The sequence below is a fragment of the Ochotona curzoniae genome, unplaced genomic scaffold, assembly GCF_017591425.1.
Source record: "Ochotona curzoniae isolate NIBS_2020 unplaced genomic scaffold, NIBS_Ocur_1.0 contig_3432, whole genome shotgun sequence".
Taxonomy (NCBI): domain Eukaryota; kingdom Metazoa; phylum Chordata; class Mammalia; order Lagomorpha; family Ochotonidae; genus Ochotona; species Ochotona curzoniae.
Window position 1 is genome coordinate 21,243,842 of NW_024465859.1, and position 288,358 is coordinate 21,532,199.

The 288,358-nt window shown below is 45.1% G+C and overlaps 2 protein-coding genes and 1 long non-coding RNA gene across 15 annotated transcripts; 1 reads left to right on the forward strand and 2 right to left on the reverse strand.

The window, feature by feature from the left end:
• The first annotated feature begins 2,371 nt into the window (after positions 1 to 2,371).
• Positions 2,372 to 8,417, forward strand: LARGE2 (LARGE xylosyl- and glucuronyltransferase 2). 3 transcript variants are annotated; one of them, XM_040980333.1, is made up of 14 exons: positions 2,372 to 2,468; positions 2,561 to 2,670; positions 2,987 to 3,069; positions 3,304 to 3,427; positions 3,591 to 3,762; positions 3,894 to 3,998; positions 5,738 to 5,850; positions 5,956 to 6,081; positions 6,202 to 6,357; positions 6,485 to 6,645; positions 6,997 to 7,275; positions 7,538 to 7,687; positions 7,796 to 7,991; positions 8,211 to 8,417. In XM_040980333.1, the coding sequence occupies exons 1-14, from the start codon at positions 2,372 to 2,374 to the stop codon at positions 8,415 to 8,417; spliced, it is 2,079 nt and encodes a 692-aa protein (XP_040836267.1). The 3 variants fall into 3 exon arrangements, with proteins under 3 accessions (XP_040836267.1, XP_040836268.1, XP_040836269.1); XM_040980334.1 differs by lacking the exon at positions 3,894 to 3,998; XM_040980335.1 differs by lacking the exons at positions 2,372 to 2,468; positions 2,987 to 3,069.
• A 1,291-nt stretch (positions 8,418 to 9,708) lies between these two features.
• Positions 9,709 to 210,680, reverse strand: PHF21A (PHD finger protein 21A). 11 transcript variants are annotated; one of them, XM_040980159.1, is made up of 20 exons: positions 209,054 to 209,302; positions 207,171 to 207,398; positions 182,169 to 182,209; positions 180,753 to 180,864; positions 176,056 to 176,199; positions 169,545 to 169,577; positions 167,516 to 167,602; positions 54,969 to 55,172; positions 48,040 to 48,291; positions 46,443 to 46,532; positions 42,596 to 42,889; positions 31,578 to 31,676; positions 27,666 to 27,717; positions 26,853 to 26,932; positions 26,338 to 26,398; positions 23,350 to 23,513; positions 16,703 to 16,858; positions 14,483 to 14,558; positions 13,991 to 14,094; positions 9,709 to 12,923 (listed from the first exon to the last, which is right to left on the reverse strand). In XM_040980159.1, the coding sequence occupies exons 5-20, from the start codon at positions 176,107 to 176,109 to the stop codon at positions 12,666 to 12,668; spliced, it is 2,064 nt and encodes a 687-aa protein (XP_040836093.1). In that variant the 5' UTR covers positions 176,110 to 176,199; positions 180,753 to 180,864; positions 182,169 to 182,209; positions 207,171 to 207,398; positions 209,054 to 209,302; the 3' UTR covers positions 9,709 to 12,665. The 11 variants fall into 11 exon arrangements, with proteins under 11 accessions (XP_040836093.1, XP_040836094.1, XP_040836095.1 ...); XM_040980160.1 differs by lacking the exon at positions 209,054 to 209,302 and adding an exon at positions 179,497 to 179,550 and having other exon boundaries at positions 207,171 to 208,862; XM_040980161.1 differs by lacking the exon at positions 207,171 to 207,398.
• On the reverse strand, positions 77,908 to 101,874 carry LOC121156448. The gene is made up of 4 exons (XR_005883867.1): positions 100,644 to 101,874; positions 99,065 to 99,069; positions 89,817 to 89,826; positions 77,908 to 77,918 (listed from the first exon to the last, which is right to left on the reverse strand). It is a non-coding gene; the product is annotated as an uncharacterized LOC121156448 (long non-coding RNA).
• Positions 210,681 to 288,358: the final 77,678 nt, after the last annotated feature.

Consider the following 288,358-nt stretch of genomic DNA (forward strand, 5'->3'; position numbering starts at 1 on the left):
CCCTGGTCACAACAGGAGTTAGCCACGGAGTCAGAACATGGGCCCAGGCAGGCCTTCAGCCTCCTCTCACTCCTTCCCTCCAGTCCTCCTCAGGGGCCTCTCCTGCAGGCCTGGCTCTTGGAGAAAGGGGCGGGTCCCATGCTCTGAGGGACTGGGAGGAGGAGCAGGAGCCCAGCCAGGTTGGCAGGGCTGGCACAGCAGGCTGACTTTCTAGATCCCAGGGTCTGATTAGGCCCAAAGACAAAGGGCATGGTACACGGTGTGAGGTACGGGAGGTGCTCCAGGAATGCTGGAATGAGGAGCCTCTGGGCTTGCGGAGGTGCGGGATCTGGAGCCTCCCTCCTCTTCCTTCATTCAGGCAGCAAGTCCCAACAGAAAGGAGACAGTACCAGGCCTGCAGGTCCACAAAAAGCCACTGAGGCCCAAGAGGGGGCCTGCTTGCCCCCCAGGACCACACAGCCCGGTCCTGTGTGGAGCTGGACTCATTGGGGTCTCAGGTATGGAGGACCAGCGCCCTGCCACAGGTACCCACACAGGTCTCCCTTGACCCCTTGAGGTCCAGCAGCCATCTCAGCCTCCCCGCAGGCCCTGTGTGATGACAGCGAGGCAGCTGGCATAGCGCGTGGGACAACAGTTAGATCTGCTGACTCAGCTCTCCCCCACTTCTCCCGTCATGCTCTGGGGCCTGCTCATACTCCCTCACCCCCCACTCGTACAGTCTGTGTTAAGGCTCTTGGGTTGAAATGGCCCACCTCCTCCCCTGCTACCGGCTGGAGAGGCAGGCCAGCAGCAGCTCAGAAAGCTGGCCACCTGAGAGCACCCCCCCCCCCAGTTCCCACTGTCCCCATCTCCTCTCAATTCCCAAGGAGCCACCGGCAGTTTCCATAGCAACTCACACTCTAGGCTTCCTGAAGGCCCCACAGCCTGACCCCTAGGGCAGGCCCCATCTCCTAGAGAAAGGCATCCCGGAGGAGGGGACTTGGAGAGGGGGGTGGTCTCAGGCAGCTGCTTTTAGGCAAGCTTCACTTCTCAGACGGGCTAGGATATACAGTCTCTAATCGCTTCCTAGGAAGTGGTGAAAAAGCAGAGTCAGGGCGGCAGCTACACGGCTGGCCTGTGCCTTCCCCAGCTCCCAGCCTCTGTGCAACACATGCCGAGTGCCTGGTATGCGTGCCAGGCCAGGCTGGGCACCACCGGCCCAGTGCAGGACCAGGCAGGCAGGGCCCCAGCCCTCCAGAGCAGCTGCTGGGGGGAAATGGGGCCATAAACTAGCCAGGAAATTAAAACTTTCCATGCCGACTGAAAGAAAATAAACTCAGGGAGTGGAGGGAGGAAGCAGCCCTGAGGGCCTGCATTCCAGGCGATCACCTTCGGGGCGGTTCCAACAGGTGGCTCGTGGGCTGGGGTCCTAAGATTGGAAAGTCTGAACTGGGAGCGCTCAGTCCACAGGCGCTGTGCACACGTCTCCAGCTTGGCACCTTCTCCTGGGCCAGGGGAGGGACTGGATCGTGCGGTGGGAAGCCAGGGGTTGGGGGGAAAAAGAGACCAGGCCCTGGCCTCCAGGTCAAGACAAAGTGGGGGACTGCCCAGGTCTGGCCGCCGGCCTCAACCTTCTCTCGCGGTATCCGTGAGGGCGCTCGGTGTCCTCTGCGGGGCAGGAGGTAGGGGTGCGCAGCCGGTTCCCGGTGCTCCGCGGCTCGGGGTAGGTCTAGGCCAGCCCCACCGCCCGGCCTCAGAGCAGGTGTCCAGAACCGCAGCCGCCAGCATTCCGGCCTCGCCCCCGACCCTAGCAGCCTTTTGATCCCGGGGCCCGAGGTCACCGGACCCCCTTCTGGGGGCGCGGGGGAGGCTAGGAGGAGGAGAAAGGTGCCCCAGCGGCTGAAGCGGAGAGAGATGGGCTCCAGGCAGGTAGTGCGGTGCGCCTTCCTGGACCGCCCCGTGCGTCTGGCTGGGACTCTCAGCCCCAATGGGGAGGTTCCCCGGCTCCCCCGCAGGCTTGGGAGGGGAAGCGGGGTGGCGGGGAAGGAACCAGTGAAACAGGGACCGGCGGCGAGCCCAGGTCCCCCCCACCCCGTGGGTCTCCCCGCCCCTTCGAGGCGGAGGTGAAACCTGAGCCCAGGTTGGGGGCGGGGCTGGCCCGCGCCTTCCCCGGCTCCCCGCACCCTGGCTGGCGGCTGGAAGAGCAGGGCCGGGCCGGGAGCCGCCGGGGCAGGTGAGGGCGGCAGCCGAGCGCGGGAGGCACGAGCGGGCCGTCGGGCCCCGGCGTCCAGGGCTGACCCCCGTTCCCCGTCCTCCCGTCCGTAAAGGGCCCGCGATGGAGCCCGCTGCCCCGGGTCGCGCCCCGCCGCCCTGAGCGGCCCCGCCGACGGCCATGCTGCCTCGAGGGCGCCTGCGGGCGCTGGGGGCCGCCGCGCTGCTGCTCCTGCTGCTCCTCGTCGGACTCTTCCTGTTCGGAGGGGACCCAGAGGGTGAGCGCCGTGAGCCGGGAGAAGGTGGACAGGCGACCCACAATGTCCCCTTCCCCCTCCCATCCGCCCGCTTACGCCACGTGTCCCTCCAGATGGACGGCTGCGGGCAGCTGCTACCCTCGAGGAAGACCCGCTGGCGGGCCACGGGGGCCACAACCGCTCCAGCTGTGTCCCGCAGCCGCCGTTGCCACCCAAGTGTGAGGTAGGTGCGCCCCTGTCCCGCTGGTGGCGTTGGGGGCGGCGCCCGCTGGACACCTGTGCGAATCACCGCACCTGGTGGCCCGCTGGGATCGCCTGGGCTGGGGCGCACCTCCCTGCCCTGCGGCGCCTGGCCTCTAGGTCCCAGTTTGGGACGCTCAGGGGTCACAGCCTGCTGTCCTGCCCAGCTCCTCTAGCTCTGGCGCTGGATGGATGCCCTGAGCCAGACCGGCTCCACCGTGGACCCTTACCCTGCAGCGAAGAGGGAAGGGAAGGAGAGGGGAGGGGAGGTTTGCCGGTGACTCGGTTTCCTTCCCCAGATCTTGCACGTGGCCATCGTGTGTGCGGGACACAACTCCAGCCGGGAGGTCACTACCCTGGTGAAGTCCCTGCTGTTCTACAGGTAGGAGCTAGTGGTGCGTGGAGGAGGGTCAGCGCTGGGGGACCTGCTGGGGACAAAGTCCTACACAAGTCCCTGAGTCCAGGAGCTTCAGCTTTCTCAGCTGGGACGGCTGGGGGCAGTGCCCAGCTCCTCCTCCTCTGAGTTGTTTACTAGAAGTAAGGGCCTGAGTCCCAGACTGGGGGGTTGTCTGGCTGGGGCTTCCCAGACTTGCTTGCCTGCCTGTCCACCCTCAAGGAAGAACCCGCTGCACCTGCACTTGGTGACTGACACCGTGGCCAGAAACATCCTGGAGATGCTGTTCCACACGTGGATGGTGCCTGCCGTCCAGGTCAGCTTCTACGCCGCCGATCTTCTCAAGGTACAGGAGCCTGGCTGGGGCCACCTCTCTCCTGCCACCCAGGCACGGTGGCACTGGAGCCATGGGGACGCTCTTAAGTCCATCTCCCTGCCTTCGGCCACCTGTGCTCCACACCCCAGCTGTCCAAGGCTGCTGGCTCACACGCTGCCCTTCTGGCTCACAGCCCCAGGTCGCCTGGATCCCCAACAAACACTACTCCGGTGTCTACGGGCTAATGAAACTCGTGCTGCCTGCCATCCTGCCGGCCAACCTGACCCGGGTCATTGTCCTGGACACCGACGTCACCTTTGCCTCTGACATCGCTGAGCTCTGGGCGCTTTTTGCTGAGTTTTCTGGTGAGAGACCTGGGAACTTGCCCTGCAGGCAACCTCCCTCCAGAGCTTGCCCAGGAGGCCAGCCCCTTCTCCACCCCTGCCATGGGCCGGCCCTGGACCACTTCAGGCTCCCTCACGCCCTTCCCTCACAGACGAGCAGGTGATCGGTGTTGTGGAGAATCAGAGTGACTGGTACCTGGGAAACCTCTGGAAGAACCACAGGCCCTGGCCTGCCCTAGGCCGAGGATTTAACACAGGTGGGGACGGTGGGTGCGACGGCCGAAGGGGCTGGGTGCCAGGGGCCTGGGCATCTGGCCCATCTGGGAAGAGTCAGGCTGTGGAGGGAGTGTGGGCTGAACGAGGAGACTTCAACGAGTCACCAACAGTGGAGTGGGTGGGCATGCAACCCTGCAGTGAGATGCCACTAATGTCACCTGCACCCCATAGCCAAGGGCCTACGTTTGAATCCCAGCTCCGCTCTAGGCTCCAGCTTCCTGCTCCTGAGTGCCTGCGAGGAAGCAGCTGAGGACGGGTTCCAGGACTCTGCTGCCACGCAGGCCACCTGCACCGAGTTCCCGACTCCTGTCTCCTCAGTAGGCAGTTTTAAAAGTTTATTTTAGTGCAAAAACTTTTGAGATCCTTGCCTGGTTTTCTCATAATGCATACTTTCCATGAATGTTAGGAAGACAGCTTATATCTTTGGATTTCAGTGGGTTGTTTTGCACCAAAATAAACTTTGAAAAGATACTCTGTCACACACACACACACACACACACACACACACACACACACACACACACACACCTCTCTTCCATTCCATTGGTTTATTCCCCAAATGGCCACAACAGCCAGCGCTGAGCCACACTAAAGCCAGCAGTCTGGGGTTCTCCATCCTCCACTGCCTTCCCAGGTGCACTGGCAGGGAGCTGGGTCAGAAGTGGGGCATCTCAATATTGCAAGTGGCAGTTTCAGCTGCTGCGTCTCAGCGCTGACCCTTAAACGTATCTTTTAATTCCGTTACCCACAAATACATGCCGGGAGACTTCAGTCAATTGTCTTGGTCTTCTTGAGTCTCGGCTTTGTTCTTGAAGGTTTAGTTATTTATTTAAAAGGCAGAGTTACGGAGAGGGAGAGGTAGCGAGTGAGAGAATTCTCCCGTTTGCCAATTCAGTTCTCAAATGGCTAAGAGTTAGGGCTGGGCCAGGCCAAAGCCAGGAGCTTCATTCAGGTCATCTGTGTGGATACAGGGGCCCAAACACGTGGGCCGTCCAGTGCTTTCCTGGCGTATTAGTAGGGAGCTGGATCAGGAGCAGAGCTGCTGGCACTTCAGCTGGCAGCTCTATGGCATGCTGGTGCTGCAGGTGGTGGCTTAACGTGCCATGCCATGTGCCTGCCCTTGAACCTCAGTTTTCTCATCTGGTAAAGTGGAGTGTGGTCACTGAGTGTGAGCAGGCAGCCACGTGAAGGGGCTCTGCAAGCTGCCTCACACGCAGCGCCTTTTCCCCCACCACGATTCCGTGGTGAAAGAGGTCATCCTTGGTCACAGCCGAGTCCTGTGTCGCTTACTGACGGGGCAGGGCAGAAGAGGGAGGGGGTACATTCTGAAAATGTATGTCACGTGACTCCACTGCTGTGCCAACATCTTCCGTGGTGGGAACATGCCACCTGGAGCGGTGAAAACTTCCGAGGCGATTGCAGGCAGGACTCGGAATGCGAGATGCCCATAGCTTGCTCATTGTTTACGCTGATCATTGTGTGCAGCCTGTGAGTAGTGCGGTAAATAGCCAGCAGTCCTTGGAAGAACAAAGTCCCACAGACAGCACGATCTGGCCTTGGTGCCTGTCCAGCAAATGGGTTAGGAGTGAAATAATCCTGTGGCGTCACCACCAGCACGGGCACACGTATTGAGGCATTGTGGACTGCAGCTTCAGCATGTGACGGGTACCTGCGGTGTTCCTGGGCATGGTGACCTCCTCCCCTCCCCTTTCCTTGGCAGGTGTGATCCTGCTGTGGCTGAGCCGGCTGCAGCAGGCTGGGTGGGAGCAGCTGTGGAGGCTGACAGCCCGGCGGGAGCTCGTCACCCTGCCTGCCACCTCACTGGCTGACCAGGTGCGGGGCATATCCCTGGGCGGGGCTGTGGCGGGGAGGCGGCTGGTGGAAGAGGGGTGGACTGGCGATGGCTTGGGGCCGAGTTATGACAGTGCCTCTACCCAGGACATCTTCAATGCCGTCATCAAGGAGCACCCGGGACTGGTACGGCCCCTGCCCTGCGTCTGGAACGTGCAGCTGTCTGAGCACACGCTGGCCGAGCACTGTTACTCCGAAGCATCGGATCTCAAGGCAAGTGGACAGCCCAGGGTTAGGGGTGATGAATGAGATGGGGTGCCCCAGCCAGCAATGCTGGGGACCCTGCTGCACCATGCTCCTGCCCCATCCCACTGAAAGCTTCCTGGGTTACAGGTGATCCACTGGAACTCGCCCAAGAAGCTGCAGGTGAAGAACAAGCACGCTGGATTCTTCCGCAACTTCCACTTGAGCTTTCTGGAGTACGACGGGAACCTGCTGCGCAGAGAGCTCTTTGGGTGTCCCAGCCCGCCGCCACCCGGGGCTGAGCAGGTAGGAGAAGCAGGAACATCAGTCTGCCACCCCCAGGGAAAGTTCTCTTACTCTGGTGGCATCTCTGGCTGGCAGCCATGTTGTCCCCACCCCAGCCCCCTCACCCGCCAGTGCTGTCGCTGCTCAGTTGCAGCAGGCCCTGGCACAGCTGGACGAGGAGGATCCTTGCTTCGAGTTTCGCCAGCAGCAGCTCACTGTGCACCGTGTGCACATCACCTTCCTGCCCCATGAGCCGCCAACGCCCCAGACTCATGACGTCACCCTGGTGGCACAGCTCTCCATGGACCGGTAAGAGTGCCCAGGGCAGCCTTGGGGTCTGGGGAGGGTGCAGCGCAGCATGAGGCCTATCCTTCCAGGAGTCGGAGACCTTGATTGTTGGCCTGGGAGTTTAGAGCTTGGGCTGCAGCTCACAGGTTCCTGGAACTGCCCCCCTCTGGAGTCTCATGGGGGACATGCCTGGACCCTCAGTATTCCCATCTGTCAAATGGGAAGTGGGTTGGTTGTGAAGATTCAATCACACCCGCCTTTCCCAGTGCTCAGCAGTGCTATGTCCCCCTTCCCGGGAGAGGGGGTGCTGGCAGCAGCTCACTTGAGGGGAGGTCCTCCCGCCAGCTGGGCTGACCACCCCCCTCACCCCAGGCTACAGATGCTGGAAGCACTGTGCAGGCACTGGCCGGGCCCCATGAGCCTGGCCTTGTACCTGACAGATGCAGAGGCCCAACAGTTCCTGCGGTTTGTCGAAGCCTCGCCGGTTCTCTCGGCCCGGCAGAACATGGCCTACCACGTAATGTACCGTGAGGGTCCCCTCTACCCAGTGAACCAGCTCCGCAATGTGGCCTTGGCTCAGGCCCTGACGCCTTACGTCTTCCTCAGTGATATTGACTTCTTGCCTGCCTACTCTCTCTACGACTACCTCAGGTGGGCCTGCAAGGGGCAGCGTGGACAGCTGTCCCTGCTCCTGGCTGGTGCTCTGTGCAGGGTGGGTTGGGAGGGAATTGAAGGTGTTGAACGCAGGGCAGCCCAGGGCCTGCTGCCAAGCACAGCTCTGTTTGGTGTCATGCATGCCCTGTGGCTTCTGGGCAAGCTACCTCTCCAAAGCCAGATCTTCTGGTGGCTGGATTGCTGGGCCCCGGGTTCATGGCAGAGTGCCCACCTCCTGAGCGTGGCTCTCCCCGCTCAGGGCCTCCATCGAGCAGCTGGAGCTGGGCAGCGCGCGCAAGGTGGCGCTGGTAGTGCCGGCATTTGAGACTCTGCACTACCGCTTCAGCTTTCCCACTTCCAAGGCAGAACTGCTGGGCCTACTGGACGCCGGCTCCCTCCACACCTTCAGGTAGAACAGACCGCTGCTTTGGTGCCCTCCTGCACCGACCCGCCTGCCACCCACCCAGCAGTTCCTACGAGTCTCTACCTGGCTCCCACCCCTGATCATACTGCACAGGTACCACGAGTGGCCCCAGGGACATGCGCCCACAGACTATGCCCGCTGGCGGGAGGCCCAGGTGCCATACCATGTGCAGTGGGCAGCTGACTACGAGCCCTACGTGGTGGTGCCACGTGACTGTCCCCGGTATGATCCCCGCTTTGTGGGCTTTGGCTGGAACAAGGTGGCACACATTGTGGAGCTTGATGCACAGGTGAGGAGGGTGCCTGGCCCACCAGCAGTTCTGAGTCTCACCCTTCCCGGTCCATGGAGCCCCTGATCCTTGCTCTGCAGCAGGACTTGCCTTTCAGGCATGAGCCAAAACCTCCTGCCTTCTCACCCACCCTTGCTTTAGCTCCTGGGGGCTCTGGAGTAGTAGCCTGCTGCCCTCCGCCCCCCAGCCTGGCCATGCCCTCTGCCTACCCCACTACAGGAATACGAGCTCCTGGTGCTGCCTGAGGCCTTCACCATCCACCTGCCCCACGCGCCAAGCCTTGACCTGTCCCGTTTCCGCTCCAGCTCCACCTACCGCCACTGCCTCCAGGCCCTCAAGGAAGAGTTCCACCAGGACTTGTCCCGCCACTACGGGGCTGCTGCCCTCAAATACCTCACTGCCTTGCAGCCGCGGAGCCTGGCCTGAGCCCGGAGGCTGTGCCCGCACCAGCTGCACCTGCTGTGTCACAGACTCTCCGTGCAGACACTGGAGCAAACTTGCTCTGCCCACCTTCCTGCCTGCTCTTGTGCAATTTAAATTATTTAAGGTCTCTTTGGGCTGGGTCCTGGGGTCCTCTCCTTGCTGCTAACCCCACAGTGGGATCCCTCATCCTTAACTGTAACTCCATTTTTATAATAAAAAGTTGTAAAATTTTTCCTTTCCTGTCCGCCTGCTTCTAGGGTATTGAGGGCTCTTTGAGGCAGGAGGGTATGGGTGACCCGAGAGGCATAGCTGGCTGGTGGAAAGGTGGAGGGCCCCAATTCCCTAGGACCAGGGCTTGAGTATGTCCTGCCCACCCTCCCATGCCCCAGACCCAACACCATGAGGCTCAAGAGACTTTATTTGGCTTTATTTAGTAAAATGTTAAAATAAATAAATACAAATTGATCAGCTGCTCTGTATCCCCCCCACCCCCTGAAAACAAAAAAATCAAACAAACAGAAACAAAAACTTTGAAGCACAAAACTCCAAATACAAGTTCTACCAAGACTGCAATCACAAAGGGCACGGACACAAACGGGACTGGGGTCTGGCTGGCTCTGCCGGGACTGGCTAGCCTTTGGCCTCCCTGCCCTGCCAGACCACGACTCCCTAGGCTGAGAACCCAAGACTCTCAAAGGGATGCAGGGACCCAAGGCTGCTGCCGGGGCTGGTGGAGTCCTTTGGGAAGAAGAGCCAAGTTGGGGAGCCAGGGTGCCCTTCCCTCCCTGTGTTAAAGAGATCTCCCAGCCTGGCTCTCTGGTTGTCCAGCTGCCTGCTCTCTGCTCCAGTGGCAGGGCCAGGAGTCTTCCCAGGGGAGGACAGGCAAGGTGGGAGTGAGACTCCTGTTTCTTGCCAAGGCTGCCAGCAGAATGGGGGTGGAGGAGTCTACAGAATTTTAGTCATTCTGCAGATCCCAGGCCTGCAAAATGTCCCTCTGCCACACCATCCATCCTATTTCCCTAAGAGCCTTTGTCCCGTCTCTACAGTTCAGCCCTTTAGATTAGTGAGAGAGACCACACTGCCCCAACAGGAATGAAAGGCTGTGAGAGCTGGGGGGCTGGCGGCCAGCACCCACCGAGGGTCCGTGGACCCCCACGGGGTAAGTGCCAGAGGTGGTAGGTGGAGGCGAGCCGGTGCTGTTACCCTCAGGGAAGGAGCTGTGTGCTGAGGTGTGTACTCACGCCACCTGCTGGGCCTGAGCCAGAAAGCCGAAGGGACAGAGGGGGAGACCCTGTAGAGTGAGCTGGCACAGTGCTGGCTGGAGGCTTCCCCCAGCCAGCAAATCTATGACAGGTACAGCCAACAGGCGCATCCCCAAGGCCTGAATGATCAGGAAGGGTGGAGCTCAGTGGAAGTGAGGCAAGCCCCAGCAGGCATCAGAGGTAAAGCGAGCTGCAGGCCAGGAATGTGCAAGGTGGGGATGCAGGCAGCCTGACCTCATTACCCACAAGGCCTGCCTCATCCCAGGCCCAGCGGGCAATGCTCAGCTCTAGGGGTAGGGGTGGGGATGGGGGAGGAAGAAGAGCAGAGCAGGTTGCTGAAGGCAAGGGGCAAGCAGCAGGGATAGCTCAGGCGCAGGGCGGTGCCAGAGCCTAGGTCCTGGTTGTTGCAGGGGGCACCCAGTCTCGGCAGGACAGCGGGAAGTCAAGGAGACCTAGTGGCCGGACTGGGGGAGGGGACTTTACCACCGAGCAATGTCTTGGAATTTGAGTTCATGAGCTTTGGGGGTGGGGCTGCCCTTTAGATCCTTGCTGACTGCCACACTAAGCTGCTCAACCTGAACTTCTTCAGCCATGCACACCCCTCCCAACCTCAGGTGAGGTCAGCGGGTGGGTGGCAGAGACCCCAGCTGAGACAAAGGCCGCTGGTGACGATGGCTTCCCGCCCCCTCCTGAGAAAAGATGGGCCCAGACAAGTCCAACAGGATAGCGTGAAGACAGACGGGGCTCCTCTCTGGTTCTCTGCCAACTACTCCTACCGCCAGTCTGGGCATCTCCGGCACATCCTGACTAGGCACGGCCCCCAAACTTGCTGCCATGACACCCACAGGAGGAGGAATGGACGTGGTGTGCGTAAATTGGCTTTCGTAGCTCACCCCCATGTCTCCGGGGCTAACCACAGCAAGGAGACACCCCTGGGTGTCTATCACTCTCAGATTCCATAAGCCGTCACCAGAGCTGGGGAGCCAGGGTGCACAGCCTCCAGCCTCCCCCTGCCCCACTCCAGCCACATCTGGCCAACTCCCTGCAAGGCTCAAGGCCGACCTGAACCTTGTAAATGCTGGTGGAGTCTTGCCAGAGGCGAGGCCACCCTAGGCTGTGCCAAGGCAGGTGTTGCCGTTCTCACCCAGGGAGCTGGTAGGTAGGTACCCTCTTCCTACTCCTCTGTTCTTCCTAAGTGACCAGGGCTAAAATAACTAAAGTAGCTAACCTGTCCCCACCCTGCACACCACTCAGCCAGGGCTGGGGTCCACAGGCCCTGGCAGCTCTGCAGTCTATGCCTTCAGCAGCGTCCTCACCCCCCTCACCCCAGGCGCTCAGAATGCTGGTGCCTGGAGACCTAGAACAGCACCAAAGGGAGGCAGCTAGCCAGCAACATCTGTGGAGCTCCTCGGTGCTGGGGCCACCATGCACAGCTGCTGTGGGTGTCCCACCTAGGAGCTGAGGTCCCTGTCCCGCCCTTCGCGGACACTGGCCCACCCGTCTAGAGGCAGAAGACATAGCCAAATGTCACCATGATGAGCAGGTTCTGTGCTCAAAAAAGTGTAACTACACGGCATTGCTCCAGTTCTGACACCTTTTTAATAGAAATCACTGTTTTTAGGAAACAAATAGCACTTTTGTAGTTTTTTCTTTTCTTTTCTTTTTTTTTTACAACGTTTTCTTACCTTGATCTTAATTTAATTAACACTAGGAAGACCTCAATATCTTTTATTTTCCTTTTTAATTTAAAAAAAGTTTGTTTGCTTGTTTGTTTTTTTTTTTCCCCCAGATACAAAGATTTTTGCCCTTGCATAAAAAAACAGTGGCCGGACGATGACACAGGACTCACGAAGACTCACGGGACCTCACGGACACTAGGACGCCTACTCTACCATGCACGGTCTCGGCGACCCTCACCGGACTGTCAGCCTGAAAACAGCGTCGCGATTCCTTAGTTTAGTTTTTGTTACCAAAAAAGTAAACAACAAAATAAACCTTTCTTTAAAGGAAAAAAAAAAAGAACAAAACCAAAAAAAAAAAAAACCAAAAATCGAAAGAGAGAAAAAGAACTGTCCCCATTCGTCTCCCACACCCCTGGGTCACGTGCTGCTTTGCTCAGATCTTCTCTTCTTATAAATATAGAAAAGGGATGGTGCTCATTTTCAAGTAAAATCTCTGGACCCACCTGCTTCCCTTCCTGGACGCTCGCCCTTCTGTCTCACGGAAGGCCATGGTTGGGGGGGGGTCTCCTTGCTCTTGAGGGAGGGACTGGAGAGTCACCATGGAGGTGTGAGATTCCACCGAGCAGGACAGGGCACCCCAGTGGGGAGGAGGGCCTGGGGCTGTTCTTGACCTCCACCTCCCCTGGCACTGTGGCCCCGCCCCTCCCTGCCCACCAGAGTAAATACTGTTTCTTCGATAGAGCTCCCCACTGCTGGCCCCCTCCCCCGCCGCCCCTGCCCGCTGGTGGGCGCTGGGGCGACTTCTATGTCGGTTTCCTTTTTTGGTTTTCGAGTGAGAGTCTGGAAACAGGAGAGCCCACACGCTCGCTCTTTGGACTTGCTTTCCCCACCTCGGCGACCGGCTTGGCGACAAGGCTCTCAACCTGCTCTCCTCCCTCCGCCCGCCCCTGCTCCCCACCCAACAGAACAGAAACAAACCCGTGGTGGCTGTGGAGGCTGCTGCAGGCACACACTGGTGTATAATAGAGAGAGTAAATATATTATTTCACTTGGCATGGTGCTGGCACAGCACCTCCAGCTGGCACTATCTCATGGAACACGGTCCAGTCTTTGCATGTACACACAGGACGAGAAGGTCAATTGGCAAACTCCGGTGCCACCTGGCACACGCATCTTCTCTCTCTCTGGAACCAAAGAACCAAAAGAATTCTGCACTTTCCAGAAGGAATCCGGCTTGGCTTCGCTAGAGTCTTCAGGGTTTTGCTCTCCTCGCCGCCGGGGCCCCGCAGCTCCTCCTGGAGGGGCTGTTATTTCGGCTCTTCCCCCTGGTTACAGTTCGCTGTGCAGCTCTGGGAGGCTGGGGAGGGGGCCGGCGTAGAGGGGGTGGCGCTGGCGGGGGGGGTGCAGTCCGGGCCGTTGGAGATGGCCCCCACGGCGGCCTCCGAGTCCACAGGTTTGGAGAGGTCGATGCCGTGGATGAGGCGGATGAGCTGTTTGACCTTCTCCAAGGAGCTGTGCATCTCCTTCTGCCGCGCCAGGATGGTGTTCTTCATCTCCACGCATTTCTGCAGCGGAAGACAAAGGGGGCGCTGAGCCCGGCAGCCCCGGGGGGGGGGGCAAGGTGCTCCCCCTCCCCGGAAACGCAGCCGCAAGCAGCAGCTCACCAGAGGCTCTGAGGCCTGGCCCTGCTCTGCCCTGCAGTGCATTATGCCGCCTGAGGGAAGGGCGTGCGCAAGAGCCAACGCAGTGAATGACAGACTGGCACCAACACAGTCATAGCACGGACCTAAAGTGCCTGCAGCTGGCCTGAGCAGGGGTGGCTGTGTTTGGGTTCTTCAGGTAGAATGCCAGTCACTGTTACGTGGTCTCTTGGAAGGCCTGCTGAGGCCTGGTCAGTCAGAGAACTTAGGGAGGTAGGGCGGTGGGAAGTGAGAACCAGAACAGCCCAGGGCCGAAGGGTAACACCCAGTAGGCCCTGCACTCAGCCCTGACGGGCCTTCTGCCCCAGCCTCTGTCCCTGCTGACCCTGGTTCCAGGCAAGGAGAGATGTTAAATCCGTATGCCATGGGCAAAGGTGGTGAGCGAGCCAGTCCCAAGCACCACCAGTGCCCATGGGGATCAGGCAGCTGCTCAAGGCCGCAGAGAACCTGCTCCTGTGAGGGAGTGCCACCGTGCCCCTGGGGACACCCACCCTGCCCACCTGGGCACCCACCCCAGGCACCCCTAAGGCCCTCTTCCTCACACTGGTCAGCTGAGGGCAAGGGCTGCAGGGGTGACTTAGAAGCACTCCCAGATGGGACCCAGCAAGTGTCACCCAGTGATAGGGAAGGCCTGTGTGCCCCAGCTGTGCCCACTGCCTGACTGGCTCTGCAGCCAGGAGACCAGAGAAGGCTTCGCTGAGACTGAGGCCGGAGAGTGTTCCTGAGCTTGGCAGAGGCCCCAACTCACACTTGGCCAGCAGCCGAGGGCACGGCTCTAACGGGAGGGCAAGCTGCCTCTCCCTGAGGCCTGGTAATCAGGTTCATGAACTCGGGCAGCCCCGTTACTACCGCCGGCTGCAGGCACTGCCATGAGCAGAGGGGTCTGTGACCCTGCAGGCAGCCAACTCCATGAGGGCGTGCGGCTCACTTACACTTATGGAGCTGCTGAGCTGTTTCACCTTCTGCTCCAGCTGTTCTCGCTCTTGCTTCAAATCTGAGCTCCATTTAAGTAGCTTCTGCTTCTCTTCCTCTTTTGCTGAAGAAGGGAGAGAAGAGGAGAAGTGGAGTCTTGAACAGTGAACTCTTTGGAAAGGCTTCTGGGCTGAGGATGCTTGCCAGCGCAGGTGTTTGCCCCAAAGCTCCCGAGTCCCAGAGCTGGGCACAGAACCTGCCCACCTTGCCCTGCCCTTCCGCGGAGCCTCGGGGGCGGAGAAACCTCTCAGCGGTGTGGGCCAGCATGACAGGAAACAGATGCCACTTAGTGTCTTTCCTACCCGCCCCCCCCAGATGCTATATAAACTTTCTACTTCATTCAAAGTGTTTTGTTTTTAACTTTCCTTTTGAGGATGAAAGGCATGCTGCTTTCCAGCAATTCCTTTTGTTGAGGGGAAGCTTACAAAAGAGAGGAATGGGTACTTCTTTACCTGCTTTGTAGGCGATATAGGAATGCACAATAGCTAAGGTTCCAGGCCACGGGATTGCTTCTTCCTTTTTCAGCATCTGAAAAGGTTTACAAAAGTTAATCTTGGGAAGGAGGCAGAAACCCACACATGCTCTCAGTAGCAGCAGGTAGCAGGGCCGAGAGCAGCTGGTAGGCAAATTCTACCAAGGGCCTACAGCAGCAGCAGTACTCTGGAGGGCAGGCTTAACGACCTGCCCAGCCTGGGACCTGGGTGAGCAGCCTTGCTGTTCTACAACGCCTACCAGCCCCACCCCTGCTGGGCAGCGGTGAAACTCTCTGACAGCGGCTGCTCTCCAGCGTGATACGATGGTGGCTCTGACAGGCAAGGTTCTGCACCTGCTTCGACAAGAGATACCTGTCCCAATTCCAGCTTTGCATGTCCCCCAAAGTCACCTTCACCAAGCCTCAGTTGTTGGCACCAATGCAGAGCCTAGACCTTGCGTAGAAGAGTGCCAGGGGGTCGCCAAGCACCACCAGAGGAGAAGAGTTTACTCTCCCAGGAGACAGTGGGATGGGGATTCCAGCAGCTGAGCAGAAGCCCAATGGCCGTTGGGCCACTGCTAATTTATTATTTACACTCTGTCTACCTTGAAACACATTACAGTAAAGGCATATCATAAAGAGATATGTGGGTAGCTGAGAAAAGGGGGCTGGAAACAACACCTAGGGAGCCGGGACAGTCACTGATGCTTGTCTTTTTAAGTCCATGAATGTCAAGATAGCATTTCACAGTCAGCTCTCAGAGCCTGCTTTCAACAGAACTTAAAAGTGCACTGCATAATATTTGAGTTCATCAAACTGGCTATTTTCCTTTAGGGATTTTATTTTTTTTATAAATATATTTTTATTTTGAATTTTGTGGTACAATTTTGTACAGGAATTTTATTTCTACAGAAGCATTTTAACATCATATACTGGATTTTGACTTCTTAGAGAATGAGAGAGAATGAAATGAGTCAGGGCTTTTTATTTTTCCACTTTATTAGAAAGATAGAGAGGGAGAGAACATGACATAGAATAGAGATCCCAGATCTGTTGGTTCACCTGCCAGATGTCCACAACTGCCCAGGTAAGGCCAGGTGGAGGCCAGCATCTGGGAACTCCATGTGGGTCTCCCATGGGAGTGGCAGCGGACCTAAGCACTTGAGCTATCAGCAGCAGAGACAGGCCTCAAACCTGGCACATGGGATGCAGCAGTTAACATCTTTTCCAAAAATGAGTGCACCAGTGTCTTGTCTTACAGTGCAAGCTAAGATGGGGATGGTATGTTGGCACAGCAAGCTAATCCTTCACCCCATGGCACGGGCATCCTGTATGGGCACTGGTTTGTGTCCCAGGTGCTCCAGCTCTCTGCTTATGGCCTGGGAAAGCAGTGAAGGATGGCTGACGTCATTGGCACCCTGCACTCATGTGGAAGACTACCTCAGCTTCAGATCGGCTCAGCTCCAGCTGTGGGGCCATCTGGGGGATGGACCAGTGAATGGAAGATCTCTCTTTCTCTCTGTAAATCTCCCTTTCCAATAAAAATAAATCTTAAAAAAAAAATAAAGTGTACGGCCAGCCATTTCAAATACAGAAAGGCAGCGTAAAAACAATGGTAGCAGGATGGGCCCAGCACAGTGGCGCAGTGGTTAAGGTCCTCGCCTTGCGCGCCCGGGATCCCATATGGGCGCCGGTTCTATCCCGGCAGCCCCACTTCCCTTCCAGCTCCCTGCCTGTGGCCCAGGAAGGCAGTCGAGGACGGCCCAAAGCTTTGGGACCCTGCACCCGCGTGGGAGACCCGGAAGAAGCTCCTGGCTTCGGATCGGCATAGTATCGGCCCGTTGTGCTCACTTGGGGAGTGAATCATCGGACGGAAGATCTTCCTCTCTGTCTCTCCTCTCTGTATATCCGCCTTTCCAATAAAAAAATAATAAATATTTAAAAAAAAAAGAACAATGGTAGCAGGAGAGAAAACCTCTGCAGGAACTAAAGTTGTACATGCGAGTGCTGTCCTGAACAACCGTGGGGGGAGAGGGCGATTCTGCCTCCACTAGACTCTAAGGGGAAGGAAGGCCTCCCTGTGGCACTGGCCCGCTCCTCCTCTTGCACCTGGCAGACTTGTCCACCACCACACCTGGTCCTGACATCAGGGGCACATCCACTCCTCCCGCGCACCTGGCCAACCCGCCTACCGCCTTACCTGGTCCTGACATCGGGGGCAGATCCACATGCCCTTGGGAATGGTTTTCAGTGGAGGCTCTAAACAGTCCAGGTGATACACACGGGAACACGTGTCGCACATCAGTAACTGGCCACTTTTTCTGCACACACTGCAAAAGTCCTCGTGGATATCACCCTACGAATGGGTGGGGAAGGCAAGAAAAGCGAGAAAAAAATGTAACGTTTGAGTGTTAAGCTGTGCACCTGGTTGCATAACAGTGGTGTGACAGCTGCCCCTCCAGCACGTCACAGGAGCATCAAGAGCAGGACCAACGCTCCCACCTGCTCTGTGAGCGGAGCACCAGGTGGGAGCAGTATGCTTCATTTCACACTAGAGTGTACTGGACCAGGGCTGAATTCACTTTAGAGGGGACAGCTCGGTATTTACGCTATTTTGGTAAAGTCCAACCCCCGGGCCAGAAATGTGACAGGCACAGCAATCCACTCATCAAAGTGTTTTACAGTATGATACAAGCAGTTCTCATTACCTATCATTTCTGGGGGCAGCTGGGAGGACTGGGAAAGACAGGTGAGAAATGGAATTTTACTAAGCTCCTTGTTCGGGGAGAAGAAAAAATATATATATAGTGTTAAGTTGGTGAAAAGATTAAGTCAGGAGCAAATTAAACTCGTACGAGCTTTCTAACATGAAGGATCTGAAAAGCCAAAGCAACAGCTGACAGTGCCCTCTCAGAGTCAGGCTCCGACGTTCTCGTTCCATGGGCCATTTTGTTCCAGGACTCTCTTCCTCCCTAGGAAATGCATCATGCTGGCCCAGCCTGGTTCTCCTCCGCCCCATCTGAGACAGACTCAGCACCAAGGTCAGTCTGCTGCAGAATGTGGAGAAGACACACCAAGAAAAAGAGCTGTGCGTCACCAAGTCCTCTCCAGCCTGTCCTTGGGAAAGGCTACCTGGGGAGGGAAGAGAAGGACAGGCCCGAGGCCCCCAGCAAGCAAACGCTTCCAGGCTATTCTGCCACAGGGCCTCGCGCGGGGAATGACACGACAGAGAGCAACGTCCAGTTGCCGCCTCTACCACCACCACCACCGAAGCAGCAGCCCCCTTGGCCCTACAGTCTATCTCTAAAGCAAAGACAATTTTATAATTTGCCTAGAAAACAGGTTGCGAGAAGTTGTATGGTACATCCTACAGTGGGTGAATTTTCATTTTCCTTGAAAAGAAAAATTAACTCTGGGCAGTAAAAAGGCGTAGAGCACATGTACACACGTGGAAAAGGCACTGTTTCCAAGTTGTACTGCTGCCTTGCAGATAAGCTGAGGACCTGTCGGCACCCTAAGAATGACTGCTCTGCCGTGCAGGTGACCTGGCCAACTGGGGGCAGTGGCAGCTTCCAGGCTCAGTGCTCAGCAGCCCACTCACAAGGGGCCTGCAGCCCAACACTCCTTAGGAAAAAGGGAAAAATACATGCAATTCCACTTAAGCATTTTGTATTTATTTTAAAGACAGAGAAGATAAAACGAGATATTCTACCTCCCAGTTCACTCCCTGGATGCCCTCACAGCCAGGGCTGGGTGCGGCTGAAGCCAGGAGGCCTTAACTCAATCCTGGTTTCTCACATGGATGGCAGAGACCCAAGAACTTGAGCCCTCACCTACTGCCTCTACAGGGTACACAACAGTGGGGTGCTAGGCTTGGCAGCAGAGTCAGTGTTCCGATGTGGGATCTGGGTGACCTGAGCAGTACCCTAACTGCCACGCTGGAAGCCCGCCCAGTTAATTAAACTCGGGTAGCAGGTGCCCGACAGTCTCAGACAGTTGCTCTTTCTAGAACTGGAGTCCCCACTTCTCAGTCGGCATCTCTAGGAAGCTTTTAAAAAACTCATGGTACTGCAAACTGTTCAGCATGAAGCACAGATAAAATGATCAGCAATGAGGAAAAAGAGACAAACTGGATATTGCACTCTGAGGGGTCTGAGTGGGAGAAACCCAGAGACACAGAGGTCAAGGAGTAAGATTCAACAGCTTCCCTGCAGCCCTAAAGGAAAGGAAGCTTCCTTTCCGTATATGTGGCCTGTGACACAGGTCCTGAGGTTCCTGCATCAGGCAGCCTACATACTCTCAGCATTAACAAGGCCCCACCCAGTTTCCGTTCACACAAGTTCCATGTGTGCACATTTGCTGTTGCAGAAGCTTAAAAACCTTAAGTTTTTGAAATAGTTACAGAAAGTCACAGAAACAGTACACGGAATTTTAGACTCCAAATAAATAACATTCAAGTTCGCATTCAATTAGTTATCAGTGACAACACCATCACACCCCAGGCAGGATTTGGGAAATGTGGTTTGTTTGGAACCGGGGCAGGGAGATTGGCAGATGATACCGTATTAATTTTACAACCCTCTGGGCCCACTGCAATAGCCTTACGCTTAAATCCATGCCTTGAATGCACCGGGATCCCATATGGGCGCCTGTTTTAATCCCAGCAGCTCCACTTCCCCTCCGGCTCCCTGCCTGTGGCCTGGGAAAGCAGTTAAGGATGGGCCAAAGCCTTAGGACCCTGCACCCGCATGGGAGACCTGGAGGAAGTTCCTGGCTCCTGGCTTCAGATCAGCATAGCACTGGCCGTTGCAGTTGCTTGGGGAGTGAACCATTGGATGGAAGATCTTTTTCTGTCTCTCCTTCTCCTTGTAATCTGCCTTTTCCAATAAAAATAAGTAAATCTTAAAAAAAATGTTTTTACAATTCCCTGGGGAATTGCAACCCTCAGGCCACACTTTTTCTGCAGACCTGAGGCACGGACGCACACTGCCAAGGTTCCTCCTCCACTCGGCACGCTAGGGGAGGAGCCCCATGGTGGGCAGGCTTGGGCCTCACTGACTGGCCACATGCTCCGATCACACAACAGGAAGCTGAGAGATGACCAGTCCAAGACCTTGGCTCGGAGTGGAGGACACACTTTTCATGAAATACGCTTTCAGCACCTGGGGCTTAGGCTCAGCAACACACACAGAGATGCGTACGCTGTTAAAGGGCAAGTCATTGTCTCTATCCTGGGCATAACTCAGGAAGTTTTCTTTTCCCTTTAGACTTCTGAAATGAACAATGCTTTAATTTTAAGATCAAACCTGTCGGGAATTTTCAGTTTGGGATTTGATCTGAATGGGTCCTTCTGGGTTCAGTCGCTCAAAACTTTCTCAATGAAAAAAATAAAAACAAAACAAACACCCAGACACAAGTTGGCACTGCGTAGCAGAGTGGCATAGGAGGGAGCATTGCATAACACCCGGGGAGGGGGTGCCTGGCCAGGAAGCTGAGGAGTTCAGGGAGGGGAGCGGGGATGGTGTTCCGTGCCAGCAGGCCAGGCTTGCGCAGGGCACTCCGGGCACTCACTACAGAACGGCAGCCATGGTTAAGGCCAATGCTGGGAAACACGCAGGATATGGCTGCTCCGGCACGTGCCCACGGCAGGAAGGAGGCCAGAACGTAACTCTTCTAGGCCCTCGGCCTCTCAAGGCTCAACCTTATTCACTGCCTCGGACTGTCGCTCAGGGTGTCCTCAGGGACACCCTTGCTCTTTGGAGAGGGGGTGAGTCACCAGCGAGCTCTGAGAGCCATTGGATTCAAGGGACGTTTTATCTGAAGATGGACAAAGACTCATCAAAGAACTGGGACATGCGCAAAACTCAATGCTCGATCCTTCCCCACCCCCACCACCTGTTCCTCCTAGTAATGACAGCTTCATCCTCCTGGAGTGGTTTAGGTCACAGACTTTTCATTTCACATATTTTTTTAAAGCTTTGCTTATTTATTTGAAAGGCAACATGACAGAGAGGAAATCACAGAGATGGATTTTATCTGTTGCTCATTCACAAATGTCCACAATAGTCAGAGCTGGGTCAGGCCAATTCCTGGAGCCAGGAACTCCATTTGGGTCTCCACATGGCTGGCATGATCCCAACTGCTCAGCTCATCACTTGCTGCCTTCCCAGCACATGGGTAGGAAGCTGGATCAGAAGCAGAGGCAGGATTCAAATCAGGCACTCTGGTACAGAAAACAGGAGCTTAGCATGCTATGCTACCACACCTGCCCCTGACACCTCATTTGTAAACATGCTTTTCCCCATCTCTGTCTGCTGCCACCTCCTCATCAGGCCAAGGTGTCAGAGCATCCCTGCCTGCATGATTTGCTTCCCCCCTACTCCTTCACAGTACCCTCTCTGAAGTTCAGATAATGTCAGCCTGCCAAAACCTCAGTCCATCTTTTAAGCAAATGGCTTAAAAGTAATGAACACAGGTAAGACTCATCAAATGACAGGGAATCCATGGCTGACAGTGTGCTGGGAGACTAGCTGCTCACTCAGACTCAAAGTTCTCTTCGCCAGAGGAAAAGGGGACCATCTGGATGATCTGGATGGAAACTCCCACGGGAGGTGGATAACGACCCGCATGGTGGCACCAACTCAGACCACGTACCTGTCGTTATGCACAGAGAAGGACCCCTCAGCACCTACTGAGTGTGGCCACACACACACCCTCACTCACACAGTTCAGGGAGACAGGCACTCCACGCAGCGATTGTGTCCATGTGAAACAAGACAGAGACACTGAGCTGCTGTGCAGTCAAGGCAACTGCACAGACACCATCATGACAGAAAGGTCAAGAATGGCCTTGGGTCAGACCTGGAGCAGAAAAAGTAGCGTCACAAAAGTAATTGCTGGGATAACTGGATAATGGATAATGGACTGGATGATGCTATGTGCAAATATGTTAGCATGATTCAATTTGGTAAATGCACACGTATTGTGGTGATACATGGTAATATCATTGTTCTTCAGAGACAGACACCAAAATGTTTCAGGGTAAAGATCCATGGGCCCGGCGCAACAGCATAGCAGCTAAAGTCTTCGCCTTGAATGTGCCAGGATCCCGTATGGGCACTGGTTCTAATCCCGGTGGCCCCACTTCCCATCCAACTCTCTGCTTGTGGCCTGAGAAAGCAGTCAAGGACAGCCCAAGGCCTTGGGATCCTGCATCTGTACAAGAGACCTGGAGGAAGAACTTCTGACTCCTGGCTTTGGATTGGCTTAGTTCCAGCCACTGCGGCCACTTGGGGAGTGAACCATCAGACAGAAGATCTTCCTCTCTGTCTCTCCTCCTCTCTGTATATCTGATTTTCCAATAAAAATAAATAAAACTTAAAAAACAAAAAAAGATCAGGGCCCTGCGGAATGGCCTAGCGGCTAAAGTCCTCGCCTTGAATGCACTGGGATCCCATATGGGCGCCTGTTTTAATCCCAGCAGCTCCACTTCCCATCCAGCTCCCTGCTTGTGGCCTGGGAAAGCAGTCGAGGATGGGCCAAAGCCTTGGGACTCTGCACCCGCGTGGGAGACCTGGAAGAGATTCCTGGATCCTGGCTTCAGATCGGCACAGCACCGGCCGTTGTGCTCACTTGGGGAGTGAATCATCGGACAGAAGATCTTTCTCTCTGTCTCTCCTCTTCTCTGTATATCTGACTTTGTAATAAGAATAAATAAATCTTAAAAAAAAAAATCTATGAGGTCTGCAAAACCATCTTGATGGTTCGGCAAACAAGGAGTGTCAGTGTGTGTGTGCATGTGTGTGTATTTACACACGCGTGTGAATGTATTTGTTCAGAGAGAGAGGCAAATACATGGCAAAATGTTAACTAGGAAACCTAGGTAAAGAGTATAGATTTGCTCTTTAAACTATTACCACAGCTTTTCTACAGATCTGAAAATTTTCAAAATAAAAATTGAAGAATCACTGAGTCCTTCAGTGGAAACCTTCCAGGTGTCACCTCTTTTTCTTAGAATAAAGGCTCAAAGCCCCGTAGGTCCAACTCTGCCACTTCTGGGTCTCATTTGCCTCCAGCCTGCCCTTTCTTAGGGTCAGACATGTGCACTCCAGGGCCTTTACATGGTCGCTCCCTGCACGGGGAAGCCTCTTCTGCAGTTGCTGAATGGACTTATCTCACCACTCTCCACACCACGGCAGCCTCCTGCCATCTCACCTGGGCCCCCAGCCTGTTCATCTGGCTTCATGCCACTGCTCACCACCTGATGTGTGATACAGTCACTCCCTTATCGTCTGCCTCTCCCTGGACCAGGAGCCCCTCCTGGAGGGCAGGGAGGTCTCTGCTTGTTCCTCTGCCTGCTGGCTGGGTGTGTGGACCTCACTGTGTTAGCTCACAGCCCTGCTGTCCCTGGCAAAGGCTGATGAGAATTCAGCACTCTCTCAGGAACCTGTCCCCGATCCACTCTGCTGAATAAAGATGTTTTAAAGAGAATCTCCAATTTTCAAAACTGTGCAGGATGCAGCACGCACAGCACGGATGCCTTTGCCATTCCTCTAGTCACACACATGAGTGACCAGGCCCTGCACACCTGTCAACTATGCGAGCTGGCTTCCCCACACCACCCTGCCCTGGGCTTTAGTCCCCGCAGGTCAGGCCGGCTCAGGAGCGCCAGGGCTCAGGAGCGCACGGCCTGCACTGCTGGTGGTGTGATGCCTCCTGCTGGCAAGGCCTGGGTCCCCAGGAGACAGCATTCTGCTGGGGGTTAGTGAGGAGACAACAGGGGTACGGGGTAATGGAGTTCCCGATTCCAGCTCTCACAAAGAGCGCACACTTTCCCACGTTACTTACGTCTGTGGAGGTGGGGCTGGGCAGGGACACAGGCTGGACAGGTGCAGGGAAAGTGAATGTGGTCTCTGTCTTTTCACTTTCGGGGGAGTCAGGATGACTGGATGGGGGGGATGTTGGGGTAAGGGCTCCAAACCCCAGCACTGCATTGTATTTTGGAGGACGACCTATATACCAAGAGAAGGGAACAAAAGGGGAGAGGGGGAGGGAAAGAAAGGGAAAATGATCTTACATACCTTTGGCCAGTGTTCCTCATTGGCTAGCATGGAAAAGGAAGTGAGGGGGCAGACAGAAGGTTAATACAACAGTCTCAAAGGAAGGAAGAGAAGCAAAGATTTCAACGTTAATAGAAACAAAACCAAACAAAAAACCACGGACACTGAAAGGGAGGCTAGGAGAGCCTTAGAGGAAGACAGAAAGTGCTGGTCAAGAGGGGAACACCTCACTCAGGGGCAGATTTGAGCAGGTCTCCAGATTACCTTAATGTGAAACTTTCAGTGCAAGAAGCAAGATGTCACAGCCCAATGGGAGCTGTAAAAATAAGTTATTCATTTTTCCCCTCTATCTTTCGCATTACTGTGCTAGATGATTTTTCTATAATCATGTTACAAAAAATATAGATTCTTAGTTCTCTCAAACCAATTCAATTAGGATTTCTGCCTCTCCTATCTCTCCTATTCATAACTCAGTCACTTCACTGCTGGTGAGAGGCAAAACTCAAATTAGAGATTCTTACTCCTGGATGCTAGTGTTAACACGTTCTGGCCTTCACAATGATTTTAACTATTTTTGGTTCCAGAGACCCTCTCCAGTTAATTCAGACGTTTTCCCTTTATCCATCACAATGATGCTGATAAACTTCCAACCTAAGAACCAAGGCTCTGGGGCTGGCATGATGGCGCAACTGCCTAATTTTCCACCTGCATCTGCCAGCATTCCATACGGACACTGATTTGTGTCCTGGCTGCTCCACTTCCCATCCAGCTCCCTGCTCGTGGCCAGGGAAAGCAGTTGAGGACGGCCCAAAGCCTTGGGATCCTGCATCTGCATGAAGAGACCTGGAGGAAGCTCCTGGCTTCAGATCAGCTGAGCTCCAGTTTTGTGGCCATTTGGGAAGTGAACCAGCAGATGGAAGATCTTTCTCTCCAATAAAAATAAATAAATATTTGAATAAACAAACAAAAAACAAAACAGAACAACAACAACAACAACAACAAAAAAAACTAAAGCTCTCCCTGAGAGATGGTTTCAGCTAGACCATCTTAAATCAAACTTCTATGTGAAAAGGATTTAAAAGTCAGCGCTCTGGGTGCAGAGTCCAGGCTAATTACGGCTTAAAAGTCAGGGCTTTGTCTTCTAAGGAGCAGGGTCAGAGCTTCTAAACTATGAGTGACCCTAGGGGCAAGCCCAGCACTCCAGGGGGGAAAAAAAAGAGCCAGAAGGGTATTCAACTGTCAGCACTGGTGAGTGGTGTGTGGGCCCATTAACTCTGCCAACAGTCAGAAGCTGTATCAGGATGGGGCAAGGGAGCCATGGTTTGGTCAGGCATTACACAAATACTACCTATGCTAAACTGACAATATCTACGATGACACAAAAACAGATGTCACTGGTGTGTTTTTGCTGGGGAATTCACTGCTGCTGGAGGGGCAGCATAAAGTGAATGTTCTGTGTTTACCTACAGAGAGCACAGCCAAGGATTGCAAATGCAGGTTTTTATCCTGACCTTGGTAAGAGATGCCAAGGTCTTTCTGGCTCATCTGATCCGTGTCTTCCTAGCACTGCTGCCCATCAGCAGCCCAATTAATTGTGGCCTCGGGCTGGGTGGTGAGTGGGGGGTGGGAGTGGGGGGCGGGTGGTACTTTCTGAGGACTGCAGCATCAGAGCTCACTTAAAAAAAAAAAAAAAAACAAAAAACCCCAGCAAACTCCCTGAACCAAAAACGAAACGACGTGAAAATAACCTACAGACTGCTTACTGTGGCCCAGCAATCAACATAAAGCAATCACTTAAAGAGTTTCCCATCAAATATCAGTGGCTACTTAAAGGACAGGACTGAGGAATCATCGCAATGGGTCACTAAGGGTGGGCTGGCACTCTTTATGCCAGGGAGGGAAGATAACGATGTGGCTGTGGTCCTGCCTGAAGCAGGTAAGGGGCGCGATGACCTCCTCCATTCAGCTCTGATGCCAAGTGTGCATGTGCAAACATTAGTATGCTACTCCACTCGCACTACAACCTCGCCAGCCTAGAACTATAATTCAGGGACACATTACCGTGTGGAGAAAGGGACCTTGGGACGTATTGCTGACATCAAGGAACAATTTCAGTACCTTGTTTATGTGCTCAAACCTTCAGCTATTAAGACCTATTTAGATCTGCATGGCCAGAGCTGCTGCTGTATTTTTTTTTTGTTCTAAGAGAAGGGAGGCATGCCCGCAAGGAGAAGGTCTGAAGGCTGGGAGTGGCGCACTTCAGGAACTTCTGCTTCTGGGAGCCTGTTTTGACCGTGACCTCTTCTGTACCCTCTTTTCATGTGCCCTCAGCTCTCTCCTCCTGGAAATCTGCCACTCACAGAAACTTCAAGTCACACTCCAGGCAGCAGGACGACTGAGACACTATTAGCAGCACCTTGGCAACGGCAGTGTGCTCTGTTATGCTTAATAATGCTCAGACGCTTCCTTTACATGGTGTTCTGTTCTCTGTGCTATTCACGGACAGCCTGGCCGACTTGGGGCACAACGGCCTGTAGGACTAAGCCCTTCTCCTGAGTCAGCTTTTGACTGCGCACCGCACGGAGAACCCTAGGGAGAAATCTCACTCCTCCTAACCCCCCAGACCCCAATCTCAGAGAGTAACAGCATAACTATTCTTGAGGGATAGAGGAATTTTAGTTCCAGGGCAATGGGAGGAGAGAGAGGGAGAAGACACACAACACGGAAGGCAAAAGCAACAGCAAACAGCAAAGGAGAGATACCCAAAGGGACTCACCTCTCTTCCGGGTCCCAGGATGCATTGTGCTGTTCAGGTATGTGACGGCACTCTTCTTACGCTTTGAGGAGTGAAGAAGGAAAGGTGACTGGTTGAAGGGCAGGGTCACCACTGATACTGTCACAGCTAAAGACCACGTGCAACATGCCTGTCAACATGCCAACTAGATAGTGCAGATCACCTCCTGGTCTCAGTGCTACAGCATTTTAGTACGAGCGCTAGGCTCTCCGAGAATATTCCAGAGAGCTCTGCCTTTGCTGTAGATGACAGCTGTGTTTAAGGTCAGGATGAATGAAAATTATAAGACAAGCTTACGGTTGTTAAGTCAGAAAGAAATCCTAGGGAGTGAGTGGTGGATAATAGAGACTAAACAATGTGATGAATGAGAGAAAACGCCGCCACTTCAAGGAGTCATGCAAGTACAACTAGGGTGCACGTTCTCAGACAGGAGGCACTGAGCCATTCCCAAGTAAAACCGGAATGGAGAGGGAGGGGCCACAGGCCACCAGGACTACCTCTGGCTCAAACACGGCCCCGCTGTAGACCGGATTTGCTGTGGTTCTTCTTTTTCGCTCTTGCCTCTTGCTTTGGATTTCTTGGGAAAAGAAAAAGTTTGAGTTAAAAGAGAACTCTCGAGGAGCTGAAAAGCTTAACTACATTTTCTTCTCTGTTGCTTTCCCACAACACATCAGGAAGAGCAGCTGGCTGACATGTGGCAGCAGCGTTGGCTGGCCACACACAGGTGCAACCTCTCACCCACACCTTTTGGAAATCAAGACCCCCTGCCTCACAGTGAGACTCTGCAGCTCAGAGAGTATCAATGGAACACACTTTCGAACCAACTGATCTATTATCGACACCTGGTGGAGTCTATCCACAGACTTGGGCTACATAACCACAGTTCACTCTTGAACTGAGCAACCAGGACAGGCGGAGCCTTATAACTGGGCTTAGGATGCTGACCCTCTGGAACAACTGAGAAATACAGAGAAAGACTTCTCAGTCAAGCACCATTTGGTACTTTCAGAAAAAAAATAAAAGGGAATGAAATGAAAACAAAACAAAACAAAATGGTTTTTCTCAAGTGAACAGAAGTCACTTTCGTTCAGGCCCCTGGGATCCATGAGGCTGACCATGGTAGAAAGGGGAGGGCCTAAACAGTAGACAGCAGGCAGGTAATTTTCCTCTAAAGGAAACAAAGTCCACACTGCTTGAATCATACTCTATTTGTGTTCCAATTTTCTGTTCTAGGAATTCAATCAAACACCATTTTCAGGAACAAAGCTGTGGGCCAGAAAGAAGGCAACGCCAAGAATCTCTTCGCTTACCTTCTAGATGGTCATGTGTTACCAACCCTAGAGACACCATGAAGGCAAGTTTCTGTGTCAGAGAGACAAAAGAAGAACAGACTTCAGTCTGGGTTCCCACAAAGCCAGCTGCAGTTCCCAGTCAGACACCGGGGAAGCCAGCCCCATGGGAGGTGCCTTACATGAGGCTGGGTTCAGATAAGCCGAGAGCAGGCCTCTGCTCCCCTAGGTGGCCTCAGAACCACTCCAGGGGACCTCTGGTCTAACGAGGCCACGAAGGACGACTGGGGCCTGCATCTGCCTGTGTCCTCTACAACAGAAGTCACCAACCTTCAATGACTTGAGACCTGCCCCACTTCTTGAAAAATCCTCTTAACATTGTTGCCAATGTTCTCCATAAAAGGGACAAAATCTTCTTAAAGGGAAGAGGATTTATAACCAAAAACGTGCAGAGGGTTCTTAAAGAGCCTCCCATATGACAAGCTCCAAATTCCACGTGCTTTGCTGATCTCTAACAAGGTCAGGGTTGCCCGCACCTTTCCTGCTATTGATGGGGAAATGTCCACTCAGAGCTAAATGATGCCCAGGAACGAGAGCATGTGGTTCTGCTTAACACTGTGATTTTGCAAACAAACACAGATGAAAGATGATGGAGTGATTTCTTTCTGAAGACTCCCTTCAGAGCTCCAGAGGAGGTGGTGGATTTGAATACTGTGCCCCAGAGTGGACGGAGTAAAAGACTCATTTTTGCTCTGCTCTTTGGTCACATGTGATGTGAAAAACACACCTTCACTCTCCAGGCCCCGACTGCATGTGGCTTCTAATTATGCAATAATGCATCGTCCACCTCTTTCTGCAATGAGCAAATATCATCATAGCTGATAAGAGACATCCTTGTGTAGAGTTCTTAATGTCAGCTATGTCTTTAGCTTCAATATCAACTATTCTGCTGCTGGGCCTTGGATGATGGGGCTGGCCTATTCAAGACCCTCAGACGAGTAAGGACACAGAAACGCCCTTGACTACAATCTTCAGAATCCCAAGTAAACCTTTTTTATTTTAAAAACACAAGTGGGCACCCATCCATTGATAGCCAGAATACTCTGATTGGAGCAAAGCAGACTTGGCCTCACCACCCACTTTCTACATTGCACACAGATGAGATACATTCCCTGGCTCCCAACGGACTGCACGCCTGCGTCTGAACATTCCTTCACAACAGAGCCAGATCCCAGGCTGGCCCTCGGCTTCTCTACTAGTACTGTGGTGTGGGGACTGGAGTACTGTGGTGTGGGGACTGGAGTACTGTGGTGTGAGGACTGGAGTACTGTGGTATGAGGACTGGAGTACTGTGGTGTGAGGACTGGAGTACTGTGGTGTGGGAACTGGAGTACTGTGGTATGAGGACTGGAGTACTGTGGTGTGAGGACTGTGGTACTGTGGTGTGGGGACTGGAGTACTGTGGTATGAGGACTGGAGTACTGTGGTGTGAGGACTGGAGTACTGTGGTGTGGGGACTGGAGTACTGTGGTGTGGGGACTGGAGTACTGTGGTGTGGGGACTGAGGTACTGTGGTGTGGGGACTGGAGTACTGTGGTATGAGGACTGGAGTACTGTGGTGTGGGGACTGGAGTACTGTGGTGTGGGGACTGGAGTACTGTGGTATGAGGACTGGAGTACTGTGGTGTGAGGATTGGAGTACTGTGGTGTGAGGACTGGAGTACTGTGGTGTGAGGACTGGAGTACTGTGGTATGAGGACTGGAGTACTGTGGTGTGAGGACTGGAGTACTGTGGTGTGGGGACTGGAGTACTGTGGTGTGAGGACTGAGGTACTGTGGTGTGAGGACTGTGGTACTGTGGTGTGGGGACTGAAGTACTGTGGTGTGGGGACTGAGGTACTGTGGTGTGAGGACTGGAGTACTGTGGTGTGGGGACTAGAGTACTGTGGTGTGAGGACTGGAGTACTGCAGCATGGGGACTGGCATTCAAAGGCATTCAAAGGCACCCTTGGTACTGAGCACCAGCACCCTTTCCAGCCCTCCACATCCAAGTCACCTTTGCCAGTTTAGATCAAGTTCACAACATATTTAGTGAAAAGCAAAACAAAAACAAAACTTTCCTTGTGGAATGACAGTTGTCAACAAGTTTGTCACCCCCCCCCCCACAAACATATGAGCTGATTCAGTCCTTTCACAAAGGTGATGACAGTTCCAATGTGAAGGTGACCCTTCTGTCACTCTCCCTGATGGTCCCTGCTTGTCCTCGCTGCCTCACTAACATCAGATATCTGTCAGTTTCCCTTGATAAGGAAATTCTGCCAAGAGTTTGTTCTACTCTTCCAGCTGCAAATGTGTCACTAGTTTCATGGAGGATTTTAGGAGTTTCTCAGAAAGCTGTGTGACTAGCACCTCTATGGTTCGAGTGTTGATTCCTTCTTTAAAGATAAAAGTAAAAATTCATTTCGTATCAGAAAGAATTACATTTCGTACTTGTTTTAGAAAAACCTAGACTTGCTCAATAAACCGCTGCTTTAAAAAAATGACATGAGGTTTTGATAGCTTCCTGCTACTACTTGACATGGTTTCATTACACGAATGCACCGAGAATAGAGGGAAATAGATTACTGGGCTAATAAAATCCAACCATCAGATAGTCATCATCCTATTACCTGTCCACATCTTTCTTCTATGGTTGCTTGTGAAAAAGCATCAAACTAAAATGTTCTCTTGTCTAAGGACCAACAGCCTCACAGTCTCTATTTGTGTGGAGATCTTACCTGCTATTATGTGTATGATTCTATGTAAACTGCGCTATAGACAGAGGCTATTTTCATTTCTTCCTTTAAAAATTACTTATGTAAGAGGTGGAGAGAGAGAGACACGGCCTTTCACGTTCTGGTTTACTCCCCAGTTGCCTACAGCCACTAGAGCTGGGCCAGCCCAGTTAGGAACCGGGAATTTAATGAAGGTCTTTCCCATGAGTGCTAAGGGACCCAGCTGCTAAAGTTATCCCTACTGTCTCCCAGAGTTTGCATGAGTGAAACCTGGAGTCAGGAACTAGAGTGGGCTTCATATCCAGGTTACCTACCCCGATATGAGCCACAGGTGTCCTAACTGGCCACTTCACCGCCTGGCTAAATGTCCGCCCCTTAGCCCTACTGTTAAAAAGATATTAAAATTCACTCTGAATTATTTGAAAGGTAGAGAGAGATTTAAAAATATCTTCCATCTGCTGTCTCATACTTTCCACATGCCTAAAACAGCTGAATCAGGCCCAAAGACAGCAGCCAGAAACTCCAACCAGGTCCTTTATGTGGGCGGCAAGGACCAGGCCACCTACCGCCTCCCAGGTGCATTGAATAGGAAGCTGGATTGGAAGTGGAGATCATTCAGGCCCTAAGGGATGTGGCTATCCTAAGTGGTGGTTTAGCGCACTGTGCCACAATGCCTCCCCCCCACCTACTTGCATGTTTCAGTGAACTCTTTTGGAGCTAATTCATTTGAGATATGGGGTTCTAATATAATACAAAGGTAGTAACAATGCACATTTAACAGCTGTAATCGGTAAGATAAGCAGACATTAGCTGAGTAAGCAGGACACCTTGTCAACACTGGCCGGGACGCAGCACACTCAGCATTAGGAACATGGCAGGAGAACTGGGAAAATGGTGTCAGACACATTTCAGATTTTCAGCATGTGAAAATCTGGACAACGCCTGCTCAAAACTCTGCCTTTCAGACAACCGAAAGGCCCACATGCCACACATGCGCATGCAGGACCATATGCTAAGAGGTCTGCCCTCGGCCAGCCTGACTTGGCAATCCCATTGTTGCTGAATAAGGGAGAAGCATGATGCAAGGGAGCCCAAGCGACAGCGCGGGCAGAGGTCTGCTGGCCGAGGGTGGCGCCGAGCCTCGCGGACAGGGCCCTACCTGAGGGTTCTCCTCCCGTTTTGGTTTGGGTGCGGCGGGCGGGGTGATGGTACGGCTCTCGGTCTGCTTTTCCTCTGTTTCCGTGTGGGATTTAACTGTCTAGGGGAACAAGAGCAAAAGGTACTTCAGCGTTTATTTTTTCACTAAAAAGGATGAAAACACACAGCAGTTTAAGCGCAGTTAAGAAAAAACAGCACACACACTTAGATTTGGAGCACATTCACAAAGGAGTCAGAGCTAGGAACTTCCTGCTGGGGTGGGGGTCATAAAATGGGAAGCCCCCCTGTATTTCAGTTATTAAGTTTACTTAATACTGGAGTGAACATGAACTACAGCTCTAGACTGTATGGAAGAAAACCTGTGGCTTAATTCCCATGAAGCAGGAGGCAGAGGGTGTTCTGATTTCGATGTATCCTGAGATGTGGGGATCTCTCCAGAAGCAGACCTGCTCCTTCTTCCCGCGTCCATCCCAGTCCACTTGGGGCTGAACCTCCATGGGACGTTGAGAACTCATTATGTATACATTCTGTTTGAGGACAAGTCCGAGCACAACGTAAGGGAGCTGGCAGAACTCCCCTTGCTTTACAGCCTGCCTGCAGCACTATGCCATGAGAGAGTCCTTCCCCCTCTATGTCCAGAGGCATCCATGCCAACACCACAAACACCAGTTACATCAGCAGCTGAACACATAAATGGCAGGTCACAAACTGGTTGGCTGGGCTTGCATGACTGTTCCTGCCGTGACCTGAGAGCTGGTTCATTTCCTAAAGTCCCCTGTAAATACTGAGATGACTTTACGGCAGCAAATACACACCTGTAAACACCAGCCTAACGTACTTTTTCAAAATTGAGAAGATGATGTGGGGTCTTTTCTCTTATGGTATTGCCACATACTAGAATAACAGAGGATGAAATGGTCTGATTATTGATGGGCAGGACTCATGTGAAAGCCTTCAGTCTTATACAAAAATCAAAAATCATCATACTGTGTGAGCTGTTTTGCTAGATCTGAAACACCAACCCAGTCACAAAGCTCTTTCACTTTTTTTCCCAGCCACTTCCCGTCTCTTCCCCAAGCTGCAGCCAACACCGCTGACCTGGGTTTGGTTTTGCTGTCAATGTTCTGTTGCGCTACTCTCTCTATCCCGCAAGCTGCTTCTGAGTGGGGGCTGGCTGACGCACCTCCTGCTTTGGCATCCTTCGTCCCAAGGATGACATCTCACACAGATCAGCAGAGAGCTGACAGATCTTGAGTGAGCAACAAGACCCAACATAAGAAACACTGGAGTTCTGCCTTCTTTTCTCTCTCCCCCACCCCCTGTGTTTCTGACCAGAAAGAATACATTTCCTCCATAAAACAAACCAATGGGAAAGCTGTCTGTAGCGACACAGCTAAGGCCCTAGCTGGCCAAATATTCATTTTCACAGCTCTCTGCATGTGAAGGCCACAAGGATGAGGTTGGAGGGACAGGACAAGGTCAACCACCAGGGTCTGCTGCTCCAACCAAGTTGTGGGAGGTCCCTGGGAGTCTCACACTCCCACTTCCACTGAGAGGGGATGCCCCTGGGAAGGACTCGATCAGTTCCTTGCCATGGGGTTCACATTTTTGCCTCTCATTCAAGAAGAGTATAAGCACACAACTGTCAGAGAGCACCAAGAAGTATGATAAAAAACCAAAACTTCAAGGGGAGCATCTTGCCCTCAAGAACCTCCTGCTTGGGGGAAACCAGCTGCCAGGCAACAAGCAGCATCCTAAGGAGGACCAAGTGGTAAGGAACCGAGCTTCCGGCCAGCAGCCGGAGAAGCAAGGCATGCCCGCAAGCTGGGCTGGGGCGTGATTACCCAGCTCCGGCCATGAGGGTCTGTAGTTCTGGTCAGCGACTTTGACTGCAAACTTGTGAGGGCCCCTGAGCTAGAGCCACTCAGCTAAGCTACAGACCGAAAGGCAGCAGGACGACATACCTAATATTGTAGGACAAAAACCCTGTATCAACCAAGAGGCCACATCTTGCAAAAATGAAGTATAAAGGTAGATGGCTCCAGATAAACAAATGTTAGCCCTGCTCGCTGCTGATACAACTGCCCTATAGGAAATGCTAAAGAGAGTTGTCATGTTGAGTTTAAAAAAGGCAGGCAGTAACTGAAAGCTCCATGAGTAAGAACTCCAGGAAAGGTAACCACTCAGGTGAATAGCAAAGCTAGTAGTGTAGTATTTTTGATTTCTAACTTCCTCATTTTATTTCCTAAATGACTAAAAATTCCTGAGACGAGAATTATACCTTCATGTTAGCAAGTACGCAATGCAAACAGGTTTAATTTGTGACAACAGCAGAACGAGGGAGGGAGATAGTTATACAGGAGTAAAGTTTGGGAATATAAATGAAATTGAAAAAAAAAAAGAAACTAAGCTAAGACCAGTTCAAACTAGATTGCTAAAATCTTATGAATGTTAATCATACTCTTCGTGGGAATCATTATGAAAATGTTTTCAATATATACAAGAGAGGAAATCAGAAGGTACAAAAACATATATTAGGAAAAAATACAAAAGTGCATACTATTGGAGGAATTAAGAAGAAAAAAAGACTTAAGATAAGTAAAAAGGCACAAGTTCTTCATTCCCAATAATCAACTTAAAAATGTCATGAGATTAAAATACACAATCAAAACTATATGTTGGGCCCTGCACAGTAACCTAGCAAGTCCTTGCCTTGCCAGTCTGGGATCCCATAAGGGCACAGGTTCTAATCTCGGCAGCTCCACTTCCCATCCAGCTCTCTGCTTGTGGCTTGGGAAAGCAACTGAGGACCCTGGGACCCTGCACCGGCATGGGAGACCCAGAAGAAGCTCCAGGCTCCTGGCTTTGAATAGGCTGAGCTCTGGCCATTGTGGTCACTTGAGGAGTGAGTTAACGGATGGAAGATCTCCTTTGTCTCTCCTCCTCTTTGTATATTCCTGCCTTTCAATAAAAATAAATAAATCTTTTTTTTTAAACTATATGTTTTCTGGTGGGTACTCTTTATAGAGCAAAAGATACACAGAGGCTGCAAGTGAAAGGATGAGAAGGGCTATTTCACAGAAATATGACTGAAAGGCTTTAGGGAAAGTTACCCTGCCATCAGACAAAACCAACTCGAAGCCAAAAACGGTTTCAAGAATCACAAAAGGTAAATGTGTACTGGCGAAAGCATCAGCTCAAGAGGAAGATATACTAACTACATATGCAGCAAGCAGAGCCCCCAAATATATGAATCAAATATTGATACAATGGAAGAAAAACATTTCAATAGCCCACTTTAAATAATGGATATAACATCTACACAGAAGATTAATAAACATGCAGTAGATCTGAACGACGGCATATCCCAACCAGACCTATAGGCATATGAAGAATACTCAACAACACACTCAAATTTTTCTCAAGCATACATGTCAGTTCTCCAGGTTGGAAAACTTACTAGGCCACCAGACAAAACGAATTTTCAGAGACTGAAATCAGACAAAGGGTTTTCTTTCACCAAAATAGAAGTAGCAGCTGAAAATCAGAAGAAAAACTGGAAAATTCCCAAGTCTGTGGACATTCAACAACACACTCCTAAACAGCCAAAAGGTCAAGGAAGAAATCACTTGGAAAGGTGGCGGTGCCGTGAGGAGTGCTCAGAGGGAGTTCACAGCTATTAGTAAGTCTGCAGTAAAAAAGCATTCTCAGATCAATACCCTCACTGTGCATCTTAAAAACTAGAAAGAATTACAAAAGATGTCAGAAAGTAACAGATAGAGTGGAGAGAAATGAAACAAGAGGATACAATCAACAAACCAAAAGTGTTTGCTTTGAAAAGATTAACAAAATTTGACAAATTTTAGTAAGACTTAAAAACAAAGTGAGAGACATTAGACATTATTACTAATCTCAGAAATAAAGCAATTGTAAGAGAATAATTCAACAAATTAACATAAGAGAAATGAACAAATTCCTATAAACATATATACTATAAAAATGGTCTTAGGAAGAAACAGAAAACTTCAGCATAGGCACATGAGGTTGAACTAGAATAAAAATCTTCCCAAATCAAAAAGTATGACCAAATGGCATTATTACAGTGAATTCTAACATTTAAAGAATCCTCCAATATCCCTTAGTAATAAAGATGTAAAAATTCTTAACACTAGCAAGTGAATCTAACAGCATGTTGAATGATTTTAGCACAGGACTGTAATAAAATAAAAGAATAATTTATCCCAGGAATAGTAAAATCTATGTAATATGGGGATTTAAGTTGTGGAAAATAGAATCAAAAGATAAATTTACTTTTATATATGCATACTTTTTCCATAACACAAATATTCTTGAAGACCACTCCTCTACCACACTAAAGAGGAAAAAAATACATGATCATCTAAAATTGCAGAGAAAAAGCAGTTGACAAAATATAATACACACACACAAACACAAAGCTATGACATGAGGAGACAGATACGCTAATTAGCGTACTGCAGTAAGCACTTCAACTTGTATTTATAAATCTAACTACTGTGTTGTGTCCCTTAAATAAATAACAACCTTTATTTCAAAAACACCCACTATCCAGTCAGGATAGAAACACTCACAAGATAATTTCTTTAATTCTACAAAGAGTATTTGTGAGGAAACAGTTGACATCACACTCTGTTGGTGACACATGGCAGGCCCATTCACTTGCCAAGGACCAGGAACAAGACAAGGAAGTTCCTACCACCGCCGACTGGCATTGGGGTGGACATTCCAGCCAGAGCAATTAGGCAAGGAAGTGAAGAGTCATCCAGTTTAAGAAAGACACAAAATTACTGTATTTGCAGGTGACACAATCCAATATGTAGAAACTCCCAAAGAATCTACAAGACAATTTCTGGAGCCAACAGATGAGTTCAGTGAAGTTTCAGGGTACAAGACCAAGACAAAACCTAGCTGTGCATCAGAAGTCAGCGTGAGGAATATGCAGACAACTAATGCAATAGAAGATATTTGTAAATCACAGCTCTAACAAGAGTCTAATTTTACCAACTGAGAGCCAAACGACTGCACTTAAAATCTGGCACTGAATTTGAAAAGCTATTTCTCTGGGGAAGGCATGTAAACTGCCAAGAAACACGTGAAAAGCTGCTCCTCACTGTCAGTCACTAGGGGAGTGTAAGTCAGGATCACAACCACTAGGATGGCTCAAGCCAAACAAGGGAAACCCTAAGCATGGTAAGGATGTGGAGAAAGCAGGCTGCTCCGGCACTGCTCCTGGGATTCCCACGCAAGCTTCCACGCAGACGCCCACAGCAGGCCTGGTCACATGGCCAGAAGGTGGAGACACTCCAATGACGTCAGCAGGTGAACGTACAGACTATGCTGAGCACTTGTACACACACGACTCGGCCACCAGAGAAGATGACACTGACAGGATGTGAGGGTCAGAGAATCTCAAAAGAACAGTGCCAAGCGGAAGCAGGCAGAACCAAATGGTCACTTTCGGTATGACTCCCTACACACAATATTCACAGCAGCCAAGTCTACAGAAAGAAGGCCAACTGCTAACTGCCAGGGGCATGGGCTGAGGTGAGTGACAAGTAGCTAATAAATGCATACTGTTTTTATTTATTCATTCATTCATTTAAAGAATATTTTTTATTTTTATTGGAAAAGCAGATTTACAGAAAGAAGGAGATACAGAGAAAAGATCTTCTGTCTGATGGTTCACTCCCCAAGTGGCCGCATTGGCTAGAGCTGAGCCAATCCGAATTCAGGATCCCTGAACCTCTTCCGGGTCTCCCACGCAGGTGCAGGGTCCCAAGGCTTTGGTCCATCCTCCACTGCTTTCCCAGGCGACAGGCAGGGAGCTGGATGGGAAGTGGAGCAGCTGGGACACGAACCAGCACCCATATGGGATGCTGGTATATTCAAGGCAAGGACTTTAGCCACTAGGTTACTGCACTGGGCTTTAAATAGCTCACTTTTAAAATGGTTAATTTTATATGATGTGACTTTAGTTTTTTTTTAAGAAATGAGATTAGAAAACAAAAAAGACTAATTATAAAGTTTGGTTGCTAACAGAATTAGAATGTCTTATTTCAAAGTTGAAGCTGCCCTGCAGATGTTTGTTTTTTTTTTTTTTTTCCTTTCCTTTGCCTGTACAGTGTTTTTAAAACTAGGCATCTTTTCAAAACACACAAATTTGGGACTTCTCTCAGAAAAGTCTCTCTATGGTAACAACTGGTCACTGCCAAGAGGCAGCTGCTTCCTTGGGATGGAACATATCCCATTGCAGTTTATCAGTCTTCCACTTTCAATTGCCAAATACTAGTACGCTTGTCTCCCTTACTATGTTACAGAGGAACTAGGAATAAAAAAGTGCTTTCTCTTACATTCAGATTCCCACTGAAAGCAAGAAAATAAAAGTCTCCTTGTTTGTTCCTGGGCAGCTTATGCTTGCTTCACATTCATGGCTACTTGTATTTGCTAAGTCCTGGAGTGCTTTTTTTCTTTTTAGTATCACAAAAGATAATAACCTAAATATTGGGTCCAGCACGATGGCCCAGTGGGCTAAAAAGTCATCGCTGGGATCCCATATGGGCACCAGTTTGTATTCCAGTTGCCCCCCTTTCCATCTAGCTCCCAGCTTGTGCCCTGGGAAAGCAGTGGAGGATGACCCAAAGCCCTGGGACTCTACACTCGCATGGCAGACCTGAAGGAGGCTCCTGGCTTCTGACTGGCTCAGCCCTGGGCTTTGTGGCCACTTGGGGGAGTGAATCAGCGGACACAAGATCTTTCTCTCTGTCTCTCCTCCTCTCTGTATATCTGACTTTCTGGTAAAAATAAACTTAAAAATAACCTGAATATCATAGATAAGTATAGAGTTAAATTTAACTATACATCCTGGATTTCAAATTTACCAGCTGAGATCTGGCTGCATGTAAAAAAAAAAAACGCACATGCAAATAATTGCACGGTAAATGAAACCAAGTTAAGTAAACTGGGATTAAGGGCAAAGCAAAATCTGGTTTGGTCACTTGGATCTGTTTTCCTTACTGTGGCATCAGTGTTAAAGCAGCCTGAGGGAAGTCCTCAAGTCACACGAAGAGGTGACTCAAACCTGCTCATGCGTTGGATGATGGTCTCAACTTGTAAGCATTGTTTTTTTGCAGGGGATGTGTCCTGCTTCCTATGAAAATCATATACATGGAAGCAGGGGCCAGGATGGCCACCTGACCGTCTTCCTGTAGCACCTTGTCCCCGACTCCATCCCAGTATTTCAGGCTTGGGGACATACATGAGATGCCTGCAGCAGGGTGTAGACAGTGTAGCGTCACTGGCAGCAGGCACAGTGTGGTGGAGTTAAGCCATAGCAAGTAGATGGAGAAGGTCAGGGAAGCGGTGAGAGATGGAACACGCTGGTCTGCTTCCATGCTTGCGTCTACTTTCCAGTCGGAAACATGCCTTGGGCTGCTGTGCTCTGAGCACCACCACCTGCTTATCAGAGCCACAGTGGAATGTGGCTTTTCCTACAGAATGAGGCCAGGTGGGTGTGGTCCCGGGTACCACCTTGGTCCTCCCCTGTGGGGAAGGCCACACTCCACAGGCCCTTACAAGGTGCTGCGCTTCCTCCTCTGCGGCAGAGCCTGATGGGTGCCACATGGGTGCTCACGCCTGGTGCTGCACAGCCAGCTCCGCGCAGCAAATGGGGGGACCCACCCCTGTATGCAGACACCACGTGGGGAACAGCAGCTGGCGCTTAACACTTTTTCTTATTATTAAATCAATGATGTTATTGCCGTAAAAGACAGAGCAGAGATCATAAAGGAGCCCATTGCACACAGAATGTCGGACACAGGCTTGATGATTCTACAGAGAGACTCGAAGTGAAACTTCCATGGCTATTTATATTGCTTCCTTCTTGGCCCATCTTTGAGACGGCTTAACAGCTACACATGTGATCCTGGAAATGGAGCATAAAACAGGGAACAAGGAGTAGAAAGAACTCAAGTAAGAGAATTCTGAGAATGAAATGTAGTCTAGAGACTGTGCTGACTGGGCTCACTAATGTGGCAGACTGTTATGCCAACTGGTTTGTTAAACTGAAATAGCAATGACTGAATTCCCCTATTAAAGCATAAACAAGAGAGACCATGAAATTTTCCTCTTCAATTTCTTTTTTACATTCTTAATCAGCACGAATATCTTTTAATGCTATACTTAAAATTAAAAGCTCCATGAACATGTAAGTCCAGGACATGAAAAGATGCTCAACATCTATTAAGTGGAAAAAGAGCAAGTTACTAAATTATACATTGCTAGATTCTCTCCTCTTTTTATTCTTTTTTCATGACTTATTTTAACTTGAAAAGCCAGTTACAGAGAGAGGCAGGGAGAGACAGACAAAGATCTTCCATCTGCTGGTTCACTCCCCAAATGACCCCATGGCAGGAGCTGTGCCAGTCCAAAGCTGGGAGCCAGGAGATTCCCCTGGGTCTTCCATGTGGGTGCAAATCTCTAAGGATTTGACCATCCTCCACTGCTTTCCCAGGCCATAAGTATGGAGTGGGACTGGGAAGTGGAGCAGCTGGAACACGAACCAGTACCCATATAGAATATCAGTGCTGCAGACAGAGAATTAGCCTGCTATACTGCTACACTGGCCCCAATTCCTCTGTCAAAGTTGCTTTTGAATAAAGAATTAAAAAAAAATGTTTTTATTGGAAAGGCAGATTTACAGAGAGAAGGAGACACAGAAAGAAAGATCTGTCATCTATTGATTCATTCCTCAAGTGGCCACAATAGCTGAAGCTGAGCTGATCCAAAACCAGGAGCCAGGAGCTTCTTCTAGGTCTCCCATATGAGTGCAGGGTCCCAAGGCTTTGGGCCATCTTTCACTGCTTTCCCAGGCCACAAGCAGGGAGCTGGGATGGGAAGCAGAGCAGCTGGGACATGAACTGGTATCCACATGAGATCCTGGCACTTGGAGGTAGAGGATTAGCCATCTAAGCTATCGCGTCAGGCTCCTGATTTTTTTTCTCTTTAAAAATGTGTGAGCATGTTCAGAAAAAACTTCAGGACGAACAGAAACTGTTAAAAGCAACAAACTTGGGGGTAAAATTATACAAGAAGAAGCCAAAGAGAAATAATTTTTAGAAATCTAAGTTTGTGCCATGAAAAGTTATTTCAACACAAAGACAGGGCTCGTCAGTGCCCTGGGGAGCCAGCGCAGGGCACCAGGCAGGCGGTCTCCAAATCCATCGCTGTTCACACTTGTGCAGTTATGCGCCTGACCCACTGTATTTCAGTACTGCAGTCCTGCTGCCAGGAAGCAGAAGACATAGGCGGATACTCTCCCAGCGTGTCCCCGGAAGCCCCTTGGGCGTGGGGCAGGCTCCCTCTCCCGGGGAACCCTGGGCAGCAGGCCTCGAAGCTGCTCTGCGGGTAAGGTTTGCTGCTTGCGGAGCTGCCCAGGGAGGGGCGCAGTGCTCGCTGCTCCCGGCCTCTCTGGGCAGCAGGGAAGTCCTCACTCTCCAGCACCTGGGCGGAGACGCAGGCTCAGGGTCCCCACTGTCCAACGAGGGAAAAGCCCAGTCTGCCGGGTGGGACACAGGACAGCAACTGCGGCCAGCAGTTTCCTGCAAGAGCGTGGCTTGCTTTCAACGCTCTTCTTTCTCATCACTGGGCTGTCTTCAAATAGGATTCAGTTGAGCTGATTGCCTAGAAACCCTTTTTCATGTTTTTAGGGGTTTTTCTGCCACAGGAGCTTTAAGAATGTTTAGAGGTCACCTGAATTCCACTGTGGCCTAATTTAAATTTTAAAAATTATATATTTTTATTATTTTCCATGGCATAATTTTATACGTGTATGGATTCCTCCTTGCCCCTACTTCCCCCTCTCACTGTTTCCCCTATACAATCACAGTACTGTAATTCCTTAGTAACAGTTACAAGTTTAACTTTCTGCTAAATAAGTGTATTCACTTCCATCTACTTGAAAGAACAAGGGAGTGAGAAAGCAAGCAGGAGCGAGCCCGACAGCTTACATCAACTGGTTCACTTTCCAACAGCCAGGACTGGGTTAAGCTGAAGCCAGGAGCCAGGAGCCAGGAACTACACAGATCTCCCACCAAGAGAACAGGGGCCCAAGTACTTGAGCCATCCCTCCCAGGACGCATGATCGGGAAGTCAGAGGAGCAGCAGAGCAGCAGGCACTGCGAGCAGCACTCTGACACAGGCTGCGGGCCTTCTAGCTGTGGCTTGACCTGCTGTGCCACCAGGCCTGCCTCCAACCTCATGTTTAAAAGAGAAATTCTGACTTTAGAAAATTTAAATGACACTTTCAGCATTTCAGCTGAGGCGGCTTGATGCTGTGGAGTAGAGATGGAGAATGTCTAGGCCATGTGCTGTGTAAGGCCTGTGAAATCACTGGCCTTGCCAAGCCAACCAGAGGCAGGATTCAGCAAGAAATCTACAGCAGGCTAATTTTTAAGTTGATAATTGTGTATGGGCTGCAAATGATGATATAAATTTCCAAATGGCCCTTGGCAGAAAAAAGTTTCACCATCCCTGCTTTGCTCTAGAATTTTAGAAAACCTTTTTGAAATTTTTTTGTTTGGCTCATTATCCATAATAATTAAGATAAGTGCCTTACATAAAATCCCTTCCCCTGATTCCTTATTCAGTCATATCTTCATCTGGGCTGAAACTAATGTGGCTGTTTCTGTTGACCCGGGGCCACAGAGCCCTTCCATGAACTTCTGCATCAGAACCAGCAGGGGGAGCCCACTCACACAAGAATCTGAAGCCACCTATAAGAGGGGAAGAGATTCAGTCAACTTCGTTGGACAAGAGCGGCCCTGGCATTGATTGGTAAACAAACTATCACTGGATGATCAGCAGGTGTTCAATAAGGGTGCTGAGAGGAAGGGCCCTTGAGGAGACATATTTAGACACATCCCAGACACAAACACTTGAATGGCCCAGCTACTGCCCAGGCCAGGCACACACCCACGTCCGTACCTGTTTTTCAAGGCTTGGCTTGCTTAGCTGTACAGTTTGCGGTCCAGCGAGTCTGGTCCCTGGAGTAGCTATCACAATGCTGGTGAGCTGGGCCATGGGGAACGTTTTGGCTATGGTTGCGGTTTGTCCATTGACAACACGGACGGGGTGGATGGAATTCTGGGATGCGGGGAGGGTGGTGGGGGTGAACTTGGTCAGCATGACGGGCCTCTGGATAAGCTGAGGAGCAGCCAGCATGGGAGGAGGTGCTGGGGCAATAGGAATGTTGTTCTGGGCCACAGGCTTGGGTCGAACCTGTGAAGGAAAGAAACAAAATTACTCTATTATTTAAAGAAGCTTCTTAAGTCCTATGAATCTAAAACATCAATCTATTTGATGCAAATATTTATTAATATTTATCTTGATATTATTAATTCTATAAATCTCAAATCTTAAAAAGGACCTATCGGCTCTTACGAAGACCCACACAGGGCTTCTGTTCTAAGCCCTCAGCTCTCTCTTGCGTACCATGCTAGCTCTGTAGTCTGAGCTCCCTGAGCTCCAAGGAGGGAACCAGAGAACAGTTCTGCTAGAACCTATGCCCAGAGAGGCAAGAAAGTCACCAATGAGCGTAGTTTCTTTACATGCACAACTTCAGGTCATCCCTCCCCCGTTTTGGGCCCTCAAACTCTTGGTTTCTTAAAAGAGTTATTTATTTATTTTAAAGGGCTAGGGAGAGGAAGGAAGGGAAAGAAGGAGGGAGGGAGAAGGAGGGAGGGCGGGAGGGAGGGAGAAAGATTGAGAGAGAGAGAACGAACTTTTGGCCCACACCCTTTATGGCTGGCTGCTATGGCCAGGGTTTGCCTGGCTAGGCTGAAGCTAGGAGCCAGGAGCTTCTGCGGGCTCTCCCACATGGGTGGAAGGGCCCCCTTCTGCTGCTTCATCCTAAAATCACCTTAGTAAATAACAGGCTTTAGAATAAAACCTGATGCTTCTTATTCCTCCAACCCTACTTCCTAAATACTTCCCAAATCCCTGACTTCTTTTTATCCTCACTGCAACTACCCTAGCTTACATTTGGTTTACCAAAAGAAGACTTGGGGGGAAAAAATGGTGTTAAAAACATGGAGGCAGCCTTGCCTAGGTACAAATCATGGTTCTATCAGTTGGCTAGCTTTGTAACCCTAGACAACACACCTGATCTTTTGACGCCTGTATCACAAATTTTTAAACACTGACCCTACAGATAACCGCGTTTTGCCTTATGCATGAGAATCGAAGCTACAGTTCACTCTCTGGTTCTGTTCTAGAAACCCAATAATGGTAGGCATGTCAACAATGTTACTAGGCAACAGGATTCATGCTAGTACTCAACATACCAGTTCACAGGGAGGGAACTGTTCCATTGACGGGACTTGGTGCTTTAGCCTTCTGTGAGTGGGATGATGGTAACCTGGCTAGGTCCAATGTGGAGACCTTGAAAGCCATACTTAGGGAACCGCAACAGGATATTCTGGCTCCTGTAGGGAATGTTTCTATGTGGGGCTCTCTTTCCCACTGTCTAATTTTCTTGTAATTAAACTCTTCCTGCGCAGCTCCAGGGACTGCTGAATGGGCTGCTATAGGAACTCCCACTGAAGAAAGACGTATGATGCCATCTTGCTGACATGCTGCTCTACCTCATGCCAAGCATGGCCTGGGACAGTTGAGTCTGAAAGTTTAGCTGGATTCATAACAAACTTGGTGGTAGCTATTACTGACCTACAGTAGGATATTCATTTTATACTGTAGTTGGTATACACAGGCAGACATGTATACATCTATAAAGCAAAACTGCCTGAAATAGAGGACACAGCAGCTTGCTAATATTTCCTAATCAGTTCTACTCATTTTACTTAAAACTCTTGGTTACAATCCAGTGAATTGGTTTGCTAGCCAACTAATGGTTTGCAATCCCTTGTTTGAAAAATCTGGCCTAATGAGCCTTAGACCCCTTAGCTAAGTAATACCTACTATGGCTGAGGATTCAAATAAGTAGCCCACATAAAGTAGCCAGCATGGGGCCTGGTATACAGCAAGATTCTCCACACACTGGCTGTTTCCATTATGACAATGTTCTAACTGTTCTTTCTGCCCACAGTCTTGGTCATCTTCAATCTCTTCTATACACAGACAGGAGGGATTGTGTGAGGCATAAATATCACATTAAAGACTTGGAAATTCTAGTTTAACAGGTACCCCTACTCATAGGAAGAAAGCCCAGTTCCTGCTGACAACAAAGGGCCCACAGGCTCTGGAGCAGTGTTCTGCTGGGCTTCAGCTCCAGCCACCCAGCCCTCTGAGCTCACACAGCAAATCTCTTGGTTCCTGACATTCACATGCATCTCTCCAACATGCACGCATGCTCCACCTTCTGCCGGGGACATTTTTATTCTTCTACCAAACTTTGTCAGGACAACTCTGGTAAAATTCTAGTCTCAGACTGCATGTCACCCCTTTAAGGAAATCTTGAACCACTACGCTATCGCGCCAGGGCCCAAGGAAATCTTATAGAAACTTTCTCTAACACTGTGGAAAACAGGCTGGAGGTGCCTCCCATAGGCTCTGATGACTCTGTCCTTCCCATAATTGGCACCTGTATGTGCCTGAGGCTCTGTGGCAGACAACTGCCTGTCTTGAATACTGGCCTAGCCACAGTGCCCAGGACAGAGTTTGCTGCCCAAGGCATTTATTAAGGATTTATCTGATAGGTGACAGAATTCATCTTATCTCATTTTAGCATTACCCAACCCTCCCTTCCCAGAGGCTTTGCAGAAATTGTACCACCTTGCATGTAACTCCTTTATTTTTTCTCTTTGCCCAAAACTTGGGGTCTCAGAGGGGACTTACATCCTTCCTGCCAAGTTAAAACCCCTGAACTCATATATTTAACCTTGAGAAGGTGGAGGGGCCTTCCAGACGCAGGAGAAGCACACCCAGGACAGTGTGAACAGGCAGACCTAAACCTTTATGTCAAGGTTTTACAGCTGAGGTATGAGGCTCAACAGCATCACTTTCCAGATTGGGATGAAATGGTATCTACTGGTAAGTTTGGCTTATTTCTTTCCCTGTTTTTTTTTGCTTATGGGAAATAAATTTTAAAATAGTAATTGAATATTTCCCCCATTACCAGGCAGTAAGTTACCATAACGTTCATAATGGTGTTATCTATAATTGTTTTATATTTAGGAAATTTTATTTTTCCTTTTTTTTCTCCCTGCCACTCCCTTTGGTCATTGCTAATAGATCACACCCACAAAACAAGCTACTGAATGGCAGAGAGAGCAGCAGTCAGAACAAATGGCTGCGAACGCAGCACGGCAAGGGCACGGCTAGGGCATGGCTAGGGCATGGCTAGGGCATGGCTAGGATACGGCTAGGGCACGGCTAGGGCATGGCTAGGGCACGGCTAGGACATGGCTAGGGCATGGCTAGGGCACGGCTAGGGCACGGCTAGGACATGGCTAGGGCACGGCTAGTACATAGCTAGGGCATGGCTAGGACATGGCTAGGGCATGGCTAGGATACGGCTAGGGTATGGCTAGGACATGGCTAGAACACGGCTAGGGCAAGGCTAGGGCATGGCTAGGGCATGGCTAGGGCACAGCTAGGACACGGCTAGGGCATGGCTAGGGCATGGCTAGGGCACGGCTAGGGCACGGCTAGGGCACGACTAGGACACGGCTAGGACATGGCTAGGGCATGGCTAGGACATGGCTAGGACATGCATTCAGCTGTGCTGACAGCCCCTCTGCATGCTGCTTAAAAAGGGCCAGGAAGGTTTTTGTTCCACATGACCCATCACTGGGCTTGTCACTGGTTTACTCACCTGTGGAAGAAAGTTTGGACGTGGAGTGAGTCTAGGAGGGGGTATAAACTGTGGGACTTTGATGGGTTGAGGAGGTGTTGCCTGAACCTGCTAAAAAAAAACAAAAACAAAAAAACCCAAAAACAACAAAAATGGGACAGATAAGTAAACCAGAGAGAACAATCATGGTTCAGTATCAAACCTAGGCATTCTTATTTCTGGCATCAATAGTCTCTGGATCACATGGTACTTTCTGTAAGCAAATACTATAGAATTAACTGTCTGAGTTAACACTGCTTCAGGCAACTCTCTTCTTGGGTCTGGGTACTCTACCCCACAGAAACACTGTTTGCCTAGCACACCTTGTGTGGAACACAGCAGGCTCAGTAACCTTAAGCAAGGTCTGAGACATTCAAGAACTTTTGCGCTAAAAAACAAAATAAAAACAACACTCCTCTTCCCTCATCCTGGCCCCAAAAAAGCAAAAACCAAAAACCCTTGGCATCTGCTTGTATTTAAAAAGAAAAAAAAAAAAGACTAGGTGCTGGTTCAATGGCTCAACTGCTGATCCTCCACCTCCAAGTGCCAGCATCCCATACGGGAGCCGGTTCATGTCCCAGTTGCTCCATTGCTCCTCCAGCTCCTTGCCGTGGCCTGGAAAAGTAGTGGAGAATGGCTCAAGTCCTTGGGACCCTGCACCCATGTGGGAGACCTAGAGGAAGCTCCAGGCTCCTGGCACAGGATTAGCTGAGCTCAGCTCCTGCTGTTGTGGCTTTTTGGGGAGTCAACCAGTAGGTGAAGGATTTCTCTTTAACTCTGTCTTTCTGATAAAAGAAAGTAAATATTTAAAAAAAAAAAAGTCTTGGTCCGAAGTAGACCTGCTGCCCGGCAGCATGGGCTCACTCCTAATGTAAGAGTGTTATCCAGCAGCGAAGGGCTTTATTTCTGCAGAAAATTTTCAAACTCTCAGCATCTGGCCAAGTGATCTGGATGCTGTGCTAAGAACTCCTGCGTAAGGGATAGAGCTTCACATTATTGTTCTCTAGTTTCACTCATCACTGGTTACCGTTTCAAAGCCACCAAGGGCCCTTAGCCGCCATGTTAAGAAATGAACTGCGTATCAGAATTTGGATATAGTTCCTCAAAGCTTCTGAAATCATCACTTTTCTAAATGGCTCAATCCTACAAATCTCATAAACAAGTCTTGCTCAAATACTTCCTTCCTGAACAGATCCTTTTCTGATCAAGCCCGGACACTGGTGCTTTTAGTTTTCGAGTTTGCCGGCTAGTTTGAAGGGCCTGGGTTACCTCCTGCACTTCCCAGGGGCCATCCACTGAATGGGGTGGGGACCTGCGGGGAGATGTCCAGCAGAGCTGTGCACTCAGGTTTCCCAGGAAGGGCTGCGGTCAGGCTGCAGGGAGACAGCGTGTATGGCTCTTCGAAGGGCGTTTCCATCAGGTTGTGTTTCAACCTCAGCTAATGCCCTGAATCGGGTCCTTGGTGTTAACACACCTCTCAAGTTATCTGAGCAGCAAGCAGGGATGCGACCCTGGAGCTACAAATGCATATCCTGAGCCCTCGCCCGTGGCCACCCGTTCTTAACAGTTGCTGGCTTACCAGAGTGACCGTGTTTTTTGCCACAATTTGGACAGCCTCCGTGCCGGGCCCAGTGACCTTACTGGACGTCTGCAGGTTGACTGGCGTGTTCTGGACATCGGTGCCAAGTACAGCCTTCTGACTATTGATGGCGGTCACCATAGCAATGGTAGGTCTCTGGCCCACGACAGAGGCTGGCATGGTAGCAGTGGCTGCTTTCAAGACGAGAGGTAGTGTCTTTGTGGTAATCATAGAAGCTGTGGTTACAGTCTTCTGGGAAACACGGAGAACAGGTATTACAATAACGAAATGTGATCCCCTCAACAGTATGCTACTAAATCCTGGAAGAAAACAAAGCAATAACTCAGAGTTTCTCAGTGTAACAATGTTTCTTATTCAGGAGAAAACCATATCTGCTTTGCTACATTTCTTTTTTTTTAAAAAATATTTATTTATTTTTGTTGCAAAGTCAGATACACAGAGATGAAAGACAAAGATCTTCCGTCCAATGATTCACCTCCCAAGTGACCGCAATGGCCAGTGCTGTGCTGATCCAAAGCCAGGAGCCTCCTCCAGGTTTCCCACATGGGTGCAGGAATCCAAGGCTTTGGGCCGTCCTCAACTGCTTTCCCAGGCCACAAGCAGGGAGCTGGATGGAAAGTAAGGCTGCCGGGATTAGAACCGGTACCCATATGGGATCACAGCGCTATCAAGGTGAGGATTTCAGCCACTAGACCACTGCGCCAGGCCCTAATTTGCTACATTTCTTAAACTAGCTTCATGGGTAACTGGCCAAGTTCATTGTAGTAGCTATAGACTAACACAAGCACAGATGTTCAACAACCAATGAGGTGAGGGGGAGTTAAAGAACAGAAGTATATGTACATCTTTCCACTTTTCTCATTCTTCACTGGTTCTCAATTTATGTGCAAGGAACAAAGCATCTCTACCTGTAATCACTACAACCTCCCCAACGGGAAGAAAGCACGCAAATTTTGTCATGTGCCATAGGCTGGGTAAAAAACAGGGTCTTCTGGTTTTTCCTTTCCTTCCTTCCTCCCTCCCTCCCTTCTTTCCTTCCTTCCTTCCTTCCTTCTTCTCTCCCCGCCCCCTCTCTCTCTTTTTCTTTTTTTGGCGTTTTCTGGAGAGAAGGATGGAAAACTCCCATGAGGATTAGCACAACCATGGCTTCTGAGGCCATAAATCCCCAATGCCAGATAACAAAACCTATTAGTGCGCTACTATAGCACACACAGTTATTGATATCAGAGGGGTGTGAGTCACTGCCTATCACCTCTTCTCAGGGGAACTGCTGCACAAGTGATCAAAGACACAGTGAGACCTGGTAACGCAGAAACAACTCATGAGTTTCCAAAGCCTCAGACAGCTGAGGGCAAATTGAGTGAGGTGAGACTTGTACTGAAATAATTAAAGGAGTCATCGACCAAACAAGAAAAACTAACAACCTCCACATGGCACACGTCTGTCCAGTGCTATCACACTTGGGGTGTGGGCATCTCAGGAGTTTGACAATGTGTCTGGTCCAACTTGCTGGTTCTGGTTCTGATGCCACTCCAGCACATGCCTTTGGAGCTCCTAGCCACATTTGCCTACTCACACTTCCATTAACTAAAACAAAATGAAACGAAGACATGTTTCTCAGTTGAACTTGTCACATTTGAAGGGTTCAAATGCCCCATACGGCTACTAGTTACCTAGTAACTAGCTAGCTCAGTGGAGAGCACTCAGGTCTTGTACCAGGCTGTTTGGTTGTGGGCAATACTTCCAATGTCTGCCTTCCCCAAACATATTATCTAATCTTTCTATATCCTTTAGCCTTCTTTTAAACAAACAAAAAAAATTTTAATGAGCTAGTCTCATTTATTCCATCATAGCCTAATCAGCAACCCTTATTAATATGCACAAATAACATAGCCCAAATCTTGGCTTCCTCTTTTCTGAGGCAGTAACACAGAGGTGGCTTATTCTCTGTGCCACTATTTCTTGTAATGCTAAACTGGGAGAGGGGTCACAGTGGTATTTACTTTGGGGGGTGGTAGCAGATTGTCTATTTTGTATCGGTGATGACAATAAAAGTTAAATGCTGGGCTGGCTTTGTGGTGTAGCAAGTTAAGCCAATGCCTGCCATGTCAACATCCCACATGGGCCCTGGTTCATGTCCCCAGCTGCCCCACTTCTGATCCGGCTCCCTGCTAAAGCACTGGGAAAACAGCAGAGAACAGTCCAAGTGCATGGAGCCCTGCAGCGTGCGGACAGCCGGGAAGAAGCTCTCAGCCGCTGCCTTCAGCCTGGCCTAGCTCTGGCCATTCTGGTCATTTGTAGAATGAACCATCAGAAGCAGATGGAAGAAGACCTCTCTCTGTCCTCCCCTCTCTCTAACTCTGCCTCTCAAATTAATCTTTTGTAAAAAGTGAGCTATTTACCATTAGAAAAGTATACAACCCAGGCTAACTATATGCTAGCAACTATTTGTAACAAGTATTTTTTTTTTTAACACAGTGTGGTATCAGCCCTTTCTTTCAATTTAAAACATTCATATACAGAACACTTTTGACGTGGGACCAAGTCAGATTGGATGGCATTCAACGCTGGCACAAGCCTGGGCTGTGGAGATAGAAGCTGTGGTCAGCAGAACTCACTGACATGGACCTCACAGCTGTGCATTTTGCTGTGGTTTTAGAGAGGTCAATACATGCATGATTGAAACTTTTGGTTCAAGGAAATGTTTACCAATATTTTGAGTAGCTCTAAACTTACTAGCTATGAAAATATGGAATCAAAACTTAAACTCAACTGAATTATATACTTACCATTAACTGACACTTAAAAAGCACTCCACCTGGTAGGTCTGTATCTTAGCATTTTAATTTTACTTCACAGATGCTTAGCTGTGGCTGATTTTACTCTCTGCATCATCACATCTATGTAACCCTGGACACACAGACCCAAGGCGAGTGCCACATGTTTTGATGAAAACGTTTTGAACAACATATTTACTAATACGTCACTGGTCCCAGGACAAAAGCACCGGATGGCTCTCTGCTCTGGGCCTCCTGCTGCTTCTGTTTCAAGTAAGAGGGAACACACTAGCTCAACTCTTGGAGTGTTAGGGTTTAGATAACAAAGAAAACCTACAACTTTGAAATCCAAGTCTAATGACTGCATCTGGACAATCTGAGCAAGGCAGGAGAGAGGTACCCAACAGCAAAGACAATTATTTTGATGGAAGCAATGGTTAACTCTCTGCTAGTGATGCTGTCCAAACGTGATCGGCACAGTGGCATGGAGGTTCCTTCACGAGCCACAAGCTAACACAGACATGGACAGTAGTATCCATAACAAAATCCTGAATTGTTTTGACTATACCAATTAAATGTGAGATACTGGCTTAAAACTATATGGACTCCAACGCATAAATCGGAACTTGGAAGGATTGTTCCCATGGGGTCCAATTAAGCTCTACATTTTATTTAAGAATATTTTGTTCAGAAACTGTTAGATACTCAACCACAAATACAACCCTCACCCTGTCCAGCAGAGTTTGGCTGCTGCTTGGTTTTATCAACTATACTCTTTTTATACTTACATTGTATCACTAAAAACAAGACTGCTATTAATCCAGGTTAAAAGAGTGTGTCTGTATTCAGTTGTTCTATTCTTTTTTTTTTTTTAAGCTTATTTATTTTTACTGGAAAGTCAGATCTACAGAAAGGAGGAGAAGGACCCAGCACAGTGGCCTAGTGGCTAAAGTCCTCGCCTTGAAAGTGCTGGGATCCCAAATGGGCGCTGGTTCTAATCCCGACAGCCCTGCTTCGCATCTCTGTATATCTGACTTTGCAATAAAAATAAATAAATATTTTTTTTTTAAAAAAGAAAGGAGGAGAGACAAAGAGGAAGATCTTCCATCTGATGATTCGCTCCCCAAGTGGCTGCAGCAGCCAGAGCTGAGCTGAGCTGAAGCCAGGAGCCCAGAGCCAATCACCTGACAGAATAACTCTCTTCCCAGCATCCCTCACCGCTCATCTGCTGCTTGACAATTACTTCTTCTGAAGTAACATGTTTACTGCATCCCGTGCACAAACACCCATTTGTCCTTTAAAGGCCTCCCTCTGGTGCTCTGGTACATGTGGGCACTCCTACCACTGGCCAGCCCCTTCTTGTCTGTCTGTCTTCTCTGCCTGTCCTCTATTTCATGGAATCCAGGACCCCAGCACATCAGCCTACTTGCTACTCCTGGGCATGCATGTACGTTTTTAAAGAATTTATTTACTTGAAAGGCAGGGTGGTAGAAAGAAAAAAAGAGAGAAAGAGGGAGAGAGCAGAGATAGAGAGGCAAGATATCTGTTCAGTCGCCATATGCTGCAGCAAGTGGAGCTGACCAAGCTGACCCAGGAGCCAAGACCTCCTCCAGGTCTCCCATGTGGATGACAGGGATCATCACTCACGCATCATCTGCTGCCTTCCCGGGAGCATGAGCAGAGAGCTGGACAGGAAGTGGCACAGCTGGGACTCCAGCAGGCACTCTGCTGTGGCAGCAGGCATCTCAAGTGGTGCCTTGATCAACATCAGTCGCACACGTCCTTTGTTGGCACCACACTTGTGCTTACACCATTCTTTCTACCTGAGACGCTTTCCACCTCTGCTCCACCTCTGAAATCCCATTCCCTGGCAAGGCCCTGACCTAATGCCACCTCCTTGGGCAATCCTCCTCATTCGTCTGGTCAAACACGCTGTCCTCTGGTATTTTCAGACCTGCTGACCGGCACTTTCATTCTAGTTAGCAGTTTGTCTCCTCCTCTCTCTTCCTATATGCTTTAAATTCTTAAAAATAGTCTTCATTTTATTATAAGTGAATCTATCCTTTATAATACCTTACACAATACTGTACACAGTAGGGCCTCAGTAAATGTTTACAGAATTCATGAAAATTAAATGATCATGACATGCCAGAATCTTGCCAGGGACCATTTCTCCTTGTATAGCAGAATCTAGCATCAAGATAACATTCAATACATATTGATTAATAGTCTACTGTGAAGACAAAAACCAAAACACCTAGAGGATCGATCTTACATCTTTTAGCATTAAATGTTTCATTAGACAAACCAGTGTTTGGCTACATCAATGAAGTATATCCAGGCGGGCCACCAGGTGGGGAGGCACTGTGTCATAACACTGTCTGGGGACAGCATCAGGCTCTGGGCTAGAACTCAAGAGTCCCGTGGAAAGAAACAGCTGTTACAAGCATTTATAGCTACTGCCTTGGATGATACTTACACAGAGAATTTTTCCAGTTAAGGGAGAAGACTCCCATGTACCAGGAAACAATTTGTTCTACCGTATGCCATGTGAACACATCTTTTTAGGTTTATATATTTTTATTTGAAAGGCAGAAAGCTTCTTTCAGGTCTCCCAGAAGGGAGCGTCTTCTGAGTCTCTCACAAGAGAGCAGAGGCCCAAGGACTTAAGGTTTCCCCTGCTGCTTTCCCAGGCACATTAGCAGTGGAGCGTATGGGTCTCGAACTGGCACTGATATGGGATGCTGGCATCACAGAGTCTAAACCCACTATGCTATGGCACTGCACCTCCACTATGTGAATGCTTTCTAATTAAGCAATACTTTGCAAAGAGAACAACTTAACCTGACTCTATAGGCTTTGTGGTACAGTGGGTAAAGCCACTGCTTATGAGCCTGCATCCCTAAGGATCCAAGTTAATGTCCCAGCTGCCCCATTTCCAATCTAGCTCCCTACTAGTGGCCTGGGAAAAGCAGCAAAATATGGTCCAACTGTTTGAGTCCCTGCTACACATGGGGGAGACACCAATGAAGCTCCTGGCTCCTGGATCTGCCCTTGGGAAGTGAATCAGCATATGGAAAATCCCTCTCTGCCTCTCCCTAATTCTGACTTTCAAATAAATAAACTTTAAAGAAAGTAATCCTGAAATCTTTCAGAAGCAATACAAGTCTTGGTCAGGGGACTTTCAAAGTCAGTATTAAGTGTGTACTTTCTAAATAGCCTCAGGCTAAAGCTCAGGATAAATGCCATATACCCGGCTCTATAGTATGTGTTTTACAATGTTTTTGTTTCTGTGGTTGCACATGGTGTGGGCATTGTGGTATTATGTGTCAACATAAGAGACAAACTGAGCGGACATACTTCAGAACAGCTGAGTTCAAGTCTTGGCTCCACCACACAATGTTTATACCATCTTAGGTAAAATATTTGACCTCTTTGTGCCCTATGTATCCTCTTCTAGAAAATAAAAATAGCAATATCACCTTTCTCATGGGATTGGGGATAGTAGGAGGCTCTTATGGATGAACGTGGGAGACTGCCAATCTAGAGTCACTTCTACTGAAGGTTAACTATCTTTGGTATATCATAAATAATTCACTCACTTCCCGAGTGTTGTACATGAGCCACCCCATGTCTATTAATAGTGAACTACAACTCTCCACTCTCACTGTAAAGACACGGAGAAGATCAAGTGTGAAGACATGGTGCTGCTGAGGGCCAAGTGCCCGTGCCCAGGAATCAGAAGAACCTATAGACTTTGAGATGCCTGACAAGTGAGTAAGTACGAACAGGCATTTTTTTCATTTCAATGGTCTTGGAGGAATCTGTGTGAACTGTGAATTCTAGAAAAACAATTCTAGAAGACATCAAGTCCCACAAACTTTCAGAATGAGTTTTTGCAAATAAACACATCTAATCATTCAAGAATTAATGTTCAGAAAGCACGTTTCCACTGTCACTAACCTTCCCCGGCCAATACGTTGTCATGGGATCGGTCCACCAGCATGCTTGGCTTGCCTCTGACAACAGAGCCCACTGCCACACTAGTTTTCACGAGTCAAGCCACCCTCATGGCCCTGTGTCCGTAGGAACCATACAGAGAAGGCCTGTGACCACATCTCCACACTGTACCTGAGAAGCAGTCAAGGCGGGGGAGGGTGCGGCCGACTGCTGGGCGTGGTGGTGGTGGTACTGCTGCTGCTGGAGCTGCTGGAGTGGTTGTTGCTGTGCTGTTTGTAGTTTGTTTTCAGGTTGTGGCAATGGCTGGATTTGGAACTTGTCTGGTTGTTCTTGTTTCACTATCAAGTTCTTCCGTAGCTGTTCAACTACTCTTTTCTATCAAATGAGAACAAAGAGAAATCAAATCTATTAGTATAAAAGTTATACTTCTCTGACACTTCGTCTATCATTAGCTTCATTTCAGACTTGCCGCATCTAAAATGTACACATATTCTACATGAGGAGTTCAAAGTACTTACCAGCTATTTACAGTGAATATGAAACTGGTGCTGTATGAAATATTTTATATGTAATGGAACCAAGGCCCACAGATGAAAGCAAAGGGAATGGAGCGCACTCAGCAGAGCCCTGGTGTCTGGACCCGTTCGCTCTGTGTGTCAGCTTGACTGGTACAGACAGAAGCAGACAGCCCAGCCTGCAGCCTGACCACTCCAACTCCACTTTCAGCGTTGCTACTTCTCAGCTAGCCATGTGAGGTTGCGCAGGTTCTTAACCTGCCTGGGCCTCAATGTTCCATCGCATAAAATGAGGTGATTAGCAGGATTCCTAGGATTCCTAGGAGCACAAAATGACCTAATAATTGCAAAGGACTTAGAACTGGATTAGCACATTGTTGGCTATTACTGTGATTATTTTGCATCTGACAAACACACCAGCCATACAGATTTTTATTAATCGAACATCATGCATCTATCCCAATTTAACCATTAAACAAATTTTAAACAATGAAACTTTGACCTCAAGCAAGGAATTAATAAATAAGACTTTTTCAAATGACTGACTTGTGTAACTCATGTGTAGGACAGGATCTGTACAAACACAAACATTTATTTTGGTAGAACGGGGATTAGTCACATGGACAGAAATTCAAAGCTAAGTTTCCTTGAACTTTTTAGGCTTTAGTCAAAGCCATGGAAAAATGTGTTAGGGAATCTTTCCTTTCTACAATAACCCATCCTCACAGAACAGAATGTGAGCGCCTTGAAGGGAGCGTCTCAGCTGTTCACTGCGTCTATTCCCACTGCAGCACGGGAAGGGAAGGGAAGGGACCCAAGACCAGCCACAGGCCTGGAGAGCACCTGTGTCCCACAGCAGCAGGAGGGCCGGGGGTGGGGGGCAGGGTGAGCAGAGGGGCAGGAGGGGCAGGTGGGGCAGGGGGACAAGGGGGGAAGGAGGGAAGGGGTACGGGGGGGGGCAGAGGGCAAGGGCAAGGGGCAGTGGACGGGGGGGGGACAGAGGGCAGGAGGGGGGGGCAGAAGGGGCAAGAGGGGCAGGTAGGGCAGGGGGACAAGGAGGGTAGGAGGGGAGAGGAGGGGGCAGGAGAGGTGGGGAGCAGGGGGAGGGGGCAGGAGAGCAGGGTGATGTGGGGGGGCAGGAGGGGCAGGAGGGTCGGGAGGGTCAGGAGGGTCGGGGAGGAGCAGCCAGGAGTGCCAGGAGAGTGAGAACCCTCTTCCATCTGCGTCCTGCTGACTTCATTAGCTGAGGTGTGCATCCCCGACAAAAACAGCCCACAGAGGAAGTGAACACAGATTTAAATCAGGGGTTCACTGGAACCACAGGGCCCTGTGAATCTTCTAATCCCTACTGATGGCTCCAACTAACTTCGCCATCTGTGTCTCCAAAGAATCCACACCCGCAGGCTATGCACTTAACATTATTTATAAAATATGCTCTGAAAGCCTTTGTGACAATATAAAATTCATTCTTGAGAGAATTTTTATTATTGACTCTTTTTAGACAAAGAAAATAGCCTGTAAAGGCCAATTTGCGGGGAAAACCAATTCTGCTATCTGATACGCTCTGCAATTACTTTTTCTTCGAGCAAACACTTAAAACAAAAATGGATGCAGGGTCCAAAATCTTTGCAGAGACCACTGACTGAATAATCAAAATGTAAATTAATAGAATACCCAAAGACTTAGGAAAATTCACTTTCAAGCCTTCAATTTCTCAAGTGTTCAAGGCAGAGCAAGTGAGCCGCTGTGCTTTCCAAGAGGAACGGCAGTGCTGCTCTGGACAATCCTGGGGGCCGCACGGGCACCTTATTGCTTGGTGACTGCCAGAACACAAAGACATTTAAAAATTAAATCATTATTTGGAGTTGCTCTCAGTCTTCCTCCCTACTGGACATCTGTCTATGAATGAACAAGCTGCAGGGCGGCAGGGGCAGACAGAGAGAGGCATTCTGAGAGCCCTTAAGAAAATTCAGCTCAACAGGCAGGAGGGAATCCCGGGGCTGGGGAATGACACAGCACAAACATGATGCCTGCCTCCCCAAACTCAACTTTGAACAAAAACAGCCCAAGAGGCTACTTAATTACTACACAGGCACAAAAGCAAAGAGTATCTTTCTCCTTTCCAGCCATCCTGAGGAAATACAGTGGGCTCTCCTCCTACTGCCCAGCTGAAGCAAAGGAGGAGCGGTGACAAAGCAGGGACCCTGTTCCTGGTGCAATGGGTGACTGCAGGCGACAGTCGGGGACAGACTCAGCAAGGGATGTGGACTGGAGCTCTCTCAGCCATATGGCCAGGGCAAGGTGACGACCAATCAGAGCCCGAAGAGTGGGTGTCGAGTGAGTCACAAGGCATTCACAACTGTTCCTTCCCCAGGGCCTGAGACAAAGCCGCAGAAGCCTGGAGCAACCGAGAGGGGAAACAGGATCAAAACACTGGCAGACTCACATTAGCCCTTGAGAGGAGGAGGAAAAAGAGAAAGAGAGAGAGAGAGGGGTGGAGGAGACACAAAGAGCTGTGCAGATTGGATGAGGTTCAGATCATAAGACTTGGCGCAAAGTTTTTGTTACAGGGCAGATCTGATATTTCAAAGAGCTGCTCAGAAACACACGGCCTCTTGCTCCTTGCTTGCTCATCAGAAGATGAGAACACCAAGCGTGCAGTGAGGGCTTGTCTGGGCTTTTTTTTTTTTGTTTAAATCACAAGGTCTGGGGAAGCACACTGTTTTCTGACTTAAACACAGATGAGCTCCTGGGAGCCGACTTTGCAAGGCCCCACGACCCAGCCTTGCTGCCGCTGCTGGTCAACCCAGTGCTCACTTCGCTTCCCTGGGGTCCTGACCGAGGTCAGCACCTGTTCCAAGCAACAGCCAGGGTGTGGCTGTCATGTTCGTGTGGTATACCTTCTACTGGGGGAGCAGCACAGTTCTCTGTGGCCTCTGCACAGACGCTGTCTTCTCATTGCCAAGGGCATGAGCCTATAGTTCTACTATAATGTTATGAACAAAGAAAGCATGACTTCTGTGGGTCATTAATGAAATTACACCAGCATAAACAATTTCATATTTTCAAGGTTTCTGTATGTAAGAGAAAACTAAACGCAGCTCATTATCTCGGGACATTATCCCAAAGCTTTGAGAAAAGGTTTAATTTCACAGACTGGTCATTCATCATTCACTAATAAATTAACTACCGTCAAAAGAGAGGGCAAAAACGAAGGAAACAAGAACACATTCTAGAAAGGACAGTAGGAAGGTGGGGGGAGGGAAAGTGATTCACTTGTTATCTTCTCTCCTTCATGTATTTCCTATAAACAACAGGCCAATGCAGCCAGCCTCCTGTGGGCTAGCACCGCCCCCTTTAGTCCATCTGTCAGGCGCTGCTCCGCCCACATGGCTCCTGATGCCTGGCCTGAGTCCCCTGACATTTGCGCCCCCGGGCTTCATCAGGGCTTGTTCAGGCAGAAGAGTTCATGGAGCCTCTGACATCTCAAGTCACAGCTTCTCAGACAGGTAGTCACCGTGATCAATATTGTGACATTCAGCGATATATCAACGTGCTCACGTGACAAGACGGAGCCTAGAGAAAAGCACAGAATGTTTTAAGTCCGACAGGACAGAAAATCAGGTTCGCTTTCCACTACATCAAGCCATTCCAAAATCTAGTGTTCATCACCACAAGGAGACAGACAGTAAGGACAGGCACCATGCCATCAAGCCCAGCTGATCTCTCCAAGCAAAGGATCATGTTCTCTCTGTAAGGCTCCCTCAAAAGAAACTCTGGACACAAGGCCCCGCCTCCCACAGCCAGCTGTCAGTGCTCCGAGGCTGCCTGGTCACATGGTCAGTCACTTTACTCAGCTGTACTCGGTACAGCACCATCTGTTTCATGTCCATTATGAGGGCCACACTTACTCGAGCCAGCTTTATTTTTTTTTAAAGATTTATTATTATTATTATTATTGTTTTTATTGGAAAGGCGGATATACAGAGAGGAAGATCTTCCGTCCGATGATTCACTCCCCAAGTGAGCACAACGGCCGATGCTATGCCGATCCGAAGCCAGGAGCCTCTTCTGGGTCTCCCACGCAGGTGCAGGGTCCCAAAGCTTTGGGCCGTCCTCGACTGCCTTCCCGGGCCACAGGCAGGGAGCTGGAAGGGAAGCGGGGCTGCCGGGATAGAACTGGCGTCCATATGGGATCCTGGGCGTGCAAGGCGAGGACCTTAACCACTGCGCCACTGCGCCGGGCCCAAGCCAGCTTTATTTTTTAAAGAATAATTTGGAAAGCATAATTACTGACGGAGAAGGAGCGACAGAGAGAAAGAGAGCCTCCATTTGCTGGTTCATTCCCCAGATGGCCACAACGACTAGAGCTGGGCCAGTCCAAAGCCAGGAGCCAGGAGTTTCTTCCTGGTCTCTCACGTGGGTGCAGGGGCTCTAACACTCGAGCCATCTTCTGCTACTTTTATCAGCCTCATTAGCAGGGAGCTGGATTGCAAGTGAAGAGCTGGGATTGGGAAGGCTTCCCACATGGGATACCAGTACCACATGCAGCCCCTCAGGATAGCGTGTTACACAGCACGGTGAAGTTCATCGTTGTTTCCTCCACAGGTTAACAGTCTGAAAACACAACTCACCCTCACCCCACAGAGTGACTGAGACTGGCAACTCTTCAGAAATCCACAAAGCCAAGAATGATTCTTACTCATCTTCATAATAAAATGCAGTGAAAAGTCTTTCCAATGATTCCAGATGCACCCAATTCTTAAAATGAAACCACTCCTACTATGTTTTATATGTGGAGGGAGGGAAGCTACCCGGGAGAAACTGCTCTCTGTTGATAAAATCAGGATTTACTCCAAAGGGAGAAAAACCTTTCTAGTATTCAACTGAAACTCAATCACCTCATTTGTAAGAAACCCCAATATTCCCCACCCCTGAGGATGCAGGAAAGATATGGCATTCCTTGGAACGCACCACGCTGCCATCACACAGAGTGGAAGGTGCAGATCACAGACAGAAAATGGACAACTAAGTGAAAACACCATTTCACGGACAAAGACGCAGGAAGAGAGGCTGCACTCTCCCTCCCGAAGGCAGTAAGTAAGACTCAGAATTAGTGAAGCTCTTCCAGAGAATGTTCCAGAGGAGACAGAGCAGAATTCTAATCAAGCAGGAGGAGGAGGAGGAGTGGTGGAAGCAGCTATAAAAATAAACTTTGCTAAATATAATGACACTTTATTCTATTTGTAAAATACTAGAAGGTTTCCCTTTTGAGATTCAGTTTTGGAGTCAGAATTAGATAAATAGCTTGTATCCTTTTTTTTTTTTTTTTGACCTTTTTAAAGGGGAATTATCCTTTAAAATACTGCTTGTTTGACAGAAACAGTATTTACAAACACATCTACCAGGATGAACCGGACACGCTGTCTTCCAAAGGGGGCTGGAATTCCAATTTTGAGACCTGAGAACACAGATTATTATTTCAGTTCTGCAAGGTTTTATGGAATTTGTCCAGGGTAACATAAATGAATTAAGGAGCAGCAGTAGTTCATACTATTAAAGCCTTTTTTTCCCAGTAAATTTCAAAATTTCTCTGCATGAATGTTGAACAGATAGTAGCGAACACATATGTCATTGAATTGATTAAACTGTGACTTACCTTTTTAATTAAAAAAGAACCTCAGGGTTTATTCTTACACACACACACACACACACACACACACACACACACACGCACACAGAATCAGTGGATCTCTATCCCACCACCACAGGTTATGAGACACTTTCTTTGCTAGCCTGCCTAAAGTGAAGTTTACATTTGTCTTATTTAATTCGCTTATGCTCAGTGCCACTTCCCCTCCCCCACTTTGATCTATAGGACAATAAAAGACTACTAATACTGTTATGCTCAAAGTCTTATTAAAACTAGGGGGTCTTCTGAGAACCTGGGGATGCCTTTAATTTGCGTTAACCAAGAAAGAGGATAGCTATTGGGATGTGACCTATAGGCAGGTATAGATCCCAGTATGTAATATGCAAAGTCACTGGGACAACACAGCACACACAGACAGAATGCTAGCTGCTGTAATTAACTTCTCTGCAATAAAAGATTACAACAGTCAAAGTCAGGAATCAGTTGGCTTACATTTAAGTTCTCTACCTTTAAGCAATAAACTATGTTGTCACCTCTGCTTCAGAAAATGTTAAAGATCAAAGGAATCCATAGTGGGAAGTGCTAAGGAAACTATTCTTTTTTTTTTTTTTTAAGATTCCTTTATTTTTATTGCAAAGTCAGATATACAGAGAGGACAAGAGACAGACAGGAATATCTTCCGTCAGATGATTCACTCCCCAAGCAGCCGCAATGGCTAGAGCTGAGCCAATCTGAAGCCAAAAGCCAGAAGTGTCTTCCAGGTCTCCCACATGGGTGCAGGGTCCCAAAGCTTTGGGCCGTCCTCGACTGCTTTCCCGGGCCACAGGCAGGGAGCTGGATGGGAAACAGGGCCACCAGGATTAGAACCGGCACCCATATGGAATCTGGGCGAGTTCAAGGCAAGGATTTTAGCCACTATGCTACTGCACGAGGCCCGGAAACTATTCTTTTTCAAGATTTACTTTTCATTGAAAGGCAGATTTACAAAAGACAGAGGAGGAGAAAAAAGAGAGATCTTCCATATGCTGGTTCACTTCCGCATGATGCAACAGCAACAGCTGGATTGTTCTGAAGCCAGGAGCCAGTAGCATCTTCTAGGTCTCGCACATGGGTTCAGGGGGCTCAAGGACTAGGCCCATCCTCCACTGCTTTCCTAGGTAAATTAGCAGGGAACTGGGTCATAGGTGGAGTAGCCAGAAAAAGTGGTGCCCATATGGGATGCCAGCAACACAGACAGAGGCTTAACCGACTATGTCACAGCATTAGTCCCCAGAAAACTATTAAGGATGATGTGGAAACAAGGGAAAAGTATGGATTTAATTTTTTTTTCTCTGCCATCGTCCATGCCTGCAGTGATGGACTTATGGCTGTTTATGAGAAACTGTACTGTTGTAATGCCATAGGGGAACTCAGTGGAGGAGGGAGCATTTAGAGAGGGAACAGGGGAAATCCCAAGGCTTATGGATCTGCATCATAACATGATGATGATGATGATAATAATAAAATGTAAGAAAAAAAATTTGAAAGGCAGAGTTACAGAGAGAGAGAGGGAGGGACAGAGAGAGCTCTTCCATCCACAGGTTCACTTCCCAAATGGCTGGAAGGTCTAGCCCCGGGTCAGTCAGAAGCCCAGTTTCTTCCAGGGCTCATGTGTGGGAAGGGGCCAAGCACTTCAGCCATCTTCCATTGTCCTATGAAGAGTACATGCACTACAATCCGGGAGCGAGAGACCTGGGAGGGAAATAGTGGGTTCCCCCCTCTTGGGTTACCACTCCCACGGGAGGGCACGAGAACTAGGACGGGGGCTGGGGTAGCTAGACAGAGGCACTCAACCACACCTGTGAAGGTTGGACTGTTGAGCTGATTAGATGGTTCCAAGCTTCAATGGCATTTGCCATGTACGAGAGCCGGGGGGATGTGGGACAGATTTGACTGGTCTGCCACACATATTGGCAAACCAGGGTAGGGGGTGGGCCTGGTGGGGGTTATTGTGGGTCACTCTCATCAGGATGCAGCTCCCACTGGTTTAGGTGAAGACCGAGTATGTGCTGTGTAGAACCAGGCTGCACTGCAACACCCATTGGTTCCAGTAGAAGGCAGGGCTGAAAACAGAACCAACCCAGCAATTGCAACTACCAGCTGACCGGGTGATGGACTGTGCTGGGCTCTGTGCTTGCTGGTGCATACAAATATCTGGCCTGGGAACACCTCAGACGAAGTTTCTTTGGTGATCTCCCCAATTGAAACGCCAGACTCAGAATCCTAACCATGAAAGGACAGAAGATGGAACAAGTTAATCAACCACCTTAGCTATAGGTTGGCAACAAAATACCGGGCAAATAGAGACACTATGATGGACAATGTCAATTAATGGATTTTTCAACAACCTCCTCGTGTTTGGAGAGGCAAGACTGGCAGCAGTGTCAAAACTGGTGACCTATTGAAACCACTTCAACAAGTATCTTGGAGCATGCCCCACATGTGGGACTTGGAGTGGGTGGGAAACCGGGTGGGGCTTCTCCCTCAATATCCCCCTCTACCTCAGATATATGAAGGAAACAATATGGAAATAATAGTCCTACCCACTTTCCTGTAGCCCCTGACCCTTTTTGCCCAAATTAACTATGTAAAGATTGTCAAAATTAAAAAATTAAAAAAAAAGAGTACATGCACTAAGACAAGATCATTTCCAAAGGTGAAGATTTAAAAAAAAAAAAAAAACACCCACCTGCTCCTGGCTTTGGTTTGGCTCAGCTCTGGCTGTTGCGGCCACTTGGGGAGTAAAGATCTTCCTCTCTGTCTCTCCTCCTCTCTCTATATATCTGACTTTCCAATAAAGACAAAATAAATCTTTAAAAAAAGATTCAAAAACTAATTAATAGATATTTGCAATTTTAGCAGTTGACTTAAAGAGAAAAATGAACAGTGTCACACATTTATTTTTGGACAAGATTCCATATACAACAGAGAGGGCTCAATGCAATCGCCTGTGTAACTGACAAAATGATAGACAATTCCCTTCAAGGAGTGGGTCTTCCAAGACACATGACACAGGTTGATTCGCACTAATATATATTTAGTGTGAGCTTTCTACGTCAGAGAGAGAAGAAACCTGAACTCCTCCTTCAGAATTTCAGAGCAGGTGTGTTTGCCTTTAAGTCAATGGCACTAGACACCTTATTGAAGAATGAGGTTCAGCTATAGAGAAGGCATAATCTCTTAATGAATAAAATGCATTTGCTGAAAAATTTGAGTATTTAATCTTATGGGCAAAGGAAAACATTTTTTCACAGGCAATCACAAAATCCAACCCACAAATCTCTATGCAAACAATGAAGTCTTTAAACACACAATTGTACCCCATGTTTGAGAAAGGAATGACATTAGTAAAAATGCCAGTATTTATTCTCATTTTCCTCCAGTACACAAGTTTGTACTAACAGGTCGGCTCATTTTCTTGTGTTGGTCCCCAGCCTGCACACAACAAAAACCAGGAAGTGCAGGGCTGCAAGGGAGGAGGGTGCTGTACCGAACGTAATAGATCTTGTGTCTTCCTTTTTCGGAGACATTTAGGTTCACAGCCAACGCTGAGAAAAACACAAAGTTCCCATATATTCCTTACCCTCATGCACCTGCCCCTCCCACTTTTGCACTATCACGATGCCACACCACAATGGCACATTTGTCACATTTAGATGAACCAACACTGATCCATCACTATCACTCAAAAGTCTACAGCTCATGCTGGGTTCACTCTGGGTGCCTTACATCATATGGATTTGGACAAATGTATAATGACATGTATCAAACAGAATAATTTCACTGTCTTAAAAATCCTGCAATATGCCCAGTCATTCCTCCCTCTTTCTCTAACCTCTGGCAAACACACACTCTCTCTCTCTCTTCCTCTCTCTCTCTCTCCCCCTCTCCCCCACAGCTTTGCCCTTTCCAGAATGTCAGCCATTTGGAATCACGCAGTATGCAGCCTTTCTGGACGAGTTTCTTTCACTTAGTGTAAGGTTTCTCCCTGTGTTCTTATGGCTTCCTAGCTCAGGCTTCTTCCTTTTCTCTCTCTCTCTCTCTCTTTTTTTAACTTCAACTTAGAACAACATTAATTTTTATTTATTTGGGATAAGAAGAGTGAGAGAAACACATCTCACCAAATGCCTGCCATGGTCAAAGCTAGGCCATGCTGAAGCCAAGGATCAATGCAGGACCCCAAACTCAGTGCAGGTCTCCCAAGTGCTTGCGAGCTCACCTGCTGTTGCCCAGGATGCAGGCCTGCAAGAAGCTGGGGTCAGGAGCAGAGCCAGGATTCAAACCACGCACTCTAAGATGGATGCAAATTAATCACTAAGATAAATGCTTACCCCGCCCCCCATTTTTTTTTTCTTCTCTAAACAATGTTGCAATTTAGAACTGTACTATGGTAGTTCAGTGATTTTTTTGCCTATATAGTCAAATGTGGTATCTGGCTAATTCTACAATGGCTACAATTCAAAACAAACAAACCAACAAACAGCGATATATCAGCTTTCCCCTGCCAGAAGAATACTAAGGCTCCGTGCAGTCAACGAGCTGACCTAGGTCTCAAATCACACATGGAGTCAGGCTCGACAAAGTCAGCTGCTGAAAATGCGTTTTATTTCTTACCCCAAGCCCCCAACACAATGATTTGTCCTGTGAAGGATCTGGAGCGCCCACACCTGTAAGCTATCTAATAGGGCTGCTAGGAGGGTCTAGGTAAACCTTGGTCTCTTCCTACTTCTTCCCACTCCCAACAATGCTGCTTGTAGAACTAGAGAGGCAGTGTGTGGCATCAGATATAACACAACAATTCTAGTATGTCACCAAACAACATGGCCGTGTCTGGCCTAGGGAACTCTTGTTTTAAAGATTTATTTATTTTTATTGGAAAGTGAGATTTACAGAGAGAAGGAGAGACAGAAAGATCTTCCGTCCGGTTCACTCGGCAGGTGGCCACAATGGCCGAGCTGAGCAGATCTGAAGCCAGGAAACAGGAGTTCTTTCTGGGTCTCCCACCTGGGTGTAGGGTCCCAAGGCTTTGGGCTGTCCTCCACTGCTTTCCCAGGACACAAGCAGGGAGCTGGATGGGACACAAACAGGTGCCCATATGGGATTTTGGTTCATGCAAGGTGAGGACTTTAGTCACTTAGTGTACTGCGCCAGGCCCAACTTTGTTTTTAATTTAGCTTCTTCACTCAGTCTCCAGCAGAACTATACACATCTCTCAGTGGCCAAGAATGCAGTCTCCTGATACACACCCTCCCTGTCTACACCACAATACACATACAACTAATACAACGGCGATCTCACACACCACAGAGGCTGCGTCGCTTCACCCAGGGGCTGAGAGAACATGCAAACTGGCGATTACCTTTTGTATGAGTGTGTAATCTGATGCTCACCTACTGCCAGGCAGGGAATATGCACGCACCAAGCCAGCCAGGTGTAAGATAATCCGAAGTCATGGGGACCAAGGTCAGCTGGAGACAGAGTACCTTGTCTAAAGGCAGCTATTAAAGAATTGCTTTTAATGCTGAAGGTCAAACAAAATCTCTTCGCTACTGGATAACGCCCCTGGGCCACGACTTTTCAACCCCTAGGTAGAAATTACACTCTCAACTGCAGTCACTAGGAGAACAAAGAGCAATGAGGCACTACCTGGAGCATTTGCCAACGACGGGAGACAAGTCCAAAGGATTTTAGAGAACCAGAAAATTCAAATGGCCTTCTGGCCAATCAAAATTTTGCCATAAAGTAGTGGCTGAACCATGCCTTTAGTGGGAAGATGCAGATACACAGAAAACACATCATCACATGGGCATGAGAAGACTCTGCTAACATCAAATAACAGAAGGCACAGGTTAACTATATGCAAAATGTAAATCTCAAAATGATTTAGAAAATTTAGAAAAAAAAACATAATATGTCACTACTGAATTTAGAAAATTCAGTATTAACATATTCTATACTTACACCTACTGTAACAGCTTAAAGAACTTTATAATAAAATCCAACCAGCACACCTCAACTTCCATTTTCCACACTTAACTGGTTCTTGCTTCTGAGTGTGTAGATCTTTCAAAATCATCTTTACATGATAAAGCAAAAAGAAAATGCAGGCATTGTGGCACACTGGTTAAGCCGCAGCACGGAATGCCCGAGTCCCTTACTGGAGTGCTGAGTTCCACACCAGCTCCCAATGCATCTTGCTGTGAATGCACAGCCTGGCAGGCAGCAGGGATGGCTCAAGCACTGAGGCCTCCTGCCACCCACGTGGGAGACCAGAGAGCATCCCCGGTTCCTGTCTTGAGCCTAGCCTAAGCTGAGCTGCTTCAGGCCTTTGAGGCATGAACTACAGAAGGGGTAGGTATGCCCTTCAAATATAAGTAAAAAGTTGCAAACATTATCAGAAAACTGAGTGAACTCTAAAGCAAAAATGATGCTATTTTCCATAAATATTTCCCTAAAAATGGCATTTTCAACTGTAAGTAATCACATGTTAATGTAGCACTTCACCCTTAGCAGGTTGTCATACTCTTACCAGATAACATTCTTAAAAGTTTGTAAAGTGGGTCAAAATAATTGCTACTATTCCAGATAAGGTGATTGGTGACTTATGAAAAATTAGTTACCTGACAGTAAAAAAGTACTGGAATATAGAAGCCTGGGGCCAGTGCAACGGTTCAATTGGCTAATCCTCCCCCATGCAAGTGCCAGCATCCCACATGAAAGCCAGTTTGTGCCCTGGCTACTCCACTTCGCATCCAGCTCCCTGCTTATGGCCTGGGAACGCAGTGGAGGATGGCCAAAGCCTTGGTTCCTATACACGTGTGGGAGACCCAGAGGAGGCTCCTGGCTTCAGATCAGCTCAGCTCTGCTCACTGCAGCCATTTGGGAAGTGAATCAATGGACAGAAGATTTTTCTCTCTTTCCCTTGCATTTTCAATAAAAATCTAGCTTTTTTTTTTTTTTTAAACAAAAGGAATATGAGATCCTATTCTTTGGGAAACTAGTTTGAATGAAGCTGCATTAACTGAACAAAAGGCAGAGCTTGTTTTTCAGGGCCAACTTTGCTGGAGCTGATGGAAGGCTGGGGGTGGGGAGGGCACATCCAGGAATTCTGAGTGAATGAAGGCTACTCTAGTGGGAGGAGCTGGGCCAAGGGCTGAGACAGCCTTCAGTGGCCAGCAGTCTCTTGACACAACAAAGTGCTAGGAAATAGAGAGAGCAAGGCACTTGAGGCACAAGGCAGTGGAACCATCTATGTGTGCGACAAGGAGAAGGAAGTGGTTCAGTGTGAGTGTGGCTGGGGATGCAGCCACGGTGGGAGACGTTGCGGCCAGAGCCGAGGCAGGGACAGCTTGAGGAGTTTGCACAGTGCACGGATGAGGCTCGTTCTGAAGAGAAGCTCCTCTGAAATGTTCTAAGAACTGATGCACTGTTCCTCTTCTTCTTTAAAAATCTTTTTTTACTTAATTGAAAAGTACAGTTAAAGAGAGGTAGAGACAGAGCTGCCTCCTTTGAGCCTCCCACATGGGTACCAAGCATTTGAGCCATCTTCCCTGCTTTTCCAAAGTGGATCATAAGTGCTGAACCACAAGCAGAGCAGTTGGGATTTAAACTGGCATTCCTATGGGATGCTGGCACTGCAGACAGCAAGTCAACTCACTACGCCACAACACCCATCCCAGATTGGCTGCTCTTTAAGGAATCAGGCAGGGGCAGTGACTGATATGGTGGTTAAGGTGCCACTTAGGACACACACATTCTGTATATGCAGTGCCCGTTAGAGTAGGGGCTTGGCCCTGCACAGCCTGGGAGGCAGCAGACGATGGCTCAAGCAAGGCGGGTGCCAATCACCCACAAGCAGGATGGTGTTCAGAGCTCCTGGCTTTGACCTGCCCAAACATGGCTGTTGCAGGATGTGAGGGAGTGAGCTAGCAGTTGGGAGCTCTTTGTGTTTCTCTTCCCCTCAAATTTAAAAAAAAATTTTTAAGAGACTGGGGCAGATCTGGATAACTTGTTCCCAAACATCACAATCACTGTACTCCCTTCATCTGGAATACTCTTTTTTTTTTTTTAAAGATTCATTTTATTTTTATTGGAAAGGCAGATATACAGAGAGGAGAGACAGAGAGGAAGATCTTCCCTCTGATGATTCACTCCCCAAGTGAGCGCAACGGCTGATGCTATGCCGATCCGAAGTCAGGAGCCTCTTCTGGGTCTCCCACGTGGGTGCAGGGTCCCAAAGCTTTGGGCTGTCCTCAACTGCTTTCCTGGGCCACAAGCAGGGAGCTGGATGGGAAGAGGGGCTGCCGGGATTAGAACTGGCACCCATATGGGATCCCGGCGCATTCAAGGCGAGGACCTTAACCACTGCGCCACTGCGCCGGGCCCTGGCATACTCTTCACAGCAGCTGAACAACACGCGTGCTGGAGCTGTAAGATGAATACGCTTCCACATCTACTTAGCATGATGGACAGCTTGAAGACCCTGTTGCTAACCTTGCAGCCTCAAGTTAAAAACTTAACAACGACTTCTATTGAGTCAGTGGAATGGACACTGGGAAGCATTTATACTGGTAAAATTTAGTGTTTCTGTGAATTTTTAAAGGAGTAAATCATGGCAAACTTTGCAAAGCAGCCAGTAATATATAAAGTTTGATATTTATAATATATAAAGTTTTATTTACTAACAGCTTTATTTTACTATGTAAAATATAAATTGCATAGCTGTTTTTCTTTTCAAATAGAGCCCGAGCGATCAAAATCCATCCAAAAGTACTGCAGGAATAACATAACCCACACAACACAGAGGGGTTTGAAAATCGGCCTCCCAGCAACCCTGGCTGCCCCTCCCCCGATCATGCGAGCCCAGAGCTGCCAGGGTCAGTAAGACTGCTGCTGTGCAAGTGACACAGCCATCACTTCCGCTTAGTCTCCACAGGCGCGATGCACATGCTACTTGATGTTCTGGTCTCCGTGGGCAGCACAGCCTCACTGAGTGGTGGTTTCCGGCTTTGTAACAACAAGATGTCAGGGGTTTTGTGGTTGTTGCATCATTCGGCAACACCTTACTTCCACTCTGTGCTGAGCTGACAAAAGCACTCAATCAAGCCAGCTCTGCCGAGCGCATCCTTCCAATGTTCCAGCGGCAGGACGACTGTGTGGCACTCACTGGCCAGGACTTGACCTCAGGAACATAGATCTGTCTCATCATCCCACCTTTCAGAAAGTCTCCAATGTCTCCTTCCACCTTTGTGCCACCCCATTGCATTTTCCTTATTAATTGTTTCCTATGATATCTTTCAACCAGCGGACATTAGGGCTTAAGGCCGTCTTAAGCTCACTACTGTGTGTGTGTAGGGGTGGTGCGAGTGTGAGTGTGCACAGGTGTGTCATCTGTGTTGTCTACAGATTGTAGGAAACAGGCTTAACTGTCACATGGCACCTGGGCTTTCCCTGGTCTCCGGAAGAGACCACTACTTCCATTCCATTGATTGAAGAATGGCTGTGAGGGCAAGTGGGACGGACCTGCCTGGAGAGAGGTAGTATATTTGCCACCTGGCAGATACGGTGGAATGGCCCCACTCACGTGCAAGTTGCTAGCTTTGCCACTAATCAGAGGGGAGAAGGCACCTCTAGGAAAAGAAAATGGAATAAATGGAGTGGAAAAGAAGAAGTGACACAAAAGTGCAATGTCTAACAAGCAGCTTTTCTTGGTAGTTGAAGGTGTTCCTTTCTTATAGGAGACCCCCTGGAAGAGAAGGGAATCGTTCCTACATGGGGTACATACCTATACTTCATGGGGTGTTTGTTTGTGTGACAGTTATACTGTCATAATTTTAGATGGTTAAACCTCTGCTCCAGGGTTTATAAGAGATCAGAGCACTTGTCACTCTTGGTGCAGGCAGAGTGCGATAGAGAGTGTTTGAGCAGTTCATTTTTCTTTATAATTACACCCCATTAACCTTCCACATGAGAGCTCCCCTGTGCTTTCAGAGCAGCAGCACCGACTGGCTGCATTTGATAAGGTTCTACGGAGCCTGCAAGACCCGCACATGCAACAAAAGGAACGCTTCCAGGCTGCAGACCGAGGCAGAAGCTGGATGCCGCTCTGTCACTTATTGGCACACTGTTCAGCCCAATTATACACGTGTGGACAAACATGACTCAAAACCAGAAAGTTGGACACCAGCAAATAAATGAGAGCTTTATTTACACCAAAAGTGATTTTAAAAAAAATCTTCCAATAATCTCCACAGTAACTCCAAGTTTATTACTATTTTTCTAACCTCTGATAATGTGACATCCTCTAGGAAATATCGGCTCCAGCCTCAACACAACAAAGCTTACTGGGTAACACAATTACAAGGTGCTCTATATTATAATTAGATCACACTGCTGTCTACAAGCCGCATGTTGTGAAAGTAATCTATTTGTTAAAGTATTTCTCCTTGTGTATTGCTCAGAAGCTCACTTAAAAAAAATGAGCTGGTTAAGAACTAAGTCTCTCTCTATGTTTCTTGACGGTCGCCACACAAATGATTTCCTTTTTTTGAGTGCTCAGAGAGAAACCTATTCCATCAATAATGCATTTTCCTGGAGTTTTTAACGCAGTGCCAGGAATGCTACTCTCCATATTCACAGAGGTAGATCAGTGTTTTTTTCTACACGGAGCAAAGGCTAGGCGTACATGTTTCAGCAGATAAAATGAAAGCCAATTTGGGAAGAAGGTGCTGGCACAATGAATCGTGATCAAGATCCCAAACATTTGGGAAACAAAAGGTATCTCCTCTTTATGCTCCTGCCTTAACCGATGGCACTCACAGCCCTCACGGCATCTCAGAGCAAGGTTTTCAACACAGGAGCTTGTGTGTCTGCATGCCTCCCTCACCACAGTGATCCAGGGCAGCCCACCAGTTTCTCTTCACCACGCAGCTCCCTGCTCATGCACCTTCCTGGGGCGCAAATACAGGCAACGGGGATGCTAGTCGATGGTACAGCAGAAAAGGATCATCAGAAGTTAAAGCATAGGAACTCGGATGGTACACATTTCATTCATCGAGTGTCATAGTTAAAATACTTTTCTAGGGATACAAAACTCGCAAAATCTTATTTTTAAAGAATTAATGAGATGCTCAGTGTACTTCTGGAAGTGTTTGGCAGAGAAATGCTTACATTTACATTTGGAAGATGGATGATTAGATCTTGGGAATTCCATTACACTCCTTCTTTACCCTACGCTTGATGTATGTAACTGAAGGATTTTTTTCATGAATATTTTTTCTTACTTAATAACATTAAAAACTTATATCACTGGACTTTTTTTTAAATGACACTTATCATTGCATTATTCTTAAAAAAAAAAAAAAGCACTTCTCAATCCAAAGATCAAGATGTATACTTGCAGCCTAAGCATCTTAAAAATGCAGCATCAAAGAATCAATTTAATAGTTTCTTGCTGCACACTGTATGCGGGAGCATTGAGCAGAATGCTGCTGAACGACCACACCGTCAACAGTGCCGCCATCCCGCTTCTCCAGCAAACAGCCCCTACAAATGTTGGCTTCTCCATAGTCAGATCAGCAACGATCAGCTTCTTCCCTCTGCCTGAGAGTGCCTGTTTTTCATTCCCCAAATGAATGGAATTTCTTTCATTGAATGCTTGCTTTCCAGCCTTAAAACTTGCAAACAAATTAGAATGCCACTCTCTCTAACCACACGTTAGGCCTCCACCTAAAGCCAATCGACCTGTCCAGCGTCTGTCTCCTAGACTCATCTTCTGGGCCATCTGTTTGTGCTGCCTGTCTTCCCAGTGCAAATCAACCTGCTGCTGGGCAGACTTGCCTCATGCTGCAAACTCATTCTGCCATTTCAGCCTCCCTCACCAGCAATAGGTCCTCTTATCACAATCTAAAACTACCACTTCAATCAACTAGAATCAGACCTTATTCCACTGCTCTTGTACATGAAAGAAAAGATGATACGCCACAGGCCCACATGCAAACAGGTTATCTCTAAACACGGGGCTCACGAAGAAGGCAGTAGTTCAGTTTTGCTCCTATCAAAACATTTTAGTACTGCCAGCAGCAATCAGCCTGCTACCCAGGAATGTACTCGTAGTACCATGGAAAGATGCTAAATGGATTACTGAATCCCAGAGGACAGCAGTATGAACTGCAAATACAAACCATTCTGGCTTTTGTTTGAAAGAATGGTAACTTATTCATAGCTTCCATCTGTGCTATTAGCTCACATATTTAAAGCAGAATTGAAAAACGTTCTTAAAGCATGCATGGAACCATCCACAACTATCTGTTTGCTTGTTACTGTGCACACACTTCATGAATCACTCTTTAGCCTCAGGTTGGAAAGGATAGGGCACTGAAAAGAATGGTGGGCAGTACAGGGATACTGAATTGATATACCCAACAAGCACACAGGATTACAGTGCATGTTGTCATATAACATTAAAAAGAAGTCTATGTTTCTACTCTTTAAGAAGTCTCTATACCTCAGTCAGGAGACAGAAGATATATCTGTAAAAGAACTATTACACATCTGATAGAGCATCAACAACCAAAATTATCAGCATATTTTAAAAAGAAAAACCTATGTAACCAAAGACAGCAGGAAATAGAGAAAGCAGGGCCACAAATGGAAGACCAGATCAATGCTAGCACAGTGTATACACTTAGCAATGCTAACCCAAGGGAAAGTTTTTAAGAGTGAAAAAAATGAACTAAGTTAATCATGTAAATTACTTCATAGAAATGAAATAAGGCAATTTCCATATAAATAGCTAATTCTGCTCCCTAAATAAATATATATCTAATAAGGAAGTATGATATACTTCCATTGCGCTCTACTTTTGACATTTAAGAAAACTCTTTTGGGCTAGGTGTTTGGCCCAATGGCGAAGATGTTGACTAGGATGCCCACACACCACATCAGAGTACCTGGGTTTGATTCTCAGCTCTGGCTGGTGACACAGACTCTCGGAGGTGACACTGATGGCTCAACAGGTTGGCCTTGGACTGGGTCTGGTCCCTGGGATGGCTATTATTGGAAGCATTGTGGAAGTAAACCAGACAAGAGATCTGTCTCTTGAAAATATACAGTTCTTTGAAACTTAAATGTAGTATTTACCTGTCTTAATTCTAGTAAACATTTCAAGATATAAGCCTTTTTTGAGAAGAGGAAATTTTAAAAACATACAAAGACTAAAAAACAAAAATGTGTAATTTATATAGAGCTACTGGGGTGGTGGTTGAAAAGAGGAAGAACTTTGCTGATAATGTGCACATGAAGAAACAGACCTGAAGACCAAACATGCTTTTTACTCAGCAATGGCTAAGATGCCAGCAACTACATGCAAATGTCTTGATGGGTGAGAAATGCATTAGGTTTCATTCTGTTCAAGCCCTAGTGTGCCCAACACACAGCCACCTTAATTCCTCCCTCGAGGCTGAATCATAGCCACGGTGAACAGAAAGGCTGACCTAGTCCTCTGTGCTAAGGACAATCACAGTCTGCTACAAGGCCAATAGCAACAAGACATTCAAAAACACTAGCAACGGTTCCAGGATTTTTTTTTTTAAAGACTAGTTTCCTTGAAGGGTAGGGTGACACATACAGATACAGAGATCTTCTGTCTTCTGGTTTAATCCTCAAATGGTTGCAACAGCCAGCACTGGGTGGGGCCAAAGCCAAGTTTCTGGAATTCCATCTGGGACTCCCATAAGTGTGGAAAGGACTCAAGCATTTGGGCCACCCTCCACTGTGTTCCCAAGAACATCAGCAGGGCGCTGCACTGGAAGTCAGCAGTCAGGGCTTGAACTGTTGCTCCAATAAGGGATGCTAGTGCTGCATGTGGTGGCCCACACACACACACATGCACACGCACAACCGATATAGAGATAAAGTCCACTCCCCTAATGTCCATAATGGCTCCAGGTAGGTTTAGACTTGGGAACAAGGAACTTCAGTCTAGGTCTCTCCCACTGCTGACAGGAACCCAGTGATTTGCCACACCACCACTGCTCTCCACAACTTCCTCCAGTTTAGCAGGAAGCTGGAGTCAGAAACGGGAGCTTGGGATGAACCCAGGCACCCAGCTATGGGGCACAGACGTCACATCTGCTGGGCTGAACACGCGCCCCAACATCTCTAGTCATTCAACATGGACAGAGGCAAATGGAAGCAAGGGTTTAGGAGAGATTCTAATTTTTAAATGAGACTGGAAAATTGAGGCTTTTATATTAACCTCTCAAGCACTTGATACTTAGCAAACAAAATTAAAAAGCATCACATTAAAGTGACAGCACCAGTAAGGAAGAAGAAAGCATCATTTCTTTTTTTGCACGAAGGCACTGCTGCATCATTTCCCATGCTACGCTACAAAAACAACCATTCACTTCCACAGCACATGCCCAGGGATGGATTCCCTCGCCTTCAGCTAGAACAGCAGCCAGACCTCACCTCTTACACTCCATCAGAACTTGCTGTTTCCCTCATTGATTTAGGAGAATACACACAACACCTCGGAACTCACTGTTAAAATGACCACTAGTTGAGGGGAAGAAGATTAAAGTAAGTATAAATGATCAGAAACTAGGTTACAGTCAAACTGTGGATGTTGAAGACTTTATAATGTTTTCCTTCTGAAATGCAGTAAAGAGATTTCTAAGATGACCAACACCCATTGAGTCACTGTCTCCTGATGGTTCTAACCCAACCCCTTTGAGACATTCCTATTAGGATATAAACTGGTATGTCAGTTTTTCACTCTACTGTTATTTGTATTATAGAAAAGAATGTAAATATTAAATATATAAATGTAAACATAAAAATATTCAAAATCCAGGTAAAAATAAGACTGTGACTTTCCACACGTTGAATAATGTCACATCAACAGCCCAGTCAGTCTTGACCATAAAACAGATACTCTACTAACGCACTGAAACATGAACACAGCCACCCAAGAAGCAAAATCATTACAGGGGTCCAGGGAGGAGAAACACGGAGGCTGTGTACGGTTCTAGTACTTAATTTAGAGGAAATGTGCGAATTGAAAAGCCGTCAAGGTGAAGCAAAGGATGCTGTGATCACGGGGTGACGGAAATGGGACTCTCCGATGTTCTGTCACCGGATCTGATCACAGACGGTCAGATACTGCCACCTCAGCAAAGTGCTATTCTAACACATTGGCCATCTATATACTCAACGAGCCAGTACACTCCAGTGAGATCAAACCACACTGATGTGATTAGGAAATACGGAACAAGACTTACTACTGGGATTCTGAGGCGTGGGGACTAATTGGTGCTTCTGCCACACTGACTGCAGCTTCAACGGGATCAGCTACTACCGAGGGGAGGGGAACAAAAACACTGTTAGCCAGCGCTGCGTGTTTGTGTAAGCACAGCGCAGGAAGCGAATTCATTGCACTCTCCTCATTCGAGCCAGCATTTTAAGAATTCCCTCAGTATCTTGCCAGATTTTCAAGAGAAGGGCTACACGCATCAGAGTTAACTGGTATGATAGGCCATGGGAAAATAAAACCAATAAGAAATCTTTCTGTTCCGCACTTCACAGGGCTGTCACTCGTACTAGGAAAACGTCACTTTGAAGCCCTGTTTGCATTCCATTTTTAACTAGAGGGAAGAGGATGGAGGTCTTTGGTTTCTATGACAACCCAGATGGGCCATAATACAAGATACTTACAAATGTTCAATTGCAGGGATGCCAAATCAAATTAAGGCAGAGTTAGCACTACTTCATAAAAACTAGATGGGGAGAAAACAAAATACTTGAGGCGAAATGATGCCATTTCTAGAAGTGGTTTTGAAGGATGAGAAAATACAAGGAAAAGAGTAACTATTTTTAGTAAAAACAAATAAAAGAATAAAACTAATATGTAAAAGTAAAGCACCAGTTTATATGAGTAAATGCTTTCATTAAAATTTGACTACTGGAAAATTACTACCCCACTTAATGTTTTAAAAAGTCCTTCTCAAATAACATGAATTTCATTAGTCATTTAAATCATTACAATCTGGCACACTGGCTTGGTTTTAAATGGGAAGCTGAGTGACTTTGTTCCTGTGCTTCACCCTTACAATCCATTTCTGTATCTGTCTGTCATAACTAGCACACACAGACCTCTAAATAATTGTGGAACGGCTGAGGCTCAGGAAGAAACTAATTTGAAAGCTGTACTTACTACAACTTGTGAAATTTTAAACCTTGCAACAGTCATTTACCCTATCTCTGAACAGTTCTACACTATGATCTGTGTGAGAAGAACCCTCAGGAGATACTTCCTGTTTCGAAGGTACAATTGTGGGGTGGTGGTGGAGTACCTAACTACAGGCCTTTTTATTTGGAGGGGAAAAACACTTTATAGACAAACTTAATAATAACCGAGTAAGGTAAATGATTTAGATCATGGATTTCAGGGAGAGAGGATGATAAAGGGCCCAGTCCTCCAAAAAATAGTGTGTGCACGTATACACACACACACACACACACACACACATGGTCTGTACCCTGTACATTCCAGGGAATTTATAGATACCGCCCTCCACCATGCACACACAAAAATACTTTCCCTATAGTTTACACTTACTCAAATTCCTTCTTCCCAAATGCCAAATGACACAAAGTATCACCTAATTTCCTTTTAAGCATTTATTTATTTCACAGGCACAGTAGCAAAGAGAGAGGTTGGGATTGAATCTTCCATTTGCTCATCATTTCTCAAATAGCCATAAGGTCAGGGCTGGGCCAAGCTGAACCAGGAGCCAGGAACCCATCTGGGTCTCCTATGTGCACAGCAGGCTCCCAGGCCCTTGGGCCATCCTCTATTGCCTCCTCAGATGTATTAGCAAAGAGCTAGATTTGAAGTGGAGCAGCTGGGACCTGAATTTGTGTTCTGATATGGGATGCCCATGTCACAAAATGGTAGCTTAACCGGCCTTGTTATGCCAGTTTCCACCTAATGTTTTTATTTTTTATTTCATTTGATTTCTAAAAACCAACAGAGAAATTTGTTTGATTTTTTTGGGGGAAGATTTATTATTATTTTTATTGGAAAGGCAGATTTACAGAGAGAAGGTGAGTTAGAAAGATCTTCCATTTCCCTGGTTTACTCCCAAAGAGGTTGCAATGGCTGGAGTTGAGCTCATTTGAAGCCAGGAGCCAGGAGCTTCTTCCAGGTCTTTCATTGGGTGCAGGTTCCCCAGGCTTTGGGCCATTCTCTACTGTTCTTCCAGACCACATGCAGGGAGCTGGATGGGAAGAGGAGCAGCTGGAACACGAACTGGCACCCACATGAGATCTTGGTGAATGCGAGGTGAGAATTAAGCCACTGAGCCAGGTCCCCCCCACCCCCACCTAACGTTTTTATTTCTTTGTTTAAGATTTATTTATTTTTATTGGAAAGTTAGATTTACAGAGAGAAGGAGATATAGAGAAAAAGATCTTCTGTTTGCTGGTTCACTCCCCAAGAAACTGCAATGGCTGGAGCCAAGCTGATCTGAAGCCAGAAGCCAGGAGTTTCTTCCATGCCTCCACATGGGTGCAGGGTCCCAAAGTCCTGGGCCGTCCTCCACTGTCTTCCCAGGCCACAAGCAGGGAGCTAGATGGGAAGTGGAGCAGCCAGCACATGAACTGGCGCTCATATGGGATCCCAATGGATGCAAAGCAAGGACTTCAGCTACTAGGCTTCTGCACTGTTGTCCTCCCACTAACATTTTTTTTTAAAGATTTATTTTATTTTTATTGGAAAGGCAGATATACAGAGAGGAGAGACAGAGAGGAAGATCTTCCGTCCAATGATTCACTCCCCAAGTGAGCGCAACAGCCGATGCTATGCTGGTCCAAAGCCAGGAGCCTCTTCCGGGTCTCCCACGTGGGTGCAGGGTCCCAAAGCTTTGGGCTGTCCTCGACTGCTTTCCCGGGCCACAGGCAGGGAGCTGGATGGGAAGCGGGGCTGCTGGGATTAGAACCAGCGCCCATATGGGATCCTGGGCGTGCAAGGCGAGAACCCACCACTGCGCCACTGCGCCGGGCCCAACATTTTTAACATTAAGTAGATTGGTGGTACCTTTTTACTTAAATTGTAAGATGAAATTAATTAAATGGATAAATCGGTTATATAAATTTTACTGAAGATTAAGTCAGATAATTTTATCTCTTTTGGACTTAGAACGTCAGGCAAGTTTGTTTCTATGATGTTTCCTCTTCTCTATATATCATAAATCCATTTCAAATTACTCTGAGAATGAAAAACCAGATAAACGTTTCCTCAGCAAGACCTTATTAAAAACTCAAGATATTTCTTGGTTTGAAAAGTGAATCTATATATTAAAAGTTCCAGTTATATAAAACTGGTCTTGGAAACTTCATACTTACACTGAAAAAAAAATGGGCTAAAGTTTACAAAATTCTAAAACATGGGATGCTGGTTTTCTTTTCATTCTTCAGCCTCTTTCAGTGTTACTCTCTCCTAAAATGACAATCATAACTTACCTCCTTCCACACCCCACTAAAAGAAAAAAATAAACCTTTCATAAGAATAAAGTTCTAAAATATGGCGTTAACGCTATGGCACAGCATGTAAATCTGCCACCCACAGTGCCAGCATCTCATATGAGCGCTGGTTCAAGTCCTGGCTGCTCTACGTTTGATTCAGATCCCTGCTGATACGCCTGGGAGAGCAGTGGAAGATGGCCCTAGTGTCTGGGCTCCTGTACCCATGTAGGAACCCAGAAAAAGCACCTGCTCCAGTCCAGTCCAGTTCTAGTCGGATTGCCATTTGGGGAGTGAACCAGTGGATGCAAACACTCCCTTTCTAACTCAGTCTTTCAAATAAATTAATTAATTAAAAAATTAATAGTTTAAAAACATCAAGTATTTGTAGAACTAATAGCACTAAATAATAAATTCGCCAGTTTTTTTTTAATTGATGAACTTTGGTTTTTAAGATACTCTGAAGGTGCTGCACTGCCTGCCACTGTATGTTGGCACTGGCGGGAAGGCCACGGTGCAGGAAGGCTCCCCCGTTCTTACCAGGAAGATGACTAATACTTACACGAGATGAAAAGCAAGAATGATCTGTTCTGTAGAAGAAGCAAGGATGGAAGCCTGAGCATGGCTCGGCACCGATGAAGACCTACCTAATTCAGGAGGTTCTGGCAAGGCTGGTGAACAGCCCCCAGGCATGCGCCTGTCAGAGCTTCATTAGACCATAGACATTTGGCCTTTATCAATTGCTTCCTATGCCAGGATTTCCTTTTGGAGTGTTGCAACCTAATATCCTTCACCCAGGCAATCACAGCCCGTTTTGGAAAGGTTCCCTCTTTCAGGAATCTCAGTGTTATATTCACTTAGAAATATATCTTTATGAAAATATGTATCATTCCCAGGACAAAATGCTTTGATATATTAAGTTTCAGCTGTAAATGATATTTTTAGAAAAGTGGTAATTTCAGAGTTTCTGCCACAAGATTACAGTTGTGTTTCTTTAATGGATCTACAATGCAGAGAATTTTAAAAAATATACCATGAATACAATTCTTCCTCCCTTTTTCCTTTCCCCACTATATTTAAAAATTACTGAGCATGTTTCCCTTAAATTTTTTAAGTGATCAAATTATGCATATTGATAAACTGCCTCATCTCATACTCACTTCCATTGAAACCAAGTAACAGTGCAAAGCAAGAAATCTTAACAGTCAATTCCTAAAGAAAAGATCTAACACCATGGATGGACAGAACAGATCTGAGACCTTTTAGACACAGAACAAATTTGGAAAAAAATAAATACATAAAAATACTTGACTAAATAAACATTTAGTTATGCATTTGAAAGGCAGGGTTAGAGAGTGACAGAAAGTTGAACATACAGAGAGAGAGAATGAGAATGAATTAGAGCTAGAACTAGATCGTCCAGCTGCTGGGTTACTCTCTAAACCCCTGCAGCAGCTGGACAGGGCAAGGGTCAGGAATCCCATCCAGGGCTCCCACAGGGTGACAGTGACCCAAGTACCACTACCTGCTGCCTCCCAGGCACATTAGCAGGAAACTCATCAGAAGCATATGCAGGAGTCAACCCTGGGTGTCCCAGGTGGGCGCTCGTCCTGTGGCACCAACACCCACCACTACTTTCAATTAGAAACAAGAAACACTGAAGAATAGGGACTGAGAGAGAAAGAGGGAAAAAAAAATCCTTGTTTTAAGATAACGTAAAGTAACTTTAAATTACTTTTTTTTTTTTAATTTGAGAGACAGAGAGCCCTGACTCCCTGGTTCATGCCCTAACAGCTGGGGCTAGGCTGAGGCCACAGCCAGTAGTCAGGATCACAACACAGCTCTCCCACAGGCATGACAGGAATCCAACTGCTTTAGCCCTCGCTGCTGCTCCGCAGGATGTACACAGACCTTTCTCGGTGAGTGTGTGCGGTTTCCTGCAGGACTGCACAGCTTCCCAGGAAGCTGTCTCCTCAGGACCAGAGGACCACTACCCGGAGATTGGCGATCCCCTCTCCTGTAACATTCACTAAACACCTAGCACTACATACACTGGGAATCAGTCACCGTCATTCTTTCACCTGACCCCAAGAAGAAACGCAGAGAAGCAGAGGAACTCAACTCGGGCGCTACGCAACAGTGACTGACTGTTCCCCTTTAATACAGCCTTGATCGCAACAAATGTGAAAACTGTTTATGTACTTACATCTTGCCACATGCCTACATATGCTCAGGAGAACTAATGAGTGTGGAAAGTATGACTAGGACTGTTCAGAGATCACAAAAAAATCAGAAACAGTAATGCCTTGTACACACTAAAACTCAAGCAACTGCTTTTCATTGAGGGGGGGCGCTGAATGTTCCAAGATTATATGTAAAATTCTTACTTGAAATATTGATTAACCAGCACCAAATTTCAAGCCTTGGTGTTCTGATTTAGAGAACAAGCACTTGGGTTCCACTGGCCAAAGTCCCTAATTATTCTATTTGCTGTTACATACTGGTAAGTCAAACAACTAGCAATGTTTTTCCTAGGACATTCGAACTGCTCTCCACTGCGTCAGGCACGTGTAGGGTGGCACCAGCACCAACCACTCACTCCCCAGGAACAATGAGTAGCATAGTATTTATAGAGCAACTGCTGGCCAGGGCTCCCTCCACGCTGGCGTACTTTGTTCTGGCTTCAGGAATCTCATCACCAACGAAAAACACATTTAATGATACGGGGAGCTGCTTTTTTTCCTGGCATGTATCACCATTTCCTTAAAAAAAAAAAAAAAAGCCAAAAACTCTAAAGAGCAGCAAGGAAACACAACACGTAATTAAAATAGCCTAAAGTCTGGAGAAGCATACTTTTCCAACTCTAAAAATCAACTGACACAGAAAATGGTCCTTGCATGTAACAGATCATCCAGAATTGTAGGGGCAGCCTCAGGGCAAAGCAGGCCAAGCTGCCACCTGAGATGCTGGCATCCCCCATGAGTCCTGGATCAAGTCCTTGCTGCTCTATTTCTGCCCCAGCTCCCTGCTAATGTACCTGGGGAAGCAATGGAGGATGACCCAAATGCTTGGCTCCTTGCCACTCCCATGGGGAGTCCTGGATGTAGTTCCAGGTTCCTGGCTCTGGCCTGGCCTGGCTCAGCGCCTGACCCATGTGGCCATTTGGAGAGTGAATTTATAGATACAAGTTTTTCTCTCGCTCTGTAACTCTGCCTTTGAAATAAATTATTAAAAATAGCGCAAATTCAGAAAATAATTTGGATGTTCATTTATCAGTTTTTTTAAATACATGGTCTTAGTCAAAAAGGCTGAGAAGTAATTATCATTTATCAGGGTTTTTGTTTGTTTGTTTAATTTTATTTGAAAGCGTTCAGGAGAGACAAAGATATCCTTCATCAGCTGGCCCACCCTTCAAATGGCCACGGAGGTTGGAGCTGAGCTGACCTGAAGCCAAGAGACAGGTGCTTCTTCCATGTCTGATTCATGGGCACGGCGGGCCAATGAGTTAAGCCATATTCTGCTGCTTTCCCATAGGGAGGGAGTTAGATTGGAAGCAGAGCAGCTAGGACATGAACTGGCACCCATTTGGAATGCCAGCGCCAGAGGCAGAGGCTCAGCCGACAATACCATGGTACCGCCCCAAATGTTCATTTTTACTATACATATGTCTGTCTAGAGGACAAAGATCACCCACAAGTAGGTCACTGTGGCTTTGGTTCCTATAAATGACACCCAAATTACTTGAAAATTCAATGCTGTAAGCTACATGTTTAAAAAGTGCCTACTTCTTATTTTCATTTGTTTTCCAATGTTTCCAGAAGCCCAAATAAGAATTAAAATAATAAGGCAATAAACTACATGAAAACAGAAAGTCCATCACCTTTCAAGTGGACACACATAGGGCGAAGGCTAAGTCAAAGTCGGATTAATAAGCACCTCACACGCTACTGTAGCTTACAGTTTTTTCATTTGAAAACACCTGCCCTCAAGCCTTCCCATCTCCCTAAACTCTCTACAGCCCCTGCAAATCACTCCCCAGAAAGAGTGGAGGAGCTCGGGGTCCGGGCCACTCTCGCCCTGGGGAAGTCCTGGGGAAGTCGCTGAGGTCAGTCCCACAGCTCAGGCTGTTGCTGGCCTGCAAGCCCGCACTAACTTATCACTCAGAGAGTGAACGCCATCTAGTGGAGCCAGGGAGCTTTCAGCTGCATTTAGTTCACAGCACTCCTGTGGCGGATTCAACTGATCAAAACACCTTAAAAATACATACTTCTATTAGTGAATCCTATTGTAAAAATGTGATAGACCTTCCTACAACAAAACTGGCACAAAAATGTTTTAAGACTGGCAATCCTCACTTAGAAGGGAATATTTCTGTCCTTTAAAGGCACAAAACAGAAATTAGTACATACTTATAAAATGTATTTTCAAAGATCTCAAAAGAAAATCAAAGTCAAAATGATCGTCAAAAAAAATTTAAGGGGGCCAGTACCGTAGCATAGCAGGTAAAATCCTCACCTGTGACAACACAACCCCATATGGGCACTGGTTTGAGACCCAGCTGTTCCTACTTATGTAAATGGAAAGCAGCAGAGGATGGCCCATACACAGCCACGTGGGAGACCTGGAAGCAGCAGCTCTGAGCTCCTGGCCTACCTCTGGCCACAGGGGCTATTTGGGGACTGAGCCAGCAGAAGAAAGATTCTCTGCTGCCCTCTGTGCAAATAAATATTGTCAAATACACAAACATATACTTTTCAAAAATGTAAAAAACACAAGCTACTTATTAGATGCATAACGCAATGCCTAAAGCTTCACAAAAATTTTTCTCTTTAAAACCATTCAACAAAATAATTTTATACATGATTTCCTGTTATAAAAATAGTTAAAATACACAGAAAAAAAAGTGATCTCTGAGGGCAGGTGCTCCAGCAGAGGGAGTTACATGGATTTCTTCTGGAACGCAGGTTTGAGTCCAAGCTCCCCTGCTTCTGATCCAGCTTCCTGCTAATGTGCCTCGGCAGATGGGAGGATGACCCACGAATCTGGACTAGTGCCAGTCAAGTGGGAGACCCAGATGGAGTTCCTGGCTCTCGGCTCCGTTCTGGCTGCAGTGGGCATCTGGGGACGAGGACTGGTGCACTGCAGTTTCGCTATGTGTGCGTCTGTTTCAAGTAAGTCTCTTTCTTAATAAACCCTTTTCTTCCTTGTGACCACAATACAAAAATGTCCCACCTGCCCACTCCCAGGCTCACCCAAGGTTAAGGTCCACAGGAAGAAGGCCCTCCCCTCAAAGAAGCCACAGCTCAGAAGCCAGGATTCTGAGGCACTCACAGAAGATAGGATAATCTTCCAAATACTTTTATTACTTTTATCTTGAAAATAAACTACTAACATAATATTAAATCCAACATAATTTTGATGTGGCTACATTTCATTAAACCAAAATCCAGAGGAAAGAAGTGAGACATGCATTGTTCACCCAGCTTAACAATGGACATATTCTTTCTTTAATTTCCATGAGTACAGTTTATTTTTATCATTGTCAAGTCTCAGGATAATGGGCTTCTCCATCTGACTCCTCGGTGGAATGTCAGACTCATTAATGAGGGACACGAGCTATCACAATCATCAGTGCTATTATGTTATTTACATTCTTAACAGCATCTCAGCTTCAACTTTCTCTTCTTGTACTTTGTGGGATTACCATGTTCCAGCTCAGAACAGAAAGGAAATGCAAGTAACCTGTGTGCAGTGTTTTCTACTCATCGACTGGGAAGCAGAAGACACCACAGAGCGAAGTTTAGAGAAGCAACCTGCAAACGACTCCATTTCCCGTCTGGGAATGGCAGCTTCAGGGTTTCAGCATCTTCCTCCACAAGGTGTACTGCTCACATGCACTCCCCCCATACGTTCCACCATGCAAAATACTGCATTGGTTGTACACGACGCCCAAGGGCCCAACAGAAATATGCAACACTGATGGGACCCTCGATGGTATCTTTCTTTGCACTGTGCTTGTCTCCTTATGAAATAAAATACAGAGTTCCACATTGTGACGCATGCCCAGGCCAGGCCGACCACGGCCGACCTTATTCGGCCTGGCTTCTGAAAAGGTTCAGTGTTTCAACAGTCCTCTGCTGCTTCCCTGAAGGAGTCGGGAAAAGGGGAACGCACGTTTCCTCCTGACCCAGATTGGCTTTGCTGGGAAAGTGCCGAGGGCCCGAAAGCTACTCCAAGAGTCCAGGAGATGGAAAAAGCCTTGCCTGACTGGCTGGGCTCACAGACCAATTTCCCTCGCAGAGACGACAAATGGTAGGACAGCAGGGGAGGGACTAGGGAAAACCCGTCACACCTCTCTGAATCCCACTATACTTATTTATGTATAAAATGAAAATGGAAATGGAATGTTGTATTTCTAAATCCAAATAACATACTTTGGCTGGGGAGAATTCATCTGCATCAGATCCCATAATCAGGTTGGTATCCTCCTTGCTCTGTGAACGCAACTAACAGGCCCCTATCTTTCAGCTCGTGTTGATGACAGCACCCTGGTCCTTGAGTACTTTCTTTCTCTCCCCCAACTTGGCTTGCCAAGAATGATGTACGAAACCTTGTTATACCAAATGCCTGGACCATACGATATAACAAATAGCTGCAGCCACCACTTATTTTAGTACTTACTACAGGGCAGGCATAATTCTAATAATATTGATTATTGGGAAATGTAGACTTCCAAATCACCTAGTGAGACCCAGCAAGCAGCTTTAGATGGAGGCTCTGAGGCTCAGAAAGTGGCAGAAGGCCGACAGAGCCACGGCAGGGTTCTAACCCGGGCAGCCTGTCGCACAGACCACGATCCTCTTACGTGTGTTGCTGCCAAGGCCCTGCCATCACCTGCTTCACAATGTAGGATGCTGAGGAGAGAGCTCATTGCACCCAGAGTAACTCTCCCAGTCACCTTACATTTTCCCATCGCAGGTATTGCATGCTCAGTGTCTCCTTCAAAGTGGTCAGGCCACTTTTACAGTGTTTTTATTAAATAAATGTCCTAATTTATTCAACCTTCAACAAAAGATTCCTGGTTCCATCCCAGAACTTTCAAATTCTGGGAAGTCTCAGGAACTTTTATTTAGTCACTTAATATCATATTAAAAGAGGACCTGGCGCGGTGGCCTAGCGGCTATAGTCCTCACTTTGCATGCATCAGCATCCCATATGGGTGCGAGTTCTAATCCCGGCAGCTCTGCTTTCCACCCAGCTCCCTGCATGTGGCCTGGGAGGGCAGTCAAGTATGGCCCAAAGCCTTGGGATCCTGCACCCATGTGGGAAACCTGAGGGAGGCTTGAAGCTCCAGGCTCCTGGCTTAAGACTGGCGCAGTTCCAGCCATTGTGGCTGCTTAGGGAGTGAGTCAATGGGTGGAAGAACTTCCTCTCTGTCTCTCCTCCTCTCTGTATGTCTGACTTCCCAACAGAAACAAAAGCTAAATCTTTTTAAAAATCATATTAAAAGAAAGACAAGGAGGCTGGCATTTTAGTGTAGTGGGTTAGACCAATCTTTTTTTTTTTTCCTTCCTGTATCTGGCGTAAGAGGGAAGAGCAAATAAATAAAACAAATCTTAAAAAAGTGAAGCCCGTTTAACTTGAACGTCAACAGAGGAAATAATCATCATCTGGCGGGGGAGGGGCGTTGGGTGCAGTGGTTCATTTGCCACTTGACACGCCAGCGTGCCAGAGCCTGAGTCCTTAGTCTCCTTCCGAGGCAGGCTCCTGCTGACGCACACCTGGGAGGTGGCAGGTGCCGTGCCAGGGAGGTCCCAGTCTGGGTTCTGACTCTCTAGTCTGGCTCACTCCAGCTGCAGAGGGCATTTGGAGAGTAAATCAATGGATGGAAGATTGTTCATTTGCTCACTCTTCCACCTTTCCGATTATAGAATTTTTATAAACTTTTAAGGACAAAAACTAAGTTTTCTCCTGATGCATACCTTGAAGCAGCCTCTCAAGCACTTCTAAGGAAAATTAGCGGTGATGATTTAATAAATGTCAGCATTCTGTAAACACAACTGCCATTATAGTGAACACAGAGCCTTTTCCTTCAAATAAATACATGTATATTTAAAGCTTTTTCTTTTTAATAAATAATGCTGCCTGCACCCCTCTGTAATCCCATAAAGATATCAAGTTATAACACATAGCTCAAAGAAATTTAGTGATCTGTCCAAAATTATACATGTAAGTGGCCAAGTCAGAACCCAAATCTTTGTCTTTCAATTCCAATACCTGTGCTCCTTTCTGCTTTATAACACTGCAGGTAATCATGGTCTGAATAACTCAAAGGAAATCATATTTGGCTCCAGAGTACATTTGGTGGGGTCTCATGGTGATTCATAACACCACAAATCAACACACCCACAAAACACAAACAACTACAGCTGTCCTGAGCCAATGAACAAAAGCCCTGGCCACAGAAGTTAGAGAACAACAACGTCAGGTACTATTTGCAACCCTGTCTCTTTCCACTTTGCTTTGGAAGCCCTGCCCCCCTCTTCTCAACCTTCCCAGCCCTGCCAGTGCACTGGGGCCACAGAAGAAATCAGACAGGCACAGGACACGCCTCCCTGGCCACCGGCTTTCTCACTCTGCCTCCTGTGTATACAACACACCTGCTCTGTCTCTCCATAAAGTGGTCAGAAGAATGTCCCAAAGAAACCAGACGCTGTTAAGTTCACACTTCCCTTCCCCCTCTGTCCTCAAATGGTGCTTTATCTTCCCGCTAGACTGTGAGCTTCTTGAGGGTAGGAATTAACAGCTCCATTAGAAGCTTCACTTGCCGGGGCCCGGCGTGATGGTGCAGTGGTTAAGGTCCTCACCTTGCATGCCTGGAATCCCACATGGGCCCCGGTTCTAATCCCGGCAGCCCCGCTCCCCATCCTGCTTCCTGCCTGTGGCCTGGACCCCGCACCCGTGCGGGAGGCCATAGCATTGGCCGTTGCACTCACTTGGGGAGTGAATCATCAGACGGAAGATCTTCCTCTCTGTATATCCATCTGTATATCCACCTTTCCAATAAAAATAAATCTTAAAAAAAAAGAAACTTCACTTGCCAGCCCTGCTGGTGGTAATAAGGTGGATCTTAAGTGTTTGAGGACTGCTTGTTGAAATAAGATCAGCAATTCCAAAGCTACCTCCCTGCTCTACAAGTCAAGCATCTCAAGTTTCTTCCCACGTGGTACTAGTATTGTTTTTCACTTTCATGAGAAAGAGTTCTGGCTGAGGTCTTCTCTGACTCCTATACAAGGGATGCTACTGCAGTAATGCATTTAATTAACAAAATTCCCCTAGAGCAAAATATGTGGATGCCCGGGAGCTTGGCACAGGGGAATTTAGAACAGTTTTTTTTTTTTTTTAAGATTTATTTTATTTTTACTGGAAAGTCAGATATACAGAGATGAGGAGAGACAGAGAGGAAGATCTTCCATCTGGTGGTTCACCCCCCAAGCAGCCACAATGACTAGAGCTGAGCCAATCTGAAGCCTATAGCCAGGGTGCAGGGTCCCAAGGTTTTGGGCCGTCCTCGACTGCTTCCCCAGGCCACAAGCAGGGAGTGGGAAAGTGGCGCCCATAGGGGATGCTGGCTGGTGCAAGGTGAGGACTCTAGCTGCTAGGCTATTGTGCTGGGCCCAGAAGTTTTTTTTTTTTTTTAAAGATTTACTTATGTTTACCCGAAAGGCAGATTTACAGAGAGAAAAATCTTCCATCTGCTGGATAACCTCCAAAATGGGCACAATGGACAGAGCAGATCTGATCTGAAGCCACAAGCAGGAGTTACTATGTGTCTCCCACATGGATGCAGGGTCCCAAGGACTTGAGCCATGCTTGACTGCTTTCACAGGCCATGAGCAGGGAGCTGTATAGGAAGTGGAGTAGCTAGGACATGAACTAGCACCCATATAGGATCCTTGTTCTTATAAGTGGAGAATTAGCCTGTTGAGCCACTGTGCTGGTCCCTAGAATAGTTTTTACTTGCTGATTTACTGAACAGAAAAGTAATCATACAACTCTTGTTTTCTTTATTCTAACCCCATATAAGCAGGGCTGATGCACAGCAGGTAAAACTGCAGCCTAAGATTCCAGCATCCCACTTGGGTACCCATGTGAGTCCAGGCTCCTCCACTTTCCATCCAGCTCCTTGCTAATGTGCCTGGGAAAGCAGCAGAGGATGACATAAGTGTTTGAGCCCTTGAATCTACATGGGAGATTTAGAAGAAACTTCAGGCTCCTGGCTTCAACTTGACCTAGCCTCCCCAGTTGTGGTCGTTCGGGGAGTGAAATCAGCAGATGTTAAACTTTTCTCACTGGCATTCTCTCGCTTTAACATCCCCTTTCAAATTAAAGAAAATTTAACTCTGCGTTTCCAAAAAAGCAATCAATCAACCCTTAAACACATTAAAACAAACAAACAGGGCCTGGCGGTGTGGCCTAGCGGCTAAAGTCCTCGCCTTGAACGCGCCAGGATCCCATATGGGTGCCGGTTCTAATCCTGGCAGCTCCACTTCCCATTTAGCTCCCTGCTTGTGGCCTGGGAAAGCAGTCGAGGACGGCTCAAAGCTTTGGGACCCTACACCTGTGTGGGAGACCCAAAAGTAGTTCCTGGATCCTGGCTTCAGATCGGCATAGCATCGGCCGTTGCACTCACTTGGGGAGTGAATCATCGGACAGAAGATCTTCCTCTCTGTCTCTCCTCCTCTCTGTATATCTGACTTTCTAATAAATAATCTTTAAAAAACAAACAAACAAAATACAAAGCCCAAAAGCTTTGCTAATGTAACATTAACCTTAAAACTTTATACATTAAAAGTAGGAAGCCAGTGGGACATTGCAGCTCCCAAACTCTGTCTAGATTTCCAGATGGTGGGTAGCTGCTGGTCATTGCTGTACTGGTTCCTGTCCATCCTGGGGCCCATGCAGCGGGCTCTCCCTCACTCAGCTCTTCTCTCCTTGGACCCTGGCAAGGTCTGCATCTAAGCCACTCACTCCTGCTGCACAGTATCCTTTCACCAGGTCCCAGGCTCCATCTGCAAGTCAGTGCACAGCATCTTCATCGTCCCCCGGACTCCTCTGGGTGAGGATCTAGCCATTTCCATCAGGAGTACGTCAGTCTTTGCCCTTCTCTGTATCTCACTGCAACTGCTCCATCAACTAAGTTCCTGAAACTCTGCTCACCTGCCACTGTCCCTTGACCCTCTCACCCCAGGCCATGAAAGTGCCTTCTTCGACCTTTCCACAGTCACAGGCTTTCCAAGTTTCTGTCCGTGATTTTTCCCTGCCCATACCCATTCCCTGGATACCCATGTTCCATCCTAATGCCATGATTATCTCCTTCAAGGAACAGTGGAGGAGGCTCTAATGCGGATGGAACTCTGGCCCTCACGACTGGCTGCGGGGCCTCCTGCAGGCTAATTAACTTTGGTCTCAGTTCACTGTCTGAAATCAATCTATCTGCATCCACATCACAGGGCTGCTTGTGAAGATCTGATGCGGCAACAAACAACGCTCCTAGTACCCAGCATAGAGCCCAGGACATGCAGAGGCCAACAAACACGTGTTCACAAACCTCTTAAGACTGGCAACCCCACAGCCACACTTCTCCTGGGCTGATAAACACTTCTCATTGCCACTCCTACCTCCTCCGGTCTGACCTGCTCTTGGCTTCCCCTCTTGTAGCTCCCCATCTTGACTGCACTCTCACCACTTAAGATGTACCTTGGTACATCCACTTCTTCTTCCCCCTCATTCTTTACCTCTAATGAGTCTAGACACATTCTGATACTCCTGTCCCATTACCCCAATTTAGACATCAAGGTAGGACGAACTGTAACATCTTCATCAGGGGCAAAGCCTACACTCCCAGGTCAAGTTTTTGAGGCCCTCAGCATCTGTCCTTTACTTCCCAGGATATCCATTCCTTCAACCACTCTGCTATTTTCAGAACTCAAAAAACATTTTTTAAAAATTTATCTATTCGGGGCCCGGCGCGGTGGCGCAAGTGGTTAAGTCCTCGCCTTGCACGCCCGGGATCCCATAAGGGCGCCGGTTCTAATCCCGGCAGCCCCGCTTCCCTTCCAGCTCCCTGCTTGTGGCCTGGGAAAGCAGTCGAGGACAGCCCAAAGCTTTGGGAACCTGCACCCGCGTGGGAGACCCGGAAGAGGCTCCTGGCTTCGGATCGGCATAGTATCGGCCCGTTGCGCTCACTTGGGGAGTGAATCATCGGATGGAAGATCTTCCTCTCTGTCTCTCCTCTCTGTATATCCGCCTTTCCAATGAAAAAATAATAAAAATAAATCTTTAAAAAAAAAAAAAAAAAAAAAAGTAAAAAAAAAAAAATTTATCTATTCGAAAGGTATACGACACAAAGAGAAAAAAGTATCTTCCACCCACTGGTTCACTTCTCAAACTCCTGTGACAGCTAATATTGGGCCAAGCAGAAGCCAAGACCCAGCAATTTTACCTGGGTCCCCATGCAGGTGATAGTTCTCAAGGATCTGAATCTTCATCTACTCTCCCAGGAGGATTTGCAAGAAGTGGGATTAGAATCATGGAATAGTGGGAACTCACACCAGGCACTCCAACACAGGATGTGGGTGTCCTAGGCCACGGTTGAACATACTGCTCCACAACACCTGCCATTCCAGTGTTTTTTCCTGTCACTGAATCTTCGATTAAATGATTCCTTCCCTCCCAACCCAACACCTTCTCCTGTCTAAACCTACCCCATTCTTGACAGAAATTGTTCTGTGATTCCCTACTCAGGATTGGCATTTTTCCCTTCTCAGAGATGACTACAACAGCAGATACCATAATCTATTTTATGCTGACATCCTGTGGTTTATGCATTTGTCTTCTCTCTAAGGCTGCCAGCACCCAGAGAACAAGGGCATTGGGGTCTTACTCAGTTCTGCAGCCCACAGCCTGGAACTTGGTAATGTTTGTCCAACTGGACAGAAATCAGTACATGAGTCCATCTTCTAGCATGAAAAATCACAGACTCTATCTCAGCCAGTGGTCAAAGCTACCATCACCGAGAACTGATGTGATGTGTCCTAATACAATGAGGGCGTATTGTGGTATTTTATTAAAGGTGCTTCTCCTGGATTTAACCACCAGGGAACAAGAAATAAAAACTCCAAGGAATTAAGCACTTGTACCAGCCGGGAACATCAACAAATACACTTCTCAAAAACAATGTCTGGGAATGGCCTCCCATTGCAGTGAGTAGATACAGAATAATAAGCAAGGCCTTCTAAAGAACGTAATGGTGATCTAATAAGGAAATGTATTTCTTTGGTGCTATCCAAAAGTGTAACCCAGAGTTGAGATGATTCGTAAACTGCTACTTGAGATAAGTAGAAAAGCTGGGAACAAATATTTTATTAACTTTTATAGAAGTTGGGAAATAGAACTTTACATTTGATGGATCTGATAATAAAAAAATAAGCATGGGGCCCGGCGCGGTGGCGCAAGTGGTTAAAGGTCCTCGCCTTGCACGCCCAGGATCCCAAATGGGCGCCGGTTCTAATCCTGGCAGCCCCGCTTCCCTTTCCAGCTCCCTGCCTGTGGCCTGGGAAAGCAGTCGAGGACTGCCCAAAGCTTTGGGACCCTGCACCCGCGTGGGAGACCCGGAAGAAGCTCCTGGCTTCGGATCAGCATAGTATCAGCCCGTTGCACTCACTTGGGGAGTGAATCATCGGATGGAAGATCTTGCTCTCTGTCTCTCCTCTCTGTATATCCGCCTTTCCAATGAAAAAATAATAAAAATAAATCTTTTTTTAAAAAAATAAGCATGTACTTTGTACATATGTGTGTATTTTTTCTGTTTTTTTTTCTAGTAATTCATTCTATTTTACAAAAGTGCTTATCAGTAATAGATGGGAAACTTTAGTTTTTGCTTACTTTCAAAAATGTATTGGAGATGCTGAACAGGAGGTGAAAGGCATTCCCAAGCACTAACTCACTACTTAAGTTCACTTCCAGTGAGACCCAAACTGACCCAGGGCTGCAGCCAGGAGCCAGGAATGCACTTATTTCTGTGACCCCACTGTCTCCTAGGGTCAGCAGCAGACATCCAGGGTCAGAAGTCAGGGCATCTGCTGCCATGTGGGAATTGGGCATCATACCCACTAGGCTGAACCTCTGTGTCCTGGGTTAGAAGCTTTAAGAACAAACGAGTCACCACAGTTTGAAAGGACTCTCTTAGAAAATGGTACTCTATCAATTCATAATTTCCTGAGTAGGCCCCTTGTGCTGTGATTATGCTCAAGATAAATTGCCATAAGCACCATGCCTATAAAAATCAGCAAATAAAATTAATATACATGGGCAGCAGAAAAATTTAATGGGATTGGCAAATCTGCAAAATGTACACTTGCTAATTTTTTTAAAGATTTATTTTTTTTATTGGAAAGAAGAGAAGGAGAGACAGAGGGAAAGGTCCTCCAGCCACTGATTCATTCCCCAAGTGGCCGCAGTGGCTGGAGCTGAGCTGATCCAAAGTCAGGAACCTGTGGCTTCCTCTAGGTCTCCCACGCGGGTGCAGGGTCCCAAAGCTTTGGGCCATCCTCAACTGCTATCCCAGGCCACAGGCAGGGAGCTGGATGGGAAGCAGGGTTGCCAGAACTAGAACTGGCCCCATATGGGATCCCAGGAGTGCCAGGCAAGGACTGTAACCACTATGCTATCACACGGGGCCCAAAAATTGAGATTTTAAATACCCAGAATGGCAAAAGGAGGAGGTGGCATTCATAGCCCAGAAAGGTAACAAGGCTGCAGACTGCTCTTTGTCATTTAGACTAGAACGCATGCCCTTCCTGCTCCTGTGTGAGCTGATGATACTCTCAGTGGTGGTACTCCAGGAAGCGATTTGAAAAGCTGAAACTCCTGACAAGGAAAAGCTTCATATTTATAAGCAACTCTTCAGGATTTGCCCTTAAACAAAACAAAACAAACAAAACAAAGCAAAACAAACTGAGAAAGAGATCATTATCCTTACTCATAACATTGTTTTTCTGATGCCTCCGAAATTAACAAAGATCACACAAATTGAAATGCAAATGATTTTGTCCCTGAAAATGTTCATTATAAATATGTAGATGGATAGGAAAAACTAATCTTTACTTTATAAAAATAAACCAGGGTTCAACAGAAAAGACTATCAAATAGCAAAAGTACAATTTAATTAGCTGCCCAAATTGCATGTTATTGTACTTTGCCTTTTCAACTTTGTATTCTCAACTGGTGCACAAAAAGGAAATTACTATTTCAGTTAAATTCATTACTCTTAACTAGCTATAGGGGTTGAAAAAAGCTGTACTTAAAAGCTTCCTTTTCAAAGTATTAATAAGCCCCTCCCCAGAACGCCCTAATGACCTGCGGGGTGGGTGTCTCCGGGCTGGGCTCAGTGCAGTCCAGTAAAATGGAGAGCGTCGCCATTTAACCTCCAGTGCATCTGACCAGTTGGGAAAAATCGAGGGGAAGAATAAAAGAATTTTCCTACAATGGGACTTTATTTGAGGACTTTATTTCTTATCAATTTACAGGAAAAAGCTATCCTTAAATAGTTGTCTACACGTAATTTAATTTATATGTCCATTCAAATGCCTTTTAAGTCCCACTAATCCATTTGATTCAATTTCTCACAGAAGGAATTCCATATCATTGCAAGTATATTTCACACGACTTGGCGAATAAAAAAAAAAGTGAATACAATCATGATATGGACATCAATTTTTTTTTTTAAGTGAAGAAAACTGAGGCAGCAATTAAAAAAAAAAGCAATGATGCTGTAGCGGGAATGAGTGCAGGTAGCAGCAGATGGTGATAACTCGCTTAATGGCCCCGCTTACTGCATACCACGGCACGCTCCCACAGATGCACATCCCAAAGTAATGCCGCCCAGTGCAAGACATTTTATGACGAAATCAATGTATCATTGCTGTAAGAGGCAAGAACACACAAGCCATATAAGAAGCTAAAACTATGTCTAAGGATAAACTCATTTGGTCAAAAATGAGGGGAGGAAAAGGGAAGAAAATGAAGGACTAAAATAAGCCTTTCCCAATCTGGAAACCTAATCTCTCTCTCTCTTTATTTAAATTTGGAGACTTTAAAACTCACAGGCTCCATATTTGAACTCGAGGATGTTAATTTTTTAGTTATTGGTTTTCGCTTTATCTTTTCTGGAGGAAACAAAACAAAACAAGCCTGCTTTTTAATGCTTTCCAGGAGAAAGGGAGAAAGAAACGTCAGCTTTTTAACTTGGCAAGAGAGGCATTTTTTGATGAGCTTGAAGTCTGAGTTTCAAATGCATCAAAACTAAGCATCACATTGAATGGATCTTCTGAATTCTTTTCAACTGACATCGAGACTAACCCAGCCGCTAACTTTTATTGATAAGGCATGCATGCCATGCCAAAAAAAAAATATGGGGTACTTTCACAAAGTAGGTGAAACTGAGCCAGGCTCACGCAGCAACTGCACATGGCCAATTCAGGCAAGGTCTGCTCAGAGAGGAGGGTGGCAGACACCGTGCCAAACTTTGGGCATTGGGATTATGATGTATCCTGATATGCTGATGCCATAAAATTGCTCTTTTTCCCTCTGTGACCATTTTTCTTTAAGATTTACTTACCTGAAATGCAGAGTGACACAAAGACAGGAAGAGAGATATCTTCCATTGCTGGTTTATATCCCAAATGACCACAACAGCTGGGACAAGGTCAAGGTGGAAGGCAGGCGCTGAGAACTCCAGTTAGGCCTCCCTTGAAGGGGGCAGGAGGTCAAGCACTTGGGCCATTTCTGCCACTTTCCCGGGTACGTTAGTAAGGAACTGGATTAGAAGCAGAGCAGCCAAGACTGCTACACATCCTTGTGGGCTTCCAACACAGATGCACTCAAAGTATGGTGGAGTCAAAGTATGGAAGAAGGTGGGTAAGAAAAAAGTTTCAGCTTTTTTCTTCTCCTATGTCCACAGTAGGAGAAGGGAAGGGCATGTTCTTTGCTGATAAACTATATCAGCACCCAGGGATTATCCTCTGACGAGGTCTCAGAGACCTCGATGTGGGGACGAGTGTTCCAAGGACAACACAAGTGGCTTTGATGCTTTGGACACATTGTTGGCTTCATTGCACCAGGGTTGAGAAATTCCTCCCAAAGTCTACTGGTTGACAAAGTAGTTGACAAAGTCCCACATATCCCAGACACTTGCTGCAAAGCTTGGCCGCCTGAACCGTCCAACTTGTTCTGCTTTCCATCCTCTGATGAGGCAGTTGATTTCCTCTGCTGGCCTAGACGAGCTGGTTGATATGTCTCCATGCAGCCCACTGCACAGGCACCAGCAACTGAGGAGGCCTAGTCCTGACATATGCACTCCAAGGTCGAGCCACATATATTGTGATTTTCCCTGTGGCCAGGATTTCAGCCTAGCAATCGATCTGGCCAGGCCCTCAAGAAACCTTGCCTGCGGTGACTCCACACTTAACTCCTGTGTGTGCCAGCGAGTGCAGGATCAGGTTTGGTCTTGTCACCCATACCAGTCAACACACATAACGATGGGATGCAGCTTTCTGGTCAGTTTCACGCCCAGCCCCATCTTTCACAGGAACTAATGGGTGTTGTGGCCTAACCCAGTCCAGCCCGACACTGGCCTGGTCTTCACATACTTTAGCAGGTACCACGGCCTAGTTAGTGTGACTTCCAAAAACTTTCAACAGGCCTGCTTCCAGCCCAATTTTCTGCATGTGCTGGCATGTCTGTGGTCTAGCCCAGTCCATTCCATATCTTATCTGGCTCTTGTGTACGCCCATGGGTGCTATAGCTTAGCTCAGCCTGACCTGCCCCCAGACCCAGTATGCACGTACGCTAACAAGTGCTGCTGCTTTGACCAGACTGGCCCGGTCCACTCTCAGCCCTGGTTCTTATGCTCACCAACAGGAGCTGCAGCCCAACAGGGAAATGCCTACAGTTCTCCCAGCCATAGATCTTGCACCTGCTAGGGGGTATTGAAGGGTGATGCCTGGACTGGACTGCTCCCAGTTCTGACTCTTGCTTTCACCAGCAGGAGCTGAGGCCTATCAGGGGAGTTCCCCAAGTTCCCCTACCAGGCCCACTCCCACCTCTGGATCTTGAGTTGCTGGTGGATGCTATGGTATAGCATGATATGGCCTGCCCCCAATCCTGGCACTCACCGGTGGGTACTGAAGCCTAGCTTGACTGGCTTGCACCTATTCTGACCCACTGGTGAGTACTATAGCCTAGCTCAGCCTGGCTCGTACTTAGAACTGGCTCTCATGTGAAATAGTGGGTGTTGTGGCCTAGGCTAGCATGTTCTCTTGTGCACCAGGAGATGCTGGAGCCTGGCTCAGACTGCCATCACCAGACTCAGCCCACACGCATGCCAAAAGGTGCTACAGTTTGGTTCACCCATAGTCTTGGTTTTCGTACTCACCAGTGGGAGCTACAACCCATCAGGGACATTTCCAAAGTTCTCCTACTGGGCCTGTTCCCAGTCCTGGAACTTGCATGTGCTTCACCCTGGCCTGGAATGGCCCATCCATATAGTCGCTAGCAGATGTTGCAGTCTAGCCCAGCCAGCCAGGTCCACACCCTGGCTTCAGCTCCCTAGCTCACCATACCGGTATAGTTACCACAAATTTAGCATTAACCACCAGGCCCACAATGCCCACCAGCTACTGCTGCTTTTCTTCCAACAGTATTAACACTTGCCTAGGTACAAGGCAAGCTAGAAAGTTGCCTACAGTCAAAAGACATTTGTACTAATTTCAGCAATTATAGCACATCCCAACATCTACTCTTGTTAAGCTATTTAGACTTAACTAGCTCCTTCATTTCTGTCTTTGTATTTGAGAGTTAAATAGAAATTCTGCTCTAGAAACAGTAACACAGTATTGAAATACAAAGTCGGTCATGCCCCAGGCAGAGAAGAATCCTACTGGAAGCGGGAAAGCCAGCATGTTGACTTTCAGGGTTCCTACGAACGTTAGCCATCGATAGCCTCACATCTCCAATCATGTCCCATTAAGAGCATTTCACTATTCTCCCCAATGTTGATTTCCTTTTTGGCCATCAATCTGAAGCACCTGCTTGACCTAAATGACAGGAACTTAGGCCAACTCTGAAAAAGCAAAAACGCTCATGTAAAAGCACGTTTCTCACCACTCCATTTTATCCCTCCTGCTCAACTGCCACCAGGAATTGGGTAACTCGGCCACGGAGAAACGCTCTGGCTAAGAATGTGACTCCTTCTGCTTGGATTTAGTCCTTACTTTATGGCATTCCCTGATGTCTCCTTTTGTTCCCTGGCATTCTCAGACATGGCATTTGATTCATACATCCTGGATCTGCAGTGTAAGATCCTGTGACATGTTTTGGGATAACACCAGAATTCCCTAAGTGGCTGCTGATGTCCCGTGGCTAACCGATTTCTCATTAGAGCTGCCACAAGGCACACTGAAGCCTGCTCTGACGCTCACTGCTGGGGCCTCACGCAGTGACAGGAGGGAGGCACCTGGGTGTGCAGGCTGCAGGCAGGAGTACCCACCAGGTGTGTATATCACTGCCGGATCATTGAAACCAGGCCCTGGGCACAAATGGCTCCTACTGTCACTGTTTCTACTTTCGTGTGTCTAACAGCATCTGATGGTCTAGAATATAAAGTATTAGCTTCCTCGGTGCGATTAACCTCGACAAGCTATGAAATTTCTCAAACATGAACATAACCCTGAGCTGTCTATATCTTGTGGCTTGGAACTTGCGCCAACCGTACAAACTCCAAATTTTAAAATTACCTGTTTTGAATGCTGATGTGCTAAGACGATAACGGTTATAGCCGAACCGAGCATTTCGCACAGCTATGCATCGCTGACCAATAGGCATACCTTCTGAGAAGCAAAGTGTCAGGCAGTTTTGTCATTAGACAACCTTCCTATGGCACACTTCCACAAACTAAGAGAGCAGTGACATTCCCAGGCCATCCAATCCTAGGGAACCACTACTGGGTATGTGACCTATTGTGAACCAAAACACTATTAAGTGGTGCACCACTGGATATGGAAGGGATCATTACACTGATCATAAGAACAACCTCACCAAATTCTAAACTATCACAAATTATACATATCACCTGCTTAAGTACAAAGGTATTTCAAAAAGTTCCTGGAAAGTGGAATTTAAAGATAAATAAGTAAACTTATTTTTACCAAAATAATGGTAAAAGATTTCTCGAAATCTGTACATATAAAAAGTCTTCAAGAAATTGATGGAAAATGCATATCACGAAAACACCATGCAGGTATTTCAAGAAGTATTTTTTGTTTGTTCCTTTACAAAATCTTAATTATTTAAGAGTCAGAAAAACGCACAGAGAATTCCCACCTGTCATTTCACTCCCTGTGAGCCCACCACAGCCAGGGCTGGGCTGGGATGGGATGGAAGCAGGGAGTCAGGAGCTACAATGGTGGCTGAAACCTAGCTAGCTGAGCCATCACGTGCAGTCTCTCAAGGTCTGCCTCAGTAGGAGACAGAGGCTGGAAAACGCATCTGGGGCTGGAACACAGGCACGCCCGTGCGGGACGCAGCCACCTTAACCATTGAATACCCTCTTCTCAAAAATTTCTTGATTAAAATAAATTCATATAGGTCCGTGCAGTGGCTCAATTGATTAATCTTCTCCCTTCAAGCACATATGGCTATCGGTTTGTGTCTCGGCTGCTCCACTTCCCATCCAGCTCCCTGCCTGTGGCCTGGGAAGACAGCAGAAAATGACCCAAAGCCTTGGGACCTTTCACCCATGTGGGAGACCCAGAAGAGACTCCTAGCTCTTGACTTCAGATCAGCTCAGCTCCAGCCATTGTGGACATCTGGGGAGTGAACCAGCGATGGAAGCTCTTTCTGTCTCTCCTCTCTATAAGTCTGCCTTTCCAATAAAAAAAAAAATAGATATAAATAAAATAAAAAATAAAAAGAATCAAATACTTATTTTAAAATTCCATACAGTGAGTCTAAGAACAGCATTCATGCTGGCCCATGCTTCCCAAAAGGTGTCACAGATGGTGCTACACCATCCACACACAGAGAGCTGGGAGCAGGCACTTAACCTACTGTTCAAGGCAGCCAGGTTCCACACCAGGGTGCCTGAGCTCCAATCCCTGCTCCGGCTCCTGCTGATGCAGACCCTGAGGGCAACGGTGGTGACTCAAGTTCCTGGGCTTCTGTCACCCACATGGAAGACCTAGCTGTGGTACTGGATCCCAGCTCCAGGCACGTCTAGACTCAGTATTTACAGACATCTGGGTTGTAAATCAGCGGATGGCCACAAAAACAAAGACCTAGAGCACCTTGTCTTTTTGGAATGCATGGCTCAAGAATTCCTGAGAAGGTACAACGTAATTGGATTTTAGAAGAGAAGAAATACACCCTAGGAACAGAAAACTTAGGCATCACAAGAGTGAGAAAGGAAAGGAACTCTGGGTGTGTGTCGGGCGGGGGAGTTGATGGCAGTGGTGGTCTCCAGGGAGCAGAGCTCCACCTAGGTCAACAGGATCTTCAAAGAGAAACAAATGTTGTGATGAGGGAAACAAGAGAATGACATAAAGTAACCAAACTTCAATCCTATGTACTTGGGATACTGCCATTTTTCTGTTGCCAAGTAAACCATGAACTATAGTTTACCTAGGCTGAGGTCATCCCTAAATGATGTGGGAACAACCTGGAAAAAAGCAAGGATGATGATGATGATGATGTTGATGATAATGACGACAACGACAAAGAAGATGTGATAATGATGATTATCAGAAGCTAACAGGTTTTTGTATTATTGGCTTGGAGCAGAGGCCAGGGATGTAATGGAGAACAAGCAGGGGAGGGAACCAGCAGACACTATGACTGACAGATAATTACGCAAGCCCTGCTATCCGAACATTTGTGAGTCTCCTACACAGGGCTATTCTGCACAGAACAAGAGGGCTTGAAGCAGAAAGGATTTAGGTATGTCAGAAACTAGGGTGACACTAGGGGAGTGCCGAAAAACCATTTCCAAAAGCAGGTAAGGAAATGAGGAAGGAAAGCTGCTCTCTTTCTAGGAAGCGTTAATCAGCAAACTCACATTGTGACAGGAGCAAAACTGGGAAGATAGAATAAGGTGTGCTCTGGGAACAGAAGTGAGTATGTCTGCCACACAGCAAGCTGATGCAAATAAATGGACCTTTTTTATTCAGAAACCTGAGTTTTTAGTTACTAATATGTGTTAAGAATCACTGAGAAGAGCCCAGTGCGATGGCCTAGTGGGTAAAGTCCTCCTCTTGTATGTGCCAGGATCCCATAGGAGTGTTGGTTCACATTTCAGCTGCCCCACTTCCCCTCCAGGTCCGTGCTTTTCGTCTGGTAAAGTAGTAGAGGACGGCCCAAGGCCTAGGGACCTTGTACCCATATAAGAGACTCAGGAGAAACTCCTGGCTCCTGACTTCAGGTCAGCTCAGCTCCAGCCATTGCAACCACTTGGGAAGTGAACCAGAGGATGGAAGAAATTTCTCTGTCTCTCTGTAAAGTCTGACTTTCCAACTAAAATAAATAATGAATCTTAAAAAAAAAATCACTGACAGAGCATATATGGCATCTCTTACAATGTTCTGGTTACATGTACTTTTATCACAGACATATAACATGCTGGAACAACCCTATTTGGGAAATGCGGGTTTATCTTGCAATTATTAGTCATGAAAGTAAGAAAAGGACAGGTGGTATCTGAGGACATTCTCCAGCTCTTTTTTAAAAAATATTTATTTTAAAAATATATTTATTTAAGATTTATTATTTTTATTGGAAAGTCAGATAGACAGAGAGGAAGAGAGACAGGCAGGAAGATCTTCCATCCGATGATTCACTCCCCAAGCAGCCACAACGGCTAGAGCTGAGCCAATCTGAAGCCAGGAGCCAGGAGCTCCTTCCAGGTCTCCCACGCGGGTGCAGGGTCCCGAAGCTTTGGGCCGTCCTCAACTGCTCTCCCAGGCCACAGGCAGGGAGCTGGAAGGGAAGCGGGGTTGCCAGGACTAGAAATGGCGCCCGTATGGAATCCTGGGAGTGCAAGGCGAGGACTTTAACCACTACGCTATCATGCCTGGCCCGATTTATTTATTTCTATTTAAAAGATAATTTATAGACAAGACACACCTGCATGTGTGTGTGCACACACACGGGCAGAGAGAGAGAGAGACAGAGAAAGAGAGACTCTTCCATCTGCTGCTTCACCCCCCAAATTATAGCAAATGGCTGGACCTGAGCCAATCTAAAGCCAGGAGACAAGAGCTTCTTCCATGTCTCCTATGTGGGTGCAGGTGACCAAGGGCTTGGGTCATCCTCTGCTGCTTTCCTTTCCATAAGCAAGGAATTGAAAGGGAAGTAGAGGGCCTGGCGCGGTGGCACAAATGGTTGGGGTCCTCGCCTTGCATGCCCGGGATCCCACATGGGCGCCAGTTCTATCCTGGCAGCCCCGCTTCCCTTCCAGCTCCCTGCCTGTGGCCCAGGAAGGCAGTCGAGGATGGCCCAAAGCTTTGGGACCCTGCACCCGCGTGGGAGACCCGGAAGAGGCTCCTGGCTTCGGATCGGCATAGTATCGGCCCGTTGCGCTCACGTGGGGAGTGAATCATCGGACAGAAGATCTTCCTCTCTGTCTCTCTTCTCTGTATATCCGCCTTTCCAATAAAAAATAATAAAAAATAAAAATAAATCTTAAAAAAAAAGAAAGAAAGGGAAGTAGAGTAGCCAGGACACAAAGTGGTGCCCATGCAGGATGCCAATGCCACAGGTTAAGGATTAGCCTGGTATGCCACCACATTGGCTCCTCATCCTCCCTTTTTTTTTTAATTTTTAATTTTATTTAATAGTATCTTCATGGTTGAGAGGGATGCATACCCATGTGGACCTCTAATTACAATGGGGAGGGTCAAAGCATGGAGGAAGAAGGTAGTACAAATGTTTCAGTTTTTTTCCCTCTCCTTTGTCCACAGGAGGAGGGGGCCACTCCTTGCTGTTGCACTACATCAGCACAAGGGGATGGGAAACAATCTCTTGCTGTCATCTTAGAGACCCTGATGTGGGAAAGAATGTTTCAAGGGTATTACCTGAGTGGCTCTGATAGTTCTGAGACATTGTCAGCTTCACTGTTCCAGGGTTGAGAAAATCCACACTGGCTGACCAAGTCCACCTTAGTGTATCCACACTCGTACACTTGCTGCAAAGCTTGGCCAGGAGAGCGGTCTCATCTGTTCTGCTTTTCATCCTTTGATGAGGCAACTGACATCCTCTACTGGTCTAGATGAGTTGGCTGCCATGGTCCCTGTGTGCATCTGGGCTTGCTATCCACTACAGGGGCAACAACAACTGAGAAGTTTCAGTCCCAACACATGTACTCCAAGGTTGGGCAACATACCTCGTGATTTTGTACTCCAGCTTTACAGTTTAACAGATGTAAAACACATTACAATATCAGTCCACTGTCTTTCTCAGCACAAAACGGCCCGATTCAGGCACAAGGCCACAGCACATCAAGTTATTACTGCCTCTGACTTTCCTGGTCCTCCCACTTACAGGTCTAAGCTTTCAAAATCTTCCCTTCTTCCCTTTCTTTCTTTCTTTTCCTTTTCTTCTTGGTAGCCTCTTCTCTTCAGTACTCTGTTGCTCTTCACTTGCCATCGAAACAATGCTTGTCACTGTTTTTCATAAAACATTAATTTTTTTTTTTCTTGCTAGAACCATCTAGTTTAGATTCTCTTCTTTTTCTTCTGCACATGAATGACTTAAGACTTGGGTACTTCTCCAAGACTGAATCTCAATCTCTCTGTTCTCCATCATAATGACTCCCTATTTTTACTTTAGTCTATGCAACCATCATCCCTGATTATTGAAAATTGCTTCCAATACATAATCCCTCAAAGGAAGCTGCCCAAGATCAGCATTATGCTATGCTGCTCCACCTGGCTTCTCCACCTTGTCATTACAAGATACAGTACGCTACAGGTGGAATATGTGGGGGTCTGGTCCTCTGTACAATGCTGCTGAGGGGTGAGGCCTAAGAGGTGACCCTGTGAAAGCAGGAGTTGGGTTCAGGCCAGTGTTGTGGGAGTGGGCTCCTGACAAAACTGTGACTTCACCCTCGTCCCCCCATCACTTTCTTGCTCCCCAGATGATTCCTCCAAACAGGTTATGACACAGCTCAGATGTAGGCCCCTCGATTGCAGACTCCCCAGCTTCCACAACCACAAGCAAGACTAACTGCCATTGTTTATAGCTGGCTACCCCACTGTGGTATCCTGTCATAGAAGACAGAACAGCCCAAGACAGAAGCCATCAGCTACATAACAGCATTCAAGGGACTTCATGGAAATAAGAGCCAGTACTGGCAGGGTGTATGTTCAACAGGAAGAGCTTCCTTTGAAGCACATGTCTTAAGTTTTATTTTTAAAAACTTTGTATGTAATATCATACTAGAGATAAAAAGTCTTCTACTATCTTGCCCCTAATTTCTTTTTTGCCCAAATTTACACTGTCTTCTTTACAAAGACACGCCCAATGGGCATATTACTGGTTAAAGTCAAACAGACATCTCTCTCCTGGTTAGCGCTGAGTCTAGACCTTCCATGACTACAGACACAGGTTGGAAGCAGAGATGTCATCTTCCCAATAGGACAATGACAAACCTTATTCATTTGTAGTTTGGGACAACGGAGAATTCTTTCATCTCCAAGGGAGAATGGATTCTCTAGTACTCTGATGACAATGCAGTTTGAAGACTTATGTTCTTATAATCTCAGATTTTAAAACAAATTTCACTTTGATATAAACTCAGGCTTAGAGATGGCTATAACGGCATGGAGGAATCCTCTATACCTCTCAGCCACATTCCCCAAGTGTTAACAATTCTTTACCGTGTTTTATTCTATTTCTCTCTCCAAACACATATAACTTTTCTCTTGAACTATCTGCATGTCAGCTAAAGGTATGATACACCTTACACTCCTATCTGCTAAAAATAAGATAGATTCATGGACAAATGTGTGATAAAGCAAGTATAGACAAACGATGAATGTTTAACTGTGTGGGTGTTCACGGTAAAATTCTTTCAACTTTTTACTGCATGTTTGAATTTTTTTTGAAATAGAATGTCAAAGAAAAATTAGAAAATGAACACCGTGATATTACAGAAAGTCAGTTTTTGATTATTCATAATTAGGTGTGAGACCTGGGCTAAGGACAAACCCAAATACCAAAATATCCAAAACTCCTACACCCGGCTTTTACATCAGCATTCCTTTTCAGGATAGATGCATGTATAAAACCGTTAACGTCTGATGGAGTTCTAGTGCTACAATTCCATTAAACTTCACTAAAGTGCTTTGTAAACATCCAGGCTCAGTGATATAAGACATGCTTTGTAGAAAAACACGCTTGGGGTCGGGGGGGCGGGGGGAGGTGGGCAGGGAAAGGCCAAACTTTCCAGGATGGAAAATTCCCAGGACAGACAAAATGTGACGTAGACACCAGGCAGAAGGTACACAAAAGCTGACACCTGCAACTCAAACGATCACTCCAGTGCTTCAAGATCCTTGCCAAAAGCAGGTGTCAAGGTTATTTCCATAATGCGTCTATTTTGGTCTTTTAAATTATACCTAAATGAAAGTATCTTCTTCTCTTCTTAATCGAAAACACAGAAAAGCTTTAGCTCCCTTTGACCAACCTGCTTGCCCCTCTACAAGTTTATGTGGCAAACTGTCTCCATATTGAATGGCTGACTGCCTTTTATAATCTGAATTAGAAAATGCAAAAAAAAAATCCTTTAAAGTCAAACAGTAGAATTAACATATGAGCAGAACTCCTGTGGGCATTTAAATCCGTAATTAAAAAACCTGAGACACGTTGGCTTGGCAATCGTTATTGTCTAACGTGCACGGATAGCCAAGAGGTACTGAAATGCGACATTCTGTCCCACATGACTCACTCAGTCGGCAGAGCCAGCCTCGCCAAGAATGCTGAGAAGGCCTTGCAGCATCAAATGTCTGCCCCACCAAAGGTCTTCCCCCCAGTGCTGAAAAACACCCACAGGTCCAGTGGTGAGACTGCTGCTGTTTGGAACAGAGAAATCGGCTTTTACGAGCATGCTCCGATTCCATGTAGGAAAAGCAATCCTTCGGTGAAAAATTAAAAAGTCTGAGAGCAGGAGCACAGGCGCACACACGCACGCAGACCATCCTTCGTATCTGATGTGTGAGAGCACAGCACACAGCACAGCCATGGAGCTACAAGGCTCCCAGATTATAAATAGGCTGTCGATCCAGGCAGCAGGGTCTCACATCACTCTGCCTCTCCTCTCTGATTTTGTATCTTTCGAAGACGATGTGCTGATTTCTACAAGTTTTCTCTGTGCTAACAGGTACAGCAAGCACAGGCCAAGAAAATTTGTTTTAAAGATTATTCACATCATGCTAATCTGCCATTGTTGACCTTATTTATCCATGTATAAGGGGTTTAACAGGTCTGCATTCCTGCATCTTCGGTTATAAATTAAGCCTCCAGTATTATAATTCTGCACTCACTCGCAGTCAACCAAGAAATTGGCTTTATAAAGGCAACTGAGCATCCTGCCCTTTCTGGGCTTGCAAAACAGTACCTACCTACACCTGAATGCAGACGCCTGCACAGGAAACACACAAAACACAATGCAATTTGATTAAGTCTTTAATGCATACAACTCTTTCAAGAAGGCAGCAAACCAATCAACTAAATGCACTGCGTAAGATCTTTAAAATACCTAAGTGCTAATAAATACATCTCCTACTCACCTTATATCAAAAATGGACTAACAGACAAAACCAATAAAGCAGCACTTTCTGTCCCCATGTGGAAAAGGTGCCTTTCCAAAACCTGGTATTCAGGGGACACACCTGTAAGAACTTCTACTCTTTTTCTCTGTCCTATTTCCAGCATGTAATTCACATCAGGAAGATACTGTACAAGCAAAGTAGCCAATGTTTTACTTCCTTATTTGCAGTAACTAAGAATTAACAATTAACTAAGACTTAACAATTCTTTGTTGGCCATCACAGAAACACCACTCTCTAGCCACAATACAGCCTCCATCACACCAAGGGAAAGCCCTCTTTATTTGATAGCAAGGAATTCACACTTCAGCTAGATAACACCAATGGACTGACTTGTACCACAGCTGGAATTATATGGAACAGTCTTATAGCTAATTCTATAAATGATTGATTTGGAAATCTCTGGGGCCAACCTTTTTTTTTTTCTTTTTTCTTTTTTTTTTTTTTAAGAATGGTCCTAGAGCAATACAACAACATAAAGGCATAAAGGGATAGAAAAAAAATATATCTTGTCCAAAAGTCACATGTGTGTTTGTATTCTTAATTTCCTCCAAAACTTCAACTTTCCAAACCAAGAGTTTATTTGGTGTCAGGATGTAAAATTATTTCAATTTTCAAGTACACACACAAATAGCTGTCCCTGAACTTTTAACTGGAAAGTCTTGGTTTCTCCCAAACAATATTATGTTAATTTCCATGAAAATAATAAAAACCGTACATCAAAATGTTAACAATTGAGTGGTGAGCTTATAGGCAATTTTTGCTTTGCTGAACTAGCTAAGGGTTTTAAACATATATTATCTTCGTAATTACAAGAATAAGGAATTTAAGGTTGGGGGTAGTTTCCATGGCTTACTGATTCAGTTCTAGTCTCACTTTTTTGAAGCCTACATCAAAAATACTTCTTTACACTTTAAAAGCTTGCCTTTTAAATGTATATTAAGATTTTTATTTGCTTTAGTGTGGATTACTAAACCCTTGAAGGTTAAGACAAAACTGGATGATACAGACTGTTAGATGCTAGTGGATCTCCAAACTGAACTAGAAGTTCAATGCTTATGAATTCATGGCTTCTTAAGTGAATCTTTTCTTTCTTTTTCTAAATAACAATTTAGCTTGTAAAAGACTGGTAATTTGTCATGATGAACTAAAACCATGGAAATCAAGGTTGACTTGAAAAGACGATGACTTCCTGTTCCACATTCTTGGGTCACTGTTTTGGGTTTAATGTTCTGGAAATGCTTTTTCACTGATTAATTCCACTTCACATTTATGGACTAGCCCTCAAAGAGTCATCTCCACAAACAACAGCGTAGTCTACTGTGGAGAGCCTGGAAACAGAAATGCTTTTATCCTATAGTGAATATCCTTGAGTTTAAATTTCAGAAAGTTCTGCAGTCTTCACTGTTACATTATACTCAGGTTTTCTTAACTGTAACCTGGAAACCTAGCCATAAATTGCAGGTCATTTCTAATAGTGCACCTAGATTAAAAACAACAAGAGCCCTGGGGAGTGCTTTAGTTAAAAGTATTTCAACTTCACTCCAATTCAACTATCCAGCAGTTACATAGTAGAAGTAATAACAAAAATAGTAAGAAGGGAAGAACCCCTAACCTGGAAGGAAAGGCAAAAAGACATATGAAATTGCTCCAACCTGATTTGACCATTATCCTTCTCAATGAAATGCATTCTCAAAACTGGAAGGTCCTGCACCACCCTCTGACGTGCACAGCTAATGCTGTGGGTTATTATCCATCACAGTCTGTGGACGAGCAACACTGCCAGAGAACATCTTGCTAAAGATACGCTGCCATGAGCCACTGCAGGCTTGGAACCCCAAGCTCTGAAAAAAGCCGTCTGGAGAACAGCACCCAGGTACATTCTGGGTTTCTGTTCTCTGATTTCTTTAAGTGTATGCCAAAAGAATCAAAAATAATTTTTTCTCTCTATAAGCTCTCTTGCTCCAATCAAGAATGCTTCTTTCCTTTTAAAGGGATACTACATAATCTTTTATTCTAACCACATGATCTGCCCATGTTTTCAACATTTGTCTAATCTTACGATCAAAGGCTCTTTTGTGAACCAATGAGAACTAAAATCTATTTCAGCAGTAGCTTAAAAATAATAATCTAAAAGAAACAATGGGAAAAGTATTTCTTTTTTCATGTGAAATGTATGACTAGGCTACTTTAAAAAAAAAGATTTTATTTTTATTGGAAAGTCAGATATACAGAGAAAAGGAGAAATAGAGAGGAAGATCTTACGTCAGTTGATTCACTCCTCAAGTGGCCGCAAGAGCCAGAAGTGACAGGGTCCCAAGGCTTTGCAGTCCTACACTGCATTTCCAGGCCACAGGCAGGGAGCTGGATTGCAAGTGGGGCTGCTGGGATTAGAACCAGCGCCCATATGGAATCCTGGTGCATGTAAGGTGAGGACTTTAGCCTTTAGGCTACCGCACCAGGTCCTGATTAAGCTACTTTTTTTTATCGCTCTACCTGTTTAAAGAATATTTTACTGAGTACATTTACAACATGTCATAAGATACATTTATGCAACAAAATGATTATGAACATGGAATAAATGAACACATTCGTCATCTTGTATAGTTAGTTACCCATCTATTCCCATCCCACAACAGTAACTGTTTAGCATAAATTCTGACTACACTATTATTAAAGTCCTCCTGTTATCCATCAGATCTCTCAAGCTGTTCCTTCAATTATTTGCTATTTTGTAACCTTTGATCTACAGCTCCCAACTTTCTGTCCTCAAACTTGGCAGCCACTTTTTATTCTTTATCTCTATGCATCTGCCATTAGTCTAATCTCTGAATGTCACTAAAGTTTAGCTCTCTCACAACCCTGAACACAAAACTGGAAAAGATCTTCCAACCCTAAAACATATACTTTTTATACAATTTTTAACAACTGCATTTTAATTATTGTGAAACCAAATACCTCAAATTTTTGTTGGAAAGATATTTTATGTCCCTATCTATTTTGATTTGGTTTTCTTTTTATTTTATTTTATTATTTTTTAAAGATTTATTTTTATTATTATTTTTTTTATTGGAAAGGCGGATATACAGAGAGGAGAGACAGAGAGGAAGATCTTCCGTCCGATGATTCACTCCCCAAGTGAGCGCAACGGGCCGATACTATGCCGATCCGAAGCCAGGAGCCTCTTCCGGGTCTCCCACGCGGGTGCAGGGTCCCAAAGCTTTGGGCAGTCCTCGACTGCTTTCCCAGGCCACAGGCAGGGAGCTGGAAGGGAAGCGGGGCTGCCGGGATTAGAACTGGCGCCCATATGGGATCCCGGGCGTGCAAAGCGAGGACCTTTAACCACTTGCGCCACCGCGCCGGGCCCTTGATTTGGTTTTCAAGAAGAACTGGAGGAAAACAGTCCTTCTAAATTACAACACATACCTGTGTGTGCTTCTGAGAGTAACGGGTACGGTCTAGTGGAATTAGGTGTGAGCCAGAGAGGGCGGTGTAGGAGACCGGCCAAATAAAATGCTGATGTCAAAATGGCAGTACCTATCGATACCTGTTCACATGTAAACAGCTGTCGCATCAGCACGTCACACACACACAGAGCGAGACCCCAGCAGGGTGTGAGGCTCTGCAGGAAAGGCAGCGCTTAGTGAACAAGTGTACTTGGGCCTTACGCTCCTAGCCACCACAGCTCAACGCCTCAGAATCATCCCATTCTTTCTTCCTCTGCCTTGGGGCCCATGGTCAATCAATTCCTAATCCTGTCCATCACAATTCTCTAATACTGCCTATGTCCACCTCTCCTCTGCATAACTCTTGTCCCCTAGCCATGTCAGAAATCACTGCTGCAGCCCTAAACCAAGACACAATCCCAACTGCACTCCCACATCCCATGTCTTCCTTCCCATACAGCACTGCCAGATGAAAATCCAGCAAAACTAGCTCAAACTGATTGTTACTTCTTTGGTTTCAGAAAGTAGAAAAACAAGCAACACAGACTACTGCAGATGGAGGGGCCGTGGTGCTCTCTGAAAGCATCTGCTGAGAAAGAAAGAGACAAAGTTCATAAAATCCACAGGACCCCTAGGGTCAATGGGCAACAGAGTAGGCAGACTGGAAAAATTCATTATGTTTCAAAAAAGCTTGTAATGAACATGCTTAATAATAAGGCAATATATATTTTACACTGTTGAGACAGTGGATTCTTTCCTCTATAGATTAACAGGTGCCCTGAGACAGATCAACTCAAAGGGATTGGCAGGGATTTTTCTTTTCTGGTTTTGTACACAAGGCTAATGTTTTCTGGAAAAAAAAAATGAAAAAATACCTTATTCTTTTTCTGAAGATTTTTTTTTTTAACACATACTCAAAAGCTGGAAGTAACTGTAAGCGTTCAGAAGTGACACAAGAGACTCCAAGGAATAGGATGCGGCATTACTGCTGGGTTCAAGCTAGCAGTAGCACTGTCAGGTCCAAGGTCCTTGAGTGGACTGGGTCAACTTGTTAACCAGCTTCCCCCATCACATCTTATTGTTCTTCTCCATATAAAAAGGAAAGCCATAGCTTTATTAACGAATAGCTAAAATCACAGTCAAAACCCAAATCTTAAGCACTGCTCAAAAAGAAAACTGCCCTAAGCTCTACATAGTTTTCCAAAAGGGAAGCCACAGACTTGGACACAGATAAAGTGGCATACAGCATCTTTCAGATCACCCTGCTACACACGACACAGAATGATGTGTTACTAAAAGAGGGATACCACTTTATTTTTCTGTTTACAAATATAAAACAATTGCTTCTAAAACTTTTCAGAAATTAAAATATCATATTATCACCCCTCCATCCTAGAGATAAGCATTGATAATCACTTGATTTGTTCTTCCTGGTGTTTTAATTTTATGAAACAATTTGGGTTCACATAATGCCTTCTGTTCAATCATTTGGTTCATTTTACAATATTCAGTGGATGCACACACATCATAACATATACTTTTTCATAACAACTACACTTATGAATATATAACAACTATACTCATGAATACACATTTTCTTCAATTGAGTCCCTACAATGAATATTGTTTCCAATTTTCTACTATTATTTTAAAAACCTGACTCAAATGGTCTTGCAAATGTATCTTCACTCACTTATTAGAACCCTTCTGGAGAACAGACTACCAGAAGTTATTGCTGGGTTAATCAGTAGGCTAATTTTTTTAGACTATTTATTTTAAGGCAGATTCACAGAGAGAAGGAGAGACAGAAAGCTCTTCTGATCAGCTGGTTCACTTCCCAAGCAGCTGCAATAGCTGGAGCTGCACCAATCCAAAGCCAGGAGCCAGGAGCTTCTTCTGAATCTCCCATGTGGGTGCAGGCTCCCAAGGCTTTGGGTCATCCTCCACTGCTTTCTCATGCCACAAACAAGGAGCTGGATGGGAAGTGAAGCAGGTGGGACATGAGCCAGCACCCATATCCCGGTACATGCAAGGCGAAGATTTAGCCACTAAGCCATCGTGTGGGGCCCAGGTAGGCCAATTTACAATGTGGATTCCTACCTAAAACCAGTGATACACTCATCAACAGAATGAGGACTAGACTGCCTATTTGTAAGAGTATGCACTCGATGGCTCTAAAGGATTTTTGCTTATTTTGAAAGAAAAAAATCAATTATGGTTTTTACAATTCCTTGATTAGCAAACTGAACATGCCTTCATATTTACTGACTTCGAATTTGCTAGCTAATCATACAAGAGTGTCTGTGTGCACATGAACAGACATGGTCAAATCTAACCACCAGTAACACACCCATCTCTGAATCTCTGTTCCGCTCTGTGACTAACTGCATCCTTTTCCTTCTGCCCAAGTGGCAATTACTACTCTTCTTTCGTTTTCTCATTCCTTTTCTTTGTAACTTAACTACTTCTTTAGTTATCTATATATAATGTTTTAGTAGTTCTTATGTATCATTTTTTATTTTCCCTAACACTGGAAAAATTATCCATGCTGAAACATTTATATGTAGGCTATTCATGATTAAGAACACACATACACACAAAAACTAGTTTAGTACTCCACTGTAAGAATTTACTGTAATTTATCTGTCCTGGTCCAGGATGTTTGGATTGGCTCCATTTTTTGTTGTTATTATTAACAAAATTGTCCATTTCCTATTGTTAATAAGGTTGCTATAAAAACTGTGTAAGAAGTTCTCCAGGGACACGCGTTTGGCAATGCAGTCAGGCTGCTGCTTCGGATATCCGTATCCTGTAGCACAATGCCATGTAAAGTCCCGGCTTCCAGTCGAGCTTCCTGCCAACGCGCCCGTGAAGGCAGCAGCAGAACGGCTGAGTCCTTGGGCTTCTGCCACCCAGGGGTCTAGGACGGGGCTCCTGGTTTCGGCCTGGCCTCCAAATGTGGTGAACCTTTGGAGAATGAAGCAGGGAATGGAAGTTCTACCTTTCTCTGCCACTTTCTCTGCCTTTCAAGTAAAATTAAAACAAGAAAATTTAAGGAAGGCTTTTTTTTGGGGGGGGGGGCTATACTATCCAGTAAAGTATCTACTGGCCATATATGAACTGTAAATTGAGCATGAGAAATATGGCTACACCAGAGATGTGCCATACATATTAATAGCAGATTTCAAAGACTTAATAAGAAAAAGGAAGGAAAAGAAACAAATCTTATATAATGAGGTGACTGGAAAATTGTTAATTACATACATGGATCTATTCTGTTACTATTGGTCCACCGTGCTCTACAGTGTACAGTCACTCACTGCTAACCTACAGGGAGAGAGGCTGAGAAATGTGTCGTCAGGTGATTTTGTCATAATGTGGCGTTTCAGAGTGTGGTTACAGGAACTAAGATGCCCACCAGGTCTCCAGACAATATACTCTTTCTAAAAAATTTTATTTCTTTTTAGTATTATCATTTTATGATACAGTTCCATAGATTGTGGGATTTCCCTTATCTCCTCCTCAATTCCCTCCCCTCTCACTGAAGTCTCCTACATCATTGCTATCCAGACAATATATTCTGATGCACATGTGGTCATATAGGATGTACATATCTCAATCTGCTAAGAGATGAGCTGGCTTCTCAAAGCAGCAGAACCTTTGCACATTTTGTCCACTAGCTTTTCCCTCAACAGTAACTGATGTACAAGTTAATTTTTGCCAAATTGGTAGAAATAGAATGTCTCCCTGTGATCTCTCACCTCGTTTCTCATGTGACACTTTTCAGATGTCTGCTGTCCACTGAAGCATCACTCTGTGACATCCACGCACATTTTCACTGTGGCTTGTCGGCTGATGGCCACCCCATTCCCTCAGGATACTCATGTACTTCATAAGAAATTTGGGAGAACTCTTTCCATGTAAGACTATTGATTCTTTGTCAGACATATGTTGAAAACTTTTTAAAATATTTTTTATTGTTGTGTTTATAATTCTGTTTTTCCACCTTTGTCTTAAAATCACTTCATTCTTTTATCCTTTTTACTTTAGTATATTTTTTCAGTCTTCGCAATGGTCTCAGCAAGGTTTTTCACACTCCCAGATAAAACAAGAAAACAAACAAAAATACTTTTTCTTTTAGCATTGCTATTTTATATGGTTTGTGTGTATTTAAACTCACAAAATCCTCAGGAGAAGCTACCTCAGTGGCTGTGTGGCCCATGTTCCTTGGGGAGGCTCTCTTCTTAACCATGGCTCCCCACCGCCACATACACACTCACTCACTCACTCACTAGCGTGCCATGCAGGAGTCCCATTTTACCCATCTCCAGGGGTACAGTGATAGCTCTAAGCCTTAGATGGGCAAAGGATGACAGGCACAGGACTCAAGCACACAGAGCAGCGCACCTCCTCAGGGAGTTCCAATGGAACACCAGAGTGCTTTTCTTCAGAGGGCCACAGCCCTTACCACGTGTACTTTGTCTGAGAGTGTGAAGAGCTGAGAACACGAAGACACAAGTGAAGCATTCTGAGTGGCCCTCCGGCCTGGGAAGCCGGCGGCAACGTGTGACTTCTTGCATTCCTGAGGGAATGCTGCTCAGCTACTTCCTCTTTCTGTGACTCCTTAATATCCTTCCAGTAAATCCTCTTTCTGGCTAGTTTGAGTAAACTTGTAATCAAACAGTCCAGACCAGGAATCTCACTTGATGTCTCGCCTGAAGTAGAGGGCCAACTGTTTCTATGTTATTTAATTAAATAACCCATATTTCTCTAATGATCTAAATTATTACCTCTGCTACATATTAAATTTCAGGGGTCTGTGTTTGGCCCAGCAGTTTACATACTAGTCAGGAGGCCTGTGCTCCATATTAGAATACTTGAGTTCACATCCCAGCTCCAGCTGCTGATTCCAATTCCTGCTAAGGCAAGTCTCTGGGAAAGTGGCCTGGACCACATCCCAGGCTCCCAACTTCTGCCTAGCTCAGCAACTGAGGGCATTTGGGGAGCAAATCAGAAGGAGGGAGTGCTCTCTCACACACATCCATTTTGTTTCTGTTCCTTCCTCTGCTCCTCCCTAACTCAGGAAAAAACAAACAAAACAAACAACCTGTCTTACCACAGTCAACTTTTCAGGATGCTTTTGGGTAGTAATTCACTCATTTACTGCATGACATATCCAATGCATTAGATCATGCAAGGAACAGAGAATATCCCCCTGAATAAGAAAAGCTGGCCTGGGACCTGGCACAACAGTTCAGTGGCTAAATCCTTGCCTTCTGTGCACCGGGATCCCATGTGGTTCATGTTCCAGCCACTCTATTTCCCAGCCAGTTCCCTGCTTGTGGCCTGGGAAAGCAGTGGAGGATGTTCCAAAACCTTGGGAGCCTGCACCAGCGTGGGAGACCTGGAGGAAGTTCCTGGTTCCTAGCTTTGGATCGGTTGCAGCGGATGGAAAATCTTTCCTTCTCTCTGTAAATCTACCTTTCTGATAAAAATAAATATATCTTTTAAAATAAGTAAGTAAATAAATTTTTAAAAGATGCACAGAGAGGGAGCCTGGTGGGACCTGTGGACTAAATTCCAATTTCTGGGTACTTCCGTAGCACATCTGCTTGGGACACACCACCTTTGAGGACCAGCTGGGTCATTCAGGCGATGTTCAATGGCCAGCTGGATTACAACTGTGGCTTGGCATTGTGACCGTCTCTCTTTCCCGAGTTTCCTTCATCATAGAAGGGTACTTCCGAAAGTTCATGGGAAATAGAGGACACATTTTTTTCACAGTATACATTTCCTATGAACTTGCTGAGGAGCTCCCCATTTGGTTGAACTTTAAAAACAGCTGTGAAATTGCTCCAACTACTCACTAGAATCTTCAAAGAAATCGGAAGCAAATCAATTGGCTTCAGGATAATTAACTCTTTAATGTTGATCTTACCTAGACAAAAAAGGTAAGATAGGTCTTCAAAAACTTCATGGAAAATGTGTGTGTGTGTGTGTGTGTGTGTGTGTGTGTGTGTGTGTGTGTGTGTGTGTGTGTGTGTGTGTGTGTGTCTTGGCCCTTGCATCCACATGGGAGATCTGGAAGAAGCTCCTGGCTCTTGGCTCCCGGCTTCAGCCTGGCCTGCCCTGGCCATTTGGGGAGTGAAGCTGTGATCTCTGACTCTTTCTCTGTAATTTTTTTTCTCCTTTTCTTTCTTCCTTCTTTCCTTCCTTCCTTCCTTTCTTTCTTTCAAAATTTATTTATTTTACTTGAAAGTCATAATTACACTGAGAGAGGAAGAGAAAGAGATCTTCCAACCACTGGTTCACTTCCCAAACAGCCCTACAGTGAGCTGGGCTGGTTCCGAAGCTGGGAGTCAAGAGCTTCTTCTGGGTCTCTCATCTGGGCACGGGATCCCAAGGCCTTGGACCATCCTCTGCTGCTTTCTCACAGAGCTGGATCAGAAGTGCAAGGGCCAGGACATGAACTGTTGCCTATGTGGAATGCTAGCACTGCAGGGAGAGATTTAGCTTGCCATGCCACCACGCTGGCCCCTCTCTGTGACTTTCATACTAACCTATGCATGGATTTTAATTTTTTTGCATCAAAAGAGACACCTTTTAATTCCATTCCATTTTCCACAAACTTTTAAAAGTATCCTCACATAGATCCTTAACCTTTTTTTTTTTGTCTCTAAGTTACGATTCTTACATACTTCTTGTTTATTTTTTTTTAAAGATTTATTTATTTATTGGAAAGTCAGATATACAGAGAGGAGGAGAGACTGAGAGGAAGATCTTCCGTCCGATGATTCACTCCCCAAGTGAGCACAACGGCCGATGCTATGCCGATCCGAAGCCAGGATCCAGGAATTTCTGGGTATCCCACACAGGTGCAGGGTCCCAAAGCTTTGAGCTGTCCTCGACTGCTTTCCCAGGCCACAAGCAGGGAGTTGGATAGGAAGTGGGGCCGCCGGGATTAGAACCAGTGCTCATATGGGATCCTGGTGCGTACAAGGCAAGAATTTTAGCCGCGACGAATTTAGCTGCTAGGCCATGCCACCGGGCCCTCTTGTTTATTTTCTTATTAGCTTTTTAAAAAGTTCCTGGGGCAAGTGCTTGGCCTAGTGGGTAAGATACCCACATCCTATGTCCGTATGCCTTGGTTAGAGTCCCAGTCACCCCATTTCTGATTCTGGGTTCTTGTTAGTGCACACCCTGAGAAGTAGCATGGGTCCTTATCACACATGGAAGAGCTGGACTGGGTTTCCAGATCCTGGCTTTGGGCTAATGCAGCCTTGACTACTGCAAACATTTTAGGAGTGAACTAGCAGATACACAGCTCTGTCTGTTTCTACATGTCTTTCATGATTAGATAACTTTTTCCATTATTATGTTCTCATAGAGCATGGCTAATATAAAGGAAATTTTTAAGTTATGAACTTTATCTTTATAAAGACAACTTAGTACTACCAGCTATAACAATACTCATTGGTTTTTCTGGTTTCTTTAGATAGACAATCATGTCATCTTCAAATAATGACAATATATTTTTATTGTTCCAATAGTGTTTTTCGTTTCTTTGGCCTAGTTGGAATATCCAGAAAAAGAATCTTTCCTTTTTGCCCTGGTTGGTATAATGAATAATTTATTCATTTTGTTCATCTTTTCATATATTCAACTTTTAGTTATGTTTATATTGTAGTGATTTTTAAATTCTAACTGATCTGCTCAGAGTATATCCTTGGGCAAAAATTTTTGCTTACAGGATATTTCAAGCATCCAAATCATGTTTCTTTTTCTTCATACTGATATTGATTCTGTTCCTAAATATAAAGTTCTCGTGTCACAATCCTAAGATTTCAGAATTATGTTAAATTTAATTATGTTCTAATACTCAGAGATGTCACTGGATTCTCACATTTTTAGCAAGCTTTTTTGAGGGGGTGTATTTTTGACTATTAAGAAGTTCATTGGGACTAGTATTGTGATGTAGTGGATGAAGGTGCTGCCTGCAGTGCCCACATCCTCATTGGGCATTAGTTCATGTGATGGCTGCTAAGTTCCAATCCAGCTCTTCAGTAGCTTGGGAAAAGCAGCAGAACATGGCCTAAGTACTTGGACCCCTGATACCTGTGTGGGAGACCCAAAGGAGGCTCCTGGCACCTGGCCTGGTCTTGGTTCAGCCCTAGCTGCTGCAGCCACCTAGGAAGTTAGCCACTGGATGGAAGACCTCTCTCTCTGCCTTTGCTACACTCTTCTTTCAGGCCAAAAAAAAAAAAAAAGTTTAAAGTTTGCTGATCTTTGTCAAATCAAGTTAAGAATATTTTATCACTATAGTTTCAATGATATATAATCACTTCAAAAATTCTCTTAAAATACTGTATATGGATGAAATGATCATCTTCCTATTTGATTTTTTTTAAAGATTTATTTATTTTACTGACAGAGAGGGAGAGATACAGATTTTCCATCTGCTGGTTTACTCCCATTTGGACATATGGCCAGAGGTGGGCCAGTCTAAAGCCAGGAGCTTCCTCTAGCCGAGTCTTCCATGTGGGGTCTCCCATGTGGGTGCAAGGTCCCAATGCTTTGGGCCGTCCTCAACTGCTTTCCCAGGCCGCAAGTAGGGAGCTGGATAGGAAGCAGGGCCACCAGGACCAAAACCAGCATCCATATAGGATCCGGTGCATACAAGGCAAGGACTTTAGTCACTAGGCTACTGTGCCTGACCTGGAAAGATCATATTCTAAAATTTTATCAATGAATTATATTGTATCAGTTAAAAACTAAGACACAGAAAATTTAGGAAAGTGTAGATTTTTTTCTTGAGAACTTTTTCATTTCAGTTTTCATTTTCATCTTCTTGAAAGGTAGAGTGAGAGAGATAAAGACAGAGACTCACATGGAAAGAGGTTTTCCATGCACTGCTTCCACTCCCCAGAAGCCCAACACTCCTAGGCCAGGCCAAAGTCAGGTGCCCAGAGTTCCATCTGGGTCTCCATTGTGGACCACTATCAGCACCATCATCCACCATCTCCCAGAATGCATCAACAAGAAGTAGGAAACAACACTCTGACCCGGGCTGCAGGGCTCACAGGCAATAACTGAGAGCTGTGCCACAGGCACTGGCACAGCAGTTCAACAGCTCTTCTACCTGCAAGTGCCTGTATCTCTTCTGCACACCGGAATCTGGAAGAAGCTCTTGGATCCTAGCTTTGGATTGGTTTAGCTCTGGCCATTGTGGCCATGAGGGGACTGACCCAGCAGATGGAAGATCTTTCTGTCTTTCTGAAAATCATCCTTTCAAATAAAAATAAATAAATCTTTAAAAGGGCGGGGAATAAATTTTATCCTAGGATTTGAAGAGCTTTTTCCAGATCAGCAATTTTTCTTCTGCAACTTCTTTGATTACCATTTTTAATCTCTTTATCACACAATTCAATCTAGTGTCCATGTTAATTTTCTCCCCCCCCCACACACTTTTTTTAAAACTTTTTGACTTGCTGCTACTATGGACTTTGTTTCTTTTGAATGACTCACCTCTGGCAGAGCCCATTTTGTTTCCGTCTATTCTGCTGAGTTTATTTGTATTCTTTCTTTTATTCCAGGTTTTCAAGAACAATTGAGCACCCACCACATGCCCACACTGCTACAGGCTCCTGAAGGAGACATGGGAGACAGCTGCGTGTCCACCAGGGAGCTTTTGGGGCTCTACAGAGATCTTAAGCCCGAAGCACCATGAGCTGAGTGTAAAATAAAGACAGGTCATAAGGTCTTACAGGGAAGCTGTGAGGGCTTGCCTTTATTCTGAGAGTAATGAGAATAGCCTGTTTTTGTTTTATTGATGAAATAATATCCTCTCAAATCTCACTGAGAACACTAATGAAAAATTTAAAAAGTTATCTCCTGTTTTCTTGCATTAGCTATTTCAGGAGAGGTAGGGTTGGGGAATACGTTTTGATTGCTCAGCTTCATTCCCCAGGTTCAATCTGCTGATTCTCTTCATATCACTGTAATTTATTTTTCTACTTTGCTTATAGTTAAAAATAAAGGTTTAGCTAAGTCAATATACATGTGGCCATCGAAGTCCAGCAGGCTCTGTCACAGGCAGGGTGGGTGGGCGGGCAAGGCTGAGGAGTTCAGGAAGCACGGGGGCCACCTTCTAGGAGGCAGCCTGTTCACGATCAGCTTCTCTGTCCCATCCAGTGACTTCTCGGGACACCCGAGAGGGGTCAACATGCAGAGCTCTAACTTCAACCTAAATTTCTACACTCCAATAGCCATACTCCTCTTATACGTCAATAGTATCTTGAAAATCAGCTACAGTTCTAGAAAGACTGAATTTAAGGTCAGGACTCCACTCCAGCCTTCTCATTTGTAGAGACAAAAGATCAATATTGTGAAGAGCCAACTAAAAATATAGATCACTATCAGTAGCTCAGTCAAACGTGCACCATCTGCAGCTTTCTAGAGTTTCTGACTAAAGCTAGAGGAAGTAATTTTTAAATTTCCCATGATTAAACATATCTGCATAGATGAACAATACCAAGTGCTTATCAGCCTGTTTACTTTTCTGCATTTTCCCAAGACTTCCAGGCAATGTATCTATCAAACATTTCCAACGAGCTTACTTACTTCAAAGAAAAAAAAATTTTTTTTTTAATTTTAGGAGAAAGAGATCCTTTAATCACCCTGCAGCACATACGACTGAGAATGTCCCAACAGGAGAAGATAAGGCGTTTTTGTGCCAGTTTCTGAGTATGCACTGTGCCCAACACTGGGTCACTAGGTGCAGCTTACTTCTGAACAACTTCTGGTTTTAACTCTAAGTGACCTCTCACTCTAACATTTTGCTGGGAAGAACGTAACACAAGGCACACAGCAAAGTGAATTTCTGTAAGCACAGCAGGCCCATCTCAATGGAGAATCAGCAAGGATGGTGCTGTGGTTGTAAAAGGAAATGCACTACACGGATCACATCCCAGAAGTCACAAACAAAAACACCACTTATACAGACCAAAAAAAGCATGTTAGTGATTAATTCCCAAATAATTTTACAATCAAATTCTAAGTAGAAGACACGGTATTGGAACAGTGGCTTTTACATTGGTGAAGCAGACTGAAGCCTGGGCTCTTGTAGCCCTTGTACGACCAAAACTGAGTATCTCCGAGTAAAACAGTGGACTACTCACTACTGTAGCATATTAGGAAGTTAAGGCTTAGCAGCTAACACAGTCTAGCGCAGCGATCATACTAGTCTGTTCTGAAGGACTGCAGCTAAGAGGTGCTGGTCACAACACTTGCTCCAATTCAGTCCTGAAGCACCTTTCACCAAATTGCATGCTATGTTGGAGAGCAGAGGATTCTGCGTATGTTCAAGCTTAAACACCATTGCAATTTTCTTATAGCTCTGATTCTCTCTAGTGAATTGATTATCTAAATAGCAAAAGCCCAGGAATAGCTCTCCCTTTTCTCTTTGGTTAAATATAAATCTATTCACCCTTAGAAGTAACAGAACTCAGAGTAGGAGACCACACACATACACACACACACACACACACACACACACACACACACACACACACACACGATTAAGTTTCTTGATCTAGCCAGAGCATGGCTGTACCAGGTCAGGTCCCTCCTTTGTCAGTGCACTAGATTGGAACACGCCTGTGTAGTAAATAGGTCGCCTCTGCAGCCTTTTCATGGTAAAGAGACTGTAGCGAACACTAAATACATGTGCTTCTTTCTCTTTTTTTAAAACAGGAACAAAAATCCAGCTTCCTGTTCTTCCTCCTTCCTCACAGCACATCCCCCTCCATCGCCAATATTTCCAACACAGAAGCAGAAATGTTTTTCAAAGTCAACTTTTCTCCATGCTTTTCAGAATACACAGTAATATGACACTAGAAAGAAAAGAATTGTCAAAAACATGGAAGAGACAAATCATTAACAAATGGGACCTTAGAAATAGGACAGTCAAGGAAATTACAGTGTCAAAAATGAATTTTGGTGGTACACTTATTTTTGAGTAATAAGATTTTTTTGCTGTACACTAATAAACATACTGAAACTGGTCATTTTCAAAGTCATTTTTATTGGGTCAATTTTATGCTGGGAATATTAACCAAGGAACTAATCTAAAAACTAGAAATCTCTTCACCTTGGTTTCAATCACAAGCAGTTTATGACTCTCTGCAAGTTTCTGTGGTTACATGATCTAGCTAACAAGGGGGGCATGTCCAGCCCCCAAGGCACACTCAATACACAAACATCCAGACTTAAAACAAATGTAGAAGCATGCCTTATTTTTACAACTTTTCATTTTGTAAAATTTCAAACAGAAAAGTTCCAAGTGTAGCACAATGAATGGTCTCTGATAAATCAGTGCTCTAGAGATCCTTTCACCCTGGCCTTCACGTTTATCTTTTTTCCCCCACGAACCATCTCAAAATAGACAACATGGCATTTAACTCTTGCACACTTCACTAGCAAGCATTTCTATTATAACAAAAATTCTGTGCCTCATAGCGAAGCTACAGGCCAAGATTCCTTAACATTCACTAAGATCCTGGAGAACAGGATTCATTTAATACATTTTAAAAATCCTCTGTGTCTGTTTAGCTGTTAAAAATGGCAATTTTTCAAGGCATTACGGTGCATCAGGTTAAGTAGCATCCCATAGCAGACACCACTGTCAGCTAGACTCCTGGCTGCCTGCTGTTCAGCTCCCTGCTAACAACGGCCCTGGGAACGCAATGAAAGAAGAACCAAGGACTTGGGCCCTTGTACCCATGTGGAAAATCTGTCTCTTTCTCTCCTCCCTTCCTTCCTTTCTTCCCTCCCTTCTTGCCCCACTCCCTGTCACTTTGATTTTCAAACAAATTTTACATGGCAATTTTCCTACTATATTTCACATAAATTGAGATTCACAACATAATCTTCTGGGACATGACTAATGTTTAAGTTAAACTAATTTCTCAGGCACATCAGTCAATAATATTCTGGTTATTTTTTAGGATGCTAGACAATTTAACAGAGTACATGCCATTTTGATAAAAGTAGGCATACCTTCTTTTGTAGGTCTCAAGACCAAATATATTCATTGGTTAGGTTTTTGGCTTTTTTAATCTGGGAGCTAGAATTTGGTAATAATCAAGAAGATTCTAGAAGCTCTATTAATCTACATGACCAGTGCAACTCCTGAAGAGTCTATCCAGTCTGGGCTAAGATACAAGATGGATCATGGACACACTCAGACTGAGCTGAAATACTTAGCAGGTTTAGTCAATCCCAGGGAGTTGGTGACACTGGGGCAGCAGACAACATTTCTCTGGCACAGCGGAACTGTGCTAGAGAGTACATGTTGTGTTCCCCCTAAATTTCTATGTAGAGATACAATCCATGGGCCTGGGGCGAAAATCCTCACCTTGCATGTGCCGGGATCCCATATACCAGCACCGGTTTGTGTCCTGGCTTTTCCACTTCCCATCCAGCTCCCTGCTCGTAGCCTGGGAAAGCAATATTGGATAGCCCAAAGCCCTGGGACCCTGCACCTGCTTGGGAATCCCTGAGGAGATTTCTGGTTGGTTCCTGGCTTGGGATCAGCTCTTTTGGGAAGTAAACTAGCAGTGGGGGATCTTTCTCTCTGTCCCTCCGTCTCTCCATAAATCTGCCTTTCCAATAAAAATGAATAAATCTAAAAAAAAGTTACTCAGTCTAGGATATCTCGTCATAGTAGCCAAACCAGACTAAGAGCTCAGTAGTCAGTACAATCTCTCTCCATTTAGTACCTTCTGACTGCTCTAACCCACCTTTTCCTCATCACACTAGGCCATCTCTTTCATTCTGGAAAGATAAAAAAAAATGATATTCACATTGAAATCCCATGTGAGTACCTCAGATGTAAAAAATCCAATCGATATGGAGTATACTTTAAATAACTATTACGCTGAAATAAATGATGTGAGAATAAAACTCACAATTTCACAATAATTCTACTCTATCCAAAGATCACTTTTAAAAGTTATCATTTCCAAACAGACAAATAAAACAAACTCATGCAATTGTGAATTCAGCCTGAAATCCCACGCATCGCAAGACACAGGCTACTGCTGTTTACTTACATCATCACTGTTATCCTTAATCTACACATAAAAGGATGTTGGCAAATTAATCCTTTCTGGTTAACATACAACATTCGACATTCAGAAAAGCCAACAGAAGGGCAAATAAAAGCCCTCTCATAGTCTATTAGTTATTAATATCTGCAAAGCTCTCTCTCCACTGGCCTAGTGAGGCTTTGGCCCCTGAAGTGATAAAGATGAGCTCTGCCAAAATACCCCCCTCTGGAAGGCAGCATTAACACGTTACAAAGTGCCAAAAGGACCATTAGGAAAAAAAAAAAAACTGACCCACTTTTAGAAGTCAGCAGCTTTTTCCTTCTGGTGAAGTATGAATATTTAAATCAGGCAGGCAAGTCAAGGAGCAAACATTCCATCCTGAATGCAATTGTGTGTGTGTCTCCAGCTCAACGCTGCCAGAATGCCGCTGCCACACACCAGCCAACACACAAGGGGAACTCTCACTTAGGACTTGGGAAGGGCAGCCTTCCAGCCGTCCCACTGCGTTTCAGAATTCAAGATCCACATTTGGATGGGAGGGCAGAAAACACCGCAAGATGGATGGATCAAGCTGACTATTTAAATTATACACTTAATAGCATATAGGAGGCATAACGTAACTTAACTTGTAATAACTCAAGCAAATTGATGAAAGGTGAGGATTGTGGTTAACAGCTATAAATCTGTTTTTACCTTCATCATATAGTAACAATACATTAGAGGAGCACATATTTGAGAAAATGCTAAACTTATCACAGTAAACTAGCATCAAGTTTCAACCTTAGCACTACTATTGAAATTTAATAAACAACAGCCAACTATCAATATAGCACAAGATACAGGAAAACAAACTGAAAATGAATCAAATAATTATTCAGAAACCTGCCTACATTGTTTCTATAGGCACCTTTCAGATTTACTGAGCTTCTCTTCTTAAAACAAAATGGTCCTTAATGGTGTACAAACACACAATCTCAAAATCTGTACTAAGAAAAAATGTAATTGAAAATTTTTGGATAATTTCCTCCTATTTAAATCTATAATTACCACTTGCAAGATAGTCCCAATATTTTTCAAAGGAATCCTAGTATTGTGTGACTCCTTGTTTTTAAAGTAATATCTACTCATTTCTTTGTGTACTTGAAAGGCAGAGAGAAAAAGACGGAAGGAGAGAATACATCCCCATCCACCACACATTCCCCAACACACCAGGGGTGGGCAAAGTCAGGACCCAGAACTCCATCAGGAATGACAAGAACTCAAATAGTTGAGCCACTACCTGTTGCCTTCCCAGGCACATCAGCAGGAAGCTCAACTGGAAACAGCGCGACTGGAACTGGATCCAGCATTCCAACATTGAATGTGGGTATCCCGAGTGGCAGCTTAACCTACTGCCCAGAAACTCCCAACCTTTACTCTGTTGGGGCCTCGTGGACTGCCCCGTCATGTCCCCTTTCCAAACACCACCTGAATTTATTTCACTCTCCAGACAACACTGCAAAGTTTCAGCCTTTGTAATCTTACCATAGGATATGCAGACTTTCTCTTTCCCTTCAGGAAACTTCAGATCAGGAGGAGTATTATAGATCAACTTTGCTTCTACAACAGGTAATCAAACTCTTTTACATTAAACCTGTTCTGCCACTCACTGAAATCTTTATTCATAAGCAAACAGGCCAAGATTTCAAAATTAGAAAACAAAAATTTTTTTTAAATGAAAAAAAATCCCCGTTCTTTTAGCTATAGGCCTATTTCCTTATTTAATTTCCCAAATATAGTACTTTAGCAAAACAACATGCACAAACAGAAAACAAATCAATGACACCTTATTTCCTCCAATTATAGACACACTCCAGCCTTTAAATGCTGAAGCATTCAATTCAAAATACAGATCTCATCGAAGCATTCAAAGCAATCCTCACTCTGGACAAGGAGGAATATTGTGATTGACACCCTTGTCAGTGCTGCAGCAGGTTAAGTTGCTCACAAAAATGGCATCCTACACCGCCGGAGCGCTGGTTCCATTCCCAAACTTATGATCCAGCTTCCTGCTAATGTGCCTGTGAAAAGCAGCAGATGATGCGCCCAAGAGGTAGGGTCCCTACTACCCACATGGGAGACCTGGTTGCAGTTCCTGTTTCTTGTCCGTGCCCTGGTTGTTCCAGCCACCTGGGGAGTGAACCAGTCTGTCTGCCTTCAAGTAAATAAATAAATCCGTGATTTTTTTTTTAAGATTTATTTTATTTTTATTGGAAAGGCGGATATACAGAGAGGAGAGACAGAGAGGAAGATCTTTTGTCCAATGATTCACTCCCCAAGTGAGCGCAACGGCCGACGCTATGCCGATCCGAAGCCAGGAGCCTCTTCCGGGTCTCCCACGTGGGTGCAGGTTCCCAAAGCTTTGGGCCGTCCTCGACTGCCTTCCCGGGCCACAGGCAGGAAGCTGGAAGGGAAGCGGGGCTGCCGAGATAGAACCGGTGTCCATATGGGATCCCAGGCGTGCAAGGCGAGGACCTTAACCACTGCGCCACCGCGCCAGGCCAGTCTGTGAATATTTTTAAAATGAAGCCTTCTTGCATGCACTCCCAATCTAACTATTCAAACTTATTTTTACTTCCCAACATTTCCAACAAAAAATTCTAACCCTACAGCAAAGGTTTTGTATCTGCTTTTCTATATTATCCAAAGCAGCCTAGCTCCTGCCTTGGCTGGTATTACTGCTCTAACCTAGAAGGCCTGAAACTTCCTGCCTCTGGATCCAAGTTCCTCCTGAGCTCCAAATTCTTCCCTGTCCTCTCTCCTTTATTACCTGCAAACATGCTCTTTTCAGCCAGTGTCCTGATCCACTACATTTATTTCTCCCTACTAAAGATCATAAACATTAGCACACATCATTGTGCTAGACTAGACATTTAACACAAAGAAGGGGCTGAAAAAAAACACTTCCTAGTGGATGGGGTTTTAAATTAAATATATTTATATATATAGTCAAAACTCAGAGAGGAGCAGGCAGTGAGTGCAGTGTGCATGAGTCTGTCCATTCTCAGAGTGCCTGGATTTGATACCTGGCTATGGCAGCTGACTCCAGTGACTAGGCAGCTGCCACCCTTAGGAAAGACCTGGGTTGAGTTCTAACTATTGGCATTTGGGGAGTCAGCCAGCAGGTGGGAGCCTGTGCTCATTTTCTCCCTTCCTCCCTTCCCTGGCTCTTTGTCTCTGGGTGGGTGAGGGAGGGCCCTCACTGAGAAGAGCTGGAATAGGTGGAGCAAGAACAGAGAAGCTGCTTGTTTCAGCAGCTGATGTGTGTAGCATTCCACTATTACTCAAGTCTAATTACCTGCTATATTTTACCCAACAAGCAGAAAAGTGGGGAAAAAATTTATTCAGACATTGTTTAACAAGTGTTTTATGACCTAGTCCTATCTAGTAAAAACAATCACAAGAAGGATTTGAAGTACTACAATGTATTTCACAAACAATGGTCACAGATTAAGATTCTCTCTGAGTTCAATGAATAAAGGGCAGAGGACTAATTTCCTTCTTCTTCTTTTTTTAAATTTATTTTTGTTGGAAAGGCCCATACACAGAGAGGAGAGACAGAAAGATATTCCATCCTCTGGTTCACTCCCCAGCTGGCTGCAACAGCTGGAGCTGAACTGATCTGAAGCCAGGAACCAGTCTCTTACATGGGTGCAAGGTCCCAAGGCTTTGGGCCTTCCTTGACAGCTTTCCCAAGCCACAGGCAAGGAGCTGGAAGGGAGGTGGAGCAGCCACAAACTATCGCTCATACAGGATGCCAACACATGCAAGGAAAGGATTTAGCCAGTAGGCTAACTTGCCAGGGCAGCAGGGGACTAATTTCAAAGGAAAGCACCGTCTAGCTGGTCTGTAACACAGGTAGGCTGCTGGACCACCAGTCCTACCTCATCCTCCCAAGTCCCCCTGACCCCTGACTGCTGCACCGAGGACGTGGCAGCCCCAAGTGTTAGAACGCAGCCTGGTGACACTTGCCTTCCTGGGATGTGGTCACCACGGGCAGGAGGAGGAAGTCCTCTCTGGCTTGCCCCTGGTGGCCCATGAGCTCCCTACTGGCTCTGTTTTCTTGCTTACAGAGATAAAGCACCATATTAAAACTCAATACATTTTTGGGAGGAGAAGATAAAAACACAAAAGAGGCCTGTCTTATCTTCAGAAATGCAATTCTCAGCTTTGTGAGCCCTGGCATTCAGCTAGCCAGATTACCAAGCTTATTTAAAAGCCGGAGGCTTTACCCCAACGCCATTTTCTGCTATTTTCAGGGTTTGTTTCCGCAAGTGTGCCTGAGCTGATGCCCACGTGCTTCACTCACTCAGTTCACACACATCAGTGAACAGCAGCAGCCAAAATCCAGGTCCACAGCAGGAGGCTTAGTTAGCTGTACACAGGACAGTGCCAACAGCACCGGGGCCACCTCTCCCACAGGGCAGCTCTCCATCAGGGCTAATGTACAGAGGAAAGGCACTTGTAGGGTGGAGAGATGTTTCCTCATTAGGCATTGTGAGAGATCAACATGGCAAGAGTAAATAAGACACAAAAGAGAGCAAATTCAAACCAAAAAGTACTAGCCAGGACAGCCTCAACCAGAAACCAGACTGCTTTTAACACTGGGCAAGGGGAAAGCCAGCACCTCGTATTTTCTCGTGTTTGGGTCAGGGTTCGCTAGGCCAGTCTCACAGAGGCCTTTCTAATCTCTCACACATACACTGCCCTCATGTACATTCTCTGCCAAAAGGGCTGCTAATGGGATTAAGCTGCAAGACAAAACGATGCTAATCGCCGATGGCCATGGGAAATATCCAGGTTGTCATCCAGTGGCAGCTGAGCTGCCTAACACGTATCCACCCTGGGAAACTCCACCACTTGGAAGAAGTCTGTCTTGGCTCTGTGAAGAGGGCTGCACAAATGTGAGACGCTGCCCAGCACTCATAAAGGATTCTGTCAGTCTATGCGACGGGACACAGAGTCGGCACTGCTTCTCCACAGGGAAGGTTCGAAGTATACATCCATGAGCCCTGAACGGCTTCCCAGTTTGGGCAGAAGATGGCATAGCTAGGTCAGAGTGAGCAGCTTTACTCTCCAATAAAGCTTAAGAAAACCCAAAGTGATACAGGAGGGCTATTCAAGTACTTTTTTATATTTATAAGTGACAAACTCATAGAAAATAAATGTAATGAACTAAACAAATACCACAAGGGACACATAAATGAGCAGTCAGCAGAGTACAGAGCCAGCCTAAGATAAGGGCTTCGGGCAAAGGTACTTCGCTCTAGCTCCTGGGATACCAGTTCCTTGTGTGACCCACACAGATGGAGAGAGGATTAATTTGATAATGTGGCAAAGTACTGTGAGCTCCTTAGAGAAAAGTGATATAAGTGGTTGTTATTACATCCTGCTGAGGGTGGGAAGGTGAACAACATAAAAGACTGAGAAAAACGATTCTCTTTGATGATTTATTATGAAGCAGTTTTATAACCTGGCAAGATGTTTTATAATTGTCTTTTATTAGTTGGTCCTTACATGCCCATGAGGCAGGAAACGTTCCTAGCTCCTTCTTCTGGATAAAGAAGCTGAAGATAAGAAGGAACATGGCTTTTGAGGTGGGAAGCACTATTATCCCCATTTTTCAGACAAGGAAAGCAAGACTTGACTTTTCCAGCCACGTTCAGGAGGTGAAGAATCTGGAAAACATCCAGGGTCACCAGGACTTCCTTGCAAAGTTCTGACAAAGAGGATAGTTAACTAACAATCAGAGAGCCCCAGATGCAACACTGTTCATTCCTTTCTCTATTGTATCATCTTAAACCACTTTTTTCCTTATTTGTTTTAGAATATGTATTTACTTCATTGGAAAGGCAGAGTGACAGAGAGGGAGAGATCTTCCATCTGCTGGTTGACTCCTAAATGCCCGATGGCAGCCAGGGCCGGGCCGGGCCAGGTGGAAGCCAGGAGCTTCATCAGGGTTTCCCATCTGAGTGGCAGGGATTAAGGGGATGAGCCATCAGCTGATACTTCCCAGGCACAGGAATAAGAAGCTATAGCAGAAAACAGAGCAGCCAGGATGCAAACCAGGCATTGCAGAGACGACATGGATATGCCAGCACCAGCTAAACCCACCGCTCCACAGCTCCCACTCCCACTCTTCCTTAAATGAATCTGTTTCACCTGCACATCTGCAAAATACATAAAGAATGTGAAAAAACTCTGGGGAAAAAACATGTGCAAATAAGTTACTGCCACTATTACGGTGGTTTTCCTAGGGAGAATGGTTCTATTAGCCACTACAACTTCAAGGAAGACAATTAGTGCCTGCAGAGCCAGGGATGTATTCAGTGCCATTTTTATACAGCTTTGTTGAAGTATAAATTCAGATATCCTAAAATTCACTCATTTTTCTCTTTAAAGATTTATTTATTATTTTTATTGGAAAGGCCAATTTACAGAGAGAAGCAGAGACCGACAGAAAGGTCTTCATCTGCTGGTTCACTCCCCAAGTACTTACAATGGCTGGAGCTGCGCCGAGCTGAAGCCAGGAGCTTTTTCCTGGGTCTCCCATGTAGGTGTAGGGTTCCAAGGCTTTGGACCATCCTCCACTGCTTTCCCAGGCCACAAGCAGGGAGCTGGATAGGAAGTGGACCATGTGGGACACGAACCAGTGCCATATAGAATCCCTGGCACATGCAAGGTTACTAGGCTATCTCATCAGGCCCCAAATTCACCCACTTAATACAACTCAGGGATCAGTGTCATGGCACACCTGGTAAAGCACTGCTTCTAATGCCAGTCTCCCACACAGGTGCCATTTGAACTTCAGGTGCTCCCCTTCTGATCCAGCTCCTACTAATGTACCTGGGAAAGCAGAGGAGGATGGCAAAGCCCTTGGGTCCCTTTCCCCAGAGACACCCAGAAGCAGCTCCTGGCTTATGGCTTTGGTCTGGCCTTACCCTGGTTATTATAACCATCCGGGAAGTGAACCAGCAGACAGAAGATTTCTATCTCAAACCTCCCCCCCTCCATAATTCTACCTTTCAAATAAATATTTTTTAAAAATACACAGTATATAATTCAATGGTCTTCGACACATTCAGAGTTGGTGTGACCACCACTATAGCCAAGATTAGAACATTTTCATCAATCCAGAAAGAGACCCTTAAGCACTCTGACAGTCACTTCCTCCCTTTTCCACTCCAGAAATACACAATTCCTGCAGCCCTGGGAAAGCATTAATTGACTTTTTTTCTCCATGATTTGTACATTCTTGACACTCCATACAAATGGAAATCGTACAACATATGGTATTCTGACTGATTTCTTTTACCTTGCATAACTTCTCCAAGGTTCATCCATAGAACAACGTGTATCGGTTCTTCATTCCTTTTTATTGCTAAATAATACTCCACGGCATGGCTCCACCACATTCAGCACCCATCATCGCATGAGTGATTTCCGCATTTCTGGCTGTCATGGATGATGCCGCTGCAAACATTCATTTTTGAGTTTTTGTATGGACATATATTTTGGCAGCTCTCTATTTAGCAGTTTGAGAAATTGCCAGACTGTTTTCTATGTACCATTTTACAGTTTCACTAGTGAAATATCTGGAGAAGACAACTGAAAGGAGCACCACTGAAGAAAGATTGTTAATGGGATGCCTGTTCAGGAAAGAGATGAACTAGCTCTGCAGAGTAACAGCTCATGTCAAGGACAATACTTCACACTAAATGCTGCCATTTTCCTGCTTTTCTTTCTCCTTGCCTAGCTCTAGGCCCAGGTCCAGTGTGCAGCTCTTCACACACAAACTCATGTCACTCTCATCTCTGACAGAAATCAATACAGAACTGGCAGTATTAGGCTTTAGGAAAGTCCTCTTTCATTTCTCAGATTCAGGTGGTGTGACAAGTTATACTTCTGAGTCCCTTCAACTGCTGTGTGTCATTTCTGAAACTTTCTATGCTAGGTCGTCACCCTTCGGCACACCAGACTGAGCCCAGCCAAACACACATGTTCAGCAAGGTCAAGCATAGGCTAGCTTTCAGGCAGTGAGCTCCTGTTCCATAGGATCTGCAAGCCAAACAGAGCCGGGAGAGGGAAACAGATGGCTTCTAAAAGGGAAAAAAGCAAAACAGAAGGTCAGGTAGAAGAGGGTGCAGGGAAAGAAGAGAACAGGAAAAGGATAAGGAAAAGCAGAAGCATTTCTGGTTTTGTTCTTCCCACTTGTCCCAGGACCCTCCCCACCGGCTGCCAGTACATGCCATTGCAAACAGCACCGCAAGCGACAAAGGGCAGCCGCTGGCTGCTCAGGGGCTTCCTTCCCTGTACTGAAAGGCCAGTTGCTTACAAAAAGGGAGTTTCATACACATTAGAGCCACAAATGGTGAACTGCTATCTCTATCCAATAAATTGGATAAGACCACTCAGAAGCAAACAGTAAAAAGAATCAAGAGATTGAGTACCAAAACACGTGGCTTAATTTTACAGATTTGTCAGATCTGTGATTAACTCATTCAAAAAAACACCATACTCTGCTCTACGCTTTTTGCAGTCGCCCTGGGTTCAACCTCAGCTCTTACGCAATTAGAAGAAAATTAGCAGATCTTTCCCCAGAGTGGAGGGTTGTCACTAGGGACTACCACTGAATTACAGGAAGGGGCAACACTGGCTGTGGGGACATCTTCTCTTCCCCTGGCCTTGGCCTAGGCCAAAGCCAAGGCAAAGAGGACGTACACAGCTTTTTAGACACAGACTAACACTGCCAGCGGCATTCCAGTGGCCTTGCTCACGGCAGGAGAAGGCGTAGTGACTAATACCGCTGGGTCTTGCTGAAGGAAAGTGGCTGGCTTCCTTTGATCAACTGAGTGCTGTGCTGATCAGTGTGATTTCCCTGTTCTGCTGACTGCGAGCATGTTGGGGAGAGCAGGAGAGCTGGCAGAGAGCAGCCCATGCAGAGAGGCAAATTCCATAGCTGACGAATCATAGAAAGCAACGAGAAATGCAAGAGGGCCGAACTGGAAGCAGACACCTCAATTCTGCCAGCACGTTACTGGGACGAGAATGAAGTGGGTGCTTCTATAACTCTAATTCATCAAACGCACTACCATACCCAACCATTCAACATAATGTTCAAGTCCAGAGTCGGAGCTCCTGAAACTGTAATTCACAAGTTTTAATTAGAGCACTTCGTTCTGAGAATAGGAAAAACACATCAGTAAGATTTCTTTTTTAAACTAGAATAGAAGAAGCAGGAACTTATCAGCATATGTGTTTCTTGGCACAGTGTGAAACAAAGAAGTACCTCCAGCACCTGAGTGTGTGTGAGTGTGTGTGTGTGTGTGTGTGTGTGTGTGTGCGTGCACAGGACCACAGCTGCACACCTCTAACATTCGCCAGAGAAGCAGCTGCTGGATTAACAGGAGTTAATCTGTTTGTGTGCTATATGAATTTTTTTCTAGTAAATTGCAAAATTTACCTAAAGATAAATATAGCAGTCTCCTAGTTCTCTGCTCCATTCAGCTGCTGCTGAGAAACACTTCTGCTATCTCAAATTTCATCAGCAGATTGTACTCCTTCCTGGGGAACAGCAGCAAAAAGTAGCTTTTTAAAAGCATAGTTAGTCTCTGAGGTGAAATATACCATATTTAAATGACTTCTTCCAAAAAGGATATCTTTCCACCTTTAAAGTTTTAATTCCTGATAAATAGAGTATGTGATGTCTTACACTAGATCTAATCATTGCTGCTTTAAAGAGTAAATAGTCAATTGCAAATGGAGTCAATTGCTTTGGCTATCCTAGTACCAGAAATGAAATGGATTAGGTCAGCAGGTGGCATGTCATTTCAGTGCTGCCTGGGGGCCCAAAACACAGCGAAGTCATTTTTATTCTGGTGACAGCTGGAAGGAAAACCAGAGCGTTTAACATTACCTCCTACCTTCATTCTTGGGCACAAAAGTCTATAGGAAGCCCCTGAGCCTGCATCTCCAGGCTAGCCTGCTACTCCAGTCTTCAGGGACGAGTTGATCTGCCCAACAAAATCTGGGACAGGAAACTGCTCTGCTCTTCTGAGACACAAAGCTTCTTGTCCACTCAAGGGAAGTGGTTCTCGTGAGTCTGTCCTTCTGCAGCATGTCAATGTGCAGCTCCAGTTTGTAATAATATCCCTGGAACAGGAGGTGAGTGAACTGCCAAGTGTCTGCTCCACAAGGAAAGGACTGAAGGAAGAAGAAAGGGAGTAGATGAAGGAATGTACTGAAGGCAAGAAGCAGAAAGGAAGGTGGTGGAGGGCAAAGAAGGTGAACCGAGAGAAAAACCCCTTCTGTCCAGAATTAAGAGTGTCTTGCAATGTTTGGAACATTTAAACCCAACTTTAAAAAAAAAAAAAATCAACCCCCTTTCCCCAACTGGTGTTTAAACTACTAAAATTCTAAAACTAAGGTTGCCTGCTGAGATCATTTCTTTGAAAACAGTCAGTGGAAAATTTATTGTCCATGATAAGATTCATTGGAATAGTCAACAGCCGAGGTTAGGATGTTTCTAGCTCTGCTTCAGGGTAGCACACGAAGTAGCCTAGTCAACAAGGGGCCTCCAGTTTCCTGGCCACAGCGGAAGATGGCTGGTTCAAGAACAGACTCAAAAATCATGTCCAAGTCTTATTCTGGTATACAGAAAAAACAACAACAACAAAAAAAAAACCCTCTTCATCAGAAATGGTAAAATGATAGGTTTTAAACTTAGAGCTGCCAGAAGCAACCTCTGCCACCACCACAGGACAGACTGTACGCAAATGAAACCCAAAGGACAAACTGTCCAAAAACACAGTTTAAGGGCACTTAGCTCAACTCCATCCATGCCTCAAACTAGCTACATGCCTCAACTGCACTAGTTATGTAAGCCAGTAAATTCCTTTCACTTCAGCAACACTAAATTTCCAGCACTGGAAAATAGTGAGTTCTCACCAATACACCAGCCAAGTAACCTCAGACTAGTCACTCAACCTCACTGCTATCAGTTTTCTGAACTCTAAGGAAGGGGGAAGAAATGCTTGTTTACTCTCCAGAACTTTAAAATTGAAAACTGCTAAATACCACATGGGAGGCACTGATATTTTAACTAAAATAGAATATAGGGCTAAACTGCTCCTAGCTGTCAGTGCTGATAAGATAACATTCCACTTCTACCAGTTTTCTCATCATCGGCCCTGGAGGGGCCTCTGAAATCTTTACCAAAGCAGTTAATCCTCTAGTAAATCTGCATGACCCTTTTCACTTTCGGTGAACAGGCTCTTCTACCCAAGTCATCTCACCACACTTACCACTGTGGAGAAGCAAAGAAATCACAGAGAAAAATTCAACTGTTCTACCTCCCAGGAGTGTCTGGGTGTACGAATGCACACACGTGTGTGCTCAATGAGGTAAAGGACTAATTCTCACATGAAGGCAAATCAAGTTGTTGGGGGTAGAGAGACGGAACATCTTACTGTTCTATAACAAGAGGGAAACCTATGTACAACTACTGTGTCCCTTCATCCACGCATTATTATTCTAACAGTAGACCTAAACTACTAAAATTACATTTTGAATTCAAAACTCTTACTTAGGGACCTGCACTTTGTATGGCTTAACAGGTTAAGCTGCTATTTGTAATGCTGCATGCCATATGAGCACCAATTCAAGTCCTGGCTGCTCCACTTCCAATCCAGCTCTTTGCTAATGTGCCTGGGAGAGCAGCAGCAGATGGCTCAACTGCGTGTGACCCTACACTCAAGTGAATGACACACACAAAGTTCCAGTCTTTGGCATGGCCAAGCCCTGGCTATTTGGACCATTTGGGATGTAAACAACAGACGGAAGTTCTCCCCGTCTCTCCCTCTCTTTACTGCTGCCTTTCAAATAAATAAATCTTTTTTGGGCCCGCCATGATGGCTCAGTGACTAAATCCATGCCTTCTAAGTTCCCATATAAGGGCCAGTTAGAGTTCCGGCTGCTCCAGTCCCATCCAGCTCCCTGCTTGTGGCCTGAGAAAGCAGTCGAGGACGCCCCCATAGTCTTGGAATCCCCCACATGGGAGATCCGCAAAAAGCTCCTGGCTCCTGGCTTCAGATCAGCTCAGCTCTGGTCACTGCATCCACTTGGGGAGTGAAATCAGTGGATGGAAGATCTTTCGTTCTATCTCTTCTTCTCTCTGTAAATCTGACTTTCCAGTAAAAATGAATATGTCTTTTAAAAAAAACCTTTTTAAAATGCACAATTAAATGTAAGATATATTTTAGAATTTGATTTAGCATCTTAGTAAATGCTGACCTTACAGACTACTAGAAAATAGTTCATGGATAATACAAAACTTTTTATAACATGTGTAACTGGTTAACAAAATATCATTATAAAAGGGTAATCAGTGAAAAAAAATCTGAAAGTACAGATATTTTAATTCTCTTCTGAGTAATCTAAATGTGAAAATAAATAAACAGGAGGGTCAAAGGAGGAGAATTATGGCTATCATCAAACAACTGTACCTACAAAATACATGAAATCTGTTCTCTTTAATATTTTTTTAAAATGACTTGAAAGAAAACCAGAAAATATTAAGTAACAAACATTCATATTTTCCACGAGCCAGTTAGAAAAACAATGAATGCTACACTTTCAATTTTCAAAGTCTCCAGGCTGAAAGATTAAGTATGAATGAAATCATCCTTAGGAGCAGATCTTTAAAGATGCTGCCAATCTCTTTGAAATTGGTTAGTCTTTAGACATTACATATACTATATATAAAATTATAACTACATGCAATGACCAGCCAACAAGATATCTGTGGCTCAGTGTTTTTTAATCAGTAGTTCATATGAGCTGAAAATTAATATTTTAAAGCAAGTCAAATATATAATGCTTTTCTGGAAGACTGTTGAATCACTAAAATGTTTCGTAAAGCTGAAATAAACAGGGTAAAAGTTATACACTTGCAACTACAAAGACTTTGAATCTACCTATCTTTCTTTAAAAACTTACTTTTTAATTTTTTACAAGTTTATTTTATCGTTCAGCAGGACATATGTCCATGTGGACCACTGATTAGGGTGGGAAGGGTTGAGGTATGGGTTGAGACAACTGCTTCCAAATTTTTTTTCTTCCTATATCTGGGGGAAGGGAGGAGGGAGGAGGAAAGGGCCTCTTTCAGCAGCCTAACCACATCAGTGCAGACAGGTCACGTGATGTTATCCTAGGATCCCCAATGTGGAACATATTCTGAGGGTACTGCTTAGGTGGTTTTGATAGTTCTGAGGTGCTGTTGATCTCACTGCTTCAAGGTTGAAGAGATCCAAGGTCCACTAGCTGACATAGTCTACCCTAGAGTCTCCAATTGCCCAGATACTTGCTGTGAAACCCTGGCCAGGAGAACTGTCCAGTTTGCTCTCCCCTCCATGTTACTGGATGTCCTCTGCAGGCCTCAATGAGCTACCATATTCTCCATGTGCATCTGGGTATGTTGTCCAATGCACCAGCTTCAGAAACCAAAGGGACCCAGTTCTGACACATGCACTCCACAATTAGACCACAGATCCTGTGATTTTCCCTATGGTTGGAATTTTGAGTCTAGCAGTCCAGTTTCAGGGGGTGGTCCCCAAAGAAACATCACCTAAGGTGACCCCAGACCTGATTCATATGTGTTCCAGCCAGTGTAGGGTCTGGTCAGCCCATCTATCTGCGTGAGCCTACACACACACTGGTGGTTGCAGTTGCCCAGTCAGTCCTGTCCCCAGGTCCATCTCACCAGTGGGAGCTGCAGTCCATCAGAGAGGTACCCACAGTTTCCCTAATAGGTCCACTCCCAGCCTCAATCTTGTATTTTCCAGGTGTTAGTGTGGTCTAGCTGACAGGACTTGCTCCCAGTCCTGGTAATTGCCAGTTGATGCTGCAGCAAAGCCTGACCAGCATGCATTTACTCTGGCTCATGCATCCATCAGTGGATACGGTTGCTTAGCCCAACCTGGTTCTCTCACTAACCCAGCTGATATGTGCACCATGGGGTGTTGTAGCCCTGCCCAGCCTGGTCTGCCCCAAGTACCTGCAGCTCACCAGTGGGTACAGTGGTCTAGCAAGGTGCTGTTGTGGCCCCTTTACTGGGCTTGTCCTTCCACCCCGGGGGTCTTGTGTGTGTTGGTGGGTGCTGAGGCCCAGTCTGACCGGTCTTACCTCACCTCAGTATTTGCCAGTGCTCGGGCAAGCCTGTTCCCAGTCACAACTCTCACTGGTAGGTGCTGCAGCCTAGCCATGCCCAGTCTGCCCCCATCCCCGGCTCTCATACAAACAGGTGAGTACAGAAGCCTAGCCTGGCATGTTCCACACCACCATCCTGGCTTCCATGCATGGCACTGAATGTTATGACTTGACCCAACCTTGCCGGCAACAGCCGGAGATAAGCTGATCTGAAGCCAGGAGCCAGGAGCTTCTGGGTCTGCCATACTGGTGCAGGGTCTCAAGGCTTAGGGCATCCTCTACTGCTTTCCCAGGCCACAAGCAGAGAGCTAGATGGAAAGTAGCATAGCCAGGTCATGAACTGGTTCCCATGAAGAATCCCGGCATATGCAAGGCAAGGATTTAACCACTAGGCTATTGCACCGGGCCTGAAAATAAACTTTTAAAAATATATATTTATTTATTTTTATTGGAAAGGCAGATATACAGAGAGGAGGAGAGACAGAGAGGAAGATCTTCCATTCAATGGTTCACTCCCCCAAGTGACCTCAACGGCTGGAGCTGAGCCAATCTAAAGCCAGGAGCCTCTTTGTCTCCCACATGGGTGCAGGGTCCCAAAACCTTGAGCCATCCTCGACTGCCTTCCCAGGCCACAAGCAGGGAGCTGGATGGGAAGTGGAGCTGCCGGGATTAGAACCGGCGCTCATATGGGATCCTGATGCGTTCAAGGTGAGGACTATAACTGCTATTCTATATTGCCAAGCCCCCGAAAATAAACTTTTTAAAATGCCTTTCAACATGGGGCCAGGACGATGGCTCAATTTACTAATCTTCCACTTCCAATCACTGATATTCCACATCACCCTCGGTTCTTGTTATGACTGCTCCACTTCTGATCCAGCTCCCTGCCTGTGGCCTGGGAAAGCAGTGGAAGATGGTCCAAGGCCTTGGGATTCTGCAGCCATGTGGGAGACCCAGAAGAAGCTCCTGGCTCCTGACTTAGAATCGGCTCAGCTCTAATTGCTGCAGCCATTTGGCCAAGTGAACCAGTGGATTGCCTTTTCCCTGTAAATATTCCTTTCCAATACAAGTAAATAAGCCTTTAAAAATCTGTATTTTTTAAAACAAATTATACTTCAGTTCTAGTGGTCTGAGACACTACAGAGGCTCTCTCTGTATAATGACAAGCATCCATCATTAGATAAGAGAAAAATAGCCATAAAAATCAGGAAATCAAAAATATTACAAACGCATCTAATTATTTCAACACACATGCACTTTTTATTTGTGAATTCTCTCATGCAGAACCAAGCCTTTTGTTTGTCTGGATCTGTAGGTCACAGTGAGAAAACGTCTTATTTCTAAATCACAGCTAATCCTTCCCACCCTGATCAACTGTGCAATCATCATTTAAAAATAAAATTAAAAGAAAAAAAACCAAAAAAACAAACCACAGCTAATTCATGCTTCCTCCACCATGTAGATTGTTGGCTTTCAGATTATGGTGAGAGCTTCAAGTCACCGTGAAGCAGTCTGAACAAGCACTCCATCACAGCTGCCCTACCCCAATAACTAAACAGCAGCTTTTTAGTAACTTTCCAAAGTAATTTTTAAAATCGACTCTTTCCAAAGCCTTAAACTTGGTTTTCTTGGGGACAGTTTGGGCTTTCATAAGTAGTACCTAATTAAACTACATAATTGTTAATTAATAACCAGGTATAATTATATAATTAATGCATAACGAATTATATAATTAACTCATAACCAGATATAATTAGTAACCAGAACAAATGGCACAAACAAGTTTGGTAACAACTCTCTCTGGATGGCCATCCTACAACTGACGGGCAAAGCATGAGGCTCAAGAGGTTCAGCCACAGTGAGGAGCGATGATGAAACCGCAAGCTGGGCTTTCTGCTACCTGGCTCTTGCTTTTACACAAATCTTTCCAACACCCTGGAGCAGCCCATCCATCTGTTGACTAGTAGGTCCTCTGAATTAAGATCCAACGGAATTATCACCAAGTCTGTGTACTACATCATTAAAGAATCATCTGGATCGAGGCAGCGGGAGCCGGGGAACCTTTAAAAAAAACACAACACACCACAGCAGTTCACACTCAGATTTCTAACTCCCCTCTTGCAGAGAACCAACTGCCTGGTAAGTTGATGCTTAGGGAGGACACGTTCAAAGCATACTGGCTGGTGAGCCTAAAACCAGCATTTTAAACTGTTCAATATGTTAGTATGCCTAGTTTTTATAGTAAGCCTCAAAAGGATACTGGCACATGGAACAGAGTCAGTTCCGCATTCGGCAGGTGTGGCCAACGAGGACAGCAGCAACAAAGAGCTGCTACACCGGGAGGTTCCGCAATGTACCTTTTATCCAAAGGCCTGGCATTTGCAGTGTGTTTTCTTTACAGCCCACTCGATACCTTCTCAATGACACAAGTTTTCTAAGTTTTATTTCTTTTAAATGCAGTTAAAGCTGCCCTGCTTCCTACTCTGAGGTTAACAAGATACCCTTTGTGTAATACAATGTATCTGATGTTTAGTTTTATCTGTTAAGAAGAAAATAACTCTTAAAAAAAAAACAGATAGGAGTTTTAGCAATTTTGTTTTTGTTGAGTCTTTCCCAGTAGAGCTGGTAACACCAACCCTTGTTCCGTGAGACAGGAGGCGGGAGATGTGGAAGGCAAAACAGCTTGCATTTTCATTGGCTTGGGCTGCACACACCAACATCCATGACAAAGGCAACTTAAACTATTTTTTCAGGTCTGGCGCAGTAGCCTAGTGACCAAAGTCCTCACTTTTCATGAGCCAGGATCCCATATAGGCACCGGTTCTAATCCTGGCGGCCCCACTTCCCATCCAGCTCCCCGTTTTTGGACTGAGAAAGCAGTTGAGGACGGCTCAAAGTGTTGGGACCCAGCACTCAGGTGGGAGACCCTGGAAGAGGCTCCTGGTTCCTAGCTTCGGATCAGCTCAGCTCGGCCATTGCAGCTGCTTGGGGAGTGAAATCAGCAGATGGAAGATCTCCCTCTGTCTTTCCTCCTCTCTGTATATCTGACTTTCCAATAAAAATTTTTTAAATCTTAAAAAAAAAAAACCTATTTCTCAACCAGCATGGAGGCAGTGATAACAACAAAAGAAAACTCTTTTTCTAAGCATCTGTAAACCTTGATTATTTTCAGATTAGTCCAAAATGGTATCATGGCCATTCAAATTTTAAAATAAGGACCTGGACTTCCAAAACCTTAAAAAGTAATACCTGTTAAAGAGAAATTCAATGATTCCTATTAATTTCTTATTCAAGAGAGATATGTCAATTTTATTGCCCATTTTTACCTATATGTTTACTTCAGCAATAACAATTCTTCCCAATCAATGACTCCGTTAGTTGCAGCAATAGAATGTAGATTTCACAGACGTCACTTAAAAGATCTTTAGATAGAAAAACTTCAAGATTGGCTGTAGAGACATGGGCACTGAGGTGCAGCAAGTTAACCTGCCATGGGGATGCCCAAATGCCACATCACTGACACATCTGAATTCCTGGTTCCTTCACTTCCAATCTGGCTTCCCATTAATGTGCCTAGGACAGCAGCAGCTTGTGGCCCAAGGAGTTGGGTCCCTAGCACCCACAGCCTGGCCAACTCTGGCTGCTGTGGACATGTTGATCTCTCTCTCCCTCTCTGTCACTCTTCTCTGGCATCCCCGTGCTTTAGGAAAGTACTGACACTTTCAGTCAGCACACCACATGCTCTTCTCCTCAGCGCCCAGCTTCACGAAACAGTCACCGCACAAAGAGCAGGAATGACTTTTTTCTTATCTATCTACAATTATATGTTTAAGATGATCCCATTTACTTAAAAGAAAGTTAAAGATTAGAGATAAAATCTATCTACTCGTCCACTCCCCAAATGGCTGCAACAGCCAGGGCTGTGCAAGGCTGAAGCCAGGAGCCAGGAGCTTATTCCGGGTCTCCCACATGGTATAATGGCCCAAGTACCTGAGCCATCTTCTGCTACCTTCCTAAGCACATTAGCTGGAAGCTGGATCTGAAGTGGAGCAGCTGGGACAAGAACCATTGCCTTACACAGAACACTGGCACTATGGACTACGGCTTAAATGCCACAGTGCTGGCCCCTACTTATCTACATTTTTAATATTATTATTTATTTTAAAGTTACAGAGACAATACAGAGAGAATACACTCAGGCCAGGTCAAGCACAGTAAGGAGGAACTTAACCCAGGTATCCTAAGTAGACAGCAGGGACACAAATATTTGAGCCATCACCCGCTATGTTCCAAGTACATATTAGCAGGAAGCTGAGCAGCTGGGATGGGAACTATACACTCAGATATGGGATTAGGCAACCCAAGTAGTGGCTTAATGTGCTGTGCAACAATGTCTGTATTACGTGTGTATCAGAAAAGCTCATCAAGTGTCATAGTTTAAAGATAACTAATTTTATTTGTTTTAAATATAGAAGGGGGAAAAATCAAAATGGTTAAAATAAATGCTAAAAAAGACCAAAAGATTACCATGCACGTGCGTGCACACACACACACAACCATTATTGGCTTAACCTGTTTTAGTCTACATAAAAATCATAACTGAAGGTTTTTCCCCATCGAGTTCGTATTGCATTCTATTGAAGGAAACAAAACAGCAGAACAGTTGTTTTTCACTGTATAATGTCCAGCGGGTTATTAGTATCTAAGACCTTTTAAAGGTAATTTATTTGAAAAAGTGAGAAACACAGAGAGAGATCTTCCATCTACTAGTTCATTCCCCCACATGGCTGTTCCAGCCAGGAATGGACCAAGCCAGAATCAAGAGCTCCAAGGTGGGTGTGAGGGGTCCCCAAATACTTGCAGCATCTTTCACTGTTTTTCCCGGGGGCATTAGTAATGAGCTGGATAGGAGGTGGGGTAGCTGGGACTTGAACTGGCACCCATTTAAGATGTTGGCATGGCAGTTGGTGGTTTAATGTGTGATGTCACACGACACCACATGGCCTGCATAAGCAGTTACCATGTCAACGCACAATTGTCATCTCTGGGTGTCTGAGTTTTCCAGGAAAGGGTTTCTGACTGTCTCAACCAGGGCTCCTCATCTGAACTGCAGAACCCAAGAATTTATTTTCTCAATTACCATGTTAGACGTGCAGGTATGTTAATTCAATACAGACAATGGATGTTAAAAGCATTAGGGTTGAATTCTCCCAGAGAATCCAGGCTGATTTAGAAATCGCAGAACTAAATAACATTTCTGGAATTACTAGAAAAAAAATGTACTTTTTATTCTCTCCTTGTTTTGTTTTCTGAGTAGTGGGGAAAAAAGAATCGGTACCTCCTTAAATAGTCACCTATAATAGGACTCAAGCTGCAATACGACCAACAGCGTCTGAGCCCAGCAGCAGCCAGTAAGTAGTCTCCCAAGTGTAGAGAGGCAGCACTGGTTTCTCCAGACCTGAGCCAACCTCCTGACCCACTGAACTGAGATCAGGGCTCCCAACAAGACACAGCCCACCAACCCTGGCTGTGGAGCACAAAAGATGTCCTATGTGAGAGCAGACTCCGAGCGGAAATGTGTCAAAATACGATGCTGAGCGGAGTTTTCCTCTCAAATTCCACTCTTGCACAGTACATTTTCAAGTTTGTCACTGGGTAACTTAGCTGCTAACTTGACTGACAGGTACACAGCACTATCAGGAAAAAAAAAACCTCTAACCTGTTTTTGATGGAAATTCAAAACATACCCCCTTCCCCTACTTTGCAAAGGTTCTCCTGTCAGTTAATTTCCCAACCTGGAGAGGACTCTAGTCCCAAAACATCTCACCTTTAAGAAAATCTTGTTAAATGTGAAGGATCTCACTTCTACCTGCAGAAAACAGAAACTGGAGGGCCACCGCTTGCACAGCTCCCTGAACTGCATTGCTGCATGAGCAGGGATGGAGGTTAAACTGTGAATATTCTAAAATGTCAAGCATCATGACCTCACAACTTCCAGTCAATTTCTCAGGAAAAATGAATGGAAATATCCAAGGCAGAAAACATGGATACTCCCTTCTTATGAGGCTCAACTGTGTTACACTGTTACTACAATGAAATCTGATTATGACTTAGAACAGAGATTTTGAAGGTCAATTCAAAACACACCAAATTTCTCACAGATGACAACAAAAAGGGCAGGGACTTAGTCTTACAAAACTGATATATTTTCAGCATCTAGAAAGGTCCTTGGCACACAGGGGACCTAGGTATTACCTAACAATCTGATTCTGAAAAGCTTTTTCTTTAAACTCAAGGTACACATTCTACCCACGTTAAATAACTTCTTTAATAAAATGATCGACCTAAAAATGAACACAGTCTAAGAGCAATGAGGTAACACAGAAGACTTTAAAAACTGCGAGGCATTCTGTGCCTGACTCACAACTCCTTTTGTGCAAGAGTTGTTCCCTGATCTAGTCACATCTGTACCACTAGCATAGTCCCCTGTCTCAATACGCTGCTGCACTGCACTCTCTTTTAAGCAATTTGGAATACAAACAAGCCAGCAGGTGTGGGATAGTCTCTCGAATAAAAAACACACAAACTTAGGAACTTGAAAAAACAAGCAAACAACAACCAAAACAACAAAACAACAACTTGGGAACTTGGCAGTGGCCAAAGTCTTCTGCCAGCTACATGCACAGAGGAAGTCAGCCTGTAGGGAGGGGAAATGAAGCAGAAGCAGAGAAAGACAGATAAGAGAAACAGAGACTGTGGTCCCAGCTCCAACACCAACCCTCATGCAGGATCTTAGACTAGCCAGAGTTAGGTTCTCTTATACACATTAAACAAATCTTCGCAAAAAGATATAAAAAGAAGAAAAATCTAGTTACTATTGACCTAGAATTTTTCTTTTACTCCCAGCAAATAATCAAAATTACTTACAAGAATGTATGTCCAAAAACATGCCCTGCAGTAATACAATGGAAACATAATGGACTTGTGGTATAGCAAGCTAAGCCACCACCTGTGATGCCTGCATCCTATATGGGTGCTAGTTCACATGCCTGGTCCTTCATGCTAACGTGCCTGGAAGAGCAGCAGAAGATGGTCCAAGTACCTGCACTCCTGCATCCACAGAAGAGATGGGAAACAAGCTCCTGGTCCCTACCTCGGCCCACCTTGGGGATGAACCAGGGAATGGAAATCAAGACATCTCTCTACCTTTCCCTCTCTGTAACTCTACAGTTTACATCAGTAAATGAATCTTTTAAAAAGAGAATAATGGGGGCCCAGCATGATAGTGTAGTGGTTAAAGTCCTCGCCTTGAACATACTGGGATCCTATATGGGCACTGGTTCTAATCCTGGCAGGCCCACTTCCCATCTGGCTCCCTGCTTGTGGCCTGGATGGCCCAAACCTTGGGACTTTGCACCTGCATGGGAGACCCAGAAGAGGCTCCTTTCTGTCTCTCCTCCTCTCTGTATATCTGCCTTTCCAATAAAAATAAATAAATAAATCTTAAAAAAAAAAGAAAAAGAATAGTGGGGCCCGGAATGATAGTGTAGTGGTTAAAGTACTCGCCTTGAACCCATCGGGATCCCATATGGGCGCTGGTTCTAATCCTGGCAGCTCCACTTCCCATCCAGCTCCCTGCTTATGGCCTGGGGAAGGCAGTCAAGAATGGCCCAAAGCTTTGGGACCCTGCACCTGCGTGGGAGACCCGGAGGAAGCGCCTGGCTCCTGGCTTCGGATTGGTTCAGCTCCAGCTGTTGCGGCCACTTGGAGAGTAAACCACAGGACGAAAGATCTTCTCTCTGTCTTTCCTCTCTCTCTATATATTTTTTATTTGTTTATATTTTATTTTATTAATAAAAATAAATGTTTAAAAAAATAGTGGACTGATAATACCTGTATGATATGATACTGCACCCATATGACAGGATGCTATGGCAAGTCACTAGAAAACAATGCTAAAGATATTTATGAAGATGAAGAAACACAGATATTAAAAAAACTTAAAATACAAGTTTCAGTTAATACAAATATGACGATCACAGCTAATTTTATTTTTTTCTCTAACTGTCCAAACGAAAACTTCTAATTTTTAGAACTAAGAAAATGCTTAACGAAATGATAGCTTACAACACCTAATCACAATATTCTAGTCTCCTCTTAACATCTCTAGCAAGAAAAAGAAAAACACACCAAAAGATCTGATCCTTATATATATCTAGTAGGAAAAATGAAACCTTACAACAAATTTATTATTTAAGAACTTTACTGGGGACCAGTACTGTGGCATAGCAAGTGAAACTGCTCCCTGCAATTCCAGCATCCCTTCAGGGTTCAACTCCCCATTGTGCATTTCTGATCCAGTTCCCTGTTAACACTGTGGGTAAAGCACAGGAAGACAGGCAAGCACTTGGGCCCTTGCACCCATGTGGAAGATTCAGACGGAAGCTTCTGGCTTTGGTCTGGCCCAGCTATGGCTGTTGCAGCCATTTGGGGAGTAAACTAGCGCTTGGAAAACTATTCCTCTCCTTCTCTAAAACTCTGCTTTTCAAATTAAAATAGTAAATACATCTTTTAAAAATTAATAAATAAAATCCTAACAATAAAATCCTGTTCAATAATGTAAGTCTCTCAGTCTTCTTCAATATTATTCGAAATTCAGAATAACCTGGAGCCACACAGCCTGGCCTCCTATCTGGCTCCATCACTTACTAGCTCTGTGTCCTTGGGCAACTGACTTGTCATCCATAAAATGCAGATAAAAGGTACCTATCTTCTAGCCTCACTGTCAGGGTTAAGTGAATTAGCATAGGCAAAGCACATGGAGAAGTGCCTGGCAAATAGTAAATGCTATATAATTACAGCTATTGCTAATACTCTAATACTTAGAATTAAAGGTATTCTAAGCAATATCAGACAATGCTTTGTTTCCAAACTACTCAACCTGCCTCTCTAATCTTCACAGACAGAATCTGCACTCCAGCAGCACTAACTCCTCCAAGTTCTCAGAACACAACTTGCTGTTAACTATTCCTATATTACGGACCATGCTCTTCTTTCTGCCTGGAGGCCTTGGAGCACCCAGCTAACTCCTCCTCCTGCAGCACGGAGCTCAGCAGTCAGCTCCACTGGGAGGGCACCCAGGATAACTCCCTGCCCAGAGAGGCTCCCTTTCTGTTACCTTCCACAGTTGGACTTCTGATTTATCCTAGTTGTTCACAAGTCAACATTCTCTATGAAGAGTCTGAGCTCAGTGTGAGTAGAGTATAACTAAACAATTATTAGAAACCTAAATAATTCACAGGGCAGTCATTTATTTAATAAATGCTTAGTGACAGACAGTACATCAATGAAAGAAACAGGTAGGGTTTGGCATCATGACATAGTAGCACCAGGATCCCACATGGGTATCGGTTCATGTCCCAGCTGCTCCACTTCCCATCCAGCTCCCTGTTTATGACCTGGGAAAGCAGTCAAGGAAGGCCCAAAGCCTTGGGATCCTGCACCTGCATGGGAGATCCAGAAGAAATTCCTGGCTCCTGGCTTTAGGACTGTTTAGCTTTGGCCATTGCTGCCACTTGGGGAGTGAATCAGCAGATGGAAGATCTTTCTCTCTCTCTCTCTGTAAATCTGCCTTTCCAATAAAAATAAATAAATGTTTAAAAAAAAGAATGCAGTATTAAGGATTTGGAACTAAAACTCATACACTGCTGATGTAAACATAAAATGGTATAGATGCATTGGAAAATATTTTGGCAATTGCTTAAAAAGCCATATATATATATATAAACATATATATGATACACATACAAATACAATACAGACATACTAAGGCACTTACCTAAGAGAAATGGAGTTTCCAGTGTTGAATGTTCAGAGTAACTTAATTTGTAATAGCTAAAAACTAAAAACATTCCAAAAAGTGTAGTTATTAAGGCCACTTGTTATAATTCTAGAAAATTAAGTGGAACTATAGTGATCAAAAGCAGACCAGTGTTTTCCTGCGGATGTAGGTGGGGGAAGGCAAGGAACACAGGCAGATTTTCAAAAGTGCTGGACATGTCACTAGCTATACTATGATCATGGTTTCCTTGCCATCAAAAGCCAGACTTTAAAGAATCAACTTTCGTACTAATCATTCTGCAATATAAGTATAAAAGAGAAAAAAAAGGGAAGGGACAGAGGTGAAGAGAACTTAGAAGTGGCTAAAGATGAGGTGCTAGATATCAACTGAAAACTATGAGGCTATCCAATGTGTGGGAGAGGTTTCTCCCTGTTAGTTCCTGCCCAGGCTGCTCTGCTGGGTCTCACAGCCTGAGAGGAGTGCCTCTCTGATGACATTTCTCTACTGTAAGGCTGTCCAACTTCTGTATACCATCAGACAGTAACTACCTACTGACAGGTACCTACTGATAGGTCACCTCTGATACTCTTCAGTCCCCAAGTTCCTCAGACAGCATATCAATGAAAGAGCATGCTGTGTTCCAGTAACTTCATTTACCACAACAGAGAGCAGGCCACAGTGCACCTAGGTGTAGACTCCAGTTTGCCATCCCTCCTCTAGAGATTCATACTAGTGCTTCCATCTTTGGAGAATTTCTCTCCAGGAGGATACCCACAAAGTGATGGCTAAACCACCACCCTAAAGATAAGAGGGCAGGCATCTGGCCTAGTGCTTAAGGCTGCCAGCATCCTCTTACTGCAATGATTGGTTTAAAGTCCAGCTCTGCTCCTAACCAAAGCTTCCAGCTAACGTAGAGCCTGGGAAGTAGTCATGCCAACTCAAATACCTATGTGCCCAGCCGTCCAGGGGTCCTGGCCTGAGACCCTGCCACTGCAGGGAAATAAGCGTGCTGAAGTATCTGCACGTGCAGTTTTTCTGTCTCAAATAAATTAGCAAAAAAAAAAAAGAAAACGAAGCAACTGAAAATTAAGAGGAGGGACACCGTGAAAGGGGCTATCAGTAACTTTTAAAGAGTTATACTGAATGTTATCCGTTGTCAGCAGCAGATGAGACTTGGGAGCAGTGCTTCTGATAAGCTGAAAACACCATGTCATCTGAGGAATTCACCTCACAGGACAAAGGGAAACCAGAGTAAAACACGTGTGTCCTTAGAAGTTCTTATCACAGATGTTTATAGATGGCTTCCAACTGTTACTTTTCCCTATTTGAATTTTAATTTGGAATTTTAGGTATGAATAACAGTCGAGATATTTCATTCCAGATTCTCTCTTTTTTTTTTTAAGTTTTATTTTATTTGTATTGGAAAGGCAGATATACAGAGAGGAGAGACAGAGAGGAAGATCTTCTGTCCGATGATTCACTTCCCAGGCAGCCGCCATGGCTGGAGCTGAGCCAATCCGAAGCCAGGAGCCTTTTCCGGGTCTCCCACGCGGGTGCAGGGTCCCAAGGCTTTGGGCCGTCCTGAACTGCTTTCCCGGGCCACAGGCAGGGAGCTGGATGGGAAGCGGGGCTGCTGGGACCAGAACTGGCGCCCATATGGGATCCCGGGCGTGCAAGGCGAGGACCCCAACAACTGCGCCATTGTACCGGGCCCTAGATTCTCTTTAAAAAACCAAAACCAAAACAAACAGGAGCAGGCGTTTGGCCTAACAATTAAAACATTAGCCGAGACAGTCAAATCCCATCCTGGAGTTCCTGGGTTAAGCAAGCTCATGATGAAGTTCACTCCATACAAAAGGTGATGCCACTTTTTCCCAAAACTATGTCAGATGACAGAAGCATCAAAATAAAGTCAAATTGGGCCCGGCGCGGTGGCGCAAGTGGTTAAAGGTCCTTGCCTTGCACGCCCGGGATCCCATATGGGCGCTGGTTCTAATCCCGGCAGCCCCGCTTCCCTTCCAGCTCCCTGCCTGTGGCCTGGGAAAGCAGTCGAGGACGGCCCAAAGCTTTGGGAACCTGCACCTGCGTGGGAGACCCGGAAGAGGCTCCTGGCTTCAGATCGGCATAGTATTGGCCCGTTGCGCTCACTTGGGGAGTGAATCATCGGACGGAAGATCTTCCTCTCTGTCTCTCCTCTCTGTATATCCGCCTTTCCAATGAAAAAAATAATAAAAATAAATCTTTAAAAATAAAGTCAAATTAATAATCATGTACTGCTCAAAAGGAAACTGGAGTCATCACTATGGCTCAAAAAGCTCATCTTCTGCCTGCAGCACCAGTATCCCATATGGGTGCCAGGTCATGTCCTATGTCCTGGCTGTTTCACTTCCCATTTAGCTCCCTGCTTACAGTCAGGGAAAGCAGTAGAGGATGGATCATGTCTTTGGACCTCTGCACTCTTGTAGGAGACCCAAAAGAAGCTTCTGGTTCCCAGGTTTGGATCAGCTCAGCTCTGGTCATGGTGGCTCCAGGGCATGTGGAGTGTGAACCAGTGGACAGAAGATCTTCCTTTCTCTCCTTCTCTCTGTAAAATCTGTCTTTTAAGTAAAAATACATAAATCTTTTTTAAAAGGAGCTATATTTAGTATTCTTCTTGGTTAAAATAATATTTGGTTTTGCAAAAAAAAAAGGGGGGGGAGTTTTTAAAAAAGGTAACAAAGATACAAACAAAAAAAGATTCCAAATTAGATCAGTTGAAGATTTCTAGCGCCTCATTTTTCAGAACAAAGGAATGATGGTCTTCACCGAGAAACCAAATCACTGGCACTCTCAGGCCAAGGTAACCTGAGGGAGAAGCCAGACCCTTCTGATTCACAAAAACACTTGCTTCTTCAAGCTGGAGTAAACTGGTTTTGGGAATAAGTCTCTTAAAACGGTAGTTTTTCAGGGTAGACTCCCATGCAACCAGCAGCCATAGAAAGTACTGGTCAGAGTACCCGTCTAATAATGGACTTTAGGAATAGCAAAACTATATTTATACTCCTTGCCCTCAAGCAAGCTACTAGCAAGGGTGGCAAAGGGAAACCTGCCCTGGGCCTAGTGCTGTGGCATAAAAGGTAAAGTCACAGCCTGTAGCACTGATAATCTCATTTAGGTGCCAACTTGCACACTAACTGCTCCACTTCCAAACCAGCTCCCTGCTAATGCACCTGGAAAAGCAGTGGAAGAGGGCCCAAGGCCTTGGGACCCTGTACTTATGCTGGAGACCCAAAAGAAGCTCCTGGTTTCAGATTGGCCTAGCTCTGACCACTGCAGCCATTTGGGGTGTGAACCAGCAGATGAAAGAACTTTCTCTCTCTCTCTCTCTCTCTCTAACTCTGCCTTTCAAATAAATAAATAAAAATATTTAAAAATTTTAAATAATTCTTTCAAACAAAAAGAGACCTGTCAAAAAGCAACCCAAAAAACCAATAATATAACTTCAAACTAGCATAACTTTATATTATTTTAGCACACATGTATCTTTTTAAAATATATATATATTTTTTAATTAAAAAGGCAGATGTACAGAGAGAAGGAGAGGCAGAGAAAGATCTTCCATCCTTTGGTTCAATCCCCAAATGGTCACAAAAGCTAGAGCTAAGCTGAGTCAAAGCCAGAAGCCAGGGGTCAGGAGCTTCCAGGTCTCTCACACAGATGCAGGGTTCCAAGGCTTTGGGCCATCCCCCAACTACTTTGCCAGGCTACAAGCAGGGGACTGGATGGGATGTAGAGCAACCAGGACATGAACTGGTACCCACAGGAGATGCTGGCAAATGTAGGTGGAGATTAGCCAGTTGAGCCATCATGCTGGCTTCTAGCACCTATGCATCTTCAGATATACACTATATTTAACCTACACTAGTAAAATATCAAAGAAATTGTTGATTCTGGGCCCAGTATGATAGTGTAGCCCCTGAAGTCCTCACCTTGAAAGCACTAGGATCCCACATGGGTGCCAGTTCTAATCCCAGTAACCCCCCTTCCCATCCAGCTCCCTGCTTTGGCCTGGGAAAGTAGTTGAGGATGGTCCAAAGCCTGGAGACCCTGCATCCACATAAGAGACCCAGAAGCTCCTGTCTCCTGACTTCAGATCAGCTTAGCTCTACCCATTGCAGCCGCTTGGGAAGTGAACCAGTGGACGGATCTTCCTCTCTGTATATCTGTCTTTCCAATAAAAATAAGTAAATCTTAAAAAAAAAAGAGAAATTATTGATTCTATTCTCAACTTTTATTACTGTCCATACATGCTGTTTCCTACTATCAAAACAAAATAAAACAAAACAACATTGTCTAGTATCTAGCCTTCAGTGTTTGAGGGATATGTCTCCACGCCCAGGTCACCCCACCAGACTTGATACACTTCTTTCTGCTTGTTAAGGCCTTGGCACGTGATACAACTGGGGCCAGTAGGATGCAAAGTGTGCAATTAACATTTCTTATGCTCTAAAGAGGAAACAACTCAGAAGAAATATCCCTTTTTAGTCCCAGGATTCGTGTGTGTGCAGCCTGGAGCTCCAGCAGCAACCCTGTGATAATGAGCAGTGGCTGCTGCTAGGCAGAGGGTGGCAGAACAGAACCGAGACCAGAACATGGAATGTGATGATGTTCCTAGCCTGTGGAACTTAAACAACTCTAGCAACTTTTTATATGGATCAATAAATCCATTTATCATTTGTCACCACTCTTAGGCTTTCTGCTACAGACAGCTAGAAGCATCTGAACTGACACAACTGTATTAATACAGATGAGGAAACCAGTTCCAGAAATTCAACAGACACAGGCCTGCTGGTGAACAGCACAGTCAGGGCTAGAAACTTACTATATTTCTTTAACAAATGTTGTTTATGCTCCACTGTGCTTCCTGAGACACTAGAGAACTCAGTTGCCAGAGGCTTAGTCTTAGAGGAAGACAGACAACCCAACGAAAGTTAAAGATACATGATGAAGAGTTAATACGAACCAGAGAGCAAGCAATGGGCCGCTCATAAAAGAGAAAGCATTTGCCCGTGCCAAGAGACATTAGGAGAGATAACTCTAGGAGCCAGCAGAATTTCTTTCTTTAGTGATTTAAATTTTCAAAAGATAACTTCCTATGAATATATGATTATCTCAAAGTAAAAAGTTGTTTTTTTAAAGATTTATTTATTTTTATTGGAAAGTCAGATATACAAGTGAGCGCAATGGCTGATGCTGTGCCGATCCGAAGCCAGGAGCCAGGAACCTCCTCCAGATCTCCCACATGGGTGTAGGGTCCCAAAGTTTTGGGCTGTCCTCGACTGCTTTCCCAGGCCATAAGCAAGGAGCTGGATGGGAAGTGGAGCTGCCGGGATTAGAACCAGCGCCAATATGGGATGCTGGCACTTGCAAGGCAAAGATTTTAGCCAACAGGCCACTGTGTCAGGCCTGTAAAAAGATTTTTAAACTTCAAAAGACACTGATATAATCTCATATTGTTGGACAGAACAAGATAGAAAAAAGCATACACTGTTTGATTACACACATAAACAATTTTAATCCATGCTATTAGAAGTTACAACAGTAGCTTTTCTGGTAAATTCAAAAAAACATAATGGGGTTTCCACAGTGAGATTTATATTCTGAGTATTGATATGGGTACTAGTTACCCAGGTGTCCCCTGTGTGGACAAAATGCATTTGATTTATATGCATATAGATATACATATACACACACATATTAGCTGTGATAGTCTGTATTTATACTTGATTTCTAAGAACTACTTGTAGATTTCTTGTAAAAACCAAATCTGTTATTTCCAGCCAGTGCTAAGCAATGGGCAGCTCCTTGGACAACTGGCATAAGTACCATAAGACTGGGGGCAAGAGAAAACCCTACCACAAGAAGCTGAAGTATGAGCTGAGCCATAAGATGCCAACACTAAGATCAGCCCTGCTGCATGAGAGGAGGCCACAGGAAGTACCAGGCCCTGGGGCTGGACGCGGGCACTTCTCCTGGGGCTGGACGTGGGTAACTTCTCCTGGGGCTCTGACTTGTACTTGTGTATCCAGGATCATCGATGTCTACAATGCCTCCAACAATGAACTGTCTGCAACAAGAGCCTGGCAAAGAACTGCACTGAGTTCTTTGACAGCACCCCGTACGTACGGGCAGTGGTCCGAGTCTCACTATGCACTGCCCCTGTCCCACAAGAAAGAGGCCAAATTGACTCCTGAAGAGGAAGAGCTCTTTAACAAAAAAAGGGTTCAAGAAAATCCGGAAGAAATACGATGAAAGGAAAAAGAACGCCAAGATCAGCAGTCCTCCAGAGGAGCAGCTGCAGCAGGGCAAGCTTCTGGCATGCATTGCCTCAAGGCTGGTCAGTGCAGCCCAGCAGACGGTGTGCGCCAGAGGGCAAGGAGCTGGAGTTCTACCTAAGGAAAATCAAGGCTCAGAAAGGCATATAAATCCTCCCTCATGTCAAAGCCCCACTTTTGTTAGCTTCCAGCCCCAAAGTTTTAAATTGCACTCTCTTTCAGTACTTCATGAGGTGTGCCTGAAGGCCCTACTCAGCAATCCCGAGGCACTTAACCCTGGTGTCCACTCACAGCCCTGCGTCTGCCAATCCCAATCCTCCCCACCACCAATGCCTCCCTCTAGGCTATAAAGGTGCCTTCCCCTTTCCACTTCCTCTCTGCCCTGCTCTGCCCCATGGCTGTCCCTCCCACCAGAATAAAGACCTCCAATGTGGCTTGTTCTGGTGAGTGGTGTCTTAGTTTTATGCTGAAGTAGCTAACAGAGAGAAAGAATATCTTCCACTGCTGGTTCACTCCCTAGTGGCTGTAACAGCCAGGACTGGCCAGGCCAAAGATGCCAGAAGCTTCATTTAGGTCTTTCATGCAAGTGCAGGGGCCCAAACCCTTGGATCATCTTCTGCTGTTTTCCTAAGCAAATTAGGGTGCAGCTGGCTCAGAAGCGGAGCAGCCAGGAGGACTTGAACTGACATCCAAATGGGATGGTGGCACAGCAAATTGTGGCTTAACAGAGTGCCCAGGCACCAGTCCTGAATTCCATTTCTTAGAGGTAACTGCTGTGAACTGTCATGGGGAGACCAGTCCAAAGTGTGGTAGTGTTTCAGTAGTGGGATCTTTAGAGCTAGGGCTTGACAGGGTCGTTAGGTCACTGAGGGTATTAGCTCTGAAAGAGATGAGTGCCGCCCTTGTGGGGTGCAGGGAGTCCCCGTGAAAGCAAGCCTGGCCTTGCACCTCTGGTTCTCCTTCTCATCAGATGCTCTCTCCTTTTGACATAGGCTCCCACTGTGATGCCATTGCCACCTTGTGATATAGCCAAGGAGTCCTTGCCAGGATACCAGGACCAAGCGGTTGGGATGCTCCAACTACCAAAAGCATGACCCAAAGAAACTTATTCACCTTATAAAGTACCCACCCTCAAGTATTTTGATATGAAACAGGAAACAAACACAACAGTGCTATGTAAAGAATTATACATAATCTCAAACTTTTCCCATGTATAAGTGACCATGAATTCACAAATACTTTAGTATTTCAAATATTAATACTATATGTATATTTTTTATAATCTGCTTTTTTCACTGTATCGTTCCATTCAATTAAGAGCTTCATTCTTTTTCAATAGTTACAGGCTATTCCATACTATGCATACATAGCTAACCCTCACAAATAACTTTTAACTCTACCTTGATTTGTTCACAGCTGTTTGTGGTTTTTCTTGTGGGGCTATTTTTGTGCTGTATTGTCTTGTTAATGGGCCTGCTCAGAGAAAGTAAAAAGTGACCTACATCTGTAAGAAAACAAAGAGGACAGAAAAGAACATCCCAGGTAGAAGAAACAAAAGAGAAAAATCAAAACTTTATCTGCCCAGGATAGAGCACAGGTCTGCTGGGTTCAGTGAAGGGGCAGATGTGGTAGGACTGTGCAAGGTCCTCCTCAGGCCAGCAAGCCATCAGCACCACCAACACAGACTGTTCCTCGATACGCCAGGCCAGCCAGGCTGCTGGGCCTGGAAATCATTGACTGGTTTAGACCATGTCCCTTCATAAAAGTGTTCCTTTTCTTAAATTAATATGAAGCTGCTCCAAATCAGAACAGAGTTAATATGTTTTTAAAACACTGAAATAGGAAAGAATATTGAGATTTTTTTCTCCCCATAAAAGAAGCTTGAACTACTTGAATGAGAACCTTAATGGTAATCCCCCATGACATGACCCATCCTTGGCCACTTTACTAGTTTCCTGAAAGGAAAACGAATGAATGCAGTCAAAAGAGCTGCTACTCTTTCACTTCTCTAGAGTTAAGGGGTACAAATGTGAGCAACACACAGTCCTTGCTTTCCTAGAACTCACAAACAATGACAACACACCTTGATGAGCAGAAGCAAGTATCACATGAGTGTCAGTCAACCCTAACCCAACCCTAACCCATGGGGCTTAAGCTGAGTCAGTCTCAGTGGACAAACAGGAACGAATTAGGATCAGGAAGAAGAAAATTTCAGGTGCGGAAAAGACCATGTGCAAAGGCATGGAGTCTTAACACAGTCCAAGGAATAAAGGCGACATCAGGGAACTTAATGGGGAGCTGGCAGGCAAGAAAGCAGGTGAAGCAAGCAGGAACGAATGGCTAACCATGCAGTGACCAGTCACAGGAAGGAACACCGTAAGATTTTCCTTCACAGCAACTTCCCTGGCCTAATATCATGCTTTCATTCTAATGAACACTCAGTAAATATATGTGGAAAAAACCAGTCAGTCAGATTTTTGGAGTGAAAACGAAGTATGAAAAAACAAACAAAATACAGATCCTAGAGGAAAGAGTAAACTGGGGGGAATATATACTATTTCAAAGTACAATTTAAGGGACCAGAGTTGTGGCGTATCAGGTTAAGTCTCCACCAGTGATACCCGCATTCCATATGAGAAATGGTTCAAGCCCCAGTGGCTCTACTTCTGACCCAGGTCCCTGCTGTGTCTAGGAAAGCAGCAGAACATAGCCCAAGTACTTGGGCCCCTGTACTTATTTATGAGATCCAGAGGAAGCTCTGGGCTCCTGACTTCCACCATGCCCAGCTCTGACTGTTGAGCCCATTTAGAGAGAACCAACAGATGGAAGAGTTCTCTCAATGTATCTCTCCTCCTCTCTTGGTAATTCTTTTTTTTTTTTTTTTTTTTGGAACAACTTAAATCACTGCAACAGCAGAGAAGTATAGTCATACTGGCTCCTGACAAGCATCTGTTAAAACATAACATAAACTAATAGCAAAAAATCAGATTAATGTTCTCCAAAGAGTCTTCAAAAATTTTAAAATAGACGTAATTCATTTTGTGCAAAGAACAAGATAATATGACACCTCCTGTAAAACAGTTCACAAACTTGGGCTCCTACTTGATTTCACAGCCTGAAGCAACTACTTTCAGCAAAGGAAAAGATAAGAACATTGGGAAAAGAAAGCTCAGTGGTTGTAACAGCCCCATGTCAAGAAATCACCAGATGATAAAGGTTAAGAGTTTCAAGTTGAACTGTAAAAGGCATTCCATTTGCCAGCACTAAAAATGAATGACTAGGATGAACTGTATGTTACCCAGCAAACTGTATGTTATCCAGCAAACTGTATGTTACCCAGCTGCCCCAGTACAAGTCAGCAGCTTTCCCGATTCCCTCCACCATACAACACACTGTAGGGCACATGCTCTACCACAACAAGGCTCAGTATTACTCAAGCGTTAGTCACAGATTTTTTTAAACTTCTAGCAGCCTTTTGGCTGCTGGTGGGTGCCAGGCTGGGATCGTCTCCATGCTCAGAACCCCAATTCCAGCCACTGTAAACCAAGATGGACTGCAACACCCATTGGCTCCAGTGGAAGACAGCGCTGGAAACAGAACCAACCCACAATTGCAACCACCAGTTGATTAGGGCAATGGACTGTGCCAGGCCCTGTACTTGCTAGTACATACAAGAATCTGGTTTGGGAACACCTCAGACAAAGTCTCTTTGGGGATTTCCCCAATCAAACTGCCGGACTCAGAACCCTAGCCATGAAAAGACAGAAGACAAAACAAGTCAGTCAACCACCTCAGCCATATGTTGGCAGTGAAAAACTGGGCAAATGGAGACTCTAAGATGGACTATGTCAATCAGTGGAATCTCCAAGGACCTTATCGTGCTTAGAATGGCGAGACTGGCAGCAATTCATAACTGTTGAACTATCAAAACCATATGAGCAAGATCCTTGGAGCATGCCCCACATCTGGGACCTGGGGTGGGTGGGAGACTAGGTGGGACTTCTTCCTTAAAATACCCTTTTACCTCAGATACATGAAGGAAACAATGTGGAAATAATAGTCTTACCCATTTTCCTGTAGTCCTTGAACCTTCTTACCCTAATTAACTATGTAAAGATTGTCAAAAATATAATAATAATAATAAAGAACTAGTCACAGCATCAAGCTTTTCGTTCTTAGAAATAATCAAATAGTTGACCACTTAGGTGTGGCTACTGGAGACAGACTCCAAACATTAATATCAAAGACAGGAGATAACAGCACGGAGAGGCACAGTCACATCCACAGACACAACTTTGAAACTTCCAGAACTTCCATACTCACATTACACCATTAGTATTTCTGAGCCCCTCCTTCACATCACATTGGCCAAACAGAAACTAACAGGATTCCACCAGGAAAAATTTGAAATACTGTTTGTATTTTATACAAAAGAGACACTGATATCCTATGCACACAAGGAGAAGCAAACTTAGGCATCAACTGAACCAATGGTTTTATATAAATATTACAAAGGCAGGATTAACTAGAGTAAATCTCAGGCAAAGTTTTGAATAAAGGAAAAGATGGCTTTCCATCACAATCAGAATCTAAGGAACAAATCTTGAATTGGGAATGATGTGCCTATCACTAGCTTGGTTGGCAGTGCGGGTAGGTAACATTCTGTGGCAACTGGTTTCAGAGGCCAGAGATGTTCATGAATCAGGTTAGTAGGTAACTATTAAGACTACAGGATCTAATTTACTTACTCAACTCCAAGGCAATGAGGCCTAAAGGCAATGTAATTATTTTGCCTAATGTCCTATTTCAAAAAATATTTGGTATATAAAGGATACACAGAGTAATTTACTAAGTAAAGCTGAACACAGGGTGTTGATATAAGATTCTAGTTTTGAATTGGACAGCGACTATAATGATGCACTCATGACTGATTTAAATGTAAAATGTTTCAAATTCCTTACAAAAGTAATATTGCACATGTTAGGCTGAGGGCGTTAAATAAGAGATGAAGTGAACCATTGGACTAAGGCAACAATCGCCTTTAAATAGCACTTACCTCCCCCAACAAATTCAATGTATACAATAGATACATGTTCATTAACTTCCGGAAGCACTTTTCAAACATTCAGTAAGTAAGGAAACACACACATTGAATTAGTTAATAACTAAAATCTGTCAACAGATCTGTTAAAGATTCAAAAACAATCAAATCCCAGGTGCCCTCACCCACATCTTCAAGCCATCTCCTTAGTTAGATCACACCATTCTATGCATCATAAATATAGCGAGTTTGTTATGGCAAGGACAGGAAATTCTTGCTGCAGAGCTTCAGGTTTATCTTACTAAAATAATTTGATTAAAAATTGAGAATTTTCTCATAAATGGCAACTATTTATTAAACCTAGAGAAGTATTTCATCTAATACTAAATTAAAGTAATCTGTAAACAAAAACTATTTTTTAAACACAGAATCTGAGAAGTAAACTTGAAGGAAAGATCAGAGATTAAGAAGAAGGTCTTAGTGAAAACAGCCTGGTAGCCTAATGGCTAAAGTCCTCGCCTTGCATGCGCCAGGACCCTATATGGGTGCCAGTTCATGTCCTGACAGTTCCACTATCCACTCAGCTCCCATCTTGTGGCCTGAAAAAGCAGTCGAGGAAGGCCCAGAGCCTTGGCACCCTGTACCTTCCTGGGGGACCCGGACGAAGCACCAGGCTCCAGATGAGCTGAGCTCCAGCCATTGCGGCCACTTGGGGAGTGAGACAATGGACAAAAGATCTTTTTCTCTCTGCATCTCCTTCTATGTATCTGCCTTTCCAATAAAAATAAATAAATAAAGCTTTTTTTGTTTGTTTTACAGGGGGCATTGCTCTCTAAAAAGAGAAAAATAGGAGAAGTGGAACAAAAAAAGATAATTCTATGTACTACTACAGATATTTGTACTATAAACAAATGGTAAATTCTATGAAAAAACATACTTCCATATTAACACCAAAATACATTAATCCACCTTCCAAATGAGCAAAGTGCTTCCCCTTACCTACAGTAACTGCTGAGGAAAATTAGGTCTCACATAAATCTTATTAATTTGTTACAGTCTTTTTGGGAGGCTGGTTGCAAATACGTAGATAAAAGTTTGGTTTTCATTCCAGCATGGTAAAAGTTTTTAAATATCCCTAGATCAAACGCAGTAGGTACATTAGTAGTTTCAATTCTTCATATTCTGTTACAAAGCCACATATCAATGTTTTTCCTTTGTCAGGTAACTGTGAGGTCTGGCCACATGACTTGTTTCTACTAATGAGATGTTAGCAGATCAGATGCTGGTGGTCTTAAAATGTGCTTTGGCACTTTGGTCTGCTTCTTGTACTCTGACAGACCACAAGCCATGAAATGGGTATGCCCCAGGTTGCTGCTGTCTTTTCAGCCTAGGCCTGGGAACGAGCACACTCAGAGTATACCAAAACAAACCTGTGGCACCAAGGAAAGCTCAGGCCACGCCCTATAGGAAGCAGAGGTACCACCAACTCAGCCCAGATCAGGAGAACCCAACTGACCTACGAACCAGGTGTGAAAACAGACATCAATAAAACATCAGCTTATAATGCAGAACTGTTACGGCAATAGCTGACCAATACACCCATCGGCAAGGGAGAAACACAGATTCACACAGAAAAACATCACTGTGTTACTCATAAAAACTGAAAGTATTCTATCCTCAAACAACTGAATAATTATTTTAACATTATGATATAGCTAGACAATAAAATATTTGAAGCTATCTCAACAGATAATTGAGTGTCTCAACAGATACTCAAAAATACAGGAAGATGTTCATAATAAGTCTCAAAAACCATAAAAAGTTTCAAAAATCATTAAAAAAAAAGATATTTTAAAAAAAGATTTGCTGGGGCCAGCATGGTTAAGCCACTGCTTGCAATGCTTGGAATCTCATGTAGGAAGACTAGTTCCAACTCCAGCTGCTCCACTTCCCACCTAGCTGCCTGCTAATTCACCTAGGCAGGCTGTGTAAGATGGCGTAAGTAACAGAGTTTCTGGCTCCTGGCTTTGACCTGGCCCAGTCCTGGCTTTGCAATCATTGGGGGAGTAAATCAGCAGATTGCAGATTCCTCCTCTCACTGCCACTCTGCCTTTCAAGGAAATAGAAAAAGTAAAAATATTAAGAAATCAAACTACTTCTCCTGTACTACAATATTAACACATAGTAAATTCTCATATTAAATACAAGGATCTTCAAAAAAATTCATGGAAATGAATGTAAAGAAAAAAAAAGAGACAGATTTTGCCAAAATAAGCATCTATTTTGTAATTAGTTTCCATGAACTTTTGGGAATACTCTCCTATTACAGTAAGAGTATAGAAATAAACAAAACTAACATGTTCCCTGCCTTGACTAATGTTCTCTAAATGGTAATCATACAGATAAATACATAACTACAATCTATGAAACATTACTCTGTGGTGGAACCTGCTAATTATTCCTAGCATTTATTTCCTACTTCTCAGTCCATGAATTCTGCCTGGCTGTGGCCACCAGCATTAAACTACTAACCCCCAGCCTTCAGGTCCCTGGTTCAGACCACGTAACTAAGCTCAGGCCAACGGGATCCCAGTGCAAGCAGCACCTGCACTTCTAAGTGAACACTCTTATAAGTAAAAGGCTCGCTCTTGCTGTCCTAGCAGATGGAGCCGCTATTTGGGACTATGCAATGGAAATTTCATGCTCACACTGGGGGGCCTAAGTGGCCCCATAATATGGAACGTCTCACCAGTCCCAATCCACCTACAGAGCTTTCACCTGAGAAAGAAATAAAATTTTACCTTAGGTAAATATCTTTTTTATTTCAAGTTTTCAGTCACTGGCAGCTGAATGTGGCAAAACATTGTAACTACGCAAGGAAAACGAAGGGTTCATTGAGCAATTACAAAGAAAACTGTCCGTTTGAACCAGAGGAAGGGCTTCGGGGACAGCTTCCTTGAGGAAGTAACAGCTGGGTTGCGCTGTGAGAGCTGAGAGGGAGGCACCAGGCAAGGAAAGCCAACTGTTCAGACAGTGCAAGTCCAAGACACACTGTCACAAGGGTGAGCCTCAATCACCCTGGGGACAAGCAAGCAACTATGGGATGCGATTTGGTCTCTACAAGCAACTAGTGTGAAAACAGAAGCCCATAGCAACTAGGTGCTTCAGCTTCAATATGGGACTCTCCTGACAAGAAAAAGACCATAAACGCCTGTCAGAAATATGATGGGGCTGGGGTGCAGAATGAGAATGAACCCTGCTAAAGGAATACTTGCTTCCACCCGTCCACACTTCTACTGTTCCAAGTCTCTGCCTAGAATTGGTTCATGTATCATGAACAGAATATCACCAGGCTTTTCAATGCTAACTATCCCACAACAGATAAAAGCCTGATGCTAAAAATATTTTAAACAACATTTACTTGCTTATTCTTGATTTTAAAATGAAAATGTATTTTTCATGTAATAAATTCAAAAGGTATATATAAGTAAAGAATAAACTATTTGTAAACTCACTACCTTTTCAGTAGTTTATACTATCTCTATGCAAATTTGCATACCCATTAATCAACACAAAAAATGGGATTGTAATGTAAATGAAACTGTATGTGCCTTTTACTTTGGCATGAGCAAATTCCCATGTTGATATAACATTATTAAAACTATGATGTAAGGGCTTAGCGAGGTAGCCTAGTGGCTAAAGTCCTCGCTTTGCATGCCCAGCATCCCATATGGGTGCCAATTCATGTCCCGGCTGCTCCACTTACCATCCAGCTCCCTGCCTGTGGCCTGGGAAAGGAGCTGAGCACGGCCCAAAGCCTTGGGACCCTGCATCTGCATGGGAGACTCAGAAGAAGCTCCTGGCTCCTCCTTCAGTTTGGCTGAGCTCCAGCCTTTGCAGCTACTTAGGAAATGAGCCAGCTGATGGAAGATCTTTCTTTCTGTCTCTCCTTCACTCTGTAAATGTCTTTGCAATAAAAATAAATATTTTTTAAAACTATAATGTTAATGATTACAAAATATATAATTTACTTAGCTATCAAGCCTGGAGATTTTCTGAATTAAAATTGTCAACCACAACTGAAGCCCTGTAGCTCATGAAGCTGACTTCACAATCTGCAGTCAGTGTTTTATTCAGAAATCTTGACAGATTTTTAAAGCAACCTAATCTTTTAATTGTACTTTCTGTTTTTGTTTTTTTTTAAAGAGACAAAGAGAGAACAACCCCTCACCCTCAACCACCACCACTGGCTTACTTTCCAAAATGAGCCTCATTTGAGGCAAGGGGCCCAAACTGGGGAAGCTGGGAACCTGAATCCAGGCTTCACCCATGAGAGGCAGAAACTTTCACCTGCCCATTCCACAGCAGCAGGAACCCTAACCCTAACTCAGCTCTTTCAACAGCAGGTGCAGGCGTCTCCAACATAAGACCAAGAGCCTATCTCATGAGTTACAATTTAAAAAGCACTAAACCCTTCTAACAAAGAATTCAGTGAAATTCACCGAGTTTTAGTCTTGAAGGGTACTTGCTAAAAACCACATTTTCCCAATTGGAGTGTATCACTACACACTTTTTAAAAATAATGAGTCCTGTCTAATTGTGATTTTCACTTTTTTTTTTTAAGATTTATTTTATTGGAAAGGCAGATTTACAGAAAGAGGGACAAGAGAAAGATCTTCCATCTGCTGGTTCCATCCTCAAGTGGCTGCAATGGCCAGAGCTAAACATGCTCATACTGTTTAGCAGTTGAGGATGGCCCAAAACCTTGGACCCTGCACCTGTGTGGGAGACCCAGAGGAGGCTCCTGGTTCCTGGCTTCAATCAGCACAGCTCCAGGCACTGAAGCCACTTGGGGAGTGAACCAGTGGACAAAGCTCTTCCTCTTTATCTCCTCCTCTCTGTAAATCTGCCTTTCCAATAAAAGTAAATTAAGTCTAAAAAAAAAGTGAATGACAAGGTTAACAGTCAGTGACTCTGAAATAAGGCATTATCCTTCACACATTTCTGTATTTTAGAACTGTTTCACAACCAAAAATTCATATTAAATTATCAGTCATATAAATCAGGTTACTTAGATTTAGTTATTAAGTTGGAAGGAAAACTGGTAAAATTCACCAGAGACTAAGTGGATGTTTTTTGAGACAAAAAAAAAAAAATCAGAAAGTTCAGCATGGAGCATTAGTAGGTTATACTAAAATAAAACTACTTTAAACTACAGTACAGCAGCAGTGCTTCCTGGGAGACCTGAGTCTGCAGAATGGTCAGCTTTTGAACTTTCTACTTTCAAGTACTGTCCTTCCTGAAATGAGCATCCTCCTGCCCCACGGAGCCGGTTGTTTTTACAGGTAAGCAAACGCCATGGAAGCTGCAAGGCTGCTTTTCAGTTTCTGACCGCTGTTCTCTGCTTTGTGTGTGAGGTTTTCTGGATGCTAGATACTGTTTCAAGCTACAGTTTTTAAAATCCAAACTTAGTTCAGGTGACCATGAGGAGTTAAGTGAGGTTCCTAGCACCAAAAACATACTATTCAAATATACATATGTGAATAAAAAGTTACAGGATAAACTAAATCTTTACTTTGGTATCATTTTCAGTTGTCCCATTTTCCCCAAAGGTAGCCTGAGGTTGCCTTCACTTTGGGAGAGCATTCTGCCCCTCTTCCTACCTAATCGGTTCTCACCTTCTTTCTCTGATGAAACCTGTGAAGTTTTCAGCAAAAGTGAGTCACTCCTTGGCATCTTGTCACGCTCACCCCAATGCCACAGGCAGTCTGAACGGGAACCAACCCCTAAAGCTAGAACGCTTGCACTAACAAACATTCCTTTGACTTTAGAGAACTGACTCACACTCAGAGCCAAACGCATACTAACAAACTCTGTTTATAGTTTTCCTTACAAATTGTTCTCCACCATCCCACCTCCTCCCAATTTTAGTCTGGCAATTCCCTCATCTAAAATACTTCCTGTTTTTAGACAAGACAAGATGGGGAAGCAAGCACAAGAGGAGGAGTGAGGGGTACAAAGCAGTTGTGCACTCAGCTTGAAGATGATTCTCTTCTGAAACAGAAACGACTCAGACCTGCTGCACCCGGGACTTGAAGCTTACTTCTCCCTCAGTTAAAGGAAAACACAACACAAACACCAACAGAAATCTGCAGGAATTGCTCTCACTATTATTTCATGAAATAAAAGTTTGAAACACAACACAAAAATCTGCTATTGAGAACTATTTAGCACAGGTTTTTCAATAGGATGCCATTAACATGAACTCTCAAATGAAAACCACTTGTCCTTTTGCACCACACACTGACCTATTCCAAAACAGAATCTCACTGCACACGCGGAGGGAGGTAATGGGAAAGCAAGAAGAAAAGCGCTTGGTCAGGTTACCAAAGGCAGTTACCTATAGCTCTGTCGATTGTCCTACTCCACCTGGTGGCAGGAGCTGCCCAAACTGGCAAAGGGGAGGACACTAGACAGAAAATTCCAAAGCATTCTTTCCAGGTGTTCTTGGCAAAAAATAAGACGTCCCTCTCTTGCCATACTCCGAACAAAGTTCCACCAAATTTTCCATTAGTGGTAGGTAAGTATGTAATAAAGCTTAACAGGAGGGGGTGTCCGTTTTTGAATTAGGAGATGCACATTTACAGCAATTTGTTTACAGCTGTAATCTCCACAAGTTCAATGCCAGCTCTAGCTTTTAGACAGGTAACAAGGCACATTCAGCAACTACAAGATTCTCCATTGCACACCCCCGCTAACTTTCTGTACCTCTTTCTCCTATGGGTAAACTATGGAGTTTAATTAACACAGTTAACGGCAGCCTGCCACATTGCTTTTAGATATTTGCCAGGAACATATACCCATGGGATACTCTAGAGACGGATTTCAACCAAAAATAAAAATAGATAAACAGAGCTCAAACAAAATTAAAACTGAGTCTGGCTGCCCACACTTATTTTCACACATGAGGAAAAATAGCAGTTCTCTTAGAAGCCTCAAGCAGACATATCTTTAGAACACAATGTTAAAAATATGTCCCCCACCCTTCCCCTACCTGCTTCTCACTCAAAGCTGTGATTTTGGCTTGGAGTTCATGAAGCTGTTTCTTTAAGTCAGCATTCTGATTGGAAAGAAAAAATATCTGTGAGAGAGATATTTCATTTGTTAACAGAATAGTAGCAAGAAGAAGACGCATACTGTATTACGAATGATGAAATAACCTTCAGCAGTTAGCCAATCACATTTGTCAAGCTTTACATTAAACCATCATCATAACATCATCTCCTAATACATAGATCCCAACTTTAGAGTACCAGGGACAGGGCAGCTTGTTTGCAACTGTTTTAAGTTAGAAAAAGTTTTTCTATTTTGCCATTCTGCACCGCAAAAGCACCTTTCTACAAAAATGTTGTCATTTTTTTTAATAGAAAGTATCAGTTCATAGAAAATGCAACTCTACTAATCAGACAAAAGCAGGAAAACAGAGGTTTTGCTTGGAGGCATTATAAACAAGAAGGTTTTTCTCTGCTTGTCATCTCCCTTATTTAGTAAGGTAAAGTACATTTGTTATTTTAGCTTACATTGGAGAAGCTGTCAGTACTGCAGTTGCCTCAACATTACATCATTCAAATTAACACACTGACTACCAGGGCATTTGCTTCGTTCTAAAATTCTAGGAATCAAAAAAAGAACACTATTTTAGATGAGATACACTGAGCATGCTTGCTTTTTACATGAGTGGAAGAAAAAAAGACCTCAAAATTAAGGCATTTTCAAATGCTCAAGGCAGCAGGACAGCCAGCTAGCAGACAGAACACCACTCCACGAGACACTAACTTCTGCCTGGCCTTTTCACATACAGTTCTTTCAATTTACCCTGCAGGGGTGGGGGCTGGGGTGCAACATGGGACACACTTTCACCCTCTATTGCGTTTCATGTGAATCTATTTGGTCTTTTTAAATGAATGCAATTGATATATGGCTTCTCTAATCAGACCGCCTGCAGTGTTGTCCAATAACTTACTATCCCCCTCTCAGATTCTCCAGGTTAAGACTGTTTCCTCTATGATGACCAACTTTATCACAATCACTGGTTTATAACATCATAACCACTAAAAGGATCCATTAACCTAACCTGCTAGATCTCAGTTCCCTAAACTCAGCTTAAAACTACAAATATTCCAAGAAAAAAATTAGAATCAGAAAATTGCTAATGGAAGTTTAACTGTTACACTTCAGTTAAGCATGGGCTACCAACACCAACCCTCAGAACAGATGATGTTAAAACACAAAGCTTGGATACAGTTTGTGAAGCTCAATCGTCCACTTCCTGAGTAAAGTCTGATCCGGACTGCACTGTATATGGAGGCCTGCACGACCTGCGGAAGTTCAACAACCCACATAGAGAGACACAGCGGGAACTCCCCACACTCAGCCTTAAGGCACAAAGGCTGCCTGCTTAACGCACAGGACCATGAGCAGAGCAGGCAGCTTTTTAGGAAATAAAAGCTAAAAGTCCTGAGAATTTAAACAAAAGTAAACATTTTTTTAGACTACATTATATGTTACTCTTAAACTGTTCTTAAGGAGTTTGTTCAAAAATAAAATAATCTTGCAATGTTTTTTAAAAATGTTTCTAAAATTCTCATCCCAAACATGGTGAAATCCTGTATTCATATATTCTTACAAATTACAAGTAAATAACAATAGTTTGTGGCTACTTACAATAATTCTGAGACCACAGAAAGTCTCACAAATTATGTTTTTGAATAAGTGCGTTTGTGGAAACGGAATTTAAAGTATCAGAAGAGTATTAACTCTCCATTTCACACCCCCCTCCTAAATTCTCAAAAGAATTAACTCAAAAGCAAAATATTAGCAACAAAGATGAAATGACAGTTATACCGTGCAAGAATGACTGGATTTCCCTAAAGTATAAAAACAGCAAGACCAGCATGCTGACGGCACTCGTTCGGAGGGAGGAGGCAGATCTTTCATTCTAAGCACCCTCTGTACTCCACTCACTTTATGTTAAACTACTTTTTACTTTAAAACTGAAATGAAGAAAACAGTGTTTTTTTTACCTGTGGATCCTGCTTCATCTGAGCAACCAGTTTCTGTTAATGGAGAAAGAAAAAGACCCATCAGTTTCACATATTCAATTTCTGCAGCTATTCAGGCTTAGTTCCAAAGTGCTAAGCCAGAGTAGAGAAAACAGGCAAGACCACAATCAGAACAGACCCAAGACTTGTGCGATCTATGCAAACGATGGGTAAAGCACTCTTCCTCCTCAAACGACAATGCCACCATCACTTGATATCTCAAGTGAAAAAGTACCTGATTTTGTAAAATATATATATATATATTTATTTATTTATTTTTATTGGAAAGTCAGATACAGTGAGAAGAAGAGGCAGACAGGGGGATCTTCCCGTCAGATGATTCACTCCCCAAGCAGCCGGGATGGTCTGAGCTGAGCTGATTCGAAGTCAGGAGCCAGGAGCATCTTCCAGGTCTCTCATGTGAGTGCAGGGTCCCAAGGCTTTGGGCCGTCCTCGACTGCTTTCCCAGGCTACAGGCAGGGAGCTGGATGGGAAGCAGAGCCACCGCGACACGAACCAGTTGGCACTCATAATGAATCCCAGTGCATGTAAGCCAAGGGCTTTCAGGCTACCGCGCTGGGGCCCAAAGTACCTGATTTCTTTTTTAAACATTCCTATATGAAGTCCTTTTAAAATTTTTTAAAAATATCTATTTATTTTTATTGGAAAGTCAGATATACAGAAAGGAGGAGAGACAGAGAGGAAGATCCTCTGTCTGGTGGGTCACTCCCCTAGCACCCTAGCAGCCGCAACAGCTGGAGCTGAGCCAATCCGAAGCCAGGAGCCAAGACCTTCTTCCAGGTCTCCCACGCGGGTGCAAGGTCCCAAAGCTTCGGGCTGTCCTCGACTGCTTTCCTAAGCCACAAGCAGGGAGCTGGATGGAAAGTGGGGCTGCTGGTATTAGAACCCGCGCCCATATAGGATCCCGGGCACACAAAGCAAGGACCTTACCCACTATGCTATTGCGCCGGGCCCATAGTACCTGATTTTTAAAACTGGAGCCAGGATGGAGGAAAGTAGCTTTTGGGAGGCAATTTCAACAAGCTAGATGCTCCCAAAGCCAAGCATCCTTTTCAAATGTTGTCACCTTCTAGGATCCCAAATAAGGCATGGGAAAAAAAAAGCTGCTCCCACAAAAAACAAACCCCTTTAAGTGCAGCAAAGCACAGGTCTGACAGCGGTCTGTCTGGTGCTTACAATGGGAAGACACAAATGGGACGTCACCCAGTCTTCTCTCAAGGAGGAAACTGGCGGGAAGCAGAATGTTCAGTCCTTGAGCTCAGGTGGAGGAACAACAAAACAAGACTCCATCCACCTGCTTGCTCTGGGAAAGGCAGGGCAACCCAGGTACTGGATGGGGAAGAGCTTTACCATTGAAAATAAAGGCCTGACATTTTTTTTTTCTTAAGAAAAATGAATAGTATTTGATCTGACAGTCTAAAAAACATCACTGCTCAAAGGAAATTATAACCACAAACAGAAAAACCTAAAAGGTAAAAGAGTATCAGAGACTGGTTCCTAAAGCTATCTAGGAATAAGCTGTTCCCCAAGAGAATTTCTCATAAATTGGAAAAGTATGTCACTCACTTTAGGGAATAGGCTCTTTAAAACTGTTCAGTCATAAAACAAAAGTTTCCAAAATATATATCCACCTAATTAAACAGAAAAAAATTATTGCTACTTGCAAGCATGATTTCATCAATCAATATACCATACTACAAACAAGATAAGGTTCTTAGAATAAAAGGCTATGTGCTGAAGAGTTCTTATATGTGCATCCCAGCTTCCAGACTACTACTCGATGTGAGCAGTCAGCCAGCAAATCGTGTTGCTAACATGTTGCCTGACTCTACCAGCCCCTAAAACACACTTCAAATTTCCTGCTTCTGATGTAGAATATGGTCACAAGACTAATTATAAGACTAAGTAAGATAAGTGCACAGGTTGTAAAAAATACTATCTAGAATAATGAACAAGTTTTAACATTTATTCTAACTGGTCAAAAGGATTTTACAGACTTAGCAATTTTTATTGGAAAGGTAGAGATACAGAGAGAAAAGGAAAAACAGAGATCTTCCACCCACTGGTTCACTCCTTACATGGCTGCAATGGCTGGAGCTGGGATGGTCTAATGCTAAAATCAATCCCTTTGGATCTCCTACCTGGGTACAGGGGCCCAAGGATTTGGGTGAACTTGAACTACTTTCCCAGGCCATTGGCAGAGAGCTGGATCAGAAGTGGAACAGTCAGGGCATAAACCTGTGCCCATACAGGAGGCCAGCACTGCAGGCACAGGCTCAGCTTGCAACACCCACTGTGTCAACCCCAAAGTTAAGTTACTTTCTACTCCAAGGACACAGTGACTTTTCCTGAGGATACTTTATGTTAAGGGGAAGCCAACAACGGCCCATGAAGCCAAATCTGGTCCACTGGTCTGTCACTTGTCTAGAAATCAGGGTGTGTATAACACAGTCACAGCCTTTCATTTATACAGCACTCGTTCTCTACATTAGCAAAAACAGAGTGGTTGTGAGAGACAATATCAGACCTGAAAAATCTAAAATATTTTAGTATTTAACCCTTTACAGAAGAAGCTTACTAACCTTCCCTTTACACTTTCCTGTATTCAAATGGAATGAATATTCCAAAGGTCTCTATCATTTTTTGCATAACAACAAATTAAAGAAAGGGATGAAAAAAAAGTTGATTTTTCCAAAAAAAGATGTGATATTCATCACAGGCTATTATTATTATTATTATTACTGAATATCATCTATGTATACACTGTTACTTTATTAATCACTTTCCCATTCATAAAGAAAACATAAAAAGACAACCACCTCCATAGTAGTATCAGATAATTTCATAACACAGTTTTGATCCAGCAAGCTTAATTTCAGCCCTAATTTCATTCCCTAAATAGAAATGTACCAAGCGTTTTCTTTTGCCCTAACATGATGTTAAATGGATGTTACAGCTTTGGCCTCAGCCTAATAACCAAAGCCCCTATGTGTATGTCACTTCTGGCATCCTCGAACTTGTCATGATGAATGATTGTGTAAGTTACCCTATATCCAACAGCAATTATATGAACAGTGCAAGTCATTTGGATTTACACTTAGTGTTTTCTTCTAAAAAACAGGAAAGTATTTTAGATGCAAATGGAGATAACTTTATATGTTAAAATGTTAACTGGCAAACAGGAGTTTATACAGTCAAAATGTGTAGTAATTAGGGATGAATATGAAATTAATTTTATGACTAAAAATAGGTAATATACAGGGAAACAGATTGGAAATTAATATGAATATTAAGATAATGTTAAAAATAATATTTGGAAGAATATTCCATTCCTTCTGAGTCAACAAATGTAATTTAAATTTTTAATTCAATTCAAAAATAAAATTTTTTTTCATAACTGTAATATTTATAAAACTGGCATACTTGAATTCAAAACAAAAATAATACTCAACAACTCTAATTTTAATTAAGTTCAATTTAGGTCATGAGTCTTTCAAGAAAGGCCTTTCAGGGATTTGTTTCTATCTTGTGAGGAGGAAATATAAGTAGAGTGTTAATTTTCTATCTTTTATTTTGAAAGAGAAATACAGAAAGACAAAGGGGGGCTCTTGCATCTACTGGTTCATTCCCCAAAGGATGGGAACAGCAAGGGCTAGGCCAGGTCAAAGCCCGGAGCCAAGGTCCTTCCACATTGGTGGCTGGGAGCACGCACTTGAGCTGGTACTGCTGCCTTTGAGGGTATGCAGGAGCAGGAAGCTGGAATCAGAAGCAGAGCTGAGACAGAACCCAGGCATCCCAACGTGATGCGCAGTATTTAAACGGGTCCTGTAAGCCACCAGTGCAATCTGCCTACCACCTCAAGATCCTAAGAAGACATTCTTCCAATAGTTAACATTCCCATCCCAATATTTCTTAAAAAGAGGAAAAAACTCCAAAAGTACCATAACATATCATACAAGAATCAGACTTTTTTTTTCAAAAATCATCTTTGAAGTTCTCACCTTGCTTATTTAGATATATATATATATTTTCACTTTTATTCATTTTGCTTAATTGAGTAACAGGCAGATTACAGAAAACATAATCCACAGTTCTCATCCATTGATCAACTCCCCAAATGCCTGCCAAGGCTAGGCCTGGGCCAGGCTGAGGCTGGGAGCCAAGAGCTCAATCTAGGTCTTCCACATGGATAAATGGGGACCTGGCTACTTGATTCATCACCCATTCCCTCCCAGGGTACACATTAGCAGGCAGCTGGAGCCAGAAATGGAACCAGGAAATAAAGCCAGGTACTCCAGATATAGGATGCAGTATCTAAAGCAGTAGACACTAGCCTGACAGAATTCTATTTTTAAAGATGCATTGGTATAAAATTCAAAGTTAGAAAACAGAAGGGGAGGCAGAAAAAAAAGAGAGAGAGGGTGAAAGACTTCCATGGGCTAATTCACTCCCCAGATGCCACAAAGGCTAAGATTGAGTTAGGCCAAAACCAGGAACTTCTGCTTGGTCTCCCATGTGGGTAGAAGGGGTCCAAACAATTGAACCATTATATGTCACTTTCCCCAGCCCATCAGCAGGGAGCAGGAACAAAAGTGGAGCATCCAGGACACAAACCAGTACCTACATGTGATGTGAACATCACAGACAATAGCTTTACCATGACGCCTTAAGGCCCCATGAATTCTTTGTGCTAACAAAATTTTACTCTCTTCAGTTAGTACCAGAGAAAGGACAAATAAAACTTACTGTGTATAAGTGATTAGACACTAAAAAGCCTGTAAGTGCAAGGTAAACTCTGCTCTGAGCACAAGGTAACAAGATAAGGAACATCCCATACTGTATCCGCGTGAGGTTGTCCAGAAAATGTAATGAGGATGAAGAATCGCCAAACAGGCTCTATACTTTGGTTATCCATGTACCTGTCACCACTTCCAAAAATCTACAGTCAATATGGATGAGAACTAAATAAAGTTGCAAGACTGCCTTTGTTTGACAGCAAAAAAAAAAAAAACAAGAAAGAAAGAAAGAAAGAAAAGAAGAGAAAAGAAAAGAAAAGGAAAGCAAAGCAAAGCAAAGCAAAGCAAAGCTTGGGTGTGAGTCTCAGCTCCGTGTCTACTACTGCCTTTCTCTGATGTGCAACCCTGGCGGGCAACAGGTCATAGCACAGGTACCTGGGACTCCCCACCAACACGGAAGACCCAGACTGAGTTCAGCTTTGGCTGGAAGAGCCAGAGCTGCTACAGGCATCTGGAAAGATAACTGTCTCTTTCTTTCTCTGTCTTTTAAATATATAATAATTTTTAAGATACATATCTTTGAAGTTTTCTTGCAAATTTTTATCCACACTGGATCTGGGCAATGTGCAAATCCAGTAGTTATCAAAAGCCCAACAACTTGGAAATTAATTTTACAGTAGACTATTCAGATAAAACAAGAGAACCAAGACTTAATAACAAAGTCCTTCAGTTTTAATTTATTTTTCATTTTATTTGGAAAGAAGAGAGAGAGAGAAAGGAGAGAAAGATCTTCCATCTGCTGTTTCACTCCCCAAACACTCCTAACAGCAGGGCAGTTCTTGTACCACACAGGCGCTCTGGACTGCATTCCCAGTTCCCAGCACAAGCCCAGCCCTGACCCTAACTTTCCTTCTTTGTTCTGTATCTCAAAAAACAAGTTTCCTTCTCTCCACTGCCAAATCTCCAGCTGTTTCTTAAAATTAGTCAGTTTTACAGCATTTATCATTTTTGAGTACTAAGAATTTTACGTGAGAATGTGTATGTAGCTATGTCTTCAACCTAATGTCCAGCAAGTATCAAGAAAAGATATAAAACAGTGATATTCTCCTACATAATATTAATCATTAAGAGTATTTCATCTTGATTACAGTTACCTGTAAATTTATTTATATATATTCTTATTATAATGTATGTTTTAATATACTACAGAAATATATTATAGAATATATTTATATTTATGTTTTATAGCTATGCTCTTAAAAGATTATTTCATCCAGGCAATTGAGGTAAAATGTTAAGAACTGTGAAATTTTAAAGTTAAGTATTTATGAAGTTGATCTCATTTTCTTTACTAAAGATTAGAATTGAGGCCTAAAGCTGAGTCACATGAAAGTACAAGCTTCAGTGTATGTGGTAGCTGAATTCAACATGTTCCTTTATATAAAATATACCACTTTCATGACAAGAACAAAGTACTTCAGATGAACCAATGGGAAAAAGTTCTTTTTAACACTTTTGGGATGTGAAATTTTTTTCAGTTCTTTCTTCTAGAGAATGGAAGTTAGGAGTATTTATCAAAGTTCTTAAAACTAGGATCAAAAGGCAAAATACATGACTCTTGTACAACTGTCTTAAATATGATTAAAAACTATACTGCAAACCAGAATGGGACCTGTTGACTAAGCTCAGCCATTACTTAATAACAAGATGTGGGAGAAAGCAATCACACAACATACCTGGTGAACCTGAATTTCCACTTTCAGAGCCTCCTGTAGAGTCTGCAACTCCATCCTCTACCTTCTCCACTTTCTCTTAGGCCGGCTTATTTTATAGGTTCTTCAGCCTTTGTTTAAAGTAACAAACGCCTCTTCTCACTGCAGCTGCAGAAATGTTTCAGATCATTGTGTCAGAAATAAAGAAAATGGGTGTTAAATAAAATATTAGTAAAAGAGATTCTCTTCACACAAAGCAAAAAATTTCCCAGATTCTTCTTCCAAAACAATTTGGTACCAAATTTTTCTGAGTTTTATTCTTTATGCATCCCTCTGCAGAACACATTAAATAACTTAGAAATCAAAACCTAAGGGTTAATCCGTTTAAAGCAGCATCTCTGTACCCACTATGTGCTCAGCCCATGTCATAAACCACAGAGTGAGCTGCCCTCACCATGAGGTTGGTGGGGGAGACTGCAAAGGTCATCCTTGGGAGGATGCACAACCACATGCTCACGCAGCTTTTTAAATACTCAAGTGGACTGCAGAGTTCAGGGTCTCCCACAGGTTAAAAGGAGGCCAGGGCACTTTGATTCACAATACAGAAATTCAAAACAAGGAAATTCTGGTATAATTTAAGCACTAGAATTTAACTAATTAACACTTAACACAGATAAATCCAATGAAATATTAACTGCGCTATTCACAAAGTTATGACAGGGATATTAAAAATATATCTGTGTACCACATGATGTGGTCTAGTAATGGAGCACCACTCTCCTTTTCACCTTGTCTGTGTCTCTCCGGGACTGCGTACAGAATTCCATGTGGAGACAATGCCTGAAGCCTGAATTCCTGCCTGCGAATGTGACGCCCATCCTAACCTCCCTAGCTCCCTCTGTGCACCACTGCTGCAATTTAAATGAACTCAATGGCTAATTTATCCTTTAATTTTTTTTCTTTTTTTCCTTAAATGTGGTCTCAGACATGATTTTAGGAACTCTGCCAAAGCAAAAGTCTGTTTTTGCCTGAATAAATTTAAACTTTTCTTCAAATATCTTCTTCTTCGCCCCTATAAAACCTGTAGCTAGTACAGCTTTTCAGCATTCACAAGAACTGGGGGAGAGAACAATCAGTAACCCAGAACTACTGATCCTTAAACCAGTACAATGAGATTCATCATCTTCACACTTGTCATAAGTCCTTACTTCATCTAGGTTTGCTAGAAGTCCTTTGAAAACTGATTTAACAGGATTGAAAGTCAATAATTAACTACAAAATGTGTAAGTGCATTTTTAGAAGTCCCTGGAAAATAAAATGTTGAAAATAAAAAGGAAAAAATAAGTTGGAAAGGGAGACATATTTGATGAACAAACATGAAATTTTAACAAATAAGTACATATCAGAAACGTGACGGGCTTGGACCAAGGTTTTTGCTGTCATCCAACAACATTACATGTCCAGCAACAGTAAACGTTAAAGCTGCACAGCCACTTTACTTTAAATACTAATACATTCTCCTTACACAAATGTTGACTTGTGCATTACAGTACCTCCTGGAAACAGTTCTTTGCTTTAATTTCTGAAAATTTGTACACATGTCCAAAGGTGATTCATTATAGTTTCTGTCAAATCAAGAATCGCCTCAAATTTGAAGAGCTATTGTAATAATGGAAAGGCTTTATTTTCAGCCTGTTGTTACAAGCTGTGACAGTAGAGCTCAATTTAATGCTCAGAACTCCTTGGACCCAACAGCAAGTTCAAAACATGGACAACTTACAAAAGCAGTAATACATGTAGTCCATATAGGCAGGGCTCCCACCAATTAGTAACAAAAATGCACAGAAACAAATCATGTCCAACAAACAGGAGAAACATCCATCTCCAAGGGTCACAGAAGTGCAAATGTTAAGAAGCTAATGTTTGTCTAGCTAACTGATAAGCACTTGTAAAAACAGTAACACTCTACACTATCCAGAATGTGTGTAAGATGGCTTGTCATAATACTGACATTTTTTTTCCCTAGCGGTAGATTCTCAGAGTTACTTAGTTTCTTCTTTTGGGGGTATTAGTGATTTCCAATTTTCCCATGGAAAACACATACTTTAAAAAAAAGCCTATCTGGGCACTACTAAAGCATCAGATTTTAGATAGATCACACAGAAGGCTCAGACAACAAAAAGGGAAACAGGGTTTAACCTGGAGACTCTAAATGTCAGAGAACGCCTGCAGGATAATAAGTCTGCAATTCAAGTTAACGAGGAGTTGACAGTTTTTAGTTCCTCCATCAGGTTGTTGTCTGCTTATTAGAGACACACAAAAGCATGAAGTTTTATTTGGCAAGGACTCTAAATGCTAATTACTCCACTTCAAAATAAAACTGAAGGGTTAAAAAAAAAGGTAGTGATTATAGGAAAACTTATTAAGGCTCAGAAAATTCATGTGAAATCCTTCCTCAGAAAGGTGTCTTTCTGTACAGCAATTTTAGGAAATTGGTCTCTGCCTAGAGGAACAAATTATATACATATATTTACTGTTTTCAAAGACAAGACAAACACATGTTGAATCTTTTCAAAAAATGTTTCAGGATCTTAGACAACTTAGGCAGCCATCATCTGAATAGCATTTGTGGGCAGTTCATAGTATCACAGGAAAGCATTATTTGCTAAATTTGTAAATGAGCATTTATCATTTTTGATATTAGAATTTGTCAATTCTAACACATGACAGACAACAAACCAGTTGCTGCAAGGTGAATATGAACACTCACAAAACACTAACAGACACAACGTTCTCACCGCTCACCAGCTCCATACACTACACGGAGCAGCGCTACCTTCCCAGCTCAACAACAACTGTGCAGTCTCCTCAACTGTGGAGGGCAAACTACAGGGATGCCTAATGGGCTCTCACCCGCAAATGACAGAAACATAGAACCACATACACAAAAAAATAAACAAGATCCCCAACAAACAGAAACAAAAAAATCAGATCTCACTGTTGAAGGCAGGTGTCATATATAGAAAACACACTCACCATCCCAAACACAGAAACAAAAGAAATAAATCCCACTTACTGTGCGACTGGCTACTCTCACACTAACAAAAATAGGAACAGTGTCACCTATCTGGTAACATACATAAGCTCAACTTATAGGAAAAGCCCTTTGTAAGCCATAGTCTCCTGCTACCCTTAACGGACTGAATTCTTCACACTCAACAAGCATTTTTATAAAACTTCTCAACACCATACACTTGTGGAAGACTGTAGGCATTTCTATTCTCAAATTCTCTAAGCACGGTCTATTTTTCTGAGTAGAGTTCTGCTTGGAGGTATGTGACCTCTAGGTCTTCTATTATGATTCCAACAACTTGTAGGAAAACTATAACTCTGATTTTACTGCTCAGAAATATTTTTCTGTTACTGAATTGACATAAACCTTTTTCCAATCAAAATTTGACTCACCAACCAACAGTTACTGTAACAGTAAGTCGTGACATAGTGTACCCCAGGATGCCCCTGAAACAAGAGTTTTGTGTTCTCTCTATTGCGCATTTTTTTCATTCTAAAATTCCTCTGCTTTTTATCTATATTTTCAGACACAGTGTTTCAAATAGGTTTAATCATTCTTCTAAAACAAGAAAAAAGTACAAAGTCCTGACAAATCTACCTATCCTTACTTCATACCCTACCCATCTAACATTTGAGTATCAACATTCGAGGCACGGAGATATTATCTTTACTAGCACTAAGGTATTATAGATGCTAAAACTAAAATTTTTAAATAGCATCAATGGAAAGCATTAATATTTACTAACACCAATCAATAAAAGTGAGGAAAATTTTTTAAAGTTTACATTTTTTTCTTCTCTGCAAACTCTCAACACATTCATCTATTTTCATGGTAGTATTTCCTTGAAGACTCTGCCACATACAGGTCAACAGAAGATGCTACTGGCCCTGATGTTGGCAGCTGCCCTTAAAACCTTGGCAAGGTTACTACACTCCAACCCTTGGGACAGCCACTGACAAACATCATCTTAACTGCTTCTAAGCGGTTAGGTTCAGTAGTTAACTGTGTCCTAGTAAATAATCGTTGCTGAGAGCTAAATGGCATTTTGGGGGGAATAGTAGGAAGCAGGTGGGATACCTAACGGGTCACAGCCTGCACCGGACGCTTTCCGTGGTGTCTGTGCGAGGCTCGGCAGGCCCTCTAGCACTGTGGCTTGCTTTCTCAGGTCTCCAGCAGGATCCTGCACCGCTCCTGCCCAGTGTCCATCCCAAGATCTGGTTTCAACTTCCACTTCCTGCAGCGCAGTCTGTCTGCGCGTTCACATTCTGGTGTTTTCCATCTTTCTTGGCAGTTCTACTAAAATGATCCCAACCACACCCAATAACAGGAACATTGATGTACATTCTGAAAATTCAAAAAAATTCAAAACGAAAAAAGTTGGAGAGCAGTGTATAAGAGCATGACGACAATGAGGCCAACATTTTAGAATTGGCTGCCACATTTACCAGAATGCTATTTAAAGACTTAAAAAGGAAAAAAAAAAAAAGCTGTCCATATAAGCCTGGTCAGATCCTGAAATTATACACCACACAAAGAGTAATATAAGAGATGTAGCAGTCCCAGTAGGACCAATAAATCCTTAATAAAAGTAGAAGTTACGGAAGATAGATATAAGGATTAGAACTATACAAAAAAAGGAAAGTGTTACCTTATGAGGTAGTGGGCTCCCTGTCATTAGAAGTATTCAAGAATGCTGCATATCATAGCCCCCGCATGGAGATTCACGATGCACATTAGCATATTAAAGGTTCTGAGAAGTCCTGCAGTAAAGAAACCTGTTAACTTTTTAACCCAGTACTTCCCACAGCATTAAACCCATCCCCACCCCAGTACCCCAGATTTGGATTTTTGTGTAACTAGAGCTCCTCAGAGTACAATGCAGAAAATAATGAGCTACATTCTAAATGCAGTATTCAATATGTATCTGAGGAACAACCTGTTAGGGATACTGGAGAAGAAACTGCTACAAGGGTAAAAGGCTGGAAGACAAGGAACCTCAAGTTCCCTCTCTAAGATTCTGTGACTATCACAGACTAGCACAAAGGCTATAGGATCCTGGGTACTTTAAAGACAAGTAGAAAGGTCCTACAAGGCAGGATTAACTGGTTCAAGTGCCTCCCTTTCACACTCATAGCCCAAATCCTAAAACTATGAGAGGTACCTCAAGGCCCATAAATAGTCAAAAAGAGGTTTTAACCAAATATCTACTGCATCTGTCCTGCCTATTCAGTTAATTACTAGTGGAGAGAGAGGATTAAAAAATATATAGTAAACTTGCAGCAGCAGACTGCCCTATTCCAACTATCTTGTCAGAATCTATTCTTTTTCATAATATATACTCTCCAGATAAAGTATTAATACTTATTTGATGCTTAGTCACTAGACTGCCCTGTCATTCTGTAAACATAAATTAAACGTTCAAAGAAATGATTAAATATGATTTATAAGCTATTAGAATAGATATTAAGTATTAGGGAAAACTATATTTGTCTAAAAACCTTCCTGCTTTATATTTCCCCCTCCTTAGTTTTGCCTCTGTAAGAATTAAACCAAAAACTATACACCAGAGACATAATATCAGATGTGAGGCCAATCCAATACTAGGTTTAAGAATATAAATGCTTCTGAATCCCAAATTTCAAAGCCAAGCTTCCCAGTTACTATCCTAGCAATTTCTCAATACACTAATGCCATCAAATGTAACAGCATATTAAGTAATATAAAACACAATGGGAATCTTTACTTTTTCAATTTCCTGACTTTTGAGTTCTCAGCCCTAACCCCATTGCACTAAAGAACATTTTTGGCAAAGGCTCCTTTCACATTTTAACAGGTTATCAAACGAAGAACGTGCAAGCCAAGCAGTGGCAGTAGAAACACCAACGCATTTGAGATACAGCTACGTGGAACTAGACAAAAACCTTTGCTCAGTGTCAACATCGAGGCCTCATTTCTGAGAGAAAGCTTTTTTTTTTTTTTTTGCAGAAGAATAAAAACAAGCGCTGCATGCTTGAATTATAACCCAGCATTAAGCACCCTATGCTTGCCTAGTGAAAGGACTTACCAATTTTGGGGAAAGTGGCTATCCTTCAGCTCTCTATCTCCCTGTAACAGAAGAAGGGGAAAATGAAATTAGACAGAGTTATAAGACAGCATCAAAAGTGGGGAGATTTAAAAATTCCCGATTTAAGGGGGAAGAATTTTAAGTCTCAAAAGTTTTAAAACGCAGAAGTGGGGGGAGAAAGGAAGAAATGGGTAGTGTTTATAACACAGAAATAAAGAACTCAAGCTCAATAAATCTCCTTTTACCCGGCTTTTCAAGACAAGGAAAAAGTTGATTTTTCCTCTCCTATGAGACACACAGAAAAGATATAAACACACCTCATCTAAATGCCATACAACTACACCCTCACTGCTAACAAAAACCTCCACTAGTTCTTGGAGAAATTAACAAATTAAGCTAACACTGATCTTTCAGTTAGTCCACTTTCTTTCAAATAATCTTGAAATAGATTTGCCTTACATAATGCTTTAAAATTCACAACATAAAATATGACTACTTCTGTAAATAAACAATGCATAGTCAGAATTTTAATTAAATTCTTCATTCACAGTCTTATGTGTATCTCACTACTTTAAATTGCAAACCACACAGACAAAAAGTGATTCCTTTTCTAAGCCACATAATCTCATCAGTGATAAACCCACAAGAAAATGAAGGCTTTAGTATCTGGATCCAATATTAGGAAATACAAATTCATTAATTTACTCCCAATGTTTTTATAATAAGTGACTTCAGCCCCGTCCCCCACTCCCATCATGTTTTTGACGTAGGTATGTCTACTGACTGATGTTACTCCCAGAGGGCTTCATCTCTTCAGGGGATAAAAGAGCTTCATGTCAATCACATTATGAATCTGTGTAATCATGTACAGTCAGACGACACATACAGTAAGACCATTGAAAAGGGCTCCTATTCACGCAGCTCACATTCTATTCTAAAGGAAATTCAATTTGCTGTGCTATCCTGCCTCTTTAGCAGTAGTCCTTTTTAAAGTTTTCCAGCCCACCCAAATGTCAGTGGTCAGCACGTAGATTAGAATGACCTCAAATCAGAAGAAAAATCATGAGAGAATGTGTAGAATGACGCAGTTATGTAAAAGTGGATTTTTAAAAATACAGATATTTGAAAGACCCCTAAAATAGGACTGGGCACATGGTAAATACTCAAAATGCTGGCTGAGTCAATGCACTGACTGCATGGACATGTAAACTATCTGTTACAGTTTATTCTCCCTTTTCATCCTTTTTTGTTATCTGGGGATAATTTCCTATGTATTGATCTCCCACATTACTTGTTAAAACAAGGAAATTCTAAAAAAATTTTTTTCTGTCCAAACTATTGAGTAGGAAATAAAATATTGCTCATTTAAAATACAGTAAAAAGTAAAACTAATCAATTAGACTGAAGTGAGGAACTTCTTTTCCTCCTAAACAAAACAGATAAATAAAAAACAAAGCAAACACTAATGAGAGTGGAAAAGCAATCCACAGAATCAAAGATGGCAATTTTATTTGTATACAAAGATATCTATGCGTATATTCATCAACAAATGCTTACACCCAAAACTTATAAAATATATTGAAACAAACTAATCAGAATGGAACGGGGGTTTTAACTTGTACTTTTCTGGCATGTGAAAAAGAAGAGTCACATGAACTCACAGTCCTATTCATCAGGAAAGGCAACATCAGATCTGCATCCTTCTCCCAAGGCATCTCCTCCAAAACCCAGCAGCAGAGCCAATCCTACGCTGACAGGATTTTACCACAGCCTCAAAACATGAGCTCTTGGAACTGCTCCTGAAACTGCCCTAAGGACTGCAGAAATGCCATGGGAAATCAAATCCCAAGAGGTTGAAGCACTTCCCTGGTCACCCAACTAGTTGGCAGAGCAGTGAGAGGGCTGAGATTTCTCTGGCTGGGCTCACTTCCCCTCCAGATTGCACTGTGTCTTACCCAGTTTCAGCAGGTGCTCTTCCAAACAAACTACACAAACCCTGGAGAGACATGTTTGAAAAAATTCTGCAGATCAAGTTTAAAACAAAGACTTGTTTAAGTAAGCTGGGTAGGGCAGGTTTGAAAAATAAAACCCTTTCTGCCCAGGAGACCCCATGAGTGGGCTTCACAAGCGTGAGTCACAAGGGTGGGCTCAACCCCAACACCACATCCCAGACTGTACGTAAGTCCAGGCATGGTTCTCACTGGGGCTGACCCCCAAAAAGATGATGTCATGTTTAGACCAGTGATATGTGTTAGAACTTGCACTGCACGTCTCCTGAAGGGATTACTAATAATTCATAAGAAAAGTGAATGCTTTGTTACTTCTACAACTCAATGAGGCTGGGCAGCAGAAAGATATAAAAAGATTTATATTCATTTTATACTACCCAAAAGTTAAAAACTGGGTAATTCTAAAATGCAAGTGTGATTTCCGCATGTCAAGCTGATTGAAAGCCCATTTAATTTGTTTTCCATACACATTTCACATTTGTAACTAAGTTCAGAAATTTAACGACAGGTTTGTTACTGAAAAATACTTTCAAAACACGTAAGTTACAATAAAGTAAAATGGTTTTGCCATTAATGAGTATTATCTTGCTGACATAATGTCACACAATCTTTTTCCAAACTACAATTATTTACCTCTCCAGCACTTCACAGGTAGTTGTTTTAACCAGAACTGGTGATGAATTAAACCATTCCAATTTCTAATATAGTTGTAAAATTTAAAACAGTATAAGTAAATAAAAGATGGTCAATAACCAATTAAGCTCCTTTTGTAAAATATCTTAGAGCTGTTGCATGGGAAGAATCCATATTAAAACAATAAAGTTTTGCAGAGAAAAAGTTTAATATAAGACCATGTTTTAAATTAGGCCAAAATTTAATTCACCGTACGACAAATTTCAAATGATCACGTTTATAGCCTGTGCTCAATCATAAATTTTGATAAGGGACTAGAATAGCACAGATAATTGCCACTTCAAACTGTCACCTTACCCAAAAGATTCTATTTCTTCTCTTCCTTACTACACCAAGCCAACAGCTGTCCAATAACCAAGTTTTATATATGATAAGTTTCACTGGTTTCCATCTGCACTTCCTAACTTTCCGATAAGGAGATTTATCCCTACTGGGGCATCCCTCTCCCCCTCTCAGAGCCAGCACTTCTTTCTCCCTCACTCTTACATCAATGTCCTCCTCATCATTACTGGATCATTTTGTTCCTTCCACATTTTTCATAAGATTTATTTACTTTTACTTGACAGCTAGATTTTACAGAGCAAGAAGGAGAGACAAAGAGAACTTCTACCCGCTGGTTCACTACTCAAATAGCCACAATGGCTGAGCGGATCTGAAGCAAAGAGCCAGGAACTTCTTCTGGTTCTCCTACGTGGATGTAACGTTCCAAGTACTTGGATCATCCTCCACTGCTTTTCCAGGCCATAATCAGGGAGCTGGATCAGAAACGGGGCAGCTCGGACACAAATTGGGGCCCACGTGGGATGTCAGTGCCACAGGGCAGAGATCAGTCTGTGCACCACCATGCTAGACTCATCCTTCCATACGTTTTTCTAGATTTATTTATCTGAAAGGCAGAGTTACAGGGAGACAAGGGTAGAGGGGAAGAGGGAGGAAACGGGGGTGGGGAGGAGAGAGTCTCCCATTCATTAGTTCACTCCCCAGAAGCCCACAAGAACCAAGACTAAGCCAAGCCCAAGCTAAGAGTTTCATCTGGGTCTCCCACATGAGTACAGGGGTCCCAACATTCAGGCTATCATCTCCTCTTCCCAGGCCACTAACTAGTAGGAAGCTGGATCAGAACTGGAGCAGCCAGGACTGGAACCACTGCCGACAGCAGCTTGATTCCTGATGCCACAGTACCTGTCCACTCTTAACGAGCAAAACCCAACCCTGGGCCTTCCTCCTTTCTGTAGTTCTTGCACCATGTCTACGCTCCAGTGTAGAGAGCAAATTTTGAAAAAGTTAACCATACTGTCCTCCTGTCCCTACTGCCTTTCTCTACTGAACCTACTCACTCCATCAGGGCTTTCTCCGCCCTGCATTCTTGCTCAGATCCCCACAGAGCTCCTTGCTGCTGATTCCAATGGGGGCATCTCAATCCTCACACCCTTACTGGGTCAGTGTTTAGGCCCGGCTGACCCATTCCTTCTCTGCTGGACATTCTCCTCTTGACTATGAGTGCATGGCCTCTTTGAATTTCTCTCCTCACCTTCCTGGCTGTTTTACTCCGCTTCCTTTCCCAGCTCCTCCTCATTTCCAAGAGCTCAGCACTTTGAACTGTCCCAGGACTCAGTGTTGGAACTCTTCTCCTAGGTGATCGCATCCGATCTCAAGGCTATATCTGGATCTACACGGTGGTGATTATCAAGTATTTATCATCACCCAGACTGTTTCCCGCAATTCCAAACTTCATATGACCAATTACACACTCAACCACCATCAAATAGATTTCTCAGGCTCAGCCATTCCAAAACCCAACTCCTGACTACCGAGTCTCAGAACTCTTCCTCATAAATGGCAACCCCATCCTCTCAGGAGAAAACCCTTGTCATCATAATACCCGCCTTGATTTGCCACATCCAATCCAACACTACCTTCAAAATATGTCTACTCCTGACTACCTGCCTCACAGCACTAACACCTTCTTGCTCCAGGTCTCCATGATTTATCCCTTAACCATGGCCAGTCTCCTACCTGGCCTTCCAGCTTTTCCCCCAGCTCTGCAATCGGCTGTTCTCTCAGCAGCCAGAGAGATCTTTCGAAACTCCAAGACAGATTTTGGTACACCCTCCAACAGTTTCCCATGAAGCTCAAGAGCCCTTACAAGGGCCCACGAGGTCCTTAGTGTTGGGTCTTGGCTACGTTCAGCTCCCCAGTTGGCTCCAGCAACACGGGCCTGTTCGCACTACATCACATACTCTAAGCAAGTTCCCTGCTCTGAGCTCTAATAGTAGCTTTTCCTGGCTCGAAAACTGTTTTCTCCAAATATTTTCATGATTCACTCCTTCAAACCTCTTTTTGTCTCTTTCCTTCTCTCTGTACATCTGTCTTTCCCATAAAGTAATTTTTTTAATGGTGAGGCAATGTAGAGCAGTTCACTTCAGTGATGACAAACTGGTGTTTGCTGTCCCCCCGCCCCAAGAACTTGTGTTGATCTCTCTTTCTTACATCACTGCTTCATATTGTAACCTAAAAGACTTTTTCTCCCCAGCTAGACTTACACACAGACACACAACCAGTAGAAGTAATGTCTTACACAAGTAATCCTCAGTTCCAAATTAAGATAACAAATACAAACTGGTATTGTAGCACAGTTGGCTAAGCTGCTGCCTGCAGTGCCAACTGCATGGGAGCTTGGGGCTTGAGTCCTGACTGCCTTGCTTAAGGTCCAACTCTTTATTTATGTGTCTGACACAGCAATGGAGGATGGTCCAAGTATTTGGGCCCCTGCCACTCACGTGAAAGACCCAGACAAAGCTCCAGGCTGCTCGCTCTGGCCAGGTCAGGCCCCAGACATTGTGACCATCTGAGGACTGAACTACTAGTTGGAAGGTCTATATCACTTTGCCTTTCTAATAAACTTAAAAAAATAATAATAACAAACTAGCTTCACAGATCTTACTCTCAAGAGACCCTGAACTCACCCTGTTTCATTTGGAGCCATATATTCGTATTTTCAGTTCCCTGAGAAAACTGTGACGGAGTACCAGGATTAAGATCCTCTGCCCACCATAAAGAGTTCCGTGTCCTTCAATACCTTTAAATAGACTAAAACAAGAGTGATCCCCTCAGATACCACCTCCACACCTACATTGCACAGGGGAACAGAGGCCCAAGAAGTCTAGCTGACTAGCTAAAATCTATAAAGATAATGAGACAGAGCTCAGCTCAAAACACAGATTTATAGCTCTCAACCTAGGAATCCTTCCATTAAAATGCATGTAAACAAATGAAACTAATAAAAAGCCACAGTTTATGGAGAGTGGCAGTAAACAGTCATCATCTAATACTTGATCAGTGACTACCAGGTCTAAGCTTTTTTGTACACACTTAAAAAAACGGAGCCACACTTGCAGACAGAAGACAGCCAGGCCAGAGAGTAGCTGGAGAAGGCTTACAACTTTACAAGCATCATTTTTGGAGAGGGCGTTTGGCACAGCAATTAAACCAACACTCAGGATGCCCACATCCCACTCTGCCATGCTTGGGTTTAAGTACTGGCTCCAGTTGCAGCTTCCTGCTGATGTACACCCCAGGAAGCAGCACTGATGGTTCAAATAGCTGGCTTCCTGTCACCCATGTGGGAGACTCAGACACAATTCTGTGTCCTTGGCTTTGGGTCATAGCCCTTGCTATGGCAGATCATTGGGGAATTAACCAGTGGTTTACAAATCTTGTTCAAATAAATACAATTTAAAATAAATTTTTTAAATAAAATTTTTTACTAAGTTCTTTTGCGATGTGTACAAAGACTATGACAATTGTGTTTTGTTGAGGAATGTCATAAATAAATGGAGAAGAAATCTTGCTTCATCATGTAATACAAAAATTCCTATTCACAAGCTTCCACAGCTCACAAAGCCATAAATGTTTTTTGAGTCTAATCATTGTAACAAAACTTCTTAATTACAAATCAGACCTTAGCAAATCACACTATATCCCAAGACAACTCAAACTCCTTCTCAATAATCAGCTAACCACAGGACCCAAATTCTTGCCATCAACAACAATAAAAAACAACTCAGGTATCTAACCAGCAGTCTGGGTTTGGGCTCCAGCTGGTGGATAGGGATTTAGGCAAGTGCCTCCTATTAGCACTAATGGGAGTTCTGGGGGTAAACCCTGAGCACCAACCAGAGGAGGATCAAAGCGCTGCATCTGTGAAGACCCCGTCCCCGCACTAATGGCAGCTACGGGAGCTCTTCTCTCCATCAGGATGACAGACTCTGTCTCTTAAACACAAAGATCAATTCTATAAAAAAAAAAGTCACCGAAAAAAAGTCATTGGTAAACACCAGATTTTAAAAGTATATAAGAAAAAAGCTAAAGTTAAATAACAAGTTGTTAATGGGTGCATTAAGGAAATTTTATGAAATAGTATCAATAGACACAGAAGAAATGAGTGAAGTGCTTGAGATAAAATATCTCAAACAAAAGTAAATTCAGCAGGATTCAAACAACTGAATTTTTAAAAATTAAAGCACAATAAACCCAAGTATTGCCAAAAGCTTATCCAAAGACAAACACACACACAATCCCCACCCTAAAACTCCTGCCTTGATGGAGCCCTAAATACACTGCAATCCTTGCTTTTAAACACACAGGAAAACTCCTGCTGCTCTGATAGCCAAGGATAATGACAGAGTACTTCCAGACAAACGAATCACTGATGCTAGCTGCCAAGGACAACCAAAACTAACTAAATAAAATCACCGCACCTTACTGGGCTCCATCCGGCCTCACTTCTCAAGATAGTACCACTGCACTTAGCAGGCTGTGAAATGAGCAGGTGCTTCACAGGCTACAGAACGTTAGCCCCGCCCCTTCTCTCTCTCTCCCTCTCGCTCTCACACACACACCATAAACACACACACACACACACACACACACACACACGCACACACGAAGAGAATGATATTCTTTACGCTAAAAGGGGCTGAAGAAATGCAAAGACTTCTCTCGCAGGCCTAAACAACTAAGAGTAGGCCTTAGCAAAGATGTAAGGGAAAGGCCAAGGCTTATCCCAAATTCACGTTTCAAAGGTTAAAAGAATTAACATTTATTTTAGTGAAATAGGCTTTGGCAACAATCCATGCTGTAAAAAGGAAAGAGAAATTAAGATTTCCTCCCCAGTTTCTACCCCTAATGAAAACGAGAATCTTTTCTCTCTGACTCCACAGATTTAGCAATAGAAATAAAGAACCCAGACTTAAGGCCTAAAAACTAAAAATGGCTCCATGCAACTCACATTTTTAAAAACAACTATGTATTCTAACAGGCTTTGTTATCATTAATGAACATTTATCTTTTTATCTGTACAATGAGAAACTAAAGCCACAACATGCTAAGAATTTTAACTTCAGAAACAAAACCCACAAGGAAACAAAAGTTTGAAGCACAAAATCTTCATCATGTTGGTAAGTAAATGGTCCCAAACCTTGAAAGTGAAAGCAATACAAACCTAAACAAGAAGTTGTTTGCTTGATATTAGTGCTAGCCTTAAAAAAAAAAAAAAAATGTTATGTTACAGGAGACCCAAATCAGGGCTTCCATTAACCTTGTTTTAAAAAAAATCCCATGAGCATGGATTTTTTTTCCCTAAGTCTCTTCATCAGAGCAGCATGGGGTCCCATTAGGCACCCTATTTTACTTCCACCTTATAAATAACATTAGCTACTCGCTATTTCCATGGAAACCAAGTACAGAGAAACCCACTTAAATGAATACCGGTTAAAGGAATAAGTTTTATTTTAGAAAGGTTTTGCCGTTCTAGATGAACTCTACCGGGGAATACTACAAAGTCTTCTTAAGTGTAATTCTAAAAAATATATCTGTGGTGCAGAGGGAGCTTATTAAAGGTCCTGCTAAATAAGTACACTCCTTGCACTAAGTGTGCCAAACAGCATCACAACCATTAAAAACACAGTTTCAACGTGCTGCACATGGGTGTGGATGCACGGTCGCCACTGACTGTACCTCCGTATGCACTGCCTGGGGTGGAATAATTACTCCTGTGGGTCTCATTTAAACTGATAAAACCCAAGGAACTCAGAAATAAGGCAATAGTCACCTCACTGACTAGTTATGAACAGGCCTGCAATCGTGTGCCCTCGTGTAGCTCTACTCCTCCGCAGACACAAGCAAGGGCGCAGACAACTCCTGGGCTCTTCACCGCTGTCGCCAGGTCCGAGAGCCTCCTCAGCACACTGCCTGTTATCACACTCCTGCTCAACACAGAGAAGCTGACATACGTGACAGACATCAGAACTTCAGAAAGTTCAGAGACAACCTGTATTATGAAAAAAAAAAAAAACTATACACGGATTTCAAATTTTTTTGCAACAAAAATAAATTTCCTTTTATTTTTACTGTTGAAGTCCTTCTGTGCCACCTTAAGTGTACTAAAAGGTACCCATTAGTAGTGGCCCCTACAAAGGTGGCAGGCAGGCATAAAATCCAGGCATTCAAAACTAAAAACCTTAAAATTTTCAAAGACGCAAACGGCAAGAGAAACAGAAATCTTTCCAGCAGATGTGGCTCTTCATTAACATAGTGGTGGGTATGATATCTTCAAAAAGTAAAAAGCCAAATGAAAATAGTATTATCTTAAAATGGGCTACCAGTATCAAAAGCACGAGGTAAGAAAAGAGTTAACATTCTCACACACCATTTTCCTTTGAGTACACTAACGTTTCTATTTGTACTACATGTTTTGAAAACACAAAATTACTGTCTTGGTATGTAACGCACAGCAAAGACTGGCAAAACCCTGATAACCGTTTAAGTGCAAAAATGAATACCTGGGATTTGTTATATTATTCACACTACTTTTGTACTCATATAGGTTTTTTTTTTTAATGTTTGTTTATTTTTATTGGAAAGGCAGATATACAGAGAAGAGGAGAGACAGAAAAGAATATCTTCCATTCACTGATTCACTCTCCAAGTGGCCGCAAAGGCCAGAGCTGAGCTGATCCAAAGCCAGGAGCCAGGAGCTTCTTTTGGGTCTCCCAAACTGTTATAGGGTCCAAAGGATTTGGGTCGTCCTTGACTCCTTCCCAGGCCACAAGCAGGGAGATGGATGGGAAATGGAGCAGCCAGGACACAAACTGGCACTCATATGGGATCCTGGCACATGCAAAGCCACTAGGCCTCTGCACTGGGCCCCTCAATAGGCTTTTAAATTTCCCTAATGGTAACTTTTTCAAAAATCCTGGAAAGTTAAGGCTCTTGCCTCAAATGTGCTTTTCTTTATGTCTAATTAGTTAACAGACAAAATGCCTCCTGTAGATCTTAGCAGCTACTGAATCTGAATCCAATATAGCCTTTAGTTTGAAAAGTAGCCACAATAAACTTTGAAGTTTTACTTTACTTTTTTTTTAAGATTTTTTAATTTTTATTGCAAAGTCAGATATACAGAGAGAAGGAGAGAGAGAAAGATCTTCCACCCGATGATTCACCACTACCCAAGAGACCTCAACGGCCGGTGCAGTGCTGATCTGAAGCCAGGAGCTCTTCCAGGTCTCCCATGTGGGTGCAGGGGGCCAACGATTTGGGCCATCCTCCACTGCTTTCCCAGGCCACAGCAGGGAGCTAGATGGGAAGCAGGGCTGCCAGGATTAGAACCGGCAACCATATGGAATCCCGGCACATTTAAGGCAAGGACTTCAGCCATTAGGCCACCACGCCAGACCCAAGGTTTTACTTTTCTTATCAAACAACTTAACAATTCAAAGTCACTGAAAGAATTCAGAAAGACTCCTACTTCACAATCATCAAGAGACTGAAACAAATTAATACACAGCAAGGGGGTCTACAATCTGTTAAAGTTTTAAGGTCTTGATAATAGTTCTCCTTGCCCAAAAAGTAATTAATTACAATGGTTTTGTTTACAGGAAAAATACAAGGGCTGGTCTAGTGGTGCAGTGTTTAGGCAGTTCCTGTCCCAGCTGTTCCATTTCCATTCCTGTTCCCTGCCCTCGACCCCGGCACCCATGAGGGGGACCCAGATGAAAGTACCTGGCTTTGGCCTAGCTCAGTCCCGGGAGTTGAGGCCACCTGGGGAGTGAACCAACAACGGAATATCTTTTCCTTTGTTATTTTTCCCCTCTCAGTGTTAACTCTGCCTTTCAAACAAATAAATCTTTTAAAAGAAAAAAAAAATGAAGACAGCAAAGTCTTTGGAAGAAGTGATGAACAAGTTATCCAAGGGAAGAGACAGCTGAGACAAAGCAAGCAGACAGGGTTAGGAACAGCAGTGGAAGGATGTGAGCAGGCCACGGAGGCATCTTCTGGCAGCTAGCATAGCACCAAGCGGGCAGGGGCCTGCACAGCTGCCTCAAGGACAGACACCTGCCAAAAGTGGCACCATCTCTTACACACCAAAACCAGGGCTGAACTGAGTAGTTCTTTAGCAAAAAGGTGCGCCTAGAGCCTGTTTCCAACCAGAGTATGTATTAAAGTGAGACACACTCCTCAACTCTCTACAGTTCCATTCCACATCCCGCACCAGCAGCGTCTGCCATGCTAGTTTTAAAAGTACAACAACTTCTACTTATTGGTTACTCTGTGGCCTATCACACAATTTTTTCAACAGAAAACTCTACAGCCTGCCATAAAAATGCTCAATTTTAAAAATGTATCTTGAGCTAAACCTCAGCACTTGATTAAAACGTTGTAATTCCTGCTCAAAACACAGAAACAACATATTAGGAACACTGACAAAATATTTAAAACAGAGAAAATATTTCTATTTACCTATTTGGCCTTTACCAAATGGTACAACTGAGTAAAGGAGAACAAAAAGTTAATGGAAGTTTATGCTAATTAACTCAAATGTTAGCTGATGGCTACATCACAAGCAGAAAGTTTTGGTAAGCTTACAAAAATACTGTGTGCATTGTTCAATCCCAGAAAAAATCTACACAGATCAAACATCAAAAAAGTTTCAGACTCAGATCAATAGGGAATGAGTAACATTAATTATTTTGCAGCTAACGGTCTTTTCCCTTCCCTCGATTACAGGCAGCCAGGGAAACAGACAGATACATTCAAGTGCAACCACACAGTCCAAAGGAGATATCAAAACTTGATTTGCTACCAACAACCTCCCTCTGTTGTGACATTGCTCATAATCAAGCTGTTCTTGGGCCCAGTTACCAGGCTCAACAATAGGCAACTTACAACAAGTAAATACAGAAAGAAAAAAAAACAATTACCCTAAGATCAGGTTCCAGGTTCCAGGTAAGAGGCAATTTCACAAAGGCAAAATGCCTCAAATCAGAAGGCAAATAAACTATGTTGATCATTACTGGAAACCCTCTGTGTACCTCTGTCTCTCAGCTGCTTAGGCGAGTTCCATTCATCATTAAACCCACACAGGAGACCTCACGGGTTTCACAGTGTCAGGCCCATGAACTGACCAGCTGGTTGGTATTCTTCTGACATCTGAGTTCTAACACCTGGCCTCCCGCTGACCTGATGCTAAATGACCTACTCCAAAGCACATCAGTATCTTTCTTGGTGCTGGACTTATTGGTTGTTGGGGGAAGGAGGGCTTGAAATCAGCTTCTATTGCCAAGCGTGTTGATAAACTTAAACTGAGCTGCAATATATACTTAATACGCTGTTACAAAAAGAACGTATCGCCAGGTATTCCTTATTTTTCCCAAAAGTATTCACATATAAGGATCAACTAGATAACACTTTTATCATCATCTCTCATCACAGCATTTCAGGGATAAGCAAACAAACAAACAAACAAACAAAACCAACTCACCTTTCTACCCAATCATTCCATATTTACTCTTTTTCCATAAACTTTTAGTGGGAGTGTAACAACAATACTAGCAGCAACTATCATTTATGACATATCTTGCGATTTCCTCATTTCACCTGCACAGGTTAGCACTGTCATCCCCATAGCACAGATGAGGAAACCAATTTGCAATACCCGCACAGGGACTGATATACAGCACATCCAGTATACACCTTTTCTGGGGGGTACATTAAGTAATTAGTCCAAGGCCACAGATGTTCAACTGTAAGTGCCGGCACCGAGATTCCAAAGCCAGGGATCAGACACCAAAGCTCAGGCTCCTGCCCCGAAATGCAACACCTATGAAGGGAAGAAGGGAGCAAAGAATAAAGGTACGGATTCGGGACTTACAGTCAGGCACTTCTGTAAGTTTCTCCATTAGCTCATCCACCCTCACAGTAACCTCAGATACTGGATGCTGTTATTTATTCATTCCAGTTCTACAGATGGAAAAAATGGAGGCAGAGGCAGAGAGGGCCGAGTGGCTAGGCAATAACCTCAGCCTCTGACACGTGGTCAGGCCAGGACTTAAGCCTGGGTGGACCAACGCTCTGCATCACTGAGCTTTCCCACCACAAACTTCTTTACCTGAATGACATGAAACTAAAACTAAATTTTTCATCCAATTATGAAACTGTTAAGTTTAGGTTAACTGAAAGAAAACTAGTTGTGCCCTTGTAAGTATGCGCAGCAACTTAACAGGCGTGCAGGACATGCCCCTGACGACCAGCCTGCTCAGGAAGCAGCACCCTGTGAAGGCGCTGAGGAGCCTCCAGCCCTCCTCTCCACACGCACACCCACCCTAACCACGCGCTGCAAGAAACAGGTAATTCAGAGATGCTCCAGGGCCATCTCCAACAAACTGAATGTCACTCTGGAAATAGCTGAGTGAATGCAGTACCCTTCCATCACCCGTTCTTCGCAGACACCATTAAAGAAAACACCGCCAAAGGAATGAATGAATCTCAGTTACTTGAAAATCACAACAAATGTCCAATGATAACCACACATTTAAATAAGAAAAAAAAATGCAAAATTCTCATCATTTTGTAACTTGTCCAAATTCTTCATTTAAACAGCACTAGGCCTCTTTAAAAGACTCAGTTCTTGGACTGCCTTCTTACCATCCATGTGCCTGGAAGGACCAGCGGAAAGTCCAATTTCGGTGCAGAGTCCAAAGATCTCAACATGCACATTTAGAACAGCAATCATTACTGCTGCATTAAAAGTTATTGGGCTTCTCATCCTCGTAACTGCTGGTGTAGTGATGTATTTATTTACACAAATAAGAAGAGTCAGCCACGTCCTTAATATCCTGTATCTTAACATGCAATACAGAAAATAAACATAAACAATGGGACTGGACCTGGAGGGACCAAGAACTTCACACAATGAAAACAGGAACTCTTGAGGCCCCCTCCATTGACATCGTAAAGTTGCCACATTTTCTGGGCTCTCTTTTGAATTAATGTGGCATCTGTTCCAAGTACAGCATGCTAACATTTTACTAAAAGATATTTTCATTCTACATTTGTATCTGGTTTGCTTTTTATTTGAACTCCTGTTTTATTTCCGTGGTCATTATTCCCTAAAACCAAGTTGTCAATTTAGTATTCCTAATCTATCTCCCCTGGGCGCACAGAGGGTGGGGAAGAACCATCAGCTTAAAAAATCCTCTCCTAGCAATAATCACAATATGCTCTGCATATAGATTAAGTAAAGGAAATAAACAGCAGAGAGATTGTTGTAGGCTTTTTAGTATTGAGTCCTGATAAGTTAACGGCATCTGTTCCTTTTAGAAAAAAATAATTCTGCTCTGAGGTGTGTTGGGGGGGAGGGGAGGGGAGAAGTAAACAAACACCAGATAAAATAATTCAGTTTACAAAGTTTGGTCTCCATGAAAGGATGATTTTGATAATTTACCCATAGCTAATTCTCATCTAGTGATCACTGCCTTTTAAGACATCCTCAAAGACGCTGTAGCAACAAGCCAAATACAACCACTTGTACTTAACATGCATGCTGCATACGCTACCCTGTTACGTCATATCAGGCACAGAGAAGACGCTTACCAAGCTATCCTGCGTTCTATAAACTGCCTAACAACAACAGGAAAAGGCATTGCCACCTCAGAGCGAGCAGGCGCTAGCAGGGCCGGGTGCCTGGCCCTCTGCTCAACACTGTAGGAAACAAGTGAGGCTCAGGCTGCTGTCTTTCAAGCTCCCATCTCTCAAGGCCTTTGCTCCATGGCTCAGCCTTTCACAGAAAGAAAGACTGTTTCTTTAAAATTAAAGAGCTGCGAAAGATCACTCCAACTTAAAAGCCCTGCACCTTTCACCAACTGTCCTCCAGCTGCCCACACCCCCACCACACCAAGGCTGCCTCGGGTGCAAGAAGGGCCTCTGTGTGCACCCCTCCACCCCCTGAGAAATTACCATTTACATTCTTAAAGCACATTCTTCTGTAAAAGCCAACTTTTATGTTTGACATAAAGTACCAGATCAGACTGTTCTATATTTACTTCATGGTCATAATTGTTTAAAAAAAAAAAAAAAGAAAAAGAAAAATGGGGACAACAGGTCAAGATGAATGAAACTAGAAATAACAAGCAAGGTAGCTTAAGCCACTAAGCTCCAAGTCTTGTCTCTGCCTCAGTTTCACCACCCATGACATTAACTGAGCTCTCTGTGCACTTACAAGACTATTAAGCAGAACAGAACACTCTGACGGGCAGGTCAGAGCCACTCAAAAGGAAAAGTACATTTGTGAATGTCAACAATGAGAAATAATCAACGTGGCTAAACACCATCTACAGGGGCACAGCAGGTGGATCACCACTTGGGATACTGCATCCCATATCACTCCACTGCCAGGGAGTGAGTCCAACCTCAGCGTTCTAATCCGGCTTTTGGGTAACACACCTGGAGGCAGCGGAGGCTGCTGGCTCAACTGCCTGAATCCCCCAGCCACCCACCTGCAAGACGTAGATGGAGCCCCTTGACCTCAACTCAGACCAGACCTGGCAATTGGGAAGAAAGCTCCTTGAAATAAATAACAAATGAGTAAATACACATGGATAAAAGCACTGGCTATGCTGCAGCTGAAATAAACTGTTCTACCCTATCAGATCCAAATCTTGGAATTTGACGGCAAGGTGTCAGCACCTTACTAAATGTAAATCAAAAAAGACTCCAAGGCTGTAAGGAATATATTCAAAGACTAAAAAGCCTTAAAATGTTTGTTTCAATGAATTTCACACCCAGAGATACAGAGAGATCATTTATTGGTATGCTTCCTACATGTCCACACTGCCCAAGCCTGAGCCCTCAGTCCAGGTCTGCACATGGGGGCAGGAGGTCAAGCTCCTGAGCCATCCATTTACCTCCCTGGTCCTGTATTAGCAGCAGACTGGAGTCAGGAGCCAGGCGTTGAAGCCAGGGACTACACGGGGGGACTAAATCATCCCTAATCACTAAATTAAATGCCCACTTTTTTTCAAACATCTATAATTTTTAAAAAGTACAATAGCAATGTAAGAATCATTTTAATTAAAAATTACAAAGTAGACTATGACAAATAACCTTAGCAGTGAGTTAAAACTCTCAAAGCCAAAATTAAGATTTGTATTTATTGTAAATTGTAAGAACTTGAGTAAATCTTTTTTTTATACCAGAAAAACAAAGAGCATTAAGAAACGTCACCTTTTCTTTCTAATTGCTTTTAAAACGCCAAGGCTTATCAGCAAGGCATTTGGATAGGTGATGGTGGTGAGGTCGCCATGAAGATCAAGAGCCAGCATGAACGCCTGTACAGGCCACCATCAGGAGTACTGCTACTGATCTGGGATTCTATCAATGAAAATATTATTAAGGGTTACCTTGGGTTTAAAATTCTGCTTGTGAAGACTGAATGAGTAGTTCTTAACAACCAAGGAGATCATTAGTATAAAAATGAAAAACAACAACAAAAAAAGGCACCTGGAAACACAATTGCTCTTTGTGTAAAACATCTGTGAGAAGCTGCTAGTAGGACCGATTTCTGAGATGACGCCTCTGTGAATTACCATACGGCACAGAGGACAATGTTGTCACTTCAGATTGGCAAACATTTTTTCATTTTTAGAAATAATAATGGCATGAAGTAAAAATTACAAAAACTCATAATCAGTCTATAGCATGAGGTTTATAAACTAGATTTTATCCACCTCTCTTCCAACTTCATTCCCCCTCTGCACATAGGCCCCACTGCCAAAGGCAAGCAAGTTTTAAGAGTAAACTTCAAGAGTATTATATAGAATTCCATTTGTCTTTACATGTGTGCACATATGTGTGCGTGTAATAAGTACAGAAATGCACAGGAACCGTTTCACAGTAGGATGAGAATAGGATGACTTGAATGTTCTACTTTACCATACCTATGTCACTAGATTTTTACTTAAAAGAGTGGTGGGGATTGTGGCACAGCATGTTAGCTACAGCTAAAAAGCCTCCATCCCACACAACTGGATGGAAATTTTCCTATCCAGCTTCCTGCCAGTGTGCACCCTGGGAGGCAAGAGATGACAGCTCAACAACCTGCATCCCTTTCACTCCCAGAGGAGATGGCTTGACATGGGATTCCAGTGTGTGGCTTCAGCCTGGCCCAGCCCTGTTACCAGCATTTGGACACAGAAATCTCAACCTCTCTCTTTCATTCTCTTTCCTTCCTTCCTCACAAACCCCTTACATGTACCTTTTAAATAAGTAAACTTCAAAAAAAAAATATATATATATATATACACACATATACATACATATAACCGAAAAGGACAGTTATTCAACCACCAAAATGTTAATATTACTTAAAGTACTGAAAGCAAAGTACTCGTGCCTATGAAGAAAATGAGTAACCTATAACCTACTGTGCTACAGTACCAATCTCTAAGCTTTAAGCAATCACTGTTAGATGTTAAATGCCAGTCCACATTCTGCCCTGTGCTGGGCACGAACACCCAGAGATGAGCAAAGGAGGCGCCATCCCAAATGCTTTCACTGCCACTGCATTTCTGTGATTATTATTTCTAAAATATTCAACCTAAGTCAACCAAATCAACATGAAAAACAGTCTCAAAATGATTCATTATAGCTGTGGCCATTTCAGCAAATTGAAAACTTTGTGAGTAATTCATTTTCTAGGTTTCTGTGGGAATTACACAGTTTAGTAAAGCACTATAGACATTTATGAGCAGGACGCTCAGGAATCAAACCTAGGCCCGAATCCAGGTGACACCACTGGCTACCTAGGTGATCCCAAGGAAATTCCCATTTCCACATCTGTAAGTGGAGGCAGGATGATAGTAAATTCTTGGGATACTAGTGTGAAGCTTACACTTAAATGAGATCTTACATTTAACACTTACCATTACACATAAACACTCAGTGTTCTCAGTAACATTTTGACAAGAGCAGAAAAATCCTATAGAACAAAAACCATTCAAAACTTGCAAACATTTCAAATGTGACCTATATCTGCTCTCCAAAAGTAGATATCACATATGTGTAAACTGGTATGTTACCACATACAAATATTTTTTGACAAAAAAGCCTTCACCTTCTCAAAGTATCTGGAGGTTGGATTCCTGGCACCTGGTCCTAAGCCCAGCCTCCTCCCAGTGCAGACCCTGGGACTTCTAAGCAATGGGGCTCCTGCCGGACCCTGGCCCGGCCCAGCCGGCTCTCAGAGGGCATTTGGGGACTGAACCAACAGATAAGAGCTCTTTTTCTCTGTCTCTCTCAATCTCTAGGCCTCTAAAAGAAAAAATTTTCGAAAATCCTATAATTAAAACTTATTATCATAACACACTAGGACACTTACAATATCTATAATACACAAAAACATACCACAATATATTGTCAGGAACTATCCCAAAAATACACATTAAGAACTTACCCATTGATTGTTTTGTTTCATGTTGATTCTCATATTTAACATTTAAGGATATTAGTAGTAACATGACATAAATACATTAACATTGAGCCACTTACTACTGATTAAAAATTCGATGTGTATATTCATCTACAACTATGTTCACAAGTATTATCTCACCTAATCTGTTTAACAGCATAGTAAAGCAGGTTCTTAGGATTTCCATCTCACCCTAAGGAAAACTCAACCCAGCAAGGTTGAAGTTCCCTAGAGTGTGGAGCCAAAGGTAAGACTGCAAACTAAGTCTGTGATGCAATCACAACTGTTTGGTTTATGTTGGCCTGAAATATTTCACAAAAAAAGAGAAAGCTGTGTTCAACAATTTAAGTAGGCCAGCATTCAACAATAAAAGTATTACTCTATAGTAAATATACACAGCTGTCCAGTCCCACTCTCTTTATTTCGTCCCCTTTATTCCAACTTCAGCATTTCAGAACTCAGTAAGTCTGTATAATGGATCCAAGCCTGCTATTTTCTGTACCTGTCAATTAATAACAGAAACCACTTTCCCTTATATGCAATGTAGCCCTCTGTGTTTAACTTCTTTGTAAATGCTGAATTTATTTCACTTTAATAATAGGCCTTTTAAAAAAAGACAAATGGATATAAAATAAGAGCATATAATGTAGAACCGTTATCAGACCAGATTCCATACATTTTTGACACCTCTAGAGAGTCTAGTTAATGTCAAAAATGTACCCTAACAAATTTTAAATCACAATTATGAGGGGTGAAAAGGTTAGTTTTATTACAGCGGATTGGTTTGTTATGTAAACAAGTACTTAAATAAATACTACTAAAGGCAGAGTTTTCTTAAATAAACACAGCAGCCCTCAGTAATAATATTCCAAGAGCTCCACACAATGGGGGGAAAGCTGGAACAGATTACCGGCCAGCTAGGCTGCAAACGCACTTGCCTGGTTCTGTCCGCAAGCGAAAGCCCAGAGGAACACACCATAACTTACACTCCTGAGTTTTAAACATTCCTGGCCATCCCCCTTCCCATCTCCAAACAGGTAAAAGGGGCCATCCATGCAAATTAAAGAATCCTACAAGTTCAAGAGCCTCAAAGAGGTCACTGCCCTTCAACAATACATGCAAATACTTGGAGAGTTTTTTGGACCCAACATTTTGAGTACAACCCAGACTTTTCCTGGGGTTGCTCACTGGCCCCCAGCACATCCATCCCTAACACTGGTGGGGTGGGGGAAGGGACATGGCATGCTTCTAAACACAAGAGAATTTTCTCAAGGTGTGGTAGACACTGTGACATCAGGTTCATCTCTTTACAGGACTTTATTTTTACTAAGAAACCAGTACACGCTCTCTTGAGTACAAACATCATGAACAAAGGAACTGTCATGATCCGGAAGCCCAGTGAGGGCACATTAAGGTCCAATGGCATTGAGTGCGGGACAGGTCCTGCCTCAATGCACAGCACCCAGGGAGAAAAATACCAAGGAACTGCTCCCTCATTGCCATAAGCCAAAACCTTCAAGGTCTTGTTAGAGCAGCCCCAGCTTCTGATCAAATTATAATGTAAAATAGAGGGGAAAATGTGAAGCAAGCTCTTCTGATAGAACAATAGCTACTGCTGCTGCTCCAACTCACTGAGCCTTTCCTACATGTGCACTGCACTACGCGCTGTCACCGACTGTTAACACTCCCCTGTGGCGACCCTCCGTGGCAGAGTAAAATAGATTCCCACCCCTGAGATGGAAATGCTGCAAACGAAAAATATAAACCAATTAGAGCAAGCTCACCTTTTCTTTAGTTTACCTTTCAGGTTACACATTAGTATTAAATTTATACCAAAAGAATATTTATATTCAGTAATTTGTCTTCCAGTTGGGGAGAGATTAGCATTCAAGATGTTGAAAAGTATTATCGAAAACTCATAAAACTAAGAACTAAACACTGATCTCAAAAAAGCCTCTCATTCAACTTTAATAAATAACTGTTCCCATCAAAATTAAGACAAAACAAACAAACAAAAAAAACAGGGGATGGAGGTGAGGAATTTCAGTAAGAAACTTCTAGCATGCACACCAGCAACCAATGATGCTTTATTTGTAAAGAGACTTGCTATTATCACCTGCAATTTATACATATTTTACATATAAATTTTATATTAGCTGATAAAAAATAAACTAAAAATGTTAAGCTGTTTCTGAACACTCAATTTAGAATTTCAACAGCTTAATAATCATGATGTGATTAACCAAACTTTTACTTAGCAGAAAGTTGTGAGCTTGGGAAGCTGTGTATAAAATGGAGTAGGCAAGAGGGAAGGGTTCCCTGGGCTGCTTAAATCAACTACAGGTCCCAGCATGCAATGCTCCAATCTGAAGCCAAGTAAAGAAAACCTCACAATGCACCTTGGGAGTTGTAGTAAGTACACCACTTTACTCTGCAGCAGCAAGTTTCAAGAAAGTCTGACTAGAGAGTACAATTTGACTAGATCTTATCAGGATCTAGTCAAATTTAGACCTAATTTGTTTGCTGCCAGCCCTGACAAATAATTTCTCTAGTATACATTAGAAAAATGTTATGTTAGCTTTTACATCAACATTTTCACATCAGGAAAAAAAAAACTTACAAAGGATGTTATATTACAAAACGTTTTAAAAGCAAAAAGATCCAACAGGATGAAAAAATTGCTTCTCAGACTTATTTTTTAGTTTGCACTGGTTTCACACTTTCTATCCCTCCCCACAAAATGTTTTGTTTTCCAGGTTTCCTTTTAACAGTGATCCAAGACACACTTTTGAAGACAATTCTCACGAGTAAATATTTCCCATACTCCAGTACTGTCCCCCAAGAAATCTACTTTTGTAGTAACACGTACACACATCAGCACAATAGCAAAAACCAAAAATACTCCAGTTCCTCTCTGTCATGCCCTACTCCATATGCATGCCTTCCACTCCCCACTCCTAATTCCCTTCTACACACCCAGAACCACACACATGCAAAGGTTTCGGGGGGGAGGAGGGGAGGAAACAAAGGGGGACCAAATTCCCACTAGAAGCCCATTTCTCTTATCCACTGACCTCTCCTGGAAACACAAAGGATCTTTATAAGCTATTAGTAACATGCCCTAACTCGAGCCGGTAAGTCTGAACTGTCCTTGCGTGTACGCGCTTCCTACACACCCCACCCCCTACTTTTTGCGAGACTCCGCAAGGAGGCAGAGAAAGAACCAGGAGCAATGTGCATCAGGAGGCCTACTGCAGGTGGTGGGTTATTTTCAGGCGACTGCACCTTCACAAACAGGCTGTGGAATACAGTCCAAGAAATTCCTAACAAGGAAAGATAAGCTGGCACACGAATTTAACACAATCCAACTAAAAATCACCTGCAACACATGCTACTACATCTCACCACAGAAGTGACAGGCTACTAAAGCATCTGAAGCTTCATCAATACAACGTACTGTCCATAAGGCCTGAGGTAGCGGTTGCCATGGTTACTATCACCCACTTTTATCAGGACATTATTGTCATTACCACCAAGTTTGGGGGATACTTTTTTGCAATTAAAACGACATCCAAAAAAACCCAAACATGGTTTAAGGCGTTACTTGTTAATTGGGTGGAAACATCAACTACTGTGTGATTTGAAAGTATGCCTCTCAGAGATGCACATGGTTAACAATACTTGGATCTGCAGCAGGAAAAAAAAAAATCAATTCCTTTCTGCCGCTCCTTCTCCTCAAGCTCTGACAGTTTGTATTCTCAATGCAGCCAAAACAATAAAACAAAACCCATCTTTTTGGCTTCTGTGTTTAACTTATGTTTTTCCCCTGGCCCCAAACCTAGTCAAAATAATGCCTAGATCATTGTCCTATTAGGCCCCATCCTCTTTCCATATTCATATTGCTGGGCCACTTTCTTGTCTAGGAAACCAGAAAACACGCCCATGGCTGATTCCAAAAGACAGGAAAGAACAGTTTCCTTCAATAAAAACCTGTTCACTAACTCTTTACCTTAACACACACACACACACACACACAACTTAATGTTGGGGGCTGGAGGATTTGCAGAGGCTGGGAAGGAGGGATAATAAAACTGTCACCTGAAGGTCTAGGGAAAGAAAGCTGGGGTAGAAAAACCCATCGGAAAACTAACTTCACAAAGAATCTCCACACGGAAGAGCTCACCACTGCACCCTGTGAGATGCGGTGGGCAGACCAATCACAGCACAGCTCATTCTCAGAGGTCTACAACAACACTCTCACTCAACTCCTCAATACACACTTTACAACAGCCTCCTAGACACACAAATAGCAAAACACAGGAACAAGAAAACAGATTCTATTTAAGAAATAATTATCTGCAACGAGTTTAATATGCTAACATACTACCGCTTAAAAAAAATCTCAAAGCAATCAAAATACACTCCTGGCAAAAATGTGATCAAAATGCATGGTAATGCTCCCACCGAACACTCAGGCCTACCAAACACCCGTGTATAAAAGTTTCCGAGCGCTCAACATAAGTCAGGAATACTTCCCAAGACAAAGATCAGGTGAAAATTCAAACATGTTTCAAGAACTCAGTCCTGAATATACATATAAAATAATTCTGTCAAAGGCTGGAGACTTTAATCCCTTCCATTCTCCTTTTGAATAGCAATTAAATATAAAAGCTCCAACAATAAAACAGTAAGGATACAAAATTTACAAGCACATTCCTAAAATCTTAACTTTAGAATTTCTTCACAGCTTTAACATCCACTGTCTGAGGAATAAAAAGTTAGCGTTACCCTGAGAGATTTCATTTTTATTTCAACAGTTCAATGATGTCCTCAGTGTATACAGAAGTGAGTTCTTATATTTACTATCTATTTGAAACTACTTCATAAACAGTCACTCCTAAAATTTAAATTCTGACAGACTCATAGGAACAAAGATCACCAATTATCTGTATTATATTATTTTTAATTTTCAAGTCCAATTTGTAACCAGAGCCCATCAAGAAAGCCACAACTCAAGACTGTAAACTCTAGCTCTCTCTCTCACACACACACACTCACACACACATTTACAGAAAAACTCCTCTAGAGTAGTCATTTTCTTGTGCATCTTTCTCAAGCACAAAGCAACAACATGTACATGTACCTCATGCTAACAGATATATATTTTTTTTTCACTGGGAAAACAAGGTTAATAGGAGCTTTAGTCAAAGAAGAATTTCTCAGAAAGTTAGCAGAATCAATCAAAACTTTCCCAGTGACATCTGTTACTCTGTGTATTAATAAGACTCTATAGAGAGTCTGAGAGCTTAAATATTCATTAAAATCAAGCACTATCACATTAATGGAGAAAGGAAGAAAAAACTTCAATAGGGCACAGGACACATAGTTCATAAGATCTTCAAAAGGAAAAATGATCTTTGGTTTTATTTATTTATGGAAAGCTGTCTAAGCAGCATTTTTGAAAACAAAGCTCCAAAACTGTTAACAAAGAGATTTTCAGTAACCACAGTAGTATTTTCAAAACATAAATTGACAATGCAGTAGGGGTGTACTTTTTAAGGCATGAATTTCTCAACTGACAGGGAGAAAATTAACATTTTAAGACAAAAGCTTCTATCTGTATATTAATCAGTTGCCTCTCTCAACAACTGCAGGTCTGCATGGCTCCTGACAATTTACAAAGCACTTTCACATGCATTAGCTCATTTGCTCTCACTGAGAGAAAAGTACAGTAATTCAACTACAAAATAGGCCAAAATCAAAGCAGATTCATCATATTTCCTACCTATTTCTAAGGCTTTCCTTTCCCCTTCTCTAAGTTTTTAAAACTTTGACATAGAACTTTAAAAGCAACTGCAGCAGCATGTTATTTCCAGTGCTAATCAATGCGGCCAACACTAACAGAACACAAAGACTATATGCTGCAAACACTTCAAAATTGTTCAAGTCGCCGCTTTCATCTGTATGTAGTTATTGTCCCATGTTAAAGAATGGACACATTGGCAGTGATGTATATTCACAGATGTAACTCTATTGAAAAGTTCAAGAATCTATCTTTGGAGGCCAAGGTAAAGCCATCAACCTCTATATTAGACTTATGCCCATGGATTCAAGGGGAATCAAAACATACACACACAAAAGTCTCGCTCTCTCTCTTTTTTTTTTTTCCAACACAACATTTCCCCTTTCCAAATCTTCAACAACTTGGTCTCCTATTTGTAGGAGCACAAAGCTTAGAACTCAAATCACGCCAAGTACTTTTGTTTATAGCAATTGCACATCTTTCTAAAAAAAAAAATAGGTGCAATGATCCATGCATCAGTTTAAGACTAACTCCCTTTAAAACAGAGTAATTCTCCCAGAGCTCTCTGCCTAGGCCCAACAACCATATCAGCAAATCTTTCATGTAGAATATTACAGAGAGATAAAAAGTTAACCAAAGATTTCAGTATCCAATAGTAAATGCAATGTTAAAACAGAATTTTTAAATTGACTTACTCGAATTCTTCCTGGAACTTTTAAGGTGTTAAATCCTGTTGTTCAGGTGAGGCTAAGGATAGCTGCAGTAAGTAGCAAGACCCTCAAAATTTAAAAAAAAAAAAATCTTTATCTTGCTGTAGCACCTCCTGCTGGATTGCATTTAGAGATCTTCATGTAAGCAGAAGAGTATTTCTGAGGTAGCTCCTTCCAGAAGACTGAATAGGAAAAAAGATGGACTCTTCAAAGCTAAAAGAAAATAGGGCCCCATCGATCACTTAACACCTCTTAAAAAATCAAATGTGCCAATGATGGGGTGGGTGTCTTTAACTTAAAACCATTTCACTTCCATAAAGACTTGCCCAAGTCCAGAGCACAACAGGCTTAAATCATGCTTGCAAAATTACCTAAAAACTAATTTCCAAAGCCTTCAAAGGCTCTAAAGAAAAAACTTTCTCATGAGCAGCCAAGTAGCGCCAGTTAAAATGCAAATTCGGTTATGTACCAAAAAGTCAAAGTCTGATGTACCCCAAAGCTCAGGGATTCTGTAACATGTTAGCCAGATGCTTGTATTTTGAGAATTTTCTGCTCTATTACTATGCCCTGCATTGAAGAGCAACCGTACATCTACAGAAGTCTTAAGTACAGGATTTTTTTTTCTTACAAACATCAGTGTAACTCCAAGCAAAAAAAAAAAAAAAAAAAAAATCCTCTCTGCTATCAAAAGATGCATCCTCGGATTTTAGAATGCCTTCTTCAAACCTCTGATATGATCCTGAACAAGCCAGCAACACAGATCCCACAGGAGCCAGAAAAAGAAACTTACAAAATTACAATAATACTATTTCCAATTTTTAAAAAATAGGTTAAGTTTCCTACAATGCTACAAGCCCATGGTGAAACTTTAAAATAAAGAGAGGAGGCAGTCTTCAAAACCAGAAAGAAAAGCTGACCTATTTACTGCCCAAACGTGAGTGCAAGCTAGATGTAAACAAATCATACAAATCCCAGAAAACTATGCTTAGCTTTTCTCCCCTCCCCCGTGGGTCCCCCACTCCAAGCCCTCGGTAACGCCGGGGAGCCTGTGAGCACCCCTTCTAGAAGAACACAGTCGGGCTGCTCACCCTAAAGAAATCCTACAGGATGCACCTAGGAAAAAGGGCTGCCTTCCTAGAGCGCACAAGTGCTTTTAAAACACACACACACACATACACAAAACAGGGGAAAAAAAAACTTCCATCAGCTCCAATTAATCTGATTCTAATATTCAGCTATCAATTATTAATACAGAAAGGCTCTTGCCCAACTTCCCCAGTTCCAGCATCTGCATTCCCGACATCTACTATTGAGAGAGAGGAAAAAAAAAAAAAAATCCGCACCCCAGCTCTGGGGCAGATCTTTGAAATCCGAAACACCAGCCACAAAGTTCACTGTCAAGGCCAGTGCCCAGGCCCACACACACCCGGACCTTCATTCCACGCCTGAGATTCAAGAAACCCACACTCGCAAGAGCCAGCCTTCCCCAACAGCACAATGTGGACGTGCCGAGTGAGATCCTCGTACTTCAAGACCTAAACAAAGAATATTTCAACATATGACCGGAATATGATGACACCAGATTCACCAATGAAAACAAAACCTGCCTTCACCATCAGCGGCCGTACCCTCCGTCTCCACAACTCAACTACTTAAGAAATCACTCCCGCACACATCTGCACCCCCCAAGCGGCCTGGGGCCTCCTTCGGGGGTACCAGCCACAGACAAAGTTGAAAGGAGACATTCTTCTCCCCCCCACCCCCCCAGCCCTCTACCTCCCCTACCCCCGCCCCCCACCCCCCACCCTACGCCCAATGCCCAATCTCTACCCTCCCCTCCCAGGGCCACCTTACTGCTGGCTACCCACCATCGTGAACGTGTGGTCAAGGGGAGGTGGGGGGGGGGCGAAATAAAATTTAAAAAAAAAAAGAAGAAGAAGAAGAAAAATCCTAACAGCACCGCTCGGCAGAATAAAGAGACCCGAGAGGATGACGAGAAGTGTTGGGAACTGCGTGCACGGCGGGGCTGGACCAAACGGAAAGAGTCCCACTCCGCGCGCCCCTCCCCCCGGCGGGGGCGCGGGCGGGGGAGGGGCGGCCGCAGCCCCTCTCGGAGCGGCCTGTCCGCGGGGTCCCGGGGCGCCCCCCGAGCGGCCGCCGCCACCGCCGCCGCCGGCGAGGGGTGGGGTGTTGCGGGGGGGTGGGGGTGGCGATGCGGGAGGGCCGGCCCCGGGGTGAGGGGTGCACGGCAGACTCTCCGGAATAACAAGTTGCAGAAGAAGAAGAATAAGCGGAATTTCCCCAACGCCGCTGCTCCGGCCACCCCAGACAAATGCACCAACACACACTCACACACACACACACTCACACACACTCACGGTCGGCCCGGCAGCGTCAGCAGCCGCAGCTTTTTTTTTTTTTTCTTTAAACCAGATCCCTCAGTCACCAAACAAGATGGTTTTCCTCAGCGTCCTCCCCCCTAAAAAAATTTTTTTAAAAATAATAACCATAATAAAAACTTCACCCCGACAGCATCCCGGAGAAGGGGTGGGGGTGGGGAGATGAAAGAGCCGAGACGCCCGTGGCCGGGGCCGAGGGAGAGCCCAAAGCTGGGGGGGGGCTGCCGAGCTCCGCGCCCCCCACCCCCGCTCGAGGCCCCCCGCCGGGGCAATGTGACGCCCCCCGGCCCGCCACCCCCGGCGCGCCTCTTGTCACCCGCTCCGGCCCCGCACTCAGCGCCCAGGCTCCCGAGGCTGCTCATAAACTTACTTCCAATTTATCCTGGGGAGGGGTGGAGAGGGCAGAGGAGAGGAAAGGGGTGGGGGGGGAGAGAGACAAGGTTTTCCCATTGTCTTTTTTTTTTTTTAGGTGTGGGGGGGGGAGAGGCATAGGAAGGGCACGCAGGGGGGCGCCCCGAAGGGGAAGTTATGGCTCAAATCTCAAGTTGACTGAGGGGTCCTAACGAGAACACCACCATCACCACCACCCCTTTTCCCTCCTGCCTCCCACACACACCCCTCCCCTCCCCTCCCCCCAACCCCCCAAACAACAAACTCCAAGCAAGCAGCCCCAGTTCCTCCCAGAGACAAACACCAGAGACAAGACAGAGGGAGAGAGAGAGAGAGAAGGAGAGAGAGGCGAAGGGGAAGGGGGAGGGGAAACAGAGCTACTCCAGAAAAAAAAAAAAAAAGGAGCGAGAGGAGAGTGAGAAGAGAATGGAAAAGCTGGGATACTGCACCCTCCTGCTGCTGGCTGGCTGTCCCCCCTGGCAGCTGGAGGCAGGAACTCTGAGCAGGAGAAGCAGGAGGAGGAGGAGGAGGGAACTCTTCTTCATGGGGAGGGAGGGAAGAAGCTGGAGCTGCTGCTGCTGCTTTCTGCTGCTGCTCTGGGCCCCTGGCACTTTTGAGATATTAGTGTGTTAAGATGGTAGGTTGTTCCCTCTCCCTCCTCCTCCTCTCTCACTCACTCTCCTCTCTCTCTCTCTCTCTCTCTCTCTCTCTCTCTCTGGGCTGTTTCTTTCCTCCTCTTCCCCAGGCAAGGGAGGGGGGGTGGGGAGGAGGGGTGGGGGGAGGAACTGGATCCTCCTCCTCCTCCTCTTCCAGGAGACACACACACAGGGCCCAGGCCGGAATAGGAGCGGGGCGGGGGGGGGGAGGGAATCAGAGCAGCAGGCGAGAAACTATGGGAGACAAACAAGCCCAACTCTTCATCCTCCTCCTCCTCCTCCTCTCAGCAGCAGCAGCGAGCACCACCAGCCCATTCACCACCCGGCCCCGGGCCGCAGCACCTCCGCCGCCTCAGCCCGGGGATCCCTCCGCCCAGGCCCAGACACACACTCGCCCGCGCGGGAACCCGCCGCGCGGCCCCGCCGGCCCGCCGCCGCCGTGCGCGCCCCCGCCGCTCCCGAGAGCCGGGCGAGAGGCACAGGGGCTGAGGGGAGCGGGGACGAGGCCGGCAGGGCGGGGGGCCGCCGGGCGGAGTTGTACGGCGGCCGGCCCGGGCCCCCCGCGCCGCCGAGCGCGGCTGGCGGGACGCGCGGGGCCCAGCCCGGCCCCTCTCGGCCCCTCCGGGGGGCGGCGGCGGAGGGAGGAGGCCGGTTTGTGGGGTGGCGGGGGCCCGCGGCGGCGCTCGGGCGGGCGGACTACTTGACGTGTCGGTGCGGCGAATTTATTTCACTTTGCCTAAGGAACGGGGTGTGCTGCGGCCCCCATTGCCTAGGGAAAAAACCCGGATGTAAAGTGAGTGAAACTAAACTAGAGTGAAGTAGGGCAGCGGCAGCCAAACTCCAGTGCAGCGGCAGCGGCAGCGGCGGCCGCCGTGATGGGGGCCGAGCTCGGAGCGGCGGCAAGCTGCAAGCTCAACTCCGGCCCCGCCGCCACCGAGGGCCCGGGCAGGGATGCAGCTCGGCTCCCAGGCTGCCGAGGCGAGGCCGGAGCCCGCTGCGGCCCTCCACCCCCGCCCCTGCCCCCCAACTCCGGCGGCCGGAGCTCAACAACTCCCCACCCCGCCTCCCCCTTTCTCCTCTCGCCTGCGGGAGCTGCAAAGGGGCTCCGGAGCGGCCCCAACTCCCTCTAGTGCAACATTGCAGTTGGAAGGCGAAGAGAAAAAAAAAAAACAGTCGCGAGGGCAGCCACTGCAATGGGGGGGTTGGGGGAGAGCGTGGTCCAGGCAACAGGAGGAAGATGCCACCTCAAGTCGAATGCAACATGCCATCCCTGGCCGCCGCTCGCCCGCTCCCTCCCCTCCCCACCCCGCCCCCTGACCAAATAACTACCCTGGAACCACTTTATTAGCCTTGCTCAGTCCCACACTCGCTCCGGGGAGGGAGGGGGAACTAGGGGGGGCTTCACTCACCTTTATTTATTGCAGCTCCCTCCCCCCCTCCATGTTTTTTTATTCTTAAGTTCTTTTGTTCTAAGGGGGATGGTGGCATTTACTTTTCTGCTTTGTGTGGCAGGGCAATCGCTGGGAATCGGCCACGTAGAATCCGGCAGTTTGTCAGATTTTATTAGTGAAAGTATTTTATGCCTCTGCTACCTCCAAGGACTGTAACATGGAGAATTGCAGGGAGGGAAACACACACACACACACACACTCTCTCTCTCTCTCTCTCTTTCTCACTCATCAGAATTCTTGTTTTGAGAAATTTCTTGGCGGGGTGGGGTGGGGGGGAGGGCCTCGAGTGTGTGGGGGGGTTGGTGTTTATTTAGATTTTTCAATCGATAGTTTTCAACTTAAAGCTTAACCTGTTTGTCTGAAGGTATGACTGCATTCTAAAATAACCCCCGACCATAATGAAGAAGAGTAAAAATTCCTAGATTAAAAAAAAAAAACAATCTGTACTGGACGGTGATAACGATCTGTTGTGCACAGCGCGCTGGACTTCACGTAGCATTGGCCTTCGAATGTTAAATAACGATAAACCCCCAACCCCAACTGAATACAAATGGGGGGTGGGGTGGTTTTGTTTTTGAGGCTCAGCACTTTTGGAGCATCTGCCACTACGCATTTTCCAGGCATTGATTAGCCATGCGGCTCCCATAGGCATGAAGTCCAGCTTGTACAAATAAAGAGCAACAGTGGGGAGATGATTTCGCCCAAAGTCAAAGTGAGTCATTGGCAGAACCAGAAATAGCTTAGGACTTTTTATTGGCTACTAGTCACATCGTTTCCATTAAATAGTATCTCCTCTTCCCCAAGAAACAGCATTTAAAAATAAAAGCGGTATCCTTTACCGTGGTCTTTTCGGCAGAGGTGCTTTGAGATCACTGGCTATGAAGGTCTTTTCTCACTTACGTGACCTGCAAAATGAAGTTTAACTTCCCAAGAGAAAGCAGCTTCAGCAAAAAAATTTAAAAAAAAAATTTTTTTTTTACAAATTCTGATTTCTTCAGAAATAACGACTTTATTTTACATGGGTAGGCCATGTAAATCTCTGAGCTTTAAAAAAAAAAAACAAAATCACAACAGAAAAAGTGTGTAAGAGTTTGAGAGCGAAAATGAAAATACCTATAAGTGATTCAAGAAGCCTGGATGAACTGATAATGTTGGGAAGTTAACCCCATGACGCAGTCAAGATGGGTGAGGGTACCATGACCCAGCTTCACCACCTGGAGGGGAACCTTCCAGGCCAGGACGCCTCACCCAGTCAACCCAACCCAAAGCAACCCAGGCTGATGCAAAAGTCCCACATTTGTCACATTTATTCCAGGACAAGACTGGTAGTGTTCTTTCGAGGGGAGGGGGAAAGTGGGAGGAGAGTTAAATTGTTTTTTTTTTTTTTTTTTCAGAATTTCTTAGGGAAAAGCTCCAGAAGCTCTGTGCCTAAATAGATAGAACTGGTCAGCAAACGGTTTCCATGTGCTGTGAAATACTATTCTTTTGAATTCTCTTTAAACCATAAGAAATATTAACTTTTTTATTATGTGTATATATACATATATACACTTTTTTTTTTTTTTTGCTGTGGGATTAAAAAGCAGACCAAGGGTGAGACTGAGCCAAGGAGCTGTCATTTCCCAGTCCCTGCCCTAGAGGACTAAACCTGAACCTGTACCTGAGGAGTAAGTGGTTATGAAGATGTTTATGTAGCAATTAAAAATCAATATCAGGCAGAGCCATATACATTTTCATAAAATGTTTTCACCGAGTAATTGTCTGATACCATTCGAAACTATCAGCTCTGTGGAAGAGAATCTTCTAGATGGTGATTCCTGAGTAGGTCAGCTTTCCGTTTATGTATGTAGCTAGTGGGGAGGAGTCAGGTCCTGCAACCCCCCAATTCTGACCCCCTTAGAAGCATGGCTCCTTTTCAATAAGGCGCTTGGGTGACTGTTTACACCCACAGGGAAGGGCTGTTAGGCAGACTGCATGAAATCTTGAGAAGGGGTTGCCACAGTACGTGCCCCAGGACTGTACCTCACAGTGTTCCTGTGCTCTGATGCTTTTTCTGAGGGAACTCTATGCCAGGTGGACAGGTGATATCCCAACATCCTGGCAGTGTGCCGGGTGATTTCAGGGAGTCCCAGGTGGATTGTGGGGGCAGGGGATGGTTAGTTTTAAAGAATGTTTGACAACTTTTTTTTTTAAGATTTATTTATTTTTATTACAAAGATATACAGAGAGGAGGAGAGAGAGAGAGAGGAAGATCTTCCGTTCGATGATTCACTCCCCAAGTGAGCGCAACGGCCTCAACTGCTTTCCCAGGCCACAAGCAGGGAGCTGAATGGGAAGTGGAGCTGCTGGGATTAGAACTGGTGCCCACATGGGATCCCCAGGGCAGCGCGTTCAAGGTTCAAGGCGAGGACTTCAGCTGCTAGACCACGCCCTGTTTGACAACTTCTAAGTGACTGAGTAGGCCTGATGGTGGCTACCTGGTCGTCACACACTGGCTGGGTGGCTGCAGAGAGAACGAATGTAGTGTTTGTTATACAGGAAATCCTGCTCTCAAAGGCTATCTATCGTGAGTAAGAAAGGGGGAAAACGGGGAACAATTAGCACAAATTGGTGAAAATCCCAGAAATAACCTGAAAATTGAAAGATCACCATCAAAACTCCCTTAAGGTAAATCATTTAACTTTTAAATGTGACAAATACAATAATAATGGTGTACAGTAGCTTAAAACTTGCTCTCCACTGTATAGTGTGGCCCAATTAAGCCACACTCTGCAATGCTGGCATCTCATAGGAGTGCTGGTTCAAGTCCTGGTTGCTCCTCTTCCCAACTCAGCTCCCTACTAATGCACCTGGGAAAGCAGCAGCAGATGACCCTGGGCCCTGGGCCCCGGCCATCCCTGGAGGGGAGGGGGGCGGTTGGAACTCCAGGCTCCTGGTTTCAGCCAGGCCCAGTCCCAGCTGTTGTTTGTAGTCCTTTGGGTGAAGAACTAGCAGATAAAAAAAAAAAATACCTCTCTTGTTCTCTCATTCTGCATTTCAATACATAAGTCTTAAACATTTGCACTCTGATTATCTCGCCATCCCCCAAACCATGTAGCTGCGGTCAAAAACCTGTTAAGCACAAGTAGAACACACATGTTGAGTGTGATCTCATATTACATACTTAACTTTTAGTTTATAACAGGTGTCAGATCACTCAGCGTTTTCCCATATTCCTATTTCAATTTCATGCTTCAATAGGTCATCAAAACCCCAAGATTTAAAAAATCTAAATATACATTTCCTCTTGTATATTTGTGCTTTCAGCTCTTAACATTTGCTTTCTTAATTTCTAATTACTATTTTTTCAAAATTTTTATTGAAAAGGCAAATATACAAATAAGGAGATGCAGAGAGAGAGACCTTTCATCTGCTGATTCACTCTCCAAATGGCCACAATGACCAAAGCTGAGCTGGTCTGAAGTCAGGAGCCAGGAGCCTTTTCTGGATCCCCCACATGGGTACAGGGTCCCAGGACTTGGGCCATCCTTCACTGCCTTCCCAGACCACAGAGCCAGACAGGAAGTGAAGCAGCCAGGACATGACTAGTGCCAATATGGGATGTCAGTGCTTGCAGCTGGAGAATTAGCCTATGAGCCATAGTTCCAGCCATAATATAACTTTTTTGTTTTTTAATATAAGATTGAGGGTGGAAAAAAAAAAAAAAAAAGAAGAGTGAGGATGGGCCAGCACAATAACCTGGTGGCTAAATTCTCGCCTTGCAACCTCCAGCGTCCCATATAGGCTCCTATTCATATCCTGGCTGCCACACTTCCCCTCCAGCTCTCTGCTTGTGGCCTGGGAAAAAAGTAGAGGATGGCCCAAGGCTTTGGGACCCTGAAACCACGTGTGGGAGCCCTGAAAGAAACTTCTGGCTTCTGGCTTTGGACTAGGTTAGCTGTAGCCATTGCAGCCACTTGGGGAATGAACCAGTGGACAGAAGAGCTTTTCCTCTGTTTCATCTCTCTCTAAATCTGCCTTTCCAATAAAAATAAATCTTTTGCTAATAAACAAAACTTTTTATTTATTTATTTTTTTTTTATTATTTTTTCATTGGAAAGGTTGATATACAGAGAGGAGAGACAGAGAGGAAGATCCTCCGTCCGATGATTCACTCCCCAAGTGAGCGCAACGGGCCGATACTATGCCGATCCGAAGCCAGGAGCCTCTTCCGGGTCTCCCACGCGGGTGCAGGTTCCCAAAGCTTTGGGCTGTCCTCGACTGCTTTCCCAGGCCACAAGCAGGGAGCTGGAAGGGAAGCGGGGCTGCCGGGATTAGAACCGGCGCCCATATGGGATCCCGGGCGTGCAAGGCGAGGACCTTTAACCACTTGCGCCACCGCGCCGGGCCCTAAACAAAACTTTTTAAAAAAGAGATTGAGATGGCAATAATCCACTTGATTATTTGACAGAAATAATTTTAAGATTTGACAGAAAATATTTGATTCGGCTTAGAATTCAATGGGACAATGCAAAATGCTATTGAGAGATACAAAATAACTACCTACCTATATGGACTATCAGTTTAATGCAGAAACTAAGTACAAACTATAATAGATGCATTATGTGTTACAAATTTCACAAGACTTTATGTATAATAAAGGAGAAAGAATAAAAATGTCTCTTCTAAATCCTATCTTATAATTCTTATACATATAGAGCACACAACCATATCTTCATATTCATGGATATTAAGATATTTTGTTCTTGCCTTTGTTTAAAATTTTTATTTTTATTGGAATGGCAAATTTACACAGAGAAAGGTCTTCCATCTACTGGTTCATGTTCTAAATGGCTGCAACAGCTGGAGCTGAACCAATCTGAAGCCAGAAACTGGGAGTTTTTTCCAGGCCTCTTATGTGGGTACAGAATCCCAAGGCTTTGGGCCATTCCCCACTGCTTTCCCAGGCCAGGGAATTGGATAGGAAGTGGAGCAGCAGAGATATAAACCAGCACCTGTATGGGATCCTGAATCTTTCAAGGTGAGGATTTAGCCATTGAGCTATCACACTGGGTCTTGTACTTATATTTGTACTAGATTATATTTTATGTTGTAAAACTTGCCAACATTTCAAAGTAATGAAACTCCCCTGGTAAGACCTAATGGATAGCTTTGTCATCCAACCTGACTCCCTTCTACCTTCCAAAACCACTTTTTCCTGCTTCAAGTGAAAATAATCCTATTAAGGACAGAGTAGAAAGAGAGACATTTTCTTCCATTGCTGGTTCACACCAGGGCTGGTCCAAGTCAAAGCCAGGAACCAGGAACTCTGACGGGGTCTCCCAAAGTAGAGGCAGGGACCAAAGTACAGGGACCATCATCTGCTGATTCCCAGTGCAGTAGCAGGAACCTGCATTGGCAGTGGAGCAGCTAGGACTCCACCTGCTGCTCTGACATGGGATGATGGCATGGCAGGTGGAAGCTGAACCACACCACTATCCCCGTCCCTTCTTCTCTTGAAGAACCTTTGAACTTTGTCTGAAAGCTTGTGGGTCCTACTTCTTCAGTGATGCAAGGGGAGTACATCTTAAAATCCATCAGGTCTTCCTTTCCAATTCTTGGGTGAGAATAAATTAAAACCTCGCTTGTACCAACAAAGTGCTTTAAGAAGTAGAGGAAGCATATCAATGTAATTTTTAAAGAATTATGACAGAAAATCCCCAGTGACTAAGAGAAGTTGAATGTAAGCTCTTCCTCCCTCTGTCTCAATGGTTTCTGATCCTGTTGAAAGTCCTCACTTTAATTATCTTGTGTGTGTGTGTGTTAATGGGAAGCCAAACTGATCATTGGAAATGGGTTGGATTTTACTTGTAAATAAATAAATATGGGTGGGCAAGCGGTCTACTCTCTGGAGAATACCTTCGATTTCATTACTTTGCCATAATCTTCAAGGTCAATTTAATCCTATGCAATTTCAGGTCTATGTGTGTTTAATAGAATTAGCTAGAACAGGCCTCCTCAACCCCAGCACTGTTGACATTTTTGGTCCAGACCACCTTCTTGTTGTTGGCAGGGGGGATGATGGGGTGGGGACATAACATTTGACAATGTCACTGGCCCTTACACTCTCAAGGCCTGTAGCAGCTTCCCTGTGGATGTAACAGCTGAAACTGTCTCCATATATTGTTAAATATTCCGTGTGTGTGTGTTGTGTGTGTGTGTGTGTGTGTGGTGTGTGGGTGGTGTGGATTTCTGGTGTGGGTGTGTTTGCAGGGGTAGAGGGGCTAGGGAAGTGTAGAGGTTGAGAACTATTGAATGAGACAAAACGCGGTGGTTCAAGTCGTGTACACTTTCCATCTGTGTGACTCTGCTTAGAAAAGCACATGCTGGTGTTCTTTCCAAGGGGACCCTAGGAGGAACCTGTGATGAAAACCTTAAGTGGTCACCTTATAGCTGTAGAAATGCATGCCTTCTAGCTGCTGAGCTGTTGTGAGTATCCGTGGGGAGATCTTCCAAGACGGGATGCTGAGAGAATTTTATCATCTTGTTATTTCCACCTTTAGTTTATCTGTATCAGCATAAATCAATTAGATTGGGGGCCTGAGCCATGGCGTTATCTTTCGCGAGGCGTTACTGGATTTGAAGTCCAAAAACTGAGACTGAATCTGAGTTCTGCAAATGTCCAATGGATCATTTTATTTCTATGGGCCTATTTCCTTGTCCAAAGTGGGGGAAACAATAGCAATGAATTCACTGGGTTGCTGTGTGTGTCAGAGGTTGTGGGGAGGATGAAAGCTGTTAATGAGGAATAGCGGTGTTCATTCCAGAAGAATTAGTAACACTGTGGAACCAGACTGTCCTGGGTTGACCTTGGAAAAGCAATAGACTATTAAAAGTAGGTTTTTGATGTACAAAAGATTAAAAGTCTTGTTTGGGGGGTGGGAGTCTGGTACGATGGCTCAACTGGCTAATCCTCCCCCTTCAAGTGCCAGGATCCTATATGGATTCCTGTTCGTGTCCCAGCTACTCCATTTCCCATTGAACTCCCTGCTTATGGACTAGGAAAGCAATGGAGAATGGTCTAAAGTCTTGGGACCCTGCATCCGCTTGGGAGGCCTGACTTTGGATCACCTCAGCTCTAGCAGTTGTGGCTACATTGGGAGTGAACCAGCGGATAGAAAATCTTTCTGTCTCTCTCTGTAAATCTGCCTTTCCAATAAAAATAAATAGATCTTTGAAAAAAAATAATCTGACTGTATGGAATTGTTTTGGAAGTTAAATGAGATAATACATATACGTATATGCTTGATAAATATTATTTTGATTGCTTTGGTAAATTGTGCCACATTGCATAAATATATACCATTTTATTGTTATTGTGTCTTCTCTGTGAGCATTGAAACCTGGAAACCTAAAGAACTAATTAATAAACTTCCCTGAGTAAAAGCCTCTTATAGGTATGTTACATCCCAAATTCTAACCAAGTAAAAGCAGCTTTAAACTGTAGCATGTGCTCTTTCGTCTTCCAGGTCAAATCACAGGCTTGTGCAATACTGTTCTAATAAGTTGTTTACAATCTCCATCACACATAAAGCATGTGGGGTCAACTATAGTGTACCCAGGTAGCACCATGCTCATTGAATTCTAAACTTTTCAATATGGTCAGGTGCTTTTGCAAAATTCACCTTCCCCAAAAGCTTTGGCAAATTGCAATACAGTTCCAAAATGGGGTCGATCTGGGAATATCTTTTATGTAAACTTTTTAATTGAAGAAAATGTTCATTCAGAGAAATGCATGAATCACAAATGGTACATTTTGGTAAATTTCCACAAAGTGAACACACCCATGTAAATCACTGGATGTTTCTTGAAGGTTAGAGAATTGGGTAATAAACACGTATTTTATCACCTGGGGTATAAGAAAGGATATTATACATTTAAGAGAAGACAGTGGAGATTTCCTGGACAAGGTAGCAACTGCCTTTGATATGCAAATATGATATTGAATGATCAAATGGAGCTATTGCAGAGTAACAAATTGGAATCATATTGCCAAAGTCATATCGCCAGTTACCACTCAAGCTATGATCTTGGACAATTTACTTGTAGGGCCTCAGTCTTCTCATTTGTTAAATGGGGATAATAATTTGATTGCTGTGAGAATTAAATGAAATAACAACTTGGAAAGGTCTGAATGAGTCTGGCACATAAGCTCTCAATAAAAGTAAATCATCATCCATTTAGGATGATGCCCCAGGGGATGCTAAGAAGGAAGTTATGGAGATCTCGAGAAAAAAAAAATTTTTTTTGAAGGCAATCTGGCACAGCAAGTGAGAGGGATCAGAATAGCTGAGGGTGCTGTTCCAGACCCCCTGAGTACAGTATCAGCTGGGAGGGTTCCTCTTCTTGCAAGGCTGCAGAACAAGAAAAAGCAGAGTATCTTGAGGTGGCTGGCAGGGTGATGAACCAAATAGCTGTGAAGATAGTACAGTTCTGAACAGAAAGCCACAGGGGTGTGCCTGGCATCCAAACAGGACATGACCTGATTTTTTTTTTTTTCATAGACCAGCGTAAGGGCTAGGAGTGATTGTTTGTTTGATGTCAGCCTGGAGAGAGGAACGCGAGAAGCAGGATTCATAATCCCAGGGGTTGGAGTCTTGAAAGGTTCCTGCGCTGAAGGAGACTGGTTCAGGGCTTCATCCAAAGCCAAGTGATGGAGCCCCTTAGGGCTCATGAGTGACCTCAGATGCATGCCTTTAGACCCAACACTCTCCCCACCCCCCCCCGTCCCCACCCCCTACCCCCGCCACACACATACACACTGAAATAAGGCATAATTATGCACTAGAATCAACTTGAATACTTAAGAGAAATATTGAAGAAGAAAAGAGGGGGCGCAGGCTGAACATGCTATGCTCATAGCAGATAACTCACCCCCTGGGAGCTCCCCCAGATCCAGCAACTTGATCTGTTGCAGCAAGACCTACAGTTCCTTCTCCTTCCTTCTTCATTACTTCAATCTCATAAATGCTTTTAGCCTTTTCGAAGGATTTTTGAGAGAAGGCATATAAGGTTCAGCAGCTCAATTCTGATAAGTAAATAGAACCCAGTATTCACACTTTCAAGAAACAGCTCTTACTGATGGTAAAGGCCATGAAACAGCCAAGCTAGGAATAGCAGAACTGTGGTATGGTGGAGGGGCGGTGGGAGAGCAGGACCTGAATTTGGCCTCAGAATCCTTCCTAACACAGAGATGTGTCAGGCAGCTTTTACCAATTGTTAGGACTTTTCCCAAGATCAAAATCTATTTTGTTATACCAGGACTCAGTCCTGATGTATTGCAATAATTAATGTTCCTATCTTATCCTATCCTAACCTATCCTATCCACTTCTCCCAATGTAAGGACATCAGATAACAAATTATGCCCAGCTTCAGTCCTCCATATTTAAATCAAGCCTTGGATGGATAACAATTGCCTCTCTGTTTAGGAACCTGTTCTCGTATTTCTGAGTTTATAACTGGTGTATGACCTATAAATAGTCACACCAACCTCATTGTTGAATAATTTACATACTGAGGTCATGCTCTTCGGATGAACCTGACACCCATCAGTGTTAAACCAACCAGCCAAGTGCATCCATGCAAGAATACATAGAAGAAACACACCCATAGCAGTGGGCGTGGAGAATCAGAAGGCTTCGATTTTATTCACTCTCTGTATAAGTTCATCCAGTGTACAGTTCCCTCAAACCACATTTTCATCATCTCTAAAATGGGATGCCATTTCCCCATAGATAAAATATTTAGACAAAAGCTACTAAAATAGCTAATGTTTCCAAGGTTCTCAAAACCCTAAAATGTTGAGGTTCACAGCATCATTTCTGTAGGTCCAACCCACTTCAAAGAAGGACAGGGCTTCCTGGTGCTAAAGAGAGGGAGATTGCCAGGGTTTCACACTTCCATCTATAAATGAATCAAACCTCTTCAACATGCTGACATGCACAAGATGAGAGGGGCACAGTTCCCTTGGTCCCCATCTGAGAAATGGACGTGCCATCTGTGCAAATCCCTGTTTTTGATTGCAGGCAACAAAGAGAGGTTGCCAAACACTGACCAGGTTTACTGACAATAAAGGCTGTGTGCTCTAAGTGCATTTACATTGTCACTTCAGATGACACTGCTTCTGGCATCCCAGCGTCTGGATGTCAGGGAAACACATTAAGGACACTGGGCCAAGAATTGCAACAGGATGATAAGCAGATACGATGGAGAAGTAGAGCGAGGGACTAGCACCATGCTATCCTAAGTTAGGAAGAGTGAGAGTGAATAACAAGAAGCATTTCCCAATAACCACTTGGGGACTTTGTACTCCCTAAGGATGCAGGTGTTATGTGTCTCGGTGCCACAGACACTTTATTGTAATACTAGTTCTTCAATTAGCATTAGGAAACTTATTATTTTTCCAAGTACATTGTGTTGTTGCTATTCACCTAATAGAAAAGAAAAACTCATTCCAATTCCAATCTAGATGAATATTATATTCTCTTTGATAAACGTCAGTGGGTTGATGGGGACAGAACCGTTGCAAGATGAAATGCACAGACCTAAGCTCGGTGACTAACTGCCTAAACGATGGCTCATTTCATCCTGCAACATGCTCGCCTCGGCAGCTGAGGCAAAACGGAAAAGATCACAGAGCCAAACCAACTGAGAGCCTGACATTAACTCCTGGTTTTATGTTGATACGCTATTAGGACCTCAAATGTTGTTTGAAAGGAACACATTTTGGCCTGAGTAATTGTGAATAACTTTCAGAAACCAAGCAGACAAAATATGGTAGTAGGTAATACAAGTGGGTCTGGTTCCAGGATCTAAAAGGTAGGAATGTAGATACCATGCCTTGGGAAACCAGCATCCAGGAGTGCCTGGGATCCAGTCCCACTTCTGCTTCCAACGCAGCTTCCTGCTAAGGAGCCATGGAGGCAACAGGTGATGGCTCAAGTTCTTGGGTTCCTGCCGCCTACTTGGGAGATCTTGATGGAGTGCCCAGCTCGTGGCTTTGGCATGACCCAATCGTTGTTGTTGTGGATGTTTGGAGAATGAACCAGAAGATAAAAAATCTCTGTCTCCTCTCAACCCTGTCTCCTTCTCTATAACCCTGTCTTTCAAATTAATAAGAAGCCTTTCTTTATTAGAGGATGGTGGGGTGAGTGTTTGGCACAATTAGGACATATGCATCGTATACACAGGATCAAGTCCCAGCTCTGCTTCCAAGCCAGTTTCCTGTTAAGGCCCATCAGAGAAGGCTGCGGATGTTGGCTGCAATATAGGGTCCCTGCCACCCACATGAGAAACCCAAACTGACTTACAGGCTCCTGGTTTCAGCTCATCCCAGCCCTGGCTGTTGCAGGCATTTGGACAATGGACTAGCAGAGAGATGACCTGTCTGTCCCTTTTTCTCTATTATTCTGTCTGTCTAATGGGTACATAAATAAGTAAAGTACCTTGAAGATACACTTAAAAAATATATATTTCGGGCCCGGCGCGGTGGCGCAAGTGGTTAAGGTCCTCGCCTTGCACGCGCCGGGATCCCATGTGGGCGCCAGTTCTATCCCGGCAGCCCCGCTTCCCTTCCAGCTCCCTGCTGTGGCCCGGGAAAGCAGTCGAGGACTGCCCAAAGCTTTGGGACCCTGCACCCACGTGGGAGGCCTGGAAGAGGCTCCTGGCTTCGGATCAGCATAGCATCGGCCGTTGCGCTCACTTGGGGAATGAATCATCGGATGGAAGATCTTCCTCTCTGTCCCTCCTCTGTATATTCGCCTTTCCAATAAAAAAATAATAAAAATAAGTCTTTAAAAATATATATATATTTCTTTTTTTTAAAAAAAAGATTTATTTATTTATTTATTGGAAAGTCAGATATACAGAGAGGAGGAGGGACAGAGAGAAAGATCTTCCATCCCATGATTCACTCCCCAAGAGAGCGAGCACAACGGTTGAAGCTATGCCGATCTGAAGCCAGGATCCGGGAACTTCTTCCGGGTCTCCCACACGGATGCAGGGTCCCAAGGCTTTGGCCCGTCCTTGACTGCTTTCCCAGGCCACAAGCAGGGAGCTGGATGGGAAGTGGGGCTGCCAGGATTAGAACTGGCGCCCATATGGGATCCCGGGGCGTTCAAGGCGAGGACTTTAACCACTAGGCCACTCCACCGGGCCCATATATGTTTCTTTATTTTCGTTAGAAAGACAGATTTTACAGAGGAGGGGAGAGACAAATAAGGTCCTCCACATGGGTGCAGGAACCCAAGGACTGGGATCACCTTTTGCTGCTTTCCCAATGCCATGAGGAGCAGCCAGTTCATGAACCAGTTCCCATATAGGATGCCTGCATTTGAAGGTGGATGATTATCCTATTGAGCCATGGTGTTGGCCACCTGAAGGTACATTTTACATTAAATTTTTCATTTAAAAGTTTATTGGGAGGGGTCATCATGGTGGCTCAACTAGCTAATCCTCTATATTGCAAGCATCAGCATCCCACATGGGTACCAGTTCATGTTCCAACTGCTCTGCTTCCCATCCAGCTCCCTGCTTATGGCCTGGGAGAACAGTGGAGAATGACCCAAAACCTTGGGACCCTACACCCAAGTGGGAGACCTGGAGGAGGCTCCTCTCTCCTAACTAGGGATCTGCTTAGCTCTGGTAATCGTAGCCATTTGGGGGAGAGAACCAGTGGATCCAGTAGATGGAAGATCTTTTTCTGTCTCTCCTTTTCTGTGTAAATCTTTCCAATAAAAATAAATATACCATTAAAAAAATTCATTGGGGGGCCCGGCGGGATAGTCTAGCGGCTGAAGTCCTCACCTTGAATGCACCGGGATCCCATATGGGCTGGTTCTAATCTTGGCAGCTCCACTTCCCATCCAACTCCCTGCTTGTGGCCTGGGAAAGCAGTCGAGGATGGCCCAATGCTTTGGGATCCTGCACTCGTGTGGGAGACCTGGAGGAGGTTCCTGGCTCCTGGCTCCGGATCGGCACAGCACCGGCCATTGCGTTCACTTGAAAAGTGAATCATCGGATGGCAGATCTTCCTCTCTATCTCTCTTCGTCTCTATGTATCTGACTTTGTAACAAAAATAAATAAATCTTTAAAATAAATAAATAAGTAAAAGTTTGCCTTGCAAATTTACCCTTAAAAAATTCCTTGGGAGCTGACATTGTGATAAAGCAGGTAAAGCTGCCGTCTGTGGTACCAGCATTCTATAGGAGCACCTGTTCGACTACTGGCTGCTCCACTTTCTATTCAACTCCCTCCTAATGCATCTGGAAAAGCAACAGAGGATAGCTTGGGCCCCTCCACACATATGGGAGATCCAGAAGTCACTCTTGGTCCTTAGCTTCTGTCTGGTGGAGTCCTGACTGTTGTGGCCATAGGGAAAGTGAACCAGTGCTTGGAAAATCTCTCTCTCTGTTTCTCTCTGTATTTCCCTCTCTCTGTGCCACTCCACTTTTCAAATAAATAAATATTTTTTAAAAAATAGAAAAAAGTATTTGTTCATTCATTTGAAAACCAGAGAATGAGTGACCCGCACACACACAAGCACACACAGATTGAGAGAAAGAGATCTTCCATCTGGTTCACTCCCCACACAGCCAGTATATTCAGGGTTAGCCCAAGCCAAAGCCAGGAACTAGGAATTCCAACCCAATCTCCCACCTAGGTGGCAGAAGTCCGAAGACTTGGGTCAGTTTCCGTTGGTTTTCCAGGGACCTTAGAAAGAAGCTGGTTTAGAAAGAAAGAGTGTTAAACCAGCACTCTGACACGAGACGCCAGTTGCACAAGTGCTGGTTCAATGTGCCGCGGTGTCAACCCCTACAATTTTCATTTCTTTTTTTTCTAAAATTATAACTTCAGGGAAATTTAATCCTTATCACTGTTTGGATTTTAGTTGGAAAAAAACTCCCAGAGCTATACAGCTAAAATTTCCTGCTTTCTCACAAGTGTTTAATTTTTTAACCAATGGGGGTGCCTATTCTTTCTGTGGCCTGCAAATCTAGATCCTAGCTCTTCCACTGGAGGCTGCAGAAAGTCGTGTCTTGTTAAACACAATCTTTCCTCGCATCAGGGTAGCAGATGGATTCAAACCAGGGACCCTAAAATCGTCCTAATGAATATTTTCTCCCATGAAGGCTGACTGTTAATTATTAACAGTAAAAATAGCAACCGTCATTTACCAAGTACCCTCAGCCAGGTGTTTTGTACATATTTAAAATTTTATAGATAAGAAAAAAACGAGGTACCAAGGGTTACGTAAATGGCCTAAGGTCACATAAATAGTAAATGGCAAAACCGGGAGTCCTGCCCATGGCTACTTAGAGTCACATGCTGCTTTCTAATGGGAATTTCCCATGAGTCCCAAGGAAGGGAGCATGAGCAAGCAGCACCCAATTGAAATGAACTAGGTATGGCTTTTGGAAGAATGCATGGGAGAAGCAAACCCCGTCCATCCTACCTAGGAAGCCACAGGATGCGATGAGACAGGTCTGGATTACAACTTAGCTGAAGGCCGATGGCAGCCGCTTGCATCTTCCCTCCCAGCCTCCTTTTTCTCCCCAATGAAGTAGGGGTGGGATACGAAGGTAAGCGGAAATAGAATAAGACTTCCGGCAGAGTTGTTTTGGCTGCTCGCAATAATCCACATAAAGCATTGTACACACGGCAGATCTAGAACACACGGCAGGGAAGATGTCGTGTCCTCTTGGAAATGCTGCAGCAGTGTTTCCCACGGGGTGTGGTTAGTCAGCATTCGGGGACAAAAAGAGAAAGGCCAAAAGAAGTTCTAGGATAGTTCTGAGAGATACTGTTAAACTGCTTCTTTCTTGCAGAGCCTTGACATTGCAAAGCTGCAGTGAGAGTCTCCACGAGGAAGACTTTATCCCCACCTGCTTGGCTCCCACAGCTCTCTCACAGGACTGGGGTTCCTGGGGACACGTTGGGCAGCGCGGGTCTGGTGACCTTTGCCTCCCTTGGTCTTCATCATACTACATTTCCTGGTACCGCCAGGGCTGTCTCCTGTTCCATTTATTTCTCCCTAAAACTTGGCTTCTCTTTACAAATGTCACCGAATGAAGCTCAGAGAGTGATTTCCAAGCAGCCATTCAAGTGGAAAGTTCAGCTCCCAACAGGACCAGGCCACAGCCACAAAGCGAGACTAGCAAGCCCCATAGGGCTGGGGCATTCTCTGGTTTCTCGGGGTCCCAGGATGGAGCTGCCTCCTGCTGCTTTCAAGGAACCCTGAAAAGAGCAGGTTACTGTCCCAGATCACCAGAAAGGCACCCACATGGGGCACAGAGACCCCCAGAAAGTCACGCTGCATGGCCCTGCTTAGGCTCTTGTCCACACACTTGTCAAAGGCCAGCCCAGCCCAAGGAGAAAGGGGGGCGGAGAATTAAACAGAGGATCAGCTTTTTATTTTCATGTAAAAAGCACTTGCCCTCGGGTTATAAATGTTATTGCATTTGTGTAGCACTTTACTGCTGCCCTCAGCTTGCAAGCATCACAGGATCCCAGTGGCAGGACTTTTATAACCCTTGATCAATAGCTTATTTCTATCGCCTTCGGTCCCAGCTGCCAATCCGCTGCGTGTAATGTGGGAGGCACACTTTGCTGTTCTCCAGCTGTACATGTTAAGAATGTCAACGTGCGGGGAACACATGGATGTGTGTTTGCATGTGCGTGCGTGCATAAGCAGGGGGCACGTGGATTTTGAACAGGAAGACAACAATAAGTCCCTTGTCCTGCATGATGACCACAAAACTGGGAGCTTTCTCTCTACTCTGCCCCCTCTCTCCTTATTGTTTTCTCTCTGCTTCTCTCTCTAAAATAGTATGGTTCAGAAGAAACAAGAACCATTTTCTCTCCTAAGTGCATATTCTTACTTTATTTAGGTGTCAGTAGGGGGCGGGAGTATGGAAAGATGCTCCGTGGGTCCACTTGTGTCTTGTCCATCAAACCTGGACTCTCAGCTTCTGGACAGAGCCTAGCACAAAGCAGGTGCTCAGGAAACATGTGTTGACTCACTGAATGAATGAATGATTCAGCTTGCGGGAGTCTATACGAGGAGGAGACGAGCCCAAGAAGGACCCCCTCAGGGTTACAAAGATCAAAGTATAAAGGCTTCATGCTGCCAGCAGTAGCAGGTGCCACAAACACTTTTATTAAAGGCCCATTGCTAGGCACCCTAGGAACCATAGAGATGTAAGGCAGAACAGCGTCTGCCAGCTGCTAGATTTAGCTTTCCAGGGAGCAGTGTCGGCCAAGACAGCGCACAGAGGACAAGCACTTTGCCTCGCCTTCTTCCTCATGAAGCACCTCCACTTCATAAGGCAGTTTTAGGACAAACTCAGGCAGGCTAGGGGAGGTCTTCAGGGTGGACCCCAAGACTCTCTGACACGCTCCAGCTCCAGGAAGAAGCAGCCAGCTTGTGGTCAGGCTGTCAGGCCTGCCCTTGTCAGAACCTGCGTCCTTGAGACTCAGCCAAACCTCTCCCGGCTTGGCGGAGGGATGTTGAGGTGACATTCTTCTCCCTGCCACTCAGCATCTTTTAAACAATCCTCCTCCTCCACCTTGGGAGAATATGCATGAACTCACTGCAGACTTTGCTTCCTCGTGGTGGAACATCCCCTTTCTTTCTGGGAAGGGGAAGCAGTGGAAAAACATATTTTCTTAGGGGGAAAAAAAATGAAAGTCTAGGGTGACTGCCTGGTTTCCAGCAGAGGGGTTTTGACACCGCTGACAGAAACAGGGCTGCATTGGAAGGACATCGGGGTATATCTCGGGGCAAGCTGGGGCAGTGGGCCTCAGCAGGGCCTGGAAGTGAGTCCTGGAAAACGGTGAGAGGTCAAAGGCAGTGACGTCCTCCGTGCACCTGCTGCCAGCCTGAGACCCCGCAGCAGCTTGTACTAGCCAGCCATGGTTGCTAGCCTCGGGGGGCCTATGGAGGGAGAGGAGCAGCAGGTTGGCACAGGCTCCTCTGGCTCTGGTCCACACCCCCTGTAGTGCACCATGAATTAATATTTTTAATAAATCCTATAATTTTGTTGTGAACAGAACGTTTCTTGTGGCACTGTATTTTTCAGCATTAAAAACATTAATTTGTTCAGTATAAACATCAAAAGTACACCCTTGTGTTTGTAACCTTCTTTCTTTATTTAGACAGGCAGAGGGACAGAGAGACGGACAGACACAGATCTGTTCTCCAGTGTATTGGCCGTGGCCAGGGTCATGTCTGGGCTTAAGCCAAGAGCTGGGAATGCAATACAGGGTGGCAGGAACCCAGTTCTTTGAGCCATCACTGCTACCTCCCAAGGTCCACATTAACAGGAAATCGGAATGGGAAGCCAGAGACAGCCTTGCAACCCAGGAACCCCAGGGTGAACTGCAGGCATCCTAAGTAGCAGGCTAAATGCCTGTCCTTCTCTATCTGTTTACATGCCAGGGGCCTCCCAAAACAGACCCAGGCTCGAAGTCCCATGCAACAGGTGCACCTGGCTCTAGTGTGGCCACCCCACATGACCAGCCATGTTTCAACTACTCTCAGGCCTCATTCAGAGCATCCAGGGACGATACTGAGTGCTTCAGCTCAGGCCAGGGATTCACCCCTCTTTAGAAACAGTGTTTTCATGGGGTCCCTGTATAACACAGCCCAGGACCTGCAGGCTCCAGCCAGCCAGCCAGCCAGCCAGGGACTCTGCTTAGCCTGCATGGAGCCTGCCACCCAGCTTGCCATGACCCTGCCTTGCAGGCACACAAGGCTGTTTGCCTTGATTTGACATTTTTTCCCCCTTTACTTGTAATTTTCTGTTTCACCATGTTTTGTGTTCCCTCAAATCCTGGGTGGCAAGACAAAGACTCAAAAAAAAAAAAAAAAACAAACCCTGAAATAAATACCAGAATTTGTTTTTAATGTAGTCCAATCAGCACACAATTAGCTGACCTCTAAGAAGGATTGGTTCAAATTAGGAGTCCTCCTTCCCTCCACTTCCTTCACTCCCTCTATGTCTCTCTCTCTCTCTCTCTCTCTTGTTTTGTTTTTAAGCCCAACTATTTTTTTTTAAGACCAACTATTTTTTTGTAGAAGGCACACACATATCTTAAAACTTTTTTTAAGCAATGAAGTATAATTAATAAGGTAAAAATTCTTTACTGCCTGCAAGAGATCATTTCTGTTAGTATTCTGGTGTAGAACTTTCCAAGTAATTTTCAGAAAACCAAACCCCACTGTAAAAATACTATCACACTGACAAAACCTACTTCTTAACTTAGCAGTGTATCATGTGTTTCTTCTCACATCATGGCGTATTATTCTAGGATTGTATTATTCTGCATTTTATTTTCTAAATTGGAATCAAGTTTGCTGATGTATAAAAATATTCACCTAAGACACAGAAATAAAGATTTCCTGATAATCCTGCCTCTAAAGAGAATCATGGTCATATTTTAAATCTTTCATATGTGTGTGTGTGTGTGAATATATGTATATATTCTATATACACAATCTTATTTTAGCACAATATTTTGTAACCTGCTTTTTTTCCTGCTTATCCTAAGATCATGAATATCTTCTCAAGTCAACACACATAATGAACCATCTTAGTTTTTTAAGAAAAGATTTATTTATTTGAAAGGCAAGATTTCAGAGAGAGGGAGAGATACTGGGAGAAAGATCCTCCATCTGCCGGTTTTTCTCTCAGATGGCTTCAATGTGTACGCTGGACCAGACCAAGGTCAGGAGCAAAGAGCTACATTCAGGTCTCCCACGTGGCCGGCGGAGGCCCAAGTGCATGAGCCATCTTCTTTTGCTTTCCAAGGTGCATCAGCAGGGAACTGGACTGGAAGCCAAATAGTCAGAACTGGAACCAGCGCTCTGATATGGGATGCTGGCATTGCAAGGGGCATTGTAACCTGTTGTGCCACATCACTGGCTCCACATCTTCCTTCTGAATGGTTATCTAGAATTCCCTTCTGTTGAATGAATATAACATAATTTTGCCAGTCATCTATTGTTGGAAATGTCATTCTGATTTTTCAGGATTATCAGAAATACTGAACCAAACTTTATGATATATACAGAGAGATGTATAGATACAGATCTATAACTTTGTTGCATATCTGATTACTTTTTTAGGGGAAAATTTTAAAAGGAAAATTACTTAGAAAAATAGATACATCAATGAAAACTTGAATCATATTGCTGAAAAGTCATCTAGAAAATTGTACCAATTTATATTTTATCAACATGTATAAGAAAAAGCTGATTTTCTTTTTTTTTTTTAATTTTATTTTAATTTTATGGTACAATTCTGCATAGTCTGGAATTCCCCTCCCCTCAATTCCCACCTCCCGAGTGATTATCCCCATATTGTCACAACAGTACGTTTCTTCATAAGGAGTTGCAGTTCCCTCAGTCTGCCATTTAATGCTGGTACAGATAATGTCAGACAGTCCATCATCCCATTGTCTAGATATATCCAACACTTTCACTGGGAGTCCATCTTTTATTTGGAAGTAGGGATGCACGTTGCATTGTGTCTTCACATCTGGATATGGTAGTCTCCATTACTCCATCACTATACATTTCAATTTGCATGATAGTTTCCTAATATTAGAGACAACATACAGTATTTGTCTTTTTGAGATTGATTTATTTCACTGAGCCATAATGGTCTCTAGTTGGGACCATCTAGTTGCAAATGGTATAATTTCATTCTTTTTTCATTCCTGAATAAATATTCCATGGAGTAGATGTAACACAGCTTCTTTAACCACTCCTTTTTGGATAGGCATCTGGATTGTTTCCCTGTTTTTGCTATTGCAGATTGTGCTGTTGTAAATACAGGATTACATATCTTTTTCTCATATAAAGTTTTCATTTCCTTTGGATATATTCCTAGCAGCGGGATAGTTGGCTCTTATGGCAATTCTCTAAGCACTCTCTGTACTGATTTCCATAGTGGTTGTACTAGCCCGCACTCCCACCAGCAGTGAAGGAGGGTGCCTTTCTCTCCACATCCACACAAGCAGGTATTGTTAGTTGAGTTCTGAATGTAGGCCAATCTCACTGAAGTTAGGTGGTACCTCAATGTGGTTTTCATTTATATCCCCCTAACGACTAGGGAGCCTGAGCATCTTTTCATATGTCTGTTAGCCATTTGAATCTGTTCTTTCGAAAAATGTCCGTTCATTTCCTTTGCCATAAAGCTGACTTTCTATACCATCTGTAGCAGTGGCCATTATCATTTGTTTTATCTTGACCAGTAAGATGGCTGAAAAATGAGATTTCATCATAATTTTGATCTTCAAATCTTTGATTATTGAAGTTGAAGTATGTTTTTTAATGTATTTTAATCAATTTAACTTAATTCATAAATTATCTATGCTCTTTATTAAAGTATTCTTTATCCCTTTTATTCATTATTGAAAGTATATATATAGATATGAATAGATATATATCTATTCATAGATATATGCTATATGAATAACATATCTATTCATACAGATATATACATATGCTATTAACCTTGACATTCATATTGAAATTATTTAGTAATTATTAGCTCATTGTATCACTTGCCACAGAAAAGTTTTATTTTCAAATACTTGCATTGGCCCTAGAGCAAGGACTTAAGACATAAAATGGTAACTCTTTTGGGATAGCTTTTTGGTGTAACCGTTAAATCACAGCCTGGGATACTCATGCCCATCATAATTCAAAGCACCTGAGTTGAATTCTTGAATCCATTTCTGATTTCAGCTTCCTGGGATGCAGCAGGTAGGTGATGGCTCAAGGTCTCACACCTCTGTCACCCACGTGAAACACCCAGATGAAGTTCTGGGCCCTGGATTTCAGTCTTGCCCAGTTTTGGTTTTTGTAGACAACTGTAGAGTGAGCCAGTGGTTGGAGAATCTCTCTCTCTCTTTCTCTCTCTCTGTTTCTGCTATGTCTCTGCCTTTCAAATAAAGTGAAAATAATAATTTTTTTAAAATATTAACTATTTTAAAAAGTTAAACTGAAATAAGTGGTATTATTTTTAAAATTGTTAACTGATTTGTAGCCAATGCCACAATCCTAATTGGGCGCTGATCTGTGTGCTGGCTGCACTACTTCTGATCTAGCTCTGTGCTTATGATCTGGGAAAGCGACAGAGAATGGCCCAAGTCCTTGGGCTTCTGCATCCATGTGGGAAACCTGGAAAAGTATCACACACCCCAAATGGGAAGCATGAAGACAAAAAGCAAAAAGAAGAAGGGCTTAAACAACTTTTTTCTTTTTTCACAGAAGTATAGTTTTCACTGGGGAGAAAAATTTTTCCCAGAAGGTCCCAGAAGTTCTTTCCTTACATCTCAGTGCTAACCAATAGCATCTGCCCAAATAGCCAATCCTGTCCTCCATTTCTTCTTACTACAATGTTATCAAAGACCCTTCTCATTCCCAAAACTCTTCTTTTTAAAGATTTATCTATTTTTATTGGAAAGGCAGGTGTACAGAGAGAAGGATATACAGAGGGAAAGCTCTTGCATGGGCTGGTTCACCCCAAGTGCTTGCAAGGCTGGAACTGAGCTGTTCTGAAGCCAGGAGCTTCTTCTGGGTGTCCCACACAGGTGCAGGGTCCCAAGGCTTTGGGCTATGCTTGACTGCTTTCCCAGGCCACAAGCAGGGAGCTGGAATGGAAGTGGGATAGCTGAGACGCAAATCTGCAACCATATGGGATCCTGGCACATGCAAGGCAAGGACTTCAGCCACTAGACTACCACACCGGGCTCCACACTCTTTTTATTTTTATTTTTATTTTTTAAAAACTGATCCATTTATTTAAAAGGTAAAGTTAAAGAGAGAAATAGAAACAGTGTGATCTTCTATCCTCTGGGTTCGCTTAATGTGTTATGCTACAACGCTGGCCCCAATCCCAAAGCCTTCCAAAACAAACTGCACCATTATCTTCTCAAATTTTCAGATGTTTGTTTTGTTGATTTCCAAGTCTTTAAACTATCTGGCATTTATTTTGGGGTGTGGTTTGAGATTACTTTTTTCCCTTAGGATAGTCATGATATTGATATTGGATTTTATTGGATATCCAATGCTTTCCCACCAAGTTGAAATACCATCTTCATTACACACCAAAGTTGCCTGTATTCATGAGTCGTCTTCATTGATCTGCCTTCTGCTCCAGGACCATAATGTTTTAATCACTACAGTTTTATGTCACGTAAAACAGTCATTCTTTTTTTCATTGTTTTCTTGATGATTCTTTCTTTGCTTATTCTTCTAAATAAATATTAGAATTAGCTAAACTAGTCCCTTCCCTCGCTGCTCCACAACAAATGCTCTGTCTTGACATTTTGATTGGACTTACAGTTAAAATTATAAAGTAATTTTAGAAGACTTCACATCTTTGCCCAATATGGAGTCTTTCCTTCCAGGATCATGGATTGTGCCTCTCCACTTCAAGTCTTCTTTTATGTTCTTTAGCAAGGTTTTATGGTAGGATGCGAAGCATCAAGGGCTAGGGGAAAATGGCTGTGACCATTGTTTCCACATTCTTTTTTCCTTCCTGTATTTGGGGGAAGGGGGAGGTAAGGGGAGAAGCTACATCCAGCCTTCCACCCATCCCAGGGTCCCCGATGTGGGGCATGCTCTGAGATCCGTGCTCAAATGGTTTTGATGGTTCACCAGTTATAAATCGCTGCCAATGTCTCTACTCCATGCACAATGCGATTTCTCCAGAGTCCACTAATCTACATTAGAGTCTTCGTTTGCTCAGATACTCACTGCCAACACTTGGGTGGGGTAGTTGATCAATTTGTTCTGTCCTCTGCTGTGGAACCAGGTGTCCTCTGCAGTTTCCAATGTACTGCCATGTATTCCATGTACAACTGGATATACTGTACACTGCTCCGTCTAAGTCACTGAGAAAGCCAAGCTCTGACACATGTACTCCATGGTCAGACCATGGAACCTGCAATTCATCATGATTGGAGCTGTAGCCCTGCATGGCCTGGTCTGTCCCCAATCCCAGCCCTTACATTCACCAGCGGGAGTGATGGTCCAGCAGGGGAGCTCCCCATAGCCCTCCTACCGGCCCCAGTTGCAGGTCATGCTGGTGGGGCTACAGCTTAGCTTAGCCCAGCCAACCCCCAGTCCTAGCCCTAATATGAACTGGCTGGTATTGCAGCCCAACCTGGCATGATCCACACACCATTCCAGCTCTCAGATTTGCCAACAGATGATATGAACTGGCCCAACCTGGCTCACCCCAGACCTGAGCCAAATGTGTGCCGGCGGGTAACATAACCTGGCCTGGTCTGGGCTGCTCCCTATTGTGGTTCTTACACTCACCTGCAGGGACTGAGTCCTGACAGAGGAGTTCCCCAAACTCCTCCATCAGAACCTCTCCCAATGCCAGATCTTGTGCACACCATCGAGTGCATGGGCCAGTCCTACTTAGTCCACCTTCTGTCCTACCTGGAACAGTGGCCTTTACTGACTGGTCCTCACCCATGCTGGTTCTTACTGTTGGATGCTACAGCCCAGCCAGGCCTGGTCCATACCTAGACACAGCTCACGAATAGCTCAGCAGGAGCAGAGACCTAGCCCAGCCCATCCTATACCCGCCCTGGTTCTCACAAGCACCAGTGGATGCTGGAGTCTAGCCCAGCCTGGTGCACCCAGACCCAGTCCACACCTGTGTCAAGGGACACTATAGCCATATCCAGACCAGACTGAAACCCCCACTCTGTTCCTCGCACTCACCAGTGGAGACCACAACCCAGCCAGGACATCTCCTTAGTTCCTCAACCAAGCTTGATCCCAGCCACAGATCTCGCATGTGTCAGTGATTGCTCTGACCCAACTTGACATAGCCCCTTACCTGTCTTGACCCTTGCCTTTGGAAGCTACAGCATTGCCTGGCCCAGTCAGCCCTCAGTCCCAACTCTCGCTGATGGGTACTGCAACAAGACCCTGCTCAGTCTGTTTCCATCTCTGGCTCATGCAAACTGGTAGGTGTGATAGCCTAGCCTGGCATGACCTGCACTCCAGCCTGGTTTCTGTACTTGCTGATGAGCTAATGTTTGCTCCCCTTCCAAAACCAACCCATACACTTGCCAACAGATGGAGCTGCCTTGTCCAACCAGCCCCACACCTATGCCTGGACCATGTGCTCACCAGTGGGAGCTATGACCCACTAGGGGAGTTTCCCAGATTCCCCTGTTCTGACCACTCCCAGCCCCTGACCTCACACATGCCAGTGGGTGCTAGGCCTTTACCCAGCATAGTCTGCCCACTTTGTCCGGGCTTTATATGAGCTGGTGGATGTTGCAGCCCAGTCTGCCCCACATCCTGTTTTAGGCTACACATGTGAGTGTTGCAGCATGGACTCCCCAGCCTGTTCCCAGCCCCAGTATCCATGAGTGTTGGCAGGTTCCATGGTCATGGCTAGCTAGCCCATCACCATCGTAACTCAAGCTCAGCAGCGGAACTTATATTTCCACAGGGTTGGGCCCACATATTCCCCACATAATCCACCCCTGGACCTGGTTCTCTTGCATGCTGGTTAATGTCATGGACCAGCTTAATGTGACCCATTCCCTGTTTCAATACTTACTGTCATGTACTGGGATCCAACCCTGCCAGACAGGTCCCTAGCCCTAGTTTTCATGTAGGTTGGTGTGTGATGGTTAACAATGTTCCATGCTAACAAGCCCAGTTCAGGACTCCCATGTGGCTGGTGCATCAGTCTGACCCATTAAGATCTTCTGGGCTCTCCTCTCTAAGCCACCAGGTCTCAGTCCCCTGGTTTGCCTGCAAGTACTTGTCATTGGGAGTCCCTCAGGGTTCATTCCTCACCCATACATATGGTGGCCTTATCCATGCATGCCCTTCGGCAGTAATTCCTCACCTGGGCATGAATTCACAGGTCATCACTCACCCCCCACCTGTGCAATTCCCCATTCGTGCTGCAAATCCACACCCTCAAGTTCCCAGAGCACACTGCCTGACCCGGGCGGGAAACAATTCCCTCTACCCGGCATGGCGACCAACGATCACCCAAGCAGCCGCCCAAAATGTTCTCTTACAATAATTTTCTGTTTCTCTGAAAAAGAGAGATTTTCCATCGACTGACTCACTCTCCAAATGGCCTCAGTAGCTGGGTATAAGCCAAGCTGCAGCCAGGAACTCCATTCAGTTCTCCTACATAGCAGCAGGGATCCAAGCATTTTGATCATCTTCTGCTTCCTTCTAAGCTGCATGAGTAAGAGCAGAATTGGAAGCAGAGCAGCTGGGAATTCAAACCAGCCATCTTGTGGAATGCCAAAGACTCAAGCGGCTGCTTCACCTCCTGTGCCACAATGCTGCCCCTAGAACCTTTCATTTCTTAGAACTTACACTTGTAGTGGTTGGTGTCATGGTGGAGCTACAAAGCCACAGCCTGTGATGCCGGCATCCCACATGGGCACAGGTTCAAGTCCTGGCTGTTCCACTCCCAATCCAGATTCCTGCTAGTTTGCCTGGGAAAGGCATTGAAAGATTGCCCAAGTGCTTGGATCCCTGCTCTCCATGTGGGGATACCAGATGAAGCTCATGGCTCTGGCTTCAGCCTGGCCCAGTCTTAATTGGTTCAGCCATTTGGGGAGTAAATCAATGGACTGAAGATCTGTCTTTCTCCCAGTCTCTCCTTCCCTCTCTCTGTAACTCTAATTTTTTTATCACCATAAAATTTTCCAACAAATGAACATACTAAGTAGGTTTAACCAATCTGTTAGTTTTTGAATATTTTATTCCTTTCTTTTGGTAACTACAACCTTTTTTTAAAGAAATCTATTTATTTTCATTTGGAAGACAGATTTTTACAGAGAGAGGAGAGGTAAAGAGAGGTCTTCCACCTGCTGGTTCATTTTCCAAATGTTCACAATGGTCAGAGCTGACCTGAGTTGAAGCCATGATCCAGGAGCTTCCTCTGGGTCTCCCACATGGGTGCAGCTGCCCAAGCACTTGGGCCATCCTTCACTGATTTCCCAGATGGCTAGAGAGCTAGAACAGAAATGGAGTAGCCAAGACATGAACCAGCACCTGTATGGGACGCTGGTGCTGCAGGCCCCGTAACCAGTCCTTTGTATGTCAAGTTTGTGGCTGCATCTTTGTACAAGGGAGAGACATGATCAGCTTTTTGCTCTACAACTAAAGCATCCCAAATTCGAATGTAGGTTCAAGTCCCTGTAGCTTCACGTTTTTTAAAAAAGATTTTTTTTTTCATTTTAAAACAGAGTTACAAAAAGGAAAGACAGAGATCTTCCATCCACGGTTCAATTCCCAAATGGCCACAGTCTGAAATCAGAGGCCAAGCCAAAGCCAGGAGCTTTTTACAGATCTCCCACATGGGTAGCAGGGACCCAAGGACTTGAACCATACTCTATTGCTTTCCCAGGCACACTATCAGGGAGCTGAATTGCGAGTGGATCAGCCAGGACACGAATTGAATTGGGACCTATGTGGGCTTGTGGCACTGCAGGTGGAGTTGCTTAGCTTACCATGCCATGCCTCTGGTCCGAGCTCTATTTCTGACCCAACTGCCTGCTAATGGCCTGGGAAAAACAGCAACAAATGATCCAAGTATTTGGGTTCCTGTAGCCCTGAAACCTGGGTGGAACTCCTGGCTTCCAGCTCCTGGCTTCCATCTGGCCTAGCCTCGTCTGCTTCAGCCTTTTAGGGAATGCACCACTAGATGGATGACTGATCTCTCTTTTTCTCTGAAACTCTGACTTTAAATAAATAAATAAACCTTTTTTTAAAAACAAAGTAAAAAATAAAATCACTTTGGTGGGCTGAGAGTATGCATGGATCCAGAGACACCAGTTAATAGGACAATTATTTCCAGAAGCTCTAGAGAGGTGAAGTTAGGGGAACAGAAAGCAGTGAGTGTTTTCTTCAGATATTTAGGACCTGGAAACCCATGTGTCTTGGACTGACCCGGACACAGGAGTAGCGCTCAGGAGCCAGAACGATGACTCCTAAGGTTGTTATGGGATAACATGAGGTTAGTGAGACAGTCACTGGACTGGGTACCCTAAAGAAGAAGTATGTTTAGGAGGAAAGCTCTCAAGTCAGGCTTGGAATGTCCTTGAGACATCCAAGTAGACATGTGGAATAGACGGGTGCAGAGAAGAGGAAAGGCTACTGGAGATGGGAGTGGATGGGGAATGGCAGCATCAGAAACCTGCACGGGCTTGGATGAGGTTGGCTGCAGAGAATACGGATGGAGAAGCCCATATGTTTAGGAGGATGTGGCAACATCAATATTTGAAGTCAGGAAGAGAGTGGCCACAGACACACAAACAAATCCAAGAGAAAATGCAGTGTGGGTTCTCAGGCAAGAAAAGGGAATGTTTAGGGAACGTGGTAACAGTTATGAGATGTTGAGTGAAAAGAGGAGCTTAAAACAAGCCCCTACTCAGGGCCAGCATCACGGTTTAGCAAGCTAAGCCTCTGCTTGTTGCACTGGCATCCTCTATGGGCACTGGTTTTACACTGTTTTTGCTCTGCTTCTGATCCAACTCTCTGTTCATAGTTCAGGAAAGCAGCAGAGGATGGCCTAAGTGTTTGGGCCCCTGCACCTGTATGGGAGACCAGGAAGAAGCTCCAGGCTCCAGACCTCAGACAGGGCCAGCTCAGTACATAGTAGCCATTTGGGGAGTGAATCATTAGATGGAAGACCTGTGTGTCTCTCCTTCTCTCTAATTCTGCTTTTAACATTAAAAATAAATAAAATACCCCCACTTAATCCTGCTAATAATTAGGGAAATATAGACTCAAACAGTAAGATATCAACAATCGGGGCAGGCATTTGGTTCAGTGGTTAAGACACCATTTGGGATGACCACATCCCCTACGAGAGTACATGGGTTCAAGATCCCAACTGCTGTTTTCAGCTTCCTCCTATCGCACCTGTGAAGCATCAGGAGATAGATAGCTCCAGGGACTGAGTCCCTGCCATCCGTAGAGCTTGGCTTCCGCGACCGGGTCCAGCTGTGGCCAGCCTTTGGCTAGTGAACCATCAGATGGAAGATTTCTTCTCCCTCCTGTCTTTGCTGATGTGTTTTTTTTTTTTTTGAGTAAATAAAAGCAAATCAGTCCAAATGTATTAATGTTCATCGGTCAGATGGTAAAGCTTTTCAAGATTAATACTACCTACTGTGGGCAAAGACAGAAAAGGGCTACCCTCACATTCTGTGGGAAGAAGCCTAATGGTACCAGCTTTTTGAGTCGTCTCGGCAGCATCTGTCAAAACATAAACTGCTTTTGCTCTTGAACCCAGCTATTTCTCTCCCAGGTATCTATCCCGGAGACTCAGCAATGTGCTAGAGGTTGCCATTACTGCGCTGTTTACAGCAGCATTGTTTGTAAAAGTGAAAGACCCCTAATAACATCAATGTCCTTTGGTAGAAAGAAAAACCAGAGTCCTGATTCTTGGATGCTGGGCAGCAGTTTCAGAGAACACAGCGCATTTCTAGACGACAAAGCGTAAAGCTCCCAGGACACTGTGTAGTGGAAAAAGAAGTCGCAGACCATGGTGTTCAGGAAAAGTGTTTGATGCACATTTTAGAATCTGTGTTGTTTGTGTTTAGACATGTGTGCCACATAAATGCCGAGACAAATGTGTGCGAGGGAAACCGGCAGACTTTCACAATGATTATCAGAGCAGAAGGTGTTTTAAGGTTAGTCTGGACAAGTGAAGGGAGACACACATTCACTCTGCATACTTTGAAACGTGTGTGTGTGTGTGTTTAGCAGCTGTGTTCATTGGAAAGGCACAGAGACAGAGAAAGGTATTGTTTGTATGCTTGTTTGCTCCCTAGATGGCTGCCATTGGTCAGGTTTGGATCAGATTAAAGTCAGAAGCCAGGAATTTCAGCTGCATTTACATGTGAGGGCCAGGGGCCCGGTCATTTGATCCACCAGGCAGTTTTTTCAGGCACTTTAGGAAGGAGCTGGATTGGCAGCAAAGCAGCTAGCTTGGTCCAGCATTCTGGTGTTGAATGCTGGCATTGAGGGAGGCAGCTGAACCTATTACACCACCTGGAATATCTACTTTAAAAAAAAGTTCTATTTATTTTTATTGCAAAGTCAGATATATAGAGAGGAAGATCTTCCATTTGCTGATTCACTCCCCAAGTGCCAATCTGAAGTCAGGAACAAGGAACTTCTTCTGGGTCTCTCATGCGAGTGCAGGGTCCCAAAGCTTTGGGCCTTCCTCGACTGCTTTCCCAGACCACAAGCAGGGAGCTGGATGGGAAGTGGAGCTGCTGGGTTTAGATCCGGCGCCCATATGGCATCCTGGCAATGTGCAAGGTGAGGACTTTAGCCACTAGGCTACCACATCTAGACCAATATTTACATTTTTTAAAGAGAGGATTCAATTTCTTAAGTATTTATTTACTTCTGTTTTTAACTTTTCAAACTTGTTTCCATTTGTGAGGCAGAGACACGACACCAACTCCATACTGGCATCTTAACCACTACGCTAGAAGCTCACCTCTTTTTAAAATTTACTTTTGTTAAATAGAAAGTTTTAATATAAATGCAATATTGAAATATATTGATGAAGGATGTATACAAGTGGAACAAATTTTCTAGACAAAAGATCTAAAATGTGAAAAATGATGGCTAAATCCTCGCCGTGCAAGTTTCAGGATCCCATAGGGCACAAGTTCATGTCCTAGCTGCTCCACTTCCCATGCAGATCCCTGCTTATGGCCCAGTAAAGGCTGGATGGTCCAAAGCCGTGGGACCCTGTACCCATGTGGAGACGTGGAAGAAGCTCCTGGCTCTTGTCTTTGGATTGGTTCAGCTCAGGCTGTTGTGGCTGTTTGAGGAGTGAACCACTGGACAGAAGATCTTTACCTTTGTCTCTCCTTCTCTCTGCAAACAAAACAAAACAAAAAAGCCAGAGCTGGAGCAGTGGCACCCAGAGTTCTTATGCCTCTTCCTGCAACACTGGCAGCCGTTTGGGTACCAGTTTGAGTCCCAGCTACTCTACTTCTGATCGAGCTTCCCGCTAATGCTTGGGAAAAGCAATGGAAGATGGGCCCCATGCTTGGGTCCCTGGAGAACAGGCCGGAACAGGATGCTGTCTACTGGCTTTCTCCTAGCCAGCCTGGGGTCACTGTAGCCATTTGAGAAGTGAACTAGCAGATGAAAGGTCTCTCCCTGCTCCCCTGAGTTTTGTAAAGAAATAAATCTCCTTTGAAAAAGAAATAAGAACTAGCAAATATTGTGTTTTGTATGGGAGCACATTTAAACAAACTTATACAAATTGACAATTATATTCCATAAATGTAAGGAAAATAGGGCAGACCTTGTAAAGATTCTTTCAAGCAAGCATTTTATGAAGTAGCTGTTTTCATTTCACACTCCCACCAGCTATGTGTAAAAGTTTCAATTGTTCCATATCCTTCCAGCATTCGTTGCTGTTTTTTTTTTTTCGCAAAGATTTCTTAGTAATTCTAATAGGCTTTTTGTTTTATTCTCTATTTTAAAAATTATTTAACTTTATTTTATTTTATTTTTAATACTGCTTATAAAGTTGAGAGAGAGCCTTGATTGAAGTGGGGAAGGTCAGGAATGGAGGAAGGTATGTGGGACAAATGTTTCAATTTTAAAATTTTTTTCTCCTTTATCCACAGGTGGAGAGAGGGGCCACTCCTTGCTGTCAAACTACATCAACAACTGAAGATGGGGGAACAGTCGTTTGATGTCACCGTAGAGACCCCAATGTGGCGAAGAGTGTCCTAAGGGTGTTACTTGAGTGGTTTTGATAGTTCTGAGACATTGCTGGTTTCATTGCTCCAGGGTTGAATCTTTCCAAGGACTGTTGGTTAACAAAGTCCACCTAAGTGTATCCACAAGCACAGGAACAGGCTGCAAAGCTTGACCAACCTGTTCTGCTTTCCATCCTCTAATAGGCAGTTGATTTCCTCTGCCGGCCTAGATGAGCTGACTGATATGTCCCCATGCAGTCCACTGCACAGGCACCTGCAACTGAGGAGGCCTAGTCCTGACATACACACCCCAAGGTCGAACCACATATATTGTGATTTTCCCTGTGGTCGGAGTTTGAGTCCAGCAATCTAGCTAGAGGTGGTCCCTCAGGAAACCTTGTCTGAGATGACTTCACACTTGACTTTTGTGTGTGCCAGTTAGTGCAGGGTCAGGTTTGATTTGTCACCTGCACCAGCCAACACACACACACCCGATAGATGCAGCTGTCTGGTCACTTTCGCCCCCCAGCCCCATTTCTCATGCAAACCGACAGGTGCTAAGGTCTGGCTCAACCAGCCTGCCACAGACCCAGTCCTCACACATATCAGTGGGTGCCACAGCCCAGTTGGGGTGACTCCAATAATCCCAACCAGGCCTACTCCCAGCCCATTTCTGCGCATGCCAACTTCTGCTATGATCAAGCCCAGCCCAGCCTATATCCCATTGGCTCTCATGCACACCCATGAGTGCTATGGCTTAGCATAGTCTGATCCACTTCCAGATCTGGCCCTCACATATGCTGATAAGTACCATCACCTTGTGCAGTCTGACCCACCCCTAGCTCTGATTCTTGTGCTCACTAGCGGTAGTTGCAGCCCAGCAGGGAAGTACCCATAGTTCTCCTTCCTGGCATGCTCTCAACCCTTGCTCTTGTGCCTGCCAAAGATTACTATGACCCAGTCTGATATGATGCACACCTAGTCCTCTTAGCCCAGTTGGCCTACACTCATTCTGGCTGTCATGAACACCAGAGGGTGCCGCAGCCTAGGCCAACCTGAGCTGCCCCAGTCTCACACTCATCTATGGAAGCAGTGGTCCAGCAAGGGAGAACCAGATTCCGCTATCAGGCCCACATCCAGCCTTGGGTCTTGCGTGTGCCAGCAGGTGCTATGGATCAGTCTGAGAAGCCCTAGTCTTGGCATTCAGCAGCAAGTGCTCATTTGGCGACTTGACTTAGCCTGGCCAGCACCCAGGCCAACTATCGCTGGTGGGTGCAGCAGCCCAGCCAAGCCTGGTTCAGCACTAGCTTTCATGTGAACTGGTAGGTGTTGCTCAACCTGGCCTGGCATGCATCCTGTCCTGGCTCTCACTCAGGCCAGTGTGTACTGTGGACTGATCCTGCCCAGCCCACCCCCAGAAGTGGCTCACATTTATGGCAATGGCTACTGCCTGGTCTACTCCCAGCCCTGGCTCTCAAGCTCCCAGTGGAAGCTGCAGCCTATGAGTTCCCCAATTTCCTCTACCAGTCCTGCTCTCAGCAATGAATCTTGGGTGTGCAAGAAGTTGCTATTGTCTAGACTGACATGGCCAGCCCCCAATCCTGGCATTCACCAGCAGGTACTGCAGCCTAGCCCAACTGGCCTGCACCCATTCCAGCTCTCAATGATGAATGCTACAGCCTAGTCCAGACTGCTCCACCCCTTGACCTGGCTTTTGTGTAAACCAGCAAGTACCTCTACCTAACCACTCCCATTCTGGCTTTCAGGAGTGCTAGCAGGTACTGCAGCCTAGCCCAGTCTGGCTTCCCAGACTCAGCCCACATGCATGGAGCTAGATGCTGCAGCCTTGCCAGGCCTGGACTGCCCACACCACACCAGTCCAGCAGAGGAGTCCCCAGAGCTTCCCTATCAGGCCTAATTGCAGCCCTGGAACTTCCATGTCTGGGCAGGTGCTTCAACCCAGCCTGACATAGCCTGATAACAATCTCAGCTCTGCCGATGAGTGCTACAGCCTAGCCCAGTCAACAAGACCCACAAGTTGCACCCCCTAGCTCTCGTGTGTGCTAGTGGGTACTAAGGCCTGGCCCAGCCTGGCAGGTACCCAGGCCCAACCAACACAAATGTTGACAAGTGCTGTAGCCCTTGCCTGATCTGGCCAAACCCCAGCCCCAGTTCTTGTGTTCCCCAGTGAGAACTGTGGCATACTAAGGGAATTCCCCTATTTCCCCCACTAGACCTGCTCCCAGCCCCAGATCCCATATGTGCCAGTGGGTACAGTGGCCCTGTTTGGCATGGTCTGCCCTCAGTCCTGGCCTTTGCATCTGCCAGCAATTGTTATAACCTAGGCCCACCCCACCTCCTCTCAGGCCCAGCTTCCATAAGTGTCAGGTGAGTTCTGTGGTTCAGCCCGGCACAGAGCATCACTACCCCAGCTCTAAGCATAAACCAGCAGGTGTTGCAGTCTCACAGGGGCAAATCTATAAGCACTCTACATAAGTGCCCCAGATTTGGTTCTCTCACATTCTGGTGGGTGTTATAGTCCAGCTTTATGTGGTTGCCCCCTGCTCTGACTCTTGCTGGTGGGTACTGCAGCCTAGCCCAGCCAGGAATGCCCCCAGCCCTAGATTTTATGTGTGTCAGTAGGCCAACGACAATGCTATTTAGCCCAGGCCACATTTCTCATGTGGATGAATGCTTTGGCCTGACCCAGACATGCTCCCCAGTTTATCCCCTCTAAACAACTTTGACTTGTTGCCCTCACCTATCTGTGGGTCCAGTGGCTTAGTCCATGGAAGATTCCAGAAGTCATTCCTCCCTGTCAAACACACCCTCAGCCACTCTTGCTCCATCTTTAGACTCCCTTCCTGGAACAATTTGCAGTATATCCCACAACCCCCTGCTGTCCGAGGGCCAGGGTGGTGTGTCCTGGCCCAGTGTTCCCTGCCTTCCCCACCTATCTTAAGATAAATACATAAATAAAATAACAACTATGTTGGCATACTGGTATAGTTACCATGAGTTTGGCATTAACCAGACCCAGAATACCCACCAGCTACTGGCTGCTTTTCTTCTAGCACTGTAACACTTGCACAGGTACAAGGTAACCTAGGAAGTTGTCTACAGCTGGGGATGGATTTTTGTTCCTAATGTGTTTCTGTCTTTCATTTGCATTTCTCTGCTGTTTCACAACATTGGATATCTTTCAATGTTTTTATCCATTATTTTCATGTCTTCTTGAATGAATGATCTGTTTTGATATTTCACCTGTTTTTGAAAGAGATTTGTGTCTGAAGTTCATGGGATTCAGGATCACACGGTTTCCCAGGGCATCTTGGGGGATGAGTGCTGGGGTGAGCTTCAGACTGGAGAGGTCTTCCCATTCACTTGTGTACCACTGTTGTGCTACACCAGCCTTAGGGCCACAGCAGCCAGGACTAAGCTGGGCACTGGGGAAGCATTGGAAGTTTGGCATCAGTTGACTGAACTGTGGCTTTGGTACCACCAAGACCTGGCCCTTACGTACACCAGTAGGTGCTATATTGTAGTCAGGGCAATCCCCTGTGAACTTTACCAGGCCCCACCTCTAGCCCCAACTTCTTTGTGTGCAGTGATTTTGCCTAAGCCTTTCCTGAACTGCTTAGTGGGAACATACACTGGATGTCTACAAGGATTCAAGATATTCTGTTGCAAGCTACATTTAAATGTGGCTAATGTCATGGGAGCCCTGCATTTCCAGGCCCCAAAGTTTATTCATTCTCCTGCATCTTGTAATGGTCTCTGCAGGTGCTTATCTCATGCAACCCAACTGTGCCTGAGAGCTGGTCTGCATGCCAGGACAGCTTCGTGTCACCGGCCTGTCCTCCGTGAGTAGCAGTGGTCCCTGAAGGAGTCGCGAGGACAAGGCTGGAGGGCGAACATGTCTGCATTCACAAGTGAAGGCGAGGGCCACACCTGTCTCCTAGCCGCACGTGTCTGTGAAAGAGACCATCTGCGCCAGGAGTGTGGCCTCCACCTCTCTTCCTTTGCACCATTCAGCCATTCTCTTACTAACAACAGGCTCTTTCTAATTCGTTCTGAGCTGTCAACCTCTTTATTATGTCTCCCAGGGATACTGGTGTTTATGAACAGCTTCCTGAAAACAGAAAGGCCTTCAAAATTCCTCCAAAATGAACCTTTTAACAATGGGATGCAAGCACACAGAAAGACTGTCTTGGTAACATTTTAAGACAAAGAGCATTCATCCTTTTTTTTTTTCCTCTCTCTCAGATTATTTATTTGAAAGGCAGACTTACAGAAAAAGAGAGACAGAAAAGCCTTCCATTCACTGGTTCACTCTCCAGTGACCAGTTTTGGATCAGGCCAAAACAGGAGCCAGGAGCTTCCTCCGGATTGCTCACAAGGGTGGCAGAGGCCCAAGCACTTGGGTCATCCTGCGCTGCTTTCCCAGGCACATCAGCTGGGAGCTGGATGGGAACTGGAGCAGCCAAGACTTGACCTTGTGATCTGATGCAGCCCAACCCCAACCAATGCAGCCACATGGGGGTTGAGCCAATGGATGGAAATCTCTCTCTCTCTCTCCATATCTCCCTCTTTCTCTGTGACTCTGTCTTAAAAAAAAAAAAAAATAGGAGACATTGAAAGGGTTTGTGCACGCGTTATTAGCAGGTGCCAGCAGCTTAGTGGTAGCTCTTGGGAACCAGTTGGAAAACAGAGTGCTGCCCCATTCAGGGACTCTCACAGTTTCTTTTCTCTCTTTCACACAAATAAAATGGTTTGTCCTTTACATGAGCCCTTAATCACTGCCTTTCCCAGTGTTCTCTCCTTCTGCCTGCATGTTGGAATGTAAAAATCACAATCACATGTTTCAAAAGCAATAGAGAATTTTCCATTTTGGAGGGAAAACACAGTTTCTAGTAGCTTCTCTGCCGCCTTCCTTTGCAGCCAAGCTGTCTCCTGTTCGTTCAAGTTCACTGCGTGACGGCTGCAGACGGTGCAGGGGTGTTGGGACTCCTATTCATAGCGCACGGTTTGATGCCTGCATTGCCATAGAAGGCAGGCACATTGGCCAACGTTCTTTGAAAGACTTTGGAGCCACAGCCATGAATACTCGGAGTGGCCGGAGCCCAGCACGCTAGCCCAAAAAGCTGTGTGGGAACAACATTTGGAAAGGAAATGATCTCTCTCTATGTGTTAAGTCCCCCTTCGCTCAACTCTTTATTATGATTTTTGTCACCTGTATTAGCTTCCTCATTGCTGGCTGTCAATGAATGTCAAGACACCGCAAACCTCGTGGTGTTAGCAACAACATTAGCATCTTAGAGTTTCCACAAGTGCAAGAGTCTTCACGTGGCTCAGGTGAGTCCTCTGTCGGAGTCTCCACTTAGGCTGTGCAGATGTTGGCTGGGACTGGCATCTCCTAGGGAGCCAGGGTCCTCTTGCTTGCACTGTGGCCGTCAGTAGAATTCGTCTTTTTGCAGCCGTGCACTCAGAGCAGCAAGCTGCCTGAGCCCAGCACGACAGAGTGGGCATTCTGACTCCACAAGTGAAGCAACTTGGGACCATTTAGATGTCATGTCACAGCGCAGTTCCAGGCCTGGCTCCTCCCCTTCGGACCCAGCTCCCAATGAATGTGCCTGGGAAACATTGGAGGATGGCCCAAGTGGGTGGGCCCCTGCCACCCACGTGAGAGACCCACACTGAGTTCCTGGCTCCTGTCTTCAGCCTGACTCATTTACAACTATAGTGGTAATGGGGGGAGTGAACCAGAAGGTAGTAGATCTCTCTTCCTCTCTCACATTCCACTTTTCAAATAAATGCATCTTTTTTTATTAAAAAAAAAAAATTAAAGTGGGGAACAGCAGGGTTTTCTTTGATTCAGGCAAAGTCTAAATCTTTTCTTTTCAAGGGTGCCCGTTAGAGACCTTGTTGCTCCATTTCTAATCCAGCTCCCTGCTAATGTGTCTGAGAAGGCCGTGGAAGACAGCTCAAGTGCTTGGGCCCTTTCACTCAAGTGGGAGACCCAAAAGAAGCTCCTGGCTCCTGCCTTTGGCCTGGGCAGCCCTGGCCATTGCAGCCATTTAGGGAAGTGAACCAGTGGATGGAAGATCTCTCTCTCTCTCTTTCTGCCATTGAAAGTCTGCCTTTCAAAGAGAGAGAGAAAAAGGAGAGGTGAGAGATTAAATGAGAATCACTGGAGGTCACCCTAGTACTCTGCCTCTCACGTTATACATATTGCACTGGGCCATCATGGAAAAAATTAGAAAAGAGAAATAAGCAAAAAGAAAACAATTGGAAATTCTCCCACCTAGAACTAACCTCTCAGCATGCTGCTTTAGCCTTCCATACTTCCCTTTTTGTATTTTGGAAAGACAGGGCTACAGAGAGAGACAAACAGACATCTCCCATCTGCTGGTTCACTCTCCAGATGTTCACAACAGCCAGGCCTGGACCAGGCTGAGATCGAACACTCAATCCAGGTCTCTCATGTGGGTGGCAGAGAACCAGTTACCTGAGCGTTCACTTTGTGCCCTCTGTGGTGTGCAATAGCAGGAAGCTAGAGTCAGCTTCTCAGCTGCTACATCCTATATTTTAAAAATGAGAACTCTTCTTAACGTTAAAATTTCTTTTAAAGATTTATTTGTTTTTATTGGAAAGTTAGATATAAGGAGAGAAGGAGAGACAGAGAGGAAGATCTTCTCAAGCAGCCGCACTGGCCAGAACTGAGCCAATCCGAAGCCAGGATCCCAGAGCCTCTTCCTGGTCTCCCACGTGGGTGCAGGGTCCCAAGGCTTTGGGCTCTCCTTAACTGCTTTCCCAGGCCACAGGCAGGGAGCTGGATGGCAAGCAGGGCTGCCGGAATTAGAACTGGCGCCCACATAGAATCCTGGTGGGTACAAGAAGAGGACTTTAGCTGCTAGGCTTTCACGCCAGGCCCCTAATTCTGAAATTTTAACAGTGTCCTAATATTTTGGGATGGGTGGGTGGGTACTCTGATACAGCATTTAAATCACTGTTTGGTATCCCTGCATCCCATATTAGTAGCCTGGTTAGAGTTTGATCATTATGCCTTCAACCCAGCTTCCTGCTAGTCAAGCCCTGGGAGGTTGCTGATAGCTTAAGTGTTTGTGTCTCTGCACACACATGGAAGGCCCAGATTGAGTTTCAAGCTCTAAGCTTTGACCTGTTGTAGGCACTTGCAGAGTAAACCAGTAGATAGAAGATGTTTGTCTGTCTCTGTGCCTTTCAAATACAACGAAACATTTAATTTAAAACGAACTACTAAAGAGAATTGCAATTTTTTTTGAACTTCAACAGAATTAGGAAATATCTACTGCTTTTACTTAATTAACTTTTACATATTTGAAAGACAGAAAGAGACAGACAGATCTCTGTCCCCTGGTACACTCCACAAATGTTCACGAAGCTGTCTTGCTCAGGCCAAAGCCAAGAGGAACTGGAAACTTGATCTTCCACATGGGGAGTAGGGATTCGAACACCTGAGCCATGACTTGATGTCTTCCAGGGTGTGCATCCACAGGGACCCAGAATGAGAAATGGAGCCGGGACTCACACCCAGGCAGCCCAGGACGAGGCAGCTGTATCCCACGTGGTATGCTAAGTCCTCACCAAATGCCTGCCCCGTGCACTTATTCTTGTTTTTTTTTTTTCTTCCAGAATCTTTTTTTTTTTTAAATTAAAAGCTATGATACACTCTATCTTAGGAAGCTACTGTAATTTGCTCATTTATTTAAGATTTATTTATTTGAAACACAGCGTGACAGAGAGAGCAGGAAGAGATCTTCCATTCACTGATTCACTGACTGCCTTGTGGTCCAGGCTCAGACAGGCAGAAGTCAGGAGCCAGGAACTCCATCCTGAACCTCCCACTTAAGTGGGAGGGACCCAAGTAAAAGGGCCATCCTCTGCTGCTTTTCTGGGCATGTTAGCAGGGAGAGAGCTGGGTCGGAAGTGCAGCAGCATCCCTAACCACCACCACCCTGAAAATCAAGCCACCAACGTGTGAATCAAGCCTTGGGGACAAACCACATTCAAACTCTAGCAGCTGGTGTTTGCAAGCAAAGTGTCCTCTCTGCTCTTCCCTCCCCAGAGATGCCGATTCTGATGCTGGCAGACAGAGGGGATCCCTCAGGTTGCGTGAGACTCAGGCACCGAACCTGATGCTTTGGACAACTTTGGAGACAATGCAGGCTCCAGACACACAGGGCAGATTCCACCCTGTGCAGCAGGCCCGCGGCTGCAGGTGCCTGCCTGGAGGACACATCTGCTGCTTGTTCCGGTGCATGGAGAAGGCTGTTTACATTGCTGGCACCCCCCGAACACTTCGCATAAAACACTCCTGGGCAGAACTGGACAAATGCAGAGGTGCCCTCATGCCTGTGCAATGCAAATGCATTGGGGGTTTATACCATGGCTATTCATAGCAGGTCCAATACGGGCAGCTGCACTGCCTGGAGCTGGTGGAGGTCGGCAAGTGCAGGTGAACTGGCACTAGGGCTTCTCAGAAGCCATCAGTAAGAGCAGTGAGAGTGGAACCCAGTCTCTGGGGACATCCCCCGGGTATCCTGCTCCTCCTGGACAGCAATGACCAGCACTGACTCACGGAACATTTGAAAGGAGCCTTAGCTGCCAGAGAGTGGAAACTTACAGGACACCAAATCTGCCATGGGTCACATAGATGTGAGTTCAGAGACTTGGGCCTGGGAATATATATGTCATTCTAAATTCATCTGTTCCAAGTTTTGGTTGAGGGCCTACAGTGCACCCAGTGTTGTTTATCTTCTGGAAAGAAAGCAGGTGTAACACAGGCAAGTCCCTGCTATCGTGGGACTCACCTTCTATGACAGCTGTGGCTGGTGTTTCACCTGGAGGTGGACGCTTTGAAAACAGACAACAAAGAGAGTGGAGAGTCACTGTAGTGGGAGAGCCTGGACTCCTCTGAGCAGGCGACCCCTGGACACAACTCTGTCCATGGGCTGGAGAAGCCTGCAACACACTGGTTAGGGGCTAAATTCCCTGCATGGTGATTTCTGGGTCAAACAGCATAAATTGTTGAAGGCTCTTGATGAACGTTGTTCAGGTTTTCTCTAGAAAGTCTCCAGGTTCCTTTTTAAAGAAGCAGGATGTAGGGTGGGGATGCTATCTGTTTCAGAAGTACTTTAAAAAGTTTAAGAAGTAAATGCAATGGGACCGGCATTGTGGCAGCATCCCACGAGCATCCTCACTGGCCACTGACGGCTTCACTCCCGATCCACCTCCCTGCTCATGTGCCTATCAAGTAGCAGAGAATGGGTCCAGGGCTTGGGTCCCTGCCACTCATGTGGGAGACGCAGGTGGAGTTCCAGGCTCTTCCTGGTTTTCAGCCTGGCATAGCCTAGGCTGAGGTGGCCATCTGTGGGATTGAATTGGTGTGTGGAAGATGTTTCTCTCTGTCTCTGTCTCCCTGTAGCGCTGCCTTTCAAATAATCCTTAAGAAAAAGAAGAAATTAGTGAATGAGAGGAGGAAGCTCCTTTTCCAAGTGTCACTTTGAAAGGTCATTTCCCCCTCCATTCAGGCCTGTGACTTTAGGAGCTAAACAGCCCCGTAGCTGAAACACAGGTCAAAAAGACCTGCATTTGCATCCTGGCTCTGCCCCTCACCAGTTCTATGTGACTTTGGAAAAGTTAGTTGAAGGCTCTGTAAGCCTTGGTTTTCTCATCTGTGAATAGGCCCCCTGCTATTGATTCTAATCATGCTTAACTAAGAGGCTCTTGTGACAGTTAAACAGGACCATGCATTCATATGTGCAGATGTCTCCCTGAGTGTTCAGCATGCAGGAAGTGGCTACTATTTTTTGATTCAGTAAAGTTAGCAGTGCTGGGGACTCAAAAAATACCCCTGGGGCCAGCGTTACAGCATAGCAAGTGAAGCTGCCACCTGCAACACCAGCATCCAGTATGAGCACCGGTTCGTGTCTCAGCTGCTCTGCTTCTGATCCAGCTCCTTGCTAGTGGGAGAGGCAGCAGAAGGTGGCTTAGATGTGGCCTCTGCCACACGCGTGGAAGACCCAGATGGGATCTTGAGCTCTTAAAGTCAGCCTGGCTCAGCCTTGACCATTGAGGCCATCAGGGAAGAGGGCCAGCACATGGAGGATATGTTGCTCTCTCTCTCCCTCCGTAACTATGACTTTGGAATAATCAAAGGCATTTTTTTTTCAGCATGGGGTTAGTTTGCACCCACGTTCCTAGAGGTGAGCAGGTCAGATCTGCACCTTCTTGGAACATCAGTCACGCTGTGCCAGCTGCTGCCCACTGAGATGATCGATCTGGCCAAGAGGCCCTCCCCAGGTGTGACTGCGCTGGACTTTAAGACATCAAATCAGCATTCTATGTAATTTATTTCCATATTATATATGCAGACTCAGTCAACTTGGAGGGTGCCACCACCCCAGATCCAACCAACCACGGATCAAAAATGTGTCATGTGAAAACAAAAGTCTCCACCAAACTTGTGCAGACTTGATATCTTGTCATCAACATTCCCTAAACAGCACACATGCTTACACTGTGCCACTGTGCCGGGGACTGTCAGGGTTCCATAAGGATTTGGGGTTCTCCTGGAAACTTGCCCTGTGGATTCCGGGGATCGCTGTCTCATTCTAAGTGTGTGTGGACATGTCTTGCCCAGGAACACAACTGTTTTGGCTCTTCTCTAAGCAAAACTAGCCAAGCAGCCATCCTGTCCATAGATCAGGGAAGGGACATGGATATTTGGAAGCATCCCTGGTGTGTGTGTGTATGAATTTCGTAGTGATTCAGCACAAGGGGGAAGTAAAACCACTATGAGCCCTAACATGTTCAGCTGTGGACAGGACAAAATGCAAACAGAGGTTTGTACACAAACCTCAGGCCTCTGCTCTCTCTCCTCATGCTTTGTATAACGGATGTCAACTTCTCACATCAGATTTCTTTCTTTAAACAAAATAAAACAAAATTATGGGCCTGGTACAATGACTCAATTGGCTAATCCTCCCCCTGCAAGCGTCAGTATCCTATATAAATGCTAACTTGTGTCCTGGCTGCTTCACTTCCCATCCAGCTGCCTGCTTGTGGCCTGAGAAAGCAGTCAAGGATGGCCTCAAGCCTTGGGACCCTATACCTGTGGGAGACCTGGAAGAAGCTCCTGGCTCCTGGCTTTGGATCAGCTTAGCTCCAACCATTATGGCCATTTGGAGAATGAATCTGTCTGTCCTTCTCTCTATAAATCTGTCTTTCCAGTAGGAATGAATGAATCTGTCTAAAATGTTTTATTTATGTATGTATAGTGAGAGTTACAGAGGCAGACAGAAAGAAAGACAGAGAGAGAATGAGAGAGATCCTTCCATCAGCAAGTTCACCGCCAAACAGCTGCAACAACTAAGGCTGGGCCAGGCTGAAGCCAGGAGCCAGGAACCGGGAGCTTCCCCCTAAAAGGGCCCAAACACTTGAACTATCTTCTGCTGCTTTCCCAGGCCATTAACAGGAAGCTGGATTGGAAGTGGAGCAGTTGAGACATGCATGAACTGGTTACCCATATGAGAAGACTGCTTTGCAGACAGAGGCTGCCAATGCCCATCTACAAGCTTTTCTAATAGTCCTGAGGTCCTCTGACCCAGCAGTCATACCTCAGCAACTCTTTCAACTAGACATACACACACACAACTAAGGCAGCATGCTCTTGTTCCTGTCCAGGTCAGGGCGAGGTGGCACGGCAAGCAACCACTAATTCAGGCCACGCGTGGGCTCTGTGTGGGAGAGCCACCCTTCCCAAATGCTCCTCTGAGAACACAGTGTCATCCATCCCTGGTAAAATCAGCGAAATAAGAGCAGTCAAGAGAATTTTCCGTGCAGCTAAATGTACTGCATTCCATATTTAACTCTTAAAATCATGTCCCCTTTATACTCCATCGAATTGTCTTCCAAGCCATTTAGTGAAAATAGAAGGAGGTTAGTTGGGGTGTTTTTTTTTTTTTAATACACTCTTCTTTCTTGGCAAGATTAACAGTTGGCAAATGTACATGCATCAGAGTGTATGTTGAGGTTTTCCTAGTCTACAAATCCTGACAAGCTGAGAACTGCTAGGCAAAGGAACCCAACGTGGGGACCCCGAGGACCTGGAGGTCCAGGGTGTCCCGCCCACGGGGAGGTCCATGGGCCCCGCTGTTGCTGCGCTCTGCTCCCACAATCCAGTCCACACATCCTTCTGGCAGCGGGATATTCCCGCCATTATTGTGTTTCCATTCCGCGGTCAAGGAGAATGGGGTCTGCAGAGGTCAAAGGACTGACCCAAGGCCACCCAACAGGAAAGGGGAGGCCAAGTCCGGCGTTTGCTTCTTAGGCTGCCTGGAAAAACAGATCCACGGTCCCCTCCTCCTCCTTGTTGGTCTATTCCTAAGTCCCCAGACACCCCCAGGAGACTCAGAAAAACATCTAAATGGATGGAGGCACAGCCTTATTCAGAAGCCACTATGAATAAATTCATCCACAGATCAGAAACTAGTCTTCCATCCACAAACACTGCAGAAGCAGGCGGGGCCAAGGGTTGGCTGCAGGGCAGTGGGCTGAGCGAATCAGAGCCCCTCCCCGGCTCCGGGCTCTTAGCTGCCCTATTTTGATCCTCTCCCCCACCCCAAGCAATGGGAACTGGCCACGCAGTTTCACACGTCGTTATGGTTGTTGTGGTGCGAGTGGTAGTTTAGAGGAAAACAAGAACAATTAGGTGATGGGGGAATCCATGAGTGGAGATGAAGAAATAATTACGCGCAGTTTGAAGAACTCATAAATCAAGGACGGTTGTTCTGTCTACCAACACAAGCAAGGTGGAAAAACGTGGGAAGGGAAGACGGAGTGATTCCAGGCGCATTTCAGAGTGAAACAAAAGGTGGCAGGGAGACGGGGAGAGAAACTGGAGGTCAGGGACCAGTGGATTCCCTGTGAAAAAATCACCTCCCTCTGGGAAAGGGCTGGCCCCCATGGGGTGAAGGTGGAGGGACATATAAAATGTCAACCAAATTGGAGGAAAATACCAGAAAGCCACAGTGGGGGGACCAGAGGCTGGCTCGGGTCCCTAAGGGAAGGCAAAGCGGAGAGACGTAAGCTGGGCTCCCCAGGCTGGCTGGCTCCCCCTCCTTCTCTCCTTGAGCTCAGAGAGACCTGGCTGGGAAAACGGTGTCAACAAAACATCACAGCGTGTCATAGCACCAGCCGGGCCTGTGGGGGAGGAACGCTAATGGTCCCCAGGCCACCAGTCCCATGGCAGGCCCATCCTGGGGAACAAACAGCCCCTTCCCAGGCCTCTCAGCCATCAGCAGTTGTTGGCTGCTATCCATACTGGCAGAAGCCTGGCTGGCTGGGCCTGGGGGCAGTGTTGCATCCTCTTGCATTCTACTAGGATCATCTTATGCTGCGTTTGTGGGTAGTCTTAGATTCCAGAAGATACCATAGATGAGCCTGTCTTCCTTTGCCTGAAAGAGAGCCAGTGGCTGGGAGAAAGAGTGAGGGAGTGGATTTGGGTGCTTTCCATTGGGGTGGAGGCTATTTTTTGAAAAGATTTATCATTACTACTACTACTGCTGCTGCTGCTGCTGCTGTTTGAAAAGGCAGATATACAAAGAGGAGAGACAGAGAGGAAGATCTTCCATCTGCTGGTTCATTCCCCAACTGGCTGCAATGGCCAGAGTTGAGCATTTCCAAAGCCAGGAGCCAATAGCCTCCTCCAGGTCTACCACATGGGTGCAGGGTCCCAAGGCTTTGGGCCATCCTCGACTGCTTTCCCAAGCCACAAGCAGGGAGCTGGATGGGAAGCAAGGCCACCAGGATTAAAACCGGCACCCATATGCAATCCCACCATATGTAAGGAGAGGACTTTAACCACTAGGCTACCAAGCCAGGCCCAGGATGAAGACTTTTGCCTCAATCTTTGAAAAAGGGACTACTTGGGCACTGAGGAATAGGGGGAGAGGTGAGAAGGAGTCCAGATGTGCCGTGGTGGTTGAGGAAGGGTCTGTGCAGAAGCCCCCCACCACTCCTGTCACCATGGTGTTTGGAATTTTCTTATGTTAATAACAGTAGGAGAAGAGAATGCATTAAGCGGAAGCTGTGCTTTGCCTTGTGAGTTTTCTCTTTTCCTGGGCCACTGATCTGGTTTGAGCCTCTTTTAGGGCTGGGCAGTGGCAGCCCGATGACCTTGACACTCAGCACAACTGGCCCCTGGTCTGTACTTGGTGTCTGCACCTGCTCTGTCCTGCCAGTGTTCTTCGGGTTCGGATGTTCCAACAATTATGGGAGATACGCAACACTTGGTTGTTAAAAATGGACTTTGTGTTGGCTGCTTTTACCCACCTGGAAGCGTTTGCAGCCTGCTAGCTTGGGATGGTGATGCTAGGAAATGCATTTCCAGCAGTGATGGGGCTGGTGTCATGGTATAGCAAGTTAAGCTGCCACCAGCAGCACAGGCATTCCATACACCCTCCAGTTCAAGTCACGGTTGATGTACTAACAATCCAGCTCCCTGTTAATGAAGTGCTTGGGACCCTGAACCCACATGGGAAGAAGTTTCTGGTTCCTGACTTTGACCTTGCCCAGCCTTACCCTCTCTCTCTCTCTCTCTCCATTCCTTCTAGAGCTCTGCCATTCAAATAATTAATAAATATTTAAGAAAACTGTCACTTCAATGAATGATGGGTTTATTGAGAGACATAACCTCATTGTAAGTCAAGGAGCGTCTGGATTTACAGGAAGAGTGGATGTTTGGCACAGCAGGATGCCCACACTCCCTATTGGAGTGCATGGGTCCCACTCCTGGCTCCATTCCAACTTCAACGTCCTGTTAATATGCACCCAAGGAAGCAACAGGAGATGGTTTGAATCATTGCATCCTTGCCACGCATGGGGGAAACCTGGATCCAGTGGCTGTCTTCCAGCTTCAGTGTGGCTGAGCCCCAGGCATTGCAGGCACTTGGGGAGTGAACCAGTGCAGGGGAGATCTCCATCTTTCTCTTTCTCCTGACCTTTCAAAGAGATAAATAAATTGAAAAAAAAAAAAAAAAAGAAGAAGAAGAATTGGAGGCTGGCATAACTCAACTGGCTAATCTTTTACCTTGCAGCACCAGCATCCCGTATGGGCACCAGTTCATGTTTCAGCTGCCCCACTTCCCATCCAGCTCTCTGCTTGTGGCCTGGGAAAGCAGCACAGCATGGGCCCAAAAGCCTCGAGACTCAGCACCCATGTAAGAGTCCTGGAAGAAGTTCCTGGCTCCTGGCTTTGGATCGGCTCAGCTCTGCCCATTGTGGGCAATTAAGGAGTGAACAGGTCGATGCAAGATCTTTCTCTCTCTGTAAATCTGACTTTCCAATAAATACACAGGCCGCTAGAAAGAAGACCTGGAGGACAGGAGGGACATGGTCTGTACTGTCACACACCCCAGTGGTGCTTCAGCCAATGACGGATCACTTCCTGTGATCTGTATCCCCTGTGGCTGTATCCCCTAGGGATGTCATGGCCGTCTTAGTCTAAGTACACTCTGTGATGTTTTCTTTTTTCTTTTTTTTTTTTATTGTTTCCAGCTTTGTTTTATTTTTTTTCGCATTTTATTATTATTGCTAGCTTTTTATAATACAGTTCCATATTCCCTTATCCCCTCCCCAAGTCCCTCCCCCCACCAGTTCCTTTATATCATTACTAACATATAGTTCTTCATACTCAGTCATATGTTCATCATTGCGGGCATGGACAATGGCAGAGAGTCCAGAATCCTATTGTCAAAATATAATATAAACAGTTTCACTGTAAGTCCATCTTTATCTGGAAACAGAAATGCATACCACACTGCATCCTCACATCTGGATGTTAGTCTCCATTACATAACTACTGTACATTCCCTTAAATGAAAAGTCATGATACAAAATCAACAATAGAAAGAAAAATAGAAATTTACAATGCCATGAAGTTAAATAACATGTTACTAGATATGACAGTCTCCATTACACAACTACTATACATTCCCTTAAATGAAGAGCCACAAAACAAAATCAACATCAGGGAGAAAAAAGAAATTAACAACACCAAGAAGTTAAACAACATGCTATTAAATGTTCAACGTGTAGCTGAAGAAGTGAAAATCAAGAACCTTCTTGAAGAAAATGATGCCACTGTATGATCTACGAGTCATTGAATGATTTAATCAGAAGAAAGTGTTTTGAAGAGATGAAACCAACATAAAACAACAAAACCCATGTGATAGAGTTTCCGCTGATCTTTGTTGGAGTGTGTCTCCTCCAGACAATAAACAGATGGGTTTTGTTTTTTAATCCAGTCTACTAATCTATGATGTTTGATTGAGTTTAAGCAATTTACATTCAGAGTTAAATATACATAGGTGGTACTTTGGTCCTGTCATTTTAGGAATGGGTTGTTCATTGATTTAGTCTTCTGTTGTCATTTTACTGGGATGTTCTTCCCCTTTGCCTTTGGTTTTGGTAGGTGCTATTCCTCTTCTCTGTCAAGAGAACATCTTGAAGTATCATTTGTAGGGCAGTTTTGGAAGAGGCAAATTCTTTTAGCTTTTCTTTACTGTGGAAGAATTTTATTTCATTTTCAAAGATGAAAGAAAGCTTTGCTGGATATGTTATCCTATGCTGACAATTTTTTTTTAGAATCTGGACTATGTCACTCCATTCTCTTCTGGCCTGTAGAGTTTCCTGTGAGAGATCTCCTGTGAGCTTAATTGGCATTCCTTTATATGTCAATTGATGTTTTTTTTCACGTGCACATTTAAGGATCTTTTCCTTATGTTCAATTGAAGAGAGCTTGATAATCATATGTCTTGGTGAAGGTCACTTTTGATCAAGCCTGTTGGGAGTTCTGTGCCCCTCCTGGATCTTGTTTCCCAATTCTTTCTCCAGATTAGGGAAATTTTCCTTGATTATTTCATTAAATACATTTGCAAACTCAGCTTCTCTTTCTGTACCTTCCGGGACTCCCATGACTCTTATATTTGGCCTCTTAATAGTGTCTTTCAATTCTTGAAAACTTTTTTTGGCCTGATCCAGCTCTGCTTCCAGCTTTTTGTTTGTTCCCCCTGGTGACAGGAGATATCTGCCAATTCCGAGATTTTTTCTTCTACTTGCTTCATTCTATTTTGGAGACTCTCCACTGTACTTGTAATTTGTTCTACTGTGTTCTTAATTTCTGATATGCCAGCCTTGATTTGTTTTACTGCTTCCTTAAATTCTTCGAACTCTTGCATGAGCTTCTCATTTTTGACCAGAATCTTCAAAATGAGTCTTATGGATTCTGTGTCCCCCATTTTCTCAATGTCTTCCTCAGTTAACTCTGAGGTTGGCATGGGGTTTTGCTCCTTTGCAGGGGAGTTTTCAGTAATATTCATTGTGTCTTTGTCTCTTCTTTTGCTCTTGATCATTGTACTTCTGGTTAGCAGAGTCTTCTTCTTGGGGCAGGTTTCTAAGCTGTGTCACCCACAGGTCTACAATGCGATTTTACTTATTGCAGTTGGCACACAACTTTTTGCTTGCAGCTACTTGTGTCACAACCTCCAGCAAGTTCCAGGTCTGGGTTCTTATGTCAGATATCCACCATGGTCTCCACAGCCCCAGCTCTTGGCTCACCACTCTCCACCTTCTGTGATACCGTGCTGAGGCTACACCGTTGTCTCTGCAACCTTTCTCCCTATTCCAGTTGGAGTGCGTTCCAGGATTAGAAAGACACCAGGTGTCTTATCTAGTTAGGTTGTTGGTGGTGTTGATCTTGTCGGAACCTGTTGGACGTTAGGTCTGGGTGCCACACTACCTACTTTGATGGGTACAATGTCATAGTCGGTATTATTTTCCTGCGGGACCTCAGCAAGCTCTCGCAAGCTCAGCACATGCACAATTCTCTGTTGTCTCCTGCAGTCCCAAAGCTATTGCCACAGTGCGCAAAATGGCGGCCAATATGCTACCACAACAGTTCTTGATCTGCTGGCTGTCAGATCTGAGGGCTACCCAGACATGCCCCAGATGGAACCCGTAGAATGCCACGTCGTTGCAGTTCACTGAGTCAGAAATGAGCTCACTCCCTCTCAGAGCATGCTCAGTCCTTTCCCTTGACCTTTTCTCCTTACGCAAAATCGCGCCCAATTCAGCTCTAGGGGGCTGACTGGGCTATGAAATTCACTCTGTTCTCGCACTGCCTGAGATTTGCTGCTCTGTCTCTGCTCCTGGTCAAATCAAATGGACCAGCAGGACGAACAGGTCTTTGGGCTCACCTCCCAAGCTCCCAGTGAAAGTCCCTTCCCACCTGGTTGCTGGTGGAGTGCCATCTGCCTTTGGAGTTCAGATCGCCGTGCTGGAGTATCAGTCACTGCAACACCACACTGCTGTGCCCGCTGCTTTCCTGTGTCTGTCAGTCTCCAGGTACCCCTCTGCTGTTGTTCTGTCCTTTCCTATTTCCTGAAATATGTCCTCTCTGCTTCACCCTGATTAAATGTTTCTCCGTCTGATCAAATGTATCCTTACCCTATTCTGCCATCTTGATTCTCCACTCTGTGATGTTTTCATCACAACTCACCTAAGGACACATTTCTCAGGACTCAGCTCCATTAGGCTTATTTTTGCCAGTTCCTTTACTATCTGCTGCTCAAAGGGGGCTCAATATTTGTCCTCTTGGGGGGCAGCATTGCAGCACAGCAGTTTGCTATTTGGTGTTTATTCTAAAGTCCAGGCTGTTCTGCTTCCCATCCAGCTCCCTGCTAGGCTGCTTGGGAAAGCAGTGGAGGAGGGCGCAAGTGCCTGGGCTCGTGCACCTGTGTGCGAAATCCTCAAGAAATGCCTGGCTCCTGGCTGCGGATCAACTCAGCTTCAGCCATTATAGCCATCTGAAGAGTGAACCAGAGGTAGAAGATCGCGCTCTTTCTCTTCCCCCTTCTCTGTAAATCTGCCTTTCAAACAAACAAATAAAAGAAGCACCTCAGCATTTACAAGTGGAGGGGAAAAAATGACAAGTGCTTGGGACCCTGTCACGCACATGGGAGATCTGGATGGAGTTCCTGGCTCCTGCCTTCCACCTGGCTCGGATCTGGCTTGTCCAAGTATTTGGGGAGCATTATCTCTCTCGCTCTCTCCTTATTCTCTCTCCGTTTCACTCTCTCTCTCATGCCTTTCAAGTCAATAAAAATAAATAACCAACTCTGCAAATTAAAGAGACAGAGATAACTTTAATATAGTAAAGATATAATTTATGAAATATAGAGTCCTTACAGTAATCAAATCTTTACTAAAAAAAAAAATTGAAGAAGAAAAAACTCGCTTATATAGAAAACAGTACAAACCCCCAGTAAGAAATAGTGTGGAATAGAAACAGAGGGAAATTAACTAACAAATTGAATAGAATGCCCCAAAGCTGATGTATTGTGCATTTTTAAATGATTTATTTATTTTTATTGGAAAAATAGCTATGCACAGAGAAGGAGAGACAGAAAGATCTTCCTCCTGCTGGTTCACTCCCCAAGTGGTTGCAATAGCTGGAGCTGAGCCAATCTGAAGCCAGGAGCCAAAAGCCTCCTCCTGGTCTCCCACACGGGCGCAGGAGCCTAAGGCTTTGGGCCGTTCTTCACTGCTTTCCCAGGCCACAGGCAGGGAGCTGGATGGGAAGCAGGGCGGCTGAGACACTAACTGGTGCCTATATGGGATTCCAGAGCGTGCAAGGCAAGGATTTAGGCCACTACTGTGCCAGGTCCTTATTGTGTATTTAAATTTAATTCATGATGAATGACGCTGGTAGACCACAAGCAAAATGATAGCTCAGGGCCCGGTGCGGTGGCGCAAGTGGTTAAAGTCCTCGCCTTGCACGCTTGGCATCCCATATGGGCACCAGTTCTATCCCGGAGGCCCCGCTTCCCTTCCAGCTCCCTGCTTGTGGCCCGGGAAAGCAGTGGAGGACGGCCCAAAGCCTTGGGACCCTGCACCCGCGTGGGAAACCTGGAGGAGTCTCCTGGCTTCGGATCGGCCTAGTATCAGCCGTTGCACTCACTTGGGGAGTGAATCATCGGATGGAAGATCTTCCTCTCTGTCTCTCCTCTCTGTATATCCGCCTTTCCAATAAAAAAATAATAAAAATAAAATCTTTTTTTAAAAAAAATGATAGCTCAATCCATTAACAATGGATCCCTATCTCGCACCAAATACAACAGTAAATTGTGCATGAATTTGAGAAGAAAGGACAGAATTCCTTTATGATGTCGAGACAATGGATTTCCTATGCAGGGTATAAAAACATACTAATTGTGAAAAAAAAAATACTGAAGTATTCTACCACATCAAAAATAAGAAATGATGTCAAGGAAATACACCTGCAAGAAACTGAGACTGCAAGCCACAAAGTGGGAGAAGCTATCTGTCAGGCATAAAACCAGTGAATGTGTGAGAAGCTCTTCCCATGCCTGCTTGCTCACGTCCTTGTCTCTCTCAAGACCTTTGTTCAAATGTGAAGCTCTCCCATCAAACTTTCCCTGACTTGGTTTCACCACCACTCACTGCTGCTGACTGCCCTTTTCTGCCTTAATTTTTATTCCCAACATTTTGTTAACACACATATAATGCATATGACTCAATGATTTGATTATCATCCCCTCTTCCCAGTAGACTACCAACTCTAAATGAGATCAGGAATTTGGGTCTATTTTGTTCACTGCATATATAACAGAAGAATGCCTGGCACATAGCAGGTGCTCAATAAATATTTGTTGATTAAACAAACTCCCGCAAATCAATAATAAAAATACCAACAATCCAGTAGAAAAATGAGCAAAAGATTTAAACAGGCACTTCACAAAAGAAAAAACACAACTGGTCAACAAGCATCTAAAAAGATGCTCATGTTTATTAATAATCAGGGAAATGCAAATCAAGACCAAAACAAGATTCTATTTTACACCCACCAGATTGGCAAACATTAAGAATTCTGACAGTACTAAGTATTGGCAAGAATGAGGAGCAAAGGGAACTCCAGTGCACCTGCTGTTGGGAGTGGCCGCTGGACGAGCTTCCTGGCGAGGTCACTGGGGTTATGTTGTAAAGAGGAACCTGAGGCTCTGTGGATCTGTTCTTAGGCTTGTGCCCTGGAGCAAGGCTACTCAAACTGTAGTGAGTGGACTGAAGCCAGTACATGAATGAAGTGGGTAAAGTGAATAAAATAGAAGCACAGAAATTTAGAGTAACCATTTAAAAAATTCTACAGCAGCTTGACATTGCCACACTATTTTTTACTTTTTTAGATGTGTTAAAAGTTAGGATGAGGGCCCTGCACAGTAGCCTAGCAGCCAAAGTCCTCGCCATGAATGCTCCCGGGATCCCATAAGGGCGCTGGTTCTAAACCCAGCAGCCCCGCTTCCCATCCAGCTCCCTGTTTGTGTACTGGGAAAACAGTTAAGAACTGCCCAAAGCCTTGGGACCATGCACCCGCATGGAAGACCCAAAAGAGGCTCCGAGCTCCTGGCCAATGCAGCTCCAACCATTGTGGCCACTTGGGGGGTGAATCATCAGATGGAAGATCTTCCTCTCTGTCTCTCCTTCTCTCTGTATATCTGACTTTCCAATAAAAATAAGAAATATATGTTAAAAACTAGATGAAATAGACATAGAATTGACCACTTTACCCATATTTAAGTGTACAGTTCAGTGAAATTAGCTCCTATTATTAGGGTCCATTACCACCATCCATCTTTCTAGAATTTTCCTCCCCTTCCAAAACTGAAATTCCACACCAGGTAAATCTCCATTCCATCCCCCCTCCATCTTCCCACCACCCTGCCCAGCTTCCGGCAGCTGCCACTATGGGACTCCTCAAAAAGTTTATGGAAAATATCTATAATGAGAAAATTATGCATGGATTTCTTTTTTTTTTTCTTTTTCACCAAAGGGAGCTTATCTTTTGATTCCACTTTTTCACAAACTTTTGGAAGTAGCCTTATGTAAGTGAAGCATAATTTGTTCCTTTGTGACTGGCTTTTTTCATATCACTTCTCCCATGTTGTAGCCTAGGCCAGAATTTCCTTCCTTTTTAAAGCTGAGTAATATTTTATTACTCATATGTGTACCACATTCTGCTTATCACTCACCCATCAATGGACACTCGGATTGCCTCCACATTTTGTCTGCTATGAAAAATCGCCACACTGTATGAATGTGCATGGATTCCTGATGTCTGTCTGTTGAATAGAATAATCAAATTGGAATTGGCATGTTACATCTCCAAATTTCAAAAAGTTTTCTTTTCCATGCAATCCATTTTCATTGTATTTTACAAAACTATCAGTCTGTGACAGATTGGGAGATTTTTTTAAATTCACCACGGAGAGTTTAAGCTCTGTAAGAGCTCACCCTGCCAAGCTTTTCTAAGCAGCAAGAAAAACTCCCTGTCAGGACACAAGGACACGATCAAAAGGCTGGTGGAGCGGAAGCCTGTGAGCGCGTTCCCACTTGTAACTGAGATGCGCCCAGTTCCTGCTCCTGTGCTTTTCTCCCGTCCAAGTACTAACCAGGCCCTACCCTGCTTAGCTTCCATCAGATGCAATCGGGTGCGTTCAGGGTGGCATGGCCGTAGACTCTCATGCTTTTCTAAACTCCTGATTGGATCTGTTCAATTGATTTCATGACTCTCTAAGGATCACAAAAATTTGGTTGGATAACCAACATTCTTATCAAATTACTTTATTTTTAATATTGCTTACATAGTTGGGAGGATGCATGCCCATCAGGGCCTCTGATTACGGAGAAGGAGGTCAGGAACAGAAGAAGGTGACTGAGTCTTCTTGGTGTCAAATTGCATCAGTGGGTCCAGCGCAGTAGCCTAGTGCCTAAAGTTCTCTCCTTGCATGCACTGGGATCCCATATGAGCACCAGCTCATATCCTAGCTGCTCCACTTCCCTTCCAGCTCTGTTCTTATGGCCTGGGAAAGCAGTGAAGGACAGCCCTTGGGACTCTATACCTGCATGGGAAACCCAGAAGAATCTCCTGGTTTCAGATCAGCTCAATCTTGGCCATCACATCCACTTGGGGAATAAACCAGCACATGGAAGATCTTTCTCTCTGTTTCTCCTCTCTGTAAATCCGACTTTCAATTTTAAAAACAAATAAATAAATCTAAAAAATAAAAACAACAACCACATCAGCACCTAAAGGTGGGAGACAGTCATTTGATGACATTTCAGAGGCCCCGATGTGGGAAACGTGTTCCGATGGTGTTATTTGAGTGGTTTTGATAGTTCTGAGACATTTCTGGTTTTCATTACACCAGGGTTGAATCTTTCCAAGGACCGTTGGTTGACAAAGTCCACTTCTGTACATGTGCCTCATGTGGAAATAAAGTGCAATGACACAGGGCAATTTGGGTGAATCTTAGAAATTCAGTGCAAAAGAAAAAAAAATTGAGTCATAATCAACTTATCCTGAATGAAACAATTTCTATAAAGCTAACGTAGCTAGCCAAACTAAACACTACATTGTTTGACGAGAGCATCCGTGTGATCAAATGATGACAGAAGGAAAAAAACATAAAACTCATGGCAACAGCAGCCTTTGGGGAGGCACCAGGGAGTGAGCGGGGAGAAGCTCATGGCCATCTAACAGTCGGAAGTATTATGAAGATGGGTATTTTCTAATGTTCAATTTATTTTCATGCTTCACACCTAGATGTAAATTGCATTATCTCAAATTGTTCGTGGACACATCAAAATATCAGGTCTGAGAAGGTAGCTGAGAAAACCCAGTGCAAAGGCTCAGTGGTTAAATCCTTGCATTGCACATGCCAGGATCCCGTATGGGAGCTAGTTCATGTCCTGGCTGCTCCATTTCCCATCCAGCTCCCTGCTTGTGGCCTGGGAAAGCAGTCAAAGATGGCCCAAAACCTTGGGACCCTGCACTTGCATGGGAGACCTGGAGGAAGTTCCTGGCTCCTGGCTTTGGATTGGTTCAGCTCTGGTTGCTGCAGTCACTTGGGGAGTGAATCAACAAATGGAAGATCTTTCTGTAAATCTGCTTTGCCAATAAAAGTAAATAAATCTCAAAAAAAAAAAAAAAAAGTTAAGCATCTGGGTAACATGTAAGGGTCAAAGCGAGAAGAAAGATGTTGAGACAGCAGGCAGCTGCTGCTCGTCCTCCCAGGAAAGCTGCCTCAGGTCCCTCTTTACACGGATCCAGCCACCCCTCCCCAAGCCGGGGAACTGGCCCTCTGCCTCTCTAAGTGTTGGATTCTCTCACAGTTCTGGGGCAGAAGTGACGGAAGGAAATGAAGACCTGATGAGAGAGGAGAATCCCTTGAATGCCACAGCTCTCCCAGACAGAGTGCAGGTGTCTGCACAGAGTGGGCCCTGGGTCACTGCATCCTGGGACACAGGGAGGAATATTTCATGAAAGAGCAAGGACTGTGGTGGTGAGCTAAGGGTTCTGGCCCATGATGGCCACTTGAATGACTGTGGCTGGACAGGCTGCTCTGACTGATCTAACCCAATAGACCAATGGGCAGGGCTTCACAGAGTGTATTGATGAAGAAATCAGGTAATTTTAGGACACAGGACAAGACTAAGGAAGGAGCTGGGCTTTTTTTGTTGTTGTTGTTGTTAAGATTTATTTTATTTTTATTGCAAAGTCATATATATAGAAAGGAGGAGAGACAGAGAGGAAGATCTTCTGTCTGCTGATACACTCCGTGAGTTTCCACAATAACCAGAGCTGCACCAATCCAAAGCCAGGGACCAGGAACCTCTTTTGGGTCTTCCACATGGGTGCAGGATCACAAGGCTTTGGGCCATCCTCGACTGCTTTCCCAAGCCACAAGCAGGGAGCTGGATGGGGAGCGGGGCCACCAGGAATTAGAACCAGTGCCCATATGGGATCCCGGGCATTGAAGGTGAGGGTTTTAGCTCCTAAGCTTCTGTGTTGACCCCAGGAGCTGGCTTTAAAATCAAACTGAGAGGAGGCAGCACAGTGGCACAGCCTGCTAATTCTCCACCTCACGGCATGAGCATCCCTTATGGGTACTGGTTCCTGTCCTGGCTGCTCCCCAGCCAGCTCCTTGCTTATGGCCTGGGAAGGTAGCAGAGGATTCCCTGAGCCCTTAGATTCCTGCACCCACGTGGGAGAACTGGAAAAATCTGGCTTCAAATCAGCTCAGCTCCAGTCCTTGCAGCCACTTTGGGAGTGAACCAGCAGATCTCTTTCTCTCTGTCTCTCCTCCTCTTTCTGTAACTCTGGCTTTCAAGTGAAAATAAAATCAATCTTTTAAAAAATCAAAAAGTGAGAAATCTTATGGATCTATAAGCTAGTCAGTCTGTTGGTGATTAGTCTTTGATCGCCAGATAAGGTTTTATGCTCATTTGAAATTGCAGAAAATAGGGCGTGGAAGCGATAGCCTAGCGGCTAAAGTCCTCACCTTAAACATGCCAGGATCCCTTATGGGCACCGGTTCTAATCCTGGCAGCCCTGCTTCCTATTCAGCTCCCTGCCTGTGACCTGAGAAAGCAGTGGAGGATGGCCCAAAGCTTTGGGACGCTGCATCCGTGTGGGAGACCTGGAAGAGCTCCTGGCTCCTGACTTAAGATTGGCTCAGTTTCAGCCGTTGCGGCTGCTTGGGGAGTGAACCATCAGACAGAAGACCTTCCTCTCTGTATATCTGCCTTTCCAATAAAAATAAATAAATCTTAAAATAATATATATAGAAATTGAAAAGAATAGAATGCCACAACTTAGAATGCAGAGGTACCACCTGAGTTTGAGTCCTGCCTCCTCTCCTGACAGAGTGTCTTTAGACTGACTATATTTCCACAAATTGCATGACACCCTAGTTCCCAGGAGGGTCACTGAGTTCTGAGGGTAGAGCTCTGATGATGGGATTTGAACCCAGGGAGCACACATGCTGTCTTGCTGCCCTACAAGGGTATGAGGTAATAGCCTGCAGAGGGCAAGCACGCCCGCAGCAGCCCCTGACTACAATGGCATCTTCCTTTCAGTGGTCCAGCATCCAGAACTGGCACACATCAGCCCCTGTTATTAATAAGCCAACCAGTTCAGGTACAGCTTGGTTCTCGTACTCTCTAGCAGAAGCCAACACCCACGAGTGTTTGAGTCCCTTGTATAAAATGGATCAGTATTCACGCAGAACCTGTGCGTATCCTCCCAGATACTTTAAATCCCCTCTAGACTATTTTGAGTATTTAACACAATGTCAATGCTATGTATATAGTTAGCTTTACTGTACCATGGAAGGAATAAACACAAGAAAAACTACTGTATGTGTTCCATAGACAAATACACAAGTGTAGCTTCCTGAGCTGATACTTGATACGATACTGTACCTTGGCCTGGCATGATAGCGTAGTGGTTAAAGTCCTCGCCTTGAATGCTCAGGATCCCATATGGGCGCCAGTTCTAATCCCGGCAGCTCCACTTCCCATCCAGCTGTGGTCTGGGAAAGCAGTCGGGGATGGCTCAAGGCATTGGGACCCTGCACCTGCGTGGGAGACCCAGAAGAGGCTCCTGGCTTCGGATTGGCTCAGCTCCAGCCGTTGCAGCAGCTTGGGGAGTGATCTTCCTCTCTGTCTCTCCTCCTCTTTGTATGTCTGACTTTCCAATGAAAAAAAAAAATCTTTAAAAAAATAAAAGAAATTTACATAAAAAAAGATACTGTACCTCAATTTTCTGTTCTACAAAATGGAACTGATAATAGCACCTACTTGGTAGTGTTGTAATGACAAAGACAACAATGACCCATACTGATCAATGATCAATACATGATTAAGTTGATACCTATGAAGAGCATGGGGCCACGCCTCCAGCAAGCACCATACCAGTGCTGTTAAGTAAAATCTATTCCTAGGGCCCAGCGCGGTGGCGCAAGTGGTTAAAGGTCCTCGCCTTGCACGCCCGGGATCCCATATGGGCGCCGGTTCTAGTCCCGGCAGCCCTCCTTCCCATCCAGCTCCCTGCCTGTGGCCCGGGAAGCAGTTGAGGACGGCCCAAAGCTTTGGGACCCTGCACCCACGTGGGAGACCCGGAAGAGGCTCCTGGCTTCGGATCGGCATAGCATCGGCCTGTTGCGCTCACTTGGGGAGTGAATCATCGGATGGAAGATCTTCCTCTCTGTCTCTCCTCTCTGTATATCCGCCTTTCCAATAAAAAAATAATAAAAATAAATCTTTTAAAAAAAAATCTATTCCTAGATCATCCAATGCAACTTGTGTGGCCACGTGGCCTCCTACACTCCTGCTGCTGGTTGTCATGTGGGTCCTTGAACTTCTACCACGGGAGAGCAATTTCTGCTGTCTTTCCCATGAAAAAAATCCTGAAGAGGCTGGCCACAGGAGTCTTGCTTTGGCACACTGATGTCCTGTTGTCTATGTTGTTATCTTTGAAAGCATTGCTGTTAAGGTGGGTGGATTCTTGTCTGCTCTTCACAATGCCCACTCGCTCCCTCTTCCTTTTTCATTCTCACAGTCTCTGCCCCCTCTCCTCCTTTGGCCTGTTGCACACATTTCACTGCCTCCCATTGGATTCTACCAGTTCCTGTTGGGCCTTAGGAGACCATTAAATCATCCTCAGACAATACTGTAGACATCTTTCCCAGCTACCCGTCTGCTCGGAGCCCTTCACTCCCTCTCACTGTGCATATCCTCAAGTCCTCTGGCATTGACCTCAGCCTTGATCTCCCTGTTTGTTTCCTCATGCTTGTCTTTGTAGACTTTTTTCTTCTTGTAGCCAAACCAATCCATTCGTGGTCTCAACATAGGTCGTATCTACACCCACCCAGGCAACATAATTTCCTCCACCTCCAAGCATGGAATGTTCTCCCATGACCGTGCGGTCTGGGAAAGAAACTCTAAGAAGTGAAAAAAGGGCATCAACATGGAGACTGTGAGATACCAAAAAGGCCTCTGTGGGGCCATTGCCATGGCATAGTAAGCTGGTACTGTCTTTGGCACCAGCATCCTATATAGATGCCTGTTTATGTCCTGGCTGTTCCACTTCTGCTCCAGCTCCCTGCTAATGGCTTAGGAAAGCAGCAGAGAATGATCCGAAGCCTTGGGACCCTGCACCCATTTGGGAGACCTGGAGGAAGCTCCTGACTTCAAATCGGCTCAGCTCTGGCTGTTGTAGCCACTTGGGGAGCGCAGGTGGAGGGTCTCTCTCTTGCTCTGTCTCTTCTCTCTGTAACTCTTCCTCTCAAATAAAAATAAATCTTTAAACAAACAACAACAAAATCCAGACTCCATGATTCTAGCGTGTTCCTTAGTTTGACTGTGAGAAAGATTCCTTTTCCCTTCTGCTGGAGGAGGATCAGAACTTGATGGCTCAAATCAGAGAATCAGGGGCTGGTGCAATGGCTTAATTGGCTAATCATCTGCCTGCATGTGCTAGGATCCCATATACGTGTCGCTTCATGTCCTGGCTGCTCTACTTCCCATCCAGCTCCCTGCTTGTGGCCTGGGAAGGCTGCTGAGGATGGCTCAAGTGCTTGGGACCCTGTACCCACATGATAGATCCAGAAGAATCTTCTGGCTTCTGACTTTGGATCAGCTCAGCTCAGCTCTGACTGTTATGGCCATTTGGGGAGTGAGCCAGCAGATGCAAGAACTTACTCTCTGTCTCTCCTTCTCTCTGCAAGTCTGCCTTTCCAATAAAATTAATAAATCTTAAAAAAAAAAAAAAGCACAGCTTCAGCCTATTACTTCCTGGCCAGGCAAATTGCATCACTATCTCTGTGCCTCAGTTTTACTCATCTGAAAAGAGGGTATAGCCAGAAAGAGATGTAAAAGTCAGCCTGGTATTACGACAGTGAAATACATGACATGGACCATGTATATGTATAAAGAGGCTTATTTACATGGTAGTTTTTGGAGGTTTAAAAGCATAGTGCATGTATTAGCTGTGGAAGAACTCATGGCCAATGGCAGGTGGCAGATGGGAATGGCATGGCCAGAATGTGCATTTGGAGCAAGCAACACATCTCAAGCCAGGAGTAGAAGGAAACTGGGTAGGGCAAACCTAGACTTTTATAACAGTCTTACACAAAGGAGTCTCCCAAGAACTACTTTCCCAGGACACACCCTCAATGACCTGAGGACTGCCCCCCACCCTACCTTTTAAGAATTCCACAGCTGAAACAATGTTCTTACCCACTTCCCTCTAGCCCTTGACCCTTTGAGCCCTAATCAACTACATAAAAATCGTCAAAAATAAAAAATTTTTAAGTTAAAAAAAAAAAAAGAATTCTACATTTCTACCCAATTCCATCACCAGGGGTGGGGTCTAGGGAGGACTGTCAAATATCCAATCACAATGGACCCTCAACCCTCGCCCACACCATAGCTAGGGACACAAAGCAACACCCCAGCTCCAAAAGGTCACCCCAGCTACTGACACCCCCACTAAAATCAACTGCCACTTCTTCGGAGGCTGCACCAGAATCCAGCTTCATTCCCGGCCCCCCAAACAGCTCCTCAATAAACTGTGTGCAAAGCTTTGCCTCGAGCCTGTTTCCCGGGAAACCTGACCTACCATGGTTGGTTGGCCTAAGAAAGCCCCTCCAAAATGGGATTTGGGGAGTTGCATCCCTCATTGGCTGACCAGTATTGAGGACTCTGCTACCAATAGCAGGTGGAGAGCTAAGAGCCCCTGGCACACGGCTAGGGTGCAGTTGCTAGATCTTTGACTGGTGGTCAGTGGGGATGGCACAGAGGCAGTTGTTAATTTTGCCTGGGCAGGGGCCAGAGGGCAGGCTGCCCATCAGGTGTTTAGAGGTTCTGGATAAATAGCATTTGTAAGAACTGTAGTGGAGGAGGCTGTTTGCTGGGGAACGACAGAGGCATTGATTCATTGGAGAAAGACAAGGAAGGGCCAGGAATGATTAATCGCCAACAGAAAGCCAAGTGTAAAAGCCTGAAGGTCTCTTTGGCAGCCCATACAGAAAGCCATCTCTTCTATTGCAGGGCGGAGAAAACTAAGGGGCAGGCTCAGAACCTAATGATTAGAATAATGGGACTCAGGTATCACATTGTCCACTCCAACCATCAGCTAGGCCTGAGGTGAGGCACCTCAGTAGAAAGAAACGGACCGTGACACTCGTGTGGTAGAACCCCCCAAAAATCTGGGTCTGCCAGCCTGAGAGTGCAGTGAGCCAATCTCTGGCATCAGGGTGGCGGGAGGAGGTAGAATGGGGAAGGGCATTTGGCATAGTGGTTAAGGTGGTGCATGGAATGCCTGTATCCCACATCAGAGTGCCTGTGTTTGAGCTCTGGCCCAGCTCCTGACTCCAATTCTCTGCTGGTGCACACCCTGGGAGGGAGCAGGGAGACCTGAACTAAGTCCACTGTTCCTTCAGACTGGTCCAACCCTGGCTATTGCGGACATTTAAGGAGTAGACCAGCAAGATGGGACGTCTGTCTCCCTCTTCACCTTCCAAGAAATTAAGTAAAAACTAAAAGAAAAGAAAATGGGAGTTTTGTAATGCACAGAGAAGCAGTCAGGACTCCGCAGGGGATTAAATGGAGTGAATGGTATAGCTTAAAGCTGAGTTTGAGCAGGGCACGGTCAGTTTCTGCATGAGTCTCTGGTTGGCTCATGGTGCTCAAGGCCTTCCTGTGATTGGTTGGCATCAAGAGACCAGTGGCTTCTTCTAAAGAAGCTCTGATGGTTCCAACTGGGGTCTATGTGTAGACTGGTTATTTGCTTAATTGGGTCTGGAGTCCCTGTGAAATGTTTCAAAGGGTGGATACAGAAGCAGTTCTACTTGTCATCATTTGCAGTGGCCCAGGGATCTTAGTTCTCGAAAGTTCTTTCTATTAGGAACAGAGTGATCCACTTGAACTTCAAGTTGCCTGATCAGTTCAAGTTTCTTGTGCCAGAAGCACAGGCAAGGAAAGCAGTTACCATCCTGGCATGAGTAATTGGTCTGGTCTTGGGAAGCGGGTAGAGTAGCTGCTGTTAAAATGGGAACAAAGAACAGAGACGGTCCCTTAGGGAACCTCTTCAAATCTTCCTGCCCAGTATTGATATTGGGGAGACAAGGGCAACCACCACAGCCTGAGACTAACTGGCAGAAATGCTGGCCAAGACCGAGGGCAACCTAGAGTTGAATGTGCAGAGAGGTTGGGACAGTGAGCAGAAGTGGTCATGTGGAAAGTTTGGCAGGAGTTTGTCCTACTACTCCCCACTCCCCACCACAGGTTTTCCCAGAGTCCAGGAGAAGCTTCTAAACGGGACAAACTTACTATATTCAGCAAGAGGATCTGAGTACAAAAGTGGACTGCAGTGTACATTGTAATGGGTGACACACTTGCCCTTCCTCCCCCACCCACTCTCCGCCAAGCTTCCAGAAGTGTAGGGGGCTAACAACTCACAGGTCAGTTCTACTTATGTCTTTGCTTAAAGTCATGCCCTCTTCCTGCAGGCAGCCCATGTTCAGTGATTTGCTAGTGGCTCAGCCCCCATCCTTTAATTGGTGCAGTACTGAAGGGCCCAGAATCAGAGCTCCCCAATCTGCAAGACCCCTGTTGGCACTGCTTTACAACTCAGTGACTTCTGCCTAAACTTATGCCCCTCATCATTCCCAGGGGCTGTTTCTGAGAGCAGCCTCACAGCTTGTGTGTAGCTCTGGCCTCCATGTCTGTTCGCCACAGGCCCGATGTTTCCACACTAAGTTGCTACAAGGACTAAATGAGGGATACCACGTGTCTTAGCAGAATGTCTAAGCTCATGTCCTGGCTTTGCTTTCCATTGCAGCTTTCTGGTATTGTGCACCCTGAGAGACAGCACATAATGGCTCCATACTTGGGTCTCTGTGCACCCAACTGGGGAAACCTAGGTTGAGTTCTGAGTTCCTGTCTTTAGCCTGGCCCAGCCCTTATTGTCATGGATATTTGAGGAGTGAACCAATGGATGGGAGATCTTAATCTGCCTCCATCTCTCTGCCTCTCAAATAAGTAGAAACAAATGTTAAAAGAAGTAAAGGAGGTGAGCATTTGTCCTAGTGGTTTACGCACTGCAACCCACACTGGAATACTTGGGTTTGCTACCCAGCTCTGTTCCTGACTCCACCTTCAGGCCACTCCACACAGGGAGGCAACAGAGATGGCTGAAGGAATTAGGCTTCTGCCATATACATGAGACACCTGGATTCAGTTCCCATCTCCCAGCCTGGGGCGTTGCATGCTTTTGGAGAATTAATCAGTAGTTGGGAGCCCTGTCTGTGTCCCTCAAATAAATGAACAGAAAGTGAAGTAGTAAATGGATTAGTCTCTGTAAATGGTTGGGAGGGATGTTTGATGCCAGCACAGTGCACAGGCCCACTGATTCTATGCTATATCTTGCCTCCTCCTTAAATCTAGGTTAATTTTGATGCCAGTGCAGTGGCACAACAAACTAATCCACTGTCCTGTGGCACTTGCATCCCACAACCAGTTCATCTCCAGGTTGCTACACTTCCCTTCTAGCTCTTTGCTTATGGCCTGGGAAAGCAATGGAGGATGGCCACTGCACCCACTGCTCCTGACTTCAGATCCACTCTGCTTTGGCCATTGCAGCCATTTGGGGAGTGAATCAGCAGATGGAAAACCTTCTCTCTGTATATCTCCTCCTCTCTAATATAAAATCTACCTCTCAAATTTTTTTAAAAAAGTAATCTTTTTGAAAAAAATCTTGATTAGTTCTATCACTGCCAGACATTAGAATCTTTCAAAGTGGGGTCCATGTAACATGAGTGCTAACTGAAGAGAATTTTTTTTAAGATTTATTTATTTTTATTGAAAAGGCAGATGTACAGAAAGAAGAGACAGAGAGAAAGATCTTCCATCCGATGATTCACTCCCCAAATGACCTCAACAACTGGTGCTGTGCTGATCCGAAGACAGGAGTCAGGAACTTCTTTCCAGGTCTCCCATGTGGGTACAGAATCCCAAGGCATTGGGCCATCCTCAACTGCTTTTCCAGGCCACAAGCAGGGAGCTGGATGGAAAGTGGAGCTGCCGGAATTAGAACCGGCGCCCATATGGGATTCCAGCGCGTTCAAGACGAGGACTTTAACCACTACACTGTCGCACTAGCCCTAACTGAAGTGATTTTAAAGGAAATATGTTAACAAGCACATTTTAATTATTCTGGTTTTTAAATTTTTATTTTAAAGCACTTTGAAAAGGGCCTGACATGGTAGCTTAGTGGCTAAAGTCCTCACCTTGTGTGCCCAAGGATTCATATGGGTGCCAATTCATATCCCAGCTGATCTATTTCCCTTCCAGCTCCCTGCTTGTGGCCTGAGAAAGCAGCAAAGGATGGCCCAAAGCCTTGGGACCCTGCACCCATGTGAGAGACCTGGACGAAGTTCCTGGCTCCTGGTTTCAGATCAGCTCAGCTCTGGCCGTTGCAACACTTGGAAAGTGAACAAGTGGATGGAAGATCTTTCAGTCTCTCCTTTTTTCTGTAAATCTGGCTTTCCAATAAAAATAAATATATCATAAAAATGTAATTTTAGGAGGTTATAAGGAAATCTGTTTATAAAGATTTATTTTATTTATTTGAGAGGCAGAGTGACAGAGAGAGAGGGAAGAGGTAGGGAGCATAGCTGCCAGGTCACTCCCCAGATGGCCTCAATGGCTAGGATCAGACCAAGAGTTTCATCTGAGTCTCCCCCATAGTGGCAGGGACCCAAGCACTTGGGCCATCTTCCACTTCTTTCCCAGGCACGTTAATGATTGGATCAAAAGTTGAACAGTCAGAATTATAACCGGTGCTTGAATGGGATGCTGGTGTTACAGGTAATGACTACCTGTTATGCCACAATGAGAGCACCAGAGGCTGTAGGGAAATTGGCAGGGATGTCTTATGTTTCCTACTCCCAGTCTCCCCAGTGTTAAGATATTACACCACAATATATCCTATCAAAGGCAAGCTACTGGCACTGATACAATCCATAGAACCTGCTTAGATTCCATTAGTCTTCCATGCCCTGGTACGTGTGTGCACACATCTGCGCTTTGTTCTATCCATTGCATCAGCACACTGTCCTTGGTATCCAAGTTCCACATTTGTGAGTTCAACCAACCGCAATTAGAAGTATTAAAAATTGCATCAAGGTGGGAGCAGGAGGTATGGCATGGAGAATGAAGCCACAGCTTCAGCTGCCTGTACCCCACATCAGGCTATACCATGCTTCCCTTACAGCTTCCTCCTAACGCACTTGGGAAGCGGATGTTGGTTCAGGTGTGTGGACCCCTGCCTCTTGGCTCCTGACTTCAACCTAATCCAACCCCATCTGTTCTCTCTCTCTCCCACTCTGTCTTTGCCTCTTAATGTCACACTTTAAAATAAAGAAGCAAAACTTTAAAAATACTTACTTATTTATTTTAAGAGCAGAGTTACAGAGAGAGGGAGAGACAGAGAAAGATCTTCCATCCTTTAGTTCACTCCACAGATGGTTACAATGGCTAATACCGAGTCAGTCTGAAGCCAGGAGCCAGAAGCTTCATCTGGGCGTTCCATTTAAAAGTAGGGGCCCAAGGGTTTGGCTCATCCTCTGCTGCTTTTCCAGATATGTTAGCAGGGAACTGGATTGGAAGTGCAGCTTCTGGAACATAAACTTGCACCCATAGGAGATGTTGCTATCATAGGTGGTGGCTTTACCTGTTAGGCTGCAACACTAGCTCTAAGAACTGCATCTAAACTGAAAATGTACACACTTTTTTCTATTTACATGGCATTTGCATTGTATTAAATCTTATAGTAATCCAAAGATAGCTTCAAGTATCAGGGAGAAGTGCATAAGTTCTGTGTAAATTCTATGCCATTCTATTCAGGGGACTTGAGCATCTACAGGTTGTGGTCTCTGGGGGAGGGGAAGGTTTCTGGAACCATCCCTTTGGTTGATGAGGAACAATTCTATATGCCACCTTGCATAAGTACAACCACACTCAAGATGCTCAACTGCACCGTGACCTAACTACCCCTTTTTCCTCTCCTATAAACTGTGTTATTCATTTCTAACTTTTGTTTTTTCAAAAATGTTCTATCAATGGAATCAGGTGGTCACTTTGAAGGATTGGCTGGCACTTCTCACACAGGGTAATTTCCTTCAGGTTCATTTGACTCATTGTGAGTATCAACAGTTCATTTCTTTTTATCTCTGACTAGTAGTTCATGGTGTGAAGTACCGCAATTAACTTAACCATTCACATTGGAAGGCCATTTGGGCAGTTTCCGGTTTTCTAGTTACTATGAATAATACTATGAATATTCATGCACCGGTTTCCTTCAAGAAAATAAGATTAAGATTTCTTTGTTTTTTTCTGAAATAAATGCCCAAGAATATAATCGCTGGGTTGTACGGTAAGTCTATTATTGGAGAGCAACATTGGTTTTGCTTTCACAGAGTGGCATAACATTTTATTTTAAAATAAAATTATTTAAGTGTTTAAAAAGCAAGCTAAATAAAAGGAAAGTATCAAGATACAATTCCAGGGGGCCAGCTTTGTGGTGAAACGGGTTAAGCCACTGATTGTAATGAGATGGTAGCATCGCATTTTAGAGTGCTAGTTCCAGTCTTGGCTACTCCCCTTCCAATCCAGCTCTCTGCTCATGTCCCAGCAAAGCAGCAGCAGATTGTTCAAGTAGGTGGGCCCCTTCAACCTGTACGGGAAACACAAATGAATTTCCTGGTTCCTAGCCTGAACATGAACCAGCCCATTACCATTGCAGCCATTTGGAGAGTGAACCAGTGGTTAGAAAAATCTGTCACTCTGCCTTTTAACTCAATAAATACTTTTTTTTAAGAAAAATAAACAGTTCCAGCACATATACTGATGACAAAAGTCATAACATTGGTATATCATGTAGAAACTCCAAGAGACCCCATCATCATTAATGTTATATGTTCAACAGGCTTTTGAGAACCAAGAGTCTAGTTTATGTAAAAAATACTTCAAACAGCTTGTCCATGTAAATATATGTTGGACTCAGCTCCTAATAACTTGTATTGCTTCATTTTTTTAGGGTATGCTCTATGTGACCTACTGAGTTGGAAACACAGGCAGGATCCTCTCTCTCCTGTGCCTCTCAGGCACTAGCACAGCAGCAAGTGGCTCGTGACTACTTACTGTATGGTAGGTGTCCCTGGCTATCTGTAATTTCTTATTATTGTAGTCACAAGGGCAACCCCCAGTAAACCATGCCTCCTTGTGTTTAAGCCCCTGTGGCATGTTTTTCCACACTGACTGTACTTCTTAGACACTTGTAAGTGGGATACAAGCAGAGGCTCAGGAACCACCTGCACTTCAGAGGCTGTCCTCTTGAGACTCCCTCCTGGAACCCCGCTACCATGTTGTAAGGAAACATGGGCTATGTTGCTGGCAAGAGACCATACGGAGACACACCAGAGCTAGCACCAGGAAACAGCCCACCTGGTAGAGAACCATAGAGCAGAACAACATTGCGCTGGTCAAATGCAGGTCCACGGGCAGCCCCAGCCAGCATCCAGAGCAAGGCACCCCAGCCAGGCCATGGAACCATGGGAAGTAACTTAGTTTTGTTTTAATCCATTAATTTATGCCATGCTTGGTTACATAGCAATAGATAACAGACACAGTTAGGCAGCCTAGGCTAGGGAGAGGAGACCCTTTCGTGACAGGATCAATGAATCTATGATGATGGATCTTGTATAGGTGTGTGGATAGTCTGGATGGATTTAGTTATTATTCAAAGGGCAGGAAGATTAAATCACAAGCAGAATATTTAACAACCTTTGTGATCACTGGGATAGCTAACGTGTGGCCCATATGCTGTCTCACCTCACCTCCAAGCCCATGCAGACATCACTAAGTGATCACCGAACTCTTTCCTGAAGGACTCAGCATAACCTCTGGATCTATCTGAACACCTGATGGCCACTATCCAGTTCATCACAGTGGGCATAAATGCAACACTAATCTGCCCCTGCCATTTCTACCGTTATTTTTTTAAATTAAGATTTATTTTATTTTATTTTTAAAGATTTATTTATTTATTGGAAAGTCAGATATACAAAGAGGTGGAGAGACAGAGAGGAAGATCTTCCGTCCGATGATTCACTCCCCAAGTGAGCGCAACGGCCGATGCTATGCCGATCTGAAGCCAGGAGCCAGGAACTTCTTCCGGGTCTCCCACATGGGTGCAGGATCCCAAAGCTTTGGGCCATCCTCGACTGCTTTCACAAGACACAAGCAGGGAGCTGGATGGGAAGTGGAGCTGCCGGGATTAGAACTGGCACCCATATGGGATCACGGTGCGTTCAAGACAAGGACTTTAGCCGCTAGGCCACGCCACTGGGTCCATCTACCGTTATTTCTTAAAGATTCATTTCCTTGCTTAATTACTTGCTTGGAAGGCAGAGAATAACAGAAAGAGAGAGAAAGAGATCTACCATCTGCTGATTCACACTCCAAATGGTGACACTGACGGTCTGAGCTGGGGCCAGTCTGAAGCCAGGAACTCCAGGCAGATCTCTAATATAATTGTCAGGAAGCATTTCCAAAGCCCCATACCACTGACCTTCTGTCATCCTGTTGCTTCTCTTTGTTTCTTTATTTATCTAAACCAGGAGCTTCTTTTGGGTCTCCCATGCGGGTGCAGGATCCCAACACCTTGGGTCATCTCCGCTGCTTTCCTGGGCAACAAGCAGGGAGCTGGAAGGGAAGTAGAGCAGCCAGAACACGAACCAGTGCCTTTATGGGATCTTGGCTATTGAGTCATCACTTCAGGCGCTCTCTGACTTTTCTGAGGTGAGCTCCCAGGGGGAAGTCAGTAGGTGAAGGGAAGGAGACCTCAGCACCCTCACTCCTTCCAGCTCCCCTTTCACAGAGGAAGGTCCTGGGCTTCTTGACCCATACTGTGGGAAGATTCCTTGGTCACAAGCAACAGAGACTTGGCTAATCTAAGGAAGGAGTTATGCCAGGAGGACCAAGACTGGAACACCCTTCTTACACAACCTCCTTTCAGATTCCCTCAGTTGTTCGGGTTTGTTCAGCTTGACTTCAATGCCCCTCCTCTCCCACCTGGATTGATACCCCACCTAAGCTGCAACCAATAGGGCAGTATTGTCCAAAACTGGAATGGGCACCATCTACCTAAAGATGACATGAGCGTCAGAAAGTCAAAAATGACATGTCTCCTCCCCTTCCACGACTGATTTTTTTTTTAAGAATTACATATGTATTCATTATTAAGACAGAGAGCAACAGTCGTCCTGGGTGATTTACTTCCCAAATACCCACAGCAGCCAGGGCTAGACTAGGGCAAACCCAGGAGCCCAGAGCTCAAATCTAAGTCCCCCTTGTGACCCCTGAGGCGTCACCTTCTGCTTCCCGGAGCACACAGCAGGAAGTCAAATAGGAAGTTGAAGAGGGAGGGCTTGAATCCAAGCACTCCATTATGGGATGGGGTGTCCAATACGGGATAAGTGGCGTCTTAGCAGCTGCATCCAAAGTCTGCCCCACACCGTTTATTTTGAGCACCAAGATTCCCAGTGATAGCAATGACTAAAGATGGGCCAAACTGGAAACTAAAGCTGGTGGTCAATGGCACTGCAGTCAGTTGAAGAAAACTCCATTTGGGGAACAATCAGACAAAGACCATTGTTCCGGTATGGCCACTCACTGTGATTTCCGTCTGTTGGTCTAAGCAATAGGTCCTGCCTGCTCAGCATCTCTATTGAGCATCTCAATAGAGAATAATTTGGGAGTACTTCAAGGGCTGTAAATATGCAAACATAGGAATTTTGTTGGTCTATTTGTTTTTTAAAGATCATATCATATGGACTGCTTCATCTGAGAGTGTGTTTGGCTAGAAGCAGGGCAGGTCTGACCATAGCTAACAGCCAGGCTGCAGTGAAGCCAGAGGAAGGAGCAACAGCCCTGCAGGGGATGAACTGGGCAGGCTGCTTTCAGCCTGTTTTGCAATGCAAGGATCTTGAGGAAAGATGATGCAGTTAGGAGAGAGTTCCTAACTCAGAACAAATCAACTCCAGTGAGAGCCAAGCAGCAGAAAACCACCAGCGTGTCGGAAATAGGTATTTGCAAGAACACATCAGATATTCAGTATTCAGCACAGGATCGAGTGGCAACGAAGCAAAGTCATTCTGAACACGGGTTTTGGATCAGGAAGACCTGACTCTGAACTGGGGCTGCATTCTATGCTTCCTCCTTGTAGCCACAAGAACAAAACCTCTCGTGGTTACAACAGTTACTGAGGGCTTGCCAGGGGCTGGCGAGGGGTGGGGTGGGGGGGTGGGAGGAGGGAACACAAGAGCAGCAACTGGGACACATTAAAACAAACAAAACCCTGACCTCATGGATCCTATATTTTGGTGGTAAAAGAAGATAAATTTTATTTTTGCTTCTTGATAATTTTTATTATTTTCCATGATATAGTTTTGTAGGTACAGGGACTCCCCCTTTCCCTCTCCCCTCTCCCTTCCCACTATCCCCTCCCAGTATTCTCCTCTCCCCCCACCCCCAATAGTATTACAGTATTATAGTCCTCCAGCAACGGTTACAAGTTCAACATTCTGCTACCCACATGTACTACAGCATTGTAGGTACAGACAAAGGATGAACATCTAGCATCATATTATTGAGGTTTATTTAGCTGTTTCACTGGGAGTAGAAATGCATACTTTAAGGTATCTTGAAATAAGCCATTCCCCAAAGGACAAAGATCATATGTTCTCCCTGATATAAGACAACATTCATGCAAAAGGCAAAACATGGGTCCGGCGCAATAGTTCAATTGGCTAATCCTCCCCTTGCAAATGCCAGAATCTCGCATGGGTGCCAGTTTGTCTTTTGGCTGCTCCACTTCCCATTCAGCTCCCTGCTTGTACCCTGGGAAGGCCGTAGAGGATGGCCCAAGTGCTTGGGTTCCTATACATGAGTGGGAGACCTGGGGGAGGCTCCTGGCTACTGGCTCCTAGCTTCAAATCAGCTCAGCATTGTCTGTAAATCTGTTTCCCCAGTAAAAATAAATCTTTTTTAAAAATATAAAACAAATAGATATATAGGTTAAAAAAACAGATTCTCATAGACAATTGTATAATGCAGACTAGCGTACTGGGATGTAAAGATACCTTGCAGAGGGTAAATTTTTTTTAAGTATTTATTTATTTCCATTGGAAAGGAAGATTTACAGAGAAAAAGGAGACAGAGAGAAAGATCTTCCATCTGCTGATTTACTCCCCAAGTGGTCACAACGGCCAGAGCTGAGCTGATTCAAAGCCAGGAGCCAGGAATTTCTTCTGGTCCCCCATGCGGATGCTGGGTCCCAAGGCTTTGGGCCATCTTCTACTACTTTCCCAGACAGGGAACTGGGTGGGAAGTGAAGCAGCCAGGATGTGAACAGGCACCCAGATGGGATCCCAGTTCACACAAGGCAAAGATTTAGCTACTGAGCCATCACGCCAGGTCCCAGAGGGTAATTTTTAAGAAGTGAAATAGGAGTGGATCAGGTGGTGATAAGTGTTACAGAGACGATAATGCAGGGACAGGAGCTGGTTCACTTCCCATATTCCTGCAACAGCCAAGGCTGAGCCAGCCCCAAACTAGGAGCTGGGAAGTCCACTTGTGCTTCCACTTGGGTGACAAGGAGCCAGGTGTGTGAGCCATCGGCTTTTCCCCTCTTGGCTGTGCATTCACAGGGACCTGGATCGGAAGTGGAGGAACCAGAATGGAACCAGGCATCGCCACATTGGATGTGGGTACTCCAAGCGGCAGCTTCACTGGTGGACCAAATGCCTGCCCCAACCAGAAAACAAGCATGTTAGTTCTTATCTTGCAGATTTAGCTGAACTCCTATGCAGTAGGCAAACAGAGAAGGAGAACAGAAAAAGACTTAACAAAAGTCTGGGTAACACACTGGTGTTGAGGTGTAGTGAATCAAAGCCACTGCTTGTGACACCAGCATTCATATCGGAATGGCAGTTTGAGTCCTGGCTACTCTACTTTCATCCCAGCTCCCTGCTAATGCATCTGGGAAACCAACAGGAGATGGCCCAGGTGCCTGGGCTCCTGCACCCATGTGGAAGAAGCTCCTGGTTCTTGGCTTCTGCCTGGCCCAGCCCCGGTCGTTGTGGCCATTTGAGAAGTGAACAAGCGGCTGGAATGTGTGTGTGTGTGTGTGTGTGTGTGTGTGTGTGTGTGTGTGTGTGTTTCCTCCTCTCTTTGTAACTCTGTCTTTCAAGTAAGTAAAAAAATAAACCTTAGGGGGAAAAAAAAACCATAAAATAAAATAGCTCTAGGAGTTTACCCTTTTTTTTTCTTTGAGTCCAGATGCCACCTGAAAGGCCAGGGTGGCAGCCGTGGCAGTGGGGAGAGACAGTAGGACTCTGGTTATGTTTTTGAACAAAACTGCCTGCCTGAGCGGGTGCTGAGAATGGGCTGAGCAATGGAAGATTCAGCCTGGGCTGAAAAAGACTTCCCACGGCGCCAAACACAAAATAGAGACTCCAAACATTTCAAAAGAGATGTTGGTTCTTCCTCAAGGTAATATGCTAATCCGATAACTGGCGACAGGCAGGGGGCAGAGAACACGCCGCAAACAGGAGGAGGGAGCGCCCAGCTCTCCCAAACATCCGCCAACCCTCTTCTGTGTGTGGCATTTTCTTGTTGTCGGAGCTCCATTCTGGAAAGAGGAGATAGATTGGAATAGGGACAGGAAAAAAATCAGAATGATTCATCTTAGGATTGGTACACAGTAATGAAGCCACAGGTAACACTCAGTAATCATGCGAGCTGTAATGGCGACACATGCAGAATAACCTCGTTTCCAAAGCCCTTAGCTAGGCCAGCCTCTTCATTGCAAGGCTTTTAGCTTAAGAGAGATGAGAAGATTGGTGTCACAGTGTGGGGGGAAAAAAAATCAAAGCAAAGCAATTCATTCATTCCTCAAGCATTTATTGTCAATTTCCAAAGGTTACAGTTCTACCCTTATGGAAATGTTTCTGTCATTTTAAGAGTCCCTGCTATGCACTAGACATCCGTGAAATCAGACCAGCAAGAGAGACACTGCTGTGTCCATTTTACAGAGGAGCAAAGCAAAGTTTACACAATAGGTTCCCCAACTAATCTGGGTTGAAATCCAAGTCAGGAGGTCTCCACAGCCCGAACATCTTTAGCCCACCTCACTGCCACATCTGCCTGTTGTTGACAGCAGCCTTTGTTGAACACTCAGCTCCTGCCAAGCCCTGCTGTGTTTTACAGCTATCAATAAAAACTGTTAGCATGTACATTCTACATATGAGGAAATGAACTCTGTAGATTCTTCAGCTTTTAGGTTTTGTTTTGCTTCTTATAGGCAGATTTATAGAAAGAAGGACAGATAGAAAGATCTTCCATCTGCTGGTTCACTCCCTAAGTGGCTTCAACAGCTGGAGCTGAGCCAATCTGAAGCCAGGAGCCAGGAGCTTCTTCTGGGTTTCCAACATGGGTATAGGAGCCCAAGGTTTTAGGCCAGCTTCCTCTGCCTTCCCAGGCCATAAACAGACAGCCAGATGGGAAGTGAAGTGTTGCCAGCCGCATCTGTATGTACTGGCCACATGCCGTACCCAAAATGGTGCCGGCCGGAGAAGCCACACCTTCGTGCCTGGTGGAGAGTCACGTAGCTTTTGTGAGCTGCGGCGTGGCCGGCGCATGAACACTGGGGACTGACGAATCCGGTCACCCAGGACCCTGCGTGATTATGATGCCGACCTACCATCGGTGGAGGCGGGGCCGGTCAGCACATAAGAGCAGGCAGCCTGCCGGGGTCGGGGCCCTTTCCTCTTCCTCATCTTGGTGTGCACAATAAAGTTTACCGCAGAAGGCTTCACTCGCGTCTGCCTCTTATCGCTGGACGATAGGACACGTGGGCGCGACAGTGAAGCAGCTGAAACACAAACCGGCATCTATTTGGGATACCAGTACTTGCAAGGGGAGGATTAACCAATTGAGTCATCATGCTAGTCCCAGCTGCTAAGTTTTTATTTTTAAATGTCCCTGTTTGTTTGAAAAGAGGGGAGAGAGAAGAAAAGAAAAGAAAAGAAAAGAAAAGAAAAGAAAAGAAAAAGAAAAAAAAAACAGAAAACAGATGCAGAGGTCTTCCATCTGCTGATTCACTTCCCCAACAGCCTGTAAGAGCCATTTACAGGACTGGGCTGAAGCCAGGAGCGTGGAACTCAGTCCACGTCTCCCCTATAGGAGCCATGTGCTTCTCCCTCTCAGGGTGTGTGTTACCAGCTGGCAAGTTTTCTCAAACTGCATTTCAGGTGGGCATTTGGCCTAGTGGTTATACACCGTTACGGTGCCTGCATCCCCCAGCAGAATGCCTGGGCCCCAGTACTGACTGCACTCCCAGTTCCAGCTTCCTGCTAATGTGCACCTTGGAAGGCAGCAGGCGATAGCTCAGGTGCATGGTCCTGCCACCCAGGAGGGAGACTCTGACACAGCTCCGGGCTTCCAGCTTCAGCCTGACCCAGTCAGGAACTGGGCAGTGAAGCAGAAGATAAAAGCTCTTTCTCTCATTCTTTCTTGCTTTGTCTGCCCATTTCAAACAAATGAATAAGTAGTTTAAAAATATTTCCTAATGGGACCAGCATCGTGGCTCTGCAGGTTAAACTGCTGCTTATGATGCCAACATTCCATATTGAGTGCCAGGTTCAGTCCTAGCTGCTCTGCTTCTAATACAGCTTCCTGCTATTGCACCTGGGAATTCAGGTTCTGGAAAAGCCCAAGTTCTCAGTCTCTGCCACGTTGTGAGAAACCCAGGGGGAGGGGAGGTTCCAGCTGCTGCCTTTGGTTTGGCCCAGCCCCAACTATTGCAGCTATTTGGAGAGTGAACCAGCAGATAAAAATTCTCTTTCTCTGTGTCTCTTTCTGTCTCTGGCATTCTGATTTTTTAAAATAAGATAAATATTTTCAAAAATTATTTTCTAATATATTAGTAATATATAAGCATGGTAACAGTTTCAGAAAATATAACAAAGAAATACAATTGTCTATAATCCTGTCATTCGAGGACAACCATGATTATTTTAGTTTTGCCATATATGGAGTCACGCTTATTTCTTTTTCACAAAGGTGAGACTATCAAGGGCACTTTAAAAAGCTTGTGTAGGAGTCCAGGTAAGTCTGAGTAGCAGCATGGGTGTCTGGATCCCCCAGCCTTGTGGCTCTGGCTGGGGATACCCGTACCAGCCCAGGCTTCCTCTGGGGATCCTAGCTTCCCATCCACCGCTGCTAGGTAGGGTCCTGAACTTGTGGGTCCTGAGCTTGTGGGCTGCCACAGGGCCTACCGATGTCAGGCTTCACCTACTGGCCGCTCAACAGCAAGCTCTGGGGTCTTGGGGATATGGAATTACTGGCTAGCGACATCCATGGATAAGGTCACTGTATGTGTAGGTGAGGAATGAATCCTGAGAGACACCCAACAACAGGGCGTCTATACTTGCAGGTAAGTGAGGGGACTGTTACCTGGTGGTTTGGAGGGGAAAAACCAGAAGACCTTTATGGGTCAGACTGATGCACCAGCCCACATGGGAGTCCTGAACTGGGCTTGTTAACACGGAACATTGCTAACTACCACACACCAATCCACATGAAAGCTAAGGTTGGGGACCTATCTGGCAAGGCTGGATTCCAGTACTTGACAGTGAGTGTCAGAACAGAGCATGAGTCCATTAGACTGAACCATGATATCAACTGGCATGCAAGAGAACAAGAGCCAGGGTTGGATTATGTGGGGAATATGTTGACCCAACCCTATAGAACTACAAGTCCTGCTTGAGTTGGGATGGTGATGAGCTGAGCTAGGCGAGACCATGGAACTCAACAACGCTCACCAGTACTGGTGTTAGAAACAAGTGGGACAGGTCCAGGCTGCAGCACCCACATGAGCACCCTAAAACAAGGTGTGAGGTGGGCCAGGCTGCACCAGCTCATACAAAGGCCAGGACGAATGGGACAGACCATGTCAGATAAGGGCCAAGCATCCGCTGGCATGCGTGAGATCAGAGTCTAGGAGTAGTCAGAACAGGGGAACTTGGGAAACTCCCCTAGTGGGTCATAGCTCCCACTGGTGAACCTGTGGTCCAAGCCTAAGTGTTGAGCAGGTTGGCCATCTGTTGGCAAGTGTATGGGTTGGTTTTAGAAGGGGAGCAGACTGGGCTGGGCCTAGCAAACCACAGCCCACTGGCAAGTGCAGAAACCAGGCTGGAGTGCAGGTCATGCCAGGCTAGGCTATCACACCTACCAGTTTGCATAAGCCAGGAATGAGAACAGACTGAGCAGGGTCTTGTTGCAGCACCCATCAGCGAGAGTTGGGACTGAGGGCTGACTGGGCCAGGCAATGCTGTAGCTTCCAAAGGCAAGGGTCAAGACAGGTAAGGGGCTATGTCAAGTTGGGTCAGAGCAATC

Excerpts from the sequence above, each read along its gene's own strand:
- LARGE2 (XM_040980333.1), top strand. The coding sequence starts at position 2,372 with ATGCTGCCTCGAGGGCGCCTGCGGGCGCTGGGGGCCGCCGCGCTGCTG. Across the intron at positions 2,671-2,986 it reads CGTTGCCACCCAAGTGTGAG|ATCTTGCACGTGGCCATCGT; the intron begins GTAGGTGCGCCC and ends TTCCTTCCCCAG. Across the intron at positions 3,070-3,303 it reads AAGTCCCTGCTGTTCTACAG|GAAGAACCCGCTGCACCTGC; the intron begins GTAGGAGCTAGT and ends TCCACCCTCAAG.
- PHF21A (XM_040980161.1), bottom strand. The coding sequence starts at position 176,109 with ATGGAGTTGCAGACTCTACAGGAGGCTCTGAAAGTGGAAATTCAGGTT. Across the intron at positions 27,718-31,577 it reads AACGGGAGGAGAACCCTCAG|AAACTTGCCTTCATGGTGTC; the intron begins GTAGGGCCCTGT and ends TCTCTGACACAG. Across the intron at positions 14,559-16,702 it reads GCCCCCGATGTCAGGACCAG|ATGCTGAAAAAGGAAGAAGC; the intron begins GTAAGGCGGTAG and ends AAACCTTTTCAG.